Genomic DNA, 225744 nt, shown 5'->3' with positions numbered 1-225744 from the left:
CCTGTGTTGCCGGGTGGGCTCCGGTTCCCCGCGACCCCGTATGGGACATGCGGTCAGAAAGTGTCTGTATGTGAATACAAGGGGATTGTGGTGGTGTGGTGGGTTGGACCAGGTCCTGCTCTCCAGTGGGTCTGGGGTTCAAGTCCCGCTTGGGGTGCCTTGTGACGGACTGGTGCCCTGTCCTGGGTGTGCCCCCTCTCCCTGTGTTGCCGGGTGCGCTCCGGTTCCCCGTGCGTGTGTGTGTGAATACAAGGGGATTGTGGTGGCACAGTGGGTTGGACCAGGTCCTGCTCTCTAGTGTGTCTGGGGTTCGAGTCCTGCTTGGGTCGCCTTGTGACAGACTGGTGTCCTGTCCTGGGTGTGTCCCCTCCACCTCTAGCCTTTTACCCTGTGTTGCCAGGTTAGGCTCTGGCTCCCTGTGACCCTGAATGGGACAAGTGGTTCAGAGAGTGTGTGTGGTATCAACACAACTGGTGAAAGCTTAATAATACAAATGTTGCTCTATTTAGATGTTAGGTTCTCTGAAAATCTTTGAAGTCTCTCTAATAAAAACACTTCATAAGATTTAACATTTGCATTTACTCACTTAGCAGACACTTTTGTCCAAAGCAACTTACAACAGATACTATGTAGTGTTATCAGCCCACACACCTTATTCACCAAGGTGGCTACATTGCTAGATACACTATTTACAAGGGGTTACTCATCCATGCATCAGTGAAACACACTCACTCTGTGACACTCACACACTATGAGGGAACCTGAACAGCATGTCTTTGGACTGTGGAAGGAAACCCACGCAGACACGGGTAGAAAACGCAAACTCCACGCAGACTGAGCAGGGATTGAACCTACATTCTCTCACACCACCCAGGCACTGTGAGACAGAAGCACTACTTACTGTGCCACCTTCTATTTTATGAATATATGAATATGCTGTTAAAATGAATATATATTTATATTCATTTCAAACTACATTAAAATTAAAACTAATTTAAAATGGCAAAAATTCCATAAATATGAGCAGCATTCATGAACATTATCAACATTCACACACAAAAGACACAAAATATAAACGCTGGACGTAACTTAAGTGAAGGCAGTCTCACACTCCTACTGGGTTTGTGTGTGTTTGCTACATAACGCAAATGTTTAATACAAGGGTCCTAGGGATATAAGGTATAATGTGCCATAAAAGTGTATATATCTCCTATAAAATCAATCATTACACAGCAGACTCCACCCAATGAGAGACCACGAAAGAATAGACTCACCAATCATCACCATGCAGACTCCACCCAATGAGAGACCACAAAGCAGTCAATTAACCAATCACTACACAGTAGACTTAACCCATTGAGACATATAAAGCAGCCCACCCCACCAACCAGTCATCACAAAGCAGATGCTGCCCCACTAGAAAACATAAAGGGCTGCTAGTAAAGTATAATTTACCAGTCACAACACAGCAAACTGCTATTGGGTGACACATGAACTGTACACAATCTTACACCCCCGGTTACCCAATACATACACATAAATATATCACATTCTATAATATCCAGTCGCATGCCTGTTGATTAAAAAAAAAACAAATCTTTAGCTATTAATGTCTTTAAAAAGAATTTGAGGAAGTCAACATTGCGCAAAAGTGACAGCAGTGTATTAATGCAAATGGTTGCAGATATCTCATGGTTGCAACGCTTCTAAAATATAGTACAGGCTTTTAAAAATGACTGACCTGCTGATATAATTCCTGCTCATATGACCATTACATTTTCCACTTTTTAAGTACCTGACATCACTAAAGGAAAGCCAAACGATTTCCAAATTGTTTGCTGAAAAACATCAAGAAGCCACTAGGTGTAGGTATTGGATGTAGATACATTTTGTTTGCATGTGTGTCCTCCCCTGGCTCTCCACCCTATCTGCTCCCACCCCAGCCCCCTGCCAATTCCCCATGTGTTTACTTTCTGTTTGTCTTTGGCTGCTGCTGAGCTTAATGTCATGCCCATTTTCCTGCCTGTGGATTACCATCGCATCGCTGAACCGCCAGTGCAAGGAATGAATCTGACATGACTGAATTGACCAAACCCTAACAAGAAAGAAACAACTATTCCTCTAATTTCGCTCAGTTGCAAACATGCAAACAGCTTGCTGCCAATGATTTGTCTTTTTCACATTTTAATCAGAGGTATTATACTGAAACTAAAAATATCTTCTTAATCATACAGACTTCTGAATGGAGGAAGGCAACACATTTAGCTGACACTTTTCTCCAAAGCAACTTACAATTATTTACCCTTTTATACACATGGGTAATCTTACTGGAGCAATTTTGGATAGGTACTTTTCTCAAGGGTACTATAGCTGGAGGTGGGATTCAAACCTGTAGCCTTTAGGTGCAAAGGCAGCTGCTCTAACTACTACATTACAAGCTGCCCATAGTGTAGCGATGCAAGTGTCTAGGAGCACCATTCACTCATAGTGGTGGTCACACTGATAATGTGAGCAGCACACCCCTGCTACAGTTGTGGAATAAAATCTCAGTCTGCTTTGTCCCTCCTCTGGCAGACGGTAGACTTCAGACAAGAGGGTAAAACTTGGCCACGTGGGGTTCATTGTACTGGGCTCTCCTTTCCTTCCTTTCCTGTTGAGAAAATGAGTGTTTACTAATTTCTGAAGAAATTAACTCTCTGACAATAATCTTAAAAGTCTCCTTCAGCATGTACAGTTTTGTACAGGTAAAAACAAGAAATGGTATTGATCGTGTTATTAATAAAAAACTGGTATATACTGGCAGCTCTGACTTTTGTCACTAATGTTTTTGTGTCCTTGTCTCATGTGACCATCCAGCATATTTGTCATGGAACGTTTAGGGATGTAGGCAGAAGATTTTTGGATATTAAGAAACACGAAGGATCACCTACTATAGGTCATTTTCACCTGACACATTCACACACACACCGGATGAAGCCGCTTGTCCCGAGCAGGGTCATGACCAGTTGGAGCCTAACCTAGCCGCACAGGGAACAAGGCTGGAGGGGACCCACTCAGGGCAGGATGCCAGTTGGGTACAAGGCATCCGAAGCGGGACTCGAACCCCAGACCCCCCAGTGAGCACAACCTGGCCAAACCCGCTGCGCCACCCTACCCTCCTTTAACGCTCTCATTTTTGTCATATTTCGAGAACGTGCGGTAGTGCGGCGCACCCACCACTAGAGGGCGACATGGCAGTGTGAAAAGTTGAAGCCCTTCTCGTTCGGAACACATGGGGGTGGGGGTGCGTTACAGCGGCACATTGAACCGCGAACATTTCCTTCTCTCGTAATCAAACACACCTACAGACCCATTTGTGGACATATATATATATATATATAACTTGTACAATTAGTAAAAGCGAGAGCCGTCTGAAACACACGGGGACATCTTTCCGGCAATGACGTTAAACACGAAATAACACGTTCGAAACGTAATTTCCTGCTAACTGAGGGAGTTCTGTGTCTTTTGCTACTAATATAAGTAGTTCGTCATATATTAGTTCTTCATAAGTTTACCAAGTGCTATTTTCTTCTGCTGTCGTGTTTGTTAGAAACATCTCCAAAGACATAAATTCTTCATTTTGAGCCTAATGTAACAGAAATGAGAAAAGTCACAACACGTATTACTGAAGAGCTTTGGCACTGATAAAAATAAGTATCACCCACATATAAATCAATACATTAATATAAATGTTGATGTTTGGATGGTTTTCTGCATACATTGTGAACAAAGTTACGTGGAGATCATGCAGTGTAGGCATGCCAAGAATCATGGAGGGAAAAACAGCAGTCCCAATCCAACCTGACAGAGCCTGAGAGGATCTGCTGAGAAGAATAGCAGAAAACACCCAAATCCAGATGCGCAAAGCTTGTCGCATCATCGTACCTAAAAAGACCCGAGGCTGTAAGAGGTGCTACAACTAAGGAAAGGGAGCTTTGCCACTGTGCCAATTCGTTCGGACCGCGTCGCAAATGCTACAGCTACGGCTCAGATCTCGGCTCTGACCAGCCTCACCGGTGGACCTGACTTGGAGCACAAAGAAAGGGAAACATGGCAGGCATATGAAAGCTCTACTTGTCCTCGGGGTATCTCGGCCGCTGTCTTTCTTCAGCGTGACGTGTGACGTGAAGTGCAAGGAAAGCGCTCGCCTTGCAGGAGAATTTATCTGATGGGCCGTCATCCACCTTAACTGCATTGGGGATGGCGTGTTTCGTGTCGAAACTGCGAAATGCATATAGATGCTGGCATGACTAAAATGTGGTGAGCAAAAGTGAAAAATGATATCTAAATGAAGACAGCGTATGGGATGCTACTGTCAATATATAACAATATATATGGGAACCGTATAGTATATAGTTGTGTTCAAGTTTAGAATCACCCAGAAATTGCCATGTTTTTGAAAGAACAGATTTTTTTATCCATATACCGTAAAACTGATTTGAAAATATTTCCAAGACATCATTACTAATGTTGAAATTGCTACTACTGCTTGACATAACTCATTTATAATTTGTTATTCACACATGACTACAAACCCCATTTTTCACAGCCATGACTCCAGTGTCCTAATGGTCAACTCTAATGGTAATGGTCCTAATGCTGGAGAAACCTTTGCAGTTGTGTTAGCGCAGCTGTGATCTGCTATTGTCTTCAGGAAAGCAAGCAAGTTGGCTTTCCTTGGGCTGCAAAGTACTGGCATTTCTAAAGTTAAAACATGGGCAAAACGAAACAGCTTTCTCAGGAAACATGTTAGTCCATTGCCCTTTTGCAAAATTAAAGTTATTCCATGCGTCCGATTGCCAAGAAATGGAGGATTTCACAAAAAGGTGTCCACTACTGTCTAGAGAAGAGGGCAAACTGGACCTAACCAGGATATAAAAAGAAGTGGAAAGCACAGACGCACAACTGCATAAGTACATCAGAGCCTGCAGTTTGAGAAACAGAAACCTTACAGGTCCTCAGCTGGCTACTTCCTTAAATAGTACGCACCAAATACCAGTGTTGTCTGCAACAGTGAAGACTTAGACTCATTCGTCCGTCATACTCTTTTTAGTCATCCACCGCCCAGTGTCTGTTTTTTTGTGAGTTTTAACCTTTTCTTTTTGCTTGTTAGTTTCCAATATTGCTTTTTCTTTGAAACTCTGCCTCTAAGGCCTCCAGAGTCATCTTTTCACTGCAGATGAAAATATAATTACAACTGTACAATGACAATTTAAAATAAAATGATAATTTTAAAAAATCCAAAAACAATGTAAGTTCTGTGCTATTTACTTTGAAGCATAGACGACAATAGAAGACAAACGCATTTCAACTCAGAGCTGGAAGTACTGCATTACGTTGAAGTGGAAGATGTCAGAGTGGCACAACTTCACTGACGGGCTAAAATCTGGTAGATGTAGAAAGCAGGGGATTATTTACAGTCTCTTCACCTTCTGTTTGCTTCTTTTCCACCTTCTCCACTCTTGAAAAACTTGAGGCAGCAGTTACTATTTCCAGTCACTAGCTGTTGGTGTCAGGGTGTGGTGGTGCAGTGGGTCCTGCTCTCTGGTGGGTCTGGGGTTCAAGTCCTGCTTGGGGTGCCTTGTGATGGACTGGCGTCCCAGCCTGGGTGTGTCCCCTCCCCCTCCAGCATTACACCCTGTGTTGCTGGGTTAGGCTCCGGCTCCCTGCGACCCTGCATGGGATAAGCAGTTTCAGACAGTGTGTCTGTTGGTGCATCAGATGATGCTTTACTATGCAATTTTAATGGGTATGCTTGCCCTCTTCTTCTGAAAAAAAATACTAAATCCTTCTCGAAAAAGTTTGTATCAGTAAAACATTTGTTACTCAAAAATATCTACGTCTGGAAGCAACTGTGTGACGTTGTTATCCGCCGCAGTAGTAGTGCCACTTGAATGTTTGAACAGCTGAGTCAGTACCCATGGAAACAGTTCACTGTTGCTTGTGGTGCATCATACAGGTCTTTCCTAACTTAAGGGGAATCTTTATGTTGTGTCCTTTGTCTTTTAGCATATTTATACTACTCACGTTAGTCACGGCATGTTTCACAATCACTGCTGGATCAAAATGACTGCTTGGCTTCTCTTGTTACTCCTTTCATGGCCTTTCGTGACTATTTTGCCAGCTGAGGAGTCCAGTTAGCCTTCATACTCTAGTAGCTTTTCATGGGTTCTTTAACTCAACATCTGTCCTTTGTTGCTAATATGTTATTACAGTGGGTGTTGATAAAAGCTCTAACTTGAATGCTTTTGATCGGACTGTTCCAGAAAAGTTATAAGTATGTCATGACTTCCACTGTGAATAGACTGAGCCTAATTTATGTTCTGGAACAACCCCAGAGACATGTTATCATCAACTGCCTGTATTTATTACACTGTATGTCACATGGTTTAATATAATAAAGTAGTGCTTAAGGAGACAGATTGTTTCACTTGAAGGTTGCAAGCTCAAGTACCATCAAAAGTGCTGTTGAAAACAGTAATGTACTTACCCTGAATGCTCTATTAAATATTCCACACACACACTTTCTGAACCGCTTGTCCCACATGGGGTCGTGGGGAACCTACCCGGCAACACACGGCGTAAGGCCGGAGGGGGAGGGGACACACCCAGGACGGGACACCAGTCCGTCGTAAGGCACCCCAAGCGGGACTTGAACCCCAGACCCACTGGAAAGCAGGACCTGGTCCAACCCACTGCACCCCCCTAAATATTCTACATATAAATATTAAATATATATTGTATATTTATGACCAAGCAGCAAATCAACGATGATAATAACAACATTAAGCAGATGTTCTACTGCTCTGCCAGTTATTTTGATGATGTAGCAAGTCTCTGAGACACAAGCAGCTGTAGGAGTAACCCCAAGACAAAAAACATTCAGACAGGAAGACAGTAAAGCTGTACCTGTCCCCATTCACAGCATTTTCATATGAACATTCTACAGGAAGATGCTGAAATTTTACAAGTACTCTTCTTAGAACCTTATCTCAGCCCCAAATCTCCACTTATTACCAGAAAAAGCCTTGTCAACTGAGAAGCTTGTTTGATGACTTACAGATTCCTGCTCCTGATTAGAAAAGGTGTGAACGCTACATTTGCGTGTATGTAGAAGACCACTGACGTCATTTCTCTACCGTTCGGCTTAGCTTTTCGGAGCACCTCCTCTGCATGTCTTTTTCTCCAGTGCAGCAGGCCTTCACGTGGATGGTCAGATGGCAAACCACAGTCAATAAGAGTGTGACTGTCAGTGAAATGTTTATAAGCAGATGCTCCAGTGTGTCGCTCATGGAGAATCCCGGTGAAGCATTGTGATTACCCCATTGCTTTGTCATAACATTGCTTTAACTCCAGCAAACAACTTAATGCCCATTCAAGCAGCAAACATCTTGTTCCCTCCTTTTTGAAACCGGTGGCTTCATGGGTGGAGGGGACTATGAGGGCAGATACGGTGGTTCCCCCTGAAAACCCCACCCAGACCCCCGACTTTGCATCTGTCTTGCTGTACTATGTCTAAGCAGCTAACATACTACAGTGCAGTATGAGTATTTCTAATAAAACACGTGCTTTCAAAAAGGAAGTAAAGTCACAGCTAGTTTCTTTTAACATTTACATTTACATTTATTCATTTAGCAGACGCTTTTGTTCAAAGCGACATACATAAGATAAGATGACATAAGATAAGACTTTATTGTCTGTTTGCACAGAAATTTGTCTTGCTTCACCAGCTCAGCAATCAATTTTCATCTCAGCAAAAGTACAATTTATGCAATACATTGAGAGAAGGAGACATAGCTGCAGACATGAAAGTCTCAAGCAAACCTAGTTTGTTCCCTACCACTTGCTGCACCGAGGTTCATCGTTCAAGTAGGTGCATAAGACACAGACAAATCCCGATACCCACACCAATATTTTTTATTTTTTTTAAATTTTATTAAATTAAAAATTATAAGATACACAAATGAGTAGTACAATACCAGAGTAATGGCTGAATAAAGGTTGTATTTTTAAATTTAATATTATTGCTGTCAAACTATTGTGTTCACCCACGGTTCCCTTCCTCTGAGCCACAGATCTTCCCTCAGTCCATAAAGTCAAGAAGTTATACACAGTTGCCTGTCTTCCCTTGTGAGTTTTCTCTGCTAGTTGGTTTGTCGAGTACGACTACACCTCCGTGCCACTGGGTTCTGTTACAGTTTTAGCAGCCGCTCACAAAAAAAAAAAAAAAAAAATCACACTTTAGCTATTTATGCAGATGGACAGTTTGTCTGAAGCAATTCAGTAGAAACACACAGGCTGAATGTGTTAGCAGAACGATCCTGGGTGGAAACGCTGCGACCCCCACTTGAGACAAGCGGTTTCAGACTTTGTGTGTGTGTGTATAACACAGTAAAGCTACCCATGTATTTCTGTTCTATATGGGCAAGCAGTTCTTGCAACGCAGATGAAATACTACCAGCACTTTACATAGGAGGCACCTTCACAGTAAGTAAAATTTCAGAGGTGCGAAAATAATTCTTCCTCTTTCCATTTCAGCTGTTTGACTTGTTAACCCCAGACCAACGTATCCAGACTAATACCCCAAAAACTGTAACTACATTCTGCGTTAGAACTGTGTCTTATTGTATTTGTGGATCGTATCCTTGTCCTGTACACATTTCAAGGGTTTGCCTCTAGGTCACAGGGAAGTCTATAGTCTAATGAAAACACAAGTTAAAAGACTGCATTAGGATGAATGCGTGCGACAACAGCGTCCAAGCTGGATGCTTCTTTGTGTGTTTGTTTCTGTGTGTTTGAGTGTGTTTAAATGTTTCCAAAACACTGAGGTGGATCTTGAAGACAGGTCCATGAAAGATCATGATCCAGTGAAGGGAAAAGGTTCTGAAACATAAAGTTACCTTTTCACCTCAGACTGAAGTGCAACATTACAGACTAAAGGCAACCAGAAAAGAAAATGAAAACATCCCTTTTTTTAAACTGCTCTTGTTAAGTGATTTCCATATTAAATAATAACTTCCTTGAAAGCTTCAAAGGCTTTAGTTGCCCCGAAAGAAGGTAAATACAAAGTGAAATGATTTGCATGTTCTGAAATGTGTCACACTAGTAGTACACATTTTATGCTGCTCATACTAAATTCTAAAATGTGTGGGAATTACAGGAAGACTAAAATAGTAGTCAACATGTTTTCAATATTTCTGTCATTCAAAAATATGCCATTTTCTTCAAGAGCATCCATTTCTTCATTTAATAATACTGTACATTAAGTGAGTACGATATGGCAACTTTTCTGAGGAAAAGAAATTGGAAAGAACATGAAAAATGTTTTCTTGTATAAAGCACTTATACTATATATAAAGCTCTTAAATGAAGTGCTACAGTTACAGCGTACAGCTCCGACTAAGAGCTGTAAGACCACTCCAGGCGTAGGGAATGCGATAGGATACAAGTTCACTGGCATGTGATCATTCACCCATTCAGTCTATAAACAGAAAGTTTATATTTATTTAGCAGACACTTTTTCTCCAAAGCAACTGCCAATGAACTGTATGTAGTGTTGTCAGCCCACACACCTTAATCACCAAGGTGATTTACACTGCTAGATACATTACTTACACTGGGTCATTCATCTATACATCAGTGGAACAGACTCTCTCTATCACCCACACACACTACAGGTGAACCTGAAAAGCATATGTGAGAGGAAACCCACGCACACACACACACACACACACACACAAGGAGAACATGCAAACTCTACACAGACTGAGAGGGCATCAAACCCACGTCCTCTTGCACCACCCAGGCACTGTGAGGCAGCAGCGCTACTCACAGTGCCGCCCAGAGTGCAAGCCATCCCTCTCAATGTTTCTGTTAAACCACAACCCAGATTCAGTTTTTCTACATTTCCCCTGTGCTGTGTTATGTATCTGAAGGTATTTGCATTTTCCTGTTATACTGATTATATTTCTCTGTTGTTGTGACCCAGCTCTGTCTTACCATTGATTATATTGAATAAAAAAGTGCTCTGCTTAATATCTGCTGAATCAGCACTCTAAACATGGAATCTATATTGCAGTGGTGTCAGGTTCCCTGAAATATACACTGGAAAGTCACTTGCGTGCAGCGAACATGAACGGGTTCAGCGGGAAATGTCAGACTGCACTGATATGTTCGATTGCTGAATGGACGCAATAAAATATTTTCACACTTGACCCGCCTTGTTTAAATAATTATTAAACATGTTATTAACCCCCCCCCCCCCCCCAAATTCAACCAAAAGAGACAGGACCATTTTTTGCAACTAAGAACAGATTCCCTTTATGACCCAGCAGCATAGTGTAGTGCTCTCACAAAATTTTGACAAAAGGTGTGGTAAATCACACTTTCTAGACATTGAAGATAAAGCCTTGCTCAGCGTAACCCTCAACTAAATGCTAGTTCAGAAAAAGGGCAAAAGATGAGGTCAGATGTCTTTGTAAATTTTACACTGTGTTTGAGCACTTATCAGTGGAGTCCTGGTGTTAATCTGTCAGGTTCAAGAGAGAGAACAACTTCACCATTAAGATAAAAAGCTCACACTGCCTGAACCGCTTGTCCCACATGGGGTCACGGAGCCTAACCCGGCAACACAGGGCGAAAGGCTGGAGGGGGAGGGGACACACCCAGGACAGGATGCCAGTCCATCACAGGGCACCCCCAGTGGGACTCAAACCCCAAACCCACCAGAGAGGAGGACCCGGTCCAACCCACCGCACTACCACACCACTGTGCCCTCCGCTCGCACTGCCAGTGGTCAGCAAAACAGGAGGTCCATTGTTTTCGTTTTCCGGTTCGAGTTGAGCGCTATAGACCATGTAGCAATTCCTGGTGACGTTAGTTTACAACCAGGCAGCACCGTTATATCGCTGTAAAAATGTTTGCTCTGTGTACAGAGAGAAAATATTCAGTTTTGAAATTCTGCGGCTCTGTTTAAGTTATCTGCTCTCGGGCTTTGTCAAGGACTACCTTTCTGCACTGCAATCCTGACATATACTGTACAGTCTTACAGCCCGAGAGACAAGCGAACGGAAAAGTTTCTGCTGATTTTTCTTGTAACCGAGGAAGCAGAGCACCAGTTTGAAAAACTGAACAGAACCGGCTTGTTGCCCTTATGTTTTTAATGCCATCAGAAATAACCCATTCAGCTGATTTCTGCAAGACACAGGGAACATCAGTGGGATGCGCCTCGCCCCCAGGAAGTCGAACCCCCACTCCTTTGGTCACAGTGTCCAAAGTGACCACATCTTCCACATTTTTGATGAAGTCAAACATAGATGTATACACACTTTTTCCATTGAAAAGACTGTATGCAGCCCTGCTGGAGTTGCACCATCAAAGTTGCTTGAAGGGAGGAAAGGAACTTGCAGAATCATCTTCTAAGAAAACATTTTAAAGCATCTGCAGCTTCTGGAAATCTGTGTTGTGTGCTATGGGCTATCATTTAGAAAAAACCCATGAGTTTCAGTCTACTTTGATGGATGTGGCACAATATGAAATTACGTTGCCATATGACTCAGAAGACTTTCCTGCAAAATGTCTCCATTTCCATCACCGATCTGAGCACCTTCACCGATCTGAGCACCTTCGTGTCTGTCGGTATGTGGGACATCTCGGTCCAAGAAGTCCCTAAAGCAAACCCAAGTCTAGCATCGTTTGTGGGTGGCCTCGTCGACTGCCACACAGTCTTCATTCAACCCCTTTCAATTTGACTGCCACTTGGTGTTTTTCTTAGGGTTCGGATGTTTTGTCAATGAGCCCGCAGCTGCTTGTTGTGCTGAAGATGTTTTAATTCACTCCTGTGAGGAAACGGTAGCGTAAGTTTGCCGCGGTTGGCCATTTTGTGTGTCTGAGAAACTCCTAGAAATTTCCTGACAGACTGACCATGCTGGATTTAAAAACTACCTTAGATCACACGCCTTGAATGTACCAATTAATTAAATTGGTATAGAAGTGGCAGTTAATGTAAAATAAAGGACAGCTGTTAGCTTTAGCTGCTGGCACTAGGGCTTGCGAAGACCAGCCAGGACGCAGCTTTTTTTTTTTAACATGATACTATACAGTATCTTTTGCATTAAAATGATCAGGTCTCCGAACTTCATATGCGAGAATATAATTGCAGTTAAACATAGTATGACAGGGACGATTCTGTGCTAGTGAAGTCTTTAACAATTGCCTGTTTAATGCACCGCTCTGCTATTTTAGGAGGAAAGAAGTGAAACTCTGTTTTTCCGGTACAATGGTGGTGTCAGGTTTAATCTAATAAACTTCATATATTTTCATTCAAAACGTGTTTTTCCCTCCTGCAGTTGCTATCATTATATTCTTTAAACTGTGTACTTCACATCTGTCGTCATTGTGCCAAATTCCCGTGTTTTTTTTAACAAAGAAGTCAAAAGGACCAGGCCAGGAGTTAAAATTCCACGTGACGAAAGAAATTTTCCTCGTAAGTGATCTCGTAATGATAAACGTGTAAGTGTTTATGTTTAATATTTTTAGTAACATTTTGAATAATGGGTGAACTTAATATGACAAATGGACTGCCTGCGTACGTAGAATTTTCAGGTGTCTGCATCCTTGATTCTGTTGATGCAATTATATACACTTTTTGTGTTGTTCTCTGAGATGCACGTCGCTTTGGAGAAAATCGTCTGCTAAAATGAATACGTTTAAAGGAAAATATTCCTGAAACGGTTATTGTACGCGTTTAAACGACGGATTCCTTTCTTCCATTGACTTTACAGCATTTGACGCAATTACGCAACATTTACATGCAAGCCACACAGTAGGCGTGGGATACGAACAACTAGTAACATTCAGACTGCGAATCCTAACCAGGTCACTGCGTCGTGAAATAACTAGACTAATGTGCCTGAGAAATGATAACTTCTTCCAGCGGTTCGCACGCTGAGTGACGAGGTCTTATCGGACGACGTGCTTCACATTTCTGTCTGTCTGTGTCTGGCCTTGCTCCAGTCGCATTTCATCAGTCCGCCTCTCTCAAACAAACGTCATTTATTTATTTAATTCTTAATTCTTTTCGTAAAAGAGAAAAGCGTTTGACTGAGGTGTGAAAAAAGGGTTTGCGACTCGAGTGTGTGGGCGCGGTAAGCCGACGCCGGGGGAGGATGGGACGGGACGACGGCTTCGTGTCTGTTCTCACGGAGCGAAGCGAACTTCTCGCCGCGCGCGCTCGCCCGCCGACCTCTCCGCGCTCATGGAGGAGAGCGGCACGCAGCGCCATGGGCAGCAAGAGCAGGGGCAGCGCCAGCGCCGAGCTTCTGCTCACTCTCCTCTTCGGTATCTACCCGCCGTGTCGTGTGTGCGCGCGCGCGCGCGCGCGACTGCCTATATGCGCGTGCCGTGTGTGCGTGTGCGTTTTTTTCTCACGCAGGCCAGCCTCACTGGCTGTTTTACGGCTCGTACTAGGCTGTAGACCACAGGTTCCTTCACGCACTAAATAAACATCATGTACGTGTTGCCAGGGGAATGCAAATTGAACTGAGTGAGGAAATGTTTAAGATCGCTTTAATGTGGCTTTATTAGCACCGAGCATGCCGTGTTTACCGTTGCAATCCTGCTTTCTAGGTTTTCACTGTTGAGTAAAAGCACGATTTGCCGTGTCAAGGGGACTCAGTCCTCTCCGCTCCTTTGCAGGCTGTTTGTCGGCGCGGTGCCAACAACCGTCCGCCGCGGAGGCGCTCCGTTCCGCAGCAGCAGGTAATGAACTTCAACGCGTACTTCTTCTTGCTTTCTTTATGAACGTCAAAGTTCGCGGGCGCTTGTCCGTCCATGTGAGGGAATTATTTACTGCTGTGTGTGTGCATTTTTCCCTTCTGAACTGAGAGACTTCACGTGGTGCAACAAAAAAGAAATGTGATGCGCAAATTTATATTTTCTACGAGATGTACGTCGTCGCTTTGGGGAGAAAAAAGCGTCTGCTAAGTCAATAATAAACGTAAAGCCAGGCTTCTGCAAAAAATGTAGGAATTTTAAAAGTGCCCAGAATGGAAACTGCCTCATGTAAGTAGTGTATGTGATGTGTTAAGACTAAGAGAGAGTATATTTAAGTACTTTTGTCCCTTTCAGCTGCCAGCGGAAAGTCGTCTTCGGTGCTCTTAGTATTTCCCATTTTCCCTCCAAAATGAGCCTGTGTATTTCAGAGTGTATTGCACATATTTTTTTTAATACTCTGTTGTTTAGCTTGGCTTTTCCGCAGCGGTCCATCCCTGGAAGCAGAGAGAACAAGTCGGTGGACGCGGCGGGCGTGCTTCCGGTCCACTGCGCAGAGAGTTTCTTGTTGACTCACAGTCGAAGGGCTTCACCATGCCCCAGTGCCCTTACGCCATGTGTCTATACAGGAGACCTGGGTCACGCTGAAAGGCAGTACGCCGGAGCTGTGGAGAACCGTGCCGAGCCACTGCCGCATTAACCGCGGTCCAGCCTTTAAGTGATTCCATCTACCCAATGAGAAGCTTCAGTGAAATGCTGGGTTTCTTTTTAAAAACTCTCTAATATTTTGGCTCGTGTCTTTTGGGGGGGGGGAACACGCCGAAAGGTGGAAAAATCACAGAAAATATATGAGCACCTTCTTTCCACTTCAGATGAATGGTCCTCTTTGTATCTTGTGTTCTGTCAGCCTACCTGATAGTGAAATCAGATACATTGACCACTTTGAGGTGTAGAGCGATCAGCAGAGATACGGAGACAAGAAAAAAATAACTTGGGATTTCCCAGCGTCCTAATCAAAGTGTACAGAAAGGTTGCAGAGGCATGATCTTCAAAGGCAAGGGTCACGGCAGAGGCTGCTGTCTGACGTCTGTTCTAAGAACACGGTGACATTCAAACTTCTGAGTGTACAGGTCTTTTTGAAGTAATTGCTCCAAATCACAGAGCCACTGGACGCATCGGCAGTTCTCAGTCGCTTCTCTGCGAAAGACCGGTTCGCGGTGTGCTCCAGGAGCTAGTCTTATGGCACCCTACACACTTGTCAGATAGAAGTTCATTGTTAATTTTGACTGATTTGTTGTTGATCTAACAAAGTTACATTTACATTACATTTACATGTATTCATTGAGCAGATGCTTTTCTCCAAAGCAACGTACATCTCAGAGAAAATACAATTTGTGCATTACATTAGGTGAAAGAGAGACATACTGTAGTTGCAGACATGTGATTCTTAAGTAAATTGTTTCTTTCCACTTCATGCACCGTTGTTCATCATACGAGTAGGTGCGCAAAACTTAGGATAGACTAATCCTGATTGCCTTCCTATAAATCTTTTTTTTAAAAAGGTACACAAACATTTATGTGCAATACAGGAGCAGCGGCTGTGTAAAGGATTGTCTGGGTATGATCATAAAGTTACGGTGTATAAACATTTGCACCTTACATGAGCTTGAGATATCATGGGCGAAGTGAGTCCGGAAAAGGTGAGTTTTCAGACCCTTCTTGAACGTGGACAGAGTTTCAGCAGTTCTGAGTGAGAGGGGGAGGTCGTTCCACCACAACGGAGCCAGAAATGAGAACCTCCACGCTTTACTTCTACAAATAACTTTTTATTCTTTCTTTCTAAATCACTTTTTAAGGTGAATAAGTCATCCTTGTTAATTCACCTCTGCATATTCTACTGTGGAGAATAAAGGTCGAAAAAGCAAAGATGAGTTGAAGCCCCAGACCGACCAAAGCATTACCACATTGTTTTATTAATTGCTTATGTGTGAAATACGGTTAAATTTGAGTCCAGTGGCTTATGGCAGAGCTATCCTCTACAAACAGAATAAATAGGAAGGATTGTGACTGGTAAAAACCTAGTAATAGAATGAGATTTGTGAGAAAATTAATGATAAGCTTTTTCCTTCTCCTTCCAGTAAGCAAAGTTGCACCCTCCTGTTTTCAACATGAGCACTGCCATTCATCACAGCGTAAGCAGTTTGTCATTTCATAATTAAAAAGATTTCTTTAGCTTGACAATTATGTGTCAGTTTCTCAGCAAGTAGCAAATTAATGATATGTAACATTTGTCCTGTAACTAAAGAAAAATCCCATAATATGTCGTAGTCAACGTCTGTTCCTGTAAATAAGAACATTCTGTAAATGTATATAATGAATCCATGTATAAACTTTCTAGACCTTGAAAAATGTTTAAAGGTAAAGTTTTAAAGTCTGTTACACCACATTTCACTTTATGATACATTTCATGTTTAAATGTCCTTCACTAACCAAAACAGCTCACAAAATCAGTTTTACCTGTAAGGATGTTTATAATTTTATAGAATGCACTATTGTTTCAGTAATGCGTACAAAAAAGAGTGGAAAGTGTGGCTTTGTCTGCCATCTGCACAATTCTTATAATGGTGTTTTGTGTCAAACATTAACTTTTATGTACTGCGTTGAATCCTGCAGATGGAGTTCATGAGTTGGACTGTTTTCAGGAAGTGAAATCAGTATATTTTAACTGTGTGTGGAAACCAGGGCACCAATCTTCAAACAAGACATCTTATACACTGGTCATAGAACAGTAAGTTAATAAATCATTTGCTAAAGAGTTTGTGTCTTTTTTTATGTTGATACTAAGAAATTGCAATGAAATTGTAACCGAATTTGACACTTTACAATGTTTATAGTTATTTTTAGTTTAATGTTAAGATAACTGTTCCAAATAGTTTACATTTTTGAGAAAACAATCGTGGACCCTTTGGAATTATCTGCATTCCTGCACAAATGGCACTTAAAAAGTGATCCGATCATCTATGTCACACTAATGACATAATAAAATAGTTCTGTTTAACAACTTACAGAACAATACTGCCATATTTTTATTGAAAAAAAATAAAGTTTAAACAATCAAGGTCATTGAAAACTGCAAGCCATCCAGGCTGTGAGGTAACAAAGCAGCCCCGTACCATTACACTCCTACGATGTGTCGTAGCTGGGATGAAGTTTTGGTGTAGGGTTGCACTGATTTGTTTTATCCAAACATACTTATCGAAAAGTTCATCTTTTCTCTCTCATATCCACCCAACATTGTTCCAGCAGTGCTGTGGAACATCCAGGTGGTCTGTAGTAAAATTCAGATGAGCAGCAATGTTTTTTTCCGGGCAGGTTTCCTCCATGGCTACCTCCCATGAACACTTCTCTTTTTTAGTATTTTTGTATGGTGGACTCTTTAACATAGACCTTATCAAGTGTAAGAGATGCCTGCAAATCCTTAGTTGTCGCCCCTGGGCTCTTTGTCACTTGTTTGAGGACTATACAGCGTGCCTTTGCATAGCTCTTTCGTAGACATCCACTCCCAGACAGTAGCAACAGCGCTGAATTTCTTCCATTTGTAAACTGTCTGCCGCACTGCAGAGTGAAGGCTTTAGAAATACCTTTGTAATCCTTTCCAGTCTCATGAGTTTCAAGAGCTCTTCTTCTGAGGTCCTCTGAAATCCCTTTTGATTGAGCCATATTGCAAAAGCATACTGCTGTGAAGAGCAGGTAATCGACATTGTGTGTTTGCTTGTTTTTTATAGCCTCAAACCAAATACCTGGATTGACTGAAATACCTGATTCTAATGACCCTCTTTTGAAGATGCCTTTGTCCTACAGGTTTATATACTGTACTTACTCCATCAATAAGCTTGATTGGTTAAACAATTTGTTCAGTAAAGATATTCAAGTGTAAAACTTGTGTTAATAAGACTGACTTTATTATTATTATGATTTAGGTGGTCAGATCACATTTTAGGGGTGATTTATGCAGAAATCCAGGGAAATCACAAGCTTTTTTCTTAAGCTGTCTATAGATAAAATTTAATTTTACAATATTCATTGAGTCATTTATAATTTTAATGAATATATTGTCTAACAAAGTTTTTATTGTCAAGGAAAACTCGAGGGCTATGTAAAAAATACCCAAACATATCCGGAACGTTCTCTTATATAACAATATACAGAAGATATAACATCACTGCTTATGTTGTTGACACAAGTAATGACGGAAGGAACTGCACTAAAGCAATTTTCAGTGGCGATCCAAAGAATCTAAGTAAGTAATTCTGTATAATAATAATAATAATAATAATCATAGTTATAATGTAACAACAGTGCTGTGAGTCTCTTGAGAGATGTTTATTTGGGCAGTTTTAATACTGTTATATTTAAACTGGATGTACTGTACCTGCAACTTTGGTTTCGAATACTACAAAATAAAAAGATATGCCTGTGCATTATCCTTGCATGTCCTTTTTTTTGTATTTTTTGTCAACCTCAAGTTCGCTGTGCTCCCACAAAGGACGTCCACTTTAGACGATATTTGAGACAATTGGAGATAACAGCATCTTGGAAGGAACCAAGTGTTACGTACTATGTTGTACAGTATAGAGAACGTAACAGCCTACTTTGGAGCAAAGTGAGAAAACCATAACTCGTATACTTTTTTTGATGTGAAGTTCAAAGGAATTTTTGGACTAACTTTTAGTTTCAGATTTGTCATTTCATAATGAGGGAAAGAATGGCAGGGATTCTAGAAATTATGTTCTTGTGTGTAATTCCCATCTGATGAATTGTACAGAAAGGGGGAAATTTGACAATCACTTTAAAACCTTTCATTTATTTGTTCAGTTAAAACATGCATGTGCTATAGATTCATTATTTTGGTAACAAAGCACGAATTGGGGTTGTTCTTGTCTTTGTTTTTTAGTCAGCAGAGATATTAATAAAGAAGAGCTGGACTCTAGGTAATCTTACAGCATCACTATCATATGAGGTACAAATTCAGTGTGTCACAAACAATCAGTGTTCTCAGTGCCCATGGAGTGAAACTTTCCTCATCCCACCGGGTGAGTTCCTTTGTGTGTTTTTTAAATATTATAAACTTCCAGAAACATAAAACCTGTTGCTTGCATTACCACTTACAGTATATATTACATGGACAATTTAAAAAAAAAAGAAAAAGAAATGGAGATTAAAATGTTGCTGAGATGGTGTTTGTTTTTGCAGAGCTGACTGCCAGACCGGTCATTGAGAAGCTGGACGTTATTCCACAAGGAAAGGGAAAACGACTGGTGGTCGTACAGTGGAAGGTGAGAAGTTTCAGTGGGTCAGGATGGCAGTCAGGAGTGAAGCACTTTGTGATACGCATCCAGTGAGATCATGTTACCTAACTGCACACACTGGGAGTGACATGGTGATTGTCCCTCCGCCTCTCAGCTGGATTCCACAGAGGAAGCAGATGGGTACCAGATGACAATAACGAAAGCATCTGGAGAGCGTACTCAGAGAGTGAACACCACACTTCCTTGGATAAGGATAATACTCTCAGGCTCAGCCTTCAACATCAGCATCATAGCCTTCAATGGCGCCGGGACCTCCCCCGCAGTCCCGGCCGGCGTTCCCCCGGTAGACGGTAGCGGTAAGACAGACAATGCTGCATCATCTCTTATGCCGTGACCCTTCATAACGGTGCTGTGGGAAGCTATAGGGCACACATACATATAGAAGAGTCCTTTTTGTCGGGTCTTCCATTAACTGGCCTTCCATGTTTTCTGTTTCTTCAGTTTTTTTTGGTAATTTTTTAAAAGTTAATTGTTTACTCAATTGGGCCAATGTAATAACTCTGCTTTAACTTTGGTTCAGCTTTAATTTAAAAAACCTTGAAATAATGATTACTGTCTACTGTTGAAAATGAATACGTAAAGATTTTAATAGATTTTTATGTTATTACTCAGCATATCTGACAATTTATTTCCAAATACAGCTCCTGTTAGATATGGCTCAATATTATCCCATTCGTTATCCAGCCCACCGCCATCCCCATGTAGGCTGGATAATCGAAATTCTATTTTATACACCTGTTCGTCACAAACTGGGATTTATTCAGTCTGCAAAATCACCCCATTTGGGGAATTCTCATCTTGAGGGAATCATACCTTTATTTTATAGAGAAAAACATAGTTTCCAGACTAAAAAGATACCTTCCTAATCTTTGTTATATTTTTAAAAATTTACTTCTCTGCTTTTGCAACCTTTCCCACAGCCTTTGAAGAGACATTTTGATCATATAGCTTGTGGATATTTATTACGTAAAGAGATTAAGTTCTCAGAATCAATAAGCCTTTCAGCATCTTTCACTCTGCAGGGCACACAGGTACACTATGCTGTTAGAAATGCTGTGTAAATTTCAGCAAATTGTCAGCAAATTTTTCACAGTACATGATCTTGTTTCAGTCTTCTTCATGCGATCTCTTTTTTTTTTTTTTTTTTTGGATTATCAAGAACCTCGATGTTGGACATTGATGCCGACTCTTGCCGCTAATGCTTTACATGACCTGCAGACAATAGAAAGATACTATTAAACGGCTGAAAACTGTCCCTCTTCCAGATTGGGCCGACACGCTGAATGTCACTTTGGTTAGTGAAACCGGCTTCACCATCGTGTGGAACAGCAGTCTGACTAAGTCCTTCTGGTGCTACTCCGTGGAGTGGTGGCGAATGGGCGAGATCCCCTTGTCTCATTCATTTTATCAGAGGAAGGAGAACTCTGCTACGATACCCCTGAAAGGTACTATATGTGCTTACTGAAATTCAGAGTAACAATGAATAATACACAGGATGCAAAATGTGAACAAGTATAATTGTATTTAGTTGGTGCAAGGTTTCTTGTATTTTTTAATTTGGCACAGTAGGAAATGCTGGTGCCTCGCATCTCCTGGGCTGTGCAGTCGGCGTAGGTTTGATACCCGTTCAGTCTGTATGGAGTCTGCATGTTCTCCCTGGGTTTGCATGGTTTTCCTCTCACAGTCAAAAGACACATTTCAGGTGAACTGGTGACTCTAAATTACCTATAGCATGACACTGTATGAGTGGCTCTGTGTGTGTGGCTCCCTTGTGAAGGACTGGTGTCCCACCCAGAGTGTACCCAACCTAGCCTAGCACCTTATGCTTCCAGGATAGACTCCGGACTGCTGTGACCTGCCTTACGACAAGCAGTTATTACGAGTGAGAGCGTTAATGTCAGTTACATAGTAGTTTGACTGCTACCAGACAAATGCTAAACCATTTAAACTTGATTTAATTATCTTCCTAATTCCAGTTTTATGACATTGGTATTATTGATGCTTAGTGCCTCTGCAGCCCTACAAGAGGTATACGTTCCTGCTGCACGTCAGGCCGGACAAGGACACCTGCAATCTGAAGAGCATTAACAACAGCGAGAGCACCTGCGGCAGGGCTGAGGCCTATGCCACGGAAGGGAGTGAGTCTAGCATTACTGTTAGCATCAGGACTGGTTCCCCACAGTCAGTTTGCGGTTCTTGCTATGTGCAGCGCATGTGGCTTCAGCGGCACTTCCCCCTCTGAGTTTTCAGGGCGGCAGTGTCAATTTTCAGCGTTACCACTAAGGCAAAACCAATGATATTTTTATGGCTTGGGCCAACACTCTTTCATTACTTGTCTAAGTATTATACTAGTTGATATTCTTTGGCAAAGTCTTGTGGATTTTAGACTGCCTTGTCAAAGTAAGGAGGGTTTCTCCAAAGTTGAGCCTCTGTCATGTCTCTGATGTGCAGCTATTCAGGACAAGTGACACATTTTACACTTTTGTTTTGAGTCAAAAGAGAAGACTACATATTCCACACAGCTTCTTTTCCCGGTTTCATGGCTTCCTTTCTGAGTTGGTTCTAGGCCACAAATGAGTGCAGTCTGGAACTGTTCGCAAATAGTTTACCTCATATAAAACCACAACAATATCATTCTGTGCATTAAATGCACCATGTAGTTACTCTATAGTGTTTTGCAAGAAATGCACTTCATTTACTGACCTAGTTACTTCAGTGAATTAAGAGGGACTCTCTTGGTCTCTTGGTTCAGCTCCCATTAGTGCCCCACTGAACATCACTGCTTTGAGAGTGACCACAAACTCCTTGGTCATTGAGTGGACTTCCATCCCAGAGGAAGATCTCCGTGGATTCCTACTCGGCTACAAGATCTACTACAGCGAAGCCAGCCAGGAAAACCGTTCCTCAAGTAAGGCAGAAGAAAGAGGAGATAACCAGAGAGTGGATGGATATTAGAGCTCCGGGACACTTGTACACACCGTTCATGGAAAGATGATGCTGTTTGTTTCAATGGAATAGTTCAGCTTGTTCATTTTTCCCAGAGAAAAAAACTGAGTATTCTGTCAGAGTACTAAATGGCTGAAAAATAGCTGTGTGTGTCTGTGTGTCGTCCACAAACAGCTGTTACAGTGGGTCCAAGAGGAAACACGCGTAGGCTGCCCAACCTGAAAGCACGTACAGTTTATAGCGTCTCAATATCAGCTTTCACCGCAGCTGGCGAAGGAGTGCGCAGCAGCCCCGTGTACCTCAAGACCAAGTTGCCAGGTAGCATCTGCAGAAAATTGTGTTTCTCATGTAGGATTCTTAACCAAGTAGTGTGTTAACTTGTACTTTTTCAGTGAAATGCACTACTGTGCAGACATCAGTCTTGTTAAACTGCCATCTTTGCATCACTTCTACCCCATTTGTAGTGAATGTGTACTGAACTAAAACCAGAAAGCTTGTAAGCCTGGGTCTCCGGTGATGGGATGGCTTTAATCTTTTATGTGGGATGGGATGGCTCTAATCTTTTAAGATTAATCTTTTATGTTGAAAAGGAAAAAGGATAACTAATAAGCCATGGAAATGGTCTTTGGCTTAAAAAAAAGAAACATTAAAAAAAAAAAAAAAAAGCCGTAAAAGTCACATGCACTACTGCAATCTACTACTACTACTGTCTGTCATACCTTCAGGTGACTGGAATGTAATAGGTGCCACTGTGGGGGTCACCGGAGGAATAATATTTCTCTTTTTATTGGCTCATTCGTGCAACCCATTGTTCCACAGGTACTGATCTCGTCGCTATAATTTTGTTAAATCTACATAATTTTTACTGCTGTTTTTTCCTTAAAGACACTTATGTAGAGGTTGAATACTTGAACTTGCAGATGCTTGTGACTAAACACCACAGAAGAAAATTGGTATCCTAAAGAGGATTTCAGCATCTCATCTTAAATTCCTTCAAATCACGGAAAGCTCATAATCATAAATAATGCATTTATGTTTTAGGGCAAAGGCACTGTTCTGGCCCAGCATCCCTAACCCAGGCAACAGTAACGCCATTCAGAAAATAGATGGCATATTTGACCAAGTAAGTGCAAAGAGCAAGCCGAGAAGCATAGAGTTTGCGTTTGTCACATACAAATCTTAACACCTATTTCTTTCAAGCATTAAGTTTTCACAAATACATTCAATCCCTTCATCAAGAATGTCTCCAGGCAGCTGGTGATCTCAGTAGCAAGCTTATTCACAAGCTCTGCTAATTGTTCACATCATAGGTCAGATGAACATTTGTGAATTTCTTAGGAGGTAACCCAGATTAGGTGATCAGTTTATAATCTCTATATATTATATAGAAGCATACATGTATATATACTAATTCTATTATGGACTGCCTCGTTCATGTGGTGCTCTTCAGGAAGTTCTGGAGCCCATCATAGAAGGGACTACAGCCCAGGGGAAGGAGAGCGATGCAAGCAGTCTGATCATCATAGAAGATCGAGGGGCTTCAGAGCCCACCAGTGCCAGTAGCCCCCTCCTGCTGCAGGAGGTTGAGGATCTGTCCCCAGCAGTTCTTCCCAAAGAGGAGAATGAAGCTTCCAGCAGAGAGTTGAAGCTGAACCTCACGCTAACAACAAATACCCATGACTTGAGGAGCACAACTCCGGCGCCCTGTGCGAGTGATTACACCACCATGGAACTCTTCCAACAGGCCACAGCCCTGCGAACTGCGAACCATCCTTCCACAGCACCAGCTGACATGGACCAGCAGCCGCCACCACTCCTGTTGGTGGTGCAGGCCAGCCAACCGAAGGATGCTGCTCAGATTAAAGAGGAAAAGGACTACATCCAGCAGTCTCTGTGTCCGAACGTTGTCAGGATTCCACACCAATGGTAAAGCTAAAGTCTCCAATTTCTGACAAACTCACAAGTTGAAGGTTTTTTTTCTTATTTTTTTGTGAATCACTACATGCTTTGTGGTAGAATTGCTCAGCTTGAAGAACAATTGATTTCATTACATTAGTGATTTTAACAATAGGACAACCCTCCTAACAGACATGCTTGGCTGCTGCAACTTGTTTCAACTCCTAAAAGAAGGCTTCAGTTCTTCAGGAAATAAGACTGAAAAATACTGTTATGTTTAAATATTCTGACGTGTAATATCAAAATGATTAAAGGGAAATCAATTAAAGCTTGAATTTTGTAACAGATTTTCAGTCTCTGGGTAGATGTTTTCATCGCCAATGTGCACTTTGTTTCTCAGCTTTGTCAGACCACCAGCAATTGTGTGGTTTAGTCTTATTTAAAAAGTTTACAGTGCTTTATAAGCAGAGTATATGATGGATGGTGACAGAATTAGGGAAATAAAGTACACATGCCCTAAAGCCTGAAAGAGGTGCGTAATTCCTGCACCCCGTGAAATATTCCCATTTGCATTAAGAATGTTCTGCTCAAATGGTACAATTTGTTCACAAGCATTCACAGCTGTAACTCAACTACATAAAATGGTGAGGCTAAAACATTCACCCTCAAGCGCTTATACACACACACTCGTTCCAGCAGTTTCAACTTTCTCAAAACATATTACTAGAGCAAAGATACACAGGCAAGGAAATGACTATGAACACTGCAAAGGAAATGCCTGTTTTAATTACAATCACAACAGTTACACTGTTTTTCATGATGAGGCAAATTATGTACAGAGTTGACACAAAATCAAGACTGAAATTAACCCAAAAAAATAAAAAACGTGATTGTGTTCAGTTTCATCTATCTGTTAAAGTTAGCAACTGCGGTTTTTCATGTCAGAATGTAAACAAAACACAACCTTGAGCACAGGACATTAATATAACTACTATAAAGTGGGAAGATGTGATAGTGACTAGACAACCATCTTTTTTCTCCAAAGAGTGGACAAAACGATCTAGAATGTAAACAGAAATTCACACCAATTAATCCAGTGAGCAATATTGTTCAAAACTAGGTAGTATAAAAAGTTGCCTTCATTTTTTGTAACATTAAAAGGAACAACACTAAATATGAAACAAGGCTCTTTAAACAAACATTTAGGAAAGCCAGTTGCAAAAAATTTTCGCAGTATTTTTGGGTGATGTGAACCGTCTAACAATACCAAATAAAATTTACTTTTAAAGCACGACACACATAGCAAACTATAAACTTGGTTTCTTGAAATTCTATTTTTGCAAATTACTTTATCCAAATTTATCTAACTTTTGCCTCAAAAAAGAAACAATTATGTAATTTATACAGAATTATTGATGTCCATAATGACTTTCAATAAACACTTAAAATGTATATAGCATAAAATCACAAAACATGAACAAGTCTCAATGCCTGTTAATAGCCTAATCCCTCCATCCTGAGCTGAAATTAAAGTTCAGACGACCTTGAGTGACCTGTTCCAAAGTCCATCGAAGAAAGAATAGAAAACAAAATACAAAAAATCGACTGCTCTGAAAAAAGCTCAGCTACAAAGTTCATCAGTTCTTTTCATAGATCGTTTGCGTGGCCCTCGGGAGAAACGACACACTTTTAAAAATTAAAATATTACCAGTTTTAAAATGTAGATTTAAACAAGCACACGTCCCTTAGCAGTACTACAGTCATATAAAACCATGTAGAACAACGTTGACTTTGTAGACTTTCTATAAATGGGTCTGGACCTTCTGTCTAGCTCCCTCTTGCACTAGTGGACTGCTAAAGCACACTTCCTTTCCGGTTACTCTTCCATGACATTTTATTATAGCATCTTCCTGTACAGAGGCACTTGTGTTTTCTGTGCTTTACAAGCCTTGCTTGTCTGGCATTGCTGAAAATTTTGCACAGACCCCATCGGCAGACAAACGTGCTCAGCATTACGTGCAGCGGAAGTCGCCGAAAAAAGCCAGCACACGTTGAGGACATCTTCAAGTACTTCTCTGAATCCTGGACAGCCTGCGTGGTGTTATTTCACTCGCACATTACAGTCTCTAACGCAATCACGTCTCCAATTCTTTTGACCTACATCTGGATGGGAAAACTGTTTTGCATAAACAGCTGCGAAGAAAAACTTGTAAAATAACAGGTCCAAAAAATTAACCATTCAGAAACAGAAGAGAAATGGGTTTTACATGGAAAAAAAAAAAAAAAAAAAAACAGGACAGCAGTACAAGCAACTTTGTGTTCAACATATTCACTGAAATAAACTTCAGTATAAAAAAAAAAAAATGCAGTGGGTTTGTCCATTTTCCAACTGAATATCATGATTATCTGATTCACAGTAGTAAAAAAATTTAATTATACTTTTAACTCATTTTGTATTTTAATGTTGGCTGCAGTAGAGCTTTCCGACAGGACGTCACTGTAAGGGGTGAGGAACGAACTCACTCTGCTGCCTCGCCGCACGTTGCTGGGGTTGGGGTCGCGGCCTCGGTCTGGCTCAGGTCGTCCCCGTTCTTCTCACAGCTGCCGTTGTGCTGGACCTGTGATGCTTGCTCTTCGCTGGCTGTCACCGAACCCTCCCGGTCGCTCTCGTACACCTTCTCCTTGTCATAATCTCTGTCCACCTGCAACATGGACACAGGTTGCTATCCAAAGGAGCTCTGTTTCATGTACACCACAACACATTTTTCAAGGATTACATTTACATTTATTCATTTAGCGGATGCTTTTCTCCAAAATGACAAACAGCTGAGAGAACGATGCAAAAAGTGCACTACACTAACAGAAGGGACTTGTTTAGCGATATTAAGGTTACTTTTCCACTCAATATCCCCACTTATTACAGAACAATTACATTGTTCCCGAATTTTACGCCAAAAAGAAAAGTCCGCAAATTTTAAAGCAGTTGCAGTATAGCATACGGATCTTGCTTTTACAGTTTTAAATATGAGGCTGAAAATGATTTTGTACGTTTCAGCATACAAGTCCAGAACATCCTTTGAGCAGAGCTCTAATTCTGCACTAAATTTACCATAACGATGTAATTTTTCACTTAGACAACCTCTTGTTTTTGTAGCGCAGTACACTCATAAGTTCTATTCTGTACATCTAGCAGCAGACAAAAAAAAATTCCAATCATTCTGTTCATCTGAATTAAACTATGTAACATTTGCAAATAGAAAAAATTCTGGTGCATGCTGTATTACCTTGATTCAAAAGTGTCATCCATCAGACATTATAGATACTGTATGACTATGAAAGCAAGTACTTACATTCAAAAAAGAACCATAGATTTAAACATCTGAAACACTTCACAGGCTTCACCAAAGTCCATGAATCCTACAGACCTTCTGTGAGTGCGACTTGAAAAATGCCAATTTTATTATATTTTCACTTCCCTTTTTAAAAAATAAAGTTCAGTTCATATGAAAGTGCTTTTGGAAGTACTGCACATGGGTTGGTATACGAATTTAAAAAACCCATTTGTACCATATGTGCATACATTTCAATAAATTAGTTTCTGTTGTGTATAGCTCCAGGTTAGCCTCTCTTAGCTAAGGGCTGCATTCAAATAACAGTTGTGAACAGAAACCAACGCAAAACAATGGAGCAACAAGTCCACCATTACAGAATATTCTGCAATGTTTATTACGGAACGTGTATTCAGGCTCGTTTCAAATAAGCACAACAGCATAATAATGACCAGTGTTAAGGAGAAACGCAATTATATGTTCAAGGATCATTTTACGAAACTGACGCACAGTGTTTTTCAAACAGAACTGTGCTGCTCTTCAAGTCTGACAATCTTTTTTCATAAATCAGAACAAACAGGAAAATCATTGCTTATCAGCACCAGTTTTATGTCATTTCATCATAAAGCAGATCTAACTGATAACAATGTTGAAAAACTGTGTCGAAATCGGGAGCTATGATGCAGGCCATAAAGGTGCCCTTCTGCAGTTTCTCAGAGCAAACATTTGTTTTGAGAAGACATGGAGAGAAATGTCTATCAGTCTGTACAGGAAATGTGTGTAATGTCAGTTGTACCACCAATACACAGCACAACACGAGCTCTGACCGGTTGCAGGTAATCCTCAATATCGCATCTTTTCCATGACATAAATTGATACATACATCTTTCTTGTAGTCCTGAAGTTGATGATATGTTTTAAAGACACTTCTGGATACTTCAGCCTACTTTAAAGTAGGAAAAAAAAAGACAAAAATGCATTACAGCATTGGGACAATATTCTCACCTTTATAGGTCTGACTTTCCTGTCCACCTTCTCATCTCTGTTGCTCTGCTTCCTGGAAGAGTCCCTGTCGCTCCTCTCTCTACTGCTTTCTCTCACTTTATCCCTTTTCTTGTCTTTCTTCCCCCTAGAACACAGGTGAAAAGGCAACTGGATCAAGATTAAGGCTCATTTTACCAACTTAAACTTTACTTTTTATTCTCTCAGAAGTCACTCTTACAGACATACTTTGCCCAAATAGCAAAAACAGTAGATTAAATGCAATCAACACTGACTGGCTGTACTTATCACAAGAACCACACTAAGACATGCTGTTTTACTAACCGCTCTCTCCCATCCAGAGCAATCTAAACACAAAGAAACACATTCACATAACCTATGGTGTTGCCCGTTTTGAAGTCTGCATCCAGTATTTAATGCCATTGCTATTTGGGAATCACTATTAAGGTGCAGTTAAATTACATTTTATTGCCTGTTAAAACATCTATGTGATTTTTCATGGTTTCATTTTACCTCTGACTTGGATGCTAACTGAGTGGAAACTGATTAATAAAACTAATAATGTGCACTTTAACCGGGCAGCTGAAAATCTGTGCATTGAGGGCATTCATGTTGCAGCCAACTTAGGAAGGTGCACTGACCTTCCCGCTAGTCAAGCTGTTCTGCCCTCTGGTGGCCAATAACTTATACATTTTGTGCACAAATTACGGAAAACAGCCACTATACACACCTATTTTCCTTCATACATACTAAGAACAAAAATGTTCACTGCAGAAATCCCTCAGTTAACTGTTGCTATCATCAGTCTGAAGATGTTTCTCTCCTATCAATTCAGAATCAAGGTCTTACACCTGTAATATTTAGCACATCTATCTGACTAGGAATTTATAACTCATTACAACAGTAATCTGTACATTTCATGCTGATTTCCAAAAATTAGAGAAGAACTAAAAGGAAAAAGAAAAGAAGGCGACTGAACCTCTTTGGTGAAGGTGACTTCATCTTCTTCCTCGGAGACTTTGACCGACTTCTGCTTCTCCTCTTATGTCCTCTGGGAGGAAAAGGTTTTATATTTAAAAAAAAAATGTACATGAGCAAAAAGCTGGCTAAAACATGGAACCAACATCTGTCAAAACTCATAACTTGTACTGTGAACAAGCAACAGCTCTTCTGTGGCCCTGTCTGTCTCTTGGGAACAAAAATAAGTGGCTGTTTCAACACCATAAAACCTGACATAAGGGGCTGCTCCTTCCAGCCAGATGTCACTTTCTCACCTGCTTGTGCTCCGTGATCGCCGAGACCCACTGTAGCCCTTAGGGGGAGTTTTGCCCCTTTTTTCCTTCTGTCGCCTCTCATCCTTATCTCGAAAGCTCTCCTCCTTGCCTCTTGATTTTCCATCCTTCTCTTTCCTTCTGTCCCTGGTTGGAACACAGCGGTATGTAGCAATGTTATAATAAATAACTGCTTTCCTTTCTGTATTGCATGGAGAAGACAATTCACATAATACCTGCCTGGACACATTAACCATTACAAAGCATTAAGCAACCATAAAGCATCCTTTGGCCTGTCGCTTTGATACCGGCCATGTCAAAAGCTTACCTGGACCGCGAGCGGCTACGGGAGTGTCTCCGATCCCTGGACCGTGAGCGTTTCTTGTGCACACTGCGAGAGCTGTGCAACTCACTGCCCTTTGACCGGGACTTCAGGGATGGTCGGCTCCTAAGGAAAAAAGATGGAAAGATTTTCACCCAGGTACAGCCCTCTTCAGATAAAACAATCCTCCAAACGGTTCTGAAACTTGCAAAGATGGAATGGGGAAAGACTCAAGTAATCTTTAAGTTTATCATCATCTTGTCCAGCCAGTACAATTTACCTGTGCCTGGACCTTGACCTTTTCCTTCGTGACCGAGAATGTGAGCGAGACCGAGAACGACTTCGACTCCTTCTTGACCTCCTCGAGCTGCTCATGGAATGTTTTTTCCCAGAATCATCTGTAAACCACAGCAATGGAAAGTGACGATCAAATGGATACATTTGCTGAAAAAATGGCTAACGGGGAGAACATGCAAACTCGTGTCTCACAGCAACTGGATGGTGCGAGAGGACACGGGTTCAATCCCTGCTCCGTCTGTGTGGAGTTTGCATGTTCTCCCTGTGTCTGTGTGGGTTTCCTCCCAGAGTCCAAAGACATACTGCTCAGGTTCCCCCTGTAGCGTTTGAGTGACAGAGAGAGTGTGTTCCGCTGATGTTTGGATGAGTGACCCAGTGTAAGTAGTGTATCAAGCAGTGTAAGTCATCTTGGTAAATAAGGTGTGTGGGCTGATAACATTATATAGAGTTCATTGGAAGTCGCTTTGAAGAAAAGCATCTGCTAAATATGCAAATATAAAATAGCAAAAGATCTTTTCCATTCAGCTGGAAGGCAAGTGAAGTCAGTGAGAAAATGTATTGTACTGTAACTCCCAAGTCAGTATTAAGTATTAAGGAAAGTATGACAATATGACCGACAGAACTAGAAATTATTTGCACATTCAAAAAAGCCTGATGCATTTTTTTTCCCCAACAAATAAAGCACAGCGAGTGTTCAATAAACTGGTCCTGTTGTAAAATAAAACTGAAGATAAATTCTGCTTTCTGTAAATAGGAGACCTATTCCTCTCTACCCCCATACTATCAAGTCTATACGCTTAAAATGTATTACAGTTACATAACCCTTCATCGTGGTTTTTGTTACGGCTGATCACCACATTCACATTTATTCATTTAGTTGATACTTTTCTCCAAAGCAATTTATAAAGTTAAGCAACACACAATGAATTTCCCTTTTATACAGCTGGGTAATTTTACTGGAGGAATTAAGGGTACTACAGCAGTCGGTGAGATTTGAACCAGCAACCTTTGGATGCAAAGGTAGCAACTCTAATCAGTACGCAATCAGCTGCAACCAACAATGACGCCATAAAAACAAAGGGGGGAAAAAATATTCCACCCAGTAGGGTAAAGCTCTTGTTAAAGAGTAACAATGTTCTGCCTCATGAAAAGTCCTGATCTCAAAATTAATAAAGGCCTTTTAACAATTCCATACAGAAACCTTACATCCGTTACACACCTGCATATATGCAGGGGTTAGGGGCTTATGCCAAACATGTTCTAACACATTGAGGTTAGTAAGAAGAAGATAAAGGAGACAGAAGCGAACCTCCTGGCTCAATGGCTGCTGCTATGTTAGACTGCGCTTCGCGGACACGCTTCATCACATCCTCCAGCTCCTTGGCTGCAGCCTGTGGGGTCAGTTCTGGGGGTTTCACGATAGCATTGTTGGAATGATTGATCCTGACAGGAGAAAAAGAAAGATACATCACTTCTGGAAGTAAAACGCAAACATCCACTGCTTGTCTTAAGTAAACGATACGATCGGGCTGCAACGGACAGCATTTTCGTTTTCAGAAGAAAGTCTCCAGCAAACATTTACATAGAAACAATCCTTTCAAATGCAATGCATAGAATAGCCAGGGCACCCAGTTTACATGAAACAGTTTAAAGGTAAAAAGATACATCATTAAGGTGGGTGAAGGGATTAAGCGCCTACTTCAAGGGTCTGTCTCCAAACATGACACCATTGAAGGCGAGTGCCCGTGACACAGACTCCTGGTCAGCAAACTCCACGAAGGCAAAGCGGGTGGGCTGAGTCTCATCTCCAGCCATCCGCACAAACTTCACCTCCCCAACCTGTTTGAAGTACTCCAACAGCTGCTCTGCCGTGGTTGTCTGTACAGGGAAAAAATGGCTAATGTTGAAAAGTCACCGCAAAGAAAATACGTGGTGATTACATACCGTATTTCAAAAGTTGCAACGCCAAGCTGTTCTCAAACGTCTGCATTCCTCTAACAGCTTACTCTACCGTTAATTGTGTGCTGTATCTGTAATTTTGCATTATTTTCAGTAACCTTGCCCAGGGTCTGTGTCACTTCTGTGAGGAGCACTCTATAAAAACAAATTGAATTGAAAATATATACCTGAGAATTTAAGTTGCCAACATAAACTGTCCTCCTGATTTCGTCAATTTTGGAAGGGTCCACATTTCCCATCAGAGGGGGCTGTGTTGCAACACCTCCGAGAGCTGCCACTGAGGGGTCGAGACCTGTCTGCAGAGCCCCAAGGTTGCTGATTGGGATACCCAGCTGCAGAGGCAGAATTAGAGTGCACTAAATGAGAAATCCAAGAATAGGCAGTATTTAAAACTACAGTGAGATGCTTCATTTAATTTATCTGTCAAGAATTTGTGACTTTTCAACTGATTGTCATTTTCTACTGTTTCACTATGAAGGATGAATTTGAAGATAAGGATCAAATGAACCAAATCAAGGGCTAAAATATTCAATCTATCAGTGAGTTCCGGGAAAGAATTAACAGGTGGTGCAGAGAAAATGCTAAAAGAAATGGCATTAACTGTGGGGAACAAAAAAAAAAAAAACTCAAGACCACCACCAGGCAATGGATGAATTTATTTTGTGCTTGAGCAAAACACTGCCCATATAGACATGTGACGATTTTCTCCTGAATTAGGAATATTCATACAAAAGGAATAATATCTTGAAAAGGGCGCGTGAAAAGACGACTAACTGCCTGTGACCCTGAGAACAGATGTTTCCCTGTTGGAGGTATGTCACACCATCTGCTGTGAGCACTGGGCGGGTGTTGTGTGGTGTCACCAATGTACCCAAACAGGTTCATGACATCAGCGGGGTTGGACAAAAAAAAAATGTATTTGTTTGGATTACACGGGTAAAGAAATGGATTTAACAAGATTTTACAATCAGTTCATCTTTCTTCTCCAAGAAAGCCAGCAGGTAACCAGTGAACATTTGTATACAAATCACACAAAGGGAGATGCGCTGGGTTACAGTGTTCACGGCACATCAGAAACACACTACGCTTTTTTTGCTCTAGTTGGACCTTATGTGCATTCTCATTTATTCAAACGCTTATGCACCGTGTTCGACGACGTTGGTGGTAATGAGTACATCTACTGTGTCCCTTTGAAACATTTCTGGAAAATACTGTATTTTCAAATTAGTTCTGGAAAGTCCACAAATATACAGTAATACTTAATAGTATTCTAATTGAAACAGTAAGTAAAATGCCGGTTGCACGTCTCATTACCACGCTGATCATTACACACACATTAATTTTATTTAACTGTGGTGAATGCTTCATCTTCCTTTACTACAAAGGCCGTAACCAGGGTAATGCTATGACAAATGTTATGACAAACCATAATGTTAACGTAACAACTGTTTGTTTGCTAATTCTGTGCACTTATTTGGCATTTATAGTAATTTAATGTTGAATATGATTTTCAATACTGTGAATACGTTTTGTAGTAAAGCTTCATAGGTTCCCCCCACGTTAGTTCTTTTCCTCCTTATTCTGAACTTCTAGGAAAAAAACCATGCTGTTTAAATTGGTAAAGCTGTAAATAATTTTGGACAGAAGTGTTTAATATATTGAAGCTAAACAGCAAAAGAATGACACCTTCAGGTGGCATAGTGTTTAGAGCTGTTACATTGCAGTGAAAGGACAGGAGTTTACATCCCCGCCCCAGCTGTATGTACCCTTGATCAAGACACTTAGCCCAATTATAGTCCAAAGCAAAAATTGCCCCCGTCAATTATAATTAAATGGGTAAATCATTGTAAATAACTTAGTGTGCTAACTCCAAAATGGAAGTCACCATAGATCAAAGCCTATACCCTCCCACTATGCAGGTGCACTGTGCTCCATAGCTTTCCCTGAAACAAGGACATGGGAGCAAAAAAAGAAAAAAAAAGGACAGGGGAAGTGTCCATCGTGGGACTTTTACCGCTTATAAGCTTTAAGCAACATTAACATTAAATATACTTTAAATGAATGGCTGGGTGGGGAAATGCATTTTCACTTTCGACAAATCTCTGAAGACAGACAAGAAGAAAATACAGTGAAATAAGGACAAGAAAATACAATAATGCCCAATCTTCAATAATTTGTAACGCAGACGTTCGAAACAGAAAGAACCTGTATACATGACTAGAGCTGCTTGAGACTCATGTCTGCAGCTATGTCTCCTTCTCTCAATGTAATGCATAAATTGCACTTTTGTTGAGATGTGCGTCGCTTTGGACAAAAGCGTCTGCTAAATGAATAAATGTAAAAGAGCTTTTTGCAAATGTTCCACAACTAAAAAAGTGAGCACTCAAAGGAAAACTCACGTTCTGCAGAGGGGTTGGAGTGGGGATGGGCAGGAGGCCTGCCCCAGGCATCAGGCTACCAACAGGTGTGGCCGGAGCCAAGAGCGACAAGGCCTTGGCCTCCTCTGGAATTTTACCTGGAAGGTAGAGAAAAGGCATTAGAGCAAGAAGTGGAGGACAAACGCCCATCCTTCCCTTTCTATGAGTTCACATTCAACCCAGTCCTCACAAATCCTGATAATTCTACAAGCTTAGAAACTGCATAGCAAGTCACTTGAAGCCGAGAATTCTCTTTGCTTTCAATGGAATGCCACTTACTGCCAAAAAGTGCTACTAGTCTATTGTTTCACAGACATTTATTAGACTACAAAATAAACAAAACTTTTTTCCCCAAAAAAAGGAGAGAGAGAGAAAAAAAAAAAAAAAAAATCAGATCGCTTTTCCTTAAAACCAAAATAAAAAGAAGTAATTTAGAGAATGAGTTAACACTTTGAGGTATGGGTCACCTGTACTGGAAACATATTGGGCATGAACCATACGATATCAAGCATGGGCGCTTTCCCGTGGGGTGATCGTTTCGCAGTGTTGGAAAGGTGTGCAACACAAGACAACCGTTCATGTTGGCTGCATCACTAATAGCACACAGAACATCAGATACAGAAAAGAAGAACATTTTTTAAAAATCTTTCAAATCTCCAAATGCCAACCAAAGTTTGCCAATAAATATAAAAGATATGCAACTTCCTCCATAATTCTATCTCTAGAACGTTTCCCTCTTTGGGGGGAAAGGGTTTGAAGGTGGTCACTACACCCGGTTTGCCGAGGAAGAACCAACCTCCGTCCCCTAAAATAACATCTAATTTACTAAATGTACTGGAAAGCTCCTAACGCAGACATTCAACTATGCCTACATAAACCTGACCCCAATGAGGTATGAACTAGAACCAAGTAAAAATCATTTTTTACTTAAACATTGTACACATATCCCAGAAAAGGTTCTAAGATGAGAAATATGTCAAACTGTAGCAAATGCTCTTCTAAACTAGGAAAAATGTTTTCTAAATTATTACTCCCCCCCAGCAAAACAGTTCACTATCAATCCTCATCACAGGAACATGCAGGAGAAAGCATCATGTTAGCTCAGATTCCTTAAAATGTTTACCTAAAACAGTGTTACGGACTTCATTTTGACAAAAAAGTCTTTGGATAATTAATCTTGGGAAATTAAAACCCACAGTGATTTTTGAAGTCTGTTCATAATCGTAAAATAATCAATTATCAGAGACGAAACTAGTCATGCTAACGAGGACACGTGTAAGGAAAAAGTAAACGTTAGGCATGTTCCCTTCAGTCCACTTACAACAAATCAGTCCAACATTGGTATTCATGACAGCCTAAACAATATTCAAACAAACATGTAAGGATGCAGTTACGGAATAATGGACTGAGGACTTGAAACAAAAAGAAACAATAAAAAAACAAAAACAGGGAAAACAAAATAAACAAACAATACTAATGTCATTTTCCTCCTAAAAGCAAACAAGGGACAAAAAAAAAATAAAAGAAAATAAATAAAAAGAGACAAGGTGTCCATCTTGGAAGGATTCAGCTGCTATTCTCCTGGTCACATTCCCCCTTGAAGGCTGCGTTGGCCCCAACGGGAATAGAGGCTTGGCAAACAATGCTTTACTCAGGCTAGTGTAGTGTACCAGCTGGGCCGGTCTAGTCATCTGATATGCACACATAATCACACAGAAAAAACATACAAAACCAAATTAATGAAAACTTAGTATCCATCTAGCAAACCATGTCACGAGGACAAGCATTTTAAAAGTCAGAGAAATCAAATTTTAAAGAGAGGGAATGTAGAAATACCACTCTTTAGAAATTGGAACAACAGCTGTTCCAGGAGAGAGGGAAATAAAAACAATAAAAAAAGAAAAAAAAAAAGAAAAGAGAGAGAAAGTTGTCGTTAGGTACATGTTATTTACTGGGACAATCCTACCATAGCCTTCCTTTACACAATTTTAGATCCAAAATTTAAGATCACTGAATGATTTTAGTACACTAAAAAATGAGAGGACTTTGATCAAGTGCTACATTTACAAGGAAATACTGATTGTGTGAGTGTGTATGTCTGCACACGTAGAAAAAGCATATAAACTATTTTTTTTATTTTTAATTGATTATTTTCAGGATAATCATGTTGATTCATCCACTATGAAGCCTGCAGGTATATGAAACTAAATTTCTGAAATAGAGTTTACAATACATTTCCAGAAAGATTATGTCCAAAGATCAGTCACTGTAAATATCGTGTGCCCTACACATCAACAGTTAATATTACTAATAAATAAGGTGTTTTCGGAAGCATCTTGGAGACAACACCGCTCCCGTCTATGCAATTTATGTGGGATTTTTACAGAAAAACAAGCAATTTGGCGTTTACCTGAACAGAAACATTAACAGATATTATTTATTAAGTATTAGGTAGGAAAAGATATGGTCATCTTTTCCACAAATTGCATATCTAAAACGACACTGCTTCCTAAAGTTAACAAGCACACACAAACTACTCCAAAATGTGCACAGTTTATAGCTTATGAACAAAAGTATACCATTTACTGTGGAACATGCAAACAAACATGTGTAAATCACATACACTCACACATTTTAATTATATATAGGAGACTACTATGAACTATAAATATAGGAGAGCCCCCCCACAAAAAAAAGGGGGTACAGGGGTTCTGAGACACAGAACAGAAAAATTATGGTCTTGCTTTCAAGCTTTTTATCCACTGTGCTTTAGGTTAAGTGACACTAGAAATTAACACGAAAGAAAGGATGTCATGAAGTGTGTGTGTTATGAGATCTAGTGCTCAGAGGGGCCTTTAAACGTGGGCACTGACGGTGTGGGTGAGACCGGATGGAAGGGGCACGAGCGGCGACTCACCTTCGGCGCATGGCACAACTATCAAAGCTCTGTCAATAAAAACTGTGTTGGTTAGGTGCTGGGCCACGCCAACACTGGAAGGGTCTCGGTATTTGATATAACATACTTTGGAGGAGAAGGACAGCGGCGTGTTGCTGCAAGACACACAGTAACATGTTCATTAGAGCCAATACCTCATAATTCGTGTGACCGTGCTCCTCCTACCTTCGTCATATTCCATTAAGCTCAACTAAAAAAAGCTATCCTCCTGATGGATTTTCAGGTTCTCTTTACGTTTTCCCTCCTAACATAGAGCAGCATGAAACCACTTTTCAAATGTCGCTTTTAATTTAAACTTAATGCAACGGACAGGGCTGCTGTAATTAAACTGGTGGCAACAGCAAGTGCCACTTGAAGTGGACTTTCAGAGCGGCAGCGCGTATTAAACAGTACAAAAAAAATAAAAAAATCCAGGTTCTTTTCTTTCACACTCATATTCATGATACGCATAGACGGCAATGCGGGCTTCGTTCAAACCTGTTTTCAGAATCACTTATTCAGGTTTTTATTCTGGACTGGTGTTGTCGACGACGGTGCGGTGGAATGCCTGGCGCCACCAGCACGGAGTCGGACAGTCAGTGGGCACCAAACATTGAAGTCGCTCAGGTAACAGAGCACAAACGCACCCGTGCTGCCAACTACACTCCCCAGCTGTACTTTTTTTAAACATCTTATTATAAACGAGTTGTCCTCCGCACTCGGTAACACGCTAATACTAACGAAGCGAGAACACGTCCGAAAAAGCGTGGAAATGGACGCTACCCCGGATGTAGTTTTAAAATGTGTATCGAGAAATATTAATAAACCACTCTCGCTCACATAAGCTAAACAAGCTTTCATAACTTGAGGGAAAAAAAAAAAAAAACACAAACGCATATGTTTGTTATTAGCGAGACTGCAGCCATCACGGTGACGACATTTAACTGTGTACCACGACAGGCCGCCCGCATCCTAGGCGTTTCCTGCTAGATCGTAGCCGGCAGCGAGCGCACTTACTCCGGAGGGTAGAGCCGCAGCTCTTCGATGTCACCGAGGAAGCCGAAGAGAGTTCGCATCTGCTCGCTACTCACTGCCGAGGACAGATTGGTGACCTGAACTACGGCCGTACCTGGAATTCCACTCATATTAGTCTATGTTATGGACAAATGTTGCTATAAAAAATAAACTTTGGCACGATTTTCGTTGCTTAGTCTCCCGATTTTTTTTTTTTAACTCTCCAAAATTCTACCCCTGGTGCAAGCTTGCTAAATGAAATCAGGCCTAGTGCCCGCAATACTGCGAACATTCACAGCGCCACCTGCCGACCAGGATGCCACACGATCACAAAATGACGTAATCTCTTATGATCGGGATCGCATCACCGAAAGACAACAGAGAACTTCATTGCTGTTCAGGTATTTGTCGATACATATTCAATAAATACTTTTCAATGCATTAAATGATCAATTTAAATACACCTAAGCTGAATTGAAGCTGACACCAAACTATACAAAAAAGATATATAACGTACAAATGGCAGCCTGTCACCCCGACCAGGAAAGAAGAGGAACATCATCAAATATATACGTTCCATGGGCTGCCGGGGAGCCCTATACTATACAGTCAGGAAAATGAAAATAAGTGAAATGCAGTCCAACACAGGCTGAAGACATGATGCAAGAAACTTTTACATCTCCTCCCTAAAAAATGTTTCAAAGTCATTTTGGTTCTACAGACAGGCTAGCTTTCCATTAGCTTTTCTGGAGAAAGACTAGAAAGAGTTTTTTAGTCATGGTTACTTAATACGTCGGCTCATTTTACCACCCACTGATAAAATGCGCACCGAAATCCCTGCAGACCGGGAATGCCAATTATGGGGGAAATAAAATGATCCTTCGGGACGAGAAGGCGCACTAATGCATTACAGTATGTCTTTCAATGGAAAAGGAGCGCGGGCTTTGCAGGAGGACTCCTTGTGCGGGTACCGACCCGCCAGATGCTTTTGCTGTCAGGACCACGGACTCGGGGTTTTATCATGTATTTCACATTTACATCTCATTAGCAGGCGCTTTCTCCAAAGCGACGCATCTCAGAGGAAGACACTCTACAGTTGTGCATCACTAGAAAGAGACACAGGTGCAGACATGTGATTCTTAAGTAAACTTACTTTGTTTTTTTCCCCACTTTATTACCGATGTTCATGGCACAAGTAGGTGCATAAAACTCATTTTAAACCGCACTTATTTTTGAGAGCGCTAGCTAATGTCGCAGCACGGCACAGCGCGGACAAGGAGTCGCTCTCACGCAGGCATTCCTTGCGCGCGCGCCTCTACCGTACGCCGAAAGGCAGCACGTGCGCTCCGCCTTGCGGAAGCATCTTTCTAGCGCTCGCCGTTCCACGGAGTCGTAAAACACAATGCCTCGGCATCACTGAAACACAAAAAGACTGAAAACGCAAACGTAACGGATATCGCCAAACTCGTGTGGTCTGGAGTCTGGAAGCCATTCTGCTGAGTTGCAGAGCAGCTCTCGGCCATTTCCTGTTTTCTCCCATCAGCACCTCTTGCAGAGACATTACACAATTACATTTCTTAATGTGAATGAGGAATAACGAAATTGCCCTGAGACATTTTCGAGCCAAACGGTGTAATGAAATCGTGCCACACATCCTCGGTATTTTAAAGGTTCTGCAGGACAGATTAACTGCATGCACTGCAGCTATGGTTTCCCCCGTTTCGCACATTAAAGCATACTGTGCAGCCGTTACTCGCACAACAGCGTTAATTCATTCTGTGAAATAACAGTTTAATAGACCAAAATAAACGGCAATTTCATGCATGACGACACAAACATTTTTAAATGCATCATCTATTCATTCAATGTTAATGAACACTTCCAAAGCAGGGCAATCATGGAGGTCCAAAGAAGTGTTCCCCTCCAAACTCTGTGCTTGGCGCGCACTATATATACCATGGTTGACCACCTCGCACGCAGAGTTGATGGAGCACACAGGTTTTAACAGATTAGAAAGAACACTTGGCCCGGAATCTATCCAGCGAGCCATGAGGGAGACAACATCCCGGACAGGGACATTTATGACACGAAAAGCTGACAAGTTCATCTCTCTTTACGTCCTTCACTCTTTAAAGCACGTGCACATTACGCAACTGGCGGGGGGCCGGGGGGGGGGTTTCTGAGCCTTCGCTCAAGCAGGTCCGCGGCAGCGCCGCCCCTTTGCCAGCTGCATACAGCAGGGTACCTTATTTTAGGAAGCTCAACACTGCAAACTGCTTAGGCGAAAAACATCCAGCCAAATGAGGTAACAATGGCAGCGGAGATTGTGCTGCTTTAGCTGTGTTATTCCCCTCGACTAAGGAAGGGTTAGCGTGCAACTCTAAGTAGCGCGACACTGACCGGAAGTAGAAGCCGCGCGCGGCAGTTTTGTTCTGAAAGCAGCGGCGCGTTTGTGGAAATGGAGTGAACTCGTAACCGCGGAAAATAGCGCTCTATACTATATACTACTATACTATATACTCTGCACTATAATAAACCCGTTGTACGAAAAAGGCTATGCAGTTTCATAAGCGCTTGTTGCAACTTTCATTGAAAGTAGAACCCCGTTACGTGAGGTAGTAGCATCGAAAACGACACAAAACCCATATGTTTATACAACCACAGAAAAACAATGACATAAAAATTCAAAGAATTAGTTTATTTTCCAAAGGTTACCGCAGAAACAGTATATTTATGTACAAAGACTGGAATGTTGAATAAATGCATATCGATCGCGTCATTGTAGCTGCTTCCGGAGACACCTTTGAAACAGTTATACATTAAAAATTGTTTCTGCGTTGCAATTTATTGCTGGTTTTACAAACTCAGGTCACTAATGCCATGATCATTTCATTTGACATTTTAAAAAGTATTTACACTTTGATTAGTAATGTCTAAAATCAGAGAAAAATGTGCTAAATAAATAAAAAAAAATGAGTGTGGGAACAGTTAGGAAAAAAATAAAACTTTCTTTCATGATATATCAAATAGCCCGTGACCCAACGTTTAAACTCCCAGATTGTCTATAATGAATGTTTGACGAGCTCAGACCGTGCGGACAACACACTAATGGCTACAAGGAGCACAAAGACATAAATCACACAATTTCCCTATTTTCTGATGACACTAGGTGTGATCTGGAAGTGAAAGCTATCTTCACTTCATCTGTCAGTTGTAACTTTTCCAAAAAAACAAAAGCCACATTATTCCTTGACACAAAAAAGTAATTTACAGTTGCTCAAGCATGCTTATGAAGCTGCGTTTTATATTCAGACTGTAAAAAAAAAAAAAATGAACAGGGATAAAGTGATACATAAAGCACTCTCCATTTGACACTAAGCTCTGAACACAATGACTGCAGACAGTCACATGGGGGAACAAGAGTACCATTAGTAGCCCTGTGGAAAACATAAGCACAGTCTTCAAATTTCATTATCCAAAAATGATCATGTCTCATTTTCCTTCAGAGCCTAATTTAATCCTAAAAATTCATCATTTTAATGGAGGTGAGGAAAGGGAAAATTGCACACATGCTTAACTACCCACAAATTTACCTGTTAGGTCAAAGGACCGTTTAATCCAGTGTTTTACAGAAATCCTCATTTAATCTACAACTAACTTGAAGGAAAATTGTGTTTTTTTGTACCCCCAAACTGCAACTGACTTCAGACAAAATCAGTGTGTTCATTAAAAAAAAAAAAAATGTTCAGGAAAATAAAGGCAGACCTCATGTAAATAGAGGAAGGCTCCTTTTACATTAGCCAGAGTTACATTTAAATACACTTTCTAACAACATTTTTAACAATGACATTTTACAAATGATATGTTTCACATTTGTAGCCTTCTATCAATCTGGTTTGTACACTTTGATGGTTCAACACTTTACATCCACAACTACATTTGATTTTAATAATTTTGTCCAACTGCGCTGTTCTGTACAAATGTACATGCTTCTACAGTTGCTTGGAAACTTCCTGAAATCCTAAACAGGAGGTGGAAGCAGCAATGGATGCAAATGGTAGATCTGCTGCAGGCGACATGGCTAGCTATAGAATCTGGGGCATCTCCAACAAGTTAGGCTACAGTGAGAAAGACCTTTCTTCCACACAATCCATCCATTCACAAATTCCTGTGTTATCAAAAAGGTTCAACAATATATAAAATCCCATATAACAATGAGGGAGCTCTAAAAGGGACTCCATTTTTGTTTAAAAAAACTATCTGACATTTCTCTTTTAAAAGAAAACCTTTTTCTATTGCTGTTTGTCCGATGAACCACCAATGGATTCTGAGAAGGACACCTCTTTTTGCTATGGAGATCAATGAGTATTGCTCGAGTCACAGGGTAAAGTCCCTTCTCCCTGTGGAAAAACAGTTCCAGGTCTATGGCACTTGACAGTCCTGTTCTCTGCCTTGTCCATACCATTCACCACAATACCAAAAAAAAAAAAAAAACACACCACCAAAATAAGGGAATATTAGGTATGAAACCATATCTCTTCAGGAAAAGAAAATCAAAAGCCTTGGATGATTACTACAAAGATGTTTTGAAGATGTTTTTTACACAATGGAAAGGCAAACCGTGATTATTTTTTTCTTCTCCAAAAAAGGAGTCAGAAACCGTTTACAACTGAGTTCTGGGAATGTTCTGGATAGTGGCCACCCAATGGGGAAAGCCCTTTATAACCGGTAAACCCCGATGAAAGGGGTCCAAAGCCAAGGCCCCCAGCCCCCGTCACACTCCAATAATCTTCAGCAGTTCTCCATTACCTCATCACATTTTATACACTTGCTTTGGTTACCTAGCACATACACATATCACTTCCTATTTTCACATACTTCGGGCAAGGCAAATTAAGGCCAAGCAAATGTTATTGTTTCCCCATTTTGCAATTCCTCCCACATTTTCCTTCCAATTGATCGGCCCACAATTTCCACATACGGTGAGCTTTTGCTGCGTCTTACAGGTTCGGGCCAGCAGAGAGCAATGGTCTCAGAGCAGCTCCCTTTCCAGTTATGAAGTTCTATTTTTAACACATGGTTTCAGAATCCCAGTGTGTTCAAAGGCAGGAAAAAACCAACGTGTAGCTAAATCACACGGAACCACGTATACTGAGGTTTCCCACTTGGTGATATGACATTCCGAACCAAAGGCTTGTCTGCTGCAGTGCTTGGGGAAGTTGTCGAGAACATGCATCATTCTGACTTTGATCAGTGCGTGTACTTCACTGTAGTTTAGTCTCATTGCTCAATTGCCAGTGTCCAAACGTGCACCCACTGCTGGTGGCATGGAAAATTGCCATTCCAATCAGACAGAGGATGTTCTCAATGACTTTGCCGGAATACTGGAACCATAAGATTGTCCAGTAAACTGAACCCAGCAATACATTTGTTTTCACAATATGCACATAGCGCTGTTCTCGTCACCTTATGTACTGTACATTTCATAAGTGGTTTCAGCACTTTAAGTTAAAAAAAAATAAAAAAAAATAAAGGCATATAGGTCATAGCAAACAGGGAGCCCTGCCCCTACTGGCCAGCTACAATTTTACGCATAACTACAAGAACTGCATTATTTAACAAAGCATGTGGGGGTTAGGGGGTGGGGTCCTAAAAGTCTATACAGAGGACACAGGATTTTTTTTCCACACAGAAGTAAATCATCAGTCTACTGTTCTGAGGGGGAAAAATTATCAGGAGATCCCACACCGGAACCTGTTTCTGACTTGGTGCACTGTTTTTTTCGGCTCTCTAAATGTTGTATACCATAAGCAGTTCAAAAATCTGTTTAAAACCGGCTCATCAGTGTTTAAAAAAAATAAAATAAAGCAGAGGTGATGACCACTCAAAATCCATGTTGCATCATGCTCCATTGAGTCCTTGGGTGCTGTTTTTAATTTCTTTCTTTGCTCTCTATGCAGACATCTCTCGAACAACTATGAGGTCCACTGTGTTGGGGAAAGTCTTCAGAAGAGACACTGCATATCCATGATCAATGTTGACAAAGTTGTATCCATTCGCCTGCAACGAGACACCACAATTGTTCAAAGGGGCTAAAATGCATTAATCAATGACTTGCACTAAAACTTATGTAATATAAATATACTGTAAAACAAACATGCAGTGCAAATGTACATTTACTATATGGCTACTCACCTGCAGAATCTTGTCTCCAGGCTGCAAAAGTTTTGAGGCAGGTCCCTCTGGTTGGACCCGTGTCACAAAAATACCCTGTAAAGAGTGGAATCTTAGAAGCCCGTTGTTGTAAGCTATAGCACTTTCTCCACATTAGCATGGCGAAGAAAATTATACTTTCACACAAAAGCTCCACAGTCCACAGCCCATTTCACATCCAGTGAGGCAGTATGATGATTAAACAGCTGGACATGTGAATAAAAAGGAATCATAGTTCCAAGGGCGTGGGAAGGTCCCTACTGGTTTCTGCTCAACTGAAGAAATAGCTTTACTTATTGTACTATAAAAACCACCTGGGCTGACCAAAAAATGATTGATTAACATTAACCTCTTTGCTAAATTCAGCAGAACTCAGAGAGCCATAGCTAAAACTGATCAGTGGGAGAATCAAAGAGAATAAAATAGTGGGAAAAACAGAAATACACACATTATCTTCTGGATGAAAAGGGTTTCCTCGGCCTCCAATTCCCCCCGATATACTAAAACCGAGTTCAGGATTCTTCTCGATTTTCACGTGGACCTGCAATATGCACAGCAGTCTATGTAACATCTTTTTTGCAAAAGAATAAACATAAAAACCCTACATGCTACTACAGTATCTACGACTTCTGCTTTTCTGATCATCACTGCTGCACCCAAAGTGCACATACTTCTGGTGCCTATTTGCAATTAAACAGACAACACTGGTGCCATTCGCCAGGGCTGCTCCTCCAATAGGGAAACAAAATGGATGCTGGAGACTGCTATCGCATGTGCGAGCATTGGACGAAGAAATTAAGCATTCAGTTACGACTTTCCCTCGTGGGGAACCAGAACATATTGTTTCTGTTCAACGGAGATTACAATGAGAACGCAACAGGAATTCACAAACCACAAATCCTTCTCCCTAGTTCCTTGGAGAAGTTTAACAAAAATCAGAACTTGCCCCCCCACCGTATAGAGCTTTACTTCAAAACTCTTCATTTTCACATTACCTGTTTTTTGAAAAAGAAATTTTAATACTATATATTAATCGTAGCACTTAAGCTTAACTGCTTCAAGAAAAATGACCAAGATGTATAAATTGTCAAATTATTCAGCAAATCAATTACTTACGCATGTTACAGAAGTCACTTGTGAATGTGGTAAACAGAAAAAAGGCTAGAAGCCCACCAAGTACACATTAAAGCTTCCACCCACATAAATTCAGGGTTAGGGTCTTCAAAGAACGTGCTATATGTAATAAGGTCACTCCTCACTGCTTATGACTGAGCGGAAGAAGAAAACCAAACCAAATCACTGGGATACAGGGACGCAAGCAGTACCTCCTGCTGCAAGACGTCATGGGGCATGCGGGGCGGCCCCTGGGGCTGCTGGGACACCTTCAGCATCAGGTAGTCAATAAGCTGCTCGCGGGACGGATGCCGGGCCATGGGTGCCTGGCTACAGGTCATCTGGGGACGAGGTGCCGGACACATCTGGCCATTTGTTAAAGGCACCTGCAGAGCATGGTTAACATCTCTCACACATGAACTGAACATAGTCTTTACAGGCCTCAAATAAGAGCAGCCAAAACAAAACAAAAAAAAGAAAAAAAAATTGCAAACAAAACAATTCCACATGTATGCTAAGCACACCTATTTCTTCAATGTTAATAAATCATAAGCACTGTATAACTTTTCAGTAACTGCTTGTTATTTAAATACTTTGAAACTGCTAAACTGCAGCAACAAGTCAACCCCAAAGGCCAGAAAGGAAACTGACTGCTACTAGGAAAAGCATACTAAGCAGCTGGAATCCCTGCTTTCAGCAGAAGTCTCAGATTTATGGGCTCTGGAATGCCTACTTTTAGTGTCTGGATCAGCTGTATTTTGGACTGTCTGGCTGCAGCCTCACTGAAACACTTGGCCACAGGCACGACAGGATGAAGTTATGACACAATTCCATTAGGTTTATTGGATTGTCCCCTTATGGGCTACTGACATTAATGGTGATTTCTGCAGGCAGGGGTCACTGGCATTAGTTTTTTTGTTAAAGGAAATTTTTTTGCTTTGATGCCTTTAGGTTATGCACTGTCTTAGTTATTGACACAGTTCGAAGCATGTACGTAAAGTAATATTCGTATCCTTATTTATATCTGTACAGGTGAACAAAAGGAGAACAGAACTTAGTGCCAAATGAAATTCAAAATTTAGTTTTACAATCCTTTAAAATACTAGTATTATCTAGTCCATCACACCGTTCATAACAAAGGCCTGTATACGTAAGGCCTTTAAGTATATGTAAACTTTGATGAAGCAACACACAACAAAAAAATGGAAAAATGGCAGAGAGCAACATTTGTTATTCAGCATTAAGCTCAGATGCTGCAAAGCTGCAATAGAAATAAACCATTTGTTTACACATGGCTTAACTCAAATAAAAGTAACTGCTCTTTAATATATTTACTTTAGAAAATGCTGCATGACAGTTGAAATGCCAAAGCTGTCACTACTGCGTTGTGTCCCCGCAATCAAAATTGTTCCTACTAACACGCATTCTCATATCAACACCTGATAATGTTTGGACATGTGCTTAAATAAATATTACACCACTCTAGACACTCAATGTGGACTAAGACCATCAAGGTCCAGGAGGAAAATTTGCTCATGGGTCTTTGCTCTGTGACTACACATTCCACAGAAAGCATGGCATGGCTTTACAGGTCATCTAAAGTGCACACCTGTCTCTATATTTTATGACTAAAATTAAACACCTTATGGTGTTTCAGGAAAAAATGGGTTTTTCAGGAAACTGAGAAAACCTTTTATAATTTCTATACAAAAAATTCTTGTGGTGGAATTTTGCCTTTAATGCTGCATTAATATTTGCTTTAAAAACTGCATTAACACTGAATATTTGAAAAATTTTGAAATATTCTCCTTGACACCCATTCAGTTCTTCAGCCATTTTTAACAGTAAATCAGTAAAAAAAGAAAAAAAAAAAAAATGTTCAATGGGCACTCCCCAAACATGGAATGACTTGAAAATACTGCTGTTGTGCACTCTCAACAGCAGACACAATAATTTGAAAGACTGATTTAAGAGTCTTTCAAAACATCCTAATAAACCTTCTTTTAAAGTTTGATAAACCCCCATGACTCCTTTGAGTCAAAGCAAACAGGATGTGAAAAAGTACAGCCATTTCTGTCAATGTCCACCACAGACAAAAAAAGGAAATAAGGTTTCATTTACCAATACATGTACCTCCATGATTGATACAGGTTAAAATTTCTAATGTAAAAATACTCAAATTGTGCCATTTCAGACAAAGAGTGATTCAGTACAATTTACCACAACTGGTCCATGGATATGAAACTTAGACCCGTCTCAACAGGAAGGTGTTTCAAGTGCAAACACAGTTGTCATATCTCTAAGTAGGACACTTGCCTGCTTAGTCTATTTTTACATTTTGTCTTCAATTTTTCTCCCAACAGAAAACATCCAATAATCCATATGCACTAGCGTTCAAATGTTTGGAATCACCAAGAAATGTTTATATTTTTGAAAGAATTTTTTTTTTTATTTACAGATTTTTTTAAATCAAGGTAACACTAAATTGATTAATAATATAGCAAAGATATTACTATGTTGAAGTGGCTATTACTGCCAGAAATGACTGATAGATATTTTATTATTCATCTATGACTGCATAACCCCATTTTCAGCAGCCAGTACTCCAGAGTCCTAATGGTAATGGTCCCAATGGTAGAGAAACCTTTGTAATTGTGTTTATTTCTGGGTTCAAAATAAGCAAACCAAAACAGCTTTCTCAACAAACATGCCAGTCTACTGCTGTTTTGTGAAATTAAGGTTACTCCATGCATCCGACTGCTAAGGAACGGAAGATTTCACACAAAGGTGTCCATTACTCTACTGAAAGAAGAGAGCAACCTGGATCTAACCAGGAAACAAAAAGAAGTGGGAAGCCCAGACACACAACTGTGCAAGACGGTAAGTATATCAGAGTCTGCAGTTTGAGAAAGACGCCTTACAGGTTCTCAGTTGGCTGCTTCCTTAAACAGTACATGCCAGTACCAATGTCCAGTATCTGCGTTCTTTTGCTCATTTTAACCTTTTCTTTTTATTTGCCAGTTTCAGTTTCAGACATGGCTTTTTCCTTTGAAAATCTGCCTCTAAGGCCAGCATCCTGGAGTTGTCTTTTCACTGCAATTGTTTCAAAAAACATGAATATTTCTGGGTGATTCCAAACTTTTGAAAATTTTTTTCAGTGGATGAGCTGCAATAAAGTCACAGCTGTTTCACAGTCATGGTTCATTACTCAAAAAAAAAAAAAAAAAAACTGAACTTTGTCACTACTAATTAAAAACAGAGTGGCACTACATTTCTTGCAGAACCCCAAACACACTCATGACAGGAAACATAAATATAATCCACATAAAAGCATCAACAGAGCTGAAATGTGTTTGATCTGAAAGTCCAAGTGCAAAGAGGAGGAGGGAAGCTCGAGGGTGCATCTCTTCTCTTGCCCTCATTAGCACAAAGTATGAGAACCTACCTGTTCCTTGCTTGAGTTCTCAGGACTCTCTGGGACACACATGCCACACCCTTATTTATTTCAACACAACCAAGCAACGTGCAGGCTAAACACAATGCTGCTTATTAAGCTCCCAAGAAGGAACGTGTATGCATGCCAAAGTACTCTATTCACTACATGCAGGTATTTGCTCCAGTATGTGCTTAGATAGGTGACACCTTATTTGTAAGTCCTCTTGTTTTTAAGAAAGAGAATATATAAAATGAGCTGATTTGGAACTCTGAAGATACATGTGATAAATGCATATACACTATATACAAAATTTAGATGTATATTTTATAGCATTATTTATTTTCAACTTAACTAGAGCCTCATCAGAAGCCTTAACAAGGTGTGTTATCAGTCCTAGGAGAGAGCTCAATCCACTACTCGCTTCAAGGCCAACCTCATTACTGAGATTTAATTAACCACAAGTGGACCTGACGCTCTGTAGGAGGTCCACCTTCCTGCCCACTATCAGGACAATCTACAGCTATACAGCACACACAACCATGGTGCAGCTCCCCACCAGCTCATTGCAACTTTGCTCCTTCTCTCCAGAAAAGGGTTCAGCTACTAAGTTCAGATCTAACCTACTTTTCTGAGGGTGTCCATGGAGTAGCCTTGTTGCCCTTGGGATCCAAAACCATCTTCCTGTGGAGTGAAGAACAAAAGCGCTTACTGAACTGCTGTTTCTTGACACATTCATTTCAAAGAACACCCTACTGCCAACACAGTCTTTTCCCAAGAGCTGAAGGTGCAATATCTTGCAGTATTTTACACTTTACTCCATGGCTTGCTGGAAATGGAACCTTTTAGATGATGGTAATAACAGGGAAGAGTTTTCCTGCTATGGTGACCTATAGTGTTTTGTGTGTGTGTGTGTGTGTGTGTGTGTGTGTGTGTGTGTGTGTGTGTGAGAGAGAGAGAGAGAGAGAGAGAAAAAGTGAGTGGGAAAGAGACAGAGAGAGAGATGGTGACAGCTGGGCTAAGTAAACTGAGAAAAAAAGGGTCTACAAAAGTCATGCCTCTGGTGCTATAAGCATTGAGATGAAAGCGACAAGCATACACCCTGCGGTTTCTCCACACGCTGCACTTCTACTCTCACAGCATTTCCCATCTCCACTGTCTCTGGCTCAGAAAAAATGTGAAAATGATGGCGCTCATTCAAAGCAAAACATGATCTGCAAATCTGCAAGTGACAGAAAGCACGCCCGGATCTTAACCAAATTAACTACTGCAAACAAAGTACACAAATCTAACAGCAATTTTCTCTTTTGTCCAAATTACTTTCATATTTCATAGACTACACAAAAGACATTTCTAAGAACATACGTGTAATGCTGTGCATACAATAGTAAGTGCTAGACATTTCTGTAAAAAATTCTGAAAAGAAAGCCAGCTTCACACTGATATTCTAGCACTGTTGCGATTTGATGTGTGGCTCGAAGTGTTAAAAAAATGACCAGAACCATGTGCAACTGCACATCATTACTCTGATGAGCACACTTGATGCTGGTTAAGCAGGAGAGAGCGCATAGCCACTACTGTTGGTACAGAATATGCTGCTCTGAAAGTCACCAAAAATGCAAAAAAAGGCTGGAGCTTCAGCACACAAAGTGGAGCTAAACCAATAGCTGGAACCAAACTTGCTTGATGTGACGTTATGAAACACTTCTTTATTTTGTAAAATATACTGATACTTATGGAGCAACAAAAGCCATTTTATGTATTTCAGGAAACATTCAGTAGTGTTAAGACAGCTTAAGACAAGCAAATGAACAGGAGTGTGAATGGTCCGCATCAAGAGGGGCCTAAGGACTAGCCACTGGGGTTTTGGGGTGTACTCACACAGAAGCCGTGAGCTCCGTAAGGCCTTCCATCCCCAGCATGCACCTCCCTACAGCTGTCATAGTGAAAGCTGCTCACAGTGGTAGCACTACTGGTGTTAAAGGACCTGGAGAGCATGCTCTGCGCAAGGACCAGGGGGCAGGGTGGGGGACACAGATTTAACACGGACACTTCAGTGGGCATGCAAAAACCCTTATCCTATTCCCCACACTAGACAAACACATCCCAGCGTCCACTCCAACGGCCTTGACATCACATGCGGTGAGACACACGAGCACACGCAAGCTGACAGGCAGAATGTGTTAGTAACAGCTCTGTTCACTTCATATTTCCATAATTCATTTAATATTTGTCATGAAGCACCGAAAGTACCTACTTAACTGAGACATAATATACACGAAAGGATTACAATATGCAGGAGATCAAAATAATACGCGACAAAAACCAGAAAAATTACATTATTTTCTTGCTGATATCTCACCAAAACAGCTAATCAATGAAGACGTTAAATGTATCTAACCCTTCAAAATTTCCTCTGGAAAAATGTTTTCTAATTAACACACTGAAATGTAGGAGCACAGTGATTAATGCCAGAGAATACAGAAAGAAAACAACAGTCAGAACTTCGCGACAGATTTACTAAAGCTTGTAGATGGGCAACACATCCAAACACTTCTGGGGTGACCACAGGTGGCTTGCATGTCCGAATATATTCTTGTGTTCCCACAGAGGCAAAGTGGCTGAGGTGGACACCTACCTTCTCCATCTTCTTGGCCTCGATGTGACGCATCACCTGATCCCTCCAGTCTGGGGGTACCCGGGCACTGGCCGGTGCATCCAGCAGCGAATGCTCCGACTTCACCCGCACATTGGGCCGCTTACTGGGGCTCACCTGCTGGTAGTTGAAGTCGCTGACCGACATGGTCCGCTCGGGCACCTCATGAGCGGGTGGCCGGGCACTGTGGGGACGGGGCATACCAGGTCCGTCAATACTGTAGGTGCGGGCAGAAAGGGGTCGCTGCGTACTCTGGGCTACCAGTGGAGGCCCCCGACCCAAGGTGTGTATGTCTCGGTATGTCACGTAGTCGCCATCGGGAAGCATTGCACGCCGGGGGTCGCCCAAACCAATCGAAATGGCAGAAGAGTTGCTGCTCTGGCGCTGCAAAGGGCCCCGGGAGTGGCCAGGACCCATCCTGTCCTTGGCCCACATGTCTGGAGTTAGAGGTGGACCACGCTGGTGTGGGTATGGTGGGGCATGGTTGCGGTTCGAATAGTTGGTGTTGGCCATGGAGTGCTGGGGTGGAAGGTAGGCCTGCTCGGGTGGAATGGGTGTGCGCTGAGCCCACAGGCTCTCTTTGGGCACAGTACTACTGGTATATTGGATGTTGTACTGTGGCGGGGGTGCAGTGGACAGGGCCGGGACCCTTGGCACTGCTGGTCTGGAGGCCAGCAGCAGGTCAGAGGAGGAGGCCGAGGAGCCAGGGTAGACCTGCAGGGGCTGGTCATTGAGTAGAGAGGCAGACTTGCTCCGTACGATGCTCTGCCCCTGTGCACCAGCTGAACCTGCCCTGCCCGGTGTGGCCTCATGGGGCCCACAGTCGCCATCGATGCCGTACAACTTCATGCCGCCCGTCTCAATGTTGGAGATGCTCTGGGACTTGGCCACGGGTGCAGGAGGGACCCTCTTTTGCGGAGACAGCTCTTCAGTGCTTCGAGAGAGCGACACCTCACTGTTCGCCGTCACGCCCACCGCTGCCGTTCGCACCATTTCCAACTTTGGTGGTGAGCTGGAATCCTGGCTGCCATTTTGAAGACACTCCACAGGTGGGCTGCTGTTGTTGTTGTTGTTTACTACACTGGCGTCAATGGAGCTCTCTCTTGTGGGAGGGCCGCTGGTGCTTTCTTGGCTGATGGACTGAATCAGGTTGTCCGGTGGTTGCGTGGACACATTCATGTTGATCTGGTCCCACTTGCTGTAAGAGTCTCCCAGGCAGTTATTCAGGTCAACATCCTTGAGGAGTGAAAGCTTCTCCTCCACAGACACGTCCAAACCGCCCGTCTTCTCTGGCTTTGACTCATACCCTGGTCGGCTCTTCAGCAAGGCCTGGAGTGACGTGTCCAACCCATTTCCATTCTGCAGCAGCGACTCACTTTTCTTCAGCTGGTTCTGATTCTCATCCTCCTGTGTTGAACTAAACAGAAGCAGGAATGTTACATTCATCAGAAAAGACAAGGGCACTCATCTCTTTTGTGGTTCTACTGTACCATTTTATAGTAACGGATACATACAGTTACCACACCGAAAATATATAAGCGATTCTCCATTATCTCCATTTTCATACCATGGAGAAAAGATGTTTTGAAAAGAAAGTACATCAATGCACAATTTAATAATAAACATTTGGCCCAAATACAGGTATTCCATCTATGAATGAAAAATGTCCAGAGTATATCATTCTAAAGTCTCTTGTAGGAGATTATTTTCCCAGTCTGTTGCCTTATGTCTTTATCCCCCAAAATTTAATGTTAATTGTATATTGCTTACAGTATTACTAACACTACCTGTCTGTACTCAGTGGTTCTTGAGCTATTTCACATTCAGCACACTGAAAAAACCAGTTTGGAAAGAACCTTTAAAACAAATCCTTCAGCTGAAAATCTGAACACAGGCTTGTGGGTGGCTTTCTAGCTGCTCACCTGCTTTTAGGTATGAAGAGCACTTTGGCCTCTCTCTCAGGCGTGCACAACGAGGCATCCTGACTACTATCGGTTGTCAAGGACACAGAATCAGACATGCGCGAGGGTGACGAGCAGTTGCTGTTGTTCTGGTTGCTGTTGGCTGCAGTCTCGTCCAGCAAGGAGTCTGCATCCCGGCTGTCATCTGTCAGTATACAGACTGCATCAGTGCTATGGACTGTACTACACAAAGTACTAACTGTGCCTGAACACTGCATGGCAAGTAATGATAAGTTTAAGTCTATGAAGCAAGGAACATGTACCTACCTTTCTTATCCTTACTCAGTGCAACAACCTTGGGCTGGTTTATGGAAATCTCGATCAGAGGAGGCCGCATCTCTGCCACCTTCATCTCATCATCCTCAGAGGAGAGCTCTTCAGACCCCTGTGTAGGAGAATGAGGGGGGAATTTAGAGAAGAATGAGCTGCAAAACATGATGAATGACCTCAATCACGAGAAAACTGCAGCCTGTGAAAATCTAAATGACAATTACCTAACAATGACAGCTTATCACATGATTCACAAAACAAAGAAGGAGTGTAGAGTATGGCTGCAAATAACAGTTCTCCTCCCCACAGCCATATAAAGCAGTTATGAAAGAAAATTCATGTTCTTCCTTTAAAGCTATTATTTTTCTTCCCATCAGCAGATATTTTATAACAGGATTTTAATTTCTTTTTGGGATCACATCTTTTCTTTTTTTTTTTTTTTTTTTTTTAAGGTCATTACAGTTACTGATGAGGTTATTAATGTAACCACAGTATAGCGACTGATTAATTAGCTGGATGGTAAGATGTCTTCAGTATACTTTATATGTACCATACCAAAGAATGTGTGCACATCTAGATTTCCCTGTCAGTTGATATATCTTCAGTAGTATTATTTCTGAGATGTATGTCACTTTTTTGAAAAGCGTCTGCTAAATTAGCACATGTAAATTCAGTGCCTACTACAAGGATAAAATGGCAGAGCTAAAGCCTACCACTGAACAGGACATATTTAAGCCGACATGCTTGAAAAGTACCTCTAGTGTGTCCTCATGATTCACCATAGTCTTCATGTTGTCAGAGGTATTTATCAGGACCTTCTGAGTCTTGTTGATCTCCTGGTCCCACGACTCTGTAGTAGTGGAGTTCTGAATGCTGTTTACAGGTGCCTTTGGTTCCGTTTCTACAGCTTTGCCATTAGCACAAGTGTTCTCCACCACCTGACATTGGAAAAAAACAATGCTCAGACACATAAAGGCCATTTGTTTGATGACTCACAACATGGAGTTCCATTAAACAAGACAAGGCCATGCAAAACAAGGGTAAACAACTATTCTAGAGCTTACAACAATTAGACACAGGGTTCTATAAAATATGTTGTGCTGTATCTGTGATAATCTGCTTTATGAACCTGTATCCACCAGTCAAAGTGGCTGAACAGTTTCACATAATAATGAATTCAAAGAACCCACAAGGAAAAAGTTGTAATAGCAAGAAGCAACATATTTCAGCTTGCAAAACAGTAACATTTTTAAACAATACACTTGATTTGACATTGAATAACATTTACATGACTGCTAATGCATTTTTGAGAACTCACAAAATATTCCTATACAACAGTGTTATTTCAAAAGAGAATGCCCTATGGATTACAGATAATTCCAGAATGGCCTCACACATTCTATAATAATGCAAGGTTGAGAAACAAACAATAATGAAGGTAGCAAAGGTAGGGTGTGAAGGGGGGTTAGGTTTAACAGACCTTAACTCCTACATCTCGTACGCCCACGTGTGCCTTCTCGCCATGCTTGGTATCTTTGCCAGATTCATCGCTAGACTCATCCTCCTTCAGCCTGGTAGCAATGGACTGAGCTGTTTTCACCATGTTCTTTAGCTCATCGGGGTAGGGAGTTGGGTACCGTTTCAAGTTGCCCTCCTGGACGGGAGAACGTGATGTTAGAACGTGAGGCCATGAAAACTTGTTGCTGAAGGACAACTTGAATAAGCATAGCCAGTCTTGTGTTGGACTGACTAGGCCACTGTGGGCCAGACTATTATGAGCCCCAACAAGACTAAAAATAGTGCCCAAATGCAGTTTATTGGGATGGCAAAGGTTTTTTTCATAAATATTTGGTATGAATAAATAATCACAATTTGTGTTGACAAGTATGGAAGATGAACAATTAAGGAGGCCATTTTAAGCAGAAACTGCATAGACCTTCAAATGCAGTTAGCAACATTTTGGAACACATTACGCCAACCAGTACAGTATAGTGCCCCTCAGCTGTGTGTTAGCAATGACACTGCTGCAACAAAAAACATGACCGCAGAAAAAAGTCACATTCAGCAAGTGCACTTATCTGTGTCCATCAATTTTGAAATATATTTCAAAAAATACTTAGACTCCCTTATGCTAACCAGGTTCTCTGAAAACTACACAACTGGAGGTTTACTGTAGCAATAATGTGTGACACTACAGAAGCAACACTGCCCACAGGGATAAAACTGGCACTGTTCCAAGGCACAGTCTGTTGAACAGCATCAGTGTGGGTCTGATGAATGGATTCAGTGCACCATTGCAAGCCTGGTACTAACCCGTGGAGGTGCATCCCTCCGAACCGTGTCCTCGTCACACTCAAAGGCAACTTGTGCACGCTGCTTGCGCTGCTCCTCCCACAGAGAAGGGTTGAAGCTCTCATTGTCCGAGTTGTGCGTGTCTAAAAGTGGACATGTTGGAAAAAGGAAAAGATATCAGAGAGCAACAAGCAGTGACACAAATTATGCTCATGTTGTGATTACGTGCATGCTTATTTAGGTTCACAGGCTAAATGACTGGTGAAGATTTAGTACAATGTACTTTCATAATAGTAATCACATCTGGATACAGGATGTTCATGAACTGTAGTGCAATGGATTTCATTTCATTGTGCAGTATTTTTTTTTGTGGAAGAGTAAAGTTAGGTTGCTAGGATACAGGTCAAGGCCTTTAATCCCGGTTTCCCCCGAGGAAGTCAGCCCTGCTTTCTAATCTTAAATTTGCTTCCATTCCACACAGCAAAGATTCATTCATTGCTGTGATTCATTGTTTCATTTAAACAAAGGCAACAGAAAATCCAATGGACAAATTTTACATTTAAATGTATCCATTACAATTTTAAACAATAAAGAATTCATAGTTTTTCCAATATTAAAATTAGGTAAACTTTAATTGTAGAATTTAATAAGAATGTATACAGCTAAAAATAAGTAGCACTGTTGCTTTTGTCAAGTTGTGTTCATTATACTTTTTACTGCTAGATCCAAACTGTTCCTTCTCTCAACATAATTATTGAAAGTCTATCAACTGACAACTGGACACAGAATTTGTAGTCTTTGTCAAAATAGTTCTTGCTTTTATCCTTTGGACAGTAACCATAGTTCCTATCTAAGAGTTAGGGAAATGGGCATTACTGTGAGGGATTTTTAAACAATGATGTGTCCCTTTAGCCTTTATTCCAGAGTGAGAAACAGGCCACTACCATATGAGATTTATCAAATTGTGCCGAGGCATTACAGCTTTATTAATACCATACGGCAGAGTGAGGTCACATTTCCATTACTTTACTAGCCCACCATGCCTTATATCAGTCCCAAACTAGAAGACACTAGGGTGGGAAGTACACAATCTCTATGCTGCTCATGGCTACAAGCTATGCTCGCACTACAACCAAAATGTGTCAGTTCAGCAACATAATGTCGAAACTAAAATATTAGTGAGTAATAACCATGATGCAGCAACACACAGCAAAAAAAAAAAAAAAAAAAAAGCTTTAAGATAGTAAAAAGCCAACAATATCTTTACACTTTGACGGTGAAACTGGAATGGTTTCCCCTGAACACCCTGCTGGCACCAACTGACACTTCAGTAAAGTGGTCGCGCACAGAGAGTCTGCAGGGGGCAGCACTGAGGTCTCCAAGCACAATTAGCATAGCAAGGTAGCAAAGCAGTACTCCTTTGTACTGAAGGAGAACAAAATGAAAGGATACCACAACAAAGATTTTGTAGGAAATGGTAACTTATACTAAGCTTTAAGAATTAAGCCAGTGTTTTCAGGCTAAACAGAATGAATAACCTTCCTTCCCGCTCTTCAGACACTTACAGTCCTCAGGAGTGCGCGTCTGCTGCGGGAACATGTAGTTGGTGAGCACAGTCTTGTGCGTCTCTGGATCTTCCTCCTTCTGTAAGGGGATGAGCGGCTTGGACTGCAGGAAGCAAATTACTTTTAGATAACACGAATTTTCCATGTGAAAAAGACATTCTGAGTCCAGACCACCAAAGTCACTCATCTTACAGAACCTAACGCCGCTTTTTCGTTTAGCTACATGTTTTGCTTATATAGAGGATTTGTGTGAGTTCTAAGGTGTTGCGGCAACGTTAGACATGTTTCCAAGCGTTCAGATATTGAGCTTTTCCAGTAGAAAACAAGCTCGCAAGTCAGCCTTTGCCCATTGCAGTGCTTAATTCAAATTGTGGAAGAAACAGTAACTCCTGTACCCAATTAGGTAAAATATTTTACTGGTTCAGTCAAAGCACAACATGGAATACTGCCAGCACAAGGAAGTCACAAAGCGCTTTGGTGTACTCCCCAGCTAAGACAGGGATGTCTGCCAGTAAGGCTGTATCTCCACCGCATCATCAGAACTCATTGAAAATCAAGTGCAGAACAGTAACAAATGGCGCAATGAGGTGGAAAAAAGAGCACGTCTTGCCTCTGCTTAGGTCAGTCATAAAATCCTTATATCACAAAATAACAGATAAGGTAATGTTTTAGCCTAAATATAAAGAGGTACACAGTGAGAGACATGGAAATCAAGGATATTTTGGCATAGGGGTCATTAAAGTCATAGGGATGTTACAAGGTTAAGAAGGCAGATAAACACAGAGGAATTTTCCAGTATTTTCAACAAAATATCAACTCAAAACAAACAGCTAAAGAATAAATAGCTGAACAACTATTTACTTAACAGATTTCACGTTTTCCTGAAGTTTAAAAATGTATTTGGGGATGACGTTAATATGGGGGAAACAATGCCAACAATGTGTTGGGAACAAACATTGGGAACAGCCAGCAGATACATCAGTGTAGGGCTTCTGAAACTTCAATTGCTCCTTTCTCCATAAACAAAAACAAATAATGGTAAAGATTCCAATGCACAATTACACCTCAAAGGCAAATTAATTATTTCCAGTTCATTAACAGGAATTGAATTGAAGCCATACAGACACAACATGGTTCTACAAGATAAACGTTGTTTGCAGACTGGGGTGGTGGAACCTCAATAAAAATGTATTTATTTATGACTTATTCTATTCTGACTCTAAAATGACCTCATTGTGATTTGACTAGTTAATTTAAGGAGTTACTGAATGTAAACCCATCTTTATTCACATGCTAAGCAAAAAAGTTTCAGAAGTTTCCATGTCATTCCATGAGGTAATGCAATTCATTGGAGCAGTATCAAAACAAAACTTCTACTCAACTCCCAGATATTTGAAATTGTTCAGCAGCTATGTCTCATTACATGAGACATGTAATACCCAAGACCATCTACTAAATATCAGGATTTTACACAATTCAAGTATTTGGACACCATGTGAATTTGAATTTTTCTGCTGAACTCAGAACATGTTTCCAAGTTAACTGACATGAAATTCCAAACAAATCACAAAGATCAGCATATAGATTAACTGTGTATACTGCATCTTTATTTACTTTGTACATTTTATATTATATTACTTTTCACAACGATAAATTTCTAAGTTGACAAATGGCCGGACTGAACCAGGAAGCCTCTTAAGGTTAGAGGAAAAGCACTGTATGTTGATGAAAGTGCTGGTGCCAGACGCAGCTCCGTGACAGATGTCTGGCTTCCTCATGGGGCTCCCTGAGAGAAGTTGTCGATGATGATCAATAAACAACCCATCTGGTGAGGGGAAATTTCCAGTTGGGAGTACACAACCCACTGTTTCTGGGCAATGAAATCTTTACGGCAGGTGGAAAAAAAAATGTCGCTATGCAGGCGATCACTAATCTCACTTTCTTTCTAGTAGGGCTAAGTCACTCGGTAAACGATTGCTTCACTGTCATACTGCCCTCTCCAATTTCAGCAATGTGCCGAATGGTGAGCAAATAAATTCTCTCTCATTTGTCCAAAGCAGCACTCCAGTTGGGACCATCTCAACCACTTCTGGAACAGGAAGCTTTTAAGTGTGCCCATACAGATTATTTAGACTTGGTGTAGCAAATTCTTAAAAGCTTTGTTTCTCCATTTTAACTACCACTGATTAGAAAATTCCCTTCTTGGCTTTAAGGTTAAGTTCTACATGTTTATTAACAGGATTTTAAGCCTATAAATACATGCGCTACCACTATCCCTATATTATATGCGTACAAGAAGGTAAATTAGTTACAAGAAAATAGCCTTTCCACGTACCAAGAGCCAGTTTTCGTCGCGAGGGGCCGTGACGCCATGCGCCATCCCGCCACCTCCCGCCACCAGGTATACATAGCACCGGACCCCCATGTTGGACCTTGCAGATGGTGGACCCACATGGCCCCCCCACGATGCCTTTCAGGCTGAGCCCGGCCGGGCTACGTGGGCTGCCTGGCCACCAGGCGCTCGCCTAGGAACACTACCTCCAGGCCTGGCTCCAGGGGTAGGTCCCGGTGACCCTATTCCAGGCAGGGTAAACGTTCTTCTGTTTCCATTTTTCATGGAGGTTTTTGGATCGTGTTAGTCTGGATCTTCACTCCAGACCTGTTCGTCTTGGGAGACCCTACCAAGAGCATAATGCTCCTGACGACATAGCTCTGGAGATCCTTAGATGATGCAAGCCCTTCCGCCACGCCAAGGCCCCTCTCATGGAAAACGATGGTATGCCCCCTCCAGGTAAGGGGAGAGTTTTTGCCCCAGGTGGAGGAGTTCAAGTATCTTGGGGTCTTGTTCACGAGTGAGGGAAGAAGGGAGCGTGAGATCGGCCGCAGACCGGGAGCAGCGGCAGCAGTAATGCGGTCGCTGTACTGGACTGTAGTGGTGAAGAGGGAGCTGAGCCATAAGGCGAAGCTCTCCATTTACCGGTCGATCTATGTCCCTACCCTCCCCTATGGTCATCAACTCTGGGTGATGACCGAAAAAATAAGATCGTGGATACAAGCGGCCGAAATGAGTTTTCTCCGCAGGGTGTTGGGACTCACTCTCCGTGACAGGGTGAGGAGTTCGGACATCCAGGAGGAGCTCAGAGTAGAGCCGCTACTCCTTCACATTGAGAGGAACCAGTTAAGGTGGTTCAGGCATCTGATAAGGATGCCCCCTGGACGCCTCCCTTCGGAGGTATACCAGGCACAGCCAATTGGGATGAGGCCCCGAGGTCGGCCCAGGACCTGCTGGAGGGATTATATCTCACAGTTGGCCTGGGAACGGCTGGGGATCCCTCAGGTTAAGCTGGAGGAAGTTGCGGGGGACAGGGGCGGCTGGGCCTCTCTGCTCTCCCTGCTGCCACCGCGACCCTTTTAGGACAAGCGGGACAGAAGATGGATGGATGGAAAATATTCTGATTTTCCAGTACTACCCAATTTAAAATCAATCAACCTTGGAGCAATACCACTGTGGTATGTGGTACCTGCTTATAAATAAACACGTTATTATCCTGTGTGAATGACTGACAGAAATATTAACAAAAAGAAAGGATGATTGCTACGTGCCTGACTGTAAGGACTGTAAAATTATTCATCCATGACACTCTACCAATGTTCAAAAGAGTTCCCCCATCTACATAGTTCTGCCAATCTCCGTGACAAAGTGAATGAGACTGACTCCATTAGATAACATCCAGCCATAGTTAAACAACCAAACCACTGGTTTAAAACATAGTAACTGAATATAATTCAGCACACCTCAAAAACTTCATGACAAGATCAATGGAAATATCCCAAATATGCAATGTAAAAGAGAGAACTCCAAACACGTCAAGTGACTGGACTCAAACAAAAGGTAGTGGCAGAACAACCCAAACACAAAGCAGTGATCTGATGTCCATAGATCAAGGCCTTACCTGGTTTTCTGACAACCACATAGCGGTGAGTTGATTCAACTTTGTGAAGCTGAAGGGCAAGTTCCTCAGCCTGCAAAAAACAGGAAACAAATGTCAATGAAATAAACTACAAACTAGAACAACCCATTAATGAACTAGAAGACCAAACGAAGCCTTCCCTCTAGCTTTAGATTAGGTTGCACCTTATGCATTTTTATTATTTGATCTGTATGGTGAAATCATGTGTGATGAAATACTCCAGAGTAGGTGCACACAGGGAAAAATCATGCACTGCACACAGGAAAGGGGTAACTATCTGCACATTATGCATGAGTTAACAGATAATGGTAAAATTGGCTTTACAGGAACAAATGAGCTTTTTTCTTTCCTCTTGACAGAACGCAGGCTGGTGACCACAAAGATTTGCCTGCTGAGTCATGAAATGTGAGCTTCCGATAAACCTGGGCTACAAAAACCAGATGAAGCACCAGTATGAAACTTTCAAAGACAAACCTCATAAAAAATATTTAAAAAAAAAAAAAAAAAAAAAAAAAAAAAAAAAAAAAAACTTACTTTACACACTATCAACTACTACTGCAGAGGTCTTAATCATTTGTTAAATATTTCCCACCCTATTCACATTAAACTCTGATATTTTATATTTCACAGCATTCTGTAAAAGCAATTTAAGGTACCTGGAAAGTACCATATTCACATAACCATTGTCCCCCCCGCCCCCCCAAAAAAAGTCAGTTTTTGAGAGGAAACGGGTGGTTCAAATATTTATTACATTTACATTACATCATTTAGCAGACACCTTTCTCCAAAGCAACTTCCGATGAACACTATTTGGTGTTATAAACCCACACCTTATTCACCCAAGGTGACTTACGCTGCTAGATACACTACTTACAATGGGTCACTCATCCATACATCAGTGGAACACACTCTCTCTGTAAATCACACACTATGGGTGACGTAGAGTCAGCAATCCACCTGAACAGCATGTCTTTGGATTATTTATAAAAACTGCTTCTTGTAATGTGTTTTACAATGCAAACATGGGTAACGTAAGACAGTCTTGTATTTAAAAATAAAGCCAAAAAAATTAGAAGCTGTTTGCTGTGAATCAATTTACAACTGTAAAACAGGAATTAAGTGCAAGGAAAAACAAAAACATTAACATCCAGAAAGTGAACAGACTGAGCTGACTCATTTTTAAAAGGACAAAGAGACATACAGCATAAAAATGCCTAAACCTAGCTTCAAAAGCTTAAGCAATAATGTTGGCGACCTGCTCATAATTTTGTCTTTTTGATTTTAACAGCTGATATGTGATGAAATGCACTGACACTAGAGAACAAAGTAAAGAGCAGATAATACCATGAGTGAGTTATGTTCAGAGCTTTACTTTTTCCCCTCCATTCACATCTGAGACGTCACCTTAGACGTCATGAGTTACAGTGATCTGAGATCTGCATGGAAACAACTTAAAGTTCCTGCCACATCAAACCTACATATTTGTGCCCTGCCACACTCAGCGGATATACCGCGCCACGCAAACAAGGGCAGCAGTGTCTCCTGTTTCTAATTACTGAAAAATTCCTTACAGCAGCTCCGCTGTGACGAACATTACCATTAAAACCCAGCTAATGAGTTCAAGTATATAGAAGAGTTCAAAAGAAAAAGCAATGCAGAACTGATGTTTTATTTCTTTCCAAGTCCTTACAAAAATCTCTATGGATAACAGAAACAAGTAGCCTTATTTAAAAATTTGGCCTAATCATCCATTGCCATTAATATGAGTGATACTCGTTCAGAGAAAGCCTAAAAAATAAGCCCAAAGAAAGGTGTACAGTTGATAAAAAAACAACACAAACTCCCATCCAGTAATACCACAGCATAATTAAAGTCTGAGGACTGTACAGGTGCGTTTAAACTGACAAGTGAAAAACAGTCACTCACATTTATACAGAACCACATTTCAGAAATTAAGGTGAACTGTGTCTAGTCTAATGTCACCCAGTGTAGTACTTGAGACCTAAACTCAACAAATTACCCACATTTTTGAGTCATATACTATCCAGTTATTTCCAGTATGATGAGGTTTACAGAAATTGATGCCGACTGTAGTAATATATACTGTAGTATATAGCCTTACGTCCTGTGCTGCCGGGTTAGGCTCCGGCTCCCCGTGACCCCGCATGGGACAAGCGGTTTCAGATGATGTGGATGTGTGTAGTAATATACCCCTGGCATTTGGAGGCATTAAACTTCACATTGACAACTGCAGTGCTCCAGGACACACTGCTACACACTAAGCTTCCCTCAGAAGTATGCTATTATACCTCTCTTCTCATGACCACGCCAGAGGATCTTCTGTTGACTGGTCAATATCCGATAACTGATCAATCGACAAACTGGAGTAATAAACAGTGTGCCGTTGCCCTATGCCAATAATACAGAACTTCACTTATCTCCTAAATAGCTGTGCATGCTACAACTTCTTGTGTTCTTCTTTAATGATCTTATCTCCAAGGGATAGTCATTTCATGTGAGTGCAATGTTCCTCAAAACCATATGCAGCACAGATGACAGAAATCAAGGGAAACCGGTCTAACTGAAGGCTGGGTGCTTTCTTATGATGAAAGCACAAGAGCTATCCTCCAAAACCTGTTGATGCATCAGAGAAACCCTAGCAGGAATTTGCAGCCGGTTACAATGTGCCTTTATTCCAAGCAGCTGGTTCAAGTCCCAAAAATCAGATATTGCACCCTTAAGAAAGGCAGTTCACCATTCCTTCAGTAATGTATTCTGCCATATACCTGCAAGTTACAAAAACTGCAAGTTTGGTCTATCATGAAAGGTACAAAGAATATTCACATGCATAGGAAAATACTCAAAAATATACTGCATGGAGGCACAGACTCACTTGTTGTCGCTAAGATTGATGACCTTGAGCTTTAGCATCTCCCCCATCTCTTCTGGCAAGGACTCCAGCTTGTTGGAGTGTAGGAAGAGCACAGTCAGATTCTTCCAGCTGCCCACCTGTGGGTGTGAGTGTTTAATAATGTGAAACCCTTATTGAAAGAGCACATTGGCATGATTAACACGACATGTACATGTGGGTGGCATATAATCAGAGTCCTATTCTCTTCTGGTTTACTGAATGTTTTGTATGCCGAATCAAACACGGGTAACAATGATTAATGAACCACTTGTCAGGATGACCCTTTATAGGTTTACTGTGCAAAAATACATCACAGTAAAATTAGTCTGAAATAGCAGCAGAAAGAGAAAGAGGTACCGCTGTACCTCTTAAAGTCAGAACAGTAGGATTACAGCTTTGTTCATAACGTAGCTTTTTCTCATGGGGCTATGCTTACTTCTGGGGGCAGCTGGGTCAGAAAGTTGTGATCTGCAGCAAAGGTGCGCAAGCTGACACACTGACCAACGGATGGGGGCAGTGCTTCAATTTCATTGAAGCTGCAGTCCAGCTCTTCTAGGACTGTGAGCCTGGGAAAGAGGGGAACATGTGTCACATAGCACAGTCAATCAGCACTGAGAGTGGGTGACATGACATTTAGCAGGATCAATTAACACTGCCCTCGAGCTGCTTTAGGCTGAATGACTGTTGAATGACTCCAACTGAATCATTTATCACAGACTATTGGGTATTTAGTCTCTCAGAAAAAGGTTGCATGGTTTCAAGAGAACTCAGAGGTTTTAAAATACAGTTTGTATTTACATTTGAATCTGAAATTACCAAAAGGGCCTTTAAAATATTTACATTTATATTCATTTACAATGTATTAATTTAATGTAATTTACATTACATTTACAAATGTAAATCTAAGATGTTTAAGCCTTTACGGATAAGCTTATAGGGAAATCCAAATGAACTCAGAGAAAGACATTTTATCTGTTCCTTAATGACTGGTAAGGCCCACAACCTAGGAAGTCACTCCTAAACTTTAGCATTATAAACAAGCTCAGTTTCACCTTGGGTAATGGAAGCAATTAAGTGATTACCTTTGGTAAAACTGTGCTAAGAGAAGCTGTTACTAAAAACAGCCAAATAAAGTGCAACAAAACTCAGTTATAAGGGCTAATTCACAGGATTCATTTCCCAATCTATTAATTAATTATTAATGTAATAATGTGGATAAAAATATTGAAAACTATTTTATGGAAAAAGATTATAGAGCTATATATGCTGAATCCTGTATGCCTTCCAGAAGTAAGAGTTGAATGCCATAAAGAAGAAAAAAGTATCATTGCATTACTCAAAATAAGGGCTTCAGAATGAATGTTCCGGATATTAAAAATAAATAAATAAATAAATAAATAAATAAATACAAAAGAAGTTTAAGGCTCAAAAATCATGGCACATCCAAAAACCAGTTTCACCATGTAGATTTCTTATATTGTATTGTGCAGACAGAGTACAGAGAACACAACAGAGTACAGGGGTCAGTCATCGGTAAAGACGAAGGACTTTTCAGGAAGCATATATAATGATCACACAAAATGAGCTTGCTAAACCTGTTTTAAACACAGCAAATACAAAGAACACATGCACACCTCTTAGTCAGTATTTCCCAAGAAGTGATCTGGCTGGCATACAAAAACCCCCTCCACTGTGGCATATAGGAGCAGCAGTGGATTGGCGGACATAGAAGCACTGACAAGAAGCAGCCAGGTTGCTAAGAGGGCTACACATAGCAAAAACACTGCACCACGTGGCAGTGTCATTCATGTCTTTTTAATATACATCACGAACCCTAAAACCTCAATGTTATTTTTGTTTCACTGGGGGCGCGGTGGCGCAGTGGGTTAGACCGCAGTCCTACTCTCCGGTGGGTCTGGGGTTCGAGTCCCGCTTGGGGTGCCTTGCGGCAGACTGGCATCCCGTCCTGGGTGTGTCCCCTCCCCCTCCGGCCTTACGCCCTGTGTTACCGGGTAGGCTCCGCGACCCCGTATGGGACAAGCGGTTCTGAAAATGTGTGTGTGTGTGTGTGTGTACAAAAGCCAGGATCCAGAAACGGAAGGGGGAAGGGAATCAACAAAAACTTGAGGCTAAAATGTTACACTGATGAATTAAATGAAAGATTAAATAGGTTTACATCAGTGCTCTTTACAATCCTTGCTGTGATTAAGCCAGAGAGATTGCATTCCTGTATCTAAAATCTACCCAGAAGCCATATCCTAATCCCAGACCTTGGAAATATGACCTAACATAAGTGATAATCAGAACACTTGGAAACATTTAGGCAAAATATGAAGTACTGAAACACACATGGCAAATCCAGAAAAATACTAATATGTATATTACTACTGAGAGTCATGGGGAAAAGTATGTTTATTAATGTAAACTTCTTCAAGGTCAACATGAACTACCATTTACCCCATTAAACTAAATGTGCTCGCTCGCTCACACACACACACACACACACACACACACACACGTGTGTGTGTATGTGTATATACACACACAACAATATGCACATTTCCAAAATAAAATAAAAAAAAAAAAAAAAACAAAACCATATGAAAACAGGAAGAAGATGATCTATAGAGACAGAAGCCAAATGTGCACATACGATGACAGCAAAATCAGTAATGAGGTCTTCGATGTCTCCCAAGGGCCTGCGTCCTGTTGAGCTACATGACTACAATTGTCAAGGTGCCTACAGGGAGAGCAACGCTACTTACCCGCCTATGGAGTCCGGAAGGTACATCAACTGGTTTTCATCCACCTTCAGAGCAGTTAACTTCTTCAAAGAACCTGGGAACAGAGGGGGATAAACTGGTCAAAGAGGTGCAATTATTCTTTGACAAATATAACGGAACATAACGGAAAGGTTAAATCCAGAATTCAACGATGTAGCCATCCATACTTTATATAGGTATGAGAAAATTGTGATGAAAAAGAAAAAAGATTAAATTTAAGCAAGCTTTTTTTGCATTACAAGGTAGGTAGTATTTCTATTTTATTAAAACCTTTTCCATGTGTCACAAAAAGGAGTTTATCACTTTAATGAAAGATTAATGAGTTCTCCCAGTCCAAAGCTCCAAATAGACAAAACTGCACAGACCTCTTAAAGACTACCCTCTTTGCAGGACACCTTGGGACTGTGGAATCTCAGCTCTAGTTTGACACTGAACTTGAATTTACATAAGATGTCAGTTGTTCTTGTTCATGTTAATATATTTATCCTGTTTTATAAGTTCTATAAGCTTTAAAACCATTAACTCAGTGTGCTCATGAAGACTTGGGGAGACCTTTGATAGAAATGACACATGATAAAGGTAGAATAATGATCATAAAACCCACACCACAGACACAGATGTCCCAACATTAAAATTTCCAAGAAAATCAGGACATGTGCACATACCTATAAAGCTGGGAAGCTGGGTTAGAGCATTGTTGGACAGGAGGAGGTCCTGTAGGTTTTCACAGCCAGAGATCTGCTCATCCACCATTTCCAAATTGTTTTTGGAAACATCCAGGTAGGACAGCTGTTTCAGAGTTCCAATCATCTGTGAATGGAATACCATCTCCATCATTCTTTAAATACCACAACAAGACATGGGAACTGAAAACTGACATACTGAAAAAGGAAAGGCAGATATCTCAGCCAGACAAAACTGTACATATACCTGTCAGCTTAGTCTAAAGTTGAACATGTTAAATTATTAAAAAACTACATGTGCAGTGGTACACAATTTTAAAGATCTTGGGCAAAGTGGATCTGGAAACCCACCTGTTCCAGATCCACTTTGCCCAAGATCTCTTCAGATCATCTATGGTGTAACTGTTCACGCATCGTAATTCCAGAAGCATCCCCAGATACAACCTTTATTCAGCCATTACTCTGCTACTGTACTGCTCATTTGTGTATTTTATAATATTTAATAATAATAAAAAAAATTGGTGTTGGTATCGGGATTTGTCTGTCTTATGCACCTACTTGAAAGATGAACCTCGGTGCAGCAAGTGGTAGGGAACAAATTAGGTTTGCTTGAGACTTTCATGTCTGCAGCTATGTCTCCTTCTCTCAATGTGATGCATAAATTGTACTTTTGCTGAGATGTACGTCGCTTTGGACAAAAGCGTCTGCTAAATGAGTAAATGTAAAATCAAAGCAGCACTCCTTCCTGATCATGTTAGCTACATTTCCAGTCAGGACTACCCCTAATATCAAACTTACTGGAAGGAACTATACAAAAACTAAACTGAACTGATTCTTAAAGAAAATTCAGAAGTTTGGCCACTTAAGGTCACCAGTGTCAGGGTCCAACAATACAGAGGGAAGGAAATAGCAGGGAAAACATACTGTTGGCTGCAACAGGCAGAAATGGATAATTAAAAGAAGGTGGCAGGGGAGCATGGCCTCTGTTTGCACTTAGGGTGGCAGTGGGGTGGGGGCTCAGCAGCATATGGAACCTCCCAAGCAATTAAAAATGCCTGAGGGCAGCCGGCAGATCTCCACTGCACGCCTGTGAGACACTAGTACTCCTGCTGACTACGCGGCATTCTACAAGCTGCTCCCTCGAGAAACGGCGGCTAATCAAAACACCACGAAACACGAACCAAAACATTTCAATTGATACTGTACCATCGACAGCACTGCACTCCACTCACCTCCTTTTACCCGTAGAGGCATAAAAGTGCTTTTCAAGAAGTATCTTGAAGTATACAGGTGTGACTTTAATAGAGAGAGTACACAGCTTTCTGTTTTCCATGTGTGCATTTAAGTACTGTTAAATGGCTTGTATTTTCGGAGGCTGCCGCCTTTCAAACACAGCCATGCTAATCTTATCACAAGGACGCCAGCTTCAATTACCACGTGCTGCCCAAAACACTTACAGCAAATTAACAGTTTAAGTTTGACCCCTTTGAAACAAGCTGGCAGTTTCCATTCGAAAACACATACACCCCCTGGCAGCAAGCACAATGACTTCTACAAAAGAAACTACTGGTATTTAAGCAAACCTCAATAAACAATTGTGGTATACTTGTTTTTACATCCTCTAACGTGAAAAGGTGTTTTTCCTTTGAACAAGAAAGGTGGAAGCTAGCCTCACAGCTAATGTTCTGTAGCCATGGGTGCATACAAGTGCAACTAATAAAATGTTTCCAGGTTTATTTATGTGCATTTAAATGTATGCAGTTATGAGGGATAGACCAATGAAAGAAGGTCTTTAAAAAGGATGGCTAACACTATTTGTTAGAAAACACTTCCTCACAATCAAAGACAAAGAAAAACAACTACGGACTAATCTGGGCTGAAAGAGCTGTATAATAAATTTCTGGTCCAAAGTCATTTTGCAAGAGTCTTATCCGGCTGACACTTTAGTTTGCTCAAATATCCCCTGTGTTTTTTAAGATTAATAACCAAACAGACAATAAACCTATTCATTTTGAGAGTTGACACATTGTAGGAACTGAGACCTGAACACATTTCACAGATTTAGCATTTTCAAGTTCTATTTGAATGCAAATGGGTAACATTTCAAGAATACCCCTGGCAGAATTGTCAGTCTGTTTCCATCCATCCACAGTTCTTTGATTCCAGTAAGCTGTTCCAGCACTTCAGGCTACAAAGGAATTAAGAAACCAGAAAATTAGTTAACATTTCAACACACATTAAATGACACCTGTGTTAAAAACTAACGTTTATCAAATTAAGCAACTTTCAATTCAAACAATGTATGTGCATGTGTCAAAATTTGTGTAATTAAATTCATAAAAGGAACAGGCAACACCTGCCATAATGCTCAATTGTGCAATATGAACTACAAAGGTCTGGTGGAAATAGTGGCATAGTGATACATGACCAGCATGTTACTGCAGCGTCATACTGGGACTCACCACTTCTGTGAACTCATTACTGCCCAGGTCCAGTCTTTCCAGCTGGGTTAGCTTCTGCATGCTTCTGCACAGGGCACAAAGACAATTGAGAAGACTGTCTCCTAGGGAACAGCCACAACACACTCGACAGGGTCATGCAGACAACCAGTGGCGTCTTGTCAGCTGTCACAGAGCAGCACCGCGAAGATGGTATCATGAGAATGGTCCAGAACCCCAAAGTAATCCTACTGTTTTTAGTAATAAGAAGTCCACTCAAACCTGCGACACTTAGCATGGGTACCAGGAACGTGTCACTGCCACATGCGGAAATTCCATTTCTACCAACGTTGTCACAAAGGCCGTTTGAAGTTGAGTGAACACAGGGTTCAGCTCTGAAGCTGAACTCACTGGAACGCTGTTGAGCACTTCAGGAGGCCAATGTGCAAGATGTGAGGAGCTATGTGCAACTGCTGTGTGCTCAAAAGGTCACGACTGCGTTAACCATATTATGTTGCGTCTACTTGGACGCAGCACCATATTGTACAGCATGCTGCATCTGGGTTACGTCCTGGGAATCTTTCCATTCCGTTTGGATTTTCTATTAGGTTACCACAACCTTTAAAAAGTGGTGCTGAAAACATGTAATGCTGGCGGACAGCAACATTTAGTGTACTAGCTTTGTATTCTGTGTAGAACAGTGGAGCATTCCCAAATGCTTTAAGACTGAATGAACTCATCCCTGTTTTATAAACATTTAAACCGCCACAAAATCAATGCACAGTGTAACCCTTGTGAATTAAATTGTGTTTCACCAAGGTCAGGGAATCTAGCCCAACTCAAAACTTGGCAATAAGACTTCAGTGAGAATAGCGAACAGTGAAAATCGATTTTTCTCAACAACACGTCACACTGACCAAACAGTAACTCTAAAAAAGAGCTTTAACAGTAAGAGGACACCATAAACTGAATACTTAACTCCCTGATGCAGCTGCGTGAACAGATTGCTCTCACGTCAGGCACCATGTCTCACGTACATCAGGATTCTGATCTAAAACTAGTCTGATTGCAATCTACAGCACTAAGCTAATAGGCCGTCAATAGCAAAAGCTGACCAAAAGCATCTAACTGGAACACCCAACAGCCTAAAGCAAGCAATGATCCTGCTTCAGTGTAAACAGTGTGAGCATTTTGTTCACAACTTTGCTCAATGGCTCCACATCAGTGGCAACCAACCTCCGCCTTTAGAATGTCACCTGACAAAGAGCACAGTACATCCGGCTGCATGCTTCTTTTGAGTTTTTTATAAGTTAAAACAAAATTAAAGCCACTACCCACTATTAAACACTAATTCTAGCTGTCACACTGCATTTTTTTTATATGTAACTATAAAGTTCGAGTACTAAACATTCATCTGAAATGAGAAGAATTTCTCAGAAACATTACTGTAGTTCTGGTTTTCAGTTAAGAGCATTCTTTAGTACTCTGCTGCACGCAACACCCATAACCAAAACGCGGCAACGAGCAACCACTCCAGGTCTCTTTAGAGGTTTGATTGCAAAGGAGCTACAGTTCACACTTGTCCATCTCTAATCAAGAAAATGAAGATAGTCTAACAATGTGAATAACCTCTTCTTGTTACAGAATCGAAGCCAACGCTAACAGCCGCCCCCTCAGCCTTTTTTTTTTTTTTTTTGTAAAAACTTTACTGACGCATCACTGTGGTCATCAAGGTGGACACGACCTAAAGTTTTTCAAGAGCTGAACATCTTCTACCAACAGCACTGCCATGAGAAGGTCCTTTGCTTTCTCACAGAGGCAACTGTTTTAGAGTTCTGGAGTTAAAAACATATGTAAAAACTTAGAATAAGACCAACTATCTGTTCTATATGGCCAATGACAGTCTGTTCCAGTATGAATATGCTGACATGTGAATGGAAATACAAATTTGAATATTTCTTCTTACAAGCAATTGTTCTTCAGTATCAAAATAAAATTTATCACATATTGCATAACATTTTTGTTTCCTTATAACACAAATGTAAGCAGTACAAACAGTTTTCAGACAACTTTGTTATGTATCTTTGCAGATAAGCATTCTTTACTAGCAATCAATCTATGCAAATATTTTAATTCCAGAAAAAGCTATACAAATGCAGAAATTACTTCCTTGACATACCAGTTTGTGCTCTGCTGGTTTGTACCTGATTTGCCTTTGCCTTGGTATTTCCAGCAAGCTGGCATACCAAGTTACTGAAAGGAATGCAGGGCACACCACTCTCAACGAAACATTTTTATGCATAAGGATTTCCACTAATACCCAGAACAATTTAGGGATGGGCAACTACAGGTCTGATGAAAATAGCAGCAACTCAGAAAGGTCTGTGAGACAATCAGCAGAGATTAGCGTTGCTTCATTCTTCATCTGGGCACTTCAATTACGTGAAGGTACGGGTTACGCCATTAGTCCACGTTTTCGCACTTCCACACATGAAGCCCAACTGCTCCTGCCGCACTTCCCTTGAAGGCGACCGTAGTCAGTCAAATCATTCAGGGCAGTGCAAGAAGCTCTAACAATTATGAACACCACAGAGGTGGCTACAAGTAATGATGCAGGCAGCTAAGACACCTCAATAAAAAGTCCTCTCACACATGTATGATCCTCTCAAGTATGTCCAAAAATTCTATCTAGATACTGAACCTAATTCTTGTCCTAAATAAACATTGCACCCAGCATAATAAAGGCAGCAATTAACTTACTTTGGCAACATCTTTAACTGGTTCTCTCTTAGCTCCAGAATCTGCAGTTTGGTTAACCTGGAGAATAATATAGAAGAAACAGATACAGAGTCATATGACTGGATACAGTTTAAAGCAATTTCTAAATACAGTTTTATATCTAAACTTTAAGAAGTAACTGCTCCAACAGATATCATCCTATACACCACACAAGTGTGTGAAACTTTTACCCTCCGCCTAAAGTGAATTAAGTAAGGATTAAAAAAAAAAAATTCAGATTGTGACTGTAGGATCATCCACCAGTGACCACAAGTAGAACCTCTGATGTGAAAGACTGAAGAGGGGGTGAAGCACACCTTCCGAAGCTGGCAGGAAGAAATTCCAGGAAGGCATCATTCAGGTAGAGTTGAGTGAGGTTGAGGAGCTGAGTGAAGCCTTCCGGGAGCCTGCAGGAAATGACACGTCAATGTCACACCAACAGAGAGGCCTAATACTGCTTTTATCAAGAACCATCTCATTGCACAAATAAACAGTTGCACTCAATATACAGAGCAACTAAATGAGTAACCTGAAAAATGAAATAATATACCTGGAAAGGCTAAGTTTTTCATATTTTTTACCTGTTCATTTTCTTTAAAAAAAGAAATCTTATAAAATGTATGTAAAAAAAAAAAAAAAAAAAAAAAAAAAAAAAAAAGTATTTTACTAGTGCTTACTTCTATCATTACAACAGCAATATTAATGGAAAAACTATCCAAAATAGAGAGAATTAATCCACTGTTGTACATTAAAATAAGCAGAAATGATGTGCACTGAAACATAAGCACAAACAGAGTCCAGAGAACCCATGAATGGAAATTTCATTAGATTAATGCATATTTTGCTAATGGTCAAAATTCTGGCTCAGATGTAGTACTTTGGATCAGTTATTTTGCAATTCCTGTAATGCTACTGTGGAATACCAGGTTATGCAAATCTGTGAGGAAGACAGCTTACTTAGAAATAGGATTCACACTTGCTTCAACAATGGCTAAAACTTTGCAGTTCTTGATATTTTCTGGGAACTCCTGGATACCTGGAAAAACAAATCATACTGAACGCTTAAAAAAAAAAAAAAAAAAAACAGGAACAGACAAACTATACCTTCAACCCTCAACCACAGAAACTATTTGAGAATTTCTGAGGCTCTGCAGACAGACAGCTGAGATTCAGTAAGTACATAGAACCTCAACCTAAAATTTAATAAACTTAAGCTAGTGTACTGAAAGGGTTGGTAAGCGCACTCTTTTAACATGACTGACACTGCGTTATCATTTACAATGCAAATTTGCATCCCTATGACAGTAAATGGAATGTGAACTGGCCATTTGGCGAGCTGTTCCTTTTGCACTTCAAATCTACCTGATTATTACGTAAACCCTGCAGATGAGAGCTGTCTATTTCAGGGTGGAAGAACTGCTCGATCAAAATCAGATGCAAGTAACTGCTTGGGACAATGTGATGAACAGATGTCTTCTCATGCCAGGGAAACCAAACCATTAAAACAAAACACCAGAACTTTCCACCCTAGAATACAAGCGGTCCGTAATTTACTGCCGTAAGTGCACGTGGAGATATGTTGCAAGAACTGGTGAAGACAAGAAAAAATCTTCAGAGTATGTCAGGTCACTGTAGGGCAATCAAAGCCAATTGCTCACGCTGCTAAGAGCTTGGAAATGAGTGCTGACAGGTGCTCTGAGGTGTGCATCAGAGGCACACAGTGCCTTGTCCACACTACCCAGACTACGAAGCCCATAAAGTCACGTCCCCCTCAGGGATCTGTTGCCTACAGATGGGCTTGTGCAACTGTGCGAGGGATTCTACTTTGAATGGTACACTTCACAACCTCGCCACATCTGAAATACGTGGAAATGACAGCAAGGCTGCTTTAATGGACACAGCGTCAAGAAATGTTTCTCGTGAAATATTAGAAGCAATAACATGATGGAAAACATTTTAAAAACCAACACTTGTAATAATATTTTCTAAAAAATTAGCGCTAGTTTACATGGAGACATTATCGTTTCTGACAGCTGTGCACTTCAGTGGTCTGTGCAATGAAGACTCATTAAAAGCAGATGCACATAGTACTGCAACATTACCTGCAGTGACCCTGATAAAAGTAAAAGTCAGGGGCCGTGCAAAACTGACAGCTGCAAAAACGTTTGGGGTTGCTGAAGGGCGATGCAAATCACTGTATGACAGCAGTGCCAATCAAAAGATTACAAGATATTACAAGCATTCTGCTAGGCTACACTAAACAACCTTTTCTCTCTCTCTCCTCTTATAAAGCAGTTGCATCTTTTAATCTACTTGGCATGTTGTATTATGAGTTTAGACTTGTTCATTCCTGCCCTAAGTAGGAGTTCTGAGATATATATTACTGTATTGCGGTGATATACAAGTGCTACCATTTGAACCAAAAAAAAAATTCAGCGTAAATTTCAGAAAGTTGTAACAGCTCAGACCACCATCTCTGGTGACTGCATAGACCTAAGGTCAATCACCTCTCTCTTTCACCAATATCATTAATTTATGACTAATTCTAAGCAAACTTTAAGCTAGAAAGGAACTAGGAGAAAATTAATTTACAGAAAAATCTATTCCATTGGCCCACAGATGTCATCACACTAACAGAGTTTTCATTTCCGTTCACAGAAACAGATGGGTCCTTCTGAAGCAGTTAAGGTAAACTACATTGGCAGAAGTGAGAATCACACTTAGGAAGCTCTTTCACCTCTAAAGATGAAATGTGACAAGTTCCCGCTTTGGAGGTAATGGCCCCAGACCACTGAGCCAGCGTCACATACACCAGACATGAGCCTTCATACATGGAGTGCTTGACATAAGGAACTTAAAAGGGAAAAAACCCACAACAATATTTAAAATATACAGCCATGCGCCGTTTAATGTCGTCTCACTTTACGACTGACCACATATGCGATGGTGGTCCCACAAGATCAAAACGGTACTAAAAAATTATCATCGACTAGCGACGTCGTAGCCGTCATAACATCATAGCGCAACATGTTATTCACGCGTTCGTGGTGGTGCTGCTGTAAACAAACCTACTGCGCTGCCAACCGTATAAAAGTATAGCACAGTTATGTACAGTACATATTACTTAATGGCAAACACCTATGTTACTGGTTTATGTATTTACTATACTGTACTTTTTTCAGTATTTTAGAGTGCACTTTCTACTTATAAAAAACATCTTATTGTAAAACAGTATGCTGTGTTACGCCGACAGCAGCGTCATAAATCTCACGTTTACCGCGTCTCTTGACTGAATCGAGGCTATACCATCTAGGTTTGTATAAGTACACTCTATGATGTTTGCACAACGATGAAATCTCCTAATGACGCATTTCTCAGAACATATCCCTGTCCTTAACCGACGTATGTCTGTACTACCTTGAAATGTACAATATACAATTGAGAATTCATCATTGAGTATTCTCTACTCATGAGGTATTTTGATTAAGTATAAACTGATGTGCTAAATGGTCTCCTGTCCTGGCAAAAATGCCACCAGAAAAGATGTGTGCTTTTTAGACCAAATTCTCATGGGATTCTGGGTGGCTCAACTTGGGAGTCCACACAGTAATTTTGTCATCCTAATAGCACAAGTTTCATGATATACAACAAATATCTGAGTTTGTGGCCTTCAATTAATATAAAAAAGGTACAGATAAAGAGAGAGACCACTCCCCATAAAAGTCCAATATTGGTAACTCTTGCACCAATAAAACAAGAGAAAGTAGTAAATGATGTATTCATTTTTTTTTAATGCGAACAGACTAAAGGGACCAAATTTGACAGACTCCACACTCTAGTCCCCTATGAATTCTACAGCTATGACCATTAGTGTCTTGATAAGTCTAAGCAGCAAGAATGTGAGAGAAAGGGGTATATGTGAATGAAGAGTGGACACTGGATATTGTTCCTTATTCCAGCAAGGAGGAAAAATGTTTTTGAATACATACAGTATATACACAAAAATAACCATGACTATACTATTTCCTGTTACAAAGCAAATAATCAAATTCCTGCCATCTGAACATTTTTTGTGATATAGGGATATACTAGTCTATGTAAACATGACCTAAGTAAACATGGGTGTATTGAACATGTAGCGTATTTTACTTTGGCTTCATTTTGTGGCATTAATTTCTTCCCATTTTAACTGCAATCTTCCACTAAAAGTGATCAGAGACATTTCATGTCTTTACCACCACCTAGTTTAACTACTTCAAAAGACAAGTCCAGGTCACAATTAGACAAAAGCAATTCCTTTCTTTCATGTAAAATATTGGATTGCAGATAGCCATGGAACAAAAACAAAACAAACAAAATAGCAATATACAGGGCAAAATACAGTCTATAAAACAGAAAATTACTCATCAGTCTCTCAGTAAAAAGGTATTTTTGTAACCTCTATGATAATATAAAAATCAGATCTGCACTGAGCGAAAGTTCAGTCCATTTTCTCATACATTCAGAGAACGAAACTGTAAAACCACCATTAGTGGAACTTTCACCATCAAAACAACCTTGTTAAATCAGCTTGCCACACTAAGCAAATGACCCACAATTTATTAAACACATTGCAGAACTGAATAAAGTCTTATCCCGCTTACTGTTCTTGCTGATGTCTAGCTCCCTGAGATTGATGAGGTTGGCGATGGCCGCAGGCAGCACTGTCAGGTCATTGTCCGGCATGCTGAGTCGATGGAGTAGCTGGCAGTTGAACAGTTGCTGTGTGGAGACGAGGGGGAAAACGGGAATTACTTTTTAGTGAAGCCCATCAGGAGCCGCAACATTTCATTCATGACCATCCCTGCTGTGTAACCTGCCCCATGGTGACAGCTTTTCCCTGATGGGTCAGCTTTATATTTTGCAAACTACAGTAGATGCAATACAGTTTAAGTGCAAACAAAGTATAATCATGATGCTACAGTTGTGCCAAAAGAGACTTCATTAACAGCGTATTTGAAGAAATTTATGAGAATCAAGCAAAAGCATACTACATATTCGCCACACTTTGGTGCACCTTTTGTAGCTATGAACTGAGTTGTTTTTTTTTTTTTTAAGACAAAACTGCTATGACTGAACTTTAAATTTCTGTTTTGTTAAAGCAAAATCTGAATTTTAAAAACCCATTTATACATAAAATAAGTCTTTCACTACTCTTTCATAAACACTGACAACACTGTCTAAAAGCTGTGGTGGCCATAATGCGTTGGCAAAAACCAGATAGAAATAGACTGACATAATATAAAGGGTCTACAAGGGCAGAAAGAAATAAAATATTTATCTATACAGACAAGGAGGAAACATTTTGCCATGTCCCCCACAGTTATTTACATTACATTTACATTTTTATTTTTTTACAGATGCTTTTCTCCAAAGCAACATACATCTCAGAGAAATACAATTTGTGCATTACATTAGGAGAAAGAGAAACATAGTTGCAGACATGTGATTCTTAAGAAAAGTTAGATTGTTTCTTTCTACTTTATGCACCGATGTTCATCGCACAAGTAGCTACATGAAACTCAGAATAAACGAATCCTGATCAGCTTCCTATAATTTCTATCTTTTTTTTATTTTTTATTTTTAAAGGTACACAAACATTTACGTACAATACAAGAGCAGTGGCTGTGTAAAGGGTTATCTGGGCACGATCATAAAGTTAGGGTGCATGAACATTTGCACCATACATGAGCTTGAGATATCATGGGCGAAGTGAGTCCGGAAAAGGTGAGCTTTCAGACCCTTCATAAAAGTGGACAGAGTTTCATCAGTTCTGAGTGACGGGGGGAGGTCGTACCACCTCAACGGAGCCAGAACCGAGAACTTCCGTGTTTTACCTTTCGTGCGCGGGACCACCAAGCGGGTAGGAGTAGATGAGCAAAGCAGTCTGATTGGAGTGCAGCAGCTGATCAAGTCTTGTAAATAGCTAGGAGCAGTTCTATTGATGCATTTGTAGGAAATAACCAGGGTCTTAAATCTGATCCGGGCAACTATGTGAATGTATGGCAGCTTTGGCAAGTCAAACACAACTCGTGCAGCAGCATTCTGTATCAGCTGCAGAGGTTTGATGGCAGCAGCAGGAAGGCCGCACAGAGAGTTGCAGTAGTCTGGACGGGATGTAACCATGGCCTGGACAAATAGTTGGGCAGAGTCAGCTGTGACGTAGGGACGGATCCTACAAATATTATGCAGGATGTCTCTGCAGGACTGGGTTGGGGCTTCGATGTGCTGAGAGAAAGACAGACTTGGGTCAATCATCACTCCCACACTCTTAGCCAAAGAGGTAGGTATAATGAGTTGTCCAGTTTGATTGATAGATCTTGACAGGAGGACAGGTCAGCTGGGAGGTAAAAAAATCTCTTTTTTTGGAGAGGTTGAGCTGGAGGTGGTGAGCAGACATCCGTGCAGAAATGTCTAATGCTCCAAATGGAAAAGAGATGAATAGCTGAGTATCATCAGCGTAGCAGTGGTATTTGAATCCATGGGAGGCTATGACCGGACCGAGGGAGGAGGTGTAGATCAAGAAGAGGACCCAGTACCAAGCCCTGTGGGACACCGATTCAGACAGGCAGAGGTGAAGAACGGGAGCTCTGCCAGACCGCTCGATAGGATTTGTCAGATAGGTAGTACTCAAACCACCTTAGTGGCATTCCTTCGATCCCAAGCTGACTAAGAGAGGACAGTAAAATCCGGTGGTTGATAGTGTCGAATGCTGCAGAGAGATCGAGGAGGATGAGGACTGAGGAGAGGGAAACAGCTCTAGCTGACTGAAGAGCATCAGACACCACCAGAAGTGCTGTCTCCGTGGAGTGACCAACTTTGAAACTAAGTTATTAAGTTAAGGCAAAGCTATGAAAAATGCAGTATCTATTTAAATTTTACAGTAACGGACAGGAGTCCACCTCCCTGAAGAGAGAAATCAAGTACACAATCTTCAAGTCAGCAATGCTGCACATACTATTTCAGAAAGACCTTGGTAGAACAGCAAATACAAAATTATTATATGTTAATTTTAAAAGCATCAATGTCACATCACAATACCAAGCAATTTTACAGAAGTCAGAAAGCACAACTAAGCCTTGTCTGATAGTAAACAAATTCACATGCTCACATTGACAGAATTCCACTCATGTTACAGTACATCGTCATGTAATCCTTTAAAAGATCAATTTATAAATTATTAATCTGAAGGTTGATATATAGCAGGAACAGTGTAAAATCAGAAAAGGGACACACAAAAAGTATAATGTGGTCATGACGTTTTAGACAACAAGGCACAGTTGTGTTGTTCCGAAAGGCTCAACCTTCAAATATTAGGGCTAAAATGCCACAAACCAAAGCAGAGCCTGAATCCCTAGTGGATATGTAGACCACATCCCCCCCTTGGAGACATCTGAACACAATGTGGGGTAAGCTTACTTTGGGCAGTTCCTCAATCTGGTTGGCATCCAAGAAAAGCTCCTCCAGGGTTTTCTCAAAACTAAAGATGTCCTTGGGCACTTGTTCCAGGCTGCAGTGGGAGTAGTCCAGAGAGGTGACGGTCTCCTCCTCACCCCGCAGACAGCGGCATGGCACCAACCGCACAAATAGGTTCCGCTTGCTTGTCATCTTCAGGCACTGTTGGGAAGAAAGGGGCAAAAGGGAACCCAGGCTTATTACAACTGGCCCATGAGCAAAAACAGGGGAACTTTCTAGGGGTTCCCCTGCTTTCAGTACAAAGACAAGATGTACTCATCCATATTTTACCTCTCTCCTCAAAGAATTATTTAAAATTAAAAAAAAAAAAAAAAAAAAAAATTTCACAGGAAGTTCAGGTAAGTCATCATAGGCTGAATATCTTGTAACAACACAAGTCAGTCAAAAATCTTAAAGCAATATTTCAATAAATGAGTATATGATCACCTTTTAGTGGGGAAATAAAAACCCTTAAAATCTGTTCAAAGAGGTATTAAAATAAAGCTGACTATACAAGACGAGGAAGATACACCAGACTCAATCTTTGTAACGGAATAAATACTGAACACGTTTCAAGGAGATGTCAGTTTTACACATGTACACGGTAACACACAGCAGGTAAACCTAATTTCTTCTGCTTTCATTTCAGTTCTGTTGCAATGTTCCAGTGCAACAAACCCATCATGCACCAGGCATGACATTTTTGAGAACATTGCTTTAACGTACTCTTCAAAATACTTCATCTTCAGAACTGATAAATCCACAAGATAGTGTTACACTTACCAGGAAAACTAAAACTTGCCCTTTAAATTAGCAAACAAATTAGCCATTCAAGCCGTAATTTTGCCATTCTATACAAGGTGTCATTTTATATAGATTTGTGAAAATATGTACTTATATCAAGTGGAGTCAAACAGGAAATACAGCAATACTGATTTTAAACACAAAGTGAAGACAATAATACTTATCTTAAATCGTATGATAAAACAGAATCCATAAAAACTGCTTCAAGATACTGTGATCAGGACCAAATTAGCATCTACCGTTTTCCTTTTTCATGCGTTTTATGTGGGGCCATGTCTATGCCACATTAGAGTTTCGACGATGTGTAAACACAACAGCAGATACAAGTTCAATGACAACACAGCTACAACAGCAACAGAAAACTGAGTTGTGATCAGTGTTTCATGAAACAAACAAGAATGAAAAAGGTCTTAAAACCTGTTTAGCTAATGTACATTCTGTTATGACAAAGTACAAGAAAACATGTCAGAACAACTGTTCACCAAGCAATGATTAATGTAACCAAAAAATACCGAGGAAAGACCAAAAATTCATAATGTGGTACTCTGGAGGGTACTAGACTGCTCAGCAGGTAAAGTTAAATATGCCATTACAGAGCCATGTAGTTACCGCAGTTTTAAAGACTGCACCAACACAATTGCACTAAACAGTAATACTCTAATTAGCTGTGGGGAAGGGGGGGCTGTTGGAGACAAAACTTTCAGTTTAATTAGTTTTTGCTTGCAGTACCCTGAAGCAAGTGCTGGTTTTAAGGAGATCTGTTTCCATCAACATCTCAAACCTTTTATAACAAATGCTTCCTTAAGGCACAACTGTAACCTCTGTGATATTAAAAAAATAAATGAGACATCAGATTCATTACACACCTATTGGTTGTTTTATGAATCTAGGGAATGTTGCTTGATTGAATCCCCGACACAACGTCGGTGAACATGCTTTCCAGATTCCGTCGTCAACAGCCTATTCACAGAAACTTTCATCACCGTCTGATTGAAGTAATCACAAACAACAGGGTGAATTGGAGAACAATGCTATTTCTAGTTCTGTCAGGCTTAATGCAACAACTACAGGTATCACCACATGGGAAGACTGATGGCCTGATGGAAATCAAGGGGTGACCCATACCCCATTATGCAGCCAAGGTGGAATTAGACTCACAAAGGAGGACTCTAGTGATCCGTCAGTAGTTGCTGCTCATTTTTACTGTATGAGCTGCAAATATCAGTGTGTATATATTGCTCATAGTGTGAAGACCCAGGTACAAAAGTTTATTCAATAGAAAGTGGTACAAGTGTATGCAGTTAGTAGCTTTCCCTTCGGTTTTCAATAGGACTTCGGTTCTTGACAGAATTCTGAACGACCACATACATCTTATCAGTATTATTTTAGGCATGCTAATATTTTTATACCAAGAAACGTATGGATTCATTTTATACGGCTGGATTTTTTTCTTTTTTCGCCGGAGACGTTTGTGCAAAGAACCATAATTTAGTGGTCAGACAGAATTGGCAACTTTATGTTGTCCTTATCCACCCAGGCACCTACTGCCCTGTTGTGGCCAGTAGTGACCACAAAGCTCCCCAAAGCATCAGCATGGTTTTTTAGAAAAGGAGCAGAATTTTACAGTGGCAAGAGAGGCAATGAATACGTAGAAATTAGAAGACAAAAATCCATGTTTTTTTTTTTTTTCCTCTCCTTAAATCCCATGACAAACAACTTGCACACAGTGCAGCCTTTGCTGAATATAAAGCACTTTGTTTCAGACAACATTCCTAATTAAAACAAAAAAAATGTTGCCAATTCAGAACAAACACCTACATGCAAAGGAATGCGTTCAAAGACACTACTACATTATTTCACTAAGATACAGATCACTTCTTTCTATCCGAAAAAGTCCTAGGTTAAGCAGAACGCAATTTCAGTTTTTCCCTTCTTCACGATGAGCAAATGAGAGCAAGCTAATGTGAACTTTGAAACAAATATAAATTTTGTTCAAACTTTCCAGGAACACTACATTTTGTGTTTCCTCTGAATCGTTTACATACTTTAAGTACTGGCTGTTAGTAATAGAGGCCTTACAAAGAGAATGATAAGACAACCAGTACAGGTGCAAGAAATGAGCTACAGCTGTGAAACAGCTGCCAGCAGTGTGCGCAAACCTATGCTCTCCAAACAAGGGTGACAGCGAGGAACAAAAACAAAAATCCAGTTGGACCAGCAATTGTCATGACAACAGGGCAGAGGGAAATGAGCGGGAGTGCCTCCCTCCCACCCTTCTAGCCAAAAGCTGGAACCCTAACCTCCACCTCTGTTAAAACAGCTAGAGTATTAGCAGAGCCACATTCACAACAGCGGAATTGGTTCTGCAACCCAAACTCGCCCCAGAGATCCACCAGCCCACGTGTGAGGCCGACACTCATCATGCAGCTTCGTGATGAAACAGGTCACCACTGCGCAATTCAACTTATCGTCTGTGGAGGGGATAATACTAAAGTGTGAAATGTAACACATTCACTTTAAGGTTACATCAAGAAACAAACACTAGAGTATTCCGCCAAAACAACAATGCAAAGAAACAGGCTCTACAGATCATTGAGCGCTATGAAGTGTACAGTGTTCCTGGTCAACAGGAGAATAACTAAGTCCTGCCCATCAAGACTGGGCTCTGAACAGAACATGTTCAGCCCATGCCCATTCTAACAGGCTGCTGACCTCGAGCTTTCTTTCATCAGGCTACATGCCTTGCCATGGTTGAGAAACACACATGATGAAGTGATTTTCTTTAGTTCAAATGTCCAACAAAGAGAAAAAATATACATATGCGAACAACTAATGAGGGGAAATAAGCCTAATTGTTAATATGCCTTCAAGCCATACAAGCAATATCTAAATGAGAAAAATTATAGACAAATTATGCACAACTATGACACAAGACATTGTGTTCATATCAGACATAAGAGGACACAGCGGCATAAAAAGGAACAAAAAGGTCATACGGGCTGATATATGCGAAAGGTAACAGGGCCAAAGTGGAGAACACTTTGTCAAGTACATCCCCCCCACCCTATATGGAACAGAATTCTTCCCGTCTCACAGCTCATCTCTCAGGTCACTGGCTTCTCCATGACAACGGGCAGCTGAGCAACCACCAAGTCTTGCTGCTGATGGAGGAAACGTAAGATCTCGGCATTGTGTAAACGTATCCCCTGCTCACTCCCAGAGTTTGTATTTTCTATGTCATGAATCAATTATTTACCAGACTTTTGGAGTGGGTATAAACTGTAATACTGGTGCAATGCACTTACAGTACAAGTGGGAAATTGGTAGAAACATTTCAAAGTGTGCCTGTGCTGGACTCCTCGTGATGACTATATCCTCCTGGTATCACAGTCTTTGAAAGCCCGTCTGAAGCTGCCGTAAATCAGCTGAAGGGGGTTGTCATTGCTCTGTCAAGGACTGCTATGAGTAAGTAAGTAAGTCCGAGTACTCCAACAGCTTCAAAACTGGAAACGGCTATGGAAATACGCTAAATAAATTGGGTGGCAAACAACTCTAAAGCCTAGTAATGAATTAAATAAAACCAGAAATTAACTGTGAAAAAACTAACTATGGACTTGTGAAAGGAACACCCCTGTAGCGTTAAGCAGCTGGCAGTCCTCCTCACACATCCAGCCAGGTTTCACTAATCATTCATGTTGAAGGCCAAATTAGTGTTTGCCGCACAAAGGACCAGTCTGATCTTGTTCACCCTTCTATACTTTGCCATGTCATAACTTCAGTGGAAAAAACTGTACTGACAGGAAGTAGTCATATGTTTGACATTTTTTTTTTCTAACTGCTGCGTTGAACTCTGACACCCAGCCTGACCAAGCCATCAGCAGCATCTCTACGCTGAGCCTTAGCAGCAGAAAACGTTAAACTGGTCTCTCCAGAGAACTTCTTCACTGTATGTAAATGAAAGTAAACGAAGAGCAAAATGACATACTTTGCACAGAGAAGTAACAGGAACAGCTATATTAAAGTCATAAATGCACTGAATGCAGAGATACTTAACCTAAAATCTGAAAGATGGCAAATATACCAAAATGTTTTTCTTAAAAAAATAGCATAATTACTGAAACATCCATTTATACAGCTGGGTACTTTATTGAAGCAATTTAGAGTAAGTACATTTCTCAAGAGTATTACAGCTGAAGGTGAGATTTGAACCTGCAACCTTTGGGTGCAAAGACAGGCTCCAACCGCTACACTACCAGCTACCCCACATGGTATAAATGTTGCCTGTACTTGTTACAAAACTGAACAAAAGAGTAACAAAAACACTGCACCCTGTAAGCTCATGTTCTCCTATGCTCTATGAGCTCCTCCACCCGCCTCTTCCAGAAAGATTAGGCAAAAGCCAGCTGGTCTTCCAAAGCAGGCTAAATCAGATTGTGAGAAGACATACAAACACAGCATGCTCAGGCAATTTAGTATATACACACACACACACACACACACACAACTGATTTGGCCACATTTATTTTGATCGCCAGACAACGAAAAGGTGAGAAAATACACTGACCAGCCAAAATATTAAAACCGCATGCTTAAAATTGTGTAGGTCCACCTCGTGCCGCCAAAATAGCTCTGATCATGGTCCAGATCTGACGTTCATGTGCTCATTGTAGGTCCTTTCGGTGGCGGGCAGGGGTCAGCATGGGCACTCTGAGCGGTCTGCAGCTACACAGCCCCACACGCAACAAGCTCTGATACACTGTGTGTTCTGACACCTTTCTATCGTGACCGGCATTAAAGTTATCAGCAATTTGTGCTACAGCAGCTCTTCTGTGAGATCGGACGAGTTGGGCTAGCGTTCGCTCCCCACGCGCATCAATGAGCCTTGGGTGCCCATGACCCTGTCGCCGGTTCATTGGTTGTCCTTCCCGGAATCACTTTTGTTAAGTATTAACCAAAGCATAGCGGGAACACTCCACAAGACCCACCGTTTTGGAGATGCTCTAACCCAGTCATCTAGCATCACAAGTTGGCCCTTGTCAAAGTCACTCAGATCCTTACACTTGCCCACTTTTCCTACTTCTAACACATGAAATTCAAGAACTGACTGTTCACTTGCTGCCTAATATATCCCACCCCGTGACAGGTGCCACTATAATGATATACTCAATGTTATTCACTTCACCTGTCAGTAGTTTTCATGTTGTGCCTGATCAGTGTATACTCTTACACTTTTTAAACATCTTTTAGCATTTGAAAAAATGGTCACCAACTTGGGTGTCCACAATGCTGCTATGGCCATCAGGATAAGTTGAAGCATGCAGATGTGCAGTGTATCCTGCCAAATGGATTACTTTTTCTTTACACACTCTCTATACACAGTACAAGCAGTAATGCACTTCCTGGTAAATCTTAGCCCAATGTCCCCAGCAGACTGATGCCCAGGATTTTCCACTGCTATGACTCTTGGTTATGGTTGGCTAAGGATATAAGCCAGACTCAAACCCCTGCTGACTGTAATGCTCCTTTAAAAAGGAAGGTATTGACTATCTTCCAGGGTTGTAAAAATATTATGATTTTCAATTTTTCAGACATTTAAACTTCGAGGAAGTCGAAGACTACAGAAAACTTCAAAAAGGGGCCTCGAAAAGACAGCTCAGACAAAACTAAGCAAAGTTACACAAACAGGTTCAGGTTTTGGTACAAAAAATGGGCTGGAGGTTGTCCATTGTCAGGGATTACACAACTGTTACCAGGCCCAATTAAAAAGTCAGGGTCAACTATGAGGAGAATACTTGGTAAAATAGCCTTCATGAACTCAAATCATGGTTGTGACTTACATGAAAAATGGAAACAAACCTCAGGAGCTGATAAGGATCAAAACACAAAGTTTCCCCCAAAGTTCTTAAGTCAACCTGCACTCTGTTGATACTTTGGATGATATGAATGCAGGCAGAGAGGTTCATACCACATGTAAAGCTTTCACTTCACTTCCATAATTATTGCTTCTCCAAACCGAGCTCCATGCCACGCAGCACCATTGAATCAGTATATCTACTTGCATATTAACTACTAACATTACAACTTCATATGTAGCCATGCTCGCATTACATTCCCTTAGCTGGCATGGAATTTATCATGGATTTACTGGAATTAATATACTACAGTTGATCCCCCAACTTACTTTTGAGTGACAAACTCTTAGCTATTACAAACTTTGAGAAATATTTAGTATTTATTGTTCACCTCCATAAAGAGCGCTAGCATGCCAATTTGAATTTAGGAATTGCCCACTAAAGTTGTGGAAATGCAAAGTGAACATATTGTAGATAATTCAACGGCTTCTACATCTACCAGTTTTAAGCTTGTCAGAGATGTGGCCATGCGTAAATCATTCCCCAACTCCATGTAATACCTCCAGCTCTGCGTGGATGCACAGTTGTTGTCGGCACTTTAAGGTAAATAACATACTGCTCTTCAATTTTTTTAAATTCTTGTAATTATGCGTGTACTGGCTATTAGCATATTTTGTGTGATGCGGACAGTTAAAAAGGGATCCCAAAGGCACGGATGAACACAAACTATGTAGTTTAACTCTGGGCACTGTTCTTTATTGTGCTTTCCTAGTTACAACTTATAGTAATAACTCTGCCAGGAGACTCAAAACAAAAGTGAATTCACCAAAAGAGAGACAAAAAGAAATTACATGAAACCATGACCTTTCAACAGACACAGAGCACTATGTTAACAGGTATACCTATGTCAGAAGAGAATGACAAGATTGACCTGCTACCATACACACCTTCGCATGTCACTAAACTGCCTTCCATAATGTGCTCGGACCAGGTCTGGAAGATGATTCCAAGGGTTCCTTCCTTCCATCCAGTCACAGGAACGCTTGAGTTGTTAGCATACGACTATCATTACAGGTGCCCCTTTTGCCAACTTAAAAAAAAAAAAAAAAATTTAACCACACAGGAAGGCAGCAACCGCTATCATTAGTGATGTTTAGAAGCCCTTTTTCATCAAGGAAGGCTTTAATTAGATATGAGATTACACTTAAACATGCAGCCAAGGAAAAAGCGCCCGAGATCCACTCCAGAATGCAGCAAGCAGTTCACTGGTGCTGGAGTTATTTTCAATGACTCTTTCTTCAGATAGGCTTCAGAATAAATTTTAAAAAACCTATTATTTTTTCCTACGGCAATAAATTGCAAATGTATTTTTACAAATTTGGTAATATCTTTCAGTGCTGTTATTTTTAAGAAACAATATCTAAAAATGGTACAACAATCAATTTCAAATCACATTTCTCTAAGAAGCATGAACTTCATCAAATTCCACCTCAGTAATCTCTCAAAATGAATCCCTCAAGGCCCAATGTTGCCCATTTTCCCTCAAATCAAAACAACAATTGGCTTCTATCAGCTGACTCCAAAGTGTCATATTGGTGTTATTTTTTTCTTTGGCAAGTGATCAGCACCTCAATCGCACCACTGAAATAAATCTGAATGTTAACTGTGTAAGTAGCACAAAATGAATAAACTCAATCATTTTAAACAAATATATTACCAGCTTAAGGACAAGAAATTAAAAACTTAACTGTTAAGTCCAGAGAAGGAGCAGAGGACAGCAGCACACACTTACACTGGCCACAGTGACAGACGTCAGATTAGCAGTGTGGTTTAAAAACGAAATATTTTTAAATGTATTTTTAAGCTGTGACATTTGGAGAAATCTGCTTTGAGAAAATAAATACACTAAATTGCACCGACAAATCATCTCAAATTATGATCAAGCTGCAAATCAGGTTTAGCAGGGATATGTGGGAATCATGTTGCTTAGAGGCACAGCCAGATTCAGCTGTACTCACCGAAAGCAATAAGCAAAAGGCAAAACGAACCCTACTGTGTACAAATGAACAAAAAGAGTCTTTATATACACTTGTATTACTGAAAGCAGCAAAGTAACAAAGCACAGTATCATTTAAGTCAACACGGAGGTTTAAAAGAAAACCACCACAGTCCCTGTAACGGCGTCCCAGGGCCAATTATTTTGTATACGAGTGACATTCTGAAGTTGCATGAGTACAACACTGGCAAGGCTATAACAACACTGTCACAAGCGTCAGATTTTGTATGTTAAAAGGGTTGGGGATGTCTGCAAACCCCAACCCTCAGAAATAAATGAGGATGAATAAGGGAAGCAAAAGGACAGGGCTGAAAACTGATTTAAAAACTTTTCCTTTGTGAGGAAAAAAAATACAAGTTCTTCAACGTTCCGGTGCATTCTTATTTCCTTGTCTGGAAACTGCTTTAGGGGGTTTCTACACACCCACACAAGTTTCAGTTCTCCATAGTGATGCCATGGGATATGTGTGGTAGGTATGAAACAGTGTCATGGTCTCATGAGCATACAGTTTGAACTATCTGGGAATTTCACCTAGAAATTTAAGTAACCAGGGTTCACAAATAACCCAGTTTCTTTTTCAGGAATTTTCATTTCATTCATTTTTTTCTGCAGCTATAGCTATTACCTCCCAGCATACGTTCATGCATGATTATTGGGGTTTCGTTGCTTTTTCCAGATACAGTTGATTTCTTCAGTGATGCACTGCAAGCATTTCTGAGTTTCTTAACTGAGTAACCTGAAGAGACACATTTAACTCGTTCAAGTACGGTTTGTTTCACACAGTCAACAACTTCAAAACATGAAAAATCTAGTCTGATTTCTGTTACACTACTTACCACATTTAAAATAACGCTACAAATAATAACGTTAATTGTTTTAAATTGAGATTGCAAAAAGAACTAAAAATTGCAAGAGTGTTAGCTGCAATGTCAATCTCTGAAATTGGGCTTAAAAATACTAGAGCAGACAAAGCAACAATACCATAATACTTCAGATTTTTATTTACATTTATTCATTTAGCTGATACTTTTTTTGCAAAGCGATTTACAATGTTAAACTTAGAATTATTTACCCCATTTATACAGCTAGGTAATTTTAATGGAGCAATTTAGGGTAAGTACCTTGCTCAAGGGTACTACAGCTGGTGGTTGGATTTGAACCTGTGACCTTTGAGTCCAAAGGCAGCAGTTCTAACCATTACACTACCAGCTGTGCAATCAGTGAGGTCTTTTACACCTGTACCTCAAGCAATGAACGTAACTGGGAACAAAAAACTGTAACCTGAATTTTCCTTAAGTCCAAGAAATATGTCACACTAAATAAAAGCTTAATACAACTTCATGCCTCAATTTACTCACGGTTCTGGGTGGGGGGGGGAAGACAATTCTTAAAAAATTCAACGTAACACTTCATTCTGTGATCAACTGCTCATCCCATGCAGTGCCTTATTTCCTCTATTCTGGAAACACTGGGCATGAAATGGAATTCCGCAGACAAGACACCAACTTATTATCTTGAGGCAACATTAAAGTCTATGATAAAATGACTGAAAATAAAAAAAACGTAATCTCCACAACTTCCTGTTCAGTGTGTTTCTGCTTTATACATGGCAGACAGGGCTGTGTTGCTCTCGCACATTGGGTGAAATAAGAGAATGTAACAGTAGAGAAAGGAGAATTACTTGCAATGTAATGGAAGACTATGCAGAGAGAATGTACTAAATACCAACTGCGTGTCTCATTGTCAACAGAGCGCAACAAAACTGATCAAAATTACATAAACATGTCCGTCAGCATCTGGAAATTTTCAATTATCAATTAAAAAAAGCATAAGCCAACGACATCTCTTATTTGCTGCGTAGTTTCTGTAAAAGTCTTAGATACAGATATAGTACATAAAAAATACAGTCACTGCCCAGTTAATGTTAGGGGGAACTAAACCACTCCGCCCATGTCCAGGATGTCCACTCACAGGTGTGAGCATAGCATATAATGTATTTGAATTAGTATTCCACTCCACACATGCCCTTTGTATAGTACTAAGAAGGGGGCTAACATCTAGCCACAAAGGCAATTCCAAGAACAAAACTCCTTTCCGCAGTTACTGGTTCAGTGCACTCACTCAGCGCAAAGTAAAACGCAGAATAAAAACCTCATTGGAACATTGAATAAAATGAAAGAACAATAGTAATTTAACTGCGTACAGAAAATTATGCTTAGTTCAAGGCAACATTACAGAACTACTTACCACTACAGAGACAATGTCAACCACTGACAATCAATCACTGATTAATGTACATGGCACATGTGATTCGACACAGTGCAGAACGGAGAAGGAATGCCCAAACACAGTGGTTAACAAAAAACCTATAATTGTCTATATATCCTCTCGTGACTTAGAAGAGCATGAGAGACAAGTGACCCTAACTTTGATCACTTGCGTTCCTTTGTCTCACTCATCCACGTCCCCCGAGACACCGGTCCACGTAAGTCACTTCCCCCCAAGTGTACACAGGTAAGTTCATCTTCCCCGAGCAAGAATTACATATTTATCAACTGTGTATCCTTCTACAGTGTAAATCTAATATCATGATTGAAACAGAATGGGTTTTATTAATTTACCTGGTGATGTTCTCCAAATCCATTTTCAATGATCTTACTGATTTATAGAGTAGGGTAATTTTTACTGGAAGGATTTGGAGTATAAATATCAATTTTAAGGGTACTGCAAAAGGGTACTGTAGCCCAGGATTCTTTAAACTCTCACAGCAATAAACAAGAAGCACGTAATATCTGTAAAAATTATTTCTGGCCCGTCTTTTAATGTTATATTTTCGTTCATTTATTTAATTTCTTGTGTAAACAGGGCTGCGTTGGAGTGATTTCAATAATTTTGCACACGGATGTTATAATACAAGGAAGTCAGCAAGATCAGTAACTAATTCAGCAAAGCACACGGACACTTGTTAGAGGCTCTATTTAAGGTTACAAGAAATTTTTGACATTAGACCTTCACGCGATTGCTAGAGTAAGGCTTTATTTATGCCAGAGTATGAGTATTTGTGTTATAAAGTAGCTTTAATTTTAATCTTTAATAAGATTTAAACAACTGAGTTAATTACATGTTGATAGTTATTCTGAAAAGTTTGCAAAGGGTCAGCCAGTAGTGTAATTGTTAGAGCAACTGCCTTGCGCTTAAAAGTTCAAAATCCTACTCCCAGCGTAGCACCCTTCAGCAAGGTATTTACCCTGATACAGCAAATATTACCATTATATAAACGGGTAAATAATGTTATGTAGCTCAACACCAACTTGCTTTGAGGAGAAGCATCAGCTGTATGAATTAATAATCATATTGAATCTGCTATTTCAGTAATGATTAACATCTAACTTTAACTGATGTTTTTTTTATTGGCTGACATTGTCAATGTGGCAAACGGGAAGCAGAAACTATACACAGAAGCTGGTCTGTTATGAAGTGTGGCCATGTTAATAAGCTGCTTAAAGGAATGTCTCACCCAGTGCTCATATCAAAAGACAGGAGTCCAACTACTACCGCTGAATTACTTCAAGAAAGAACGACCTTTAAATCGCACCGCGTGTCAAAGCCAATGTCTCCTAGTGAACACAGCATTAGAGTTTTGAATGAAAGCCCTAACAGTATGTTTTCCTTTATACTCCATTCATCCATTAATGAATTATCAAATTTCATGGACTTGAAATTACTGAAGCCAAGGACAGATATTTAAAAACCTCCAGCTAATCCACATATGCAGATTAAGAGAGCAGAGAACAATGAAAAGAAATCATGTAAAACATACATACATCCATTTCACCCGTACAGCTTGTTCAGTCTCTCCTGTCCGTCATACAAACACGCACCCAGGCAGCCACAGGCAAGCAGACCTGGCATCAATGCTGGCCAGGGAAGCGGCTGCTCTCTGGGCTGGTCAGTATAAGCTCAGGGGGTGTCTGGATGCATTACAGTTTTCTTCAGACACGCAGGTCCTTTCACATATCATGGCTGCCAGCGAACTGCACCACATGCTGAGAGGTGTCTCGGTTCCAAACGCTCTGGAAGCAGCCGCGGAACAACAAAGCTGCCACTCACGGAACTTTAAACAGGGATTCAGAAACTATTGACTGTCCAGGGGACACAAAAAGCATTAGCCTCTAAATCATCTGATGATGTTCAGCTGCACTGTACAACACTTATTCCGGATACATCGACCAAAGCAAAATATCAACGAGGACCAAAATGGGGTGGCAAAGACATGAAACCCATAGAAACAGGAAGGAGGCAAAACATGGAGGGAACAAGTAGAAGTTAGACTGTCATTTGCTTTTACTAGCAGTACCATCTTTTACATGTTAGCTACACAAAAATGCAACAACTGTGCTAGTTACGCAATATGATGTTCAGACTACAGCATGTACAAGCACCTGTACGCCACCTGAGTCCCGAATGAGCCAGGAATTTGATTTCAGAGGACTGTATAGTGCTAAGAAGAAGCTAATACCCAACAAGGGCTTTAATGGTGAACACACTTTGTCTAAGTATACTAATCCAATTATGGCACGATAACCTGGCTCAGTTACAGATGGGAGCAAGTCTTACAGATCATCCAGTTAATGTTCTCAGCAGAAAGGTATGTAATGGAAAGTACCACGAGTCAAGAATACAGCGAGTAGAAACGGTGAATAAAAACAGAAGCTTGGGATAAGCTGGCTTTGCTGAATTCGTCAACAGGAATAAACAAATGGTCATCGCATCTGCTCAATTACACCTGAACATGAGCAGTTAGGATCAATCCGATTTGCATAAGAGCAGAAACCTAAAGAGTATTTTACAGGTTACAATAATTACATTAAAAACTCTCCAGTTGTATGAATTCAAAGACGTCCTTAAATTCCAATGGCCAAAACAATGTAAAAAGTCGCCAACCTTACCAACTGCGTTAGAATAGTGAGATACAGCATGGAGAGATACAATAGTTCCATGAGAAGCTATTTCTGTGAACTCAACTGAAGCAGCATGTAGCCTTTGACCTTGTGTGTGGGCAGGGGAGGGATGCTGGAGTTCCACCTCACCTCTTCATCAGATAGCACCCTCTCAACCCTGCCCCTGCGCCCCCCCCCCAAGATTCCAGGCTTGGCTGCGGCCCACAGCCCCCACTAGTCAGCCTGCCAAAGACTGATTACTCGCAAGTGAGAGGTGAGGTTCACCAGCTCCGCACATTCGCCTCTGCTTGGCGAGGACCAAGTCCTGTTGGGAAACTTTTCCCAACAGCACACAAATATCAGTCAGTTGAGGGGGGGGGGGACAAAATTCAAAGCGAATGTATGTGTCTTGAAGAAAACGGAGGAAAAATCTGAAACATACAACTGCGGTCAGACAAAAGAGCTGAGGGATAAAATTTTTGGACTTCAACGAGTGGCAAGGCATCGTTACAGGGAGGGAGGAGGAGCAGGAACAGGGAGCGAAGCTCGGCATGCTAAAACAGTACACCGTTGCCTAAAAACAACAAAATGCACGCTGCATGAGGCACAACAGTACTGCAGAATCTGACATAACAGAAGACTAAGAATGTGAAACAAAGAGGCTGATTCGAGGATGCCACGCTCAAAAACTGTACCATCTGCCTCCATTAAGTCATAAAGAGAGGCACAGCCAGAGCCTGGAAAACATTCCCCTGTGAACGTCCAAAGGCACCGAGCACCCCGTCTCTTTGCCAGTTTCCTTCCAGTGAAATGTAAGCAATGGCAGGCAGCAGCAATCCTTCTCAGACACATTAGAAGAGCAAACTGGATACTGTCAGTAGCAAAACTGTTTCATGTTACCGTCATTGTACTTTCCACCCATCAAGTCCATGTCGGTCACTTAAAGAAGAGTAAACCTATCAACCATGTTGTAGACAGAAGTTAGTTTTCTGTAGTTCATACAAATCTTCTCACTTTCATCTTGTGTGCACAGGTACATATGATCTCCACACAACCTCTCTTTGCCTTATAGAAAACAGCGCTTGATACCTTTGCCTTCAATAATACATCATTATGCAAACAATAGAAATAGTAGATAAGAATAGTAGATGCATTTTATAAAAATGGAAAACAACACTATTATTAACAACACTTTAAAAAGGAATTTTCTAATATCACCATGTTCAAGCTTCCTTAGATATAGGCAAAAAACATGAACTATTAGCTTACTTATATTAAAACATAAAAACAGACAAACTGGGGGGTAGGGGGGAATCACACAAGTTTATTATAAATTCATAAAGTTTCACTTTTAAGGTAACTTTTCTCTTTGCTTACTATATGTCTGCAATTAATCATTTTATTGCCATAACACCATACCGCTGAATACATGACTTAGATTCTCCACTAACATACACTGTTGTTTAATACAAACTCTCAGTTGGGCAACTTATTAATAAAACTATTGCTTCATGTTGCACCTTACCCGGAAAGTCAATTCTATTTTGAAACCCAATACATATCTTTTTTCAGAATGCAACATGTTATCGGTACTACAATGAAACAAGCTACTTTTTTTTTTTTTTAAATTAAAAATTCCCATGCCACTTGTTATATCTTCTTCCAGCTGTATTGAAGAAGGCAAGAAGTGAATACCTGTGAATACAAGAACTTACATTTTAAAAGATATTGAATGGGGCACTGTCAATTCAGGAGTATATGATTTTTTTAAAAAAAAAAAAAAAAAAAAAAAAAAAAAAACTCAGGCATCAAAGATAATCAGCTTTTAAATTATTGAAAGTGAAAATTAAATCATTTGGCAATTAAATTATTTAATAATTTTTAAACAAATGATAGTGAAATCAATTCCATTATCTTGTGGCATAACAGATTAGAGGTAGAAAGTATGTAGAGAACTATTGACATATCAACAAGACTACAAGAATGAGTCAATAAAAGAAGATTTTCCAAAATGGCAGGAGTATGTATATACCATACATATACTTGCACACAAATGTTAACTTCCCCCTCTCATGGACACAAGAACAAAAACCCATAGACACAAACAACCCATGATTTAATACCAAAACCCATCCCACATGTCAACAAAAGGTGCAGTTTCATTCTATTCAAAAAATGTATTTCAAACAGATGAGGAAACTTAATATCCTGGGTGCAGAGTACTGGAAATAAAATCCCTAGTGTTGTGTGTCGGGAAGACTGAGACATGTCCATTCTTCACGTAATGTGGTCTCTTGTCATAATAGTTACTTGAAAAGTGAATAATGAGGCTGTATTTATACCTGTCCTTGAACCAAACAGTGCATTAGTTCTTAACTGCTATTCTGTTACACTGGAGTCCTCACAGGAATCATTCCTCAGAAAGTTATGATCCTAAAATATTGTTTAACATCTCCTGAACAATTCACCTGGGAATTCAGAATAAAGCAAAATTTCAGTCCACCCCCAAAATGAATATTAAGTGCTGCAAAAGCACTATTTGCAGGGATCTGACACCAGCCCTTGAGGGCAAAGGACTCACAGGAAAAGAAAAGAAAACAGCAGTAAAAAATCTAGGGTTGGTTTAGGTAAGGGCGACTGCTAATTTGATTCTGTACCCCCAGGATAGGTAAATGTGAAACTTCACACTAAATGCATGCGGTATGTTACTGATTACTTCTGATCTACTAAAGCATTTTTAGCCCCTCAGTAGATTTGAGGTCCTCTGACTTGCAATGAATCCCCAGCTTACCATGTCATTCTACAGTGTAGCTGCATCTTGCATAGAACGGAACACAGTGGTTAGAGCCCCATCCTTGTACTCGAAGTCCCAGGCTCAAATACCACCTTCTGTAGTACCCATGTGCAAGGTGCTTATCCTGTATGCCTACACTAAAACAACCAAGCTGAATAAATGAGTAAACCACCAAGCAGCTTAACCTTTGAGAAAAGTGTCAGATAAATAGTTGTCCTCTACTTATGAACTTGAATAGGGCCGAGAGTTGGTTTGTTCCTAAAAATTTCACAAGTTAAATGCAACACAGATCAAGCAAGGGGCTCATCATCACTTATATATGCAACTACTTCTGTAATATACACGGGCAAAATGGTAACATTGGAAACACCGGAATAAGTCACTGCACTTCAAGAATTTAATGTATCTGCATTTCTGCCTGAGACAAACATACGGAGGTATAGGTTGTTGGAGAGTTGGTGATCTACAGTTGGGTTCAAAACTGGTAAAGCCATGGGACCATCTACAGCTTGTTCAGAGGCTGTTTAATTCTCATTCATTTGAAAAACTTCAAGCAGTACTTACTACTTGCAATCACTATCTTATAAAAAAGTATGTAAATCGGGGATCCGCTCTAAATGTAAATATGACCTACAGGTTTTCATCTTTATATGGACAACCCCCAATTTTTTTGAAGGGAAAAATTTTTTTTTTTTTAAAAAAAAAAAAAAAAGCAAAATTTCCACCACACAAGAATTATATTTCTGAACACACCACATTAGTTGAACTCATTAATAAGACACATCAATAGGATAATCAATGTAAGCCCCAGAAAATCCATCAGATGTCAACATTTGTGTGTATATTTTTCCAACATTTTTATAGTTTTATAGTTTATAGTTTTTAATTTGTATTATAATTATTAACGGAAGCTTACGGTGAGAGAGAAAAATAAGAAAATGGAGTAGAAATGACGGTATGCATTAAATGTACAACTGATGTGTTCTGTAACTGCTGCAGAAAGCCCATTGCGTGAAGCAGGATGTATCGAAAGGCACCCCCAACTCTAAGGGGTAACCGATGCTGGATAATAGTGAAAATCAAGAAAATACGCTGAAGGGGTGCAGCGTACTTGCTATATGATGCACATAATTTACTTTAACTTATAGGAAACGTAGTAGATAAGTAATAAATTAGAAGCATGTATGAGCTGAGCACACGTTGCTCACCCAGAAAGAAAGCCAAGGAGAAATGTTATCACGTACATAGCATACGCTATTGGAGCCACATAAAACAGTATGTGTGTATTGGATGCTTGGGGAGACTGCCTAGATTCTGACACAGGGGACTCTCCCTCCAGCTGGGACGAAAAAGTAAGATACTCTCTCCTATCTTGGGTCCTTTGCTTGGGTTATGTTGAATTTCTTCCACATAATATATCTCATAAGGTTTATAATGTACACTGGGTAGACAATTCTTATCACACTATCTCAAACCCCCAATCCTTGCACAAGTTGTAAATTCAATTATTTAATATATCATAATGTGGTTGAATAAAAGCAACAAGGAGCCTACCTCCTCTTGTTACTATGGAGTCAAAAACAAAACTGTGGTTACAGGAGGTGTTCAGAGTCACAAGCGTCATTTCCGGTGAAACACAAACAGAGCATCTTAACGGGGGCATGAGCAGAGGCCACTTCCTATTAGACTTAATATGGTTATAAGCATAACCAGTGAACTGCAAAAACAACCACCAAAGTAGGGAAGTGCCAAGCAAGATTACTTTGACAATTGTGCATTTACACACATGCTTGGGATATTTTTAAATAGTTTAAATTGATTAGAAGGAATCTACAGTTTTAAAACAAAAATCTTTACCTACAGTAAAGATTTTGTTTATACAGGAAACTGGCAAATTGTTCAGCATGATTTATCTTTGAGACAAGAATAACATTTTTAATTTTACTGTCTGAAAGTTTAAGACCAACTCCCCAGAGAGTGTTATTAATGAAGGTCCTGTCAATGTCAGGCATAGGAGACTGAACTGTTATCAAATAACAGAAGGCTGAACAAGTAGTCAACCAAAATATGTACTGGACAATTGTCCACAATTTTTCCTTCTGATGTGATAGACATACAACTGTGTCTGACAACAAACCATGAGATACCTTAAACTGAAAAAACCAGTCTTTGTCGAGGCAAGCAAACGTTTTATTCCAAGAAACATTGGAACTATTTCACTGAGTAAAAATTCTATCACATAAACGAACCCCAAGCCTCAGGGTCACACACGCAACCTATACCACTCTTGCTTCGACAAAATGGTCCAACAGCGTGGCAGAATTTGTAGCTTAACTGGCTTTTAAGAGCGATGAAAAACCAAGACCCATGCACCTTTTCTTTTACTTGTCACACTTAAAAACGTTAAACACGTTTAAAAATTTCTTAAAATGTGACATCATTTTGAGATGAAAATACAGGCAGTCCCTGGATTATGAACAAAATCTCTTCCCAAGTCTGTCTTTAAGTGGATTTTTGATGCAAGTCAGAACAGTTAGGTAAGGTTTGTGTCTGACGTCAGTTAGTGAAATATTTGTCTTAGTATATTGTACATCATGCACCTTTGCATGCATAGAAAACTTTAAAGAAACACTTCAGGATGCACTAAAACATCTTTAATAACACAGTAATAATACAATGTAATGATAATGACAACAATAATAAATTTACTGTAACTACAGTTTTTATTATAGAGAGACATAGAAAGATTGATAAATGTTACTGCTGTGATGATGAACAGAGGTCACAGAGGAGGCTGACCCAAGTGCAGGATCATTTATTCAGAATCAAAGGACTAGACGTGTTCTCGTGGTCGGTCACGGGCAAACGTTCGGTCACAAGAGAGCGAGAGTGTGTGTATGCGAAAGATTGAAGAAACTTTAATGTTCGCTTTCCTGATGTTCGTTGGGGTTTCACCTTTCACTATTATTTTGACTTTAGTTTCAATCCTGATCGTTTTCCTACTCTTCGATGCATCACCATTACTTGCATCACATTTACATTTTGGTGCCATGGTGAGGAGGGTAAAAACAAAAAAATTAAAGCCAAATACAGTAACACGTGAGACGCTTAACAGCAACGTGGTCCGACTGAAACGTCTTTATCCTACCTCGGGCTCACGCATCCCGCCCACGATCTGACTACCTGCTGTAAATGCGGAATGTTTTGATGTGCATTGCAAAGTAGAGCCCATTTGTTATTACCAATCATTGTATGTCACTTGAATTTTTAATATAGCAGGCTTTATGGGGGGGGGGGGGGGGTGATTTCTAACTACGGATTGTACATAAGTCGGACATTTGTAACCTGACAACTGCCTATATATATATACACACACACACACACACACACACACACAGATTGTGTAATGCTTGTATTTATGACAATATATTACTCTGAATCTAAACTGAGTAACTGGTCCTGCCAAAAAAAAAAAAAAAAAAGGAAATTGCACCCCACTGTCACAGGTTCTTTGCAATACATGTGCTCAACCTTTACGAAAGTACATGTTCATGAATCAGAATAATTCTGTAATAAGACATATAAAAACCTCATGAAGGCTTGCCTTTGAAGCTGTTAGCCAGTATTTAACATGTGAACTGAAGTCAAACGAGTTCTTACTAAGCTTTCACTACTGCATTTCTACTCATAGCAACAGCCAAAAAAGCAAGAAGAGGCATGATTTCTGTTCCTTAAATGACCTGAACCATCATTTGTTTCATTGAAAACTGACTAAATATTTCCAAGAATTCAGATCACCACTGCAACATGATACAAAACATTAAATTAAAATATTTTGTACGTTGTCATTTATGATCTAGGTTGCTGGATCCCAATCTTTGGCAGAAGTGCAGTCCAAAACCACAACCAGTGCTGATTCTAATGGAAGAGAATTAAAGTCATGCATTGAGCATTGCCATCCACATGAGAATTATACCCTGCCTGATTTGACAATACTTGCAGTGACATTTCTATCAAAGGTCAGGATGGGGAAACAATGAATCATGCAATCTGCACAACAGGTAAGAGAGATATCAGAAGTTCAACATGAAATGTGGAGAATATAAACTAAGACAGCAGGTAGTTTTGTGCAGTGAGGAAAAATTCAGAACCTGAAGATAGATAGGTTTGGGTCCCAGGAGAGCCACTGGGAGGTATTTAACCTGAAATACTTCAGTAAAAAAAATCCAGCAGTTAAAAATGAGCGAAAGGACAAAACACATTACAAAGCACAGCTAGGACTTCCACAAAACTGCCAAAATCAAATTCCTAGCAAAGCCTCCATGCTTTTTAAATCCTGGAAAGCATTCTTTAAAGCTTGGCTTGTGATAAAAATTGGAACATGTGGCAGCTAGAGGGTTCATGTGGGCTGCTTAAATTAAATTCATCAGTCAACTTAGATCTTGTAAAATGAATATAACACACAGTTGGGTGCTCCAGGTACGCAGGCCAAGCTGCCAAGCTATGTGGCTGACCTCTAGTGATTACACACATCAAAGTGATGGCATTGGCTACTGCACTGTTGAGGTGACACAGCACTCATGGAAATCACATTAAGAGGACAGACAACACCTCCTTGTCCAGCAGTTTCAACATGTATTTAGGTTGAAACAGAGAGGACAGAAAAAAAGCCGGAGAAACAAGAAACGTAGGAACGTGCAACAGATAAACAGAATACAAATCAGCAAACAATCATGTTCATCATTTACAGGCATTTTTGCCAGGAGACCCATAGATAACAGCAAAAGGCTGAGAAGTGTTAAACGGATCAGTGTTCCTCCACCCTGCTGTGTTGTTACCAGCAACAAAAAAGAGAAAACAAAGAAGTGTATAAATAAATTAAAAAAGTGAGCGAAGTGAGATCTGGAGCTCGACTCTAGTCAAAAACCAAAATATGCTAAGAAAAGAATTAGTTTGGACACGTATTTTAATGAGAAATCTCAAAGGGCACGCTGTGACACTTGACTGGTTCCACACAGGTGTTCTTCCCAGGTACAGTCTGTCTCATCCAAGGTGCACCTCAACAAGCAACAGGCAGTACTTGCGTCTATCTTTGAATCAACCAAATGATTGCAAGGCTGCCAGACAAACTTCTCATTAACTTCATCTTAAGCGGGCAACAACATTTCAATGCTGAAATTAAACACAATAACTGAGTTGAACCGTGACCCTTAACTCGGTAAGCAGATTATGAAATGGATGGAATTTTGCATTCTGACACTATTGTTCCAATTATTTAAAAAAGAAAATGGGGGTTTTTTGGCAAGGTAGTGGTACTGCTAAGTCACAATTAACATTATATGATCACTATGTAATGGATGGAATTCTGCATTGACACCTTTGTTCCAATTATGTGCAAAAAAAAAAGGGTTTCTGGCAAGTTAGTGGAACTGCTAAGTAATAATTAACATGATAGGATCAAACACATCCATGTGCACACAAAAATTTTAGCTCCCAGTCCTTGAAAAAAAGTAAAATTTGAAAAATATCCATCTGACAACCTAGAAAAGCATCTGCAATAAACATCTACTTGTCTAGTGTTGCCACAAAGGTCATTCATCTGCCTTTCAATATTATTGACTCACCAAAACCAGTAAAATGTTAATTATTCCATTTCCAATCAGCCTTCTAATTTAACGCTCATTGGCAAAACGACATTTGAACTATGTGCTAATTTTTGGTCAAGTGATTTATTTGGTGCAGAGACATAATACATTGTTTACTTAAGTGAAGGATTAAAAGCTATCACTCCTTTCATAACTCCGTCTAGTTATGTATTCACATGTAGTGCAATAATCTGTCAATACATTTCACAGGATGGTTGCCACTAAAGACAGCTCTGCATTCAATTAGAAGCCATACACATTTCATTACAAGCTGCGGACAGCTCAGCAGGACATTTCTGAGGAGGAGGACACTACATGGAATCTGGCAGGGCTCATACTGGAGGGTGGAAAGTGCCGTCACGAGCATTAAGCGGTAATACTATGGACTTCCCAGATGGGAAACTGCATAGCTAACCTACACTCTTCAATCTTACATTTGTTCACTTAGCAGACACTTTCCTCCAAACTGATTTACAGTGACCACTATGTAGTATTTAACTCACACACACATTGTCGGAAACCGCTTGTCCCATACGGGACCGCAGGGAGCCAGAGCCTAACTCGGCAACACAGGGCGCAAGGCTGGAGGGGACACACCCAGGAAGGAGTGCCAGTCTGTCGCAAGGCACCCCAAGTGGGGACTTGAACCCCAAACCCACCAGAGAGCAGGACCCAGTCAAACTCACTGCACCACCGCGGCCCCCTCTTTAACTCATACCTTTTCACCAGAAGTGACGTACAATGGCAGATGCACTACCTAAAGCAAATCACTCATCAATTAAAAAAAAAAAATAGCAACACACCCTCTCACAAACTATGGGCAGTTCAGGGTCACCAATTCACTTGAAACGCATGTCTTTGGAGTGTGGGAAAGAAGCAAAGCAGCAGAAGGAAGCCCACGTGAACATGGGGAGAACATACAAACGCCACACGGAGTGAATGAAAACTGCCCGAAAAAAACTAATATTTACAATCCAAGACCAAGACAGACTTTACTTGCACAAAAACATTAGCAGCATAAAAATGACAACGGTAGTAATGACTCCTCTATGGTAAAGTGGCATTATTAAAAGATAACTGTTTAACCCTTACAAAAAGAAACAATACAAGAATAATGTAAGATAGAACTAGAAAAACTGATTAATGGTACCCAAATGAGAGCTAAGACAGAAAACCAACGGGGAGGAGAAAGGAAAAAAAAAAAAAAAAGAACTCATGGAAAGGCAGTAAACCAAGAGCTAGTCAGAAGCAGCTCAGTTGTAACGAAACCCAGACATTAGTAAAGCTCAGAGCAGCATCTGTCAACAGCACAGACGGCCATCTCTTAAAACAAGCAAAATAATGTGCCATAAATGCGCATCACCACACTGCAATTACCCCTGTACTCCTGTGTATCTTCCAAGAGGTGCAGCTGTGCAAGGGACACAATGGGCAGCAGAGAGCTGCACCACCACATATACTGTCATCTGCCCTACTTCTTCCATGGACTTCCACTTCTCATTGCTTCCCTTTCATGTATTAAAGATTGGCCGCAGCCATGCCCAGAGCAGCCAGGGACATGATAATGGGATTACTGTACTCCCCTCTCTCGTTCTCTCTCTCTCCCTCTCGCTCGCACAGAGTTTGGCCATTTGACCTGCATCCAGAAACAGGAGCCGAGCATGTGGGACACAAAGACGAGGCTGGAGAGAGAGCCTGAGCCTGCACCACAGCTGCGTAGGCAACAAGCTGAAGTACCGCTCTTACACAAAACAGCTTGCATTTGTGCTTGTGTACTGAAGTTCCATATACACAAGTATATACTGGTAAAGACTAGAGGGAGTTAAAGCCGTTTCTGTGCAATCCTGGTGCTCTTCATTTTAAAAAGTGTGACTTTACCCAAGGAAGCAAAGTTTAAAAAAATGTTCTCTCAAAGGGACTGGTGTCCCGTCCTGGGTGCGTTCCCTCCAACTTCAGCCTTGTGCCCTGCGTTGCCGTGTTGTGACACCACTCGGGACAAGTGGTTGTTGACATTTTTTGGTTGCTTGCTTTCTCAAAGGGGCAAATGGGACACACAGACCAATAAAACATTAGGGGAAAACCAACATGCACATTCCACACATCTGATGTACACACATCACCTGAAACTGCTTGTCCCATATGGGGTTGCGGAGAGCCAGAACCTAACCCAGCAACACAGGGCAAAAGGCTGGAGGGAGAGGGGACACACCCAGGACGGGACGCCAGTCCGTCGCAAGGCACCCCAAGCGGGACTCGAACTTTAGACCCACCGAAGAGCAGGACCCGGTCCAACCCACTGTGCCATCTGATGTAATGAATGATTTAATGAACATTAACAGGGAAAAGTACACTTGGGCAAAAATCACACAGTAAATACTGAAAACAGCTGCCTGTAAAGCCCCATTTCTTTTCTTAAACACCTTTCCAAATCACAACCGTCCACAGCCTATCTCAGAGATAGCAAGCAAAAGTTCAGGTAAGGAACATCAGTCTATCGCAGAGCAGCCACACACATATACATTCACTCACTATGAGCAATTTGTAGTCTCTGTACTTCAGGATGAATCTGGAACAACCAGAAAAAATCCACGCAGACACGGAAAACATGCAAACACCACACATATTGAGCTCGATTTGAACCTATGCCCAAATAGTGCTACCCACTGTGCCACCAGGCTGCCCATCATGTTTCTAATAAACACTTTTTTTTCCAGTGACAACATAATAATGCTGTATTTCACAGTTTGCAATGGGAAGGAAGCCTTTTGGAACATCAACATCCTTTGAAAAAGGTAACTGTAAAGAAAAAAAGCACAGATTTTTCACAAACACCTTAAAATAATTACTGACAAGGACATTGAAACCTGGATCACCTCGGCAGCACTTGAAAGAACTGTCAAAATGTAATTCAGTCTTTATGTGGACTAAATACAGTAAATTCCAACTGTATTCTCTCCAAGGTAACAGGGAATTTACTAATGAAGAAAAAGTATTCTGAATGGCGTGGCATACTCTGGAAACTTGCCTGTCTTCCTGTCAAAAGTGGTTTACAAAACTTAACAGGAAGTCACTGGTACTGCAGAGACATCTAACCAACGTCATTACCCAAACAAAAGGGAAGGGGTTTAAGGGGAAGGAAGGGTGTCAAAATAAAACTGACAGCCATCGATATACAATTTAGGTCTCCAGAACCACGAGGGATGCATCATTTCCCTTCTAGACAAGACCTCTTGGCCCACAGATTTTAGGAATCCTCTCACTACTACGCAAAATATCAGTAAGCAATAATCAGCTATACCACTTGCCAGCCAACAGTTATGTTCTACATAACCTACAGTAGAGTATGATTTACATTGCTCTTTGACAAGAGGCCTGAGGGTTCAGAGCTCCAATAGGATCTATAAAGTGCCATTAATGTCATTTTCAAAACTATTTCTCTTTGGTTTCAACACAAACAAGATGAGGATTTTCTAAACAGAACTGAAGTGGGACTTTGCTGGAACAAGATAGTACATGTGGGTTACTCCAAGTCAAAGAGCCACCAATGATGTGAATAACAAAGTGTGGTGAACACTTAAAGAGAAAACACTTTGCATGGTATGTAAAATTTGTATAACTGGAAGACAGGTAGTGTTGAAGGTAACATTCTCTACAAACAAGGTCACTCCACTGGAGAAGGGCTGAATAATGGTCGTGGAGACAGCATTCTTTCATAATTCCAGTTTAATTGGCCTGCATCCTTTTTCAGTGCTGTAATATCTTTATCATATTTTTGATTGCTAAATACTAAGTTAAATCAACACCTTTCCCATCCAGGTATAGTGTTCTGTGTCATAAATCTAAATCTATCTAGGTGCATCTGCTCACCATTGTAGCTGCAGACTTTTTACTGTAATGAAGTGCAAGCAGGTTATGCTACCTGATGCTGCGAAGACATAACTACTCAGGAATGTCTAAAGAGCTGTGCAAAATCGTGGCTTCTGCTGAAACTCTCATCAGAGGAAGAGGTTTTCCAAACTGGGGGCGGGGGGGATTTGAATGTGAAATCCAGTAACCTCAGTTAGGCACCAAAGATGTGACACAAAGTACAACAGCTCAACGTGAAAAACACAGAGTTTTCGAGCTGACTACAGAAAAAAAAAAAAAAAAAAGGGGGAGAAAAACATTTATAGACAAGTTAACAGCATTTCACACATGTTCAAAGGTGCCAAATATACAATACAAACTCAAACATTCATAAGAGGACAGAACTCTTGAATTTTAAATCTCAGTTCCTCCATGCATACCTTTCAAAAACTGCATAAAATAAATGGAAATTACCAGATATGGGGAGAATGTTAATACACTCAAATTAAAACTTAAGTAAAAAGACTAGTGCAGAGATTCAGGACTTGAGGATCCAAGTTGCAGACAGTTGTTTGGTTTCTCCTCTGGAAGTCTACTGTACTTACAAAATATGGGGAAAAAGTCACCTGGAAGCAAGGAACATGAAAAACTAGACCACCTGTCATTATGCATACACGTGACGTATGACTTGGCATTCTGCTGAAGAGACAAGGACAAGAAAATCTCTCAGAAAGTGACTGAAGCCATAAAGACATGATGAGACTGATATATAGGCAGGGTGACCATAACACAAAGAGCCTACCATGTACTAATCTGCACGGTAAAAAGACTGCTGTTTCAGAAGAGCCCAATAATTCCAGAGATGCTGTAGTAAAAGTTTGTCTCTAAACTGAAAAAGTAAAAGGATGTGCTAGAAGTCCTGTTTGTTTTACCTGGAGTCACAGCTACGTTTAACAATTTCTCACTGGCTTTTTGAGATCAATACCTGCATATGAACATGTCTCCTTCAGCTGAGCAGTCTGAGCCACAATCAGCTTACATTTTAACTGAGAACTGCTATGTCTTGAGTCAATATAAATGGCACACCTTACCAGGACATTAAACAGATAAGGCGAACACCTTAAGACAGTTCAATACAAGGACCGTTCAGTGCTGGCATTTTGATCAAATCTGGAAGATTGCTACTTTTGAAGCATTTCTAATTTCTCTGTTTTACAAAAAGATTAATAAATGAACACTGAAAAGCCCTGAATAATGTCGGTTCATCAGTGATGATCAAGCTGACATGTCCAACATCAGCTTACATAATGAATATTTGAATGTGGCATTAACAATCCATCAGGTAAGAAGAGCAAGCTAGTCAACATGAACGGCAGCTGTGTTCAAGGGCAACAAGAACAGTTACATAAACAGGACCTTTTCCAACCCGCATCACAATTCCTCATTTGTTCTAATTTCCTTGTGTCTCAGCTTAAATTTCCTACTCCACAGAACTTGTTCGTTTTGAGGCCCGTATCACAGATATCGCCAAAGTAAAAGCCCCATCTGTACCACTCAAGACGACAGGTACGCAAACGGAACCTCAAAGATGGACAGGAAACATGTTGTATTCGACATGCAGCGATTGGCTGCATCGTACACACACGACAAGCAGGTACCAGTCTAAATACAGATTACTTAAAACCACACTCGATGTCTTGCTTCCTGTGCAGGCAAACTAGATGTTTCTGCGGCAAAACAAGAGTTCTCAGAGAGTGTAGTAGGGAGGGGGGGGAAGAAAAGAAAAAAAGAAACAGCTGAGCTGTGCATTGTTCCACTGCATGCCATGGAATTTTTCAAGTGAAAGCAAACCATTTAACACACATATTGTTAATTAACTTCAACAACATTGGTCCCCCCAGTTCAAAATAAGACTGCCTACTGAGCATGGATCAAACAGCATGTGTAACAAAAACACAGCTACCGGGCATTAATGACCCAATTTTTGGAAGAAGAAAGACTGCAAACATTAGGTGACAAATCTGATATTGTGAGTAAGTTTCATCAGTAAAATACCTAAATAAATTTAATGTGACAACAAATCTCAAAATTCTTAAGCAATTCTGTTTGAGAAAAGCTCTAGGAAATAATGCTTCTGATGCGTGCTGCATTCACTGTTGCAAAAAGCAATGTTCACGAGATGCTATCTGGCACGAAGTGTCCAGACCATGCAGAATGGGAATTGAGAGACCGAGAGACTGACTGTCGCTTAAACACAATAAGAGAAATGTGGGCTCTGAAAGCTATTTGAGCATATAACAACCCTGAGGTGACATTCGTGAGAAATCATCACTTTACATCCCACTGTGAACACTGAGCAGTTTTACAGCAAGGCATAAACAACATACCTTATACGTGAAGCAATTTCCCATTAAATGCACAAGTACTATACAACACTACTGAGCACTGGTTTGTAGTAATACACTTTGGTGAAAAGCTCTAAAAATTGTATATTCATCAGGTAAACTGGTCCCATTTTAGACAGAGCAAATTAAACAGCAATTTCTATTCTTATGTGTCCCAACAAATCTCTGAATTTTCCGAGAACCTGCTCAAGTTCAGAGTTTGTGAAGTTCTACAATCAGGAGGTAGCTGCTATCATATCGACCTGAGTATTCTTTGCGTTAAATAACTTCATGGTAACATTCCTCAACTTTTACACAACTCATAGGGATGGCTTAGGTCTAATGTATCTGTGAACTCAAGTCTAAATATTTCCTTTTCCAATGCAGCACCGCCCCCAAAAAGGACTAGTTGGAAAAAGCCATAAATCACATAGCATTATCCTGTTGAGCCTTTTCTGAGGGATTGGTGAGGCGGGGGCAAGTCACTGCTATAGTGACTCATTTTCCATATTCCCAAATGTGCCGTCCACAGTATCACACAAAGACAATCTAATCACATAGATTGAGCTCTGAACCATCTAAAGAGTATGGAGACATGACAGTGAACCCGATCAGACCATTGTTATACACTACAAGGAAGTTGGAGAGGATGCAAGAGGATGTTTTGCAGGAAGTACAGTCTGAGAAGTAATGTAAAAGAGCAAAAATAATGCTGTAACTTTTTTTAAAGAATATTTTCAGCTGCTAAACTGGTCATTCTTGACATTTGTGTTGTCATTTTTTGTTTGATTTCATTATTTTGCTTTGTAACGCTTCACTTCCAATAGATCAAAAGCCTTTAAAATGGAAAAGCTAGTTTGCATATGCTGTCAATCACAACAACACTGTTCAGACCCTCAGATCACAACAAACCACCGATAGGTTACCTGAATAGGCAACCGTTTCACAGATTGTAACATTATACGTAAGTAGACAATAAATATCGTGGGGGGATACCTGTGCAGACCTTGCTTTTTACTGAAATTAACAATGTTTCACAACTGAAACAACCACCATCTCTAAAAAAAAGCTTAAAAGAAGGGTGTAATATCGCCCAGGGATGACAGAAGCTGCACATGCAATTTGAATTAATTACTGAAGCCGCATTCAAGAGAAAAATCAGCTGCAGGTCAAAGCTGTTCAGCACAATAACTATAAATTTAAGGTATTTATAAAACTGTATATAACCATGGTACCATAATATAATCATTGTTATTTGAAGGTTATATTGGTTTAACACTTAACACTAGATAACGCCAGTGGTATGCCTGCCACCTAACAATATAATGGACCATACTAGTTTGGTATCTAAGGTTCCAGACAAATTTTGTTCATGTATAAGCCACAATAATTCCATTAATCTAATTTTATCAAACATCTATAAAATGTACTCTGAATTACATCAGTTACGGGCAGTGGGTAATATACTGGATAAAGGTTTTGAATCTCTGCCCTTCATGTAACACCCTCGAACAAGGTAGTACTCTGAAGTGCTGCAGTAAAAAAAAAAAAAAATAATAAAGAGCTGTATAAAGTAGGAAATTAAGCACCTCGGTATACAACTCTAACATTGTAAGCCAGTTGGGACAGTTCTGTTCTATTAATCTTAGAAGTTCTATGAAGAGCTATAGCTGTTGAAAAATGTAATGAACATCATTTCTCACACTTATTCATTAAAATAGGACCTTAAAATGGTTAGCAAAACCCTTTATTTCCCTCTTAACAGTGTTTAAAATTCAGGCAGACATGGATTTTAAAACAGGGACTGCATGGTGACAGAGTGGGAAGCGCTGTTGCCTTTCAGTACCTAGGCTGTTCGGTCTGTGTGGAGTTTGCATGTTCCTCCTGTGTCTACACTGGTTTACTCCCAGAGATCAAAGACATGCATCCTGTCCAGGGTGTATCCCCAGCTTTGTGCTCAGTGATTCCGAGATAAGATCCTAACCAAGACAAGTAACCCTATTACTGAGAGTGAGCGAGTGGCTTGTTAAACAGTGTATTTACAACTACAGACATAAGGCCTTGGTTGTGTTGTTGCATCAAGATTTCATTTAGCTGAGATGACCTGATATGATTCATGTGCCATTCTTCCTAATCCATTGTATTTTGTGGTGTGACCAAAAAAAGAACTGTTCGTAAGTCATGAACCATCATTCATAAGAATTGCCAATGCTGATGACAAATTGAAATCACATAACTGACAGCCCCATTCTGACTGTCCCACAAGTGCAAAAGCTACATGTTGAAGTATTTGTTCACTGAGTTAATGAAGTGGACCCAAACAAAAAGGATTACCTTAACGTCTTGACTGAAGATCTTTCAGCATGCAAAAATCTAATATAAAAACTTGGCTTTATGGGCTATAAAGTGCCATTGTGAATTTAATAATCACATGGCTCCTTGAGACATCTGAAAATATGAGCACTGAAAAACTATCACAAATGTACAAACATGTTGGAGGATGAAAGATGCTCTATAAACAATTACCCCACTGGACCACTTTATTTTTGTCATATGTTAAAAATGCATTTTGAGCACATTGTCAAAAATACTTATGAAAAAATTTCTTTCAGAGGTGAAGAAGAATGGCTGAGTATGGCTATCTTGGTACTTAGTGAAAAGAACTGAGACATGGCAAGGTAATATATTACATATGGGAAAAGCACCCATTACCGCAGGTACATCCAAATATATTGATGGCAAAGAACAATTCATTAAAGGCTGGAGAAACTTCCAAATCAAACAAGTGGTCAAAAGCATATAACACAGAATACAGTATCACAGCCTACAGTATCACAGTCTAAAGTTAACTTTGAACTGAACATAAACCAAGCTATGTAAATATTATTGCTGCTCAAAATTACATATTCCAGTTATGTAAATTTCAACATAGCTCATAACATGCAAATGTCTTGATTTTGATCCATCTCTCAAGGCCATTATTTTCTGAAGTGCAGGTCTACATAATGAAAATACTGTATCACAATGATTAGTATACTTAACATTTATGTTGCAGGGAGATTTCCTAAAGCAAAATTTATGTCCATGTTTGACAGTGTGTGTGGTCTTTTTTGGAAGCGTTACTGTTATAGTATATTACAGAAGACTTCAATGAATAAGCAAAGGAAGACATAGAGCCTCATATAAAGTAAGATCTAATACAATCTGCAGCATAGAAAGAGAGCAGTAATTTGTTTATTGCCTTAAAAATTCTGCACAGCAGTCCCCATAATCCAGGAGTTAGTCATACAAGAGGAATGTACGCACGGCTACCTTTTGTTGTATTAATAGTTTGTACAGTCCTATTATCAGGTGGAAACTGATAATCACAAAACATTTAATTCAGAACTGGACATAGGAAAGCGAAGCAGTCAAAAAAGTGCCTTGTAATCAAACTTCTTATTCTATACCCAGCCTTAATTTCAAGCATCACTGGACTCCCAAACTACAATTCTTAAAGGACTTTCCAGAGTCAAAATCTGATCAATATTTACCATGCCAGATTTTGACTGAACTGTTGTTAGATAATTAATATTGCTGCATTAGTGTATGAGATCTTTTCTGAACTATGTTTTTTGTAGGCAATCATTCAGGACAAGTACTGTTAATGGGGACAGAAAAGAGCATTGTGGTGATCATCACCACCTTGAAATCTTAAAATTCCCACTTCAAATCCCATGCCTCCTGTGTGGCCCCTTATCGAGAGACTCGCTTGGAATAACTCCTACAGGAATACCTTGCTGTGTGGTTAAACGATTGTAAAGTTGCTTCAGTAACATCACAGAGCACTTTGAACAAAGGAATCAGTCTAATAAAGATTGTTATGTTTGCTGCAGTTAGTAATGATGGCACCCAACTAGTGAGTGACAGACCATTCGTACGGAAGTCTCGTCTAAGAACAGACTTTAATCCCCATAAACACTGTTATCCTACAGCGTTTTATCACCTGCACAGACCACTGGCTGCAAACCTTGACCATAAATCAGATGTAACAATTCCTTTCAAATGATTACCAAGAGAAAGAGAGAAAAATGCCAACATGGCTTAGTATCGCCATGTTTCATCCAAAGCAACCAGAGGACCGAACAAACAGTACTTTGCGTTCCATGTTTCTATTAAAATCACAGTAGTGTTAAAAACCCTCATTCCAACCCGAATCTAACTAAACACTGCAAAGAAAACATTTTAACACACACTTGCATGGAATTTTGCGTGTGTGAGGCATCCCCTCCCCCCATAAGCACAAAGTGGCTCACGATCTTAACCTCCATACATCATGGTCTAAAACAATAAGACAAGGCACTTTGGGGGGGGGGGGGGGGGGGAACATTCATAGAGTAAATCTAAACAAAAAGGTTTTTTTTTCCCCGGCATTAGAAATTCCCCCATGAGCAGACAGTCACAGGATTAGTAGCTTCAAGCTTGGCTCCGTGAAGGATCCCAGAGTATCATATGTTACACACAGTAATCCTATTAATCACAACTTTCACCTCCTCAACACGCAGAGTGTGTAAAGGTTGCGTGCGAGCGCGCGCGCGCGTGTGTGTGTGTGTGTGTTTTCACATTGACACACAGCACTCATGATTTCCACATTTCTTGGCCGACTGCACAGCCAAGCTGACCCTGCTGTGTTACCGGTACCGATGCAGTCAGTGAGTCAGTCAGCAAGCAAAGGTCGCACCGCCGCCGGGGGAGAAGACACGGCACTGTGCAAGTGGGATTTCACTAAGGCGAATATTGACAGCCTAAGAAAACCACGTGGGAAAAAAAAAACCGTTCGTGTCTCACCAAGTGATATATTTTACCCCAAAAAAAAAAAAAAAAAAAAAAAAGCGCATCATAAACAGGAGGATCCAGAGGAGAGTGTTCGCGCTTAGCTGCCATACATGGATGGCTAATTCCTGACTTAACACACACACAGACAGAACCCGGCCGGTGCGGTGGAAAGGTTTAATATTACTGTCACTGCCAGGAAGGAAACGTAAGACACAAATGTCCCGCTGTGTGTCACCGTGAGCATACTGACAAAGAAAGCCCAGTGGTTCCACATTCCGCCGAACATCCACCGCCGGCTCCTACAATCAATGGAGTCCGCGACAGTAGAACAGCGCTCCCTGAGTCCCTGGGCCGGGCTTCGCAAGCGAACTTACTGTTCCTGCTCCTACCGTGGGAAGATAATGACCTCTGCTTCTGCCAAGCCTGCGACTACAACATCACGTGTTACATTTTGCCATTACTACGGCGTTAACCCAGTAGAGTAGAAACCCGCTTCTGCAGCACCCCAGCAGTAACCGACGTTCGCTTACCGGCTCAAATACAGCGGCGTGAGTCTAGCGCTTTCTCACATTGAGATATCCTCGGGAGTGTTTTAAATCCGCGGAACTGCTTTTGTTCTGTCTCCAAAGTAAGAAGGAGTCCATGGGAGTGAGAGGTACGAAAAAAAAGTGGTGTTCACGTAACACGGCCCTTTTTCAGCGGGGGATGGAGCTCCCGTGTGGCCCGGCGGCTACCTGGCCAGGGGGTTGCGGGCGACGGTGGGCTCACTAACGCATTCCTGCGCCTCGCGCTCACCCTCGCGTAACTTGCTTGTCCCAAGTTCTGCGCGACGCCCGCGGCTAAACTTCCTGTGAGCGTGTATTAAAAAAAAAAAAATACAACCGTAACACGAGACGGTTAGGACATACGAGCGAGTTTATCCACCGGAAGGGGGAAAAAAACTAAAGTGAACTTAGAATCCAAAATGTCTACAACAGACAAGAAATACAAAGGGAAAAATGTCCACCGCTGCTCCGTACGAAACCCCTTTTTTTTTTTCTTTTCTGGAAGAACGCCGCACCCAATCACATTCGGCGAAGATACCCTCTCCTTCTTGTCGTTAAAAAGTAAAAAGGACCTGTAGTTAAGACATTTAAAAGCACAAACTGATACAGGAAGAACAGGTAAGGCAGAAAAGAAGAAGTGACGCTCATATGCTGAAGTCCATGTTCAGTCGGTGGTAAAAACCCAGTCATCTAGCCACAGCGATGAGCCAGTAACACGCGTTCTTCTGATTGGATGGTTATTCACGTCAATCTAACATCATAGCCAGATAGAAACGTGAACGGCGTGCTCAATGGACCAATAAAAAGGCGATTAGCTTATACGACTTTAGTCAAAACCCACACTCAAACTAGTATGAAATGGGCGGGTGAAATATTGTAGCATGTTCGGTTGACATTTGTCGTTGTTTAGTGTACATTGTACCAGGGCAATAGAATGTAGGGTTGTTTTAATAGTTAAAAGATGAAAGTAGTATTTTATTTCTATATAGTTAAGGGGGTCTTGTAGCGCAGTCAACTAGGTTACTTCAGTTCTAGAACAGTGTTACCCTTAGCTTTCATTTTAAATGTTTTGTACGAGTTCGGTGCTGTGCTTCGTGATGCAAGCAGCAGCAAGGCACATTGATTTAGTGTAGTGTCGGTATTGTTTCTTCATAGCAGAGATGGCTGGTTAGCTAACGCGTGTTATAAATATCAGTGCACATTTCACACACACTGGCTGAAACTGGCTTGTCCCGAGCAGGGTCGCGGCGAACCGGAGCCTAACCCGGCAAAACAGGGAGCAAGGCTGGAGGGGGAGGGGACACACCCAGGGCAGGATGCCAGTCCACTGCAAGGCACCCCAAGCAGGACTCGAACCCCAGACCTGCTGGAGAGCAGGACCCGTCCAAACCTGCTGCGCCACCACATCCCCCGTGCCCCTTTCAATCACACAATTAAATACTTCTAAGGAAAATAGACTTGTGTTGCAATAAGATTTTAAGGCACCTAGGCTAGGGCGGGGATCACATTGTAAATCATCCCTATTACTCCTGTCAAGTAGAGTATAGGTAACAAGTAACATGAGCCTTCTTTGTCTAGTAGGAGAGTATTATCCCAAAGAAGGCCTCAAACACGTCCGTTTACGTAGGCATTCGTTGACGACAGTGCTTTGCATATCGCAGTTTTATCTAGAGGTACTTGACGAAATTATAAAACTGCAGGCAGACTAAACATACGTAATGTATAATTTAGTGGGCCTCGCTGTTCCTGTGCAGCCCGAGGTGTGGACGTGTATGTCTTGAAAGCTGACCTTGGGGTTTCTTAACGCAGGTGTGTGTTTTGCAGGTGTTGCAGTAATTGGTCAGTCCCTAAAATGATGAGAACTACAGAAGAAATGCTGGCAGAAGCACAGAAATGCTTAAACCATGGCATTAATGCAACCCCTGCTGTGAAACCAACAACCATAACACCATGGACAAGTGGCTTGTGATGCTCTTGTAAGGTCGAAAACCTGCAGAAGAGACCTAGGCTTAGGGTCTTGATAATAGGGTGGAACACAGTTTGTCAACAGTTTGCTGGCTAAACGCAGGCACTGAAACGTGCAAAACAAACTGATGTGATAAAGTCTGAGACGTATCCTCAACCCAACTATGTCTCGAATTGTCTTCTTATATTGCTATAGAATGAACTGCTTTATACAAAGGAACTACATGCTCAAAAATTAATATTTTACTGGGCAGCATTTCTTATCTGCTAGGGCAGTAATCTTCCAGAACAATACAGTATTCGAGTCTTTTATGTGCTGTGCTTTGCCGAGTCACCGAGTAACTGAAGCAAGATGTAAAACATATTGCATCCTAGAATTTTCATCTCTACAGTTCCTGAGGTAAGTACACTACACAAGAGTAATTTTCCTCATCAAACTGCCAGCAGCTCAAATAGTGTACTTCTATGGGTGGGAGTGCTGTCATAGTTATGCAAAACTATTTGGTACAGTTTTATCACACAGAATGTGACATTTTGGTCATAGGAATTAAGTTATATGTTGAAACTGCAGTGCCATTTTACCTACTTAATAAACATGCAATTGCAAGGATGAGTATCAGGTCATTTATTGGCAAGCATGGGATGAGATGAAAACTGGAAAAAGCCCAGCTTTGAGCGATATAAAGGATCTGACGTTAATACAGTGTAATACAGAAATATTTTTCTCAGCACGAAAAAAGTAATTTTGGCATCTGTTTTGTAAAGATTTCCTTAAATTAGTATTTTTAATCTCCTTCTTTAATAGATATCTGTCTCCCCCTGCTGGAAGTTGACACAGCAATAAACTGGTACAACGAAACCTTGGATAATTTAAATCTCACAAACAAGTACAAAAATAAGTTGAGGTAAATAGTAAAAATTGGTACAACCCCCAATCAAAAAATTGTATTAATGTAATTGTAATGTTCTGACAAATAATTCATTATATAACCTTACCTATATACAGTACAGACTATACATACTGTAGAATCAGAATGAGCTTTATTGCCAAGTATGTTCACACATACAAGGAATTTGTGGTGTATGATTCTTGAAAACCTTACTACTGGGTTGACTTCTAAGCACAAGTAAAATATAATGCCTTATGGCAACAGTTATCTCTGCATAATGTCTTGAATTTCTACAATGATTATTAAATGTATGTATTACTGTTTTCACAGTAATGCTGTTTCAGTGTGAGTTGTGTGGACTCTCCAGCTTGGTCAAACCCTTGCAATGGAAGAAGGCGGTCTGAGACGGCTCACGGCCGAGGAACTCCTTAAGCATGTCCACTCCATCTACAGAGCCACCCGCTTCCAGGATGACCTTCCTGTACTCCATTCCCACCTGGGAAGAACAAAAGCACAGTCAGTGGCCTCCCATGTCAGCACAAATCATAAGTAACCCTTTGTTTATTGCCAACATGAAGCTAAGGTGCATGTATGTGGGAAGGATTTTTACTAGACAGTATTTGAGTGGAAGACATGTAAATGTCCAATGCATGACCATTTTACCTTTGGATTCATAATTCCCTCCTTCTTGAAGCGGCTAAAGAAGATGTCCATGGAGAAGACCTCACTCCACAGGTAGCTGTAGTACTGCCCATCATAACCCCCTGCTAGATGACTGAAACTGGCAGTCATGTTTGTTCCTGAAGAATAGTAAATGCAAAGTTATAGTACCTGCTTGCTTACTACCTCCTTAATCCATGGATTTTTGACCAACCAGCTCTCAAAAGTAGAGCCGCAAAAGTCTATACTTCATTTCATTCATAACATTATGCGTTAAATCATTACTCATTTTCCTGGGTGTTCACATTAATGAAGATCTCACCTGGTCTCACAACACTACACATCTGGTCAAGAAATCACATCAGCGTCTGCACTTCCTGAGAAGGCTGAGGAAATTTGGCATGCCAAGCCGAATCCTCAGAAGCTTCTATAGGTGTGCAATTGAGAGCGTCCTCACCAGCTCTATCACAGTGTGGTTTGGAAGCTGCACAGTACAGGATCGTAAGGCGCTACAGCGATTGATGAAAGCTGCTCAAACCATCTCTGGAATGTCCTTACCATCACTGGAGAGCCTCTACCAGGCCAGAATCATCAGGAGAGCCATTAACATCATCAAGGACAACAGTCACCCCCAGCACAGCCTTTTCACACCCTTACCATCAGGCAGATGCTACAGGTGTGTTAAAGCCAGAACTTCAAGGCTGAAAAACAGTTTTTACCCACAGGCCATCAGGCTTGTGAACGACACCCATCCACTGCCTCTCCACCCATCACGGCAGACACAGGTTACCCTCTGAGCCTTAGAGGTGTGAACTACCCCATCCTTCCCACAAACACATACACATCCACAACGCCAATAGCATCAGAGACCACAGACTACGTTCGCATACCTTGCGCACACAAACGCATACCCCCTTTCAACTGCAAATAGACCCAATCGACCTCTGCAGGACTTTGCACATGTACGTCTTCCATGTTTACATTGCACACTGCACACTTTATATATGCTTATAATTTAATTTCTTGGATTTTTGCACTAATAGTAATTTTGTAAATTTGTGATTTACGCCTTGTGTTTTCTTTCCTTGTGTCCTTATAATTTATGTCAGAGGCTGCTGAGAGCATTCACAGAGTAAGAATTTCATTGTATGGTGTAACGAATGGTTTACTGTACATATGACAAACTCTTGAATCTCAAATAGCATTGTTCATTCAAATATTAAATAAAACCCAATAGAGCAATGTCCTGGGCAGAGGCCATGTTTCACAGTGTGAAAGTGTATAGTAAAATCATAACACCTGGAGTTGCTGGGATCCCCAGGATGTCTTTGCAGTGCCGGGCAAACTCCTCTGCAGTGTTGGCACTAGACTTTGTGTGGAAAGACTGGTCCACTTTGCTGAGGACTACCTGACGCAGGTTCATAAGTCCTGTATCAAACAGATAAATGAATTAATGAATTTCTGAACAAGTTGTGTTATTCCAGTTAGGCCAAAGACTAAAAAAAAACTAGTAACATCACTGTATAAATATTTAGTTATATCAGCTGGATTGCAATAGATTAAATAGACAACAGAGACAAATAAAACTTTACTGGTTCAAAGGGAAATTGCGCAAGGGTACAGCAGCACAGACATTACAGGAGGAGACTGGAATAAATATTACAAATAAGTACAGGTAGTTCTTGACTTACAACAGGGTTCTGTTCCAATGACCTCACAGTATGTTGCAAGTCCCCTTATATTATATAAACCGAAAAGAATATATAAACAATTAACATGCACGAATGATACGTTGTATAATAGGGTTTTGGGAATTTTCCATGAATTTCACACATTCACAGGTTCCTTTCTGCACTACCAGAACGTTTACATTCTAAAAAATTTGAATGATATTACAATTTTTCTGTAAATAAAGCAGAATTACTGATAGATTCACTGATTGAGTCAATAAGAAATATGGCAGTGCAGCCAGCTGGTGTTACTGTACAACAGAGGGAGCAGCTGTCCAGTGGACCTCCATTGGGACTCAAAAATAATTTCATAAGGTTGATGGGACAGTCATTGTAAGTCACACACCGAAAGTCAAGGACAACCTGAAGAGTGCAAAGTGTGCAAATAAAAAGCAGTACTGACAGCTCAATACCACTTGGCCAACAAGAGGTCAGTATTACGTAAATGGTATAAAATGGAATTTTAAAATGGCTTAGTAATTCCGAAAATAAATTGTTTACATTAAATCAAGTTAAATTAAATTAATTCTGCAGTACCAGACCTGTATTAGCCACTCTGGAGGCTATGAGCCTGTCCAGCAGACTATCTGGGATGGCACTGCCATGCTTGTAGTGTCGGGACATCCTCTGCAGTGGTTCTTTCTCCCACACCCAATTCTCTAGTGTCTGAGAGGGCACCTCCACAAAATCCGTTTCTACCAGTGTCCCGCTGAATTCAGCAAATTCCACCTGCAGGAGGGAAGAACACACATACACAGCAGGTAGCAAAGAGGTTAGGGCCAACACCTTGCAAGCTAAAAGTCCAAATTGAAATGCCCCTTCTTGCTGAAGTATGCTTAAACAAAATACTCATTCTGAATTAGTACAGTAAGAGTACCCAGTTATACAAAATGGGTAACTAATAGTAAGCTTCTTACTGTACCAACCTAGTATTACAGTACAAGTTGGAGAAAAGGTACCAGTTACACACACACAGTCTGAAAGCACTTGTCCCAAGCGGGGTCGCGGTGAACCGGAGCCTAGCAACACAGGGTGCAGGGTTGGAGGGGGAGGGAACACACCCAGGACGGGACGCCAGCCCGTCACAAGGCACCCCAAGCGGGACTCGAAACCCAGACCCGTCAGGGAGCAGGCCCCGGCCAAACCCACTGCACCACCGCACCCCCCACATATCAGTTAAACAAAGGTTAATAGTAATTTCATTTGTGATCATTTGTTACCTACAGCAACTCAGGTTTGAACTTCTACAATAAATCCTCTAATGAATGGATACTGTATATGTGTATTATGGCACTTCCTGGTATTTAAACCAGCAACCTTGCAGGTGACATACCTGATCATCAAAAAGTGCAACCAAATCAGGAATACAGAGCTACTCAAGCACCTTGTTTGTTTGGCATCAGTGGTTTAATATGATGCATACGTAATCCTATGCCTTCAAATCTTGGAAGAGTACGGCTGAATTAAAAGAATGTTTTTCAAGAATGGCACTGAGGCAGAAGCATTCTTGGACCCCTGTGGCATCAGGTAAACTGTACCCACCAGTGTGTGGAGAGTCCACTACAATTTCAAAGAGTATAGCCAGGAGTGCATACTCTGGTGCAGATCTCATGCATCACATGACCAAACTCATGGAAGAAGGTCTCCACTTCGTGGTGCTGCAGCAGCGATGGCAAGCTGATTGTGGGCTTTGTGAAATTGGCCACCATGGCTGCCACCGGCAGTCTGCGCTCACCATCCGGTCCCAAACAACCTGGCTGGAGGCTGAAGCAGGCTGCATGACCGTATTTCCCCTCTCTGTATGAAAACAGGTCATACTTCTACGTGAACTGTGAACTCCATGCCAGTCTACTGCAATTCATTGTTGTTCAACAGAACACCATCTCTAAGAAACCTGCTAATTTTATACCTGCTTTCCATTTAAAATTAAGGTTTTAAGAAGGTGCTACATACCTCTTACCCACCTTAAGTGCAAGGCTTTTGCTTCATTACTACATCTATGCTTAACTTCACTTAATGGCAAAGCAACAAAGAAAACAAGCACCTGGAGAATCATTAATGTTGCTTCCATAGCAACTGTACAAGTCATTATAATGGATATTTGGTCTTTACATTTATAATGGTTTTGCCTCCACATTTCTCAAGACTGACAAGAAGTTTAGAGGTACAAATTACCTAGGATGCAAGTCCAAGTAGAACTGTCCTATTTCTTCCCCTGAGGCTGTGTCCAGGACAAAGTAGAGCCTCACACTGTCATGCCAGACATGGGCATTGTGTACCTGCTTGAAAGTTAGGCCCAGAAGGTCCTGATAAATGCCCAGCAGCCCCTCTGTGACCACCTCCAGGGGAAAGTACTTGATCAGCTTGTCCTTGTCCACAGCAAACTTGACCTGCTCCACCTGGTTCATGTAGTACAGCATATCCCAGGCGTGGATCTCCCCATCAAATTCGCGCCCCAGCCGCTCACTCTCCGCCCTCTTCAGCTCCAGGATATATTGCCTCTCCTGATTTCCCACTGGCTTCAGTGTCTTCCAGAACTCATCTGTCATGCAGCACACCCAGTCACACACTTTTTCATAAGTAACTCACTGTGTTGCCAGTGGTATATCTTAAAATGCTGCTACTGAAAGCTTCAATGAATCTCAGTGTTTCTACTTTCTTATTGGTCTTTTCGGTTCATTTTTTCTCCCTCTTCTCATTTCATAGGCCAAAAACAAACAGCTGTTCCACAGGTATTTCACATTTACATCATTATCCCAAAACGAAAATCAAATGACCTATTCCATGGATAGTAAAGTTTCAGTTTCCATCCCTTCTTCCAGCCCTCTCTTTAGTTGTCCTGTCATAATTCTCCTTTAATCTGCTGTCCTACCCACTGATAGTGCCAGTGATATTCTTTGTCTCTTTGACTGTCTGCCCTTTTAACTGTAAACCAGCAAGTCCCACCTTCAGTCCATGGTTGTCTGATGCTTCTCACTCTAACAGATGAAAACTTTGTGCAGCTCTGCAGAAGTGTTTGATATCCAAATATTCCATGGACTTAACATCTTATAAGAACCTCCTGGCTTTTACCCAGTCTGCTGGAAAAACATTTTTTCTTGACAAATAGTCATCATCCAATAATCCCTATGTTATTTGACCCTTTTTCTACAACTCCCTCTTTCCACCTTCACTGCAAAACATATCACATTTTTTTCAAAGCAAAATGAACCACCACCTGCCCTCCTGACCCCATTCCCCCTTCTATTTTAAGAACCATCTACCTGCAACTAATTCCTTATTTCATCCATCTTCAATTCCTCTCTTCCATCTGGTTGCTTCCCATTTGCCTTCAAAACTGGCCATATCTCAACATGTTTGAGAAACCTTCTGTGAACTCAAACTCAGGCCAGAATTGCAAATAAGCCTCCCTACACTTTTTTAAAAACCCTTGAGCATGCTGTTTACATTCAGTGCCTCCCTCTTTTCTGTTCTCATTTTTTTTTGATCTCTCCACTGCATTCAGTACAGTCAACCACTGGATTTTCCTAACCTTGCTAGAAGGACTTGGCATCAAAGACTATCACTGAAATTGTTTGAATTGCACCTGTCAGATAGGTCTTATCAGGAAGTTTGGTGTAGCTCCCTCTCTGCCCCTCAAAATGTCTCAACATGTATACCACAGGGCTCCGTACTTGGCCTTCTCTCTAACATATATGCCATAATGACTGATCACCGCCTGTAACTAAATCTTTCCAAGACTGAAATTTTCTAGCTCCCTGTTAATTCTTCCCCCATCAAGAAGTCTGTCACTAGACGACTCACTTATCTTCACTAATAGCTCTCAGGCATACAAGACAGTCAAAGGACTATTGTCCTAATACCAACAGAACCTAATCTTCTCCTACAATCCAGCAAAAACACTACAAAAGGTCAGTCTTTGTCTAACAGCTAATTCATGACAGGTTAAATGTTTCTTTGAATTCCACTTAGGACAGCATACCAAGAAAGTGGGCAACGTTGGTGCTGTTCTTAGCCATGTTCATTTCAAGCACATAGTCAGCATAGGTGTTAAAGCCAAGGAACTTGGCCATCTTGGCTCTCAGTGAGATGAGTTGCTCCAAGATGACTGTGTTCACCTGCAGAACAGTGAGACAGAGCGTTGTCAGAATCAGAATCCAATTTATTTGGCCAAGTATGCACACACATACAAGGAATTTGGCTTTGGTCCCCAATGGTTCATAGTTTAGAGTAGACCAAAAAAAAAATTACAGTTGGTTACAACAGGTGACCTACTGATAGATGAGTACAAGGAGAAGCTGACTAGCACCATGTTAAGTGGGCCCCTAAACATAGAAGACTGACATCTTATTTCAGTGCACCTCACTATTCTGTAGTTTACAAGTCATATACACTCACCGGCCACTTTATTAGGTACACCTTGCTAGTACTGGGTTGGACCCCCTTTTGCCTTCAGAACTGCCTTAATTCTTTGTGGCATAGATTCAACACAGTGCTGGAAACATTCCTCAGAGATTTTGGTCCATATTGACATGATAGCATCACACAGTTGCTGCAGCTCTGTCGGCTGCACATCCATGATGCGAATCTCCCATTCCACCACATCCCAAAGATGCTCTATTGGATTGAGATCTGGTGACTATAGAGGCCATTTGAGTATAGTGAACTCTTGTCATGTTCAAGAAACCAGTCTGAGATGATCTGAGCTTTGTAACATGGCACGTTATCCTGCTGGAAATAGCCATCAGAAGATAGGTACACTGTGGTCATAAAGGGATGGAGATGGTCAGCAACAATACACAGGTAGGCTGTGGCGTTTAAACGATGCTCAGTTGGTACTAAGGGGCCCAAAGCGTGCCAAGAAAATATCTCCCACACCATTACACCACCACCACCAGCCTGAACCGCTGATACAAGGCAGGATGGATCCATGCTTTCATGTGGTTTACGCCAAATTCTGACCCTACCATCTGAATGTCGTAGCAGAAATCGAGACTCATCAGACCAGGCAACGTTTTTCCAATCTTCTATTGTCCAATTTTGGTGAGCCTGTGTGAATTGTAGCCTCAGTTTCCTGTTCTTAGCTGACCGGAGTGGTACCCGGTGTGGTCTTCTGCTGCTGTAGCCCATCTGCTTCAAGGCTCGATGTGTTGTGCATTCAGAGATGCTCTTCTGAATACCTCGGTTGCAATGAGTGGCTATTTGAGTTACTATTCCCTTTCTATCAGCTCAAACCAGTCTGGTCATTCTCCTCTGACCTCTGGCATCAACAAGGCATTTTCGCCCACAGAACTGCCGCTCACTGGATATTTTCTCTTTTTCTGACCATTCTCTGTAAACCCTAGAGATGGTTGTGCGTGAAAATTCCAGTAGATTGGCAGTTTCTGAAATACTCAGACCAGCCCGTCTGGCACCAACAACCATGCCACGTTCAAAGTCACTTAAATCACCTGTCTTCCCCATTCTGATTCTGAGTTTGAACTTCAGCAGATTGTTTTGACCATGTCTACATGCCTAAATGCACTGAGATGCTGCCATGTGACTGGCTGATTTGATATTTGCGTTCACAAGCAGTTGAACAGGTGTAATAATAAAGTGGCCGGTGAGTGTATTACCTTAGATTATATAATATTGTAAATTATTTGAGAAAAGTGCCAGCTAAAATCAATGAAATTATATAATTCCAGGTCAAGCACTACTTTTGTTCCAGAAAAATCATTGCTTATTTGCATTTTTTTTTTTAAATAAAATGAATAAATCCAAATTGACCAGATTTTGAAGGATAAGAAACACAACAGCATATCACATATATGACACTTTACAAAGGCAAATTAATAAATTTGCTTTCTAATAATAGAACACAGTCCATTATTAGTATAGCAGTCAGTGTGTATACCAAACATGCAGCTCCTCACCTCCTTACACCTGCTGTGGAAGGCAATTTCCATCTTCTGCCTAGTCTCAGGGACACAGCATCTCTTCATTAGAGGAAAGTAATGAGGGTACTTGAGGGTGACTTTGAAGAGGCCATCTTCTGTCTTTTCCAGACCATTCATGTAGCTCTCTGACATGCCATCTCATTGAGAAAATGCAAAAGCATTATATAAGAAAACACAAAATTTCTACAGCACATTATTCACTCTTAAATTTCAAGGCACCACTTTTGTCATGTGAGCTACTTACAGCAATTTTATTCATGCCTACCTAGTTCATCTTCACCAAATAGTAGATAAGTGTTGTCTTCATTCAGGTTCTTGTTGAAATCAATGGAGAGTTTGCTTATCAGCTTGGAAATTGACTTGATCTCCTAGGCAATATGAACACAAGCATGTATGCCAACAATTGTGAGAAAGGAAACCTGCTTTATACATCTTGCACAAAACACAAGGAAAAATTGCAAATTCCTTCTCAACCGGATCTCTGTACCTCATGTTTTATTTTAAAATATCACATAAAGCAGATGGTGTTACTGATATTTTTCATAAAAACCACCAATTGAATACAACTTTCCTTTGTAAAAATTAGCAAGAACTGAAGAATAAATCCAAACATATTACATTGTACACTGGCTGCTGCATTATTTTCTTAATACATTCTGCACCTCTTGTATGTTCTTTGGCAGATGCAGTCCCTTTCGTCTCCCCAGGTTAATGAGCCGCTCCATTAATCTCTTTGCCTCGGGCTTAAGATCATTTAGCTGCTTCTATGAAAAACAGCAAAACACGAGACACTGTATGAAAGAGCTTATTTGTGAAACCGAGAAACCCAAAACACCGATCTTAACCACCTTAACTGCAACTTTCAGAATTATTCCTCAAGACCGTGCTGATGCGGAAACTTTCAACAACTGCCACCATCTGAAGAGTTTTAAAATATTTCAGTCAGAAGATTTATTCAGTAACCCATATTTCATGAAAACATCTCAAAATTCTTTAGAAATAGCAAAGCATAAATCATCTGTATTCATGTAAATACTCAAATGGTACCTGTTTGTTCTTTCCCAACATAGTCAGCCTGACCCTGGACAATCCACCCACTGCTGAAAGACAGCCCAGCATTTAGGCTACTAGATTTACACTTCTCACCACTGCTGAAGCAGCTGTCACCGAGATGCAAGCTGCCTAAAGGCCCCAAAGAGACAGCAAGCACTTTAGCTGCCCTTGGATGACCTTGAATATGCTCAGTATGACGGTATTATTGAACAAAAGGCTACGGACTGAAAGATCAAGAGCACAACAAAGGAAGGACAAAAAAAAACTAACTTATGAGGTACTGTTATAAACAGGACATTACACATTGATGGTGGGCTTCACGGAAGAGATAGGGCGGAAACCAATGTTTTAAATGTGGTCTTGTAAAATATTTAATTTCAGAGTTAAGAGAATTTTAAGACCCTTTACATTTGTCTGCCATTTGCGCAGTGAAAGGTAATGCTGCACTACTTATGAAATCAGAGCAGTGTCGATTACACACAAATTTTCTTAATTTACTTCAAGCCCTTGCCAATCACAGATTACAGTATGGCAGTAATCTATTATGACACTACTATGATAACAGCCAAAAGAATTATTTGTTTGAAGTGTGACAGTATCATCCTCAAAAAGGGAGTGTCAAATAGGCAAAAAGTATTGCCTGCTAAATAAAGATAAGTATGTCTGCTAAATGAGGCATGTAAATAATGTAGTACTGATCTGACTGAATTCAAAAGAACACAGAGGATTGCATTTCCTTTTCTCACCATACCTGCAAAGCCAGGAGTCGCTGGAATACATCATTTCTCATGCTCATTTCCACATCGAACTCAGACAGTTTTTTGTCTGCTTCCGTGCTAGCAGAGCGCGCTCGGCTGCATGGCGAGACATACTGAGGGAAATCCAGAACATGTCTCGACACTGAAATACACAGTAAATTCCATGCTGTGAGAGAAGGAAGCCTGCTGAGCAGAAAATGCAGGCATGGGGTACTGCTGATCATTTACAGGTGGCTCTTTTTTCCACAAATTAGGTAATGAACAGATCTTGCAACTTATTGTGTATGCAAAATGGTGGCTGTCTTGCAGTTCTCTGGTGCGTTTGCTTGGCTGGTTTATCCCTGATCTCGGGCATTGCAGAGATTGCAAAGATAGAGCATTACGGGTTCGCTCAGGAGTGGGGTGTCCGTGCTTAATTATCTGAAATGACGAGCACATTATTGTAGGATATGGATGGGGGGAGCCACTGTAGTTGCTTCAGGCAACCAGTTTAAACTGAAACCTTTAGTAAACCATTCACCTCAGTAAAAGGAAATATGTAAAAATCTAGGCTGTTTGAGATGGCACAGATAAAGGCATCTAAAATTTCCATTTTGCATTTATTTAGCTGACACTTTCCTCCAAAGTGACTTCAATGTCAATCGCGACACAAACGGCAGCGTGCACTACGAATCCAACTCCAAAAAAAGACTGACCAGTGTATTCCATTTTGGCATCTGCCAGGGGCTTTAGGGTGTTTTCAAAGGATACTTTATCCAGGTCCAGCGCTCCAATGCTATCGTAGATCTTCTTTATTCGCTGGATCAGCTTGTCAGTCCTGCATTTGATCTGGTCAGGTGTGAGATCCCATCTCAGACTGTTTCTACCAAGTGTCGACAGGGAGACATTCGCAACAGAAACCACCGGTCCGTTTTGAAGGGTCATTCTCAATCTCGATTTGGCTCGGAACACACTGAAACGAAAAGACACCCGGAAATGTCAGCACCTGTGCAGGAATGGCCTAAGAGTTCTGTGACTGTTAACAAGAGTTACTGTGCACCCCACTTTTGAACAGTGTACTTCACAATGTACCGTAGTATTTTGCATTAATGCATTCATGTAGCCGATACTTCTCTCCAAAGCAACTTACAATTAGTATGACTTGTATTTTGCTGATATCTTTGTGTAATTCGATTTACAATGCTAGATACACTACACTAAACTCCCTACAATCATTCTCTCACATGCAGCAGAGCAATATAACACACATTCAGCCACACAAACACTGCAGGCAACAGTCAACCAGTTCCCATAAAACACATCAGTAAGAGCTGGTAGTGTAGTGGTCAGCCCTACTACATTTTGACCCAAAGGTTGCAGGTTCAATTCCCACCTTCAGTGGTAGTACCCTTGAGGAAGGTTCCTACTGTAATTGCTCCAGTAAAATTACTGTTGTGCAAATGGGTAATTGTAAGTACCTCAACAGTGTAAGGTGGGGTGGGGTCAGCTAAATGAATAAATAGAAACTCACACCAATACAAGGGGAATGTGTAAAGTTCCCACAGACTAAACTGGACTCAAACCCAAGTCCAGCCAATATGTTGTAAGAAGCCAGTACCATCATGCTGCCCATCAAGGACTGTGCGCATGACACTGAACACCATCCTCTACACACCACTCTCTTTAAGGCTTAAGTAGGCACACTGGCACCACAGTGGTTAGAGCTGCTGCCTGGTGGCCCCAAAGGTTGCAGGTTCAAACCTCATCTCAGGCTGTAGTATCCTTAAGCAAGGTACTTACCCTCAATTGCTCCAGTAAAATTACCCAGCTGTATAAATGGGTAAATAATTGTAACCTTAACATTGTAAGTTGCTTTGGAGAAAGGTGTCAGCTAAATGAATAAATGTAAATCCAGCTGGTGGTGGTGTGGTGGTGCAGTGGGTTGGATTGGGTCCTGCTCTCTAGTGAGTCTGGGGTTTGAGTACTGCTTGGGGTGCCTTGTGATGGACTGGCGTCCTGTCCTGGGTGTGTCCCCTCCCCCTCCAGCCTTATGCCCTGTGTTGCTGGGTTAGGCTCCGGTTCCCTGTATAGGACAAGCGGTTCAGAAGATGTGTGTGTGTAAATCCAGCTGTATAAATGGGTAAATAACTGTAGGTAGATTAACATTGTAAGTTGCTTTGGAGAGAAGTGTCAGATAAATGTAAAACACTGGAAGAATTCAGCAAATGGGATGCATAAGCAAGTCGTGCACAATAGTAACAGATATCTAGTAGTATTACTCAAGGTTTTATGTAGCTGTTTTGTGGATATTTTTGGTTTTTTACATTTACTCATTTAGAAGATGCTTTTCTCAAAGCGTCATACATCTCGGGGATCACCCCCTGAATGACTAAAATGAAGCTACAGTTGTACATAATAAAAACTCACAGTAATAATTCATACTACTGCAGAATGAACTTTGGACTTTATGACATTTCAGCGCGCGGCTAAGCAGAGTTGCTACGTCGATTTTAAAAAGACGACGCCGGAGTTTCTTTTTACTGCCAAACTTACGTTAGTAATTTATTATTTGTTTATGTAAGAAATAGCGAGCATGAAAATTAAGTGTGGGATCAGAAACTAGCACCGTCGTCGCGTTGCGTCATAGTTAAAACGGTATTTATTAACGTCAAGGGGGGTAATCGAGCGCCGTCGTTCGTAGTGATGGAATAAACTGTGGTAATACTGGTACACTGTTTTTGGCAGCTCCGCGTTCTTCCACATATAAAATGTGATGACAGTTTGCGGCACAGATACCGCCTTCGTTCCCTCTGTGTGATACATCTCTGTAATGTTTCGTCAAAGCCAAGTCCTGAAACTCAATCCAGTCACGGAGATGATGAGTTTCTCAGTCCCGCAGCAGGACGCCAGCACCAACAAGGTCTTTAATTTAAATGTAATGTAACAACAGTAATGTAATTTAGAGGTATTTAATTTAACGTAATGTAATTTCATTTACACATTTGATTCGGAGAGTCTCTGCTAATGAGCGCTCCTCCTGCTGCGGGTCTGCCTGGCGGGCTGCCAGCGCCGGCTCGAGTCACCCGCGCGCCACGGCCGTGTGACCGTCACCGTGCCGCGTTAACGCCGCGGGACTTGATTCGGTTTCGGGTCGTACGGTTAATTTTAGTGCCGCAACTCACACATCATGCCACCCGCTCGCGGCAAAATGCATGCATGAAAACCGCAGTGCATAAGCAGTACCTGGCGAGCGCTCGAAACACGGAAACGTGTGTGGAAAGCATCGCATGCAACACAGCGAACACGCGTGCAGCGCACCGAGGTATCGCGGACAGACCGCACTTGTAGCTGCTTCCAGCGTGAGAGCAGACGCAGTTGCTGTCGCAAACGTATATGGGTGTCGAGCAGAGCCACTTCCGCTGCGACTGCGCAGGCGCTGAAGAGCCGATCGACCGCAACTTCGCGAGACAGAGTAGAGGGGCCGCTTGGAGCAGGGCTTCAGGTGGGTAGGCGTGGGCGTGGGCGTGGGCGTGCGTGTGCGTGTCTGTAGCATCCTCACCCACAGATGCACCCGGGTGACAGAGGTCACCCAGCGCCCGCTCTGGAGGATGTGGAGAACAGAAATGTGAGCTCTGTGAAGTCGCGGGTGTAAGGTGTGTTAGACGCGCATCTTACAGGCGACACTGCCTTTTTTCGGCATTCTTACGTAAATATACGTGGTTGACAAGAGGCGTGCGCGCGGACAGGGCTCCGCGGGTCTGCGCGTGTCTTGGGGACATGATTATGGCACGAAGCCGAGCGTCAGCGATGTTAAAATCATCATGTACCTGCAGCTCGCGTGGTGCGGGCCAGGGGAGGGACGTTCCAACGGGAACCTTGCGAACGTGTCGAAATGAACTTGTTAGCAAAAAACAAAAAAAACGCTGTGCCTTGTTTGCGAATGGCTCGTGTCCAAGAGAAGACGTGGTCGCGCGCTGCTCTGTGGCATCGCATCGCGCGAGAGACGTGTCCCGCTCCTCTGCAGCATCGCGCTCGTCGTGTTGAGCCAGGGCCGCGCCAGACTCCTGTGTACAGTACACAGGACCTTCGTGTGGCAAAGATAGAAAAACAAAACAATTGTTTACATGGCGCTTCGTTGCCACGTATGCAGAATAAAATCTCCCAAACCGCTGCCTCGGAAACAGCTTGTTTTCCACAATTGTCTCGTGCCAGATGTTACATTGTGATTGTATCACTGCATGATTCATATCAAGCTCAAAGTATGTAACAGACGGGGGTTTGTAACGGTTCCAGGTGGCTCGTTTCAGGGAAGTCCAGTTTCTCATCCTAATGACTGAAATTTAAAAAAAAATAAATAAAAATAGCGCAGGTTCAACAAAAGGAACTCGCCTTTCATTACCTGCTGCTGCGAAACGGTGTTTGACACTGTGTCTGGGCATGATTTACAGCTGCAGGCCTTGTTCTGCTTTCTTCGAAATTGAAAATTGTCCAGACTTCTGTCACAGCACTTTTCCCTTCACTGTGAAGGAAACATAACGAATATAAAAAGCAGCGCTATCGATTCCCTGCTCGCTGCATTTTCACGTTGCCTAGGATCACACGCCGATGGGGAGCAATTTATAAGAACTAATCAGCCCCAGAAGCAGATCTTTGGGACACACACACACACAGCAGAGGTTCAGATGTGGAGAGAACACAGAAGGAACGCAGACAGAAACAACTGAGAGCCCAGAGCCAATCAAAATCTGTGTGCATTGCAGGGTGTTTTATTTCTTTGCATAACTGTAAAGGCATGATGTCTTGGGGGTTGTAATTCATATCTGGGGTTGCCGGCCTTATTCGATGTGGAAATGTAGGCACATTCTGTGGCAATTTCTGCAAATCTTTGTGCCTCGATTGCCGGTGTGTTGTCTTGCGTTTCATGCTGGAAGCAGTCCGGTAAGAGTGGCAAATGATTCCGTCACCATTGGCCATTACTTGAATCACCTTTACTGGGTTTTGCAGACACTCAGCTGGGATTGTGGAATCAATGCAGTATTTTGATAATTACCATTACCAGCAAGAGATTTTTAAAAAATCTTTCTGAAACTGGTTAATGGTATTGGCAGTACTGAGAAAATTTTATGTGTTTATTCATGCCAATAATGACACATTTTACGAGAGTAGAAATTGCCCTCGGGCCCTAAGCAGCTCTTGTTCACCTACCATACAGTATCAACTTTAAGTTTATATTAACAACTGTATTGTTTTTTCTTAGCTAACAGTGTAGTAATCTTCAGGGTAAGTGACCTCCTCCAGTGGCTTTGTTGTCAATGTCTTAAACATTGAAATATAACGTGTTTCAACATCCATGCTGTAAAAGACACAATTCGGGAAGAAATTTTAACTACATCACCTAAACAAATTTGTTGTTGAAAGCTTTTATGCTCCAGTTCTTTTCATTTTATTGCATTTTTTAAAATCTTTGTACATTTCTGTAGTTTGTATCTTAACTTTGATGGTTCAGCACAACTGGCCTTTGAGTTGATGCTTGTTTAATTTTTTCCAAGTACTGTGTTAATGTAGCATATAAAGTTTTAACCAATATTTTCTGAAGTGCCAAGGAGTTTGATTTATGTAATTGCTGTGTCCTGATTTGCTGTATGAGTAGGAGTCTGGTGAAGCCAGCGAAAATGGCAGTGGAGAAGAGGTTAGCCTTTTCAATTGTGCAGTTCCTCCGTGACCAGACAAACCGTGGGACTTTGAACTCAGATGAACAAGAAAGTCTTGAAGGTAGTCTAATACTTCTACCTTATAGTTTCATGAGAAACATTTGTTGTGAAAAATTCAGAAATGGATTACTTTTGTTGGTGTTCTTCATTGTCCGGTAACATTCCCCAGTCAGTTTTGAAGAGAAGTTTTATGTATGTGATTTATGTGTGCCGAATCTCCTGACTTGTGTCTACTCAGTTGCAATACAATGTCTGGAGACCACATTCAAGATCAACTCCAGTGACAGCCACCTGGCCGTGCCCCTGCCGCTCAAAGAGATCTTCCTCAACTCCATCTTCAAGGTAGAGGTTTAACACTGTGGTCCGGTCAGAGTTGGCTCCATCTACACTGGCTCATATTTTTTTGTCTCAGTGAAAGTTGGGAAGCATCATGGTTTTTAGTGAACAAAGTCAATGTACAATTTCTCAGAGTTGCTGTTGGACAGGATTTTACTCCTATTAGTAGAATCATGTTCGTGTAACAGCGAAATGCTATAGTGGTTGGCTATACTCATTTCTTTTTTCCTGTGGCATCTCTTCTCAGAATGACAATGTGTCATTATCAGACTTTTCTCCATCACCAGAAGACACTGAGAGGGCAGAGCAGCTTAAGAATGAAGGTATTCTACATGCGCAGGCTTTTAGTTAGAGAACCACAAGTCCAGTCTAGTACAATGCATGAAATATACGCCACCACGGTGATTTCTTTTGAAATCATTCGCTTCCCTTAGAAGAAAAAAACGGTTCTGTTAAACTCGTCTTGCATTTCAGGGAACAACCACATGAAGGAGGAGAATTATACTTCTGCCGTGGAATGCTACACAAAGGCCATCGACCTGGACCTGAGAAATGCAGTCTACTACTGTAACAGGTATCATAGAGTGGTCCACAGTGAAGGGATGAGGCGTACATGGAAATATGCAATCTTATATGTACCTCTCTCTTCTTTCCTTCTGCCCAGGGCTGCTGCACACAGCAAACTGGGCAACTACACAGAGGCAACAGTTGACTGTGAGAGAGCAATTGGGATTGATCCCACCTACAGTAAAGCCTATGGAAGAATGGGGTCAGTTTGGGGCTCAAGGGTCTTAATCCAAAGGGTACATATTCGTTAATCCTGGGGATTAATATGGCACCAAGAAAAAGTGTTCTGTTCTCTTGACTTCCTCCTAGCAGCATTTGATATTGGTAGATTAGCTTCATCATTTAACAAAATGAAATTTTTGCAATGTGTGAATATCTCTGAAATATAATTGTTTAGATAGGGGTGCGGTGGCGCAGTGGGTTGGACCGGGTCCTGCTCTCCAGTGGGTCTGGGGTTCGAGTCCTGCTTGGGGTGCCTTGTGATGGACTGGCATCCTGTCCTGGGTGTGTCCCCTCCCCCTCTGGCCTTATGCCCTGTGTTGCCGGGTTAGGCTCTGGCTCCCCGTGACCCCATATGGGACAAGTGGTTCAGATGGTGTGTGTGTGTGTGTGTGTGTGTAATTGTTTAGACCACATTGCCACACAGATACTTACCAGAATTTTAGAGTTTTTGGTATTGTCACTATGGGAAATAATGTCAGGCTGTTTATTATTGAAAACATCCAGCCGGGTAGAAAATCTGTTGTGTGGGTCTCGAGAGGATGGTAAAAAAGCCTTTCAAAGAGACAGACTTTTCAGCTACTTTCATGTCTTTTTCTCATGCCTCACAGGCAAACTTCATTCAGTTTTTTTGCATTTTGAATTGATCGTTAAAATCAGTTCGACAGTATGAGACAGAGCATGTGTTTGTGAGGTTGAAAAAATTATGTATGTTAAAATGATTCAGGTTAAAACAATCTACAGTAGGTATACAAGTATCTTTCATGTGTTTGTTAATGGCAGTAGTTATTTCTAAAAGCTTACCATTCTGCATTCAGCATAACTGGTGTTGCATTAATAATCAGTGGAAGTAGGGCAGTCTAAGCTTGGACTTAATGATAGGCTCAGCGAAAAGTTCAGAATTGGGTTTGGATGGAGAAAACCCAGTAAGAAAGTCTATTTGAACTATTTGAACAATCACCGCTAGTGTTATATGTGGAATTTCTCCAAGATTCTAGTACAGTTTTACAGAATTTGACACCTCCATATTCATCCAGATCCGTGTGATCACTAGGATGACGTTTAGCCCACTCTGGAATCCACCCACAAGCAACTGTCATGTCAAATATTTTCTTAAATTATCCTCAAAATCATACTAATATAAATGAGACAGAAATGTCTGAAAACAGATTTGTTTTGCATCTGACATACTGTAGATGGAAGTCCTGCTAATGTATCAAACATGATTAATTTTTGCGGACCCATTGTTGTCTCCTTCAAAAGCAAAGCTTGTAAATAGTTATTCCTGGCAGCTCCCTGATCGCACCGGCGGGCTGTTCTGAAAGGCATCCCTTCGATTCGGCCAATGAGCTTGACTAACACGGTAACGCTTTATGTGGTCAATTTATGGCCTTCTGTCCCAGGCTGGCCCTGACAGCCAAGCACAAGTACCCTGAGGCCATCACTTATTTCAAGAAGGCACTGCTGCTGGACCCAGATAACGACACCTACAAATCCAACCTGAAGATTGCTGAGCAGAAGCAGAAGGAGGCCTCCAGTCCTGTAAGTGGGCCAGTGATGTGCAGCAGAGATTTCATCTGTGCCTGTAATACTCTGGCTGTGATGCACAATTCTGTAAAAAGTACTGCAGAAACACTTTAACAGATAAGATAGATTACCATCAGTTAAATAAACAGATCATGGTAAATTCAGAGGAGTACTATTAAGATATTTTGGGAATGGGTTCAGTATTGGACAGGGATGTCACTGGGTCTATAACATGTCAAGAGACAAATATGCTATAAGTACTGTAGATACTGAATACTGCAACTGTAAAATTGCAACTTTGTGCAAGTGGGAGGACATGTCGTCTTGCCAAATGACAGCGTTTGCTTATCTGTGTTCATTTGTGTGAGTAATGAGGACAGGTTGCGTAATGGGGCTCTGTGCGTACAGTTGGTGTTGCTGTTTGGTGGTCGGCACACTGCAGTATGTACACCGTGTCTCTGTGGTGTGATTTTACAGACAGCCACTGGACTGGGTTTTGACATGGCCAGTCTTATCAACAACCCTGCCTTCATTAGCATGGTGAGTCCTGCAGAGTCAAGGTGCACCTTTCTCATGGCCGCATTATGGTTTCTCTCGGAAATGTCCTCCAAAATTGATGCCTTGACTCAAAGGCCTCATTGGAGGGGTTGATGAGGTTTCAACATCGAGATTTGTCATCGGTTTCCCACTTCCACCATTGGATGTTGACAGATGTGCCCAAGTGCTGCTGTAGATCTAATGGTGGCCTACAGTGTGGGTTTCTGTACTGTGTCTGTCAGATAACAGTATTTCTTTCCATTATGTGTATCATCTCACAGCAGTTGACTGTGATGTTTTGATTTAGGCTGCCAGTGTGATGCAAAACCAACAGGTGCAGCAGCTGTGAGTAGTTTCATATCATTTTTCAAAGGAGGTATTCCTCTGGGGCTGCAGTCGTAGTGTAACCGAGCCCTTCCGGTACAGTATGCCGTCATCCTTGTATTTTGTATGCTATGACTGCCCTCCTCTCCCTGTGCTCAGGATGTCGGGGATGATGTCTAATGCAGTCGGTGGGCCAGCTGCGGGAGTGGGTGGGCTGTCGGACATATCCAGCCTCATTGAAGCGTGAGTGCTGGACTTCAATTCGCCTGAACCGTGCTCCATAACAGTAATGAGCTAAACGAAAAACAACGGTTCTGTTTTGATAAAACCATTCAGATCACAGCTTTAAATAAGGAATTAGGTGGGAAAGTTTAAAAAATTTTTTCAGTACCCGAGCACAAACTAAAATTAGATAATGTTAAAGGGTGCCCTTGCTTAGTATGTACCTTTAACTCAGAGGTTCTTAATCTTTTCTAGGCCACGGACCGCTTTAATTACCTGATGAAAACTACGGAGCTTCTTGTAGAAAAATGAACTTAAGTAAATTCGGAGCAAATGTTGCATTCAATCTATTGCACTGAGATTACCTTCACCTAAAATTTTGTCATACATAGTAGAAGCAGAGTAATATTTTTAAACTTTTAATCACACAGCATTACTTTTTCCCCCGGGGCGTTGGAGCACAGCGGGTTTGGCCAGGTCCTGCTCTCCGGTGGGTCTGGGGTTCGAGTCCTGCTCGGGGTGCCTTGCGACGGATTGGCGTCCCATCCTGGGTGTGTTCCCTCCCCCTCCAGCCTTACGCCCTGAGTTAGGCTCTGGCTTGCTGCGACCCTGCTTGGGACAAGCGGTTTCAGAAAGTGTGTGTCTGTACTTTTTTCCTCTTTGGGGAAAAACAAACACACACACATTGTCGGAACCGCTTGTCCCATACAGGGTCGCAGGGAACCGGAGCCTACCCGGCAACACAGAGCGTAGGGCCGGAGGGGGAGGGGACACACCCAGGATGGGACACCAGTCCGTCGCAAGGCACCCCAAGCGGGACTCGAACCCCAGACCCACCGGAGAGTAGGACCGTGGTCCAACCCACTGCACCACCGCACCCCCTGCTACCACCCAATAAATTCAGCAAATTAAGCAGAGTAAATTTCAGCAAATTTTTGTCACTTCATGTTCATCGGTGTTCCTTTCACTGCTATGAAGTGAAAAGGCCCCTGAATGTCAAGATGTGAAAATAGTTAAGATCATTCGTCTGTGCTTTTGGTTCATGTGGATATATGCACCTCGTAACAGTGCATATAATGAACTAACAGAAGGTACAGGTGGCTCTGGAGTTTGTACTACAATTAAAATGTGTGACCTGGTTAAAAAAAGGGTTATTTTCAAGTCAAGTCCCTGGTTAAGAACCCCTCTTTAAATTAATTGTGGACAGATCCATCCTGCTGGTAATGTGTCAGTTCAAATAATGATTTCCAATGGATATTACATGCCAAACATTTTGCCCGTTTTACAATGGATTTAACCATTCCGTTAAGCTGTGGAAGATGAAGGTTCACCTTGACCAGCGGGCTTCCTCTTTCCCCTTGCAGAGGACAGCAGTTTGCCCAGCAGATCCAGCAGCAGAACCCGGAGCTAATTGAGCAGTTGAGGAACCACATCCGGAGCCGGTCATTCAGTGGCAGCGCAGAGGAGCACTCCTGACTCTCAAAGGTGTGCACTCGTAGTCGCACGATTCATCCATCTCCCCCGGTCACTGCACTGACGGGGCAGGCAACCACTCGGTCTCAGGGCTCCAAATCGGTTTCACCGATACAAATACTGATTTTAATTATGGAAATGGACTTAATGTTAATACCTGCTGATTCCAGTATTGATTACCAGTATAGATTTGGTTGTTACATTAACATGAGTGATTCCAACAGAATGCAGGGTGGCAAGTGGCCCACAGAGATTACACTAATGACAGAAAGTAACAAAATCCAGAGTGCTTTGTGGAGTGGTTAGGGCCATTGCTTTGTAATATGAAGTTTCCTCGTTTGACTTCCCTTCCTGCTGTAGGACCCTCGAGCAAGGTGCTTACCTTTACTGAGTTGATACAGTAACAATACCCAGTTTTATAAACAAGTAAATAACTAAGTAGGTTATTGTTGTATGGGACTAACTTTGTAAATCACCTTGGAAAAAGGCAGCTCCTAAATAAAGAATAATGTTCAAAAGAAACAAGTCTAGTGCTGATATTCAAATATTTGAAACGTGAAAATAGGTGTGACAATGGTGACCGCTTAGTACTTATTACAAGTACAAAAATGCACGTGAGGTAGATTCTGATTTCACTGTAGTTTGAATCAGATTTGACTAAAAGATTTGAGTATGGATTACAGAGTGAAACCTAATGTGTGTACATTTTCTGTTATTTTCCAACAGGGGAGGGGTCAACACAAGGAAAGTGACCGCAATCTCAGCACTCATTGTTTAACAGAAAACCATCAGCAGGGCTGGAGTGATGTGTCAGTCAGAGGTGGGGGGGAAGGGTTAGCACTTCACTGTGACATGAAAGCTTCAGGAAGGGTGGAAATGAAGGAAAAGGAATTGCACACACTGTTAATCTAACACATTACAAAAACCCATTTAGTTGACAGAGAAGACTGTCCATCGTATCTCACTCTGGTAACATTAAAATGGTTTTAAGTGTGGTTCCTATGTCGTGTCAACGTGCATCTTGTGTCTGCTACTCTTACCAGGACTGTAGCTGTAAGTAGCATATAATAGCAGGGTTAACAATCTCACTTTTTTCCACATAGGAAAATGGATTTTAAAATTATTTTTATTTCCTATATTATTTTAGGGAAAGAATATGTTGTATAGGAGGACCATTGATGTATTTTCTCAATATAACTGATATGAACTAGAATGAGAAAGTGGTGTGCTAAGGGTCCCCGAGGACCAGGTTTCATCATCCAACACATTATTATGTGATTTCATGTTGAAATATAACCACCAGAATGTGGATTATTAGTAGCATATAGGAACAGCAAGCATCCATTATAGACTGGGTAACAGTCTAAAAATGATGCTTGCACTTTACTATATTTGCATAGAATCTTGCACAGCTCTCATTTTGTGCCATTTTTCCTCTTAACCCGATGCCAGTAACTAGAACTACAACAATCTTGGAATTACTCATTGCTTCTGCCTTCTTTATTTTGCATGCTTCCCAATAAGACCTGAAATTAGTACAATGGAAAGAAAGTGGAAGGGTATGCTTGCAAAGCAGATGGCCAAATGCAACATTGTGTATTGTCGGAACTGAAATCTTGCAATATGTTAATAAAGGCATCTTGAAGTCAACGTGCCAACATCTTCTTTCGTCACAAGCAGTGCGAGGACTTTGCTGAGAAGCAAGGGGTGTGAATCAAGCCAAAGGCAGAGATTTCAGCCTCTTATCATCAGACTGCCACAGGCAAAGACTATGTATTGTGGCTAAGATTACTACAGCTGGAAAAGTCAAAGAGAAAGAACCCAAATTTAAAGATGGAGAAAAAAAGTTGCTTTTAGAGATAATATTTATACTTACAACACAGAGAAATTGTAGCTAGCGTTAATTATATATCACTAATCTGCATGGACTCACTTTGCTGTTTCCACGTCTATGTATAATTGTACTGTGAGTGTAATGTATAAAAATTCAGCTAAAACTGTGTTTTTAAAGGACAAAGAATTGCAATGGACAACAAAAGTGGAAACATTAACATACAGACCTCTCTATGGCAGCAAGAACCAGACCTAATGTCAAACCGTAATGTATTCAGCACATGGTGCTTAAAATCTGACACCAACCAACTGGCAGTAAATTACTGATCAAAACAGTTCATAATCTGTTAATATTCCATCAGAGGATAGATAGCTTTACAACAGTCACCACCTGAAAAGATTAACAGATAGCAGTAAGTCCTGTTTTCCATTAGTAAGACTTTATTCAAATATTTTACACTTAAAATTACAGTATTTTTTTTTCCCTTTTTTTTTTTTTTTTACAATTAAAACATTCAACCTTTTAAAACACAATCACCTTTAAGAGTTATCAAAAGGGGGAAGGTGTTCAATAGTTGGTCCTTCGAAATGCACAGTGCCATGTCTAAGGTCTACCTAGTCCTCCAGGCCATTGTATGGACATACCACACATACTTGTGCAATGTCGTCATATTCATATGTTCTTTTTAAAAATGTGTCTGTGAGCCTTAGTCCGGATATACTCTGAAATGCAACAAATACAGATCATTTTATAGCAGGCAGTTTACATATCTGAATAAAAAACATGTACATATCATAACTGAATTTAATAATTGCATTCTTTCTCCAGTTCAAGTGAAACAAAACTACACTTGGAAAGTCTGAAATTTGTGTTCGATGGGAGACAGCCAATTTCTGCAGCATACCACATTTCAAGGACCACATTAAAGTTTCATTCTCAAAGCCCTGCCTCCCAAAACTCAGAACACTCACCTGGAGACCTTGCACAGAGCAGAGGAGCTTGAGTGGGAGGAAGAGCGAGGAGCTGGGGCTCAGCTTGCCCAGCTGTCGACCCGACACGCCACACCAGTGAATTGAGCTGGTGTTGCACATCTCCAGCACCAGGTCCATGGTCCTCTCACTGCTAGGTAGCAAGGAGAGAGCAGTGAGAGGGTAGTGCCACTGACAATACCCAGCTGTATGCCAGAAATGAGAAAACCTGTTTGGTTACCTGCAGTTAGTGATTTTACAGGTGATATCAAAGGGTTCTTCTAAATTGACTGTGTCTGGGATGGACTCAAGAGAAAGCCTCACATCTCCATAACCAGGAGCCTTGAACAGAAAAAACACTTTTAAATTAGTAAGAAGTCATGTTGACGCAAACATCCTAAAATTTAAGTCCTGCTCCCAGTTTACATGCTTTTATTGGCTTCAGGAGCAATACCCACAATGCAAAGCAGTGTGGCACTTTACCATTCTCTGGAGCTGGCTTGTCTGGAGCCGACCTCTCTCTCCTAAGTTTGTCTTCCATACAATGTCCAGTTTGCCGATGACAGTGACCCCCTTGATGACACCGGCCTTCTCGGCAAATTCTGGTTTCGGCTTAAGGCAGTAGAGGTACTGGCGTGTGTCCATGGGCTGCAAGTATGACATCTTCCCAAATGTGGACTCCCTTGGCATGAACAAACCAAGTGTTACCCTCTACCACTCCAGTACCAATTCCACATCAACCTCAAATAAAATACAAAACTATCCGAAAATGTGTGTAGTACTCATATTATACCGTAGAGGTATTAGGTGTTTGCACTAAGTGCCGTGTAGCCCTTTCCATGAAGTCTCATGAACCAGAAATGGGGATACAAGAAATGAACTTTGTCTACACAAGGTCTCCCATGATTAAATATGTCACCACTGCCTGCTTTTCAGCTCTGTGAGGACTTGAATTGTTTTTAATGCAACTTCAAGATCTGACTAAAGTAATTTCCTTTGTTTATATATGCAGTCTGTGTTTTATCCTCAATACAATGATGTTCCCTTATTTCCATTATTTCATTTAGCTTATGCTTTTCTCCAAAGTGAGTTACAATGTTAAGCTACTTACAATTACAGTATTTACCCATATATACAGCTGGGTAATTTCACTGGAGCAATTTATGGTATCCTGTTCATGCGTACTACAGATGGAGGTGGGAGCTGAACCAGTGACCTTCCGGTCCAAAGGTAGCAGTTCTAACCACTATGATACCAGCTGACTCTAAACATTAAAGAAGCCAAATGAATTTGACTCTTAGAATATGCTTGTGCCTGCAGTGTGAGGGTAAATATGACTTTACCCCCGTTCCCCCGAGGTTACGGTGTTGAGCTCTGAGACATTATACATCAAGGAGGGCTCCAGGGACACCTTCTCCATGAACATTGGTGAACTGGTGATGTTCTGGATCTGGGCTTCCAGGAAGACTTCATCCGTCTGCAGGGACACATTGCACAGTCAAGTACCCACAGAGTTTGCAGCACTTAGGAAGGTCTCACTGGGTAGTGTAGAACTAGTTTTTCCATTTCATTTTTGTTTTCATGTTATCTGAGCAGTAATTATGAAATTAGACCACTGAAACATTAGGTATGAACAGTAACTGACAACATGGGCAATGAGAAATGTTCTACTTTAGATTATTACGAAACTGCAAGGCATTTTTTAGAGCAGGAGCAGGCCAAGAGTAATCAACAGCTTCTAGACACTCCAGTTTTGGATACATATGCATGCGATTTCATTTCCCAATTGCATATAAAAACATAACACCATATCTTCTTAGAAGGCTTATAGCCATCAGAACAAATCAGTTATCTAATTAAATAATTACTGCTCAGTTTAAACTATGGATTAGTATTCCAAATGTGACAGAAGGAAAGTTGTGATTAGTTCATGCCTGCAATTTAAACTGGGTAACCAGCAAAAGAACCACAGTAAAATTTGGCTAAATTTGCATCATCGTTGGATTTAAAACTCCTGTCAAACTTTCACATGCAGAAATTGTTCAGAAATCAAATAAACAATTCCTTTCAAATTTCTCTGGGTCTAAAGTTCTATAGCTTTTTTGAGAACTAATCAACATTTTATATTTATAAATGAGAGCTTCACATTCAAAACATTCATTTCCATTAAGAAAACTAGAAAAAATGTATATTATTGAAATTATTTTAAAATAAGCATGTTCCCAGTTACATTCATTCATTTGATGAATAATATATTTGTAAATCTTCTTTGGCATTTGGCTGAAGGCGATAGAAACACCCTCAGTTATGACATTTCAACTCTGCGAGTGGTTGATTAACTGTCCCTCTGCCCAAATACATCTTCCCAGACACTCAAAAATCACTTTCAGGTCTCAGCAGCACCAGTGTTCCCCACCTCCCGATTGCATGTCCTGTGTGAGGCCCATGTCAGCAAAAGTAAGCAAGCATTGAGGGCAAAGGGGAGCAACGGCAGAATAATGAAAAAGCATTATATGACACTGTCACAGACAAGCCGAATGGTTCTCCTGTTCCCTTGGTGAGGAACGGAGGCGGTGAGGAATCCATCTGAAGGAGGGACAATGAGTGGACTGTTCTCCCCAGAATGCTTTTTCATTATTTCTCCCCCCATGTTCAGCTTCAGTGGCTCTGAAGAGAAAGTTACGCTGCAACAAAGGATTTTTGAAAAGCAAAGAGTGTTTGGCAAAGAAAAGGAAAAGAAATTACCACAGAACTGAGGTCACTCTAATGGAGAAAATAAACACAAAAGAAAAATTAGAAAAATGGAAGGTTAGGTGCTAGGTAGACAATGACACTGCATCTTTATTTTCTGGCTAACTAAATGCAGCTGAAAACAACTACTAAGCATACAAAAATGAAAAGAGTAGGTTATAGTATTATGAAAACTACAATAAATAAAAGCCTGGCCAAGTTTCAACCACTGTAAAGGAAAATGCTTTATACATTTAAAAGGCACAAGTTTCTTTGATAAGCAAAAATGTGACTTCAGGATTATCAGTTTATGAGATATTTCAGAAATGAGAGTCTGCATGGTGAATGTTTGAAATTCACACAAAAACTGAAGAAAAAAAAATGAAAACGTAAACAAGAAGCAGTTTGAATTTTGATAACAAGAACTCGGTACAAGTAATAACTATCTTCTCTAAATTATTTAAAGAAAATTTACTTATGTAGCAAAGTTTGTAATGCAAAAAAACGGAAATCATAAGAGGACAATGACCTTCGGTAGCACCGTACCTCGGCATTGTAGAACTTGGTCTTCACGTCAAGGGGCTTGAGCACCTGGTTAAGAAAAGAGTGCAAGCTAAATGGTGTCTTCTCCATCAGCTCTGCCATCAGTCCAAATAACTGTAACTGAATCCGCTTTCCTGACAACCAGATCCCGAATCCTCAAAGTAGCAGTGTCTAACAGAGGAGTGAAGAAACCGTAGTAGGGCTGCTTCAGATGCAAAAAGATGGAAGCCTCTTCGGATGAGGAGAAACACTAAACACTCCCTATGTCGAACTTGGAGCTCCAGCACTAATTGCTTTCCAGCCTGCCACAGACTTGCTAAATATTTTGAGCATGAGGAACGGGAGAAACAATGAATAATAACAAAGAAGAAAAAAAGGTTGCAGAGCAACAGACTCACCTGGAATTTGAAGAATTTTCTGAAGTACAGCTTCTCCCCTGTCTGAGTAGTGTAACTGACAGCACATACCAAACTGCAACGAGCAAACAAGACCACTGGGCTCAGTTGTCCAACTATTCTAGAAATTTCCACGATGTATAAGGTCTCAAAACCTTTTGTACCCTTCAGCATGTTTTAGAACAGACTTACATCTACACAGATAATAAACTGGTCAGTGCACATTAACTCAGATATGTAGCATGCAGATCAAAACAAAAAATAATGCAATGGAAAAAAAAAAGGCAGCGAAAATACATGTGTGTTCCTATCTCCTTGACTTCATGGTGGATGACATCATCGATGCAGCATTCTGGTTTGAGCTCTGCCACAGCCGAGTTGGACGCAGAGAGGTTTAGGCGCTGTGAGCTTGTCTGTAGGTCTGCCTGTAGGACAGAGTGTATTTTGCTCATGCTGTCTGAGTGTCTTATCTTCAGCACCACAAACAAAACACACCCACCAATGACGAGTGAAGTAGTGAATACAGGATACCTATTTACCTTTACAAGGATGTCCTTGACTACCTGAGAGCTGTCATTGTGCACACTGATGTAACTGGAGAAGGTCTCCCCCAGAAAGATATTACTTCACAAAAAGAAGACAATGCATCCACATTCAGCATATGAATACACGTACAAGGAATCACCTCACAAGTCAAATACTTAAACTTTTTTAAGGATAACATGTGGAGTGAAAGAACTTCTAGTGTGTTCCACTAGACAGATATAACAACCAAGGAACACGAGCCATAAAGAACTATTACTTCCTCATAAGGTCTAAGTACTGCACTAAATTGACACAGGACAACACTGCTTTGTCACCAAAGTATGTTCATCTGATCTTGTTCTCGAGCTGATGCAATGGTGTGTATCTACTGAAGAGAAGCATGGAGTTCCTCCTTGCAGTTGAGCAGCATCAAATCAAAGGCTTCCCATCTTGAACATGTCTGCGGAGGGGTACAGATATTTCCCTGCCTGAAACTTGCAGTCACAGAAATAAGCATGAATGGTCATACCCAAAGTTCTGTGGAAGTGTTAGCATTTCTCCAAGCATTAGTGTCTCAGCTCCTTTAACAGTGGACGGGTCCTCCTTCATAAGTCGGCTGAACAAATCCCCTAATGAAAACATCAAATAAGTATCAGATGCTGACACCACAGCGGCCACTGTCCAATTAGGCTGAAAATGAAAGAACATTAAGCAAAAAGTAGTAACATGAAAACTGACACTAAATCTACAAAAACAGTCTTATGATTTCTTTAACGTTCAACAGCACTACTAAACTTAGTTCTCTAAACACCTAAGATTTAATGACCACATATCAGCAGTATCGATAACCACATATAAATCTATGACCCAACTATTTTAATTTTAGATGAAATGAACTGAAAGATATGTGCTAACAGATTAAATGCATCACTAAAATTATTCAATGTTTTAAACGGCTTGACTGCACAATGGCATTCTTCAACACCTAAATAAATAGTGATCCTACTCAAAAGTGTAACAGGGATTTACTGTCTCTACAAATTCCAGCTACCAATGCAGTATTCACACCATACCCTGAAGGGTCTCGGTATGAAGAAAACAAACACTATAAATCAACCTGCCATACGTTTGACTAAATATGGGAGCACAGTCACTCCTGCATTGTTTTGGCACAGAGAGCCCATAACTAGTACCATTTCGTAATAAAAAGTATTAGCTACATTTTGTCTTCTTTTGTCCACAAAGAAACTATTATAAAGTGAAGTCTGACTGTAATTTCTGTTGCTTTCTAATTCTTAATAATAATGCTAAAATATTTAATCTTCAGTCCTCCAGTTTGATTTCTGTTGATATATACATCAGACTTACTTAAATTGACTGTGGTAAGTTTGGTTAGATGTATAAAAAAAGCTACACATATCTATCCAGGAAAACGTATAAACTATTAAAAGTGGAAGCTTCTGAAGAATTACAGTCAACAGTGGAAAAACAGGACATTAGATACTCTATAAGGAGGAATTAATTTTGGTTTAAACCCTGAGAGGAAATCATGCTCTAGGAAGGTGGCATCATGCATAAAAAACAAGTATACAAAACCTGTAAAACAGTAAGCTGTAAAAGTCACTTTGTATAAACAAAAAATATTTAAAAATCAAAAACTAACCAGGAAGATCTCCGTCCTCACAAGTCACTGGCATATTAGTAAAAAGTGTTGGCTTCGTAAGCCGCATCACTGCAAGACATAAAAACAAAATCTGTTAGTTTGATGACTTTCCCATGAAAATTCATCCTGGAGGCATTTCTTGCAATACAGCATTAAAATTTGATCATTCAAGGCAGAAGGTGGTGGAGTGGTTCCTGCTGTAGTACCCTTGCTGAATTGTATGTCACTAGAGAGAAGCACCTGCTAAATGAGTAAATATTAATGTAAATTGTACATTTTATATTGTAAAAAAAAAAAAACTGTGCTCTATAGAGTGAGTCTATAAATCAAAGTAAAGCTGAGCAAATCATGTTAAAGCTGAATATCAACACTGTAAGCTGCCTTGGACAATCACAATGGAAGGAAATAAAGGTTTAATATGTTAATAATAACGACAACAAATAATAAAAATAATAATAATAATACCAATCCAATGGATACACAACCACCAATGAATGACACATGATGATGTGATGAAGCAGAAAAAAGCTGTCCGGTCAGGCGACCACATCATGCGGCAAACCTTTCAGTTGCTTAGGAAGACAACACGTTTTCAGTCTTATAATTTATAGCATGTTTCTGCTCACATTTTTACAATTTATCATCATGTTTTGGTGTAGCTTTCTTCGGCATGCTAGGCTAATCATAATATGTTAGGCTATATCATATTAAACAGTTAACTTTTCATGTAATCAATTACAATGACGATCCTTTCGTTATTTAGTCACCACATGTTTTCTCCAAACTACCGTCGAAACGTAGAAATTATAATAAATAAGTACCTTTTAATGCAAGAAGGTGCTCTTGTTTTGCTTGATTGACGTCCATCTTTCCTTACTATGCTACTTTCACCTTTCACCTTTCACCAGCAAGTCATAGGCTACGGGAAGCAGGAAAGGACAAACCGAGTGCTTTCGTTATGTACCTGCGGCGAGTTTCATTTACACCGGGGTACTACTACCACCTGCTGCTCTGGAGCAGGTAATACGCGCTCTTCTATACAACAGGAGGGAACTCTCTACTGCCATCTGCTGTCCAAGAGCAGAAAAGTCTTGCAATAACAAGCGGTTGATGAAGTTGCAGAATAACACTGTACATACAGTACTCTGCACGGCTGGTGTTAAAATAAACGTGTGAGAATTTAGTTCATTGTGCTCTTTTCAGAGAGTGACGTCACATTTAAAGATTATTTCTTTCGTACCATATATATAGTTGATGCAAAACTGGTGCAATAAAACTATTTACACTCAAATTTGTTTTTCACATATCTCTTATTTAACTTCCCTTGCATTTTATATAAGATACCTATACAAACATATAATGTCTAGTGTCTATTTTGTATATTGTGTACTTTATACTCTATATATTTTTTTGTATCTTTTATTAGCCCACTCTACTTTTATTATCTGTGTCTTGTCACTGTCATTCTGTCTGTGCTGTGGAAGTTCCTGTCACCAAGACGAATTCCTTGTATGTGTAAACATATTTGGCAATAAAGCTCATTCATTCATTTATTCATTCATTCATTCAGTTGTTTCGCAACTTAATAACACAACTGGGATCAAAAGTTTGCAACTTGATTCAACTTACATGCATTATTTTTTCAATTCTGGAAATAAGAATACGTATTCTCTACACCTTTGTCGGTTGTCGACTCGCTCATCTCATTAGCATGTGCAACGTTTCTGTCTCTTTAAACTTCGCTCCGCTTTGGTTTCCATGGTAACCGTGTGCTTCTTCTTGCAGCCGCTGTTAGAATCGGGTACACTCGGGAACACAAAAGATGCGTTTTTTGGGGAAAATTGGAAAAATTGTATCTTTTTTTCTAAATTCAAATTGCGGTTTGACCGAAAAAGGAGTAGTCAATGTAGTATTGGATGTATTCCCCAAAAAGGAAATACAGTATTGGTATTAGACAAGGCAGAATACATTATTATCCCTGAAAACGTGTGTGTACTCTGCTGTTATAAAGTAAGGAACACGCTTTTTTCTTTAGCCAACAAAGACATTTCAACTAATATATGACCAAAATGTTTGGTGACAATAGGTCACGTAAATATCTTCACTGCACGTGATCTAATAAAAAAATAATTGCAGACCTCAGGGGAAATTGGTGTGCACGTTCATTTCTTCATTACTTTAAATTAATCGAAATCTATTCAAAATTATTTTCCTCTTGATTTTGTTAAATATCTGAATTAGGTTGTTAAAACTGAATCCACATATATGAAAATTAAGGACTCAGTATGTTAATGATAGTGATTCTAATTGCTGGTAGTGGCACGAGCTGCTGCTGTTCAACCTAAGATCCTAGGTTCGCATCTCACCTCCAGCTGGCTGCAGTATCCTTCAACAAGGTGCTTATCCGAAATTAATTACTGCAGTAAAAAATCCTACCTCTACAAACCGGTATCGCTTGAGAAACGCGTCAGCTGTATGTGAATGAACGTAAATCCGTTCACGTCACTGTTTCATTAGTCAGTACTAAGTCATATTAAAAACCGCCACTCTGCCGTTCGTTTGAAAGCCGTGGCAATTTTTACAATTATGTTAATTAAATGTCCATAAGGAAAACAAGTTTTATTTCATTATTATTATTATTGCTAAAAGACGTGGATTCAACAAAGTGTTTTCATATCTCATTTATGAACATCAGAGATTATTAGGAGTCAGGTTATATAAAGAGAATGAGAAGCGCGGGGCGGACGCGCGGTCCCCCGTTGCTCTGTCACACACAGTGACCGCTGTTCTTCTGTTTCGACCCAACAGCAGCGGCTTTGGCGGGCCGTTAATGCGCAGGTGCGGGGACTCTTGACAGCAGGGATGCGGCGGAAGCGACTGTGGAATGAACCATTTTAAGATTGAGAGAGGGAAAGATGCTACATGTCCGTGATATAGTTGTAGTTAAAATAATACCTTTCCTTGAGTTTTACAAGCACCTGAGGTTTTTAAAATTTTCTAAAAATACACTTCGGCGCATTTGAGGGGTTCGACGCGGAGAAAACGAGCCCAGGCTCGGTCGGCGGTGGTCGCTCTACCCTCCTGCAGGTCCTGCGGCCGGCCCGGTGGTATCGCCCCAGGATGGCCGCGGCGGCAGGGGTAAACAAGCCGGGGGCCGGCGGAGCCATGGACTCCTGCGTCCGACACGGCCGATCGGCGGCGGGGAGCGCGGTCAAGGTGTGTGACTGAAAGGGAGGAGTGTGCGTGGTGTGACAAGAGTGCTGCCGGGGCTGATGTCCAGCCGGGGGGCAAAGACATATAGCCCACGACTGCCACAGTGACAGTACTACTGATATTTAAAACACAGCCGCCCCGCGGTCCGCTCGCTTTTATTGAAGCGGCTCATCTCTCCTCTAGAAACGTCTCGCAACGCACCGCTCGTGAGAGATTTCATGAACATAGACTGTCTAGTCAGTCAGCTCGCCAGCAGTAACATGGTTGGGACCGGTGTGGCGCGGCAGAGACCCCGCTGTGCGCCCGGAGGCACTGCTCCTTCGTCGATACGAAGGGTCGCTGGGGTGTGCGCGAGGCACGGGCGGGAGTCCCGGCGTGCGGCCGGATGTGGAGGCGCGAGCCGAAGCAGAGCCGCGCTTTCTTCCCACGCTTTGCCCTCTTCTCTCTGCTTAAATCGGTGTCTCGTGCACGTTGAAGGGACGTTACAAAGCTGACGTATCACAGCGCGAAACGAGTAATAAGGCAGTGAGTGCGGTGGTGAGATTAGGTGTGTGCGCTGTAGCTGCGCAGAGCTGAGTCGCGGCGCGACAGAGAACTTTTCTCCCTTCTTACGTGTATTTCCTTGACCAGCGTGTGCAGTAATAAAAAATAATAAAGGTGTGCATATTCTTCCTTACCAGGATTGATTTTTTTTTGGTCTTATTGCATAAAAATGCACTACAATATTTCTGTTCACTAGTCTATAGTTAGTAGTAGTGCACACACACGTAAAGAAACGCTTTTCCAACCAGGCTGGAAGTGTTTCTTCAACGGCCGTATATCTAGCTAGACAGTGCAGTGCACTTATCTGGTTTCTGGGAAACCTTCCAGTTACTGACACAACAAGTCATTCTTTGCCACCTTGTTTACCTTTAACAGTTTGTGTCCCAGTCTGGCTTGTCCTTGTCTCTCAGGGGCCCTGATGCAGGGTTATTTACCTCACGTCAAGGTGACTGTGATTAGCCGCAGTACCAAAAAAAAAAAATCACTCTTCAACCTCTGCAAAATCCTTGTTTCTAATGATATTTCACAATAAGAATTCTAGTGGTTTGTTAAACGTGAAAAGGTTTGCACTGGCGTAGCTCCGGTGTGTTGGTTTCGCTGTGGTTTAAATTACGTCCGTTGAGAAACACCGGTGCTCTCTCGTTCCTCCTGACGCTGACCGAGCCTCAGGAAACCTCGCTAGCCATCAGGGCTTCTTAAATAAGTGTTTTCGTGAGGAAATTTTGTGCTCTCCAAGTCGTACAACGTCTAAAGTACAGCAATCCACACTTGTTTAGTCTTCGTAGAGCCAGTCCCAGCTTTTTTGGGAGGGGGGGAGGAATCTCATCCAACAAAAAAAAATGGCGACTGTGAAAACAGACCCAGAACCGTGTAAGTGTATTGTAAGCATGTGTGTTTTCAGGTGCTCGAATGCGGAGTGTGTGAAGACGTCTTCTCTCTGCAAGGAGACAAGGTGCCCAGGTTGCTGCTGTGCGGTCACACGGTGTGCCACGACTGCCTGACTCGGCTGCCGCTCCACGGCCGGGCTGTGCGCTGCCCCTTCGACAGACAGGTCACCGAGCTCGGTGAGGCCGGCGAACTCCTCTCGTCCCTTTTCGCCACAGCTTTTCTCTGTCCTTTCCGCTCCACATGTGAACAGGCATGTCTCTGCGGCGTGCCCCTGCCATATCACTTTATGTAAATGTGTTGGCTACATTTACATTTATTTACTTGGCAAGCACTTTTCTCCAAAGCAGCTTCCAATGTACTCTATATAGTGTTATCAGCCCACACACCTTATTCACTGCGGTGACTTACGCTGCTAGATACACTACTTACACTGGGTCACTCATCCATACATCAGTGGAACATACTCTCTCTGTCACTCACACACTATGAACCTGAACAGCATGTCTTTGGACTGTGGGAGGAAACCAGAGCACCCGGAGAAAACCCACACAGACACGGGGGGAACATGCAAAATGCACACAGACTGAGCAGGGATTGAACCCACATCCTCTCACACCACCCAGGCGCTGTGAAACAGCAGCGCTACTTGCTGTGCCACCAAGCCGTCTATGAAAAGTGCCAGTGAAATATATTCAAAGCATATTCTGAGAATAAATTCATTACCTTGTGCAACTTGAAACTCCTGCTAGTTAAGTGGCAGAAGGGAGTCACGTGGCAGTAAAGCATCCATGCTGTGATGCGTTGTGTTTACAGATGCAACTCCATTTAGATTGTGTGTTTCAGTAAAGTACTTTGGAGGAGCTCCCCTGGGGCTGGGACTGCCAGGCTCAGCTGCAGGGTTTGTGGATAGTGCAAGAATAACCTTAATCACATAGGGGAAGTCGACCTCAATGTGTGTTATGTTGGTTTAAAGTGTCACTCATGTGTATGATGCTCTTTCGCAAAACATGAATGGAAAAATGTAGACTTTTAACAAGCAGCCACACTTTTGGAATCCAGATTTCAGATTTTTTTTTTTTTTTCTGTCACGTGTTAAGTGTTTTGTTTTGCCATTTTTGTTGTCCAGGAAAGGTCAAACACCTCATTATTCAAGTTTGTATAACACATAATTCAAGTTTATTTGCTTCTTGTCTTCCACGTGGCTGCATACTACTGTTTATATTGACCTCAAACAGCCACGAAAGCCATGGTAATGACTAGTTATTTATGTGGTTGCTTCCTGGGCCATTTAGGTCAGATTAGATAATAGTGATATATGCTCCCTAAATTGCATTTTGACTTTAAGCGATGGTAGGGTTGACATACGTGGCACAGCGAACAAGTTGTACGACTGGCTGCTGTGACGCTTCTGTAGTTTCAAGCTCACACGTGCTCGGAAGTTCAGCTTTTTAGCAGTGCCACAACACAGCCAGTTTGAGAAGGTTTTTGCTGTACCATGTATAACATTTACCCTTAAGCATTGTCTGACCCTTGCTGGTACGCTGGTGGAGTTTCACTCTGATAAACTGCGGCCCAGAAGCCTGGACTCTATTGAAGATGTGACTGCTCACAGGGCTTTGACTTGAGTGTTTTTCTTCGGTGTGTTGGCAGGGGACTCTGGAGTTTGGGGGCTGAAAAAGAACTTTGCCCTGCTGGAGCTACTGGAGAGGCTGCAGAATGGGGCCTCCAACCAGTCAGGCATGTCTGAGGATGCCCTCGGTGGGGTAGGAGAGGTATGACACAAGAACTTTTGTCCTCAGTCTGGCTGTGGAGAGGACTGGAAAAAAAATTGTCTGGGCGGGGGTTGGGGAGTGGTGTTTTAGGGACGGGTAATGTTTTTCTAACCGGTGCTGTAGTTATGAAATACGTTTCCATTACAGTACCAGCCATCGCACATTTGCCACGTCGCCAATCCCCCCCCCTTTTCTCTCTCTCTCGCTCTCTCCTTCTGGCAGCGCATCGTTCGCTGCGATGAGGACGAGAGTCACACGGCCTCTGTGTACTGCACAGTGTGTGCCACCCACCTCTGCGCCGGCTGTTCGCAGCTTACGCACTCTACCCGCACCCTGGCTAAGCATCGACGTGTGCCCTTGGCCGATAAGCCCCACGAGAAGACGCTGTGCCCCCAGCACCAGGTGCACGCCATCGAGTTTGTGTGCCTGGAAGATGCCTGCCAGCCGGGGCCACTCATGTGCTGCGTGTGCAAGGAGTACGGCAAGCACCAGGGACACAAGGTCAGCGGCAGCGCTGGTCTCTGGTTTAGTTTAGCATTGATTCTCATTCGTGTAAATAAACTTAGCTTCTCTGTCGCGAGTTCATGTAGTGCATGTACACAACTGATATTGGGATCTGACCTTAATTTCACTACTCTTGGCTACCTTAGTTAGTTATGCCATAATTTATTATACGGAGAACACAACTGAAGATTTCATCCAGCCCTTCTCCAGGCTGAGGGTATTTTGTGTTCCCACTCCTGTCCCAGCATGCTGTGCTCGAGACTGAAGCCAACCAGATCCGAGCCTCCATCCTGGACATGGCGCACTGCATCCGCACGTTCACAGAAGAGGTCTCTGAATACTCCCGCAAGCTGGTGGGCATTGTACAGCAGATCGAGGGTGGGGAGCAAATCGTGGAGGACAGCTTTGGCATGGCTCACACGGAGCATGTGAGTTTGATCTCGTGGATGAGCAATCCCAGTGACACACATGCATCAGGAGCTAACTGGACCTGACATTTGTTTTGGAATACGAGAGCCATGTGGGTGTGGCAGTGCAAACTGAACAGGCTTTTTGGGGCTAAGTAGTTATACACAGTGCGCCTGAAATAATACACTGAGACAAATAATCCTGTCAGTGATTACGGTTATGAAAAAAAAGTGTTGCTTTAAATGTGTTTGCTGTTTTGAATTAAATAGCTTTTGTAAACTTGCTTTTTTTCTGTAAGTGTATATGGAATGATTATGAATACAGACAGTACAAAAAAATGTTGGTCCACCTCTTTTTAGGGATTAGTGTGTATTAAATGACTGTATTGTAAAACTAATTGTATGGATTTGAGTCCATCTGCTAAGCATAAATGTTGTGAGTGCCAAGTGTGTAATTCATACCAGTTAAAGCTGTTGCTCTTACCGTCTGTTAGAGTACTAGCGGACTGAGTAACCCTCCCTCCCACGTCCCGGCCCCAGGTACCAGGCACAGCGGAGAGTGCCCGCTCCTGCGTCCGGGCCTACTTCGCCGATCTGCACGAGACGCTGTGTCGCCAGGAGGAGATGGCACTGAGTGTGGTGGATGCTCACGTGCGTGAAAGGCTGATCTGGTTGCGCCAGCAGCAGGAGGATATGACCATCCTGCTGTCCCAGGTGTCCACCGCCTGCCTGCACTGCGAGAAGACATTACAGCAGGTATGGCATCAGTAGGCACCCTGAGCCCCCTTACTGTCCTACTTACGATGATAAGCGCAGCAGTCATGCATGGTGACTGCTGTTTCATTGTAACATTATCCCTGTATCAGAAATGCACTTCATTATGATTATCACTGCAGTAGGTACACATTGTGAGCATGACTGCACTGGGATGCTGCAGTACTTACGCATGATGAATAAATTTTCGTAGAATTTAAAATTCACAAAAATGCACTCTTCATGTATCAAATTTCTTGAAAGCTTCTCATTTACCATCAACTGGAAGCTTCCCTTCAACAAAGAAATTCTGCTTGACCACTGTTTTCATATGCAGGTCACCAAAGCTTGTTCATTTGCAGGCTCATTCTTGTCTTCACTTGCACAATTAGTTTTACACCGAGAGCCCATGGTAAGCTGCAATCACCTGTGTGGTGTTGCTCCTTGTAGGATGATTGCCGTGTGGTGCTGGCGAAGCAGGAGATCACCAGGCTCCTAGAAACCCTGCAGAAGCAACAGCAGCAGTTCACCGAGCTGGCCGACCACATCCAGCTGGACGCCGGGATCCCGGTCACCTTCACAAAAGTACGGGATGCTTCTGGGATGCTCTTGGCTCCCTTGTAGTCGAACTGAATAGCAGAAACCAGGCTGCAGACTCAGATATTTGGGGTAAAAAAGGCGAACACGCCCACGTGGCCACAAATATGATAGGATGGGGGAGAAAGGGTTTTACTTTAATTCTCATTTCAAATTAAATGCAGCCTTGAGGTGAATGTGTTCTGTTGTACGTGAATTTCAGCTCTGCTATATTTATATTTTGTTGATTCTGATTTCAGGACAACAGAGTTCACATCGGGCCGAAGATGGAGATACGTGTAGTAACGTTGGGTCTCGACGGAGCTGGGAAAACGACCATTCTCTTCAAGCTGAAACAGGATGAGTTCATGCAGCCCATTCCGACCATAGGTAAATTCATAGCATTCTGCTGCCCGATGTGAAAGGCTTCTCTGCGTTATTCACTTTTTAACCTTTAAGCGTAGTAGTGACGTGTATAAAGAAATGTTAAATAAGATAAACTTGCTTTCAGTGCTTCTATGGTGCGTAGTGCTTTGTATTGTTGTCACACCATCTCTGTAATGCCCCTTATCAGAAATCGTTGAACTGAGCTGGAAAATTATTCCAGCTGCTCGTGGAATTCTTTCAGAACGGACAGAATTTACACAGAAAGGGCACGTTGTATTGTTTCTACATAAAATATTCTTTGTCTTTCAGGTTTTAATGTGGAGACGGTGGAATATAAGAATCTGAAGTTCACCATCTGGGATGTTGGTGGCAAACATAAGCTTAGACCTCTCTGGAAACATTACTACTTGAATACACAAGGTATTTCTTGTACCATAGACACAAACTTCTGTGTGGATATTACAGCCAAATGCCAACTAATCAATAGCATGCTGCTCAATTCATAGTATTTTTGGCAGAAACGAAGAAGCCAAATAATTAGAATGATTGCTGTGAAGTTCAGTGATTATGTGTGTTTTCTTCAGATATTCGTAGTGTTCGTGTTCGGACGAGCTCAGTAAGAGTAGTCTTGCTCAGTTCGGGAGTTTTTTTTTCCCCCTGCTGATGCAGTTATACTGAAACTTGACTCTTGTCTTTTTGTGTCTGCAGCTGTGGTGTTTGTGATTGACAGCTGCCACAGAGACAGGCTGATGGAGGCCCACAGTGAGTTGGCCAAACTGTTGACAGAGAAGGAGCTCAGAGATGCCCTCTTGCTTATCTTTGCTAACAAACAGGTAACAGCATTGAGGGGAAGGAGACTCGTCCATTACGAATCTCGTGATGCATGCTGTAGACATATGAGGAAAAGTGATGACTAGATGTTTAAAAATGTATGCCATCAGTGACAATAGAGAAATACTGTTCAAATTTTTCATCTTAATGCAATTTAAGGAGTAAGGTCATAAAACTTGCAGTGTAACGATGAAGCTAGAACATGGTTTGTCTAGCAACTGCTGTGAAACCCAAGTGAATTGTATATTTATACATCCTGTACACACAGGATGTTCCCGGGGCGCTTTCGGTGGAAGAGATGACAGAGCTGCTGAGTCTACACAAATTGTGCTGTGGACGGAGCTGGCACATCCAGGGCTGCGATGCCCGCAGTGGAACAGGCCTCCACGAAGGTCTGGACTGGCTGTCCAGGCAATTGGTGGCTGCTGGTGTACTGGATGTGGCCTAACCCCTGTCGACTATCCAGCTGTCTCCACCCACTGTCCCACTGACTCCGCCCAGGCCTCATTCTCACCCCTCCCATTTGCCCAGCCCCCCAGTCTCTTCCATCCCAAGTAAGACTGACCCATCATTGCATTTACCTTCTAATTCTCCCTGCATTGCTGTTAATAATCACATTTCCCAAGGATGAGTGTTCCTCTGTGGTGAGAAATACCAATATAAATGCTGGAGTGTGGAAATTTAGCACCATTTGACCTAGAGGGATCAAGTATAAATTAATATAACAAATATACCAACAAGGTTATGTGTTTTGGGAGGAATATAATTTGTTTGTCGTTTTATTCTAACCTTGCTCTGTTAACTATAAAGTTAATAAAGACAGCAGACATTCTGCATGTTTGTTGCCAGTGCATATCCAGTTACTATTTGCCAGTTCTAACATTTAAATTGTACTATTAGATCTTTGTCTGGTGGAGTAGCTTGGTGTCAGGTTCTTATTATTCTGTATGAATTTGGAAAAAAAAAAATTGGATGAAGCTTTTCCTTTTTAACACTAAACACATTGTTGCAGTATGATGTATTCCGTAATAATGTGTCCTGTGAATGCTGTACTTATCTTTCTGGTAATCCATTATCAACCAAGCTCCCTGGCCCAAAATATTTTAGTGATAATATTGTTCTTCAGTTTTAGCCAGCAAAGGATGTTATTACCTTAACCACCTGAGAATGTGTTGGAATGTGCAGCATTTTATGGTTTGAGGCCTCTGGATCCTGTTCATATTTTCAAAATAACTTGGGAATAAGTGCCTGAAGGCATTCTGATTCTGTCCAGTGTAAGGAGTTCCCGCATGAGCTTCTTATGTAGTGCAACTCAATGACCCATATACTAAAATATGCCATTGCTCGGACACGGAATGTTGTAGGGTTCTTATTAAAGAGTATCATTTTGTACAGTAACTTGGAAGTCTTGACTGTATGTGAAATTAAGCATTTTGTTTAGTTAGAGGTTTGAAGTTTTTACTTCACCAAGCTTTTTGGTGTCAAACTGGTGTTCCAGCGCGCAAGTACATGGAGATTGAACCAGTACAGAAAAAGCCTTGAGTATGTGTTTGTATATAAAACTGTGGGAACCATTGACAACATTTGAAGCACCTAGCTCAAAGCTGTGATGAGTTAAAGTTGATGGGCCGTGCGTCATCCCCCCTCCCCCCCCCACCTCCTGTTTTGAGGAGTGTGTTAAGTTCTTGGTACATTGGATATGCTGGTCTGCAGACTGGTGATACATATTTGAGGATTTATTTTAGGTTAAATGGACAAACTGCTGTGCTGCCAATTTTGGGACTTTTCTGAATTTAAAATTTGCCTAAAACTAGTCTCCTCAATGTTACTGAACTGCTGTTGAATGAACTGCTTTAGTTTTTTTTTTTTTTTTTTAAACCAGCTCCTTTCTAACCCATGTTATTACAACTTTTCTGTTTAGTGAGGTCAAGGAACTAGGTCATTTTTGCAATTTTTCTCAACCTGTACTACTTATAAGCTTACAGTATAGAGGAAGCACTTCTGGTTGTTTCAAAGGAATTCAGTTTTACTGTTTACTGTCCTCTTTCAGCATAAATGCTATGTAAAGTTAACTACTTATTTAAAAGAGCATGTGAAACCTTATGCATTGGATTCCATCTTTTACCTACGGTTGTCCTTGTGTGAATAATACGTTTTTAGCATAACCTCAACATGTGAAAGCACAGTAAACATACATTTGTAACTTGTGAATTTCATCATGCTTTTGTATAATGTGTTATGCTAAATAAATACAAATTGATGAATGCGCATGTTGCATGATCTTGTGCATCTTGGATGCGGTCAGTTGTACGGTCAACACATCCTTGTCATCATCCACCACCACACCTTTAGAAAGAACGTATCCAAAAAAAAATAAATTTACACCTTCTTAAAAAGTCACTTTATTTTAAAAATAAGAAAATGCTCATGATGTACAAACAGACCAGAATGCAGTTTTAATTACTTTACAGTTATATTGATGATACTAACATCCTCATATGGTTTGTCTGTTTTAGGATTGACTTTGACATTGGAAATCCTCTGGACAACTTCCATTCCTTTTGTACACCTCCCAAAAACTGTGTGCTTGTTGTCCAACCAAGGCTGTAAAACAAAAAAGGGTAGGGGAGCAGATTAATTTAAGTCAAGCATTTCTAGTCAACTCATGGAGTACAAGTTACATACCTACAAAATATTCACACACATTCACACTACAGCAGTTGAGAAGGGAGCTCTTACAGTTGGGACAACAGTGATGAAGAACTGTGAGCCATTGGAGCTAGGCCCAGCATTGGCCATGCTGACGGTGTATGGGCGATCATGCCTCAGCGTAGCATGAAACTCATCCTCAAATTCGCCACCCCAGATGCTTTCCCCGCCCATTCCTGTGCCAGTGGGGTCTCCCGTCTGTATCATGAAGCCCTGCAGAAGCAGAGAGTTGGAACGATCAGTGGTTTGTCTCCATCCATTTCCACTAATTTGGTTTTTTTTTTTTTTTTTTTTTTTTTTTTTTTTTTACAAATTTAAGGAATAATTTTCCTTAAAGTCTAGTTCCCTCCAGATTAACGGATTCTCACTCTTGATCTAGCACATTGCACTGTGTAATTTAACAACTTTCACTGGAACGTGGGTTGGGTCCACTACTGTGGACAGACACTTCATATATCACAAATTCAGGCTGAGGCTGCCTTTGGACCCAAAGCTTGCAGGTTTGAATCTGACCTCTAGCGGTAGTACCTTTGAGTAAAGCACTTATGCACCCGTATAAATGGATAATTGTAGGCACCTTAACATTGTAAGTTGCTTTGGAAAAAAGCATCAGCTAAATAGACCCAAATGTACCAGCAATGCCATACCTTAATGACACGATGGAATACGTGGCTGTTGTAATAACCATTTCTGCTATGAACACAGAAGTTCTCCACAGTCTTTGGGCATCTGCGGAGTAGACTTGCAGTAAACAAAATTTGCAAGGCAAACAGCACATACACCAGTGCCGGAGATCTTAATGTAACATTTAAAATGAAATGCAGCAAATTTATGGTGGTCACTTTCAAAGCCACACCAGGTTTACAGAGCAAGAGCCTCTAGGGTTTACGTACTCCACAGGGAAGAGTTTGATATGAATGTCCCCCATGGTGGTATGGATGATGGCACTGTCCGACACCCTTTTGGGGCCCTCAGCCTGTGTGGCTGCCATGACCTCCTCCTTGGAGGGCTTCTCGTTGAAGATGTCCCTGTCAGAATCAGCACTCTTAGTGTCTTCAGGTTCCCGCTTTGTGAACTGTGACAGAAAGATGCAGCAAAAACTTAAAGCCCTTTACTTAAAATATGCAGGCTAATTTGTAAATTTAAAGACCTAGTTATGGACACAGTCCATTAACGTTAGCCTTATTTGATTTCTTTGCTAACCCTCCCACACTTGAGTAACCAGTAGGATATTTAGAAAATTTCCCACAACATGAAGAAATGGCCAGAAATTTGGTTCTTGCTGGAAGTTCTTACCATGTAGAAGCGATTCTTCTTGAAGGCAGTGCAGAAGATAGTTGGGTCAGGCTCTATCCTCTGCAAGGCGGGGTTGTCTGAGGCTTTCATCTCAATGGTAGGTGCAGTTTTGTCAGCCGTGGCAATGCCCTGGAACAGACTCAGTTGCACCACTCTAATGTTCTCCTGTTTTCCTAGGATCCGAACGCACCTGTACGGTGGGGGTGGGTTGTTAGCAAACCATGCACACCACCCACCGATCAAACTATCCCCTCCTCAACAGAAATGACCAACTCTTGGCTGTTGTATCCTTAAAAATAATCTTATATAACATCAGGCAAGTTAATACCGATCTCATATTTATCTAATTAGTCTTTAAAATATCTCAAGAGCAGTGTGATTTCACCTTTAATTGAGTTTATATGGAAAAGAATTGCAGTTCGCTGTAAAAGTCATCCAGTGTTTGGTTCAGACAAAAGCTACTTAGTGGATGTGAAATAAAAACTAGGCTGAGCAATGGCTGAAGAAATCTGACAATTTCTGAAACAGCATGTGTTTGTGTGAAATATTCACTTCCAACAATCACCTGTTGGTCTCCACATTAATGACCTTGATGCCCAACATGGTTCCGTAAAGAACAAAATGTCCTGTCTCGTCAAAGATTATGTTTGTCAGTCGGATGCCGTCCATCTTTTCCAGCTCCCTTTCCACAGCCATCCTGCGTCCAAATTCCATGTCGGGAAGCTGCTGTCTCATTTGCTGCAGCTCAGTGAACATCTGACAAAGACCAAAACAAAGTGATGGATGAGAATCAGCAGCACCAAGTGGGCTACATTCTACCCAAATACCCATTTTACTGAAGAGACTTAAGCAAGTATTCAACCACAAACCCTACAGATAAATGTAAGCCAACGTTAAGATCAATAAAATCAACTCAAAACCACACTTGCGCACACACACAAACTTCAAACAAGTTGTGAAAATCATTTCACTGAATAATGCAAGAACACTTTTCCATGTGTCCATAAACTTGTATTTAGTATGAAGTCTCAACCAAAAATGACCACTTAAGTTTGTGTACATTTGAATTAAACTTGTAGTTTAAGTAATTAACTTTAGTTAAGTGTTCTTTGAGGCATAAACAGTGTGAGATCATATCAAATTTTGTCATTAGAAAAGTCATAAAAGGGAGACACAAATTAATATAAGATATGAAAAACATCTAAAACACCCTGTATTACTTCTCCATGATACACACCAAAATGTGGTAGGTAGTATCAAAATAGACAATGGAGGACTGTGAAATATTTACATTTATTCTATGCTTTTCTCCAAAGCATCTTAAGGTAGATCAAAGCTGATCTACCTACAATTACTTACCCATTTATACAGCTGGGTACTTTTTAACTGGAGCGATTTAGGGTAAAGTACCTTGTTCAAGCCAGAGGTGAGATTTTAACCTGCCATTTTTGAGTCCAAAGGCAGCAGCTCTAACCACTACACTACCAGCTGTCTCCCTATAGTTTCCAAAATAAGAAACTACGAGAAAAACAAAAAAAGCTTTTGAATTTCACACAAAGACTATTTTAAATGTTAAGAAACAATACCGATGTTCTTGAAGATCAGTCCCTTAGCCCAGTTATAAATAATTCAGATTTTTAACATCCCTATTAACTACAATAAATGTGTACTAACCTAGAACCACACAAGAAGTGTACAAATACTGAGCTGCAACTTACTGTCAATGACTCATCAAACACTCTCATCAGTTTCCCAGTCAGGAAGCGGAAAATCCTCACTTTGCGGTCAGACGCAATGGTGGCCATTTTTTTGCCATCCTGCGAGAAGGCGAGGCTGGTGGGATACGTTTTGCACTTGGCAAACTCGTACAGGTCTGTGTCCGTCTTGTATTCCCACTCTATGTGCTTAGGGAACTTGAATTCATTTGGGAGACCGGTCCAGTACTCCAACATACCGGACTTGTCAGCAGAGACAATGACCCGAAACCGCGGGTTTAGGCAAATTTGGGACAAGGGGGAGGTGTGCATTTTGTCAAACACGTGTAGTGGCTGGTTATTCCCTCGTCCATCATAAACGAATATTTTCCCTGTTGACTTCTCAGAACAGGCCACTGTGGATATGGCATCTCCTGGATTGTAGATCCATTCACACTGGCCAGGATGAAAGCTGCAACGGAAGACGGTGAAGCCTGAGACCCCAAATACCACTTTGTTTTTAATATGGACAAACCTTACTTCCTAAAGCCGGGCCCAGAGGTGACACGTTATGCTGAACCTGACCCCGAACGTCATGCTGGCTTGAGTAATAACATAAACAGAGATGAACAGGAAATCACTTTCTGAAGGGTTTTGAAACAATTCATTAATTCATTTTCAGGTGTTTACTTCTCAAACTCAAACAAGACTCCTTACCCAAGCTTGAGCATATTGATCATGTCAAAGTTGACAACATCAAACACTTTCATGGCCTGGTCATCCCCCACAGTGCAGAGAAGAGCTCCTTCTGCGCTGACTGAAATACACTCGATCACCCCTAACGGAGAGGACAGGAACACCGACGTCAGCAGTTAATGGTATTTTTGTGAGGCTGAGAAATTCTGATTTCCACATACTGCAATTCTCTTTACGGGTATCACTCAACACGAGCATGGTTTTATACTGATGTTTACAAATGACGGGGACAGGTCCACACACCTAGGTGGCTACGAAAGTGTTTCACAAACTCTATCCCTTCATCCTCCTTCTTCTTCCAGAATTTCACATGGCCGTCCTGACTGGCAGTGATTATAAAGTCAGTCCTGTGAATTGAGGGGGAGATCCACAGCAACATAACGCAAATTAGCATGACCACACAATGCAACAATCACACGTCATATGAAGGTCACCATGATGTAAAAGTAGGGACAGCTGGTAGCATAGCGGTTAGAGCTACTGTCTTTGGACCCAAAGGTCGCAGGTTCGATCTCCGGCTGTAGTACCCTTGAGTAAGGTACTACCCTAAATTGCTCCAGTAAAAATTAGCCAGCTGTATTATTGGGTAAATGATTGTAAACATGTAATAATTGTGACCTTAACATTGTAAGTCACTGGAGAAAAGTGTCATGCAAATGTAAAATGTGTCAAAAGACAGCAGATCTTATTATGTAACAAGCTGACACTTCTCAGCGAGGAGAAACACAGTCCTGGGCCTATTTATACAGCAGAGGATTTTGTTCTGGAATCTTCACAGAGAAGACTAGCGGAGTGGGACCCGAACCGACAACCTTCAGGATAGAACGCCACGTCCTTTACCACAACACCGCGTCTGCAGCTAAATCTGCCGTTAAGCCGCAGTGGGACGATGACGTTGACGGCGCTATAAGGGCTGGAGGCGCGAAGCGGGACCACCTGCTGGAGCACGCGATGTGCGTGATCACGTCCCTGTGCATGTAGCTCCGTTCGTACATGGCCGCGCACGGCAGGTTGTCCAGGTACACGCGCTCGAACTCCAGTACTGCGGGGCGAGGGGACAGAAACAACACCAAAATCACATTACATCAGCTCCCTATGCGTCTCCATTTTAATTCTCTATAGAGTTGGAAAAGTCAGCAGCAGCGAGCTAGTTAAGTTAGCTAAATAAATTCTCAGCAGGCGCGCGCACTCACTCACTCAGTGTGTCAAAATCTTACCTTTTCTTTTCTTTGACTGCGCCGCAGCTTCACTGGGCAACGGTCCGACCCATTCGTCTTCACCTCCGCCATCGCCACCGTTTTCTTCGTCTGTTTCTAATTTTCTCTTGCTTTCGGACGACGTCGAAACAGACGCCATCTTTAGGAAGCACAAAACGCTGTACCAGTCCCAATTCAGCGGGCATGTGTGAACTGTCTACAACTCGTATTTTCATTGGTTTGCTTATTGCGATTGCTGGATTCGCATTGGTCCGTGTTGCGGGAGGAGGCGGGATTTGAGTGACGACTTCTACATGAGTCAGGAAAAGGTCCCAGGTGTTGGAGCGGAAACAGAAGTTAAAGAAACCGATCTAGGATCAGTTTGCCCTCCTGTTGACTAAGCTGCTGTCGTGAATAGGCACCATGTCAGTGATAAAAGGACTGCTGGTGCAGATGACACACTGTGTATAAAATAATAAATTGAATTTCACAAAAGTGTACTTGTACGTAAGTTAAGCAATCGCAGTTGATTTAATAGGGTTTAATTGTTCGATTTTGTCAAGACAGCTCATTGAAACACAGTTATGAGCTCAGTTGAAACAAAAACTTGAATATGCAGGGATATCATCATGAGAGATAGATGAATTCCATCATCTTTGACCCAATTTAAATTGGATTACCAATCCTTTGTAATTTTATTTTACATTTATTTATTTGGCAGACCGCCCGTGACCCCGTCTGGGACAAGCGGTTCTGAAAATGTGTGTGTGTGTGTGTATTTGGCAGACACTTCTCTCCAGAGTGACTTCCAATGAGCTCTTTGTAGTGTTATCAGCCCACACACTTTATTCACCGCAGTGACTTACACTGCTAGATACACTACTTACACTGGGTCACTCATCCATACATCAGTGGAACACACTTCACTCTTTCTGTCACTCACACACTCTGGGTGAACCTGAACAGCATGTCTTGGGATTGTGGGAGGAAACCAGAGCACAGACACAGAGAGAACATACAAACTCCACACAGACTGAGGGGGGATCGAACCCATGTCCTCTCACACCATCCAGGTGCTCTGAGACAGCAGTACTACTCACTGTGCCACCATGCTGTTGCATCTATTACACACACCTTGCATATATTATTTTAGAGATCCTGTAATCCCTGTAATTATGAGAAAATCACTAGTCATTAACAGTACTTTTCACAGGAAAAAAATTTTAGAGAAATTATACATTTGTAACATGTTACTAAAAGCTTAAAATAGAGCTCCTTCAGTTTATTTGTTTGTTGCTGAGGTTAAGAGCTGTCAGATCAACTCTTGGCAACAGCATAAAGTCCATCCAGAAAGTTCTGCCCTAGATTTGTTCTTAGGCTGGAGGAGTGTTGTATCCATTGTCTGTGTCAAGAGCCCATACATCTGGTTCCTAGCTGCCCCCTTTTTCCTTCCATCTTTTCTGAGCCTTACTTTTTTTCTAGAGAATCCAGTTTTCAAGTTCTCTCCTACACTGCAGTGTAGAGGAATTAATGTTTTTTTCTCCTCTGATTTTCAATATTCAGGTTTCACCTCCATATTTCATAAAAATAACATTGCTTTAGCAGTTCTAATCTTCATTCCTATGAATAATTCAGTCTTTAAACTACTTCTATTTAGTGGTATACAGCATTAAATATGAGATTAATAAATATTTGATCAGTTGGTGAAAATTTAAATAGACTTTTAATTTCTCAGCAATACTCAAAACATCAGTTTTGGGCAGTTGTTTAATGTTTCAATTAATATGCTGAACTTTAGAGACTGTGGAACACTGAAAAAGACAGTGAATAATGTACTAGGCACAAAATGCCATTTAATAAATAATAAGTACAGGTGACCCTTGAACAACACGGGGGTTAGGGGTGCTGACCCCCCGCGCAGTCGAAACTCCGCGTATAACTTTTAACTCCCCAAAAGCTTAATTACTAATAGCCTACTGTTGACCGGAAGCCTTACCAATAACATAGTCGATGAACACATATTTTGTATGTTATATGTATTATATACTGTATTCTTAAAGTCAGCTAGAGAAAAGGTTATTAAAATACATTTACAGTACTGTACTCTATTTATCGATACCGTAAGTTTGTCATCTGTTTACAAGATTAATCATCTGTCAGTTCCTACATCAGTATTGTCTTAGATGATACAAAACACTGTACATGTTATATGTATTACTAACACTAGCAATCAAAAATGAAAATAATGTGAAAAATAAATTCATATTTATTTACAGGTGTAATGATTCATGCATTAATAACGAAGAAGCAGCAATATAATTGCTTCACGGTAGCCATGCAGCAATATTTGTGAATAACCAAGGTCCAAGACTCTCGCACTAAGACTTTAAACTTTATTTTAAACCCAGAATCTGACTCCTGAATCACTTAGAAAAATAGATGCATTCAACAGTTCTGTGCTGCACCAAACACTACAAAACTAAAACCTATGTAAAAATTCAAAGAATTTTCTGTCCTCAGTGTTTGCACTCAACTGAAATGGACTGAAACTTAAAAGGGTCCAGAGAATGTTTACAATAAATTAACAGAACATACATTTAAAAAAAAAAAAGACAGAACAGGAAACCTGGCTAATCAGAGAAAATGTAGGACATGACAAAACATCTTGTCTGGCAATCAGTTATAGACCAGTACAAATGTAGAGCAGAAAAAGAAATGCAGCTGCCACTCTTAGCAACAGAAGCCTTGCTGGACATGTTCAAAGTCTCTGCACACTAATTCCAGGTAGGTATGTTTCTCAGTCACTGTCTGAAGAGCTACTGGAACTGTCAGAGGGTGAAGAGTGTGTTGTCTGTTTTTTCTGCCTTTTCTTGTGCTGTTTCTCTTTCTTTTGCTTCTTTTCCCGCTTGCTTTTCTTTTTATGGCCCTTCTGCTTTTTCCTCTTCTTGTCCTCTTCATCATCACTTGATGAATGAGCTCTAGGGTGGAAATGAACAAATGAGGCCGTGTAGCAAACGGTCCTTGTCACAAATGACTATAGAACAACAAGCTTTTAAGTATGGTATGGATTTCTGTACATATTAGTTCCCACAAGCCTGAAGAAAAACATTCCATCCCACTGATTCCAGTGGATATGAACAACATACTGTACATGAGCTAAAATAAAACAACTGCTTTAAAGTATTTCAAAGTTAATGTGATCAAGATTATGCAACAGTATTATTGATTTCATCCCTGTTTTGTCATGCTTATCTCTCAGTGCTTGTTGTAATCCACTTTATACTTAAACGGCCTGTCAGAAATGGCTTCCCTGTCAACCAGAAAGCACAAGTACCCCCCCTGACATTAGGCAGTGCAGATAAGTGCCAACTAGAAGGACAAATGCATTCACTTCTGCCTGTAGCCAGACTCCCAGGCTCTGAATGGCTACAAAACAATTCTAAGCAGCCAGACAAAAATCCCTGATCAGTTTGAAAACCGCTGTATAATAAATGCATTTGTGCTTAAATGTTGTGATTAACCACAGAAAACAATACATGGCAATACTTGTGGCCAAAATTGATTTTTCCCCCCCTCAAAACAGTCTACATTAAAGAAAAGAGCTGGGAAATAGCTTCCTTTTAAATGAATCCCTTTTAAAATCACTACCTTACTTGTAATATTTTGTAAACAAACATTCTTAAACAGACAGCAGCGTGCGAGTTTGAAAAGCAGAATAACCTCTTTTTTGACTTGAGAGATTTCTCTTTCTTCTTCTTTTTCTGTCTCACTTTTTTGGGATCCTCCTGAGAACCTGTGAAAAATATGCCATGGTTGTTGCTCAAAAAAATTTAAAAACACAGAACTCTATAACACCAGACAGCCAATAATTCACAGCTGCCTGAAGTGTAAAATCCGGTTTTGTGGTTACTATATTCTGGAAAACAGTAAAGAGCATGTAATCTGTGGACTATTAAATGCAACGAAAAACTTTATACACCGGTGTAGAGAGACAGGATTTGCACCAGTACTCCTGATTAATAATATATGTGTTATTGCAACAGTGCAAATTAGCTATTTAAGTAGTAGCTACAGACCATTATGTAGACTGACTATGTTTAACATTGGTCCTCACCATGTCAACCTACCTTTGGCATTAGGACCAGGCAGCCCGTCATTTTGTTCCTCTTCCTCACTCTCCTCACTGCTGGTGCTGCTTACATCCAGGACAATGTCCTTTCTGGGATCCACTCGTACAAAGTTCCGGCACTCGAAAGTCAGGTGTCCCGCTGAAAAAAAGGCAACAATGTTTAGAACTCAACCAGCTCTATTAATAGCATGTCACACCCAAAATATTTTATGCATGATAAAAACAAAGGATGGAGGGTATTCATTCTGAAATGCAGCAATGAGATCGAGGCATGAACAGAATTTATCAATTCCTACTTCTGTGATAAATACAGGTTATTAACTAATTTGTTCACTATTTATAAACCATTCATTATTTATAAACATGTGTCCAATGTAGCAGCACGGTAGTCCAGAGTCTATCCCAGATGCATAAGACATGAGAAAGGCTACACCCCAGAAAGGATGTCTCTTCATTTCAGAGCAATCATACACACATTATTGAGATTATTCATAGACCAACTGAGAGCCACCTGTTCCCTAAATGCATCTCTTTGGACTGTGACAGGAGACCCACGTGAACAGGGGGGAAAACATGCAATGTCCACAAGGACTGAGACAGATTTGGGCTCCCACCCAGGATGGAGAAGGTATTCATTCTATCTGCTGTGCATCCATCTGTGCTACCCGATATTTAAAAAAAAAAAAAAAAAAAAAAAAAGACCTAAATTCAATTAAACGTGAACAAATGTTCTTAATTGCTCACTGACAAAAATACACATGATTTCTTACGGTAGCCGCACTTCTTGCATCCTGCTCTGATGTTATCCTTATTGGGTCCTGCAGTAGAAAATAAACATAACATGCTTTAAGGAGCTTGTACTGTCTGACTACACATCGTCATCGCCTCAGCTGGGGGGGCTTAAATACACGAAACATTAAATTAATTTTACACCATCATGTCTAGAAATCAACTATGTTTTCGCAAGTTTGCTTACACTACAGATGTGAAAATCATGTGAAAAACACAGCACATTCAAAATCAGAAAACAATCAAACACAGCATTATTTTCAAAAAAAAAAAAAAGTGAACCGACCCCGACTTAATTATCACCATCATCATGGCATGTGACACTAAGAGCAAACCCAACAGTGGAGGACAATTCCCTCGTTGGCGGTGTAAAAACTAGTAGTACGTCGTAGGTCAGGGCATGTGTGGAGACTAGAACTGCTGTTCTAGAAAATTCCTCTACCTGCTAGTAGCTACTAGTAGTAAACAAAGAAAGCTCCACCGAGGCCTATATAGTTCGTACAGCAGTTGCCTCTTTTACATAGTATAATGACACAGTACGCATATAGCCGATGAACAAACCTGGTAAAGCCATAGCAAAGTCTCTAGTTTGTCCGTCAAATTCTTTTCCCGAATATACATTCAAAACTTCCAAAAAGTTCGTCAATCAAATGGGTCCGGTGTGACACAAAGCATATTACATTTTACGTATACCTCTCCAATAAACGTTCAGCTCTCTTAACTCAGCGATTCAGCCAGGCAAATATACAGCTATAGCTGTGATCTAGTATATAATATTATATATTAAAAGGGTACCGTACACGTACTTGGAAATATTTCTACGTAAGCTGTAAATCAACACGCAAGGCAGAGTCAGTCATCAAGTAAAGATTTATTGATTAAATTTGATAATGCTTGCTTAACAGGGATACCTGAAATATTTTATTTTCAGGAATGTCCGACGTTGTTTTGGCATTCACGCTTTTGATGTTTCAGAAAATGCGGAAAGAGCAGGTTAAGGGGAGCTTTCGTTTCCAGGGACAACTTACAATGTGACACCACAAAAACGGGGTTGTACCAAATCTTATAATAAAGCAGGGGGTGTTTTAAAAAATAATATTTATGTAACTTAAGTAAAAAAAAAACAAATAACATATTTAGAAAAGAATAGTAATAATACGCCTTTAGTATAATTAATTATTAACGTCGTGTTAATTAAAGTGGGTAGAAAACATGTTTGACGAGCTCCAAGCCCCCCCCTCTCAGAACTCTCACTTTAACGGGTTTTGCATTCTTTCAATATGGCGGCATATTCGCGATAAGTAAAAATGCCTGTTTTTTAAAAGTAACACCAGTACTGTTAAAATTACTTTGAAAGCCGGTCGCTAATATATGTGAGAGTTGTTTCTGTTGTTTATTGCGTTTGTAAAGCGGACACAAGTACAGGTGCAGATATGAGTAACATTTACATCCAGGAGCCGCCAACAAATGGAAAGGTCGGGTATTATTAGTTACCATACGTACCGCATACGTTCACTGCAATTTCTGTGTAATGAAATTGTTTACCTTCGTTACGTTCTGTACTTTAGTTAAGCTAGGCAACCAGGCTGCTTATATTCAGTCAACCGTTTTAAATGGATTTATTGCGTTGGAAGTAATAATTAACATTTGTGATGTTTAGTTTTATGTTAACTTAAATTTCAGTTAAATTAATCATAACTAGGCAAAGCTGGCTGAAATTTCTATTTCTATGTATAGAACATACCTGTACATACATATGTCTAGTGACTATTTTTTGTATATTGTGTATTTTATATTTTTCTGTATTTTTTTATCCTTTATTCACAAATTCTATCTTCTCATCTGTGTCTTGTCACTGTCATTTTTGTCTGTGCTGTGGAAGTTTCTGTCACCAAGACAAATTCCTTGTATGTGTGAACATACTTGGCAATAAAGCTCATTCCGATTCTGATACACACACAACACATGAGAACTTCCGCGTTCCCTATTATTAGATTAAAACATCGAATTGTTTTAGAACTGAGTGAGTTGCAGAGTTGGGGTGAAGCTGACTGTCGTGTGACACCGCAGGTCCTCATGAAGACATCAGCGGGCGACATTGACGTGGAGCTGTGGTCCAAAGAGGCACCAAAGGCCTGCAGGAATTTCGTACAACTTTGTATGGAAGGTAATTTTTCCACTGTTGCAATAATCCCACATCTGAACAAATGATACATGGACTCCTTCCTCAAGTTCCAAACTCTTACGGCCCAAAGTCTATTCATAACTCAACTTGTAAACCCAAAATCACTGTTGCTGCTAATTCATAATCAGTAAAAGCTTAATGGGGGCACGGTGGCGCAGCGGGTTTGGCCGGGTCTCGCTCTCTGGTGGGTCTGGGGTTCGAGTCCTGCTTGGGGTGCCTTGTGATAGACTGGCATCCTGTTCTGGGTGTGTCCCCTCCCCCTCCAGCCTTGCACCCTGTGTTGCTGGGTTAGGCTCCGGTTTGCCGTCAGCCCACTTGGGACAAGCAGTTTCAGTCAGTGTGTGTGTGTAAAAGCTTAATATAGCGGCACGGTGGTGCAGCGGGCAAAGCTAGTGCCTCACAACTCCTGAGCTGCTCCTTTGGACATAAGTTTAAATCTACCTCACATTGTGCAACGTTTGCATGCTCTCCCCCTGTTTGCAAGCCAGAGATTTGCATGGAAGAAAGCAATAGTAAACCACTTCTGTGCCATCGTTTTCCAAGAGAACTGTGCAAGTGGTTAGTATAAGTCAAATTTATTTTCTACTATTTTCACTATCTTTATTTTTGTTTTTGTTGATTTGCCTCATTTCAGCAAGTGTGCCTTGCAGCATACTCAATGTTCCATAGTGGCTTCTGTTTTATGCTTGTAACTTGCAGTAAAATTGTTTGATTTACATTCATAATCTTATAGGGTATTATGATGGGACGATATTCCACCGGGTGGTTCCGGACTTCGTTGTTCAGGGGGGAGATCCCACTGGCACAGGGACTGGAGGGGAGTCTGTGTATGGGCATCCTTTCAAGGTGAGTTAGCATATAAACCAGGAGGGTGGAGCATCTTGTCAGAGCTTAGTATTTTCATTACAACTTCTATCATTATTACAACATTTATGGTGTCTCTTTCTATACTAACTTAAAATGTTAAAGCAATTTTTTTCAAAGATTTACCTGTTATACAGCAGGGCATTCTAACTGTAGCAATTGAGGGTAAGTACCTTGATCAGGGGTACTACAGCAGCAGCAGGACCTTCAGATTGCAAGGAAATGGCCCTTACCACTATGCTACCTACTGGCCTGCTATCCCACCTTTGTACTTACACAGCAATCAGTCATTACATTACATTTATTTGATGCTTTGTTTTTTCTCTCCAAAGCAACTTTCAATGTTAAGATTACAATTACTACAGTAACAAGTTTACAATTATTTCCCCATTTATACAGCTGGGTAATTTTACTGGACCAATTTTAGGGTAAGTGTCCCGTATGGGGCGAGTGGTTCAGGCGGACCCTGTTCAAGGGTACTGCAGCCGGAGTTGAGGATCGCATCTGCGACCTTTGGATCCAAAGACAGCAACTCTAACCACTATGCTATGGCTGTCCCCAGCTGTAATTGTGGTGGTGTGGGGTGGGTGTCAGACCAGTGAATACTTATTAAAATGTGATTTGTGCTTTTAGCAGGGCAGAGTTTTGCATGTTTTGTCCTCATATGTGTATCTGTGACTCCATTAAGGCAGTGGCAATTAATTTCTTAGAGCTGAAGGTAATAAGTTAATTATTACTTGATGACAACTAAATGTAGACTTTTCTGAATTGACATTTATATTAACAAATTCTGTGTACGGTTTCAGCATAACCTCCTTTAAAATGAGTCTACGCTTACATTTATTCAAAAGTAATTTTTGAAACCTTGTTATTACAATAGGGAAATGCTGTTTTTCATATGCTATAATGTTTTTTTGGAAATGTATTTGCCATTTTATCATTCCTGCATTTAATATTTTGCAGTCAGAAATCACTTAATACGCTCTCCAATAGCAGTGACCTTCAACAGTAATATATACGACTAATTGAAAATGACTGCAGTCATTTTCCCTGGGAAAGCCTTTTGGTCTGCCCTTTTACAAATGTTTGATCTTTTCTGTCTTTAGGATGAATTCCACTCCAGATTGCGCTTCAACAGGAGGGGACTGGTTGCTATGGCAAACGCTGGCCCTCATGACAACGGGAGCCAGTTCTTCTTCACTTTGGGCCGTGCGGATGAGCTCAATAACAAGCACACTATATTTGGAAAGGTAGGACTGCTAGAAAATGACATGTCTGCATGACCACTTAATGTCTGCTTCCTTAAAGCAGTCACTGCTTGGCCTATTATGGGTTCAGGAAAATGTATTAAATATCTTTTTCTAGAATGCAGATTAAAACTTTGTGTGAATTATTTATTTGTAATGGGACTGGACTTTGTGTGTGTGTGTGTGTGTGAAAAATATCACATTCTGTCTATATGATGACTTATTGACCACTTGAAAAGAGCTCTCAGAGGGTATGTTCGGACACTGCTGAAATTAACTTTTTTTATTAAACTAATGGAGGATCAAATATGTCAAATAGAAGTTATGAATTAGAGGCCTGCATAACTGTGGGGTAAAAACGTCTTAATATATCGTGTTACTAGTTGGTTTGAATTTTCTTTAAATTTCCCCCATTAGTGCCGATCAATCAGGATTTGATTCATTTTTTAAACATGTCCTTGCCACAACTTGTAGGTGACTGGTGATACAGTGTACAACATGCTGAGGTTAGCAGAAGTTGAGTGCAATAAAGATGAAAGACCACTGAATCCACACAAGATACGAACCGCTGAGGTATGTGCTGTAAGGATATCTCACGCTGAAGTAATTAAACAGAAAATATTTATTTAATGAGCCAATTATTTATGTTATAATTACATTTGGGACTGGCAGTTTATTATTGAAGAATTTGCGTTTACATTTTAAATACATTTGCTCAGGTTCTGCACAATCCATTTGATGATATTGTTCCAAGGGAAATTAAGAAAGTAATAAAAGAGAAAGACAAGGAAGATGGAAAGAAATCCCAGTCCAAAGCAACAAAGTAAGTGCTGGATGTATGACATTCATTTTCCACTATGCTTGTGATTTATGCTGCACAGCATGTGGGTCTCTGCACTTAATGTGACATGAAATGAAAAAAGAATGGATGATTTGCACGAGAGCTGGATAGCCTGGCAGCTGTGTTCAAGTTAGACTTCAAATGGAAAAAAAAATCATTGCTTGTTTAGCTTCCATTCCTCTTCATTCTCTATGAGAGGAAGTTGAAATCTTGGTGGGACAAGTTGAAGTTAGGGGTCTGCTCTGTGCGGGAGGGGAGCTAGGTGGGCAACCAGATGGTTAAACCAAGTGTTAAACCAAGTGTTTCATCCACAGGGAACAAGGCATTCTACCAGGTTTTTTATCTGATGGGGATCTAAGTAGGCATCCAGGTGGGGAACATAGTGTTTCACTTCATGAGGAACCAGGTGTTTAACCATGTTGGGAACGATTGTTACCCAAGTAATGAATAAGTTAGGGGTTTAGGTGACCTATTGAACCAGAACAGTGTGGTTCCCCCTGCAGCCCTGCAAAGTTGGCAAGCCATAGCAATGAGATGAGACTTAAAAGTGGTTTCAGACTCCATTAATACAATATACAGAATGTATTCTTCTGGTGACAACCTATAATAACTCGGAGGGAGATATTAATGGGGTATCCACACTGGGTCTCATCAGGAACTTCAGCTTGCTGTCTTTTGGGGAGGAGGCTGAGGAAGATGAAGAAATGGTGAATAAAGTCAGTCAGGTTAGTGCACTCCAAATGAGCCCATTGAGATTTTTTTTAAGTAAATTAACACTCCTCTTGGCACTGCTGTGATGTGGCACACAAGCTAGTAAGTATTTCAGCAAAGTGTTGGATTGCAGACTGTCCAACTGTCACTCTGGTTGGAAAAGTCTGGTGGAAAACTGCCTTATCGCTCTGTTCAGTGTCCTCAGGGTTAACAAGTGTAAAATGAGGAAAAATATGTCATTACCTCTGTAAAAATACTTAATTTCATAGAAAGAGATTTGAAAATATATGTGAATGCTGTATTTCTCCATGTAGCTTTCCATATGATATGCTCCATAAATTTTAATAATACAGTAAAAGGAAAGGTGCTTTGCTTCAGTAAATATAAAAGTAAAACTCATCAAATAATTTGGGCACAGGTATATGAGCAGCTATCAGTTTTAATTATATGTCTAGAAAGACCTGATATTGGTAACTTTAAAAAGAAAAAAGAAAAAAAAAAAAGTGGTCATAATGTCAAATAGACTTTACTCCAGAAAAGATTGGCATAGCGCAGTTCTAAAGGAGAATATGTTATGATGACAAAATAAAATGGTTGTTTTATTACCGGTAAAATTGCTCTGCAATATGCCTGCATTCCATAGAGGGAAATACCCTCTATGTTTCCAGGATAAGCTCAGGACCACTGTGACTCTGCACTGAACAAGGGGTTATTGATAATCAATGGGTAATTGATTACATTACAGATTACACAATAATATTTTCACTCTTAGTTTTTTATTGCAGTTTCCTAGAGTATAAAACATCTTGAGGATTTTATACAGTATTTTGAGTCTCCTAGAGGATTGCTCATTTTTGTAATCAATTCAGATGAATTCAGTAAGTTGGTTTGGTAGACTGAGTGGTGTTTTAAGAAAAAAGTGCCTACATTTGTTTTTTTTTTATTTTTATTTAATATAAACAGTCATCTTGGCTTGACCACTAGCTCTACTGTAAGTATTGCAGTTGCTATAAATGACACAATACACAGCAGACATCACTGAGCAGGACCTGTTGATGCTTTATGGTATGGTTATAAAGGAACAGAGCAGTGGAAGTGTGCTTGTAGCCCTTGTTTTCTCCCTGCAGACTATGAAGGGAAAAAGCAAAAGCAGCCATGACCTGCTGAAGGACGACCCAAGGCTGAGCTCAGTGCCTGTTGATGGGTAAAACGACAACACCTTCTTTCTCTTGTGCATGTGCACCAAGGTCATTCGCCATTGCTTATTGTTTTCTGCCTGTCTGCCAAAGTGAAATGCAATGGATGTCATGTTTATTATCCTCCGCAGGGTAAAGCCTAGCACAACAAGTTGGGGGTCGTCAGAGGTAGGTACAGTGGATCCCATAAAATAAGAAATCAATATTACCCAATAATAAATAAATATTATTGTGAAGGGGGCGCAGTGGGTTGGACCGGATCCTGCTCTTCGGTGAGTCTGGGGTTCGAGTCCTGCTTGGGGTGCCTTGCGACGGACTGGCGTCCCGTCCTGCGTGTGTCCCCTCCCCCTCCGGCCTTACGCCCTGTGTTGCTGGGTACGCTCCGGTTCCCCGCGACCCCGTATGGGACAGGCGGTTCAGAAAATGTGTGTGTGTGTTGTTGTGAAGATAAGGTATTATTTTCAGAAATGCTAATCTCTAAGTTTTCCTGTCTCTTGTTTTTTACTGTTCTTTTTTGCTGCTTATCTTGTGCTATTTTGCACAGTAATGTACCGTTTAACCCAATCATACAGCTTGGAGATTTTACTGTCTTGATCAAGGGCCATGTGTTGATCAAGGGTACTGCAGCTAGGAATTTTCCAGAATTCAAGCTCACCGCCTTAATGTTACAAGAACGCATTGTTTACTACTACTCACCCTGCTGACAATGAATGTTTTGGACTGATCTCGAAGAATGTGTTCTCACCGCATGCAGGGAGTGAATGATGAATCAAAAGTTGAAGACGAGGACTATGACAGCGATCAGAGGGAGGAAATGAGGCAGCGCATCTCAAAGAAGTTAAAAAAGGAGACGGAGGCCACAAAAGCCCAGCCTGCTGGGGAAGAGCAAGAGGAGCGCGGAAAAAAGAGTAGCCGCAGGTGAGAGTTAGCCTGGTCCCGCTAAACTAGCATTCTCTTAAAGCAGAGGAGGATGGACTCTGAAAAGAGTACAGGATGCATATTTTCACCTGTAGAAAGAAAGAAAGTTTACTTTATTCTCGACAGTCTTTTCCTCATACCATGTTATTTGAGAAATCCTACAGTTGTATATTATTATGAACAGGTCAAACACAATACAAGGCTGAACACTGCCAATCTTTTCTACACAGTACATTTCTGAAATCCTCCAGCAGATGGCAGGATTGAGCATTACACAAGTTTTAAATCACACCTACATGGGTAAGAAATATAAGGAAGCATATTTGGGTATGGAAGAAATATAGGAAGATTAATATTAGTAATCAGAAAGCATTGCATGGTTTTGTATTAAAAATATTTGACTAGGAGAAGCTGTGAAACAGTCATGTAAAGGTATGGCTGTGATAACCCCCATCTCACTCACCAGGTGATCTTGTTAACTTTAGTCCCTACTGTCTGAATTTACCTTGCTGATAGGAGTGTGTATCTATGTGTGAGTGTATGTTTGTGTGTGTGCAAGGGCATGGCAGTGTACTGATTGCGTGGTTTCAACACTCCACATATGTGTGGCATGTGCTCCTGCCTGAAGTCAGCTCCATGTGTTTCTGCGAAGAGCGAGCGATCGCACCTTCCTGGTTCTTCATCTGTACTGGCACTGTGGGGCTCTATTTCTATAAACTTTTGGGATAGAGGCCCACAGCCTTGCCAGAGGGAGGCGCTCTTGCACTTCTGAAATACCCGGGGTGACCATATCTGTTTCCTTAGAACTGCTAAATTACAGTCATGTCTTGATCTTGTCTACAGTCTATAAATTTATTGATCCTTGGAAGGACTCATGAGAGATATTAAGGAGCATTAGTCCTTCAGGTTCAGGAGAATGGTGATGTCCTTGTGTTCATCTTTTTTATGCACAGCAAGATCTCATAAAATGGCTCAAAGTTTTACAGTACCTGTTATGATTTATTATGAAGTCATATAGCAGCTCCTCATGAAGGTCATCTGACAACTACGAATAGTCAGTTATTATATAGCAATGTGACATTGTGCTGTAAAGCACTCAGATGTGATTCGTGTTGGAACGCACAAGTATTGACAATTTTCCAGATTGCTCATATTTTATTTGAGTACGATAGATTTCGGTAATGCAACAGGCAGTGTTGCTACAGTAGTGCTTTATCGGTTGATTGAGTAAGTACGTTTTATTTGGTTTGGAAACAGGAGACTGGTCATGCACAGAAGCAAAAATTGTATGCAGTTCGTTACCAAGAAAATACAAACAATTCGATATATAATACAAGTAATGTAGTTTAGAAACGTAAAGAGCACAGTGAAATTTTAACTGTACATTTCATTTATTCATTTAGCAGATGCTTTTCTCCAAAGCAACATATATCTCAGAGAAATATTTGCGCATTGCATTTGAAGAAAGAGAGATATAGTTGCAGATGTGTGATTCTTAAGTAAAGTTAGTTTCTCTCCACTATATATACACCAATGTACAGGTGTAAAGGTTATTGTGAATACATTCTTTTAGCTACGCAAGCTACCTTCGTGTCATTGTCATACTAACCTTGGCTCTAGGGTGTTGGTGGAACCCAGTGGTGTTTACGCCCCATCGCTCTTAATTGGTGTGTCCTGACCAGGTCCTGTTAGGTGAAGGAGAAAATGCTGGCAGAGTGGTGGAATTGCTCTGCAGGGAGTGTAGGAGCAAATGGTGTACCCGTGCCAAGGCTGCCCTGGAGGGAGCACCTGGAGGGGGCGCAAGGGTTTATCGTCACCGTCACCCAGGCATACTTGGCTGCATAGAACCATCCCACAATCCTTCATCCCTTTGTAATGTTAGGTTAAACCTGTCACCCTGGTACACAGAGTTCCCTGACCCTGTTGCCATAATCGCTTCAGCTTTTGAAACCAGTTTCTGGAGGCCCTCTTAAGAATTTATGAATAAAAGCTGCCCTTTTGTATGAAGACTAAGGTGCTTTTAACTGCTAGGTTTGCTTTATCAGATTGGGGGAGAAAAAATGGAAAGCTTTGTTAAATATAATTGCTTCCCCCAAACTAATTTCCAACATGAAAATGACATTCACCATTGGCAGGCAGTCGTTAAGATAATGTGCTTTTCATGTCCTATTATAAACGAGAACTGAGATTCTGTGGAGCGTGTGTAGAAGCCAGGGCGAGCAACTTTGATTGCGCCGCATAGATAACAAGTTGAGATGGAGTAGGTCGCCCAGGACTTGCTTGCTTTCTTGGGAGCGAACGGTGCCGTGTTCTGCCAAGTTGACCCCCGTCACCTTCACCACCTCTTCCCATCAGCTCCTGGCTGGTGTGCTGCACTAGCAATAGAACGAGATACTCCACCCAAACTGCTCCACTTTCAGTGCTAGAAAGGGCTCTGGGGCCTTTGTGGGTGGGGAGAAAGCAGAGCACATAACTGGTATTGCTGCTGGTAAGTCCTGGAATGGCTCAGATGGTGACAGAATTTTTTATTTTTTTTTTCCCCCTCCTGCCATTTGTTCCTTAGTTGTCTTTTTTTTAAGTTTTAGGCCACAGACCTTCTGTCTTTTAACAAGTTTTAATTTCTAGATTTCATATAACTGTATTGCACCCTTTCTATAAATCAGATTCATACCAGAGCAACATTGTCTCCATCTTCCAGCCATACACCATATTTTTCAGAATGTTGAAATGACCGCAAAGAAAATTCTTTAACAGATGCAAAAAAAAAAAACTTTTGATGAAATGTGTTTGAATGCTGTTGGTTTTATTGGTCTGTAAGTTAGTTCTTCCTTAGTGTCATAGAAATTTTGAAAAGCTGTCCCGTTTTCCTTGATCCTGTTGTTGGTTACATTTTTGCATATTTGGAGTTTCTCTCTTTGTCTTCAGATATATTTGCAGTTGCTGCGCTTTTGGTGAACTTGATAAATTTGGGGAGCTGATTGATAGAGATGGTACAGGAATTTGTTCTGTTGCTGTGTGTGTGCCTTGTTGGGGTGATGGGGGTGGTGTTCTAACTTTTGATTATTATTCCTTTCCTTCCCTCTAATATCCTCTTGAAGGATGCTGCCCAGTGTGGTAAATCGTCTAGTTAATACTACACATCTTTCAGCAGCTCACTGGTAAAGCGCATTTTGAATAACGTAGTTCTTCCTGTTGAAAGCAGAGTATATGTTATATATAAAATATATACACACACAAAGGAAGGACTTTTCCAGCATCTACGATTGTTCTTTGCTTCAAAAAAGATTTCTTTTTCCAAATACGGTGGGCAGGATGATGGTGTAGAGAGCAGATCCTAGACTGGGCTGAATCTGTCTCAGTCCGTGTGGAGTTTTACATGTTTTCCCTGTATTTGTGTGGCTTTCCTCCCATAGTTCACGTGTTTTGGGTGAATTGGTCTGTGTCTGTGTGTGTGTGTTACATTGATGTTTCATGTGGGTGGATAATTGTAAGTAGCATTTCTGTAGTCTGTCTGGCATTGCAAATCACTTTTGATAATGACCTTTTATTATTAGCTCAATACTAGCTAATAATAAAATACAAAGTTGTTTATCATTTATTTTGATGGGAAGTCTTTCAGCTGGAAAGGAAAATGCTTTAAGATGAAGTTTACAGGATTTGATGTAATAAACTCAGTTACTGGTTTGAAATGATGCATTATGGGTAAAGGGCTGTTATTGCAGCAGATTTCAGGTTTATCATGTAGATGTTTTTGTTTGTGATGAGAAACTACACCAGTGTAGTCCATCAGTGAACACGTCAGGTGATCTGCTTCAGCCCTCAGGATGGACACAGCGGTTATCTTCTTAGTTCAGGCTCTGGCTATAGATGTTTGTTGGACCATCTCAAGGCAGACTTGCCTCTGCAGCTTTGGTTTATCTCGAAGTTAGGTTGATACCCGAGTTTTTTGTTTATAATAATCATGTGCCTTTCTTATTAAAATGAACGAAGGAACGAATGAAGGAGCAAAGTCTTTGTCCTGTCTTTGTGTGATTGACGTTGAGCAGTATGCAGGCGCACCATGGCATATTAAACACAAGTGCAGATTGTTTGGCTATGAGAGCAGTAACCCAACACAGCAGTTTGTCTTGGCCCCATATCAGAGACAGGCCACTAGGTAGAGTGACGGTCTGGGACAAAGGGGGTCATTGTTTCTGTGGGAATCACCTTCCCACTCCTACTTGGCAAGAGGCCCCTGGGAGCTCTTAGGTGAGGGTGCTGTGTGTGCTTGTGGCTAGTCACCTGGAAAAGAACAAAGAAATGCTGGGATGTATCTGATTGAGCTTAGGTGAGGTGGGGGCACCAGAGGGGCTCTGTCTTATCAAAGAAGTGGGACAGAACACCCAAGATATTACAGAATGGGGGGGACCATCTCTGTGTTGATCCCCTAGTGCTTAAGGCTACCAAAGGAAATACAGTGGAAGGACCTCCTGTGCTCTTTGTTACCTAAAAGCAAGCCCTGATGCAAGCCTAAAACAAACAGTATTTCCCATATTTAGATGACACAGATTAAAAATGTATTTAGTGTATGTAATTAATGTTTTGGTCTTGGGCTTTTTCACATTACCTGTTTGAAGCAGTGTTTTGTGTTGTTACCTAGTAACATCTCACTGATGTTACTGAATTTCTTTTGTACCTAATGACACATAATCCCACATGATTATCATGATCTTACCCGATAATTCTTTATGTGATTTAAAGAAAAAAGTTATTTCCTTCCTGATGTACCTCATGGGTAACTGCAGCCCTACAGGCTCTGTTGCTTTTTGTTGTACTTCTGATTTCAAATGTTTGATTGATGCCATTTGAACAACCACCCTCTTCACCTGGTATACCAGGTGTGAGTGAGGCATCATTTGACAGGAAGTTTTCAAGCTTTGTGGACTTAAGCCCTGGAGGCCTCCTATCTGTATGCCAGGTCATTCCCAGTAGTGGTCTTCAAGGGTTGCAGAGAATTCTGGTTTTCCTTTGACCTCAGCCTGTAACTTGCTTCTTTGAAGTAAGAGCTCACCTGCAGTTTCAAGTGTAGATCAGATATTAACAAAAATGCAGTTGCCCTGGTCAGCTGAAACCTAGCTACCTGAATTCACAACCACGCATATCTGTGAAAAGGTAATGCAGCATTTACAAACATTTAAAGAACAATAATTCAATTGCAGTTGAGGCGATTTGCAACAGGTGGTGCAGTGGTTAAGGACTTGTAGCCTGTTTCATAAGGCTCACTCTCTAGTACTGCTACAGTACCTTTGAGCTCGATACTGAGCCTGAATTGCTCCAGTGAAAATACACAGCAGTATAATTGGCTCAGATGCTATAAACTGCTACAGATAAAAGCCTAAGCTATGCAACAAATTCTTCTCCTCCTTATTGTTATTATTATTACTTTAACTATTGTTATTTCATGATTTTTTTTTTTGTTACCTTTAGCCTCAGAAGGAAGTAAAAAAATATACTTTCTCACACTGCGGTTGGGAAAACCTGTTGAGTGGCTGGGACTTGCGTGTCGAAGCAGGTCCTGGAAGCAGTGTGCACGGCCGACTCGACTCCCTTCTAAACCTGCCAGCCGGGCATGACGGGGGGAATAAAATGCTTCCATATGGCCCTGGGATGCGGCTCCCCTGCTCCTGCCAGCAGGCCCCTGGCCTTCCCTGCACCCGCCACGCTCCACATCTGTACTTTAACGCTGTTGTGATTGGAGAAAAACAAATTATCCTCAATTGTGCTAATGTATTCACATACAGACAGAGCACCACACACCATAAGTGATATAGGGGAAGTCCTTTTAGCTGCTGGGTTTTTTTAAATTTATGTTGTTGTATGGGGTGTAGTAGAAATGACAATGGATAGACCAATAACTCTATTAATGAAGGAGATTGCCACTTACTGCTATGGCTTTAGGAAGCTGCTCCTTCCTTCCAAGTATTTTGGTCTTAATGCTCAAATCTGTACAGTTCAGTCAGTTCTGACAGTTCAGTTGATCGCATGTGATTTCAGTGGGAGCTGATTTCAGAGAAGTTAACTCTTGGAGTTGTTTTATCTCTGTTTTACTACATAGATGGTAACTGCACTGCTTGCGTTAACAGTGCTGTTGAATATATCATAGAAGAATCGGTGGTTTTATGCCTGGGGTAATATCCAACCATTTACTGGAATTTTGTAACAGTCAGGTTTTCTTTCTCTCAGAACAATATACCTAATGGTCTCTTTATTCAAAAAAATCCTACTTTGTCTCTCCTAACTCCTAATAGTAATTCTCAGATCAGCTCATATTTAGGTCTGTTAGCAGTCTCGCATAAGTTTCACATTTATAAATGGCAGATATCACCAGTTTATATTCTATTTACCCTTATTTGAAAATGCTATATTCTGCAGGACCTGGGCTAAAAATTTGCCTGATTGCCTTGTGAATGCAGGCGCAGTGTAAGCGTGAAGATTACAGAGCTCAGTTCAGCGCAATAAGGCCATGGCAAGCCAGACCAGGTGGCAGTCTACGTGTGTGGGCGTGTTTGCACAGCTTCACACTGCTCTCCTCCGCAGGACGGCTGCCTTCAGACCCAAGTCCACCTCATAGACATACATACGCTTTTTTCTTGCACACACATTTTCACCTATTATTTTTTGTGTTTTCAAACAAAATACAAAGCCTAATTCCAGTCTTTTTATTTTTGGTTTCCAGCAGTGAATGGCCCATTAAAAACAGATTTAATGACATTCATTTGATTTAACTACAACCCACTATTTTCTCAGCATTTGAATTTTGATAAAATTGATAAATGTAATATGATGATAATTTAGCAGTTGTGATCTTTTAGCTCCTGACTAATGTCAAATATCTTTTGTGTTATGAGAAAACAAATCTGTGGATATTTTAAAATTGATACACTATTTTCGCTAACTCTACCTTAGTCCATTATGGGCTGTTTTCACTTTCAGGATGGTTGACGAGTTCTCAGTAGTTGATTTTTAGCTCATATTTACTTGCTTTGTCAATATTTTGTTATTGATGTTCCAGCAGAAAGTGGACTCAGTTTGTGTTTTCTAGACTAAATGAAGAGTCTCAAGTTGCTTTGTGCTGTACTAAAGAAGAACTTTCTTGTGACGGAGGGAAATGAGGCATACCACTCTCCCATGGAAGGAGTTCTGAAGTAGCCTGTAAAACTGCCAGCTACTCAAGGGAAGTACACTCCGAAACAAATAGCAGTCAGTCAAGTCCGTGTTGGGCTTTAATTAGAGGCTCCTCATGGCATGGTGGGTTTGATGCCATGGGGCATCTTTTGGGTATTTTCCAATTATTTTTTTTTTTTTTTTTTTGTGAACACCAAATAGCAGCAAGACAGTGTGACTTTGTGCCCTGGGACGTTTATCCTGGTCTCGACATCACGTTGGATAATTAGCTGCACCTGTCACTCGTCAGCTGGCACTATCCGCTACCCTCACGATCTTGCAGGACAAGGTCAGAGGTCATTGGGCAATGCGACTAAGACCTCATGGGATAATCCGGTGTTTGGCTGCTTTCCTGCTTGTGTGTGTTTTGGGGGAGGGATTTGGCTCTGCTTGAGTTTGTAACTCTGTGGGTTTCAGTAGGGCCTGCTATGGGCTTCTTTTAGGAAGCGATTCCAGAGCCTCATAGGGATTTGTGCTGGAGATTGGCTCAGCAAAGTAGTTTCACACAGGATTCTTTGCAGAACAACAGCTTCTTAACTTTTCCTCATTTGTGGCATTTCTTTTATGGAAGAGACCCTGTACCACCACAAGCCTGCACTGGACAGAGGGATAGTGATAATCAATAAAAACACATAATTCTTTTTCGGTACTAGTGCTGCAAGATTGTCGATGGGACCAATTTTTCGTAATTCTTCCAAGCTTTAATAATTTTTCTTTTAAGCCTGGTAGGAAGAAATGGTGCATTTACATTATTTGGCACAATTGGTACATTGTTGTGAAAATAAGTATTTAATTTCAGCCACATGAACGTTTACAAAATTATTCTGTCTTATATCAGTAATTTATGTAGAAAATGTTACATTGTAGACATATTAAGGAAGTGGAGTCTTACATGTCATTGTTAAAACTACAAAGGAGTCCAGCAAACAGACAGCAGCCTTTTATATACAGAGTTTGACACTCCTGTAATCCAACTGGAGAAAATAAAATTGTGATTCTAGATGTCCGCGAAATAGACTGTTGCTGACATTAACCAGATATCATAAATAAACAAATACTTTCAGGGTTCATGGAACTGTAACCTCCATAAAGAGCAACTATGGCATTTTTGGAGGAGAATTGTTAGTGGAGGGCTTGTTTTTTACATGGTTAACATTTGATTTATTCCGTACTTAATATAAGCCCCCATAACCTTCCAAGTCTCCTAAGAATATGCTGATATGGCAGCTCATGAAGCAACTCGTGGGAACATTGCTCCCACAACCCTGAATGCCCAGTGGACACAGATGACTGAAGGTGGCTGTAGATGTACAGTAGGAACCAGTTGTGTACAGGCTTAAAGAACCACCTTTTTACTGGGAATGTGTTCCTCTACTATCTGATCTCCTGCAGCACATACATTTTGGCAGCTGCCTGACTTAATCTGTCTTATATATGAGCAGTTTTTGTTATTACTGTAAACCGTCTGAATCTCAGCAATTCAAATTTTGGCCCAACTACCAAGTGGGACAACACTTGAACTGGACAAGGAGTTTTTGTGAGTCAGCAGGTTTGCAACAAAAAAAAAAATCTTAGCTTTAGGTCGTTTGTGAGAAATGCCTAAAACAGTAAATAGTGGCCTAAGTAATTTTACTTGTCTGTGGTTGAGATGGGTTGATCAGTTTGGTGTCATGCCCTTAACCCCAAAAACTGACAAGGAATATATATAAGTTTTATGCAGCTACTTGTGTCATGAAAGCTGGTGCATATAGTGAGGGAAACTAACTGTAAATAAGAATCACACTGCAGCTACATCTTTCTACTAAGGTAATGCACAAATTGTATTTTCTATGAGATGTACGTTGCTTTGGAGACACCTGTCTGCTAAATGAATAAATGTAAATATATACATGTGTATATATGTGTGTGTGTGTGTGTGTGTATCTATCTATCTATCTATCTATCTATCTATCTATCTATCTATCTATCTATCTATATATATGTATATCTCCTTTTCACCCCCACATGGGGTGGTGTGTGTGTATGTGTGTGTCTTCCTCAAGCTTGGGTTCTCTACCAGAGGCCTTGGAGTTTGAGGGTTCTGCGCAGTATCTTAGCTGTTCCTAGGACTGCACTCTTCTGGACAGAGACTTCAGATGTTGTTTCTGAAATCTGCTGGAGCCACTCTTCCAATCTGGGAGTCATAGCCCCAAGTGTTCCTTTTACCACTGGGACCACTCTGGACTTCACCTTCCACATCTGTTCCAATTCTTCCTTCAGCCCTTGGTACTTCTTGATCTTCTCATGCTCCTTCTTTCTGATATTGCTGTCGCTTGGGATTGCTACATCTATCACAGTTGCCCTCTTCTCTTCCTTGTCAACCACCACTATGTCTGGTTAGTTGGCCAGCAACTACTTGTCTGGAACTTGGAAGTCCTACAGGACCTTAGCTCTGCTGTTTTTAACCACCTTTTTTGGTGTCTCCCATTTGCACTTGGGGACTTCCAGTCCTTATTTTCCACAGATGTTTCTGTACACTATCCCAGCCACTTGGTTATACCTCTCAGTATACGTTGTCCCATCATGCATTTTACACCTTGCTACTATGTCCTGGACTGTTTCAAGGCATCTTTGCACAGTCTGCACCTTGGGTCCTGTCTGCTATGGTAAACCCCGACCCCTATGGATGTGGAGCTTAGAGCCCATTCTTGTGCTGCTGTGATCAGAGTGTCTGTGCTGTCCTTCAGACCAGCCTTTTCCAGCCACTGGTAGGATTTCTTGATGTCAGCCACTCCCTCTATCTGTCGATGGTAGAGCCCGTGGAGAGGCTTGGTCTTCCACGATGTCTCCTCTTCTTCCTCATCACCCTCTGTATTCTGCTGCCTGAGGTACTCGCATAGCGGTTTGTCCTGAGGGACCATCTTCCTGATGTATTCTTGGATGCTCCTTGTTTCATCCTGGATAGTGACTCTGACGCTCGCTAACCCTTGGCCCCCCTCTTTTCGCTTATCATACAGTGTCAGGGCGCTGGACTTTGGGTGGAACCCTCCATGCATTGTGAGAAATTTGGTGTCTTGATATCTGTGGCATCTGTCTCCTCCTGTGGGCAACTTATTATTCCAGCTGGGTATCTGATGACCAGTAGGACTTACATGTTGATGGCTTGAATCTTTATATATATTATATATATTCTCTGTCAGCTTATAAGAATATAATGAAAGTACACTAATGGCTGAGTTCCTGTGGGTTGTTTTTGAAGCCCTCCAGATGGGAGGGTGTTAAAAGTCCAGCTTCCATGAGAAAGGTTGGTCTATGGCCAGACACTTCATATGCCTTCTTTATGAAAAGTAAATCATCCAGAGCTCCCTGGCTTTCGCTTATTTGAATTGTCCGAGTGAGCGACAATCATTGGCAACCTCCAAAAGCTGCAAATGATGAATATCCTACTTTTTTCTTTCCTACTGTCTGAAGATTCTTTGACATCCACGAAAGGCATCCAGCCCTCTTTGCAGCCATGCTGCATCCACTGTGATGGCTGAAATGCTCTCCTTACACCCAAGCTGCAGGCGGGCTGTCCCAACCAGACCAGCAGAGGGGACCTGTTGAATGCCTCTGATTGTGTTTGCGGGTATGTCAGTGCTCCTGGCTAACTGATCAGAGAGAAAGAGAGTGATAGTTAGAGTTACAGTGGGCATTCTGGCCTCTCTTCAAAGCACACTGTCATTAATACATTTTGAAAGACTGGGATCCATCTGTAAAACAAGGATACTCTATTTTCTGAGCTGGGTTTTTCTTTTTCTTTCTTTCTTTCTTTCTTTCTTTCTTTCTTTCTGTTTCCATCACTAATAGATACCTCACATTTTTTGGACCTGCAGCACACCTTGGAATTTGTGTTTTAAAAATATTGTGCTTTAACTCTTCCTTCATAAAGCAGATGAGTTGCAGTAAGAGTTGGTTTGTTGTTCTGTCTGGTAATCCGTTACATTTGCTTTTATTATCAGGTGTGAGTGAAACATTGGAGACATTCTGTTTAACAAGCTGATAAGAAACAAAATAATTTTTAAAAAAAGCAGTGTTGTCATTGAGATATTTTGAGGAAAAATATTAATCATGACTGTTTACATTCAAAGGCTGTGAAATCTGCTTTCTTGGTATTTTGAAAAGTGCTTTGTTATATTAGAGACAGTTCAGAGAAAACAATACATAATTAGTTGCACTGTGTTGTATAATTATTAATCTGACACTTTGTTTCCTCATTGTATATTTTAATTGTAGCTTTGAATGCCCACTGACCCGTTGAACAAATGGTGCACACTGCTCTTGTACACTCCCTCACAGGCCTTTGGCCTTCTTTGCACACTGCAGTTGCCATGGTAGCGATAGGGGGCTCAGTACCTCTGGCAACTTTGCAGAGAGACCCTAGTTGACTTAGACTGACTGCTTTGTGCACAGATGATGCCAACAGTGTTCAGCAGCTGCAGAGCCCTCAGCTTTACCCTACTTTTAATGTTAATACTAATTAATATGAGTGGCATTGTAGTGTACTAGATCATGCTGGTACTTATACTTCCTGTTCTCTGTGGTTGAATTCAGTACAGTCTGTGTGAAGTTTACATGTTCTCATCATGTTTGCTCACTCTAAATTGTCCAAATTGTGCATGTATGACAGCTGGTAGTGGAGTGGTTAGAGCTGTTACCTTTGGACCGTTAGGTTGCAGGTTCAAATCTCACCTCTGGTAGTAGTACCCTTGAGCAACGTACTAACCCTAAATTGCTCCAGTAAATACCCAGCTATATAAATGGGTAAATAATTGTAGGTAGATTACCATTGTCAGTTGCTTTGGAGGAAACCATCAGCTAAATGAATAAATTTAGTCTATGAGTGGGTGTGTGTCCATGACTGACATGTGTGGACTGGTCTATCGTGTCTTGTGCTTCCAGGATAGGCTGTACACTACTACAGCACTGCACTAAGCAAGAGGTTATTGATAATGGATGGATACAAATTAGTATTAGTTACTGTTAAAGTGTGGTGGGTAGAGCCCTGGTGGGGTGAACATGTTGCAAACTGAAGGGCCCCACTCTGACTCTCTGCTTCTGTTATAGTATCATTACTCTTAATTGGTGCTAATGTTTAACTAAAGGTTAATAATATTTAAAGTGTTGCTTGGAAACAGTAAATAGGGACATTGTCTTTCAGCAAAGTACACTTTAATCCAGGTTTTTCTGAATGTCCAGTGTTAGATTAAATATTGCTCTTACCATTTCAGTAGGGTGAACATTCTGCCATATTTTAATTTCTGTATTTTCCTGCTACCAAATCACTTTTCATGGTGATTACTGTCCACATAAAGAATAGTTCAGTTGGAAATGTCAGGGGGATAAGAGAGGATAATTGGCACCACTTCACAGGTCTTAAAAATGTTGAAAACCTTACTTTTAGTTTCACAGAAAATGCACTAACCTGGCCACTGCATTCTTGCTCTCAACATTGCTGAGAAAATTGATTTAGGGGTTAACCCAAACTATTTAGTGTTGTACATACAGAACATTGGGTCATTTTAATGAACACTTGATCAGTGTTGACACTTGGAATGTGACCAGTGGGATAGTCATAGACCCGGTGCGGTTCATTAACCTGTCCTTAGCAATACTTGATTTTATTCACTGGAGAAATAAGGGCAGGGGAATTAACATGCCAGCATGCTACAAATAACAAAGAACTATGTTTAGCATATCTGTGCAGCTGCTTGAAATAACTAAAAACCACACAGCACAAATGTGATTTTTTTTTTTTTTTTTAAATTTATTTTTATTTTTTGGTTATAAGCTCTTCTACAGTGCTCTGGAGTGAGATGAATGCACTTTAATGTACAACAGGTAGTGTAAAGCGAAAGGATGCCTTCTTAAACACTGCCGTGACCCAGTTGCCACCCCCTACCACAACTTGGTTGACCTGGTCCACCTCCCCACACCTCCATCAACCCAGCAACTCTTTCCAAAACAAACAAGACCCCACAGGAAATGAGAAGACCATCAGAGCCCTGGGATGAGGGAGTAAACACAGGCTTCCTTCTCCCATGACAATTGATGTTGCGACTGAGAGCAGAGTTGTATGTCTCCCTGGAGCACTGGGGGATCTGCTGTCTGGGACTCTGGAGTTGGGAAACAGGGATTGTGGGCAGTTGTACCCCCATCCCCCAGTCAGTCTTGAACAGCCAAGGAAGTATAGATAGCTAGAATGAGCATGAGTTCGCAAACAAAGTAGAGGTATTTCTGAGGTATTTACAATACTTTCAGAAGATCACAACAGAGGACCTTTTTTGGGAATTGATTCCTGCTTTGTTTGTCCTTTCAATGCAGATCATGGTAGATCATACATCCTGAATTGTTTCCCCCTGTTAAGCGTCTCAGATTCCCACACATTTCTGCAGGCACATGGGGAACAGAGGGGGAAAAATTAAGGGTGCAGGTTGAGGTGGGGAAGGGGGGGGCTTGTGGTAGTTCAGAGAAGCAGATGTGTAGGAACAAAGGCAGCCATTGTTTCAGCGTGAGATGCTTCACGTGTTTCTGGGATCGCAGCCCGGGCTCCACAGCTTACCTGTGCTCTGTGGAGGCAGCATGAGTAGCTGGGATCAAAACAGAGCCGTCGTCCCGTATATAAAAATATTATTGTTTTTCCCAGTGTGAGATACCTGCTCTGCGATTGGCACCGACTGTGGCCACGTGGAAAGTTACGATGGAAGACATGAATCGCTGGCAATCCATAGCAAGACCTCCCTTTTGACTTGTGGTGGGGGATGTGTGGCATGGTGCCAACTATGGCCTTCACTTCCAGGAAGTCTGCACCAGTGTGCCGAGTGGTCCACTTTCTCAGCTCTTTGAGGGGTTATTCATGGTGCTGGGGATAGCATCAATTGTTGATTCTGAGACTAGTGGCGTTACAAAGAAAGCAGCCCTGTGACTGGGAAGAGGAAAAGGGCTACCACCCCAGTATGTGTATAAGTATGTGAAGACTGGAGGCTTTTTAATTGTCCTAATACGTTGCTGATCACTGTGTTGCTGATATCTCAGTGTATTTTGGGGTAACGGGGACGAAAGGCATATGCTCTGTAGTGCATGTTTAAAATGCACGTCTGCATCACAATTTAAAAATCCCAGTTGTAAATTTATTGAAGCCCCTTTCTGCTGTTTCAGAAATGTATTTGTGAGGAAGAAACTGTGTAGGGCTTCCATTCTGGTCTGGCTAATGTGCCGGTGTTGATCTTGCCTGCTTTCTCAACACACGTAGCCAACGAGATCCTGATAAAGGGCAGAAGATAAAGCAAGCTGATTTCTGAGACGGGGGTAATGGCTCACTTCTCCATTGTGCCCATGCTTTGAAAAAAAAAAAAGAGCTATTCACCATAAGCTTGTGATGTGCTGTAGAATTACCAAAGAAAGTTCTCCACAATTGCTGTAATCACTAGGGGTGTAACGGAGCTGATAAAAATCCGTAATCGTCAAATGCCTTTCCCAGTTTCCTAAACGGGAAAGCTGGTAGCGTAGTGGTTAGAGCTGCTGCCTTTGGACCCAAAGGTTGCAAGTTTGAATCTCTCCTTCAGCAAGGTACTTACCCTAAACTCCTGCAGTAAAATTACCTGGCTGTATAAATTTTGTAAATAATTGTAAAGTATGTATGTGTAATCACTAAGATTGCTCTAAGAAGTTGTGTGCAACTTTACAACTATATAGAAATTTCTAAAATAATTTCAGTGTTTTAGTAAAACTTAGAAGTCATCATCATGTTTGATATTTTTGCATCATTATTTTAACATCTATTCTGGCACGAGTGGGTGCAGTGGGTTTGGCCCCGGGGCCTGCACTGTGGTGGGTCTGGGGTTCAAGTCCTGCTTGGGGTGCCTTGCGATGGACTGGTGTCCTGTCCAGGGTGTGTCCCCTCCAACCTTACGCCCTGTGTTGCCAGGTTAGGCTCCGGTTTGCTGTGACCCCACTCGGGACAAACGGTTGTAGGCGTGTGTGTGCGTGCGTGCGTGCGTGCGTGTGTGTGTGCGCGCTCACTCTGGCTGGAGGGTCCTTAAATAGAATCTATAATCCTAGGTCCACTTCCTCCATAAAATTAAAATATTGGTGAGTGTATCTTAACATACTTTGCTGTTGCATTTTACAAGAGAGAGCAGAAGTCAGAAATAACTATAGTAAGAGGTATATCAAAAGCAGACCATTTGGAGGGGCTTACATTGCTTTTGAAATAAATGCTCATAGCCAGAGGTGCGAATATATAACCACAAATTGCCAAACCAAAGGAGAGCAGACACTCTGAACTGAGAACATAAGTTGGACTGTCTGCATGGATAAAAAGCCAGTTTCTAAGGGTTTCATTAACAAACAAGGAAGAGTTTGATAATGATCGATAGTGACAAACAGGACCGACAAGCATCTGTATATGATAAGGGCAAGGGAGGAAGATTTTTAGAATTTGTTCAGAGTGATGGTGACACTACTAGATTAAGGATCCATAACTTTATACCCATAAAAGATGTTCAATTTTCTAAACTGGAAGTTTTTATGAGCCATCCTTTTTCATGGTGGCAGAAGGCCTAGATGGTCTGGAAGCCACAGAGAATACTACTAGAGCCCCACTCATTTTTATTTGGAAGAAAAAAAGTTTTGCTCAGTTTTAATTGTTTCTGACATGAATGGAATTTCTGACAGCTCTCATCAAAAATTATCTCAAGACAAGGTGTTTGGAGCAATGGCTATTCCATGTTGTTCAACACATCTCAAAGGTTTTCTTGTAAGTTGTTCTGATCATGCTCTGGTACAGTTGTAATCAAACTGCTTAGAAGTGCAGTGTGTTCATGAACTTAAGGAGTAAGAGCATACAGTAGTGTGTCATCATCAAGAAAAAGTGGTTGGAGTGAGACTAGAGGGAAGTTGTCAGCTCGATTACCTTTTGTCCAGAAACCACATGTCTGCCACAAAGTGATCAAAGTTTCCGACTTGGCTGCAACCCTGTTTGCTTACAGTTAACACCAAGGACACTTTGAATGGTCTGAATAGAAAAACATCACATCTCTATTCCTTAAGAAATTAACGAGGGAGGGGAAAATGACATTTTGAGTGTTTGAAGACTTTTTTAAGGGTGCCGCTGTTAAAGAAGGTGTTTCGATGACAAACTGGGGCAGCGTAGTAGAGTTGCCACTTTGCCTTTGAAGGACCAGGGTTAGAATCCTACCTCCTATTGTAGTACCCTGGAGTGATATACTTTCCTTGAATTGCTCTGTTAAGAATTACCCAGCTGTATAAGTAGGTTAACATTTTAAGTCACTAAGTGTAAGTACCTCTAACACAAACATACAAAAGGTGAAAAGGGGATGCCGAACCAAAGAGGCTGCAGAAAGCCTGATTGCATTCCTTTGTTGACTCCATCAGTACTGGAAACTGCAGGAAGCCCTGGAGCCATGGGATGAGATAGCTTATCCTTCTCCAGGCTGCTCTCAGCCTGGCTGATGAGAAGATGGCTACACGATGACGGATTGTGCTCCTTTCAGTAGCCCAAAGGGTGTTTTCAGCCACTATAGGATGCAAGTTTAGATGTAAGTGTGTTTATGACTGGTGTCTGTTACTGCAGCGCAGGTAGTCGCTGATGAATACTTGCTAGGAAGTTTTATGAAAGAACAGTTTTTTCATGTCTATATCTGTGGATTCTCTCAATGTTTTTTTTTTTTTTTTTTTTTTTTTAAAAATTCTTCTTTTCAGAAATGGCTTTCAGTTAATTTTCTCACAAGTGAAATGATGTGTTTTGCAGCAAAACGAAACTCTGCTGTTACCATTCGTGCATTGCTCTGGCTTCCCCTCTATCGGCCTGATGGTGTTTTGTGTCGCTCTGCCCTTAGCGAAGAACTACGCAGAGAGGCTCGCCAGCTGAAGAAGGAGCTACTGGCCATCAAACAGAGGAAGGAGGACAACGCCAAGCCTGATAAGGATGACAATGAAGGTAGGATAGTCACATATTAAATAGATCTGTCAAATCAGATTAATTTTATCGCAGTTTAATTCATGTATGTATTAATTCATTATATTCATTATAAGCTGTTGCTTTGTGAATGAATTGAACTCATAGGAACCTCAATAAGCTGTGCAATATTTCTGTTGTATATATTAATATTTGAAGGCCATATTTATTATTTTTAAGTGTGAAGTGGATATCTAAATGGCATATTACATTCTTCTCAGCTTGTACACTGATTATAGTTTGTGGAACCAGGCTGATTGTCATCTGAAGTTTTGTGACTTACAATTAAAATAATGGCAGAGTCCCTTTCTGTAAAGACCAAGAGAGCTGACAGACAGGAAAAAAGAGAAGGAGCTGATTTGGAGCTGAGCCTTTTGTTACAGCTTGATGGTGACCACCTTTGTTTTGTAAACCTGTGGGGATTGTGTGAAAATAAGCACACAGCCCTGCTGTCTCTTTGCTGTCTTGTAGTCTTTGTTTGTTTCATCCAGGGCAGCCACGAGGTCATCTGCACATATTTACACTACACGGGGTTTAATTTTAAAAGTTTTGTGATGTGCAGCTGTCACATTGTCAAACTAAGTTGTTTGGCTGACTGCTTGACAAATATCCTCTCAAATATCTGAAGTAAGGTTTCAGAGTGGACAGAAGACACTTCTGGTGTGCTTAATTTAAGTCTTTTCGGTTAAAAACAATTTAGTGGCGAGTGTAGATATATGGTTTCTGTACTATCATTTCTACAGCTGTTCTTTTGTGTATAAAACAATAAATAACAGCATACAGATACAATTTACAGAATTTTACTATATTTAGGTCTAGTGTATATATATGTTATTGTATAGGTCTTTTTTTATTTGCTTCATTTATCATGGGTATAGATATGCACGTTGTTTCTGTGGTGTCTGGTTGTTTCAGATGCTTCTTTTGGTCCCAGGTACATTGTTAATTTAGCAGACACACACACACACACACACACAGGCATCAGTCTTTGGACTGTGCAAGGAAACTGATGTGAACATACTGACTCATGAATAGTAAATTTATATGTATATTTATTATGTGTATGATGGCATTTTTTACAGTTTCTATTTTATATTTATAAGTAACATACAATATATTTTCATAAACATGTTTATATTTTATTAATTGTATAAGAGCAAATTTATTATAGCATGTCCCATAACCTTTTTGTGGTGATAAGGATTAGACACAGTTATTACTTTATATCTGATGTCAGCAGCAGGGCAGTGTAACACACACTACAAACAATTTAAAGTCACCTGGAAGGTATGTCTTTGGGCTGTGGGGGAAGTTGGGGCATCCAGAGGAAACCCACACGTTGTATTATGGATTAATTATGAAGGGAAAGTGCCTTGTTATGTTGTGTTATGGTAACTAATGTCAACTATTGATGTGATAGTTTCCAAGGTTTTCTTAGGAACGGATTACCTTTGTAATGTGAGGGAAAAACTGCATACGTTGAGTTCAATTCTCATACTATTATTATGCTTTTGTGAAGAGAGCCTTGTTATTATGTATTCTGGGACAGGCTCTGGCTCATGATGACTCATTGAGATTAAGTAATCTCAAAAATATGATATGAATGGAAGCCTGTATATCTTTAAGAAATTGATATTGTTCTGTAAAATGGAAATTCAAAATTATTGTTTTTTTTAATAATAAAGGTAAAAGATAAGACATAAAATAGAAAAATACCACCCTTGAATAAATGTCTGTGTCCATTGAACTGAAAAATGTGACCAGACAAAAATGCTTTCCTCTCCACCACGTCACGCTGAGCCTAGTGTGTTTGTAAGCGTACCAGGAGATGATGGAACATATGTTTTTGGCTGAGCCTAGCAACCGCAAGGGCCTTGGGTAATCCTGTAAATAAGGCCTCTGATTCAAGATTCTGCAACCGGCTTCCCCCCCCCATGTGGACTGTGGTATCCACACAGCCTGATGCCTCCACAAGACGCAGTGAAGCATTTCATATTTCCATTTTCACTAGATTTAACCAAGTCCTTTCCCTCTTTGTGCATGAACGCATTTCAGCGTCCACTGCATGCTTTGCCATCAAGTAGCTTCACATTTGATTCATTTGAGGCATCAAAAGAAAAACAAACTGCACCTCTCTTCTCCTGTGCAATTTGTGGACAGTTTCCTCCATGTTCTTATTCCTACTTGTCTTCCCTATGAGTAGGACCGCCTTCTCCTACCGAGGTCACTTTGTGAACTATTCATGTGCTGCTCATCGGGTTCAGCTGTGGGCAGCCAGTGCTTTGAAGTATCCTCTCATTACAGAAGCATGTAGGATCCGAGAGCTGCCCCAGATCGCATGCTCCAGCCCCCGCTGGTGCACCGGAGACAGTCTTTGCAGCTTTCAGTCTGTTTTTGCGATGAGGAAAAGTTTTAGATCTACTTTTTTAAATATCCTGCATATTGGATAATTCTTTGCAGGGCAGCATCCTAGAATGCAGACAGTATATGAACATTTCATAGATGTACTTTATTGGCTGTTAAACACAAAACCGTTGTCAATGATACTTAATCAGTGGGGACAACCTTAGGGACAGTAGACCCCTTCTAGGTCTGTGGATGGGCTTCACAGAGCCTGTCAATGTAAGGCTTACTTTGAAAATAACTAAATGAAGGTCGAAAATAAAAGTATCATATGCTGTTACTGTATATGACCTAATTCTTTGTGAAGGATCAATATTCAGTGCCAAAAATTGCATTATTTTCTCAGTTTGTGGACATTTTTCTAGGAAGGGTTCATTAGCTTTCATCAGATCCCTAAAGGGTTCTGTGGCCTAGAAAAGGTTAAGAATGTCTGAGTTAAACTGGGAGTTTTAGATATTCATATTGTAAATATTTAGAATTCCCTAGCAGTTGCATCCAAGTTTAAAATCATTTAAACAGTGGCCTGTTATAGCTGTATTGTATATGATTTCCAGCAGTTTGTTGCCTTAGCTTTTTCCATATTGTCTGCCTTTTTAACAAAGTTTTTAAAAACATTTTAATGGATAAGGTTAGTCCTTATCTTCTGCTTTGGTCATACATTTAGATGGCTTCATACCAAAGTGTGCTGCTTTCTACATGGATTAGTCTTTACTTGAGTTGGATCCAGAGGAGCCCTTTGACCTTATGTTAACATATATGTGTAACATGTTGTATATTATTGTGTTTGGCAGAAGGAACCTTAGGGTTGACCATCATACCTTTAGTCTTTTTTTCCTCCATTGTGTTTAATTCACAATATGGTAACTAAATGAAAAAATATTCTTTGATTTTTAGTGTCTTGTTCTTTCATGTCTTATCTATTATGTCTTCTCTGACACCAGTTTGCAGAGATCTGCTAGAGTTAGTTTTGCCGGTTTAAAGCAGCATTCTTCACACATCACTGTCTTATTTGCACCTTTAATTTCAAACATTTCTCCAGTGACATGACTTTACAAGTAAATGTTCTGAAATGTCAAAGTCTATCAAAAGGCTTCATCAATACATGCACAAACAGTACATCGCTGTAGACTACATTTCTTTTATTTACAATGGTCTGTATGCTGCAAAAACCAAGACTGAGGTCATAAAAACTGAGAGAAACTTACTGTCATGGATAGAGTTTTCTGAATTGATATTTTGAAGTATGAAAATGGAAATTGAATGAATGAAATTACAGGTGTAGAATAATTAATTAGGGTGATGCTTATACATAGGGGTGTCATCAGTATTTTTACTTATCTGTATTCATAACAAATAGTTGTTCCCGACTTATGAACTTTTCAGCAACAAACTTTTTGTTAAGACAAATGTTTTGAATTTATTATTTTTTTTTCCAGAGAAAATAGAGCTAGCATACAAGTTCAAATAGTGTGAAAAGCATCACCCAATATGTTGATAGATGGTGATCACGAATAGTAAGTGCTGCTTTTAGTTTTTCAAAACATTGTAGGTGTAAAAGAATCAAAAGCTGGTGAACAAGTTTTAGGTGATCCTATGGCTTCTACACCCAGGTCTAGCTCTGCATCAGGGTTCTTCATTGAGCTTTTTTTTATTTACACCATGTCATAGATACTCCTGCCAGGGGACTTCAAATGCCCACAAGCAAAAATAGTATGGCTCCGTCGCAAAACTGCCTCATGTTCTTGTTGCACTAGGTGCGTGCATGATCCATTTAACTTACATTCAACTTACAAACGTTCAGAGTAATGAACCAAGTCTCAGTCCCAGTTAAGTTCGTAAGTTGTGGAGCAACTCTATTAAGCATTTTATAGCTATTTCTGTTTACTTCTCTTGCTTGAACTTGTTAGATACACCAATCAGGATAATGAGAAAACTAGAAAAATGTGCCTTGATGCACTACTTGTCATAGTGCATGTTTGACAGTTACATGTTAGTCTGCTATGGGATTAAATATTGAATGCTGTCTGCTTGTGTTGTTTGTTCTCAGAGTTATACTGCAGTTCCTCAAAGGAGGACACACTTATGGTACCTTTGGGCTACTGTGGAAGCTCATTATTGTCTGCTTGACAGGCCAGTTACGGGCACCCGAGGCACTAACTGCCCCCACACTCTGACATTGGCCATAGATTCAGTGTCCAGAAGTATAGGCCTTGAATTGCTCAAAGTTTTCCTTTTTTGGGGTCTTATTTTTATTCTATCTATAACCTAGCCCACAGTGGATTAGCCCACAACATACACAATGAAGAAATCTTTCCACTACAAATATAGCCATGCACTTTAAAATACTGTTGACATTCTTCACATTCCCGTGGAAAAAGAATGGGGAATTGTACTTCTGCGTTTAAAAAGAAGGTTCTCTGAAGGAAAAGAATAGATCCAACCAACTCTCAAATTACTGGTTATTGGCAGCAGTCTGGTATGTTTACAAAGCTGTCACCTTCCAGAGACTTTCTGGAAAGGGTTTTGATAAATGGAAGCGTAAAATTATGGTCAGTAAAAATTCCCGTTCGAGCTGTCATGCTGCCAGACTCAAACTCGAACGTATTATGCTATTGATAAATACACAAAGGACTACAGTTGCTCTTGATTCGTCTTTTGTCTTTTTTTTGCGAATGAAATTACAGAGGGTAGAATTCTGGTTGTGGTTGTGCACATGTTTGGCTTGGACCACAGTTGATCTCTTTGCTGTCAGGCCAGGATGGGTCATGGGCTGCTTTAAGTAGACATGTTCACCAAGTACGCAGCAGTTGACAAGAAAATACCACAGGAGGCCAGCAGTACTAAAAATTATTGTTTTTACATTTTTAAACTTATTTTTTTAAAGAAATTTTTTGTACAAAAATCTGGGACCATATAGAACAGATTATGAAGCCTCTGTAGGTCCCTTTATATTTAGGTCAATTTGCATATCCAACATTGTAAGAAAGATTTAAATGTTTACATTTTACATGAAATGTGATAAAGTGGGTTCCTTGGAGTTACGAATACGAAGCACCACACTCATTTGGGTTGGTGTAAGCAGCATAGACATTAAGCTGTAGTAAAAGCAATACATTTTTGCAGTTGTGGCACCATATCCCAACTCGACCTCATGGTCAGCATCACAGTGGGACAGGAATGCAAATGTTTCTGCCTCCCACACCATTAACAGTGTCCCACTTCTTTTGGTGTTTTCTCTCCTGTGTGACTTAGCAGGCAGCAGAAAGCCAATTGTCTCCTCAGAATTTGCCAGCTAAAAGAGACATTTGTACCTGTCTGAGCTACAGACATCTCTTCAGTTTTCAAGACGTAAATTATTGCATGTTCCTCTAGTCTGGTTTTCTCTTTCTTGGCATGGCCTTCCCCAGTGGAGTGCCAAAAATAAGAAGGAAACACTAAAAAATACTGTCCGTTTTATACCCACCCTAAACGATGTGGCAACCTTTTTTCTTTTTTTTTTTTCTTTTAACCACTTTGAGTTATTTATACAGGGTATGCATGTGTGCATGGGGTGTTTTATTTCAGTGGTGCCCTGTCACTCAAGCAGTTGAAAAATAGAAAGAAGAAGTGGGGGCTTTGCACCCTAGTAATCTTTGAAAGTCCATTCAGTCATTATTGAATTATCTTATGTCCTATAATCTAGAAGGATCCAATATGAAGACAGATATTCTACAAGTATGATTTAGCCTCTCTGTGTCCCCTAAATTCTCTTTCAAGAATTCAGCAGTATATTTATGTTTCCCCAAGTCAGTCTGGTTTGGTTTTTTCCATATTATTTAAGAGATAGCACTCGATCAGTGTCTTATTCTGTGATTAAAATTATGAGTTTGTTGTTTCTTTTTAGTTTGTTCTCTGTGCTAACATTGTGGCTTTGTTTTCCCCACTCTGTATGAAGATGATTAAATCCACATCTGGATTTTACATATTGTCCTCGCAGACACATTGTGGAATCCTATCATGCTGCTCATGGATAAGTGAGATCAGTTGAATATGTCATTTGTTTACAAAAAAAATAATGGAAAATTAAGTCTGGTTATTTAATTAAGCTGTCGTGGATTCAGTTTTTGCAACATTTTGTCTTTGTTTTGGTTTAAAAAAAAAAAAAGTGCAAATATGATTTTAACCGTAATAGTTGTACCATATTAATTTCTTAGTCACATTGTTACACTTTGTACCAATCACCTTTCCTCGAATCTTTATCAGAAGAGTATTCAGATTTGCAGCACCAGTCAGCTCTTGTCCAACCACAGAAGTCCCTGCTATCAGTTTGAAGCAGCAGTGATTGATTATGGCATCGTTTTTCAGCTCCAGGTCTGTAGGAAAACGTAAAAGGATTTCTGACGCTGGAGGCATTTCAGGAAGAGTGTTGATTGGCAAGGTGCAGAAAACCACCTTGACGACCAAGTGGGGCTCACGTCTTCCTCGTGCCAGTTGCCACAACAAGGCTCTTGATTTGTAGCTTCTCTGGTCTCGGGTGACGGGGCAAGTGAGGAATGCTGTTAGAAAGACCCATCAAACTACAGGATGGTATTTAGTGACAACAGCTGGAGTGGGAGAATGTGGTTTTCCCCGCAGGGGCCAAATGCGTCATCACTGAGCATCCACAGGCAAGAAAATCAAGAGATCGAGGGATGGCAGACCTGATGACTGGCATTGCTTTGCTGCCAAAGCAGAACAGAGGACTCTCAAAGTAAACAGACTTCCTAGATTCATCTGCGGTATTAGACTCTACAGCTTTGTGACATATCTCACATGCTTCTACTTCATTGTGTAACAGTGCTTTTGAGAACTGCTCAGAATCCAGAGTGATCAAGATTCCTTTTGAAGTGCTTGTAATTGCAGGGTTATAATGATAGCTGAACAGTCCAAATATCCTGTGAGACAATGCTCTTTTCTTAGTCAATGAAATCCCCCAGTAGGAGAAAACTTCACACCTTTGACAAGTTTTGCCCCTCTGGTCTCAAGAAGATCCACTGGAGGGTTTCCACATTCTGGCTTTATATTGCAACTGTGTTATTCTAAGATGATGTGAAGCTTTTGTGATTTGTGGCACAGTTGACCTGCTCCCTTGACAGCTAATAAAGTAGATGGAATTTTTTTTTTTTAAGTTTAATATAATTTTCTAAAAACTTTTTCAGTAACTTTTTAGAGGAGGATATTTTTCATCTGTATCCAGGGGCAAACAGTGTCTGCTTTGACACAGCTGCGTCCGCAGTTCTCCACAGACTGCGATTCTTAATGCCTGGAGAAGGCAGTGTTTGTGTATAGAGTGTGAATCTATCTGTTTTTATGGTGACTTTTTCTCTTTTACTTGTATATACTGTATAATATATGTATTTATAATTTTTTTAAGTGGGGTGCGGTGGCACAGTGGGTTGGACCACAGTCCTGCTCTCCGGTGGGTCTGGGGTTCGAGTCCCGCTTGGAGTGCCTTGTGGCGGACTGGCGTCCCGTCCTGGGTGTGTCCCCTTCCCCCTCCGGCCTTACGCCCTGTGTTACCGGGTAGGCTCCGGTTCCCCGCGACCCTGTATGGGACATGCGGTTCTGAAAGTGTGTGTGTGTGTGTGTGTGTGTGTGTGTGTGTGTGTGTGTGTGTGTGTGTGTGTGTTTTTTTTTTTTTTAATCACAAACCCAGAGTCTGAATGATTAATCAGTTGGGAAGGCAAATACTTTATTTTAATAAATGAGATTTTAAAAATGCTGCTAATCATTCCCCATAACAAACTGCATTTAAAATCATGACATTCAGCCATATTTTAAAAGTCACAACCAATACGGTGCAGTGGTTCTATATACACTATAATGTCCATGTTATGTACTTTTATGACAATTCCATGAAATTTACTCACAGTTACAGAGGGTCATTTGTATAACAAGAACACACTGAGAGCTAAACGTGAGTCTGTCAGACAGCCAGCAGTCTGGTCCAGTCGCGTTCCCGGATGTGCCCGTCTGGTGGCTCCCAGTCCCTGTGGATTTGTCCTTCACTGTTCACGGAGTGCTCCCTCTCTCTGGCTTCCTTTCAAAAACCAGGATTCGCTGAAGGAGTACAGTCCAGTCTCCTCCTGTTTACACAGCACTTTTTCATTCACATTATTTATTTATTTCACATGAATGCATTTTTCATTGTGGAAAATAGTAGGACCACTGAGTGACCTGAAACCCCATTTACCTTTTTGTTATAAATCTTCCTTGTCTCTGGTGCTACCTGTCTTGGGTTTTGTTATTCTCCAGTAACTTGAGCATGTCTGGAGTTCATTGACTACTCCTTGTACAATCTGAAGCCATGATTTTAGGGCTTCACTGCACAGATATTGCAGTTGTTAGAGCTGCCGCCTTGCAATTGAAGGAACCTGGTTCATATCTCAGCTCGTGCAGTAGCACCCTTGAGCAAGGTACTTACTGTAAATTGCTGCATTAAAAGTGGCCTAGCTGCGGAAATGTCATTGTAATTGCAATGCCATTGCAATTGTTGTAAGTAGCATACTGCAGTATTCCTAACGTTGTAGGTCACTTTGGACAAAGACATCAGATAAGTAAAGAAAATAAATGTAAAAAATCTTAAGGGTGAAGGTTGAATCTGCATTAATGTATACTGTTTATAAAAAAAAAAAAAAAAAAAGATGTGAAGTAAGGTCTTCTGGAAGTTGATTGCCTCCGATTCAGCTTAATTAACTAGTCCTAAATTAGTTATTGGAACATTTAGGCTTCTACTACGTTGGAATGTGAAACATAGTCTGTTGCATTTGAAACCATAAATTACCAAAAACACCTTTCCTGATACACAGCTTACACTGACAAGGTCTCTTCTATGGCTCAGGCAAGTGAGGGACTTTGGTTTTCTCATTTTTTCCTTATTACTCAGAGGTATTGTATTTGAAAAAGCCCATATTGTTTCAAGGACAAACTTTTGAAATCAGCACATTTCCCTCCTTTCTGAGCGAGAGAGAGAATTTACAACACATTGGACACGCGTTGAGCGATTCTCTGGGAAAACGGGATCTCCCAGTCACACAGAGAGCCTGTCGTCTGCAGCTCTCAGATCTACTTCCCAGCCTTTGTAGTTGTTCCACTGTCAGTTTGTCACCATGCCGAAACTTGTCCTCGCATCACAGCGGAAAGCCGTTCCAGAGATGTGTGAGATAATCTCCAGCTAATGACAAGCCCTAGCCCCACGCTGCTCTTGGAGATCGTGAAAGTCAGCGCTGACACTTTCTCGGGGATTGCCTTCTCTATTGCTTACTGGAAGGCCAAAAAATACCTCCAAAATACCAGTTGTAAGTGTTTCTCGCCATCCTAGGATTTGTTTGTATTGTTTTTTCAGCAGAAGTAGTATTTGGTGTTCTGTTGAGAACAATTTTTAAATTAACTTGGATCTGAAAACTAACTTTTGATATAACACATGAAAGATGTTTTTTGCTTTGCTTGCAATTGATAATTCATGACAGTGATTTTGTTACTTTTCGAAATCTTACAAATTTCACCAAATCATTGTTTACTTTTAACGATTTGCTTTGACCAAACATGATGCATATATAGTAGTTAGTACAATGAAAGTGCACTATTTGACTTGTATGTAGTTATCTCTGTGTAGCTTGGTTCTACAACAGACATAATTAAAGTTGTAAAACTCATAAATCCCCCTCCTAATAATCTTTGGGTAATCTCACATTTATATTTTCATACGAAAAGAAGCACTGACAGAACAATTACACATTCAAAACAGATCAATCTTTTGCATATAAAACTTTGCTGAAAGGAAAGGTTTTTAATTTCAAAATTTGTTTTTCTTTAATAATCCCTTGTTGTGTATTCCCACAAATTGTTAACACATGGCACATTTCACCAGAATTGCATTTACAAATGAAATGAAATTGAATGTTTTTTAAACCCTAGTGGCATGGACTCCTTATTCTAGTGAATCTGTGATTTATGCTCCAGTAAAGACATGGAATTGTTTTGTTGGAGTTATATTTTATGTGCTTACATTGAAAAAGGAAATTGTCTTACTGATGTATTATAATTTATATATTGTGCAAAATAGGAACTATAGGCAACATCTATTAGTACACTTGGACTCAGATGTTATCATTTATGTCCACATGTCATTTCAAGATAAACAGAGTTTTGTATTGATTTTTCCAGGGAACGTGTCTTGCAGAAATATTTGCTGGGCATTCAAATAAGTCACTCTGGTATGATGATGTTGGCTGCACAGAAAGTTTTTTGATATTTTATAGGCTCTAACTGAAATACCTCTGTTCTTAAAGGTGACACAAAGGCATCGAGCGAAGCGGTTGCTGAGTACCTGGAAGAAAGAAAGAAGTATGAGGAAATTCGGAAGCAGAAGCTAAAGAAGGGGTCCTCCAGGGAAGCCCAGGCAATGAAACTCCTTGTGATTTCACTTGATCTCCATAATCCTGGTTAAATGGGTTAGCCTGAAGGCATCACTAGTTATTCAGCAAAAAGCATCTACTTTAAAGTCCAACAGAACAGCTCACATAAACCAGCAGCACAACATTACATCAACTTGTGTTTTTCAACTTGTTTATTTTTTTTTCCTCAGACACTGGCCCTCTTAGATCGATTTAAGTCCAAGCTGTCGACAGCCATCACCGAAGCCCCTGACAAGCCTGAGGAAGATGTGGAGGAATTGGGCGAGGACGACGACAGTGGGTGGTGAGTGCTTACCCTCCCCACACCATCACAGCCATTTTTTTTTGCACCCTAAAGCTCCAAGTTTTAAACTTTATAGAAACCAAATTAATACACTAAAACTATTTGTTGTTAGGTAGTTACTAAGTCTACCTAAATTAAAATTACTGTGCTTATAATTTAAATACTTTTCCAGCTATGAACTTGGTTTCACAGTTTATTAATATATTAACTGCTGTACACGTCCCCTTTAAAACCTGTCATATTTCTGCAGGGTTAACATCCCTTTTAATTTCCATAGACACAGAGAAGTGAATTGCCAAAGTGTTATTTGGATGAACGCTGTCATGGCCAGGCAATGGCAAAGCACCATCAGTTTCCATGTGGTGATCCCTATGGTGCGGAAAAGACCAAGGACATTTAGCTGCAGACATCACCGACGCCATTTGGCCCTGTTTGTTTTTGCAATGCTGCCGTGACTGTTTGCAAATCTCTAGGTCCCCCAGCCAGTCTGCAAAACAAATAATCATCTGACAGAGACAGGGGAATGCTGTTCATTGGTCTGGTGGCTGGCTTTGCGCTCTAGTTTGTTACAACATAGGGCATACGGAATGTATCCGTGGACATATTGTCTGCCAATAAGTGGTCAAAAAGCAGGAGAAGCATTCTCTTTTCGCTTGCTACACAAGCTGAATGACACCAGCTCAGTACTGTGTGACCATTACAGATTGTATTTAGTTTAACTCACTTTTTTTTTACATCCAAATGAACAGTAAGTCCCAAATATGGATTAAATGGAAAATCTGAGTTGATGAGTGCTTTGTGGTCTGTTTTTTCCTTCACTGGAGCTTGCTTAATTGGGTTGCATAAAATCACAAAGCTTTTGGAGCACCTGGACATGTTGTGTTTCTGCTATTGTGGAGGTGGCTCTCAGCGCATTGTCTCTGAGGACATTCCTGTCACTCAGCGCTACCTTACGATGGAAGTATGACGAAGGAGAAAATGAAATAATTAACTTGTCAGCGGATTCGCTCAGCAGTCAATTACAGACGTCTTACTGAGCAAATATTAAGTCTACAGGCTCATATTTCGCACCCAATTAAATATGAAGGATTAATGTGGTTGGTTTTTTTTGTTACCTAAATGATTAATGTGCTGTTTTCTTTTTTTTTTGGCAGGGCTCCATCCACTAATATTATACAGAGAGCACTGATATAAGGGGACTGAATAATGTTTATTTAATTTCCGTGACTGGTGAATGGCCTTTAAATGCTACAGTTGCATGCCAGAAGTAAGACAGTCAGTGGTGACCATACAGTGGAACCCCTGCTTATCAAACCTGGGCCTGTAGTCCATGTTGTGTATAGCATTGGTGTGTCTTGGACCCAAGTCTGGAGAAACTCTGTGGAGGCCACATGACATACAGAAACCACAAGGTTACCTGATTTGATAATACACTTTAAACGGTGCAGGGGCAGCTGTGGATACATGGATGGATTTTTTTTTCTTTCATTTATATTTGTTTGATGGCTTTTGCTCTGAGGTCTAGATCTAGACAGAAATATTAGCAACTTACATCACTGATTAAATCATATGGAAGGATATCTCAGTATATGTTGCTCATCAGGCATCATTAGTGTATCTGGCTGTGCAGTTATATTTTACTTCTTTGTGACGTTGACATGTATTCATTTAGGAAATGTTTTCCTCCAAAACAACTTACTCTGAATATTATGTAGTATGTAGCTGACACCTTTTTCATCCTAGGTGCCTGACAATGCTAAACGTACTATGGTATACTGCCTATCGTTAACTACTCACCTATACAGCAGAGTAGTGTAACACATTCTCTCTCACACACAGTTGGCAATTCAGAGTCATCAGTTCACTTGAGACATCTTTGAACTGTTGGAGGAAACCACAGGAAACTCACATGAACACAGGGAGAACATACAAATTCTACACGGACTGAGCAGGGATTGAACCCACAACCTCTGTCACCATCCAGGTGCGATGAGATAACAGTGCTGCTCTCTGTCGCACCATGCCATCCCTTGGTGACTTATGTCCACCGAAAATGTGTACAAAATAGCTGCTCGCAAAATGAATGCTTAATTGTCCATTGTGCACCTAACTGCCTAGATAGCTCTGTCAAGATTTTTTAACCTTATTTGAGTTCTGCTGTTTAGGAGAACTCTGTGGATATGAGCATAAGAAAACGATCATCGCTAAACAGGAACGAGTCTGGTTGTTGATTATGGACAGATGCATTGAGCTGATGCTCTGAATGATCACCAATAAACGGTGAGCATAACTGAATTACATTGTAATCACTGTGTGCACTTTGCAGTTAGTCTTATTTTCCTACGAGTTTTGATTTCTCTGAACGTAGTTATACGCACTCGTGGTGGGTTAGCTATTGGAATGGAAACATTTTAATTCCCCATCACTGAAATAAATGTTACCCTTGGTGTGCATTCAGTGAGTTGCAGTAGCTGTTCTTCAGTTGGGAAGCTAGCTCACTGACTACATACTCTATATCACTTTGAAGAAGAAAACGGGCGACTGCCTCACTATTAGTTCACATTGGCCAATGGTAATAGTTCCAGTCCAAACAATCAATTTCTGGCATAGCTTTTGCTTTATGGGGAACATATAGACTAAAGGTATTTGACAGTTACAGTGACAGTGTTTATATGTCAGCTTGGTTGACAAGGACATTTTTCAAACTTGTATGGATTTTTTCATTTCCCTCTGTCTGAGAAGCTAGGCGCAACGGGAACTTATGCGGGAGACTGTTTTTTGTAAATCTTTTAGAGATTTTGCATCTGTCCCACTTTATGGCCTGGTAAAAATATATTTCTCAGTTTGATTAACTTGTCAGACGTGTTCCTCTTTTGCATTTCACTTATGTGTTGATACATTTCCAAGGTCTTGCTGTGAAAAGTACATCAGGCTGATATTTCCAAGGCATTACTGGAAACTGCTACACCATTCTGGGTTTAAAAAATATGAACTACTGCCATAAAAAGTTACAAAGAATTTGCTTACTTGAATGTATATATTTCTGCACGTGGCCACATAGTGCTATACCTATTGCCTGTAGGTTTATTTTAAAGGAAATTAGCTCTTATTGAAGGGCCATTCTGAGCTACGAAACCTCTCTGGACGTTGCTGATTTAACAGACACATGGCTTGCTATTCCTCTGAGGTTTTGCTGTAGTTGATGTGCATGTTCATTTTCATCCATCATGGCCAAATATTACAGAAATCGAACATGGAGAATACATTCAAGGACGTATTTTTTAAACAACGCCTTGCAGCAGAAACGTTGATCTCCTTGCAGTCTTTGTTATTTAAGAGGGATCACAGACTTAAATGTTTGGATATGATGTTCAGAAGCAGCACTGACAGGCAAAGGGATAAACCTGGTCTTTTTGTGTCAGTCTATCATTTCCCTTCCCAGAGATTAGTAAGACAGGAGCAGGAAATACACTTTGACTGAGGAGGCTTTCATTTTCATCCTACAAGGAGGAGCTTCTCTATTTCTTTGAAAAAGCATTCAAATTTTAAGGCATCAAGTCATAGAAATATTCATTTTTATGTTTGAGTGCCACCCACAAAATAGAATCCGTACTATTTAATTTTTTTTTTGAAAGGTTTTATGCTTGAATGGTGTTACTTGAAGAGGGCAAACACTTAATCGGTGTGCATGGCCTCCAACTTAATCTAACTGAGCCAGGACCTTGCTTACTTACCTTTGTAGAAATATGCTCCAGTGAAGCTCTAGGACAAGTGCTGTTTTTAAAAAAAAAAAAAAGCCTGGGGGAGACTTTGGTCTCCCAGAAAGCAACGGGGGGAGGCTGGAATCTGCACCGCCTTCAGAGTGATCGCTGCACCCCGTGAACGGAACACGGGTTACGACAGGTCAGACATTGGAAGTCAAGTCTGGGCCAGAAGTGTAAACTGTTCCATCTGTGTCTGTGTCTACAAAGCCGTCTCAAAGAAGCTGGGGCCCACTCCCCCCTTAACCATCACCACCCCAGGCCCCCTTGACTGCCTCCCCCACTCCGATCTAGCCTTTCAGATGTGAAGAAAAATAAATTTGGGAAGTATTCAGAATTCTTCATCAGGGCAGCACAGGGGGGCGATAAGCGCCCATTCCGATAAGTGTGAGGGGAATGGCAGGGATTGTGTGCAACTCATAATTCTTCACAGCTAAGCCAGTGGTTGGGGGGGGGGGCGGGGTCATCGTCATCAGAGCTGCTAGACAAATTATCAGAGCCTGCTTTCACTCACATCAGGAGTGTGTCGGGTCTTTTCGAGCAAAACCATGGTATTCTGGGTGATCTCTGACGTCTCATGGCCATTTCTGATAGACATGAAACATGCCAAGTGTTGATCCCTTTGGCAGATCTTCTGAGTGCTGTGCAATCGCTCTCTTTCAACGCTGACTACACTGGAGTGTATCATGATGGTGATTTTGACATGCAATTTAACAGTTGTCAGGTAACCACAAATATTCATAAAGTTTAATTACATCTGATGTACATTTCAAAAGTGAAATTATATATTTTTTGTGTACATTAATTACAGTTTCTATCCTGCCACAGATTCAGGCTCAGATTATTAACCACCGGAGACCTTTTCTTAGGATGGGTACCCATTGTAAATCCTTAACAGATAGTATCATGGGTGAGAGCATAGACTTTTAAGCTGAATGCTGACAGTTTCCTTTTACTTTTCTTATACCCTTTTGCGAGGTACTTGCCCTCAATTGCACCACAAAAAATACACAGGAGTCAGTCAGATACTATCAGTTGCTTTAGATAATGTAAATGAGTAACTTTCATGGTGGCCTCACAGAGGGTCTAAGCTGTGTCATAGAAAAACGCATTGATTTGGTTGTCTGTTGTGATCTAGTTTGTGTTTTATTAACCTAGTAGGTTTCAGAACACTTTTTATTGTTTGGTGTATCTGTAAGGAAAAATATTTTTCTCTTTATGTACATGTTAACCATCGTTGCCATCACAATTGCCATGTGTTCATTCTTGTGTGCCAGCGATACTCAAGTCAAGAAGCCTTCATAGAATAAATTGCCTCTTGTATTGGGGTGTACAAAGTGTTAAACCTTTCTAACCATGCATGTGTTCTGCCTTTCATAGAAAGTGCAGTTTCTTTCTTGATAGGAGACATTACCATCCATTAAATAGGGAAATAAGTTGCAGATATGCATCTATCACCAGTATATGGTCAAAGACACTAATTCATTTGATTTGGGTCTTGTTGCTGCTGCTTGCTTTTACAAGTTTAGCTTGGTGGGTTCCATGGGTTTGTTGTAAAACCCTGACAGACTAAACATTTTTTCTTTTGCAAACTTGAGTATGTTTCTCACAGGATTATTCCAGAGGCACAAATGTCACCAACTTAGACCAATAAAATTCCATCCAAAATTTACCGTACCATTTTGCTTTTCCTGCCTTACCAGAAGGCAGTGTTTCAAGAATAACTTCACAAGCATTGTAATCTAATTATTCTTAAAAGTTTAATGAATTTGAAAGTTAGTTCTGAACTGTTGGTATGTCCTTACATAGTCATACACAGATTACATTATTTGAACAAAGTTGTATTGCTGGCTGCAAAGATGTTTTTACCAGTTAATCCACTTATTTTTGTAGTTTTTAATAAATTTGTGAATTGCTTTGTCTGGTTATGGTAAAAAGCTATCTGATGATTGCACAGAGATTTATAGAGCTGCGAGTTATGTGTCACTCAGACCTCAACTCTCCCTCTAACTTAGGATGGCACATGTGCTGCATTTCAATGAGCAGACCAGGAAGGTGAAGGACGCCAATATGCAGGATGAAGACACTTTTGAGATCTATGACCCACGCAACCCGGTCAACAAGCGCAGGAGGGAGGAGAGCAAGAAGATCATGAAGGAGAAAAAGGCGCGAAGGTGAGGTGAACCCAGATGTGCTTGCTTCCAGTGCAGCATGCTTCACGAGACGGTCAGGACTATACTGCAGAACTCTCCAGAATTTGAGACTGTTTGCAAAATAAGGCCAGTACCATGTACAATACTCGGCCAACAAAAGTGAACCTTTGTGTTGAGGGACATTGCCGCCCTTGGTGTTAGGAACCACATTCAGTGCTTAATTGTGTGGAGGAGAAGACCCTTTACAGTATACCTTCAGCAAGGTCATCAGGTCATTCCCCCATGAACATGTTATACCCTGGCTATGCAAATACTTAGCGGTTTGCAGTTTTTTTGACATACCTTGGTAATCTGAATGAGAAATACATGTACATTTTAATGTCTTAATTTCACTGCCTGAGTCTCATTTATGGTCCTGGCTTCTGAAATTTAACAGATTGTACTTAAAAGGCAGCAAAGCAGCTACAAAAAAAATCCCAGTGTAAATCCACTTCATCTGAGAGCCAGTTTTGACTCACATGTGACTTACGCCGTTTATAGTTTGGATTTGTGTCCCTTATCTTCTATCTATAAATTTTGCTGCTTTGTTTTTTCAATGACTCAGTTGTTGCTGTAAGTTTGATGCTTCCATTGTTCAGCTATGTTTATCAGGGAAGGGCATCTCTCAATAAATTTATGATTGTTATAAAATATGTCTTTGTATTCTTCTTTGACAACCCATAATTCTGAGATGGACAATGAAGTCATTAATTTACTTATCAGTTTTGGAACATTAAAAAAAAGCTTTGCCCTAATAGTACGTGTTCTGTTTTGTTACATTTTGGGGCAGTTGGATAGCATAGTGGTTAAAACCGCCACCTTGTAGTCTGAAGGTTCCGTTTGAATCCCAATCCTGCTACAGTATCCTTCAGCAAAACACATACTCTTAACTGATGCAGCAAAATATACTGCTGTATACTGGTTAAATGGTTGTATTGTTGTTTTTCTTTTTTAACATTTTGCATTGCCTTGAACAAAAAGCAGTACAATACTTAAAGTTTTACTGGCGATTTACTGCTGTTTCACCAGCAAGTGTGTGCATCTAGAGTTTTTATTACTTTACCTAACTTTTGCTCTTTTCAATTTTAGTTTCATTTAGTTGAAAGACTGAAAAGCAGGTACATGTGAACTATGGATATCTGTATCCAGTTATCTAGGTCAGACATTGCAGAACATGGAATAAGTGGAAAGACTGTCATGCAAAGCAAAAAAAAAAAGAAAAAACTGAAGATATAGAACTAATTGAAGTTATAGAACTGATTTTCTTCAGAGCGCAATTATTTTTAAATTATTTTAATTGAATATATTTTCTAGGGCTGTTTTGCTTAATGGGGTTATTGGAGAGAATAATTTTCCAGTTCCCTAGGTGTGAAAAAATTTTTTGCTACATTAATTTGTGTTTAATTAATCAAAGTGAGGCCCTTGTTACTACAAAGATTCTGAAAAACCTTGTGGCAGTGCACAATACCAAGTGAATGCATAGCTGCTTAATTAACCAAAAGATGACTCACTGGTAATTCCGAAAACAGAGAAAGAACAGCAGAAGTGGACATTATACAACGACAGAGTGAACGGGTATCCTGCTGCCGAAAGAACAGAATCAGATGTCCTGCCTATGGATGCCAGGACTGACTGTGGGTTTGCGTAAATGATCTACCACCACCATGTGTAACCAGGAGCACTGCCTGGCCAGCACTCTAGGTTTTTACTGCTCTTCTGGGATCACGCTTACATTTTCGTACGGAAAAGGAAGGAGAGTTAATGTTACACTGCGAGAGCGGCACAGCCAAGTCGACACAAATTCGAAACAGGTGAGATAGCCGGAGCCCTTCGGCCCCAATTTCTTACATCCCTGCCTGCTTGCCGTTGCCTCAGTCACTGGGTTGTGAAAAGGATCTTTATCCATCTGGGGTTTCCAGCTTTTGTGTGTTGGACACTGGTTATCTACAAAATTGGAAAAGATAATTCTTTTGATATTTTGTGCCGCCTTAAGTCGTATTTCTCACTTTCTGTTATGAACTTTTTCTTAAGTACTGCTCTGAAGCAGACATGTAGAAACAGAGGGCTATAAAAAGTTTGGCCTGCCTGCAGGAAATTTGTTTTTCATTTCAGCTTTTTACCCCTTGGTTGTAATTTGTTGTGTAGCTCCATTTATGCTCAGAGTATTCATGATCTAGCTGTTCTTGCTGTGCCATCTCCATGCAATGGCTTTGATCTGTTTTATAGCGTGAAACACTTGAAATGTCCAATCCAGTACCTTCTCTCATTGATCTTATTGATATACACTGTTGTCCTCTGTTTTGGTAATGTTGTCAAGTTCAGACACTGTTGTGTTCATTCAATGTGAATATGTTAGAGAGAACTTAGCCTTGTGACTTCATGGTTTTTAGTTCAAGTCTCATTCTCTATTACTACTTACCCAAAGTGCTCCAGTGAAACAGCCAGCAATGTAAAGGGGTCACGTACTTTCACGTTGGGCATAATGGACTGAGGAGTAACAAATTAACATAACAAAAAACAAGCAACATTCAAATAAACAAATTAAGGTACATTTTAAACAGTATAGTATTTAAATATGCACTGTTTGCTAGGTCTTAGTCAAGTGCTGTGGATTGTGGGTTAGCAATGAGGTCTTTAAAGGTTAACAAAAAGAATCAAGAAGGGAACAAGATAGTGAATAAAAATTCAATTCAATCAGCAGGCTAGAGAAATGGATTTTGATCAAGTGTTACTGCTGTACTTCAGTGAGATGAGGAGGAAAGTGTGGAGTTACAAGCTGTTGATTTTCTTTTCATTTTACTATAGACAAGAAGTAGTATGCCATAAATATAAATATAATCTTCATATTAATTTATTCCATATTAAAGACAGCCAGTGTAGACTATAAATTTTTCACATAGCTGGTTCTGAGTAACATTTGGGCAGCTTAAAACTGACAGTTGAATTCTGCTGAATTTTGTACTCTCTTTATCTTGTGTACTTATTTATACTTTTTAAGAATACCTTTATCCTTAAGTAGCATGTGTTTTTCGTTGCATAACTGACTACTCTTGTGTTATACATTATTTATTTCACAATTTGAAGTTAGATGGAATTATATTCAGGCTAGGCTTTTAGGCCAATGTATATTCAGTGGCCAACGAGTTTCATTAGCTGTCCAAGTGGTAGTAAAATTTAATATTGTGCCTGTATGTGTATGTTTTTACTTTGATGTTTTTTTACCCTCTCATAGGCAAAGGCCTTGTCTACTGTAGTTGCAGTTTGTGCTCACAAATATACGTCCAGGAAAATTGCCCCCAGCTATCCATAGATACTCTCACTGTTACTCTCCCCATTTCTCTAGAGTGAAAATGAGAAGTCAATTATAAACAATGGCACAGCTCACCAGTGTTTTGTACTGCTTCTATGACTCTGCCACTGTGAGAGAAAAATAAGAAAATGGAGTAGAAATTACGGTATGCAAATGTACAACTGATGTGAGCTGAGCACGCGTTGATCATGCAGAAAGAAAGCCAAGGAGAAATGTTATCATGTGTGTAGTATGTGCTTTTGGAACTATATAATACAGTATGTGTGTATTGGATGCTCGGAGAGACTCCATAGATTCTGACACGGGGGATTCTCCCTCCAGCTGGGGTGAAATAAAGTAAGATACTGTGTCCTATCTCAAGTCCTTTGTTTGAGTTATGTTGAATTTCTTCCACAGATTTGGGGGCTAGTCTGGGATGGTGAACTTCTGCCGTTGGTGACCCACTGCCATGGACGATTCTCAAGGGAGAAACAGCGAATTAGTCTGTCTTTTGGGACCAGATCCGAGTCAAAGTTAGGAAGGGCCCGTGAGTGGTGGATCACCGCGGACAGAATAAACTATCGGAAATTAAATTCCAAATTCCTTGACTCTGGGGGAAAATGTCGGAGAAAGTTTCTACTTTAAGGTAAATACCAAAGAACATGGACAACTGAGTACCATGTGAAGGTGTACTGGTAAATACCTAAGACTATGAACCTGTGATTATTATGTGAAGGTATTTAGGGAATAGATCGGTGTGTCTATTCAGGAAAGGGAAGATCACGATTCCCCCGCCAAGATGAGTTAGAGTCCCTGAGGATTTATCAGAGCAGCGACTCTGAAGGAAATTGTTCAAACGAAAGGGATGTCTGTGTTTATGCATTTGATGTATATGACTGTTGTGTTTTGTGTTTGTGTTAAGTGTTTAGAGTTGTGTCAAATGTCACCTATGTCTTGTGCGGTAATTAAAGATACTTGTTGTTCTGCATTAGGCAGATTAGAGATTCATAAAACAAAAGTAAAGGATTCCGTAGGACAGACTACGGCAGAACGGTGTCAGTGGACCGGTGTTAGAGTTCCGCTGTTAGAAATAAGAGCCACTTACCAAAATCTGATAACCATTGTCTTTTGTGGATCTGTTATTTGGACCTCACATCCAAATTTGCACTTTTCTTTGTCCTCACGATAATCTGACCATCATTTTCTTGAAAAAGAATAAGTAGCAGGATTTCAACGATAAAAGAAAATAACAGTGGGACAGCCTGAGAGTAAACTGCTAACAGCTGACCTAGCCTATGATCCCGAGGTTGAACCTGAATTTGAGAAGAGAAGATGTAAACATGGGCAGAGAAATGAGCCTATATTAGGAGACAGAAAGGGCAGCCCTCAAAGGTATATAGAAGATAGAACAGGTCAGTCATATAAAAAGGAATGTTTAAAGTGGCATGAATAGACTAGAGGGAAATGGCTCAAAGAAGGTACTTTTGATCCTATTGTGTTGAAGAATGCTTGAGATATTTTAGAAAGACGAAGTGGGGGATGTTGTATTGATGCAGGAGGATATAACATGCATAAGTTTGAGAAATGTGAGAATATAGTAAAGAATAAAGCCTTAGAAGCTGCCCAGAAACATGTGAATGATCTAGCACTAAAACTGAGAATAGAACAAGCAGGCTGCAGTGATGACCTTGGTCTCGAACACACTGAATCCTCCACAGACAGGTAAGCATCGCCCAAAAAACAAAAGAAGAATCTCCTCTTTACCCTGTGTTACCCACAGCCCCTCCTCCCTATGATGATGATGATGAAGGAACAGCGGGAGGAGCTGTAGGCTTTGAGGAGGATGCAAAGGATGATGAGGAGGAGCTTTCTGTGGCTGCACGCATCCAACGCAAACAAAGAGATGAGAGCGAGAAAAGGGGATGGCGAGATAGCCTTGGGAGGCCCTCAACACCAGTTGCCATTGGTACAGATGCCTGGCCCCCGAGGCCCTGATCCAGCTGGGAATCCAAGAATGGTTTTGGTGCAGAGGAATTGGGACATTCGGGAACTGATTAATGTCTGCAATAGTCTGCCAGATCTTGAACAGGTGGGTGGACAAAGGTTCTGGGAAACCATCAAAGACCTGGATGACATCTACCATCCCAGTGGAGGTTAGTGAACCCAGGTGCTTAGGAGAAAGCTTAAGGGGGCCTGGCACAGACTAAAAGAGGAGTGGAATGCAAGAAACCAAGATCTTCAGAGTTGGGCAACTGAATGGCAGAATATTAAAACTCGTTTTGAATTAAAATATGAGACAAACTGAATGGACCAAACTCACCTAATCCCGACAGAAAGAGGATGAAATGGTGAGTGAATGGGAACACAGGGTACAGGAATTAATGACTGATCACTCTGGCATTTCAGAAGGGGATGAGAGAAACAAAACAATGGCCTCACTGTTTGTTATGGATTGAGATTTGAGTTGCAGAAAGCAGTGAAGACTTCCTGCTTTGGATGGAAGGAAGCCCAACTGAGTGAGCTGTGTTGACACACCAGTCATGCCAAAAGGAACCTGAGAGAACAGAGAACAGCTTTCCTATTTCAGTGGTCAATCCCAGCAGGCACAAGGCTGAGGACGTGGGCATGGCCGTGGACAAGGAAGAGGTGATGCTGCTGGGCGAGGACATGGAGGTTCCCTTGGAAATGGAAGGCGCTACAACTGTGGCAAACCCGGGTACTGGAAGAATGAATGCCTGGAACCGCCCCGATGGTGTGTCGCTGACGAAAGGGTGGCAGGAGCATGGCCAAGCCCTCTGTCTCTCGGAGCAACCTGCTATCAATCCATCGCCTAGGATGAAGAGGGGATGGACAGCAATGAGGTTCAGTTTGCTGTCCTGACCTGCCAATTGGAAACTGATCCGATGATGGCCCTGGTGATGGAAAGTAAGGAAATCCCCTTCCTCGTGGACATAGGGGCCACCTGGTTCACCCTGATGAAAAAGGAATTGCCAGGGGTCCCCATCAATGGACAACATGTGCATGTGATTGGAGCATCAAGATTGCACCAGATTCTGACAGAGATAGTACCTTTAACAGTGGGTAATTCAAATAGATCTGTCATCACTAAACATTCTTTCTTGGAGAGCGATAGCTGCCCTATCAGTCTCCTGGCTCAAGACCTGATGGCAAAGCTGGGACTAACGATGTCTGTAGCATCTGAAGGCACAGATGTAAGATCTGATGTCCTGCAAAAACAACCTTGTTTTGCAGCATGGGTCTTGAATGCCAACACCCTTTTTCAAAACCCAGTGCCTGCCAAAATGGAACAAGCGCCTCAACTCCATTGCACTGCAAGATTTTTCCCATACACAGGTACAGAAGAAAAGGCATGGCAAATGGCGTTCGAAGATGCACGAGCAATATCTGAAAAAAATCTGCATCTCAAGACTGTACATCACAAGTGACAAGGCTGCTGCTGCAGTACACTTAAACATTACATTAATTATGTGGAATGAATGTGGGTCAGTTCCTCACATTTCTCTGGGCAGAGTGGGAGATATTGAATGGAAGGATTTAAGTACGTTGGTAAAGGACTGTGAAAGTACGTCTGATTGGTTAATGGTAGAGGAAGGACAATGGATCTCAGGGAATGGTAAAGTACAAAAATATGACCTCCAAGTGCAGGCCGTTGTAAGACGGATGATCCTAAAGTAGGAAGTGAAGGGAGATCAGAGATAGAAAGGCATCTTGACAAATGTAAGGGGAATTAATTTTTTGAGTGGCTACAAGATATGCCTGACATCTTGTGGGCTCAGGGGAACGATGACTTTGGGAAACTAAAAACAGTAGAACCCTTAGTGGTACATGCTAATTCAGAACACAGACCACACAAGGCACAGTACCCTTTGTCTAAAGAAGCTGAAGAAGGGAAGGTATTTCTAACATACATGTAGACCTAGTCAAGAGAGGCGCAATTAAGGAGATATCATTTACCTTTGAATTTGCCAATACTGCCAGTAAGAATGGTTAATGGGTCCTGGAGGTTCTTTTAGGACTTAAGGGGGGTAAATTCAGCAATACATCCTAGAGATCCCATTGTTCTAAACCCCGCCACTATTCTGTCTTCAATTCCACATATTGCATAGTGGTTTTCTGTTGTTGACCTAGTAAATGCTTTCTTTTCCATTCCAGTCCACCCAGATTCACAATATTGGTTTGCCTTCACCTGTAAAGGGAACAGATGGACATGGACTGTCATGCCTCAAGGTTACACCACATCACTTACTGTGTATGGACCACGACCTAGAAGAGTTCATACCTGAGTGTGGTCGTGTTCTCGTCCTGTATGTAGATGATTTCTTGCTATGCTCAGAGACAAAAGCACTCCCTGCCTGTTTGGGTCCCTCACGCAGTTCACGCGATTCTTACACAAGCTGGGATATCACAACTAACTCTTGCAAGATTGATTCATTACCAGAATGTGCTACTTACACTAGCCAATGTAACACTAGGAAGGTACTCTACACTTAACCCTGCCACTTTGTTGCCTGCTGAGAGATGGCGAACCTCATTGTTGGAAGGGGCGCACCTCCCTGCAGGGTGGTCTGCACAAGTTTCAGAATTCTATGCATTGACTAGAGCTTGTGTGCTGGGGAAAGAGAAAAGGGTGACCATCTGCACTGATTCTCACTATGTTTATGGTGTGTGTCATGACCATGGGTCACTGTGGAAACAGAGGGGTTTCATGACAACTATGGGTAAGCCTATAACATCACAAGGTGGTAAAAAATCTATTCGAAGCCATTTTACTTCCCAAAGAAATCGCGGTCGTAAATGCCAGGCTCACATGGGGAGAGGTGATCCTGTGAGTAAAGGTAGTGCCATGGCTGACTTCTGGGCCAAAGCCACCTCTTTACGTGACAATGTGCCTGTAATTCCTTTGATGGTTTCAGTTGAAAATGAGCAGAACACTAATGACCTCTCTTCTATTCAGACAGGTGCTGGTGACCGGGAAAAAGCTGTTTTGAATCGGGTAGGAGCATGGATAGACCTTGAAGGGGTGTATGAAGACAAAAAAACTAACAAGCCTTTCTTACCCAAAAGTGCTTTTCCAGGTGTGGCCAAGGTGGTTCACGGACTGGACCATGTCTCCAAAGAAGGAATGACAGCAATCGTGACCCAGTATTGGTTTGCACTGGGTTGTACCACCTATACATTGACTTATTGTCAGATATGTATGGTATGCCTCAAGTTCAGTGTTGGGAAAGGTACAGCTGTCTCTCTACTTCCATGGCATCCAGATTCTCGTTTCCTCTGTTGTCAGAGAAATATCCCTTCCCTGAAGAAAATTGGAATTTCTGAAACAAAGACATATTTTATGATATTGTTCCCAATGTATGGTACTGGTAAAGCTGCTCAGCACATACTTTACTTAGCACAAGCGTTAGAAGAAATAGCCAACAGTATGGCTAACAGCCTTAAAGATAATAATGAGGAATTGATTTCTTTGTGTACTGTTGCTATGCAAACTCCAACGGCATTAAATTATCTTTTGGCTGCGCAAGGAGGAACATGTGCTGTAGTAGGATCAGAATGTTGTACGTATATCCCGGACAATTTTGAGCATATAAACTCGTTGGCGGATCACATTATGGAAGTAGGTTCTCAGTTCCACGATTTTAACAAAGGTGACAAATTCTGGAACTGGCTAGGAATAAGCGGCTGCTGGGGTGTCTACTGAAAGTCTTATTATCAATACTTCTTGCTATTTTATCTGTATTCCTAGTAATGATGTGTTGTTTATCATGTATTAAAGCTGCTATTGCTAAAACAATGTCTACAACTACAATAATGGTACAACGGGTAATCAACAAAGATGATTATTCCCTAATACTTAACTGGGACGAGTTAGATGAGAAAGCTCGTGAACATGAATTTTGTGAACAAGAATCTGAGTCAAAAGAATGAGCATTTCATGCTCAAAGAGGGGAGTGAGAGAGAAAAATAAGAAAATGGAGTAGAAATGACGGTATGCATTAAATGTACAACTGATGTGTTCTGTAACTGCTGCAGAAAGCCCATTGTGTGAAGCAGGATGTACCGAAAGGCACCCCCAACCCTAAGGGGTAACCGATGCTGGATAATAGTGAAAATCAAGGAAATAAGCTGAAGGTGTGCAGGGTGCTTGCTATATGATGCACATAACTTACTTTAACCTATAGGAAACGTAGTAGGAGTAGGTAAGTAACAAATTAGAAGCATGTATGAGCTGAGCACACGTTGATCACCCAGAAAGAAAGCCAAGGAGAAATGTTATCATGTATGTAGCATGCCCTTTTGGAACTATATAATACAGCATGTGTGTATTGGCTGCTCGGGGAGACTCCCTAGACTCTGACACAGGGGACAGATGACTCTTCCTCCAGCTGGGATGAAATAAAGTAAGATACTCTGTTCTATCTTGGGTCCTCTGTTTGAGTTATGTCAAATTTCTTCCATACCACACAGTTGGACAGTCTCTTAAGAAGAAGGATGCCAAGGGGCCTCATCACTTGGCAAAAACTTTTTGTCCTTTGTAGTTGTTGCCTGTTTTCCTGCTTGTATACAGGTAATGAAGGAATCTGAATTCTACCTGTGGAAGTAATAGGGTTAATGGTGTATGTAACAGTATTGTCAACAATTTTCTTTTCAAAACTATTGCAAAATCAAATTTAATATGGATATATATGAAATTATACTTTATGATAGATTCTGCATAGGTTAATATAGGCAATTGTACTGCAAATCCAGTACATTACTAGTTGTCTGAACTCCTTGTCCCATGCAGGGTTGCGGAGAGCTGGAGCCTAACCCAGCACCACAGGGGATAAGGGGGGAGGGAACACACCCAGGATGGGACACCAGTCCATCACAAGGCACTCCAAGCGGGACTCGAACCCCAGACCCACTAGAAAGCAGGACCCAGTCCAACCCACTGCGCCACCACAGCCCCCGCAGTACATTACTATAAGTAACAAACATTGTCTTAGGCTGAGTCTCAGTGCTAAAGTTTCATTTTTCTCTGTAGATGGTCTTCAGGGAGAAATGTCAAAGCAAATGCAAGTCTTCTCTCTCATTATTGTAATGTATTTTGGAAGCGTTCCAGTGTTGGAAGTGTTGTGTGGATATCAGAGGAGGCCAAAGCTGTCCACAGAGTACCTGGGCACAGCAGATGAACTGCAGAATTACATTATATCTTAATCTTGTCAATTGCTTGGAAACTTTGAGTATCCCAGAATTAAGGTAAGTACTCTCTGTCATCTCATATCCTCCAGCTAAGGGCATCAGGCCACCTGCATCTTCCAAGTCATGCTGTTTGTGGTCTTCAACTGGATCCTCTCATTTCTCAGTTGGTTTCTTTTATCCTCTTTTCCTATAGCATCTCAACTTAAGGCATTGATAAGTCTTTGTAGTATATGTGTGAGATCTTTTCTTCCTACAACATGGTGTGCATGAATTTCAGTAGTAAAATGAATAATAAGGATGTCTAAAAGGAAGGCAAACCTGCCAGTTGTAATTCAACACGTCTTTTCCTGCAAAAAAAAAAATTTTTCCCGCTGTGATGTTCAGTTGAATGGTTCTTTTTAATAATATTATTTAGGTGACCTTGTTTTTGAAGATGTTTCCCTAAGGTGTCCAAGTACCACATACAGTCACATATGAAATTGGAGGCAATTTCCTCCGGTTACCCCACCTTACCCAAAAATCATTCCCAGCTTCTTGGCCATTCAGTGATATGTCTGCATGGCACAGTCAATGTGGCTGGGTGTTCTGACTTCTTAGGGAGCTTCTGTTGACACACTGGACAGTTAAGAATCAAAACAGGACAGGAATTCACAAGTATGTCTTTTCCAGTAATGTGGTTTCCAGCCTGGACTTCATAATTGTCATCTGAGTCAGATGACCTCAGAGATTCCAAAGTGACCATTTCAACCCAATCAGTTAATCTAATTTTCAAGCTGTAACAGAATGAAAGTCAGCAGAGTCCCTCATAGAGCAGTTCTATTTCTTAATTAGGGCATCAGGATCAGGGTAAATAAGGAGCCCTGCAAGGAGGGGATATGAGTGAAGTTAAAATGTTGAGGCACATTGTCAAACTCGGAAAGCTGACATAGAGTCATCTGCTGCTGTAGGTGACCTCCAAAGTGTGGCAAGGAACAGGGTGAAATGAGATAAGGGCGACCTCAGGCAGCTTGGGACGGTTGACCCTGGACTTTGACATTCTACCTGACATCATGTTAAATATCCAAAGTGGCAGTACATTTGAAGGTACACAGTCATGGTTTCCAGCTGTTTGTTATACAGCTGCCGCACACTTTGTTTTTTTTATTTCTCGAAGTTTTCTTTACACCTGAGGATATTTTGTTGCTAGGAACATAAACTGAGTCACAGCAGCAATGTGGCAAGTCTACCTCCAAAAATTTTTCCTCATAGTCAGCATTTTTGAACAGTATAATGTCTTGCGCAGTACTTTCCACAGTGAACGTACAGGGGCGTTCATCACCGATGGCGCTGTAAAACATTTTGACCCTGCCGAGTCATCCTTGCCTTGTATATCTAGACTTTGAAATATGTTTACCGTAATTATCTCTGACTCCTACATGCTAAATTGCTGGGGTTTTTTTGGCATCACAATGGGCCACCATAACCTGCACTGCTGTGACATCTGAGATTTACACCAAAAGCTTTGTTCCTGTTTATTTGTACTTTTATATGCTGATGCCTGGAACATGAAGAACTGGCTCTCTATTAAAACAAGATCTTTGACTAAAAATGTTTCTGAAGCAGGGACGGAAGGCTGCTTTGGAGATGTTTAATGGGATTGACCTGTGTATATGTCCTCATGTCATGGATCATATTTCACTGGTACTTTATAAGATTTACTCTTCAGTAGGCAAGTCCACAAATACAATTTTTTTCAGGGTATTTCACTTGTGGTACAGTGGGTTTAACGGAGCGTGGACGGGTGTTAGAATTCTGTTGACAATGAGTTATTAAAAAAAAATTCCTGCTGGAATCAGTAAATAAGAGTCTGGCTGCTGACTGCATGGAGTAAAGATGGTTACTGGAAACACAAGTGCCTCCAAGGCACTTCATCAACGGTTAGTATCTGGAGAAAGGAAAGCAAATGAGGTGGCAAAAAGATTAGTAAGGAAAAATGCAAGGTGATATAAACATAATAAATATTCTGGTTTTGTACGTATGTATCTGGATGAGGATTGCAGGATTAAAAATAACACACATCCATTCCCCTGGCCTTTGCCAGACTTGGAATTCAGGGCAAGCAGCTCATGAGAAGAGTTGTACCAGCAACAAAGATCGGGAAGCATTTCTATTTCCCCAAAAGTTTAAAGCATTGACAGGACCCAGTCAAAACAATAAATTAAGCCCCATTCTACAACAAAAACCAAGGTTAAACTAAAAAACGGAAACCTCAAAAGTATTTTACCTCAGACTGAATGAACATTTTGCATTAGATTACACTCTAGATGGTTGTTATCTAACCTTCGACTTGGAGACTGCAAAAATATTTCCATTTAAGGCCTGCCTGGGTTTATTCCATATTTCGGAAGAAAAAAAATGCAGAACAGCAAAAGGGGTGCTATTTAAAATCCCCAAGACCTTGATAGGTAAGGTTTGCGTTGGACTCCAAAAGATAACTTCCAAAACTAACTGCAACTGGGTTCCTTGTAGCTGCTATTAGTCAGCATGGAAAAGCTTTTTAATTGTCGTTATTTTTTTAAATGTAGCTGCCTCCATGTTTATAAATTAAGCTAATCTGGTTCTTTAACTTTGTTATCCTTAATGTTTTAATTTGTTCAGTGGTGCCTTCATTATACTGATTTCCACTGTACTGTGTATCAGATTAACCGGGGTAGCTTTGAAAAATAACTCAAGCAAGGAGTATTGCTGGAACACTGCCTTGAAGCACATTTTCTGATTAAAACATAATTTGATAAAGGACACCTTGAAAATATTTGTCAGCAAAATATTAAGCTTGTTTTGGTTACAGATTGTAGACTGTAATCATAATGGTAATGTACACTTCTTGTTGAACTGTCATAAAGCAAACTCAAAATGTAATAACAGTTTTTGGGAGGCTAATTTATCAATGATGCATAAAAACACATTAAACATGTTTTTCTCTGCATTCCTTAATTGAAGGTACAGCTACTGGCAAACTTAAATTTTTCTCAAACACACAAAACAGATATTATTACAAAGGAAGCTAAGAGATAGTGTGCTTCAATGGGTCTTTCTTTAAATGCTGGTGTTATTATTATGTAAAGATTGTCCCCATCACAGTCAGTCAAGCTGAAATTTACTTGCCATTCACTTCTTTGTCAAGTAATATTATTTTACATATCGCATTCATTATGCCTGATACTGTAAATAA

The 225744-nt window shown here is 40.9% G+C and overlaps 10 protein-coding genes across 24 annotated transcripts; 4 read left to right on the top strand and 6 right to left on the bottom strand.

Annotated features, from left to right (window-relative positions):
• Positions 1-12956: 12956 nt before the first annotated feature.
• On the top strand, positions 12957-24691 carry LOC108929854 (interleukin-31 receptor subunit alpha). Of its 3 annotated transcripts, none has more exons than XM_018744673.1 (16): positions 12957-13380; positions 13738-13800; positions 15951-16004; positions 16486-16600; positions 17952-18112; positions 18339-18475; positions 18767-18905; positions 19066-19148; positions 19276-19477; positions 20447-20626; positions 21188-21319; positions 21934-22089; positions 22302-22445; positions 22853-22946; positions 23169-23250; positions 23578-24691. In XM_018744673.1, exons 1-16 carry the CDS (start codon positions 13209-13211, stop codon positions 24055-24057), a joined length of 2394 nt encoding a protein of 797 aa, XP_018600189.1. In that variant the 5' UTR covers positions 12957-13208; the 3' UTR covers positions 24058-24691. The 3 variants fall into 3 exon arrangements, with proteins under 3 accessions (XP_018600189.1, XP_018600191.1, XP_018600192.1); XM_018744675.1 differs by lacking the exon at positions 12957-13380 and adding an exon at positions 13512-13585; XM_018744676.1 differs by lacking the exons at positions 12957-13380; positions 13738-13800; positions 15951-16004; positions 16486-16600 and adding an exon at positions 16673-17673.
• A 1645-nt stretch (positions 24692-26336) lies between these two features.
• srek1 (splicing regulatory glutamine/lysine-rich protein 1) lies at positions 26337-38850 on the bottom strand. 4 transcript variants are annotated; one of them, XM_018744882.2, is made up of 14 exons: positions 38054-38304; positions 37538-37671; positions 36457-36481; positions 35088-36311; positions 34603-34718; positions 32371-32535; positions 31944-32122; positions 31554-31687; positions 30228-30345; positions 29954-30073; positions 29629-29772; positions 29334-29405; positions 28358-28481; positions 26339-26725 (listed from the first exon to the last, which is right to left on the bottom strand). In XM_018744882.2, exons 4-14 carry the CDS (start codon positions 35116-35118, stop codon positions 26543-26545), a joined length of 1386 nt encoding a protein of 461 aa, XP_018600398.1. In that variant the 5' UTR covers positions 35119-36311; positions 36457-36481; positions 37538-37671; positions 38054-38304; the 3' UTR covers positions 26339-26542. The 4 variants fall into 4 exon arrangements, with proteins under 4 accessions (XP_018600397.1, XP_018600398.1, XP_029108740.1 ...); XM_029252907.1 differs by having other exon boundaries at positions 35088-36481; XM_018744881.2 differs by lacking the exons at positions 35088-36311; positions 36457-36481; positions 38054-38304 and adding an exon at positions 38573-38850 and having other exon boundaries at positions 26337-26725.
• A 2442-nt stretch (positions 38851-41292) lies between these two features.
• On the bottom strand, positions 41293-115474 carry erbin (erbb2 interacting protein). Of its 2 annotated transcripts, XM_018744817.2 has the most exons (26): positions 114797-115474; positions 81095-81292; positions 78280-78397; positions 74594-74672; positions 73954-74043; positions 73619-73675; positions 70883-70946; positions 70534-70608; positions 68403-68547; positions 67720-67792; positions 65391-65520; positions 64937-65052; positions 62026-62095; positions 58073-58175; positions 56529-56650; positions 55696-55869; positions 54971-55153; positions 54213-54330; positions 53907-54090; positions 51967-53401; positions 51210-51329; positions 49956-50012; positions 46108-46281; positions 45231-45323; positions 44765-44839; positions 41293-44629 (listed from the first exon to the last, which is right to left on the bottom strand). In XM_018744817.2, exons 2-26 carry the CDS (start codon positions 81281-81283, stop codon positions 44522-44524), a joined length of 4152 nt encoding a protein of 1383 aa, XP_018600333.2. In that variant the 5' UTR covers positions 81284-81292; positions 114797-115474; the 3' UTR covers positions 41293-44521. The 2 variants fall into 2 exon arrangements, with proteins under 2 accessions (XP_018600333.2, XP_018600332.2); XM_018744816.2 differs by lacking the exon at positions 51210-51329.
• Positions 115475-117413: 1939 nt separating this feature from the next.
• nln (neurolysin (metallopeptidase M3 family)) lies at positions 117414-131168 on the bottom strand. Of its 2 annotated transcripts, none has more exons than XM_018744906.2 (13): positions 131104-131168; positions 128502-128758; positions 127800-127948; positions 126658-126759; positions 126261-126363; positions 125972-126132; positions 124039-124174; positions 122232-122598; positions 121652-121853; positions 120599-120785; positions 119626-119754; positions 118330-118466; positions 117414-118162 (listed from the first exon to the last, which is right to left on the bottom strand). In XM_018744906.2, exons 2-13 carry the CDS (start codon positions 128728-128730, stop codon positions 118007-118009), a joined length of 2058 nt encoding a protein of 685 aa, XP_018600422.2. In that variant the 5' UTR covers positions 128731-128758; positions 131104-131168; the 3' UTR covers positions 117414-118006. The 2 variants fall into 2 exon arrangements, with proteins under 2 accessions (XP_018600422.2, XP_018600421.2); XM_018744905.2 differs by lacking the exon at positions 131104-131168 and adding an exon at positions 131029-131100.
• Positions 131169-131214: 46 nt separating this feature from the next.
• Positions 131215-140332, top strand: sgtb (small glutamine rich tetratricopeptide repeat co-chaperone beta). Of its 4 annotated transcripts, none has more exons than XM_018744909.2 (13): positions 131229-131287; positions 133043-133065; positions 133436-133557; positions 133735-133838; positions 134080-134155; positions 134307-134406; positions 134497-134601; positions 136022-136160; positions 136623-136685; positions 136990-137027; positions 137166-137249; positions 138593-138713; positions 139428-140332. In XM_018744909.2, exons 3-12 carry the CDS (start codon positions 133458-133460, stop codon positions 138702-138704), a joined length of 921 nt encoding a protein of 306 aa, XP_018600425.1. In that variant the 5' UTR covers positions 131229-131287; positions 133043-133065; positions 133436-133457; the 3' UTR covers positions 138705-138713; positions 139428-140332. The 4 variants fall into 4 exon arrangements, with proteins under 4 accessions (XP_018600424.1, XP_018600425.1, XP_018600426.1 ...); XM_018744910.2 differs by lacking the exon at positions 131229-131287 and adding an exon at positions 131323-131438; XM_018744908.2 differs by lacking the exon at positions 133043-133065 and having other exon boundaries at positions 131215-131287.
• A 620-nt stretch (positions 140333-140952) lies between these two features.
• On the bottom strand, positions 140953-151884 carry trappc13 (trafficking protein particle complex subunit 13). 5 transcript variants are annotated; one of them, XM_029252743.1, is made up of 13 exons: positions 151482-151884; positions 147360-147428; positions 146226-146325; positions 145711-145795; positions 145469-145596; positions 145175-145247; positions 144780-144824; positions 144249-144266; positions 142847-142980; positions 141987-142185; positions 141745-141845; positions 141507-141657; positions 140953-141257 (listed from the first exon to the last, which is right to left on the bottom strand). In XM_029252743.1, exons 2-13 carry the CDS (start codon positions 147424-147426, stop codon positions 141150-141152), a joined length of 1209 nt encoding a protein of 402 aa, XP_029108576.1. In that variant the 5' UTR covers positions 147427-147428; positions 151482-151884; the 3' UTR covers positions 140953-141149. The 5 variants fall into 5 exon arrangements, with proteins under 5 accessions (XP_029108576.1, XP_018600199.2, XP_018600200.2 ...); XM_018744683.2 differs by lacking the exon at positions 151482-151884 and adding an exon at positions 148181-148256; XM_018744684.2 differs by lacking the exon at positions 151482-151884 and adding an exon at positions 148181-148256 and having other exon boundaries at positions 141507-141654.
• On the top strand, positions 150480-158936 carry trim23 (tripartite motif containing 23). The gene is made up of 11 exons (XM_018744706.2): positions 150480-150575; positions 152017-152179; positions 153654-153775; positions 153998-154276; positions 154525-154707; positions 155227-155442; positions 155890-156024; positions 156276-156405; positions 156712-156822; positions 157111-157235; positions 157502-158936. The coding sequence occupies exons 1-11, from the start codon at positions 150480-150482 to the stop codon at positions 157679-157681; spliced, it is 1740 nt and encodes a 579-aa protein (XP_018600222.2). The 3' UTR covers positions 157682-158936.
• A 154-nt stretch (positions 158937-159090) lies between these two features.
• On the bottom strand, positions 159091-165101 carry ppwd1 (peptidylprolyl isomerase domain and WD repeat containing 1). Its single transcript, XM_018744880.2, has 11 exons — positions 164906-165101; positions 164625-164730; positions 163932-164035; positions 163650-163770; positions 162957-163404; positions 161804-161994; positions 161239-161428; positions 160836-161017; positions 160590-160671; positions 159973-160155; positions 159091-159837 (listed from the first exon to the last, which is right to left on the bottom strand). Exons 1-11 carry the CDS (start codon positions 165042-165044, stop codon positions 159694-159696), a joined length of 1890 nt encoding a protein of 629 aa, XP_018600396.1. The 5' UTR covers positions 165045-165101; the 3' UTR covers positions 159091-159693.
• Positions 165102-167263: 2162 nt separating this feature from the next.
• On the bottom strand, positions 167264-170440 carry srek1ip1 (SREK1-interacting protein 1). The gene is made up of 5 exons (XM_018744733.1): positions 170364-170440; positions 169784-169831; positions 169012-169152; positions 168605-168677; positions 167264-167862 (listed from the first exon to the last, which is right to left on the bottom strand). The coding sequence occupies exons 1-5, from the start codon at positions 170374-170376 to the stop codon at positions 167682-167684; spliced, it is 456 nt and encodes a 151-aa protein (XP_018600249.1). The 5' UTR covers positions 170377-170440; the 3' UTR covers positions 167264-167681.
• A 683-nt stretch (positions 170441-171123) lies between these two features.
• Positions 171124-212689, top strand: cwc27 (CWC27 spliceosome associated cyclophilin). Its single transcript, XM_018744920.2, has 14 exons — positions 171124-171277; positions 171873-171969; positions 172721-172833; positions 173958-174101; positions 174573-174671; positions 174818-174921; positions 175595-175664; positions 176778-176854; positions 176978-177014; positions 177601-177764; positions 194846-194946; positions 205677-205786; positions 205973-206085; positions 211862-212689. The coding sequence occupies exons 1-14, from the start codon at positions 171236-171238 to the stop codon at positions 212022-212024; spliced, it is 1434 nt and encodes a 477-aa protein (XP_018600436.1). The 5' UTR covers positions 171124-171235; the 3' UTR covers positions 212025-212689.
• The last annotated feature ends 13055 nt before the right edge of the window (positions 212690-225744 follow it).

Source organism: Scleropages formosus, chromosome 6 (genome assembly GCF_900964775.1).
Source record: "Scleropages formosus chromosome 6, fSclFor1.1, whole genome shotgun sequence".
In the NCBI taxonomy this organism is placed as follows: Eukaryota; Metazoa; Chordata; class Actinopteri; order Osteoglossiformes; family Osteoglossidae; genus Scleropages; species Scleropages formosus.
Note: the sequence above shows the minus strand (reverse complement) of the source record. Positions and strands in the feature narration are given on the sequence as shown.

Coding starts and splice junctions, on each gene's coding strand:
- LOC108929854 (XM_018744673.1), top strand. CDS start 13,209: ATGGGACGGGACGACGGCTTCGTGTCTGTTCTCACGGAGCGAAGCGAA. Junction 18,113..18,338: donor TGGCGATCCAAAGAATCTAA/GTAAGTAATTCT, acceptor GTCAACCTCAAG/TTCGCTGTGCTCCCACAAAG. Junction 23,251..23,577: donor TAGATGGCATATTTGACCAA/GTAAGTGCAAAG, acceptor GGTGCTCTTCAG/GAAGTTCTGGAGCCCATCAT.
- srek1 (XM_018744881.2), bottom strand. CDS start 38,700: ATGAGTGGAATTCCAGGTACGGCCGTAGTTCAGGTCACCAATCTGTCC. Junction 32,123..32,370: donor TTGGCAACTTAAATTCTCAG/GTATATATTTTC, acceptor TTCCCTGTACAG/ACAACCACGGCAGAGCAGCT. Junction 29,406..29,628: donor CGATCACGGAGCACAAGCAG/GTGAGAAAGTGA, acceptor TTTTCCTCCCAG/AGGACATAAGAGGAGAAGCA.
- trappc13 (XM_018744683.2), bottom strand. CDS start 148,226: ATGGACGTCAATCAAGCAAAACAAGAGCACCTTCTTGCATTAAAAG. Junction 142,186..142,846: donor GTAACCTCGGGGGAACGGGG/GTAAAGTCATAT, acceptor GTTCATGCCAAG/GGAGTCCACATTTGGGAAGA. Junction 141,846..141,986: donor CAAGCCAGCTCCAGAGAATG/GTAAAGTGCCAC, acceptor TTTCTGTTCAAG/GCTCCTGGTTATGGAGATGT.
- nln (XM_018744905.2), bottom strand. CDS start 131,069: ATGCTTTCCACACACGTTTCCGTGTTTCGAGCGCTCGCCAG. Junction 124,175..125,971: donor TCCACAGCAGGTGTAAGGAG/GTGAGGAGCTGC, acceptor ACTGTTCTGCAG/GTGAACACAGTCATCTTGGA. Junction 120,786..121,651: donor TGCATGAGATCTGCACCAGA/GTATGCACTCCT, acceptor TCCCTCCTGCAG/GTGGAATTTGCTGAATTCAG.
- sgtb (XM_018744907.2), top strand. CDS start 133,428: ATGAGTAGGAGTCTGGTGAAGCCAGCGAAAATGGCAGTGGAGAAGAGG. Junction 133,558..133,734: donor TGAACAAGAAAGTCTTGAAG/GTAGTCTAATAC, acceptor GTGTCTACTCAG/TTGCAATACAATGTCTGGAG. Junction 136,686..136,989: donor ACCCTGCCTTCATTAGCATG/GTGAGTCCTGCA, acceptor GTTTTGATTTAG/GCTGCCAGTGTGATGCAAAA.
- erbin (XM_018744817.2), bottom strand. CDS start 81,283: ATGACAAGCAAGCGGAACCTATTTGTGCGGTTGGTGCCATGCCGCTGT. Junction 54,331..54,970: donor ATCATGAGGACACACTAGAG/GTACTTTTCAAG, acceptor TCTCCTACACAG/GGGTCTGAAGAGCTCTCCTC. Junction 44,630..44,764: donor CTGGAGACAAGATTCTGCAG/GTGAGTAGCCAT, acceptor GTCTCGTTGCAG/GCGAATGGATACAACTTTGT.
- srek1ip1 (XM_018744733.1), bottom strand. Junction 168,678..169,011: donor GCCTGGTCCTAATGCCAAAG/GTAGGTTGACAT, acceptor TATTTTTCACAG/GTTCTCAGGAGGATCCCAAA. Junction 167,863..168,604: donor TCTCTCAAGTCAAAAAAGAG/GTTATTCTGCTT, acceptor TTTCCACCCTAG/AGCTCATTCATCAAGTGATG.
- trim23 (XM_018744706.2), top strand. CDS start 150,480: ATGGCCGCGGCGGCAGGGGTAAACAAGCCGGGGGCCGGCGGAGCCATG. Junction 152,180..153,653: donor CAGACAGGTCACCGAGCTCG/GTGAGGCCGGCG, acceptor GTGTGTTGGCAG/GGGACTCTGGAGTTTGGGGG. Junction 153,776..153,997: donor CCCTCGGTGGGGTAGGAGAG/GTATGACACAAG, acceptor TCCTTCTGGCAG/CGCATCGTTCGCTGCGATGA.
- ppwd1 (XM_018744880.2), bottom strand. CDS start 165,044: ATGGCGTCTGTTTCGACGTCGTCCGAAAGCAAGAGAAAATTAGAAACA. Junction 160,156..160,589: donor TATTCCATCGTGTCATTAAG/GTATGGCATTGC, acceptor CTGCTTCTGCAG/GGCTTCATGATACAGACGGG. Junction 159,838..159,972: donor TCATCACTGTTGTCCCAACT/GTAAGAGCTCCC, acceptor TTTGTTTTACAG/CCTTGGTTGGACAACAAGCA.
- cwc27 (XM_018744920.2), top strand. CDS start 171,236: ATGAGTAACATTTACATCCAGGAGCCGCCAACAAATGGAAAG. Junction 177,765..194,845: donor GGAAAAAAGAGTAGCCGCAG/GTGAGAGTTAGC, acceptor CTCTGCCCTTAG/CGAAGAACTACGCAGAGAGG. Junction 205,787..205,972: donor GGTCCTCCAGGGAAGCCCAG/GCAATGAAACTC, acceptor TTTTTTCCTCAG/ACACTGGCCCTCTTAGATCG.